Genomic DNA, 288358 nt, shown 5'->3' with positions numbered 1-288358 from the left:
ACTTATTGTCTCACAGCCATAGGACTGTTAAGGACTGGGTAGTATAATTTGTCTCTTTGCCTCCAGTCTGGGATTCAACTGAGCAGGCTGTCTATATATTGCTGTGTACTGATCCCCATCCTTCATGAAAACATAATCAGCTCCAGAGGATACCTAGTATGATATTACTAGCACCATTTTTCTTGCTCCCTCATTTTTCGTAATGGAATTTTTACATTTTTTCCAGATCTTTGGGTCAGAGTGACATTTAGTTTGCCCCTCTGACTTCTAGCTGCAATTTTCTTTGTCTGAACTACACAGAGGGAGACAAAATATCCCTTTTTATTGTGGTTAGAGGTCTCACCAAGGAACAGTGGCAGGAATGTAGCTCTAAATTCTTAAATAACTAAGTGATACTTTATAGACAGAGGAGACTTCAAAAATATTCTTCACTGACTTGGCTTGAAGAAATTAACGCACTCTTCCATTAAAAAAATTCTGTCTGTACTTAAGAGAAATGTGGTGTTCTAAGTTTTAAATGAATTGCTGGAGAAGGACCTCACCCCAACTTCTAAGCAAGGACAGTCATCCTACTCAGTTTTATTGAGAACAGTGATTTGGATGTTTATTTCTCTTGTTCTACCAAAAAATGTTGTGTCAGTTGTGTTGCAAGAGATACAGAGCTGGCTGGGCTCTGATAAAGCTTATTAGGATGGCATGATGAAGAGGAGGATATTCTCCTGGAAAAGCAGGCTGGGACTCTGTGAAGGCCTTGTTAATTCCCTAGAAAAACAGGCCACCGGGACGCAGTGGGATTCTCACCTTTCCAAGACCAGCAAGCCACTGATATGATTGGCAGATTATTATGTCAATTAAGAGTAAAGAGGAATAGATGAAACAGGAGAGAGAAATTGAATAAGAGAACATTTTCTATGTAGAGGGTAGAGATGTTTTATTACATTTTCTAGCTGCTTCTCATCCTAGCCAGTCTGTCCTTCCCTTCAGTATGGAAGATACATGGCATTTCCCATTTTAAGAAATCAAAAAACAAAAATCTAAGCCAAAAGACCCTGAGCATTTAAGAAGAATAGCTAGTATGAAAAAACTTTCTAAATTACCAAAGTATAAACATACAAGATTTCTTTGAGTAGTGAGATTTGGCCGAAATCTTTGTTCAGATTTTATGCAAATCAATTTTGTTTCTTTTCTATCTAGGTTCTGGATATCTCACTGTTCACTGAAGCTGGTTTACCATGGGCTGCTCTTTCTGTTATTATTGGGGTTTTTATTGCAATTTATAGATAATTCTTAATCTCTACTTCCAAATTTGTAACTGCAGCCCAGATCTCTTTCTTGGACTTTAGATCCATGTATTCAATCCTACTCCACTTGGTGTCCCAATGGACAAGATTCCAGTTGCTTCCAGCATTCCAGTTGCTTAGCCCCAAAACCTGGGAGTCAACCTTGACTCTTGTTTTTCACATCACACATCTACCCAGTCAGGAAATTCTCTTTCAAAATATCTCCAGTCTGTCCACTTCTTAACTCTCCTACAGTTACCATTTGCCACCACCATCTCTCACTTTGATTAGTATTACGCTAGCCACTCAGCAGTTCTCTGCTTCCATCTTTACTCTTTATAGTTTCTTGACCCAGCAGTCAGAGTTTAGGAGCCATTGCAGAGGTTTTAGCAGAGGAGTGACATGATCAGACTTACTTTTTTTTTTTTTTGAGATGGAGTCTAGCTCTTGTTGCCCAGGCTGGAGTGCAATGGCACAATCTCGGCTCACTGCAACCTCTGCTGCTCAGGTTCAAGTGATTCTCCTGCCTCAGCCTCCCAAGTAGCTGGGATTACAGGTGCCCACCACCACGCCTGGCTAATTTTTTGTATTTTTTAATAGAGACAGGGTTTCACCATGTTGGTCAGGCTGGTCTTGAACTCCTGACCTCAGGTGATCCATTTGCCTTGGCCTCCCAAAGTGCTGGGATTACAGGCGTGAGCCACCACACCCGGCCCAGACTTACGTTTTAAAACAACCTCCTTTTTCAAATATCACTGCTATGGTTCAGAGATGGTGTGTTTGGTCCCACCTAGTCTCATGTTAAACTTTGATCCCCGGTGTTGGAGGTGGGGTCTGGTGGAAGATGTTTGGATTGTGGGGATGGATCACTCATGAATGGCTTGGTGCCATTCTCATGGGAGTGAATTCTCACTCTAGGTTCCCACAAGAATTGCTTGTTGAAAAGAGCCTGGTACCTCCTCTTCTCTCTCTGGGTTTCTTTCTCATCATGTGATAACTGCCCCCTTTTGCCTTCTACCTTGAATGGAAGATTCCTGAGGCCCTCACCAGATGCAGATACTAGTGTCATGCTTCTTGTACAGCCTGCTGTGAGCCAAATAAACTGTGAGCCAAATGAACACTTTTTCTTTATAAATTACCCAGCCTCAGGTTTTCCCTTATAGCAATACAAGTGGACTAAGGCAATCACCCACTCGGTAAAGCCCACTATAAACACCTGATTTAAATGACAGGCTATCTTTCCTTAGCATTCTCAATGACATTAGCCTGATCAATTTTTCACAGTACTAATTGCTTTTTCTCACAATATGTAATTCACCCATTTATCATGTTTATTGACTGTCTCTCATCCCCCACTCCTGCAGAATGTAAGCTATATGAAGGCAGACATTTTGTCTATTCACTGATATATCCCAAGTATTGGAATTATACGCGGCACACTGTAGGCAGTACATGAATATTTGTTGAATGATTTTAAAATATTTTCTTTGTAACCCATCCAAGAGTCTTCAAACATGTACAGTGAAGGCGACATTCTCCCCCTGCTCCTTAGAAATATTGACCAGGTGCTCTAGCTTTTCCATTTAGAGTTAGATAATAAAAATCCTTGAGACAGTTTTTGCTACAGGGACAGAATTATTTCAGGGCTTTAAATGGCTCACTTCCATGTAATAACAGTCAAATTGAAAGTATTTCCCGCGTCCTAGCTTTTGAATCCGTAATGAGGAGGAAGCACAAATGACTTTGGCTCCACATCCCCTGCAACGTAGTTCTACTCCTCCAACCCAGCTCACTAGCCCAGGCTTCTGACTCCTTCAGAATTGGGAAGAAGGAATTAAGGAAATGCACAGTATTCAGAGATTGGTATGTTCATGATATGTTCTTAGTGTTCGTGAGGCTTGGCAAATATAAATCCAGATCTTCCCCTTAGGATCCATTTTGTGGGTTTCTAAAATCTCCTCATTGGGAACCTCCAATGACTAATCCTGTGATGTGGGATGCGATTGGCCACTCAACACAAACTCTCAGGCTGTGGGCATCTGGCCTCCCACCCCGCAAGATTCTCTCTGGTAAACCTCTTGAGCAAGGTCTCTGAACACGGCTCCAGCCTGGCTCCCACAAGACCCACAAGAGCCATGGTTAGTGGGAACCTCTCCTCCATCCTCGCCTGTGTGAAAATGCAACTCTCTCTCAGGGGTGTCCACTTTCCCTGAACGCTGCCCCTTAGCCTGGCTGAGCCATGGCATCTCGCCTTTAGACTTTTCAGCTCAATCAGAGACCAGCCCATTAATTAGACCCTTAAGCCTCTCACCAGATCTCAAGGTGTGGGGGGAAAACACCCCTCTTCTTCCCCTTGTGGGAGAAACAGGGCCAGAGAGGGGATGCAGAACATAATTACAGCTTCTCCAGAGAAATTCCTGCTCTTAAGTTTTTCAACTCCAACCCTGTTGGACTCCTGAGATAGGTGATGGACTAGGGATTGACAAATGGGTTGCTGAGTACCCTGTTTGCAAGTCTCGTGGAAGTGCCTGGGGCCTATTATTTTGTTGTCAGCCAATGGGAAGATCAAACAGAGATAGAATGAGTCATATTTCAGCACCCAGCTTACAAGTTTAAGATGTAAAGGTATGAGTTGAGGTTGTCAGGATATCCTCTAATTCTCCCTGTTCCCACACGCTGCCCCATTCCAGGCTCAGAGCCTTCGTGTGGCTGGCTCCTCCTTCGTTTCAGGTCTCAGCTTAGGTGTAGCTGTCCTCAGAGGCCTGCTTTGCCCATCCAGCCTAAAGCAGGTCCCTGTTGTACTCTCTCAGCTCCCTCTTCTTTTCCTTCACATATTTATTACAGTTTGTAATCATATATATATATATATTTAGGTGATTAATTTCTGTCTCCTACACCAGACGATTAGCTATATCTGCTTGGTTCATAGTGGCTTCCCTGGAGCCCAGCACAGAGTTTATTATGGGGCTCATGCTCAGAAATGTTAGGGTATACTCCAATATAGTTTAGAGCTCACGTCTTGGAGCTCCACTGCCTGGGTGTGGACATCCGTTGCTTACTAGCCATGTGTTCTCAGGAAAACCATTTACTTTTTTGTGCCTCAATTTCCTCAGTTGTAAAACTGGGACAATAATAGTACCAAATATTAAGTGTTATATAAATTAATATAAAGTACTTAAAAGGAGTTCATGGCACATAGTAAGTGCTTTAAAAGTGTGTGCTATTATTATTGACTGCATGGGTGAAGCATTGTCTTCTATGTAGTAGAGAAAGTGTTTTTAGGGAATATTCAGTTAACAAAGAACTATCTTTTCACAACAAGCTGAAGAAAACTCACTGGTGTAGTGCGTTTCAGGAAATGGGAAGTCATCCCCAATACCCTGGAGCTGAGAGCTGCCCCTTGTATCACATCACACAGATCTGGGGAGAGAACATTCAGAATAGCAATCTAGTTCAATGGCTCAAGCACAGGCTTTGGAGGTAGACAGATCACGATCAAATCTTGCCTCTTTCACTTAGAAACTGTAATTTTGGAGAGGTACTCAATTTATCTTTGAGGCTCAGTTTATTTACACAGGCATACCTCATTTTACTGTGCTTTGCTTTAGTATGCTTTGCAGACACTACGTTTTTGTCTTTGTTTTTATCAATTGAAGGTTTTGTGTCAACCTTGCATCAAGCAAGTCTATTGGTACAATTTTTCCAACAGCATGTGTTCACTCCATGTTCCTGCACCACGTTTTGGTAAATTTTGCAATATTTCAAACTTCTTCATTACTACCATATCTGTCATGGTGACTTGTAATCAGTTATCTTTAATATTACTATTGTCATTTTTGGGGGTGTCACAAACTATGCCTACATAAGTTGGCAAACTTAAATGATGAATGCTGTGTTTGTTCCGACTGCTCCACCAACTGGCTATTTCCCTGTCTCTCTCTCTCTCTCGGGGCCTCTCTATTCCCTGACATCCAACAATATTGAAATTAGGCCAGTTGGTAACCCTACAATGGATTCTAAGTGTTCAAGGGAAAGGAAGAGGCTCACATCTTTCACTTTAAATCAAAAGCTAGAAATGATTAAGCTTAGTGAGAAAGGCGTAATCAAAGCTGAGACAGGCCAAAAGCTAAGCCTCTTGCACCAGTTAGCCAAATTGTGAATGCAAAGGAAAGGTTTTGGAAGGAAATTAAAAGTGCTACTTCAGGGAATCCACAAAAGATAAGTGAAATAGACTTATTGCTGTTAGGGGAAAAATTTTAGTGGTCCGGATAAAAGATCAAGCCAGCCACATTTCCTCAAACCAAGCCTAATCCAGAGCAGGGTCCTAACTCTCTTCAATTCTATGAAAGCTGAGAGAGGTGAGGAAACTGTGTAAGAAAAATTAGAAGCAAGCAAGGTTGGGTTCATGAAGTTTAAAGAAAGAAACCATCTCCATTGTCATAAAAGTGCAAGATGAAGCAGGAAGTGCTGATGTAGAAGCTGCAGCAAGTTATCCAGAAGATCTAGCTAAGAACATTGATGAAGGTAGTTAAACTAAACAACAGATTTTCAGTGGAGAAGAAGCAGCTTTCTATTGGGAGAAGATATTATTTTAGGAATTTCATAGCTAGAGAGAAGTTAATGCCTCAATTCAAATCTTCAAAGAAGGTGCTGACTCTCTTGTTAGAGGCCAGTGAGCTGATGACTTCAAGTTGAAGCCCATGCTTGTTGGCCATTGTGAAAATCCTAGGACCCTTAAGAATTATGCAAAATCTATACTGCTTGTGCTCTAGAAATAGAAAAAAGCCTAGATGACTGCACATCTGTTCACAGCATGGTTTACTGAATATTTTAAGCTCACTGTTAAGACCTACTGCTCAGCAAATTGATACTTTTCTTCTGTCTTTTTAAAAATTTTTTTCTGAGACAGTGTCTTGCTCTGTTGCCCAGCTGGAGTGCAGTGGCATGATCTTGGCTTACTGCAGCCTCTGACTTTGACACTCAAGTGATCCTCTGGCTTAGCCTCCTGAGTAGCTGAGACCACACGCATGCACCACCACGCCTGGCTAATTTTTGTATTTTATGTAGGACAGGGTTTCGTCATGTTGTCCAGGCTGGACTTGAACTTCTGAGCTTAAGTGATCTGCCTGCCTTGGCCTCCCAAAGTGCTGGGATTGCAGGTGTGAGCCACTGCACCCAACCGAAATGATTATTTTCAAAATGTTATTGTTCATTAACAATGCACCTGGTCACTCAAGAGCTCTGATGGAGATGTACAAGAAGATGAATGTTGTTTTCATTCCTGCGAACACAACATTCATTCTATAGCCCATAGATCAAGGAGTAATTTCAACTTTCAAGTCTTGCTATTTAAGAAAAACTTTTCGTGAGGCTACAGCTGTCATAAATAGTGTCACCTCTGATGGATCTGGGCAAAGTAGATTGAAAACATACTGAAAAGGATTCATCATTCGAAATGCAATTAAGAATATTTGTGATTCATAGGTGGAGGTCAAAATATCAACATTAACAGGAGTTTGGAAGCAATTGCTTCCAACTCTGCTGGTTGATTTTGAGGGGTTCAAGACTTCAGTGGAGGAAGGAATTGAAGGTGGTAGAAATAACAAGAGAATTAGAAGTATAGCCTGAAGAAGTGATTGAATTGCTGTAATCTTATGATAAAACTTGAATGGATGAGGAGTTGTTTTTTATGGATGAGCAAAGAAAGTGTTTATTGAGACATAATCTACTCTGAAGTGAAGATACTGTGAACATTGCTGAAAAGACAACAAAGAATTCACAACATTACACACACTTAGTTGATACAGGAGTGGCAGGTGTGAGAGGACTGACTCTAGTTTTGATAGAAGTTCTACTGTGGGTAAAATGCTAACAAAGAGTATCACATGCTACAGATAAATCTTTCACAAAAGAAAGAGTTAAGTGGCCAGGAACGGTGGCTCATGACTGTAATCCCAGCACTTTGGGAGGCTGAGGCGGGTGGATCACCTGAGGTCAGAAGTTCGAGACCAGTCTGGCCAAGATGGCAAAGCCCTGTCTCTACTAAAAACACAAAAATTAACCAGGCGTAGTGGGTGCCTGTAGTCCCAGCTACTCGGAGGCTGACCCAGGAGGATCGCTTGAACCCAGGAGGTGGAAGTTGCAGTGAGCTGAGATTGCGCCACTGCACTCCAGCCTGGGCGACAGATTGAGACTCCATCCCAGAAAAAAAAAAAAAAAAAAGAGTCAAGTGATGTGGCAAACTTCATTGTTGTCTTTTATTTGAGAAATTGCCACAGACAGCCTAACCTTCAGCAAATACCACCCGGAGCAGTCAGCAGCCATCAGCATTCAGGCAAAACCCCCCACCAGCAAAAAGATTATGACTCACTGGAGGTTGAGGTTATTGTTAGCATTTTTAAGTAGTAAAATATTTTTAAATTATTTACATTTTTTGGACATAATCCTATGGCACATGTAAGAGATGACAGTATAGAGTAAACATAACTTTATATGCCCAGGGATAGCAAAATATTCTGTGACTGGCTTTATTGTGATATTCTCTTTATTGTAATGATCTGAAACTGAACCTAAAATATCTTCAAGGCATGCTTGTATTTAAAATGGGAACAATAGTAGTACCTATCTTACAGAGTTTTGTAAGGATTATATGATTTTGGATACATAGTAGTATTTTACACATCTTAAATTGTTGGAAACAGCTATCATTAATATTTTACTACTAACACTAGTTAAAGCCATACACAAATAGTGGATAAGGACTCTGTACTTTAGAGGTAAATTTTTAGAAATTCCATATAGAGTGTGTTTTTGTTTTTTGCAAGAAGTATAACCTCATTATAAGGAAAACCAAGCAAAAAAGGAATCTCAGTTTCAATCCCTGCTTATTTCGAGTAATATTTACTATGATTAGTTTCTAGTATGTAACATAAATAGGATTGCATATGTGAGGAATGATTTGAATCCCAATCATCCCTGAATTTACAGGCACATGAAGCACCTCCTCATGAAGGCACATAGAACTCTTAGCACTGAAGGTGCCATGTAAGTCAAAGGTACTGGTGGTGTCTCAATGAAACTGACTGGAATAGCCTTCTTTGCACACAAATAAATTTCTTAGTTTTTAATCTGGAAAACTTTAATACGAAATCCTCAGTATCTGATTTAGTGGGAAACATAAGTTTGAATTACTTTAGAGATGCAGATTTCTAGTTAGTTCTATGATAATTCGGATGACAAAGCTAGATTTCCATTTAGAGATTCTTTCATTTACATTTACTTCTTTGAATAACTTGTGTTATTCAACAAATACCCAGTGTATTTTAAGTGGCAGTTGGGAGAAAATACAGTTTACAAAGACATTCTGCCTATAAGATTACATCTCTGTTCAGAATAGGCTCAGAGCACGTGGCCTAGGTGCTGCCATTAACAACTTCTTCTTATAATCAATCTCGATGATTAAATATTTTGAGAACATTTGCTTGGTCCATTTCTTGGGCAATTCTTTTTGATTATTGATACAGCTTGGATATTTATCCCTGCTCAAATCTCATGTTGAATTGTAATTCCCAATGCTGGATGTGTGGCCTGGTGGGAGGTGTTTGGATCATGGGGGCGGATCCCTGATGGCTTGCTGCTGTCTTCATGATAGTGAGTTCTGTGAGATCTGATCATTTAAAAGTGTGTGGCACCTCCCCCCTGCCCACCCGTTTTCTCTCTCTTTCTCTCTCCTGCTCTGGCCATGTGATATGCCTGCTTCCCCTTCCACCATGATTGGAAGCTGGCTGAGGGCTCCCCGGAAGCAGATGCTGCCATGCTTCCTGTACAGCCTACAGAACTGTGAGCCAATTAAATCTCTTTTCTTATAAATTATCCAGTCTCAGACTTTTTTTAATAGCAATGCAAGAATGGCCTAACATAATTATGTATACTTGATGTGATAGCATTTTTTTTTTTTTGTTTTCTCAAGGAAGCTAAATAATTAAGATAGATTTTAAACTTTTTTGGGGGTCAGTGTTTATGGATGTTCAAGTAACGCATTCAGCAGGATTCCAAATCTGTGGTTACTAGTTTGCTCATGACAATCACATGTTTCTGTTGCTGACCAGAAACCTAGGGTTATTATACTTTCTTTCATCTCCCCAGGCTGCACTTCTAAATTGTCAGCTGTAGAATGTCAGAGAAACTGTTCCAAATGTCAGGGAGCCCTGTGGCCTCAGGCAGGTCAAGCCCCTGGGTTGCGTCTCCACCCTGCGACTGTTTCCTCTGTGACTTTCTTTCTGCATGTTTTCACTGAGAGTTCAGGCTATTGTTTGCTCGTCTCCTCACTCCTATTCTAGATTCGGAGAGCCAAAGCTTGGGAGATTGGGAATGTGGTAGAGAAAAGAGGCTTTTCTTTGCATTTCTCAGTACACTGAGATGCCTGGTTAGGGTGTTTGGGAGGAGACTTAGCACTCAGTCATCCTCCCGACAAGCCTTTCTTATCAACTTTCCTTATAATTAACCTTCCTCCTTTCATCCAAAAGCTTTTCTTCTTCTGTTACGGAGTCATGGTCTGATGCACCTGGACATTATAGACAAGCAGAGAGGGAATGGATCCGAGGGTGACCTGGCTGAATTAAAAGTGCTGCCTCTAAGTGTGTGCAGGTTGTAGTCCACAGTAATGGTGCTATTTGGAGCTGTGTGTACCTGCACTACTGCATCAGGTGACCTTATTCAGCATAACGGTACAACAGAAATTTAACTCGAAACAGGTTTATTGACTTGCTTTTAGTGTTGGCAACTAATGTTCTAATTAAGCCTCTAGGTTTTGCTTATGGAACACTTCTATTACATCAGAAATATAAAGTATTTTATTAGCAATTTCCTTTGAGAATGTATACAATCCATCAAAGTTGTCAAAAGCACAGTCTGTGGATTTAAGAGAGAATATAGAATATCAACATCACTCCTCGTCTCTTAGAGAATGCAGATAAGGTGCTTACTTGAATTAAAAACATTCAAATGAAGAAAAATGTTCCGTATGTTAGAAATAAAACTGGAGAATAATTATATATAGAAAAGTATTTTAGTAATGTTGAAGAGGGGAGAAGCGTTCCTAAGCAGATACAACACCAGAAATCACAAAGGAAAAACTTGCAGAATTGACTCTATAAAATTAATTTCTCATTTTTTTGCTTTTAATTGACTTTTTTATTTTTAGATAATTGTAGATTCATTTACAGTTGTAACAAACAATACAGATATCCAGTTTCCACCAATGATAACATCTTGCAAAACTATAGTACAATATCACAATGGAAATATTGACATTGATCCAGTCAAGACACAGAACATTTCTATCACCAAAAGGAATCTTCAGTTAACTTTTTTATAATCACATCCACTTTCCTTCTGTCTGCTCTCCCTCCTTAAACCCTTGCAACTGGGCCAGGTGCGGTGGCTCATGCCTGTAATCCCACCACTTTGGGAGGCCGAGACGGGTGGATCACGAGGTCAGGAGACAGAGACCATCCTGGCTAACACGGTGAAACCTCGTCTCTACTAAAAAAATACAAAAAAATTAGCCAAGTGTGGTGGTGGGTGCCTGTAGTCCCAGCTACTTGGGAGGCTGAGGCAGGAGGATGGTGTGAACCCAGGAGGTGGAGCTTACAGTGAGCCGAGATCAAGCCACTACACTCCAGCCTGGGCAACAGAGCAAGACCCCATCTCAAAACGAACAAACAAACAGACAAACACCCCTTGCAACTATAAATCTCTTCTCCATTTGTATAATTTTGTAACTTCAGTGATATAGAAATGGAATAATACAGTATGTAACCTTTCAGGATTTTTTTTTTTTTTAAAGCAGAGTATTGCTAGTTTGCCCAGACTGGACTTGAACTCCTAGGCTCAAGTGATCTTCCTGCCTCAGCCTACCTAGTAAGTGGGATTTTTTTTTTTAACTGAGCATAATTATCTGGACATTCATCTAGGATGTTGTGCCTATTGATAGTTTGTTCCTTTGGGTTCTGAGTAGTATTCCATGGTATAGATGTACCACAATTTGTTTAAGCATTCACTGCTTGAAGGACATCTGGGCTGTTTCCAGTTTTTGACTATTATAAATAAGGCTGTTGTAAGGATTCTTTTACAGGGTTTTTGGACATAAGTTTTCATTTCTCTAGGATAAATGCCCAGGAGTGCAATTTCTGAGCCATACAGTAGTTCATATTTCAGTTTTTTTTTAAATAAAGAAACTGCCAGACAATTTTCCAGAGAGGCTGTAATATTTTATATTCCCACCGGCAATGTATGAGTGATCCAGTTTCTCTGCATTCTTGCCAACATTTGGTGTTGCCACTGTATTTTTACTTCAGCCATTCTGATAGATGTGTAGTGATGTCTCATTGTGGTTTTAATTTGCATTTCTCTAGCGGCTAATGATGTTGTACATCTTTTCATGTACAGTCATGCATCACTTAACAATGGGGATACATTCTGAGAAATGTGGCACTAGGTGATTTTTTTTTCTTCTTAGTTTTTGTGAATACGTAGTAGGTATATACATTTATGGGATACATGAGATGTTTTGATACAGGAGTGTGATGTGAAATAATCACATCCTGGAGATGGGGTATCTATCCATCCATCCCCATAAATATAAAACATTTATTCTTTCATTTGCAAACAATGCAATTATAGTCTTTAAATTATTTTAAAATGTAGAGTTATTATTGACTATAATCACCGTGTTTGTACTATCAAATAGTAGTCTTGTTCATTCTTTCTATTTTTTTGTACCCATTAACCATCCTCACCTCTCTTCCACACCCCCACTACTCTTCTTAGCCTCTGGTAACCATTATTCTACTTTCTATGTCCATGAGTTCAATTGTTTTGATTTTTAGATCCCACAAATAAGTGAGAACATACAATATTTGTCCTTCTGTCCCTGGCTTATTTCTCTTAACATAATGATCTCCAGTTCCATCCACGTTGATGTGGTTTGGTCCCCATCCAAATCTCATCTTGAATTGTAGTTCCCATAATCCCCATGTGTTGTGGGAGGGATCAGGTGGCGGTTTCCCCCATCCTTGTGAGAGTTAGTTCTCACGAGATCTGATGTTTTTATAAGGGGCTTCCCCGACCTCTTCACTCTGCACTTCTCCTTGGTGCTGCCATGTGACGAAGGATGTGTTTGCTTCTGCTTCCGCCATGATTGTAAGTTTCCCGAGGCTTTCCCAGCCCTGCAGAACTGTGAGCCAATTAAACTTCTTTCCTTTATAAATTACCCAGTCTTGGGAATGTCTTTATTAGCAGCATGAGAATGGACTAATACACACGTTATTGCAAATGACTGGATTCCATTCTTTTTTATGGCGGCATAGTGCTCCATCTTGTGTATGTACATTTTCTTTATCCATTCATCTGCTGATGGACATTTAAGTTGGTTCCAAATCTCAGCTATTGTAAATAGTGCTGCAACAAACAGGAGTGCAGATATCTCTTCGATATACTGATTTCCTCTTTTTTGAATGTATACCCAGCAGTGGGATTACTGGATAATATGGTAATTCAATTTTCAGTTTTTTGAGGAACCTCCAACAATTAGTGGTTGTACTAATTTACATTCCCATCAACAAGGTACAAGTGTTCCCTTTTCTCCACATCCTTGCCAGCATTTATTATTGCCTGACTTTTGGATATAAAACATTTTAACTGGGGTGAGATGGTATATCATTGTAGTTTGATTTGCATTTCTATGATGATCAATGATGTTGAGCACCTTTGCATATGCTTGTTTGCCATTTGTATGTCTTCTTTTCGTAAATGTCTATTCAAATCTTTTCCCCATTTTTTGATTGGGAAAAAGATTATTTTCTTATAGAGTTGTTTGAGTTCCTTATGTATTCTGGTTATTAATCCCTTGTCAGAAGAATAGTTTGCAAATATTCCCTCCCATTCTGTGGGTTGTATCTTCACTGTGTTGATCATATCCTTTGCTGTGCAGAAGCTTTGTAACTTGATGTGATCCCATTTTACCATTTTTGCTTTGGTTGCCTGTGCTTGTGGGTTATTGCTCAAGAAATTTTAGCCCATATTAATGTCCTGGAGATTTTTCCCAATGTTTTCTCGCAGTAGTTTCATAGCTTGAGGTCTTAGATTTAAGTCTTTAATCCATTTTGGTTTGATTTTTGCATATGTGAGAGCTAGGGGTCTATCTTCATTTTTCTGCATATATATATCCAGTTTTCCCAGCAATGTTTATTGAAGATACTGTCTTTCCCCAGTGCCTGTTCTTGGCACCTTCATTGAAATTAAGTTCCCTGTAGGTGTGTGGATTTGTTTCTGGGTCCTCTAATTCTGTTCCATTGGTTTATGTGTCTGTTTTTATGCTCATACCGTGCTGTTTTGGTTACTATAGCTCAGTAGTATAATTTGAAGTCAGGTAATGTGATTCCTCCAGTTTTCTTCTTTTTGCTTAGAAAAGCTGTGGCCATCTGGGTCTTCTGTGGTTCTGTATAAATTTTAGGACTGTTTTTTCTATGAAGAATGTCATTGGTATTTTGATAGGGATTGCACTGAATCTGTACGTTGCTTTGGGTTGTACAGACATTTTAACAATATTGATTCTTCCAAACCATGAACATGAAATATTTTTTAAGTTTTTAATGTTCTCTTCAGTTTCTTTCATTAGTGTTTTATAGTTTTCATTAGAGATCTTTCACTTCTTTGTCATGTTCTAGATCTTAGAGAAAAGGCTTTCAGTTTCTCCTTACTCAATATATACTTGCTCTGGGTATGTCTTTTATGGCTTTTATTATGTTGAGGTATGTTTCTTCTATACCCAGTTTTTTGAGGGGTTTTTTATCATGAAGGGATGTTGAATGTTATCAAATTCTTTTTCAGCATCAGTTGAAATGATCATATAGTTTTTATCATTCATTATCTTGATATGATGTATCACATTGATTGATTTGCATATGCTGAACCATCCTTGCATCCCAGGGATAAATCACACTTGGTCATAATGTATTGCTGAATTCAGTTTGCTAGTATTTTGTTGAGGATTTTGGCATCAGTATTCATCAGAAATATTGGCCTGTAGTTTTTTTTTAGTTTTCTTTCTTTCTTTTTCTTTCTTTTTTTCTTTCTTTCTTTCTTTCTTTCTTTCTTTCTTTCTTTCTTTCTTTCCTTGTTTCTTTCTTTCTTTCTCTCTTTCTTTATTTCTTCTTTTTTTTGATGTGTCTTTTTGTGGTTTTGGTATCAGGGCAATACTGGTCTTGTGGAATGAGTTTGGAAGTATTCCCTTCACCTCTGTTTTTCAGAATAGTTTGAGTAGAACTTGTATTAGTTCTTTAAATTTTTGGTAAAATTCAGCAGTGAAGCCATCAGGTCCTGGGCTTTTCTTTACTGGGAGACTTTTTATTATGACTTAAACCTTGCTACTTCCTGTTGGTCTGTTCAGTTTTGAATTTCTTCCTGGTTCAATTGTAATAGGTTGTATGTGTCCAGGAATTTGTCCATTTTGTCTACATTTTCCATACTCACTACTAATGATCCTTTGAATTTCTGCAGTACCGGTTGTAATTTCTCCCGTTTCATTTCTGATTTTATTTGTTGGCATCTTCTCTCTTTTTTTCTCAGTCTGGCTAAAGGTTTGTCAATTTTGTTAATTTTCAAAAAAGTAACTTTTTGTTTCTTTGATCTTTTCTGTTTTTTATTTCAATTTCATTTATTTCTGCTCTGATCTTTATTATTTCTTTTCTTCTACTAATTTTGGGTTTGGTTTGCTCCTGCTTTTCTAGTTCTTTAAGATTCATTGTTAGATTGTTTATACGAAGTTTTCCCTCGTTTTGATGTAGGCACTTGTAGCTATAAAATTCCCTCTTACTAATGCTTTTGCTGTATTCCACAGGTTTTGGGATGTTGTATTTTCATTATCATTTGCTTCAAGAAATTTTTCAATTTGGTTTTTAATTTATTCACTGACCCACTCATCATTCAGGAGCATATTGTTTAATTTCTTTGTATTTGTGTAGCTTCTAAAATTCCTCTCATTTTTAATTTCTGGTTTAATTCTACTGTGGTCAGAGAAGATTCTTGGTATTATTTCAGTTTTCTACAGTGTTTTGAGACTTGTTTTGTGACCTAACATGTGGTCTATCCTTGAGAATGATCCACGTGCTGAAGAAAAGAATGTACGTTTTGCAGCTCTTGGATGAAATGTTCTGCAAATATCTATTAAATCCATTTCTTTTATAGTGCAGATTAAATCTGATGTTTCTTTGCTGCTTTTCTGTCTGGAAGATCTGAAAGCAGGGTGTTGAAGTCTCCATCTATGATTGTATTGAGGCCTATCTCTCTCTTTAGCTCTAATGATATCTCCTTTATATATCTAGGTTCTCCAGTGTTGGGTGCACATATATTTAAAATTGTTACATCCTTTTGCTGAATTGACTCCTTTATCATTATATTGTGACCTTCTTGGTCTCATCTTACAGTTTTTGTCTTGAAATCTATTTTGTATGATATAATATAGTGACTCCTGCTCTTTTTTTGGTTTCCATTGGCACAAAATATCTTTTTGCACCCCTTTGTTTTCAGTCTATATGTGTCTTTATAGATGAAGTGTATTTTTGGTAGGCAACAGATTATGAGGTCTTTTAAAAAAATCAATTTAGCCACTCTATGTCTTTTGATTAGAGAGTTTAGTCCATCATATGGTTTGGCTGTGTCCCCACCCAAATCTCATATTGAATTGTAGTTTCCATAATCCCCACATATCATGGGAGGGACCCGGTGGAAGGTAATTGAATAATGGGGGTGGTTACCCCCATGCTGCTGTTCTCGTTATAGTAAGTGAGTTCTCACGAGATCTGATGATAAGGATCTTTTCCCTCTTCACTCAGTACTTCTCCGTCCTGCTGCCATGTGAAGAAGGATGTATTTGCTTTCGATTCCCCTTCCTCCATGTGGAACCGTGAGTCAATTAAACCTCTTTCCTTTATAAATTACACAGTCTTGGGTATTTCTTCATCACAGGTTCCCAGGCCAATGGAGCTATGTTCCCAGGGGAATTATGGCTACCTCTGCCGAGTCATATAGGTTACCAGGGAAGTGGGGGAAAGCTGGCAGTCACAGGCCTCACCCCACTCCCACACAGCCTGTAGTCCTAAAGGCTGGTCTCACTCCCACTGTGGCCCCACAACAGTACCAAGTCTGTTTTCAAGCAGCTGGTGACCAGGGCTGAGAACTTGCCTTAGACCACCAGCATACCCACTGAGAAAGGAAGCCAACTCAGTTTTTTGGCATCTGAGGGAGTTTGCAACAGCGATCCAGTTCCTTCAAAGGGTTTGTGGACTATCTCAGTTTTCTGGTATGTTCCTGCAGCAGTTCTTGGAGCAAAAGTTCACGATGTGAGCCTCCACACATTGCTCTGCCTGTCTGAGCACGAGCTACAAGCTAGTCCTGCCTCCTGTCCACCATCTTAATCCTGTGTCTAGACTGCCTTTCAAGTTTACTTAGAGACACAGAGCACTTTGGCCCTGGGTGGCAACGTTTGCAGACACTCAACTTCAGACTGCTGGGATCTGCCATTCTCCTCTGGCTAGGGCTGGTTTAAATGCTCCCTCTGTGTGTGGCTTTAATTGAGTTTTGTCCGGGTTTTCTTCCTGCTCTAATCAGACAGCACTGAGTTCAGTGCCTCACAATCACTGTGTTCTCCCTCCCTCAGCACACAGAGCTGCTGCCACCGGGGGTGGGAATGGGGTGGCATCCATGATTCAGGACTGTTTTTTCTGTCCTTTCATTGCCTTTTTCAGTGCTATGAAGTTAAAACCAGGTACAATGAGTGCTCACTTGATTTTTGGTTCTTATGAGGGTGTTTTTTTTCTGTGTAGATAGTTGTTAACTTGATGTCCTTGCAGGGGGTCGGAGGGTGGAGGGCAATCAATGGATCCTTCTATTCTGCCATCTTTCTCTGCCTCTTGCTTCCCATTGGGTGATTGTGTCATTGTGTGAACACCACAGAGTGTACTTAAACAAATCTAGATGCTATAGCCTACTCTACCCCTAGGCTATGTGGCATAGCCTACTGCTTCTATACTACAAACCTGTACAGCATATTACTGCACTGAATGTAGTAGGTAGCTATAATACATGGTGTTTGTATATCTAAACATATTGAAATATAAAAATGATACAATAAAATATAGTATAAAAGATAAAAAATGTTACATCTATATGGGGCACTTACCATGAATACAGCTTGCAGGACTGGAAGTTGCTCTGGGTGAGTCAGTGAGTGAGTGGTGAGTGAATGTGGAGGCCTAGGACATTACTACACACTACTGTGGACTTTGTAAACACTGTACATTTAGACTACTAAATTTATAAAAAAGTCTTTCTTCAATAATAAATTAACCATAGCTTGCTGTAGGTTTTTACTTTATAAAGTTTTAATTTTTTAAACTTTTTGACTCTTTTGTAATAATACTTAGCTTAAAACACAAACATATCATACAGCTGTGCAAAAATATTTTTCTTTATATCTTTATTCTATGAGCTTTTTTCTATGTAATTTTTTTTAATCTTTTGCTTTTTAAGATTTTTTTTTTGTTGAAAACTAAGACAGAAGGACAGACATCAGCCTAGGCCTACACAGGATCAGAATCTTCCATGTCACTGTCTTCCACCTTCACATTTTCCCACTGGAAGGTCTTCAGGGGCAGCAACACACATGGAGTTGTCCTCTCCTGTGGTAACAATGCCTTCTTCTAGAATACCTCCCAAAGGACTTGCCTGAGGCTATTTTACATTAACTTTTTGTTTTATAAGTAGGAAGAGTACACTCCAAAATAAAAATAAAAGGTATAGTAAATACATAAACCAGTAACACAGTCATCCATTATCATGATCAAGTTTACATACTATAAAAATTGCATGTGCTATACTTTTATACAACTGGCAGGACAGCAGGTTTGTTTACACCAGCATCACCACACACATGTGAGTAATGCAGTGCAGTATGAAGCTGTGATGGCTATGACTTACTAGGCCATAGGAATTTTTCAACTCCCCTATAATCTTTTGAGACCGTGGTCATATATGCAGTCTGTCGTTGACTGAAACATTGTTATATGGTGCATAACTGTGCTTATTTGCCATCTGTATAGCTTTTTTGGTGAAATATCACTTCACGTCTTTTGCTCATATTCTAATTTTATTGTTTGCTTTTTTTAACTGATGAGTTTTGGGAGTTATATATATATTTTTTACATAGAAGTTATTTGTGGGATATGTGATTTGCAAATATTTTCTCTCACTTTGCAGTTTGTCTTTTTTTATTTTTATTTTTATTTTTAAAGAGGTGGGATCTCTTTTTGTTGCCCAGGCTGGAATGCAGTGGTGTGATCCTTCCATCTTAGCCTCCAAAGTAGCTGGGACTGTGGGCACATGCCACTGCACCAAGTTAATTTTTAATTTTTTTTGCAGAGACAGGGTTTCACTTTGTTGCCCAGGCTGGTCTTGAACTCCTGGTTTCAAGCCAACCCCAGCCTCCCATAGTGTTAGGATTACAGGTGTGCGCCACTGCACCTGGCCAGTTCGCTTGGCTTTTCATGCTTTTAACAAAAACTTTTGTAGAGGAAACATTTTTAGTGTTGATGAAATCCAATGATCAATTTTTAAATTTAATAGATTAAGCTATTTGGGTCAGGTTTAAGAACTCTTTGGTTAGCTCTAGATTCTGAAGCTTTCTGTCCCATGATTTTTTTCTTAAAAGTTTACAGTTTTACCTTCTGCATATAAGTCTGTTACAACAATTTTGAGTAACTTTTTGTATAAGGTGTGAGACTTAGTTTGAGGTTGTTTTTTCTTTGTGGTGTGTGTATGAACGTTCAATTACTCCAGCACCACTTGTTGAAATGGCTCTTTCCTTCATTAAATTGGTATTGCCCATTTGTCAAAAATCAGTTGGACATATTTGTATAGGTCTATTTTGGGGTTCTTTATTATGTTCCATTAATCTATGTGTCTATCCCTCCACCAATACCACCACACAGTTTTGACAACTTTTATAAGTAAGTGTTGAAATCATCATGCAGACTGATTCCTCCTATTTTATCAATTCTTTACAAAATTGTTTTAGCTATTCTACTTCCTTTTTCTTTCCATCTAAATTTTAGAATAGTATCTTTTATGTCTACAAAAATCTTGCTGGAATTTTGGTGGGAATTGCTTTAAGCCAGTATATCAGTTGGGGTCTTTACTATGTTGGATCATCTAGTCTGTGAATATAGTATATCTTCTATTCATTTGTTTAGATATTCTTTGATTTTACTCATCAGCATTTTATAGTTTTCAGCATACATGTCCTGTACCTGTTTTGTTAGATTTACAGCTATATAGTTATTTTTGTCTTTAGGTTACTCTAAATGTTATTGCTTTCTAATGTTATTGTGCCTGGACTCTTTGCTAGTACACAGAAGTGATAATTTCTTATTTTTCCGCTTTCTTCAGATTTATTTTGACCTTCTTAGAGTTTCTAAGTTGTTGAAGTGAGGGCTTGGATGATTTTTAAATTTTTATTATTTATTTTATTTTTTATTATACTTTAAGTTCTGGGATACATGCGCAGGACGTGCAGGTTTGTTACATAGGTATACACGTGCCATGGTGGTTTGCTGCACCCATCAACCTGTTATCTACATTATGTATTTCTCCTAATGCTATCCCTCCCCTAGCCCCCCACCCCCCGACAGGACCTGGTGTATGATGTTCCCCTCCCTGTGTCCATGTGTTCTCATTGTTCAACTCCCACTTATGAGTGAGAACATGCGGTGTTTGGTTTTTTGTTCCTGTGTTAGTTTGCTGAGAAGGATGGTTTCCAGCTTCATCCATGTCCCCGCAAAGGACATGAACTCATGCTTTGATGTCCTATGGCTGCATAGTATTCCATGGTGTATGTGTGCCACATTTTCTTTATCCAGTCTATCATTGATGGGCATTTGGGTTGATTCCAAGTCTTTGCTATTGTGAACAGGGCTTGGATGATTGATTTGAGACTTTTCTTCTTTTCTAATGTATGCATTTAGTGCTATAAATTTCTCTCTGAGCGCTGCTTTAGCTGAGATGCACATATATATATATATATATATATATATATATATATATATAGAGAGAGAGAGAGAGAGAGAGAGAGAGAGAGAGAGAGAGGGAGGGAGGGAGGGAGAGAGAGAGAGAGAGAGAGACAGGGTCTCATTCTATCACCCAGGTTGGAGTGCAGTGGTGTGCTATCTTGGCTTACTACAACCTCCACTTCTCAGGCTCAAGTGATCATCCCATCTCAGCCTCCTGATTAGCTGGGACCACAGGCACAAGCCACCGTGCCTGGGAAATTTTTTGTATTTTTGGTAGAGACAGGATTTCTCCATGTTACTGGCTAGTCTTGAATTCCTGGGCTCAAGTGATCCACCTGCCCTGGCCTCCCAAAGTGCTGGGATTACAGATGTGAGCCACCGTGCCCAGCGATATATTGTGTTTTAATTCAGTTCAATGTACTTTTAAATTTCCCTTATGATTTCTTTTTTGACCCATGTATTATTTAGTATGTTTAGTTTCAAGATGTCTGGAGATTTTTCTGTTCCTTTTCTGTCATTGATTTCTAATTTCATTACATTGTGTTCAAAGAACACACTTGGTATGATTTCAATTCTTTTAAAATTGCTAAGGTTTGTTTTATGGCTTACGATATGGTCTATCTTGGTATATGTTTCACGAGAACTTGAAAAATATTCTGTTGTTGGGTATAGTGTTCTAAAAATGTCATTAGACGCTGTTGGTTGATGGTGTTGTTGAGTTTTATATTCTGTCTGATTTTCTGTCTATATAATTTATCAACCATTGACAGAACATGGAGGTTTCCAACTATAATTATTCCATAAGTATTTGCTTCACATAATTTACTGTTTTACTTTTTTTTGGTGTGTACACATTTAGAATCGCTGTCTTTTAATTGGTATATTTACAGCATTTGCATTTAGTATAATTATTGATATTTTAGGGTTTAAGTCTGTCACTTTTACTTTTTGTCTTTGTTTATTCTCTACATTTTCCATTTAGTTTTTTTTTCCTACCTTCCTGTGATTTACTTGAACATTTCCTAGAATTTTAGAACTCCATTTTGATTTATTTATAATTTTTCTTGAGTGTATCTCTTTGTATGTTAGTGATTGCTCTAGGTATTACATTATATATAACCTTGACTGATGTCTCAGTTGATTGCTGTCATTTTACCAGTTTGAGTAAAATATAGAGAACTTACCTTTATTTATATCTTCTTGTCTTCCTCATTTATAGTATAACTGTCTTAAATATTTCCTCTGTATACTTGTGTATGTAGAACCATATCAGACAGTTTAATTTTTGCTTCAGTCACTAACCATAATTTAGAAACTTGTAGGGTAGAAGGAAAGCCTACTGTAAGTGCCTATATTTTTGTTTACTGTGCTCTTTCTTTCTGATGTTCCAAAGTTCCTTTTTAAATGATTTCCTTTCGTTTACAGGACTATCATTAGTCATTCTCTTTTTTCTTTCTTTTTTTTTTTTTTGAGATGAAGTCTTGCTCTGTTGCCCAAGCTGGAGTGCAATGGCATGATCTTGGCTCACTGCAGCCTCCACCTTCCAGATTCAAGCAATTCTCCTGTTTCAGCCTCCTGTGTAACTGGGATTACAGGCGTGCACTACCACACCTGGCTAATTTTTGTATTTTTAGTAGGGAAGGGGTTTCACCACGTTGACCATGCTGGTCTCAAACTACTGACCTCACGTGGTCCACCCTCCTTAGCCTCCCAAAGTGCTGGGATTACAGGCGTGAGCCACTGCGCCCAACCTCATTAGCCAATCTTTTAAGGTAGGTCTGCTGGTGACAAATTCTTTTAGCTTCTCTTTATCTGAGAATATCTTGCTTTCCCCTTTATCATTTATTTGTTTATCTTTATATTTTAGAGACTGAGTCTTGCTCTGTTGACCAGGCTGGAGTGCAGTGGTTTGATGAGAGCTCCCTGCAGCCTCAAACTCCTGGGCTCAAGTGATCCCTCTGCCTCAGCCTCCTGGGTAGCTACCATGTCTGGCTGATTTTTTTTTTTTTATTTTTAGTAGACACAGGGTCTCACTGTGTTGCCCAGGCTGGCCTCAAACTCCTAACCTCAAGTGATCCTCCCCTTACCTTGGCCTCCCAAAGTGTTGAGATTACAGGTGTGAGGCACCATGCCCAGCCTCCACTTTCTTTTTTTAAATTATTATTATTTTTTTTTGAGACAGAGTCTTGCTCTGTCACTTAGGCTAGAGTTCTGTGGCACGATCTCAGCTGATTGCACCCTTTGCCTCCCAGGTTCACTCAGTTCTCTGGCCTCAGCTTCCCAAGTAGTTAGGATTACAGGCACGTGCCATCACACTTGGATAATTTTTGTGGTTTCAGTTGAGATGAGATTTCACCATGTTGGCCAGGCTGGTCTTGAATTCCTGACCTCAAGTGATCCACCTGCCTCAGCCTCCCCAAGTGCTGGGTTTACAGGCGTGAGATACTACATCTAGCCCATTTTATTTCTGAAGGATATTTTCACTGGATATTTCTGAAGGATACAGGATTCTGGGTTGAAAGTGCTTGTCTTTCAGTACCTGAAAATATTATGTCACTTCCTTCTTGCTTTCATGGTTTCTGACGAGAAGTCTGCTCTCATTCTAATTATTTTTCTCCTATAAGTAAGGTGCTGTTTTCTCTGGCTGCTTTAAAGATCTCTTCTTTCTCAGAATTTTAATTATGATGCATTTTGGTGTGAATTTCTTTGAGTTTATCTTGTTTGGGATTTGCTCATATTCTTAATTCTGTAGGTTTATGTCTCCTGCCAAATTTGAAAAGTTTTCAATCATTATTTCTTCAAGAACTTTCAGCCTCAATGTCTTTCTCCCCTCCTTCCAGGGCTACAATGACATGAACATAAGATCTTTTATTACAGTCTCACAGGTCCCTGAAACACTGTACACTTTTTCAGTCTATTTTTTTTCTTTGTTGCTCAGATTGGGTGATTTTGATTGTTCTATCTTCCAATTCACTGAGTCTTTCCTCTCTTCCATTCTGCCATTCATTCCCCCTACTGAGCTATTTATTTTTGTTATTGTATTTTTTAGTTCTAAAATTTACACCTGATTCTTCTTTATGTCTTCTTCATATTCCTCTACTGAGGCTTTCTACTGTTTCATTTGTTTTGAGCATTTTCATAATTGTTTATTGCAGCATCTTTATCATGGCTGCTTTAAGGTCTTTGTCAGATATTTTAAACATCTCTAACATCTTAGTGTTGATTTGTGTTGACTGTCTTCTCATTCAGTTTGAGATATTCCCTATTTATGGTATGATGAATGATTTTCATTCCCACTTTTGTATTGTGTTACGAGACTATAGATCTTATTCAAATTTGAACTGGCTTTTTCTGACAGTGCTGTGGCAAGGGAATGGAGAGATCTGCCTTGTTACTGCCAAGCAGAGATACAAATCCAGGTTCCCCTTGGCCTCCATGGACATGTGAAGGAGGTTCCTCCTTTTTACTGCTGGGCAATGGGGAAAGTTCCTGTTCCCCACGTGTCTCCACTGTCACCATTGTGGAGTGGTCTTACTACTGCTGGGTGATAGTGAAAATTGAGTTTCCACTAGGGCACCTCTGATGCCATCCCAATGGGGCAGTGTTTGGGTTCCTGGCTACAGCTTTGCAAAAATGGAAATGTGGGCTCTTTACTTCTCTTTGCTGGCATGAGTAGGGGTGGGTGAGAGGCAGTGTTTTTTGTGGTGTTTGGTGGTGTAGAATGGTTATTGTCTAAGATTTTTCTGTTTTGCTAGGCTGCCCCTCTCATGGTCTTTTGTCTAGAGACAGTGACTTTTGTTGGGGTTTATGTTGTCTGTGCCTATTGGCATTTCTCGGTTGTCAGCTTCTTCAGCTTGAAGTCTGGGCTAACTGAGGCAGAAAGAAGATCCAGCGAACTCGCCACTGTGTTGTACCTCAGGTTCCCGGGTCTCCAGCCAGTCTGCTTTGTTCTCTCCATCTTTCAGGTTTCTTATGTTTGTTTTATGTGTAATGTCCAGGGCTTTTAGTTGTTTCTGGTGAGAGGAATAGGGTAAAGTACATTTATTCTATCTTTCCAGATGTGGAAGTATTTCTATCATTGATTTTTAGGAATTCTTCTAATATGTTGGTATTAATACTTTTCCTGTTACGTATGTTGAAAATATTTTCTTCCAATTACTACTTGTCTTTTAATTTTCTTTGGAAGTCTTTTATCATGTAGGAATTATTAAGAAGACAAAAATTATTAAAACTGGGGAAAGGAAAGATAGATGATTAAAATAGAAAGAAGTATGACTGGCTAAAAATCAGTATACAATATCTGATATTAATTAATTCAGTTTGAAGCAAAATAATGAAATTATAGAAGTGCTACAAATTTTAAGATTCAAAATGTAAAGATTTGATGACAATATTTAGTTAAATATCAGTCAATCCAAGGTTTCTTGTATCTATAAGGCACTTTGAAAGGTATACACAATTTTGGAAAACTTTTCATTTTACTGTGATATCTCTAGTTGTACAAAAAGGAAAATATAAACCAAGTGAAGATGAACAATTGATAAGAAATGTCATGAAGATGCTAGAAATTATTTTAAAGCCAGAGATGTAGAGTATCTGGTTTACTTTAGTTTTTGCTATTCTTGTGTAATCTACAAAAGAGCTATGAAATTAAAGCACTGGAAGTACATAGATAATAATTCTTTTCAAAGGTGTAGAATTCCTGGTAATCTAGGTAAGATAAATACTCTGTGAGAATTAAATGATCTTTTAAGTTTACAACGGAAATATAATTTACTAAATGCATCTAATTACTAGGCCCCACATAAAGAAAAAAATATTTCGTAAATATGGTTTCCTTTTAGAGTGATGTCTTACTTTCCTGTTTCCCAAGTCGCCTTCTACCTTTTACATGCTTTTTGTATGTAGTATTAATTTTGTGATACAATGCTCTTGAGAATTCACAGCCTATCTAGTTTCCCCAGAAAAGTGTTTTAGAGGATTCCATTGTTTGGTTTTGTGTTATTGGCTCCACATAATCACATAATGCTGTATTTGACTGGATGAAAATTACTTTGGAAGTTCTGGGAGATTTTATGGATGATAACATAGGTATCTATTTTCCTATTATATCTGCAATTGGCATTCAATTTTCTACAAGGAAAGAGAACATAGACATTTGCTTAATCTTGAAACCTCATTTCAATCTTATTCTTAATAAAAAGTCACCAGAACTGTAAACCATCAGGAAAATCAGTTTGATTTACACTTGCCTCTACCTGCTTATTTTCTGAGACAGTTGTTAATGCAATATGAAAGATGTGTAGGGAGAATAACAAAGAGAAACCGATGAGTGAATTAGCCACAGTTGGCTGAAAAATTTTCTTCCCAAATTATAGAATCTGAAATTCTATTTAAACGTCTTCATGACATGATGTATGTATTTAATACAAAAATGTGATTGATTATTGCATTGTGAAAAAAGTGGCAGTATGCAATACTTAACAGCCTGAAAATCAACATTTATTGGACTAGCAGTATATTTTACTCTACTGGAAAGCAGTATTTGAACAGAGCTTTTAGGTTGGAATCATATGGAATTGCCATTTTTGGAGGTCAAATATGGACAACTTCATATGGATTAATCTATACAAATTCCTTAAACAGTCCCCACATAATGGGCAAGATATTTTTAAATAGCAAACTCATAGACAGCTTTCATTGCAGTGGGTGAGTAGAAAAGAGGTTGGGAAGAGAAAGTATAGCATGTTACACCACATGGGACTGGAAATAAGAAAGTCACTTGTTTTGTACAGTGGGTGGGAGAACAGGTTAATTATCAAATCTTCACTCCACCCCCACCTTCATGAGCACCTGTGTGCACAGATGGACTCACAGGTGGATCGAGGCGTGAAAGTCTGAATCAGTCCAGAGTAATAGGAACCAGCCACTCCCAGCATGACAGGGAGCTGCAGCTAGTGTTGCACCATGAAAAGACACAGTAAGCTCCGTAAACTCTGTGCAAACCAAACAGGACTAATGTGAGCTATGTAAATCATGGCTGATGGTGCTTCTCAAATCTAAACTTAGCGTAACTGCGGTCAGAAAGACAGATGCTTCTCTACAGCGAACATAAAATGCAGGCTGGCTTGGTGCTAAAACAGCATGATATGCAGAAAAAACAATTACGGATGTATACAGATCTATATTGAAAGGAACAATGCCTTAGATCTATTGCTATCCTGGTGTGGGATCCCTAATATTTATTTGGTGCTTTGCAGAATAATTCTAGAAAAGCTCTGATGTTTTTTTCTTACAGACAGATTTATGTGCTATACCTATTGTATCACTTGAGAACTAGTTTGAATTTATGAACTAACATACTTCAGTGAGGAACAAAGCCAAAGTTCTCTACCTGAAATGTAGCTGGCTTTCTAGAACTAGTTGTTTTAGTCGTTGGCACAAGTAGCCAATGTAAGTTTTAAAAAATCATACAACCTTCAGAATCTAAATTTCTGAGAGTTGTTTTTGGCCAAATGTGATATCTGTGGTATATTAAGAAGAAGTACATCACAGATGCCATTTTGCTCTTGAGTATGGAGCACTGACTGTGCACAACAGGGAGATAAAAGAAAAAGTAGCTCAAAAGGCAGTCATCATTTCCTTTGCTATGTGCAGTTACTGTCTCTGTGTTTGTTCACTCTAGTCGAAGAGGCGAAATGTAAAAGATACAAAGTTGCAGAGAGTTTTCGAATTATTCTCAAGGGGCTTTCCTTGTTCACTAGGAAAAATACATGGAAGGCAACTACTGCACCTAGTAAATAAAATAAAAATTTAACTTACATTGATAAAGCCCAAGGAAATACATCACAATGTCCTGTGGAAAAGGGTTGATTGAGTTTATGCCTTTGGCTTACTCTGAGTCTTGAGAGAACACCCACATAGCAATAACTAGTTGAAAATCAACCCAATATGGGTATACTCATGTGGAAGAAAAGCTATTCAAGAGGAGAACAATTCAGAAGAAAGTCTAGGAGGAAAGAAAGCTTGGATCCTTATAGGCACACATTTCTTCCTACAAAGTTCCTTTTTGTCAAAAAGATTAACTGATTTTAAAAGACTTCAATTTATTTTTCCTTAAGAATAAAAATAAAATAAATGGAATCTTTTAAATTTATTTGCTGCGCACTGTCAGTCAAATTAAAATTTTAGCAACCCTGAAAACATTAATTCTATACAAATGGAGACTTCATGAAGAATCTAAGATTCTTTTTGCACTTAGTATACTTTTGATGTGTAGTTTATGACTCACTTTTTATACATTGTGCACATTTCACTCCCACATATCTATCATGTAAAAAAACAATGTAAAACCAAACATCAGGTTGCTGACATCCTGATGTTAGCATCTGTGTATAAGAAGATAATGCCAGAAAAAAGTTCTGGCAAATCTTCAAAAAAGTAGAGTCAACTTGATTCTTCCACAATTTGAATCACTTTAAAACTGTGTAAGTTCATTTCAGAGACATCCTCTGCTTCTGATTTAGTTACCAGAAATTAGTTAAACTCATATCACATAAATATTATTAGAAATATTATTAGAAAAATTTGAGGAAGCTATCACTACTAAGATTCAGGTATATTATTATAATTATTTTAAATGAAATCAAATTGGTTGCAAACATACTTCCTTCGGGGCAGATATCTGGTTTTATTTCTTAGTGTTCTTATCCATACGGTCAAAATAACTGCAAATAATAATCATCCTACTGAATGTATTTTACTAATCATTCTTCTCCCTAGGCAATGCAAACTAGTGAAATAAAGCCAGCTTCTTCCACATGGCCTAACATTGGCAGATAGCCCTACTGGCCAGATAGCAGATATGCAGATTGCATTACCTATGCCTGTTGAGTGAATGAAGTGGTCGTTTGCAATTTCATTGTAGCATATTAATCATATAGTGGGATTCCGGCCTCTCGTTTAATATTTTTCTATGTATCATATTCATTTTCAAATATCTAAGATAGGGCTGATGAAAGATCATAGACAATAATATTTCAAAACTTTTTTGCTTTTTTTTTTTGAGGTGGAGTCTCGCTCTGTTGCACAGGCTGGAGCACAGTGGCGCTATCTCCGCTCACTCCAACCTCCAATTCCTCGGTTCAAGTGATTCTCCTGCCTCAGCCTCCTGAGTAGCTGGGATTACAGGCGCCCACAACCCATGCCTGGCTAATTTTTGTATTTTTAGTAGAGACGGGGGTTTCACCATGTTGGCCAAGCTGGTCTCGAACTCCTGACCTCAGATGATCCACCCACCTTGGCCTCTCAAAGTGCTGGGATTACAGGCTTGAGCCACAGTGCCCAGCCCTTGCTTTTTAAATATTTCAAACTTATATCTGTCATGTTGCTCTTGACAAATAACCTTGGCCTCAATTTTATTGACAAGATTGAGCTCTCTATGTTTCCAACTTATCTCTGTCATGTTGCTCTTGACAAATAACCTTGGCTTCAATTTTATTGACAAGATTGAGCTCTCTATCACATGTATGTCTTAATTTTCCTCCTCGCCACCTCCAAAATGCCTATGGACCTGTGTTCCATCTTTTCTAGGTAAAAACTGTCGCTTGTCTTTGCTGAGTCTAAAGCTGATATCTGAGCTGGTAGTTCTGTTTTCCCTGTCCTCTTACTTGATCACACTTTATGTGTAACCCCCAGACTCTTTCACATCTTCAGTTTCGCCTCCTCCACTTGCCCTGCTTCCTCCGCCTCTAAACATAGTGATTTTCTGCTACAACATACTTTCCCTGGATCCTGTCACCATCTCAAGTTCTAAACGTCTAGACTTGATAGCTAGACTGCCTGGTTTCAATTTTAGTTCTGCCTCTTATTAGCTGTGTGATGTGAAAGAGCTCCCTCAGCTATAAAATGGGCATAAACATAACTGTGGTGTGTTATTAGAAACAGTTCTAGGGGCAGGTGAGAGAGGAAGCCCTGATTTGTGAGTGTGCCAATTTCCATTGTGAAAATACTCCCACACTGGCTGACTTCATGCTACTAATATGACTTCACTGATCTCTAAGTTGGGATGAGATGCCCACGTTTAGCTCTGTAGAGCAAATGCCAGATGGCTCAAGCACACCACTGAGTCCCCCTAGGGTTATTGTGATGATTAAGATGAAATAAGCAAAGCTCTGAGAACAGGACCTATTGCATGTAAGCATTCAGTAAGTGCTAGCTACTATTTCCTTATAGGGAGACTTAAAAAAATCCTTCCCATTTCATTTACTTCTTAAACCTTTGGGAGCACTGTGGGGATAAAGCATGAACTTTATAGTTAAATAAACCTGATTTGAATTCTTACTTCTTCACTCTGTGTTTCTGACAGTTTTTTAAAAAAATATCTAAGACAGAAACAATAATGTCTACTCTTATGTTTAAGGTTGGGAAATTAACTTAGATGGCATATGTAAAGTGCTCAGAACATAGAAAATGTTCATTAAGTGTGCATTTGCTTAATTTTCACACTCTACTAAAATTGTCTTTAATAATCAAAACAATGCAAAACAAAAATGTATGAATCCAATGGTGATTTCTCAGTCCTTCATCTCCTTGGCTCTTTTGCATTATTTCATGTATTTTATTACTCTCGATCTGAACTTCCATAATACTGAATCCTTTTAAGTTTTCTACCGCTTTGCTTTTATTGTCTCCTTTGCTGATTTCTCTTCCTCTTTCTGCCCTCTGAAGGCAGATATTCTCTAGAGGTCTCTTTTCTTTGTTTCTTCATCAATCTTTTTCACTGCTCCTGCTCTGGTGTTTGCCTCTAAGCCACACTTGGTCTCTAATGTTGACCTTCCTTTTGGATTCCATCACACATTTTTACAGAACAGTCAAATTCAGCAGGGTTTCGCCAGAGATAATCCCTTTACTTTGGGAATATCACTTTCCAAGATCCAACAATCCTCATGACCATTTTCAGTGACATTTTTTTCATAACACACTTTTATTTCCCATCATAATTTATTTTCACCTCCAAATACACACCTGTCACTCTCTTTAGAAGACTTTTTTTTTTTATTATTATACTTTAAGTTCTGGGGTACATGTGCAGGACATGCAGGCTTGTTACATAGGTATACATGTGCCATGGTGGTTTGCTGCACTGATCAACCCGTCATCTACATTAGGTATTTCTCCTAGTGCTATCCCTCCCCAAGCCCCCAACCCCCCAACAAGCCCCAGTGTGCGATGTTCCCCTCCCTGTGTCCATGTGTTCTCATTGTTCAACTCCCACTTAAAAGTGAGAACATGCGATGTTTGATTTTCTGTTCTTGTGTTAGTTTGCTGAGAATGATGGTTTCCAGCATCATCCATGTCCCTGCAAAGGACATGAACTCATCCTTTTTTATGGCTGCATAGTATTCCATGGTGTATATGTGCCACATTTTCTTTATCCAGTCTATCATTGATGGACATCTGGGCTGGTTCCAAGTCTTTGCTATTGTGAGCAGTGCTGCAATAAACATACATGTGCATGTGTTTTTATAGTACAATGATTTATAACCCTTTGGATATATACCCAGTAATGGGATTGCTGGGTCAAATGGTATTTCTAGTTCTAGATCCTTGAGGAATTGCCATACTGTCTTCCATAATGGTTGAACTAATTTACACTCCCACCAACAGCGTAAAAGTGTTCCCATTTTTCCACATCCTCTCCAGCATCTGTTGTTTCCTGACTTTTTAATGATGCCATTCTAACTGGTGTGAGATGGTATCTCATTGTGGTTTTGATTTGCATTTCTCTAATGACCAGTGATGATGAGCTTTTTTCATATGTTTGTTGGCTGCATAAATGTCGTTTTTTGAGAAGTGTCTGTTCATATCCTTTGCCCACTTTTTGATGGGGTTGTTTTTTTTTCTTGTAAATTTGTTTAAGTTCTTTGTAGATTTTGGAAATTAGCCCTTTTTCAGATGGTTAGATTGCAAAAATTTTCTCCCATTCTGTAGGTTGCCTTTTCACTCTGCTGATAGTTTCCTTTGCTGTGCAGAAGCTCTTTAGTTTAATTAGATCCCATTCGTCTATTTTGGCTTTTGTTGCCATTTCTTTTTGTGTTTTAGTCATGAAGTCCTTGCCCATGCCTATGTCCTGAATGGTATTCCTTAGGTTTTCTTCTAGGGTTTTTATGGTTTTAGGTCTTATGTTTAAGTCTTTAATTCATCTTGAGTTGATTTTTGTATAAGGTGTAAGAAAGGGATCCAGTTGCAGCTTTCTACATATGGCTAGCCAGTTTTCCCAACACCATTTATAAAATAGGGAATCCTTTCCCCCTTGCTTGTTTTTGTCAGGTTTGTAGAGATCAGATGGTTGTAGATGTGTGGCATTACTTCTGAGGCCTCTGTTCTGTTCCACTGGTCTGTGTATCTGTTTTGGTACCAGTACCATGCTGTTTTTGTTACTGTAGCCTTGTAGTATAGTTTAAAGTCAGGTAGCATGATGCCTCCAGCTTTGTTCTTTGTTCTTTTTTGTTTAGGATTGTCTTGGCTATTCGGGCTCTTTTTTTGGTTCTATATAAAATTTAAAGTAGTTTTTTCCAATTCTGTGAAGAAAGTCAATGGTAGCTTGTTGGGGATGGCATTGAATCTATAAATTACTTTGGGCAGTATGGTCATTTTGACAATATTGATTCTTCCTGTCCATGAGCATGGAATGTTTTTCCATTTGCTAGTGTCCTTTCTTATTTCCTTGAGCAGTGGTTTGTAGTTCTCCTTGAAGAGGTCCTTCACATCCCTTGTAAGTTGTATTCCTAGGTATTTTATTCTCTTTGTAGCAATTGTGAATGGGAGTTCACTCATGATTTGGCTCTCTGCTTGTCTGTTATTGATGTATAGGAATGCTTGTGATTTTTGGACATGGATTTTGTATCCCAAGACTTTGCTGAATTTGCTTATCAGCTTAAGGAGATTTCGGGCTGAGACGATGTGCTTTTCTAAATATACAATCATGTCACCTGCAAACAGAGGCAATTTAACTTCCTCTTTTCCTAATTGAATACCCTTTATTTCTTTCTCTTGTCTGATTGCCCTGGCCAGAACTTCCAATACCATGTTGAATAGGAGTGATGAGAGAGGGCATCCTTGTCTTGTGCCCATTTTCGAAGGGAATGCTTTCAGTTTTTGCCCATTCAGTGTAATACTGGCTGTTGGTTTGCCATAAATAGATTTTATTATTTTGAGATACGTTCCATCAATGCCTAGTTTATTGGGAGTTTTTAGCATGAAGGGCTGTTGAATTTTGTCGAAGGCCTTTTATGTATCTATTGAGATAATCATGTGGTTTTTTTCATTGTTTCTGTTTATGTGATGGATTATGTTTATTGATTTGTGCATGTTGAACCAGCCTTGCATCCCAGGGATGAAGCCGACTTGATTATGGTGGATAAGCTTTTTGATGGGCTGCTGGATTTGGTTTGCCAATATTTTATAGAGGATTTTTGCTTCGATGTTCATCAGGGATATTGGCCTGAATTTTTCTTTTTTTTGTTGTGTCTCTGCCAGGTTTTGGTATCAGGACAATGCTGGCCTCATAAAATGAGTTAGGCAGGATTCCCTCTTTTTCTATTGTTTGGAATAGTTTCAGAAGGAATAGTAACAACTCCTCTTTGTACCTCTGGTAGAATTCAGCTGTGAATTTGTCTGGTCCTGAACTTTTTTTGGTTGGTAGGCTATTAATTGCTGCCTCAATTTCAGAACTTGTTATTGTTCTATTCAGGGATTCTACTTCTTCCTGGTTTAGTCTTGGGAGAGTGTATGCGTCCAGGAATTTATCCATTTTGTCTAGATTTTCTAGTTTATTTGCGTAGAGATATTTATAGTATGCTCTGATGATAGTTTGTATTGCTGTGGGATTGGTGGTGATATCCCCTTTATCATTTTTTACTGTGTCTATTTGATTCTTCTCTCTTTTCTTCTTTATTAGTCTGGCTAGTGGTCTATTTTGTTGATCTTTTCAAAAAACCAGCTCCTGGATTCATTGATTTTTTGAAGGGTTTTTTGTGTGTCTATCTCCTTCAGTTATGCTCTGATCTTAGTTATTTCTTGCCTTCTGCTAGCTTTTGAATTTGTTTGCTCTTGGTTCTCTAGTTCTTTTAATTGTGATGTTAGGGTGTCAATTTTAGATCTTTCCTGCTTTCTCTTGTGGGTTATAAATTTCCTTCTACACACTGCTTTAAATATGTCCCAGAAATTCTGGTACATTGTGTCTTTTTCTTATTGGGTTCAAAGAACATCTTTATTTCTGCCTTCATTTCGTTATTTACCCAGTAGTCATTCAGAGCAGGTTGTTCAGTTTCCATGTAGTTGTGTGGTTTTGAGTGGGTTTTTTAATCCTGTGTTCTAATTTGATTACACTGTGGTCTGAGAGACAGTTTGTTTTGATTTCTGTTCTTTTACATTTGTTGAGGAGTGTTTTACTTCCAATTATGTGGTCAATTTTAGAATAAGTGTGATGTGGTGCTGAGAAGAATGTATATTCTGTTGATTTGGGGTGGAGGGTTCTGTAGATGTCTATTAGGTTCGCTTGGTTCAGAGCTGAGTTGAAGTCCTAGATATCCTTGTTAATTTTCTGTCGCGTTGATCTGCCTAATATTGACAGTGGTGTGTTAAAGTCTCCCACTATTATTGTGTGGGAGTCTAAATCTCTTTGTAGGTCTCTAAGAACTTGCTTTATGATTCTGGGTGCTCCTGTATTGGGTGCATATATATTTAGGATAGTTAGCTTTTCTCGTTGAATTGATCCCTTTACCATTATGTAATGGCCTTCTTTGTCTCTTTTGATCTTTGTTGGTTTAAAGTCTGTTTTATCAGAGACTAGGATTGCAACCCCTGCTTTTTTTTGCTTTCCATTTGCTTGGTAGATCTTCCTCCATCCCTTTATTTTGAGCCTATGTTTGTCTTTGCACGTGAGATGGGTCTCCTGAATACAGCACACCGATGGGTCTTAACTCTATGCAATTTGTCAGTCTGTGTCTTTTAATTGGGGCATTTAGCCCATCTGCATTTAAGGTTAATATTGTTATGTGTGAGTTTGATCCTGCCATTATGATGCTAGTTGGTTATTTTGTCAGTTAGTTGATGCAGTTTCTTCATAGCATCAATGGTCTTTACAATTTGGTATGTTTTTGCAGTGACTGGTACCAGTTGTTCCTTTCCATGTTTAGTGCTTCCTTCAGGAGCTCTTGTAGGGCAGGCCTGGTGATGACAAAATCTCTCATCATTTGCTTGTCTGTAAAGGATTTTATTTCTCCTTCACTTATGAAACTTAGTTTGGCTGGATATTAAATTCTGAGTTGAAAATTCTTTTCTTTAAGAATGTTGAATATTGGCCCCCACTCTCTTCTGGCTTGTAGGGTTTCTGCCAAGACATCTGCTTTTAGTCTGATGGGCTTCTCTCTGTGGGTAACCTGACCTTTCTCTGTAGCTGCCCTTAACATTTTTTCCTTCATTTCAATTTTGATGAATCTGACAATTATCTGTCTTGGAGTTGCTTTTTTCATGGAGTAATTTTGTGGTGTTCTCTGTATTTCCTGAATTTGAATGTTGGCCAGTCTTGCTAGGTTGGGGAAGTTCTCCTGGATAATATCCTGCAGAGTGTTTTCCAACTTGGTTCCATTCTCCCCGTCATTTTCAGTACACCAAACAAATGTAGATTTGGTCTTTTCACATAGTCCCATACTTCTTGGAGGCTTTGTTCATTTCTTTTCACTCTTTTTTCTCTAATCTTGTCTTCTCACTTTATTTCATTGAATTGATCTTCAATGTCTGATATCCTTTATTCCGCTTGATCGATTTGGCTATTGATACTTGTGTATGCTTCACGAAGTTCTCATGCTATGTTTTTCAGCTCCATCAGGTCACTTATGTTCTTCTCTAAACTGGTTATTCTAGTCAGCAAGTCATCCAACTTTTTTCAAGGTTCTTAGCTTCCTTGCATTGGGTTAGAACATGCTCCTTTAGCTCAGTGGAGTTTGTTATTACCTACCTTTTGAAGCCTACTTCTGTCAATTTGTCAAACTCATTCTCTGTCCAGTTTTGTTCCCTTGTTGATGAGGAGTTGTGATCCTTTGGAGGAGAAGAGGTGTTCTGGTTTTTGGAATTTTCAGACTTTTTGTGCTGGTTTCTCCCCATCTTCATGGATTTATCTACTTTTGGTCTTTGAAGCTGGTGACCTTTGGATGGGGTCTCTGAGTGGACGTCCTTTTTGTTGATATTGATACTATTCTTTTCTGTTTGTTAGTTTTCCTTCTAACAGTCAGGCCCCTCTGCTGCAGGTCTGCTGGGGTTTGCTGGAGGTCCGCTCCAGACCCTGTTTGCCTACGTATCACTGGCAGAAGCTGCAAACCAGCAAAGATTGCTGCCTGTTCCTTCCTCTGGAAGCTTCATCCCAGAGGGGCACCCACCAGATGCCAGCCAGAGCTTTCCTATATGAGGTGTCTGTTGGCTCCTACTGGGAAGTGTCTCCTAGTCAGGATCCATGGGGGTCAGGGACCCACTTAAGGAGGCAGTCTGTCCCTTATCAGAGCTTGAACGCTGTGCTGGTAGATCTGCTGCTCTCTGTTTAAGTCTTATGAAGCTTTGTCCACAATCACCCCTTCTCCCAGGTGTTCTGTCCCAGGGAGGTGGGGCTTTTATCTATAATTCCCTGACTGGGGCTGCTGCCTTTTTTTCAGAGATGCCCTGTCTAGAGAGGAGGCAGTCTGGCCGCAGGGTTTTGCTGAGCTGGGGTGGGCTCCACTTAGTTTGAATTTCCCTGTGGCTTTGTTTACACTGTGAGGGTGAAACGCCTACTCACGCCTCAGCAATGGTGTATGCCCCTCCCCCACCAAGCTCAAGCATCCCAGTTCGAGCTCAGACTGCTGTGCTGGCCGCGAGACTTTCAAGTCAGTGGATCTGAGCTTGCTGGGCTCCGTGGGGGTGGGACCCACCAAGCTAGACCACTTGGCTCCCTGGCTCCAGCCCCCTTTCCAGGGGAGTGAATGGTTCTGTCTCTCTGGCGTTCCAGTCACCACTGGGGTATGAAAGAAATCTCCTGCGCCTAGCTCAGTGTCTGCCCAAATGGCTGCCCAGTTTTGTGCTGGAAACCCAGGGCCCTGGTGGCGTGCGCACTGGAAGGAATCTCCTGGTCTGTGGGTTGCAAAAACTGTAGGAAAAATGCAGTATCTTGCCCAGGGTGCACGGTACAGTCCCTAATGGCTTCCCTTGGCTGGGAGATGGAGTTCCCCGACCCCTTGCACTTCCCAGGTGAGGCAATGCCCCACCCTGCTTTGGCTCGCCCTCCTTGGGCTGCACCCACTGTCCAACCAGTCCCAATGAGATGAACTGGGTACCTCAGTTGGAAATGCAGAAATCACTCACCTTCTGAGTTGATCTGTCTGGGAGCTGCAGACCAGAGCTGTTCCTATTCGGCCATCTTGCCAGCAACCTAGAAGGCCTTTTATGACCAGTGATCCCTCTATCTAAAATAGCTCCTATAACCCACATGACTATTAACCCCTACTTCTGCTTTTTCTTTCTTCACTGAGTTACACTCGACATTATAATGGATGCGTACTTGCTTACTTGTTTATTGTTTGTCATTGACACTAGAAGGTAAACTTAGTGAGGGCAAGGGTTTCGTCTTTTTCAGCCTGGGAGCACCAGTGCCTAGAATAGTGTTGGGCAAATAGGAGGTATGCAATAAATGCACTAACAAAAATTGGCTTTTGAATATCGTTCTTTTTTTCTCAACCCCAAGCTCAGAGTTAACCCTACCCAAACCATGATATACCATTGTGATTAGTTAACAAAGAGCCTCCTTTTTATTACTTTAAAAAATCTTACTCCATATCCACACTCGTTTCCTCTTACTCCTCTTTTCTCTCAAGGCATCTATGCTAATGATTCTGAAATTTCTCTTTGGTTATATATTTCTTTGGATATAAATTTAAAACACTAAAAATAGTGTTTTAAATTTCTGTGTTATAGTGCTCCAGATCCCATCCTGCTTCTTGTTTTCTTTCAGTGTTGTTTTTAAGAGAACTCTGTTAACTACAGGGTGGTATTATTACATATTTTTTAAACCTTTCCACTTCTTCAGTGATGGACATCTAGGCTGACCTCAACTCTGTTGCCAAAACTAATATTGGAATGAATAACCATAATACATGCTCCCTTATATACCCATATGAAAGCGTTCTGGGATATATACTCAAGAGTAGGATTGCTAGATTATAGACTATAGGCGTAATAAATTTCTTCAAATACTACCTGATTGTTTTCAAGAATAACCATACCAATTTGTACTTCCATCAGCACTGCATGAGAATCCAATTTTCATACTGTACTATACTATCTTACATCAAATTTTTGCAACCTGAGGAGTGTATATACTTGTTTTAGTTTGTATTTCTTTTATAACTGATAAGGTACTTGTAATTCATTTAAGATTTGCCATCTACAAATTGCCTATTCATATTTTTTATTCATTTTTTATTGGGTTTTGACTTTTTCTTGTTGACTAGAAGGAGTTCTTTGTATATTTTAGATATTAATCTCTTAACAGTTTTGGAAATTGCAAGTATTTTCTCTTCATCTCTTCCCTGTGAATGTGTTGTCCATGATGATTTTTGTTGAATAGAAATTATTGAAATTCCTCAATATTTAAACTTGTGGCTTTTGGTTTCAAAGTCTTACATATGAGAAAATTCTCCAGTACAAAGTCACGAGGATATTTTTACTATGCTTAGTTCCTTTGGCTCTTTTACATTTAGGAACTCACCTTTATATATGGTGTGAGGTATGTATCTAACTTATTTTTTCTTCATATTATTAGTCATTTTCTTCATTACCCCCATTAAACAATTCATCATTTTTACAGGAAAGTTGCCAAGATGGTACAGAGAGCTCTTGCGTACACCTCACCCAATTTCAGTTTCTTTTAATGTCATCATTTTATATCACTGTGGCACATTTTCCAAAACTAAGAGAACAATATTGGTACAATAACTGTTAACTAAGCTGCAGACTTTTATTCAGATTTTACCAATTTTCCACTAAAAAGCCTTTGCCTTTTCTGTTCCAGGATCCAGTCCAGATTATTATATTACATTTAGTTTTCATGTCTCCTTAGTCTCCTCTGGTTTAGGACAGTTTCTCAGTCTTCCTTGTTCTTTCTGAACTTGACATTTTCAAGGAGTATAGTGAGGTATTTTGCACAATGTTTTTCATTTGCATTTGTCTGATGTTTTCCTCATAATAAGATTTTGCTTTATAGAAGTTTGAGAAGAATACCACAGAAGTAAACTGCCCTTCTCATTGCATAATATTAGAGGATACATGATGTCCACATTGACATCACTGTATGTTGAATAGTGTCTCCCCAAAATTTATGTCCACACAGAACCTCAGAACATGACCTTATTTGTCAGTAGGATCTTTACAAATGTAATTAGTTAAAGATCTTGAGATGAAATCATCTGGGATTTAGAGTGAGTCCTAAATCCAATCACTAGTGTCTTTATAAGAGAAAGAAGAGGGAGATTTGTACACAGACATACAGTACAGAATATCACTGAAGACACACGCAGATATTAGAGTGATGCAGCCACAAGCCAAGGAAACTTGGAGACAGCAGAAGCTGGAAAAGGAAAGGAAGGATTCTCCTTAGAACCTTCAGGAGGAAGGTGAAACTGATTGCACCTTGATTTTGGACTTGCAGTCTTCAGCATTGTTAGAGAATAAAGTTTTGTTTTATTAAGCCACTAAGTTTGTGGTAATTTTTTGTGGCAGCCCTAGCAAACTAATACAATTTGGCCAGGTTTCTTCATTATAATGTTACTGTTTTCCCCTTTCTATTATCTGTCCTTTGGAAACAAGTCATTAAGTCCAGTCCACACTCAAAGGATAGGGAAATTAAGCTCCACGTCCTGAAAGAAAGAGTGTCAACATGTGTTATTTTGAATTCCCCTGTAAGGAAAGTTTGTTTCTTCTCTTCCATTTATTCATTCAATTATTTATTTATGTCACAATGAACTCATGTATATTTATTTTATATTTTGTATTATAACCCAATACTACATTGTTTATGTTATTGCTGAACTTGTTGCATCCATGGCCAATGGAAGTTCTATCAGGTTGGCTGGCCCCTGTGTCCTTTGGACATTTTCCCATTTTTCTTTTTTTTTGAGCACTGTATTTTCTGTTATATAAATATATTTCTTGTGTGTCTTAAAAATTTTATGTATTTATTTATTAGTGATATATAATAGCTCATATTTTTGAAGCACATGTGATATTTTGATACATGTATAATCAATAGATTTTTGATGACATTAATCATATACCAAGCTTCTAAATACTATTTTTGTGCTCTCCACTCTGGTGTGTTGATTTTTGTATGTGTGCCAATCCTGTGCTTTTATTAGTATGGTTTTGTAGTTTGTCTTAACATATGTTGAAAGGAGTTCCTTCATGTCCCCTGGTCCTGTCCTTCTTCTTCTTTTTTTTTTTTTTTTTGTTTTTTGTTTTTGATGGAGTCTCACTCTGTTGCCAGGCTGGAGTGCAGTGGCGCGATCTTGGCTCACTGCAACCTCTACCTCCAGGGTTCAAGCGATTCTCCTGCCTCAGCCTCCCAAGTAGCTGGGACGACAGGCACATGCCACCATGCCCAGCTAAGTTCTGTATTTTTAGTAGAGATGGGGTTTCACCATGTTGGCCAGGATGGTCTTGATCTCTCGACTTTGTGATCCACTCGCATCTGCCTCCCAAAGTGCTGGGATTACAGGTGTGTGCCACTGTGCCCGGCCTCTTCTTCTTTTTCCAAAGTATCTTAGGTCTTTGTAAACTTTATTTATTGTTATATATTTTGAATTGTTTGTTAAGTTTCCCCTGCAAATTTTGCAGAGATTTTCATTTGAATTCCATTCATTTTATAAGTTAATTCTGGAAGAAGAATTGATGTCCTTATACTGTTAAGTCATTCCATCTGTGGACATGTTTTAATTTCCTTTATGTAGTATTTAACATTTTTCATTAGTAGAATTGAAAAAAAAAACTTCTCAATGAAGTTTTTGAGAGTTGTGACCATTATCTGTGTCATATATTATTGCTTGGATGACCCAAACACTATTTCCAACCCCTTCTGTGGTTACAGAGGACACCCTCATGAATAGTTCTATTTCCTAGCTAGAGGGTAGTCTGGGATAGAGTTCTGCCAATGAAATATAAGCTGGAGTCTGTAGTAAAGAGGGTTCCTGTGAAAAATTCTGATCTCCTGAAAAAAGGAACAGATGTGCCTGGCAGCATCTTTTCCCTTTCATTCTGCTTTAAATGTGGACATGCCTAAAGCTGGAGTAGCTGTCTTGCAATCATGAGGGAAAAGACAAGAGTGGTACAAAGACAATATCCCTGATATTATTGTTCCTCTGAACAAATGCAAGCATGCACCCACCTTCAGATATGTGAGAAAAATCAACTTTTAATTGTTTAAATTGTCATAAGTGGGGCTTTTCTGGTGTGTGTAGCTCAACAAAAGCTTAAACTGGTATGTAATGTATTTTCCATTGTATTTCCTAACTGGATATTGGTGGCATAAGGGAACACTACTGACTTTTGTAGATTGAGCTCATGTCTAATAATCTTGCTTAATTTTATTAACTTTATTGAACTACCTGTTAGATTGATTTGCTTGAGTTTTCTATGTATATCATCAAACCATTTGCAAATAATGCTGAACTGCCTCTACCCTCCCACTTTTTTCTTATAAGAACAATTTTCCCCATTGTCTCAGTGTACTGGCCAGGACTTGGCAGTACTAATAGTCATTTATTTTACAAAAACTTATTGAGCGCCTGTTTTATGGAGGTCACTGTTCTAGTCACTGTGGCAAACAAAGTCCTCTCCATTACGCTAAGGACATTCCTGTCTTCTTTCATATCTTAAAGAGAATTCATCTAAACTTTTATCTTACAGTTACCAAAATTCTGGTTTTAAATATATATATATATATATATATATACACTAATTCTTAAAATGAAAATGAATCAAATGACTTTCAATAACATATTTCTTATTAAATTATATCATAGTAAGGTGTGATAATCTTCACAAGTTTGACTTTTGCAACTTGGTCAAAAACATTCAATGCTTTTTCAATATTTTTCTTCTTTTTCCTTCCTGATTTGAATGTCCACTGTACAATACTGAGTTAGTCATAATCCTTGCTTGTGATATAGTCTATAGTCTAATTGTTTGTCTTTGGATTTATTTATTTATTTAGTAATATAACTGATACTCTTGCATTCATTTTCAATTCAAGAGCTATGGTGCAACTTACATCTTCATTTCTGCTTCTCTCTCTTCCTTCCATCTGCCTCTATCCTTCCTGTTATCACTATCTTGAATATTGTGCTTATCATTCTCTAATCTTTATTTTCTTAGTTTTAGGCCTTACATTTCCTTTAACATTATACTTAGTTTTGTTTGTTTTTGAACTTTCAAAGATCTCATATGTAGTCTTTTAGGCTTGCTTATTTCTCTCGATACCTGTGTATTACACAGATAATACCACGTTGCTAAATGTGTCTCTAATTAATTCATGTTCAATGCTGTGTAATATTCCATTGTGTGAATATACTACAATTTATTTATCTCCTGTTCAGTCAGTGCATCTTTTAGTTGTTTCCAGTTTTCTGCTATTATAAAGTGTTGGTATGAACATTCTTGTTCGTACTTGTGAGACTGTCTTTAGCTAAGAGCATATGTCTAAGAATGAAATTACTAGGCTGAAGCATATGCACACCTTCAATTTTAGAAGATAATGCTAAAATTTTTCCAAACTAATTATACCAATTTATACTTCCTTAGTAATGCATAAGAGATTCTATTGATCGACACCTGCTACTACACTTAATGTTGCAGTCTTTTTCATTTTTATCAATTATATAGGTATAATATGGAACCTCATTTGGTCTTGGTTTGCATTTCCCTGATTTCTGCTGATCCTGAGCCCTTTGTAGGTTTATTGCTCATGTGTGATTCTTGTGACATGACTGTTAATATTTTATTTTTGGTTCTCTGAGCCTCAGTTATTTTTTCATCTGTGAAATTCGGTTATTAATGCATATCGTATGGGATTTAATCATATTGTATGCAAAAATCTGGCTGAGTGTCTGTCACATAGTAGATCTTTAATATTTAATATTTAATCATTTTTCTTTGTTCCTAAGGTCATCTTGTGGCCTTTTGTGCTTTTCTAGATCCTTCCCTCTCTCTCCCTTCTCCCTTGCTCCTTCCTTCCTCCTTCCTTCCTTCCTTTTTTATGCCAACCTCAGAGCCCTTTTCTTATACTCAGTTCAGTGTCTGAAGCTCTGTAATCTTTATGGACCATCCAAGGAAGCAAAAGGTGCTTACTACCTTTTTGGACTCTAAGAAACTCAGCTTAATGCACCACCGCTGTTGTTTTCTCCACCTATGGAGAAATACTTCTATTTTGTCTGCAACCATGTTTTGTTGACAATTTGTCCAGCCTCTGACCAGAGACTTCTGTTTTCTTTTGAACCCTGTGCCTATTCCTCAGATCTACTCTTCTTTATCAATATCAGCTGAGAGTCATTTTCTCCAAGGCCTCTCTTCTTTCTTTCTTTCTTTTTTTTTTTTTTTTTTTTTTTTTTTTTTTTTTTTGAGACGGAGTCTCGCTCTGCCGCCCAGGCTGGAGTGCAGTGGCAGGATCTCGGCTTACTGCAAGCTCCGTCTCCCGGGTTTACGCCATTCTCCTGCCTCAGCCTCCCGAGTAGATGGGACTACAGGCGCCCGCCACCATGCCTGGCTAATTTTTTCTATTTTTAGTAGAGACGGGGTTTCACCGTGTTAGCCAGGATGGTCTCCATCTCCTGACCTCGTAATCCACCCGCCTCGTCGTCCCAAAGTACTGGGATTACAGGCGTGAGCCGCCACGCCCGGCCAGGCCTCTCTTATTTCTATCCCATCCTGCAGTAAATTATCAGACACTCACTGAGTCCCAAGATACGACTCTACTGTGAGTACCAGAATTCTCACACTCTGGGCTTTGCAAGCTTCACTGTGCATGTGAATCACCTCGGGATCTTGTTAAAATGCAGATTCTGATTCACTACATCTGAGTAGCCTCTGAGAACCTGCGTGTCTCACAAACTCTCAGGCGACACAGCTGCTGCTAGTCTGTGGACCACACTTAGAGGAGCAAAGGTCTAGGCAACTTCTGAAGGCTTCTTCCAGCACTGGTTTTTTTCTGATCTGTGAGTAGTAAACTGTAACATTCTATTCGCTTTGCTATCTTTTCTCTGTTTCCTTTCTGATTTATTAGCGATTCATTAATTGAGTTAGCAAATGCTTTTTTAATACCTGTAATGTGGTTGGCACCAATCTAGTGAAAGACACGTGAAAGTGAACAAAACAAACACCCCTGTCTTTAAGGAACTACCACAAATACAACTTCTAAATAAAAAACAAATACCGTGTACTCTTTTATGCTACCTTTTTTTTCTGTTCCTGATTTCATGAAATAACACTACACCTTATTTTTGGGTAACCAAGACAAATAATAGTACCCCTTTTTAGCCTTGGCTTCATGTGGTATCTTTCTTTTTTAATACTATTTTAAATTTTATTACGGTTTTCAAAAATACTCAAGCCATTTACAATATTATCTTGTTTAGAATGAACAACTTGTATTATTTTGATGAAAGTTAGTAATGGAATAAGCCACACACACAGACACACACAAAGCATCCTAAGACTCTTGCAAAGTAAACATTTAGTGGCTTTTTTTTATAAGAGAAAATTTGATTTCTATATCTAAGTTCTCCGTCAGACTGACTTTCCCTGTTCATTATATGACTTTTATTTTTTACGGCAGGAAGTAATTCTCAATAAATCTTAAAATGCAGGATGCCTTCATGTGTGCATGCCTCTCTCTCTCTCTCTCTCTCTGTGTGTGTGTGTGTGTGTGTGTGTGTGTTTGTCTCCATAACACACTTCAAGACAAAGCTTTTGAAGTGGAAGAAACTTCAAAGTTGGGCCCCAAGCTTTTGAAGTGGATCTCACCTGAAACTAATTTTCAAAACAAAATAATTATATAGCATTCTTTCTTGTGCTTCATACATGACAGAGAAGAAATCTGTGGTGGCACATAGCACCTCTACCAAAGCCTAATGAATTTAAGCCAATAAACACAGTAGTTAAGGTATTTAACTTAAGAATTTGAAGACAGTAGTAAAAATGTTTTATAAAAGGAAAATTGGACTGGGCGTGGTGGCTCATGCCTGTAATCGCAGCACTTTGGGAGGCCGAGGCGGGTGGATCACCTGAGGTCGGGAGTTCGAGACCAGCCTGACCAACCTGGTGAAACCCCGTCTCTACTAAAAATACAAAAATTAGCTGGGTGTGGTGGCGCATGCCTGTAATCCCAGCTACTCAGGAGGCTGAGGCAGGGGAATCACCTGAACCTGGGAAGCAGAGGTTGCAGTGAGCCGAGACTGTGCCATTGGACTCTAGCCTGGGCAACAAGAGTGAAACTCTGTTCAAAAAAAAAAAAAAAAAGGAAAATCGGAGGTTCCTTTTACTGTCTGTGAGCACCATGGATTAAAACAACTGGTTAATTTGCAAGCTTGCTTTGGCATATGTGAAAATGATTGCGAGGTGATTGCAAAAATGCAAATTTAAGATACTTTAACACATCTCGTCAATCTCAGATTTAATCTATTCTTAATATATATTTAAAATGCAGCCAAATGACCTTTGAAATAGAATAAAAGAATAAAAAGAGATTCTCTGAAAAAGAAAATAAAAACACAATATCTAGTTTCCTTTTTTAAAAAAAGCAAAACTATTGATGGGCTAATTGATTGTGATACAATAGACAGACATTGTAACTATACTGCAAGTTCTCTTGTTTTCTAAAAAAAGTAATTTTTTTTTTTTTTGAGACAGTTTCACTCTTCTTGCCCAGGTTGGAGTACGATGGCATGATCTCAGCTCACTGCAACCTCCACCTGGGGTTCAAGCAATTCTCCTGCCTCGGCCTCCTGAATAGCTGGGATTACAGGCATGCGCCACCACGCCTGGCTAATTTTGTATTTTTAATAGAGACAGGGTTTCTCCATGTTGGTCAGGCTGGTCTTGAACTCCCAAGCTCAGATGATCCGCCCACCTCAGCCTTCCAAAGTGCTGGGATTATAGGCATGAGCCACTGCACCTGGCCATATTTTTTCTTATATTTAAATATAATTGCAAATATTTACATTGATCAATGACATGTCAGACTGGAAAAAGTCTAAAACGTCAGAGTTTTAGACTTTCTAATTTATTGTCTCCAAGTAGGGCTGAAAGAGTTGAATAAAAAGAATTTAGAAGCATAAATATTACAATACTAAAGTACAGTAGAGGATACATTAAGCTATGGTAGAGGATACATTTATAACACAGTAGGTTATTTTCATCGGGAGATTATCTTAGAACGGAATTTTTATATTGTTACTTCTGATCATATTTTTTTGTTTCAATACTCTCTAGTTTCTAAAACCACAGTGAAGGACATATACATTATCAAAAGAATTTTGAATTCCTCTACCTTGTTCATGTTGGCTTCAGAGTATCAGTTTTTTTTGTTTGCATTCTATCGATCAAGCAAGTCTCCCATCCAGCCCAGTTTCAAGAGGAGGGAGGGAATTGACTTCATTTTTTGATAGGGGGATGGCATGTTTGTATAGGGAGGAAAAAAACCTGGTGGCAGCTTTCTGGAAATAAGCTATCACAAGGATCATTCTTTGCATGGCGTGTAAATTAACTATTACAAGACTTTGAAGGCCATAATCTATGACTCTGGATTAAACTGTTTCCTGCAATTGTTTACATGATTTCTGAATGGGTGATCTCCTTAGGAAGGGGATGGCTTCTGAGGCTCAAATCCTCTGTATTTTGGAAAACATAGACATTAACTTTGCAGCTGAGGGTGAATGGAAGCAAAAATATTTTGAAAAAACTTAAATCGCTTTAGCAACTTCAACATTACAATTATTGTATAATTATAATAATAAGGTAGAACCTTATTATTAATGTTTTGTTAATAGTAAGTGGACTAAGGTACATCTACACAAGAGAAATGATGTTTGAAAAAATGTACCCTCTACCATAGCTTAATATATTCACTATTGTACTTTAGCATTGTAATATTTATGCTTTTTCTTTAAAATATGTGCTTGAAAAGATAGTGTCTGCTGGTAATAATTTCATTAATGAAGCATAACTACAGTTCTGAAGTTGACTCTTTAAACTTCTTATGAGACTATTAAAGTTTGAACACAAATTTTCATTATTAAAACCTGTCAAATGTCTTTGAGCTTAAATACTAGGAGTCTCCTAAAATTCTACTGCTTGATACCTATGTCATGAAAAGTAAAAGTTATTGTATTCTTGGGAAACTAGTAGAGGGAGGAAACAAAAACAAAATTAAATATGAATATTTTTTCCAGCTTTTGTAACATCAAGAGTTCTTGAGATATAATTTATTCTATATCTACACAATTTTTAACAAGTTTAAACAATTATGATTCCAGAGAAAATGAGTATTTAATGGCTGGAAAAGATCAGCACTGAAGAAGAGATGGAGGCTGGAAACTATGGAAGAAGACCGCAGAGTTCTGGTTGCCTTGGGCTCCAATACTTCTTGACTTGGGCTATATGTCCCATGATAAGCATAAGTGACAGTTCCCAAATCAGTTTCTGTCGTGAAGGAGAATGGTAAAGAGGGTTCTCCTACTGATAAAAAGCCAGGCTTCTTTTTAGCATGTCATATACATATCATGACATTTAAAACCCATAGTATTGTAAATCAATGTTATCCCCATTTCACTGGTGAGAAAACAAGCTTATTGAGTTCGAGTAACTTGACCAGGGGGATGTGGTTGAAAATGAGGAACTAGAATGTGGTCCAAAGTCCACTGGTCTCCAAAATCCATTCACCCTGCTATTTACCACAGCAGTCCTCAAACTTTTTGGCATCAGGGACCAGTTTTGTGGGAGACAATTTTTCCATGGACCAGGGGGTCAAGGGGGAATGGTTTCGAGATAATTCAGTGTATTACATTTATCATGCATGTTATTTCTAGTATTATTACATTGTAATATATAATGAAATAATTATACAACTCACCATAATGTAGAATCAGTGGGAGCCCTGAGCATGTTTTTCTGCAACTAGACGGTCCCATCTGGGGGTAATGGGAGACAGTGACAGATCATCAGGCATTAGAGTCTCATAAGGAGTGTGTAACCTAGATCTCTTGCACGCGCAGTTCACAATAGGGTTTGTGCTCTTATGAGAATCTAATGCTGCCACTGATCTGATAGGAGGTGGAGCTCAGGTGGTAATGCAAGTGATGGGGAGTGGCTGTGAATACAGATGAAGCTTTGCTCACTCACCCACTGCTCACCTCTTGCTGTGAAGCCCAGTTTCTAACAGGCCACGGACTGGTACCTGGAGACCCTGGTTTACAACATATATGAAGAAACATTATAATCTCAACTATCACCCCCATAACCCTGTGAAGACTATTATAATGTAATTTTATAGGTGGAGAAACTGAGGCTTAAAGATTATTTTTTTCCATGCAGGAAAAAAAAAATGTAGAGTGACTTGCACAAAAACAAAACTAGTAAACAGAGGGGTCAGGGCACATAGGCATTTCTAATTGCCGTCTCTTTCCCCAGTGCCAAAGCTTGCGAGTCAACTCTTGCTCTGTGGTTTCTGGTTTCTCCACATCACTAAATGTTGAGATTTATTCCTTATTTCATTTATTCACGTATCAATAAACATTTAGTTAGTGCAAAGTATTTTATTAGGAAGGAAAAATATTTAAGGGGGTTGAAATAGTTAAGATGCTTTTCCCTAAATCTTGTCTCCTGAGATTTTTAAAAAATGTGCATTTCATCTTTTCGTGTTTGAAACAAAAAGCAACAGCTCAAGATGGCATCTGACTGACATTTTATTTTTATTTTTAATTTTTATGTCTGGTCTGGGGTAGGTTGGATCAAATTTTAAAGAAAACCATTTACTTGCAGTTAGCTGAGAATGAATGACATAGTTTATTTTGTTGGCAAATTGCCTGCTTGACTAAGAAAAAGTCAAGGCCTATGTATGTCCGTGGCTGGAATGATCTCTTTGTGTCGTAGAGGCTATGGCCTTGCCTACTCTAAAGCAAGTCACAAACTCAAGTCGAAAAAAGACTTAAGAGAGAAGAAGCACTTTTCTAAGAGAAAATCAAGAGAATTAGAAATAATGCCTTCCTTTCCCAAGTATTTTTTTACTTTTCTTATTATACTTGTCATTTCTATGTCAGTTTCTATATACATGCCATTTCTATGACATGTGTGCTTGTGGTAGCATGGAAACTGACAGAAATGACAGGTATAATATGAAAAGTAAAAAGTACTTGGGAAAGGAAGGCAACATTTCTAATTCTCTTCCAACTTCTTTAATTTTCTAGATTATACCCTTAATTTTTATTTATAAAACTAAGAGACATATTGCAATAATTATATACTTAAACCTTGAGGTAGATGTTACCTTTTGCATCAACCATGTGTTTTACAACTATGGTATGATTATGAGAAGTGTTTGGAGTGGGGCTAGGTTTGGGGTAGAAACCTTATTATTAGTATTTTATTAATGGTAAATGGACTAAGGTACATCTTCACAAGAGAAATGATGTTTTGAAAAAATACTTAATGACATGGAAAATGCTCATGATATAATAAAAACTAAAAAATCAGGAGACAATATCATACTATAGCCTGAGACCATAAGACTAGAAAAATAAAAGACTGAAAGGAAAAAAAAAAACTTTGTTATCTCTGGGTGGGAATGTTTACTGTGATATTATTTTTCTCATTGTACCTTCTTGTGTTTCTAAACTCTCTGTGGTGATCATGTACAAACATACCTCAGAGATAATGCAGGTTCGGTTCCAGACCACCTCAATAAAGTGAATATTGCAATAAAGTGAGTCACATATAAAAGTTTCTCGGTGCATATAAAAGTTATGTTTACACTATGCTGTAGTCTATTAAGTGTGCAATAACATTATGTAAAAAAGTACATACTTTAAAAAATACTTTATTGCTAAAAATTGCTAACTGAACCTTCAGCACGTTGTTTTCTCTTTGCAAGTAGAGGATTTTGCCTTGATGTTGATAGCTGTTGACTGATCAGGATGGTGATTGCTGAAGGATGGAGCAGTTGTGGCCATTTCTTAAAATAATATAACAATGAAGTTTGTTGCATCAATTTTGTTCCTTTCAGGAAAGTTTCTCTGTAGCATGTGATACTGTTGATAGCATTTTACACACAGTAGAACGTCTTCCGAAATTGGAGTCAATCTTTCAAACACTGCCATTGTTTTATCAAATACATTTATGTGACATCCTAAGTCCTTTGTGGTCATTTCAACAACGTTCACAGCATCTTCACCAGGAGTAGATTTCATCTCAAGAAACCACTTTCTTTGTTCATCTATAAAAAGCAACTCCTCATCTGTTGATTTTTTTTTTTTTTTTTTAGACGGGGTCCTACTCTGTCACCCAGGCTGGAGTGTAGTGGCCTGAACTCAGCTCACTACAACCTCTGCCTCCCACGCTCAAGTGATTCTTGTGCCTCAGCCTCTCAAGTAGCTGGGATTACAGGCATGAGCCACCACACCAGATAATTTTTGTATTTTTAGTAGAGATAGGGTTTTGCCATGTTGGCCAGGCTGGTCTCAAACTCCTGGTCTCAAGTGATCTGCCTGTCTTGACCTCCCAAAGTGCTGAGATAACAGGCATGAGCCACTGTGCCCGGTCCCAGCTAATTTTTTTGTATTTTTGTAGAGATGAGATTTCACCATGTTGCCTAGGCTGGTCTCAAACTTCAGTTTTTTGCCAAAAACTCCTCAAGTGATCCTCCCGCCTTGGTCTCCCAAAGTGTTGGTATTACAGGCGTGAGCCACCATGTTCAATCTGTTAACATTTTGTCATGAGATTGCAGCAACTCATTCATATCTTCAGGCTCCACTTCTAATTCTAGTTCTCATTCTATTTCCACCACACGTACAGTTACTCTTGAATTCCTTGAAGTCGTGCATAAGGGTTGGAATCAGCTTCTTCCCAACTCCTGTTAATGTTAATATGTTGACCTTCTCCCATGAATCACATTCTTAATGGCGTGTAGAATGGTGACTTCTTTCCAGCAAGTTTTCACTTTGCCCAGATCCATCAGAGGAATCACTATCTATGGCAGACATAGCCTTATGAAATGCATTTCTTAAATAACAAGACTTGACGGTCGAAATAATAACTTGATCCATGGGTTGCAGAATGTATGCTGTGTTATGATGCATGAAAATAACATTCATCTTCTTTGCACATCTCCACCAGAGCTCTTGCGTGACCAGATGCATTGTTAGTAAGCAGCAATATTTTGAAAGGAATCTTTTTTTCCTAAGCAGTACACATCAACAATGTGCTTAAAATATTCAGTAAATCATGCTGTAAACAGATACACTGTCACCAAGGCTTTCTTGTTCCATTCCTAGAGCAAAGGCAGAGTGGTTTAGCTTAATTCTTAAAGACCTCAGGATTTTTCAGAATGGTCTTTGAGCATTAGCTTCAACTGAGAGTCATCAGCTGAATTAGCCCCTAAAGAGAATCAGCTTGTCTTTTGACTCTTTGAAGCCAGGCATTGACTTCTCCTCTCTAGCTATGAAAGTTCTTGGTGACATCTTCCAATAGAAGACTGTTTCATCTCCTTTGTGGTTTAGTGTAGCCACTTTCATCAATGATCTTAGATCTTCTGGATAACTTATGCAGCTTCTACATCAGCACTTGCTGCTTAGTCTTGCACTTTTATGTTATGGAGATGGCTTTTTAAACCTCATGAACCAATCTCCGCTAGCTTCCAACTCTTCTTCTGCAGCTTCTTCACCTCTCTCAGCCTTCATAGAATTGAAGAGAATTAGAGTCTTGCTCTGAATAAGAGTTTGGCTTAAGGAAATGTCATGTCTAGTTTGATCTTCTATCCTGACCACTCAAACTTTTCAGCAACAAAGCTATTTCACTTTCTTGTCATTTGTGTGTTCCCTGGAGTAGTTCTTAATTTCCTTCAGGAACTTTTCTTTTGCATGCATAATTTGGCCAACTGTTCTGGCTCAAGAAACCTAGCTTTTGGCCTATGTTTGTTTTTGACATGCCTTCCTCATTAAGCTTAGTCATTTCTAGCTTTTGATTTAAAGTGAGAGACATGTGAATCTTCATTTTACTTGAACACTTAGATGCCATTGTAGGGTTACTAACTGGCCTAACTCAGTGTTCTTGTGTCTCAGGGAATAGGAAGGACTGAGGAGAAGGAGAGAGATGGGGGAGTGGCCAGTCAGTGGAGCAGTCAGAGCACACACAATTTATTGCTTACGTTTGCTGTCTTGGATGGGCACAGTCCATGGCAGCTCCCCAAACAATGACAATAGTAACATCAAAAATCACCCAACACAGATCACCTTAGCAATGAAAAAGTTTGAGACATTTCCAGAACTGCCCAAATATGATAGTGAAACACAAAGTGAGCACATGCAGTTGGAAAATTGGGACCAATAGACTTGCTAGATGCAGGGTTGCCCAAACCTTCAATTTGTTTAAAAAAAAAAAATGACATTTGTGGCTGGGTGCAGTGGCTCATGCCTGTAATCCCAGCACTTTTGGAGAGACAGCTTGGCCAAGATGGTGAAACCCCATCTCTACTAAAAATATAAAAATTAGCTGGGCATGGTGGCAGGTACCTGTAATCCCAACTACTTGGGAAACTGAGGCAGGAGAATTGCTTGAACCCGGGGGGGTGGAGGTTGCAGTGAGCCGAGGTTGTGCCACTGCACCCCACTCCAGCCTGGGCAACAGAGTGAGACTCCATCACACACATACAAAAAAAAAAAGCAGCATTTATGAAGTGCAATAAAGTGAGCACAATAAAACAAGGTGTGCCTGTTTATTACTTTTAATAGTTGTAGAAAAGTTGCATCAGGAAAAATAAAGTTCTGTCCTGACCTTTTGCGTTAAGCAACTGGGTTTCCTTTATGTTCAGATCTAGTTAAAATTTGACCCCATAAACCTTGTTTACCTTGTTGGTTTTCCATCCGTTTACCCCATTAATGAATTCTGTATATTCATATTGCACTACCCAAGTGGAGATGGAAACTTATAAGACCCTTAGAATAACATCTTCAAAGAGAGAAAAGAGCAGAGAAAGTGAGGAAGATAATAGTAAAAGCAGAATTTGAGTGGAGATTCAGGATGCTTGCATTTCATGCAGCATGTACACTAGATAACCCACTAGATTCTCTCAAGGTTTTTCCTTACTCTTTCCTTGCCCATTTCTGATCCCTGTGTTTCCCATTTTCCTTCCTTCCTCATGTTCTTCCCTTCTCTTATCTTTTAAACCTCTGTTCCTTTGGGATAATGGCAATAATTACAGGTACCATGTATTGAGTTTCTACTATGTGTACTGAAATGCAAGTAAGTTTATAAGGTGCAGGACCAGGATTAAAATGTAAGTCCTGACTCTCAAACCCCACTTGCTTTTCCCTGCCTTACATTGCCTCTATATTGAAATTCAAAAGGAAAAAACAAAAAACAAATAACTCTTGTTAATTTTTTTCTTGTTAAAAACAAAGGAAAAAAGTAGGTTGCAAAAAAAAATGAACAAACAAAAAAACCAAAATAAAACCCCACAAAAAAACATGCTTATGATGTTTCTTTGTCACTTTAATTTTCCTTCAAATAAAAAGAAATCCAAACCCAAAGTCATTATATCTTTCAGCTTTTCCTGTGTCAAGTGGCATAGAAATATGAGGAACATAGATACAGATAAAATCTTTGCTATCAGAATACAAATACAAGCTGGAGAAGACAAACGCATAAGCTGTTGAAATGGAAGGAATGACCATAAACCATGGGACTTTTATATTCATGTTTCCAAATAGCTCTCATTCATTATACACTTAGATCTAATTCTCTTCTTTAGCTGAGTTTAGGAGAAATTTTCCACTTGTGGCAGCAGTGTTGAATCAAAAAGCAATTTATATTTTGCTAAATCAACAAAGGTGCTTCAAAGCTTCCCTGTACAAATGTGGTAGAGATTTTAGCATCAACGACTGCCCCCCACTCTCTTGGCACCGTTTACTTCTTCGGTAAATTACAAACAAATTAGCAACTTTGTTATGTTAATATTTCAGCAATGGCAACCGCCATTTACTGAAGATGTAATCTTTGGGAAGTCTTTCCATCAAGCTTTCTGGAGAAAATAAATCGTATTAGTTACTACACAGCTTAACTAGAGCTCAACTAATTGGCAATTCACATTCAAAACTTGACTACATATAGCATCTGTTGTTTTTGTCTAGTAAGTGTTTTTTTAGAAATAATTTCTTGAGGTGAAATTCACAAAACATAACATGAATTGTTTTAAAGTGAACAATTCAGGGGCATTTAGTACAATCATGATGTTGTGCAAGCATCAGCTCTATCTGGCTCCAAAAAATCCATCGCTCCAAAGTAAAGTCCTTTACCCATTAACCCATTTATGCTAGAGGTCACAAATTTTTTTTGTGAAAAATCAGACTTTGGCAATGACCTTGAGCAGTAGCACGTAAATAACTCCGACAAACTTAGCGTTCCAATAATGGAACACTAGGCATAATTAAGGAGTTTCTGCCCACTCCTTCCTTTCCCCAGCCCCTGGCAATCATCACTGCACTTTGCCTGGATGGATCTGTCTGTTCTGGCTATTTCATATAAATGGAATCATATATTATGTGTCCAGTTTCTCTCACTCAGCATAATGCAGATTCATCTACATTTTAGCATGTATCAGGACTGTCTTCCTTTTCATAGCAGAATAATAGTCTATTGTATGGCTATACCAGTTTGTTTATCTATTTATCTGTCAATGGATGTTTGGGTTGTTTCCACTTTTTGGCTATTGTGAATAGTGCTGCTATAATAAGTGTTTCTTTAAACATTGTTTTGATTAGGGCTATGTAGGTGCATAGCTTCAAGAGTCAAATAGTTCCACAAGGCCTCTTAGGAAAAGCGGCAGTTCCTTGAACATCTCTCATCCCATGTTGCTACTGTTTTCCTACTCCCAAAGGTGAGTGGGAATATGAACTATTTCTGGGTCTGTGTGTCCTGTAGGAATTGTTCTATTCCTTTCCGGAAGTGCTTTTCTGCCTTGCACACATGTTGCAATCAGCCCTCAGCCTCAGGTCTCCAGGGCTCAGGCGCGCTGCCCCGCCAACAGCTCCTCCTCCCTTGTGCTTGATTCTGCAAATTCTAACCATCCAGGCCTCCCTGCACTCCATCTCTGTCTCCTCAATTCTGTGCTCTCTTTAGATCCCTCTCCCTTCCTTGCAGCCCAGAGACTGCCTTCATCTGGGCCAACTGTAGGGCTCATCTGGCTGGTTTCCCTTCTCTCAGAGACCACAGCCCTGCCCTACCTATTGTCCACTGTCTGAAAACCATCTTTTCATATCTGGTTTTCTAGGTGTTTAAGGCAGGAAGATTGATACATTCAGTTGCTGTTACTCTATCCTGGTGAGATTCAGAAGCCCTTCTCTGTGGATTTTTAGTGATAGTTTTCTTTTTAAGTTCCTTCTTTCAGGCCAGTCTTTTTTTTTTTTTTTTGCAGTTTTCCCCACTTGTTTATTTTTATCTTTGTCTTTGACAATTGAGACTTTCCCCAAACGCCTGGTGATTCTAGGCTGTTCCTACTAAAGCCTAGGATGCTAAATGGATGAGAGGCTCCATGTTTATGAGGAAGTTTGTCATCTCATGGGATTCACTGGAGAATGAACTGATTTTTAGAGCTCTTTACATTAACAACTAAGATTGACCTTTAATGAATTAATAGTATAATTTGTTTCAAATTAAGAAGTGACCTTACATCCTATGGAATGTGGAATTTTAAGGGAAAGCTGATAGTAAGAAATAGACTTTCTCATATATGTTAAATAATAAACTATTCCTTACTCTGTGTAAGCAAAAGAGTACTTTGTTTTATATAAATTCTTACTTTACTCTGAAAGGATGATTGAATGTTTTTTCTTGTGCAGAGTGTAAGCTCCTCTGAAGAAAAGAATCATGGCCTGTTTTTGTTTTTCTTTTGCTGTATTGAATTCTTTCTCTCCTCCAAGACCTCCACTTATCTGCTTCTTGACCCTGAAAATCATGCTCAGGGGACTGCAGAATTAATGATTTACCTGTTTAATGAGGTGCTCTGATCAGTGTTAAATACAATTTATGGGAGGCCGTTGTTTTGGATGGAGCTCCTATCGTAGGCCCCAACGCACCCGACCAAACCAGAAGGGAGTCACTCATGGCTAGGCTAATTCCAGGCCTAGCCTTTTTAGTTCATAATTCCTGTAATAAGGGCCTTGCAGAGCCTCCAACACACTGACTGCCCTGTTGAATTGTTACTAGAGACTGTGAGCGATGATAAAGAGAAATGTTTGCATATATCAAAATCTTCCTGTATCTCTTGACATGTCAAATTGTCATCTGGGAATAATGAGGAGAATTATGGCATGCTGAGAATATACTGTCTATCTTCAGTGGAAGAGGTTTAAGAAGCGCCTGATAACATTATAAAATCCCCCTCTTAAATCATCTTACCTCATACATGTGTACATGCCAAAGTTATTACAAAGGAAAATAGAAAGGTATATGCCACATCATTTTGCAAGAATGGCAAGAATTAACACTTCAGCAAATACTTTTCCTAATGAAATATTTTAAATTCTAACTACCCAACTATCAAATTAATCCATTGCAAATTGAGTAACTCTGGGACTAGTTCGCTCCTTAAAGGAGTGCTATAAACTACTAAGGGGCACCATTTTACATATCAATCTGGTCTTTGCTGACCTTGGACTAAGTTCTAGCTCCTGAATTAAACATAGAGAAACTTGTGACTCATCTGGATTTTAAATTTTGGATGCTACTAGGAGAAACTTTTAAGTAAACATTGCATTTTAATATACTTATTTTTCTGAAGTGGGTGAATTGAACATTTCAGACTTTAGAACCCATAATTTATTTCTCTATGTTTTTCAAACAGAAAAAAGAACAAAGGAAAAATCCATCTTAGCTCTCTGTATTATCTGCCATAGTGTTCAGTGAGATCATCTTTAAAAGGTTAAGTGACTTGGAAATTTGCAAAATGTTCCTAGTTTCATGTTCTATTCAGCTGTCCCAGGAGAGGATACTGAAGATACTGGCCATGTTAGCCATCAGTATTGCTGATCCCTGGGACTATGTGAGCAACACCGTACTGAAGAAAAGGGAAGAGAATAAAGATAATACACATCTGGAACTATGCAGGACAGAGAAAAAAATATGAAGTGATTCTTGTATATACATATGCTGTTTTTACTAAGACACTTAATGACATAAAGATTAGAGAACAATACAAGATAGGTTATCTTGTATAGGGCTCAATCATGTGGTATAAATTGTAAATCCTAAAAAGATTCAGAGAAAGGAGATATCAGTGTGGGTTTAGAGGAATGGGGTGGACAGCAGAATGTTCTGGGAGTTCATGATCTAAGAGCAGATAGAATTCCTTCCAAAGCCATTAAGAAGAGGTGTGCTGTCTCCAGATGGAGCAGCGGCCAGCAAAGACAAAAAGGTGACAAAGGAGGAGTTTTGCCAAATGGGCACCTGCTGGAGGAGGATCTGACTGGAGAAGATCTGTAATACAGGAAAAAAGTTGAAGACATGTTTGCATGGTGATCATCATTAGCCTATCAGAACAGCTAGTTTCTCTGGAAATAATTTTTTTCTACCATGCAAATTTTGTAAAATATATTTGAGGTAGGGCTTCGTGAACAAATAATGCAACAGTTCTGTGTGGGCTGTGTCTCGGTTTGAGCCCTGTCTGATTGTGCGATAGTAGGATCGTATTTTAACTTGCTAAGATTCCAAAGCCTCCATAGCCTGTCTTCTTTCTATTTGCTTTATTTACTTCCTGTTATTTTCCAACATGCACATTTCACAAGTGTCAATCTAATTTCTTCTACTTTCCATAAACTTCTACTTTCATATCTTTTACTCAGAATAAACTTTTTTTTTAAAATCCTTCCTGTTTATAACAATATGATGAAGGCTTGAGGCCTTTGCAGGTTATCTTGGCCTTCTTTGGTCTTCCTCTCCTTTGGACTCCTAAAACATTTTGGATCTATAGCACTCCCACCCCCATTCAATTCTTACCCATAAATTCTCTCATATTATGTACATTTTTGAGTACGTATTTGTGGGTTTCTCACTTGGTTACAATTTTTTAAATAGCAGCGGCCATTGTATAATATTGAATCCACACTATAGGTTCATTGTTCATATGTCAGTTAAGGCAATGGGCTGATTTTTTTTTGAGACGGTGTCTTGCTCTGTCGCCCAGGCTGGAGTGCAGTGGCTTTATCTTGGCTCACAGCAAGCTCTGCCTCCCGGGTTTGCGCCATTCTCCTGCCTCAGCCTCCCGAGTAGCTGGGACTACAGGTGCCTGCCACCAAGCCTGGCTACTTTTTTGTATTTTTAGTAGAGACGGGGTTTCACCGTGTTAGCCAGGATGGTCTCGATCTCCTGACCTCGTGATCTGCCTGCCTCAGCCTCCCAAAGTGGGGCTGATATTGTTGAATTTTTGGAATTTTTTTGGGTTGCTTTCTTTGATCTTCTTAAAGATTGTTTGATAAAGTTTGTGTTTAGAAGTTAAGGGGGAAAATGAAGCCGCCATATCGACCAGAGTGTCATTTTAATTTTTTGAGATCTTTCACAGTAAAAACTCGTAGGAAGTAAGAATGAAATCTTGGAAATAGGTCTAGGGGAGCATAAATAATAAAATCTATTTTTAGAATGTGTCTTATAACATTTTCCTATATGATAGTTTCATAATTTTAGGTGAATAGCCACACAGCTGTGTTTTCCTCCCTAAAATATTTTATATTTCCATCAGGAGATCCCTGAATATTATCTTAACAGAATTTATTATCTTTTAATGTTTATGCCCTATACAGTAAGCTTTAAAATTTATCACATATTAAAAGTAGTTATGATATTTTCTAAAATTACATTATCACAATAGATCAGTTAAAATAAAACTTTTGCCAATAAGATTATTATTATTATGTATATGATTCTAGTCAACTAAGAAAATTGTTCGGTGGGGGGAGGGGGGAGGGATAGCATTAGGAGATATACCTAATGTTAAATGACGAGTTAATGGGTGCAGCACACCAACATGGCACATGTATACATATGTAACAAACCTGCACGTTGTGCATATGTACCCTAAAACTTAAAGTATAATTTAAAAAAATTGTTCACACCTGAACGGCTAAAACAGATTTAGAGAAATTTTTGTTTATGAATATAGATGCATCGTACTCCAATAAATGTGGAGCATCTGAACTGAAAGTTAGATGAAGTAATACACATTTCTTTTTTTAATGTGTTTTTTTGTAAGACCTATACAATTTTTAAAGAGCAGTTACGTTAAAATAATGTTGCTATTTTACTTGATTTGCTAAATTCTTCTTAAGAAGCTTATTAGAAGAAGCGATGCAGAATTATACTCAATCAAATTACTAATGTGACTTTAACAACAGAGCAAATAGATATATTTTCCTTCTGCATTTTACTTTTCAAATTCTGCTTATGTTGGTATATTATTTCTAACTCCCGTTGGCAAAGAGACATCTCTTCTTTTGTTCAAGAAGAGTATATAATATTATACAGGGGAGGATATGTGTAGGTTACATGCAAATACTACATCATTTGTATACGGGGCCAGAGCATCCATGATTTTTGTTATTTGTCGGGGATCCCAGGGCCAATGTCCTGAGGATACTCAGAGACAACTGTATGTTGTACACAGTTTAAATGGTACATAAAAAGATGCAATGAAAAGCAAATTTCTTACTTACCTATGTCTTCCAGTTGGTAGAAAATTATCTACCAGCAATGCAACTTTCTGTCTGAGTCAACTGCAATCAGTTTATTACATGTCATTTCAGATATGGTCTATACTTAACAGAGCCATAAATATATCCGTGTTCTATTTTTCACACAAATGGCATATAACATGGTTTCCCATCTTTTTGCACTAAGCAACATATATTGGGGACTGTTCAGTTTCAGAACCTATAGAGTTACACATTTCAGTGGCTGTTTATTAATCTATTATACAAATGTACCAAACTGCATTTAATCCATCCCCTACCAATGGGTTTCCTCCAGTCTTTTGCTCAATCTTTTGCTCATGCCCAGTGAGTAGCTTTGTACTTACAATGCTGAGCCCATGTTGTTGCATTTCTAAAGGACAAATTTGCAGATATAGAGTTGTTGGGACAAGAAATGTGCCTTTTAAAATTTGGTAGACATTGTTAGATTACCTGAATCATAGCACTAGTTTCACCTCCATGAAGAGGATTAGAACCTGTTTATCTTTAACCTCACCGATAATTATCAAACTTTTTGGTTTTTGGAGTTCTGATTTAATGAGGTAATAAATAAGATAAAAAATTGTATCCTATAGTTGTATTTAGAATTTCTTTTGTTAATGAAGTTCAACATCATCGTAATAGAAACATTCAAAATGTTTAAGAGCCATTTCTATTAAGATAATAAATTGAACCTTGTAGTTTTATTAAGCATTTCTTTTAATGTGAGTGAAGGTCAACATCTTATAAATGTTATAAGCCATTTGTATTGTATTGTAAATCATCTGTTAAGATTCTTTGTCTATTTCTGTTGGTCTGTGGGCCTTAGAAATTTATTTTATATTAGTGGTTAAGAACATACTGCTGCAAATATTTTTTTCTATTTGTTTTTCACCATGATGCAATGTATCCTTTTCTTTTTCTTCTACTTCTTTTTTTTTTGAGACGAAGTCTCACTCTGTTGCCCAGGTTGGAGTGCAGTGGTGCAAGTGGTGCGATCTCGGCTCACTGCAACCTCCGACTCCTGTATTCAAGCGATTCTCCTGCCTCAGCCTCCCGAGAGCTGAGACTACAGGTGCCCACCACCATTCCCAAAATAATAATAATAATAATTTTTGTATTTTTAGTAGATACTGGGTTTCACCATGTTGGCCAGGCTGGTCTTGAACTCCTGACCTCACGTGATCCGCCCACTTTCACCTCCCAAAGTGCTGGGATTATAGTAGGCGTGAGCCACTGTGCCCGGCCAAGAAATGCATCTTTTTCTACATGTATTTGGGTTTGTTAATCTTTGTTCTTTTGGCTTCTGGATTTATTTGTGTCACACTTATAAAGGCCTTTTCCACTCTAAGATTAAAGAAAAAAATGTTTTTCCTTAGTGTTTGCTAACATTTCATGGTTTCTTTTTCTTTTCTACTTCTTTAAATAAATGTTTTAAATCATTGTTCTATTTGATATTTGCTTGGAAATAAGGAGGAAGATAGGAATAAAGTAATATTTCTTCATATGGCTGCCTTGTTGATACAGTATTATTTATTGAATAATAAATTTATCTAGCAATCCATCTTTACTTCTGGAATGAAATGACAACTAAATCACATCTCAAAGACCTAAAAGTATTTCCACCTATTCCTGGGTTAAAAAAAAAAACACTCTTAGTGTCTTCTTACAAAGTTGTTGCTCTGTCAAACTCTTCCATTCACTGAAAGAAAACAGTCTGTGATGCATTTTAAAGACAGCATGCTTGCATTTGTCTTTTCTTCCTGGATTTCTCTACTTGACCTGTTGGGGCCTGATGGAGAAAGAAAACATGTTCTAATAATACATTCTAAAAGTTAGCTTAGAAAGATGTTTCTTTATTAAACACTTCCATTCAACACAAAGTTAAGGTGAACATTAAAAAAAAATTAAATGAATGAAAATAGAGACACAACATACCAATGCTTCTAGGATACAGTAAAAGCAGTGCTAAGAGGAAAGTTTATAGTGTTAAAAGCCTATATAAAAATATAGAAAGATCATCAGTTAACAACCTAATGTGCCTCAAGGAACAACATTAGGAAAAACAAGGACAAACCAAACCCAAAGCTAGCAGAAGACAAGAAATAACAAATATCAGAGCAGAACTAAATGAAATTGAGATTAAAAAAAAGCTGCCTCCAACACGCCAACCCACACACGCGCATTCACCACACAGTCATACAAAGGATAAATGAAACGAAAAGTTGGTTCTTCGAAAAGATAAACAAATTGATTGTTCATTAGCTGCATTAAGCAAAAAAACAAAAAAAAAAACACAAGCTTCAAGTAAGCACAATTAGAAATGACAAAGGTGACATTACAACTGATGCCATAGAAATGCAAAACATTATCATTGACTACTATGAGCATCTCTATGATATGGGAGGGGGTCAGGGAAGTGCTGGGTAGAGAAGGGTGGGATCCCTGGTGAGGGCTCCACCCTGAGGCTTGTGCCCATGGACCTAAGTGACAATAGGCACTTCTGTTTTCAAGCCCAAATGTTGCATTTTCTAAGACCACTCTGGCCTACCATGACCCCTCTCCTGTGCCTATGAAAACCCTGAGGCCCTCGCAGGCACAGACACAGGGGACTGAACGTCCAGAGGAACACACCAGCAGAAGAACATACCCAGAGACGCTGGTTGACCACTGACAGCAGAACGATGTGGATGACGTGGAATTTGGCCAAGGGTGGTCAGAGGAGAGCCCGGCCGCTGAGCGGCCGGACTCCAGGGAAGACCACCTTCCTACTCCATCCCTCTTCTGGCTCCCCATCCACCTGCTGAGAGCTACTTCCACCACCCAATAAAAAACCTCGCGCCCATCCTCCAAGCCCATGTGTGTTCCGATCGGTACACTAAGGCAAGCACCTGGCAACCCGGAATACAGAAAGCCCTCTGTCCTCGCGATAAGGCACAGGGTGTAATCGAGCTGATTAACACGAGCTGTATGCTAAGCTGAAAGAGCACGCTGTAACACACGCCCACTGAAACTTTGGGAGCCGTAAACACTCAATCCTAGAGGGTGTCGGAGCCCCACAACGTGCCCTTCTGCATGCTTACCCTAGGGGTTTGAGCAGCAGGGCACCGAAGAAGTGAGCTACACCTCCATTGCATGCCCTGGGAGGGGAACAAGGGAACTTTTCCCGTTTTATCTACAAACTAGAAAACAGAGAGGAAATGAGTAAGTTCCTGAAAAATACAACCTCCCAAGACTGAACCAAAAGAAATAAAAATGCTGAACAGACCAATAATGACTAATGGGATTGAATCAATAATAAAAAAATCTTCCAAAAAAAAAAAAAAAAAAAAAGCCCAGGACCAGACAGATTCATAGCTGAATTCTATCGGCCATACAAAAAATTGGTACCAATCCTACTGCAATTGTTCTAAAAAATTAAGGAGAAGGTAATCCTCCCCAACTTCTTCTACAAAGCCAGTATCATCTTAATACCAAAGCTAGGCAAAGACATAACAGAAAAAGAAAACTACAGGCCAATAACTCTGATGAACATAGATGCAAAACCCTTAACAAAATACTAGCAATTGAATCCAACAGCACATCAAAAAGATGATACATCATGATCAAGGGTTTTATTCCAGGGATGCAAGGATGATTCAACATATGCAAGGATGCAAAAGTATTCAATAATCAAATCAATAAATGTGATTCAACACATAAACAGACTTAAAAATAAAAACTATGCGATTATCTCAATAGATGCAGAAAAAGCATATAATAAAATTCACCATTGCATCATAATGAAAACTCTCAATATGCTAAACATGTACCTTAAAATGATAAAAGTCCATATACAACAAACCCACAGACAACATCCTACTGAATGGGAAAAAGTTGAAAGCATTCCTCCTAAGAACTGGAACAAGACAAGGATGCTCACTTTCACTACTCCTATTCAGCATAGTACTGGAAGTCCTAGCTATACCAATCAGGCAAGAGAAAAAATAAAAGTTATCCAAATTGGAAAAGAAGTAAAATTATCTCTGTTGATGATATGATCCTAAAAAGAAAACCCTAAAGATTCCTCCAAAAGACTCCTAGATTTGATAAACGACTTCAGTAAAGTTTCAGATTTTTTATTTTGTTTCATTGGGTGTCTCTTGAGTGTTTTAGTACCATTATACTATTTTAATTGCTCTTTTTATTTTTTAAGAATTTTCCAATTCTTTTTTTTCCATGGGAATTTTGGACTCAGCTTGCCTATTTATAAAGAAAATCTTATTTTATTTTAACTTCAGTTACAGCAAACATACTTATTTATGGAGAATTGGCATTTTTGCAACATTGACTATTCTTATCCAATAAAAGGATATGTCTTCCCAGTTATTAAGGCCTTATGTTGTGTCTCTCTCAATAGTGTTTAAAATATTTCTTCTTAGAGTTTTTACATTTAGATTAGAGTTATTTCTAGATATTTTATCTTTCTGACACTATTCTGAGTGTGTGTTTTCTTCTTTAGCATGCCTTTTTTTCTTTTTTTTTTTTTTGAGTCAGAGTCTCGCTCTCGCCCAAGCTGGAGTGCAGTGGCGCGATCTCGGCTCACTGCAAGCTCCGCCTCCCGGGTTCACGCCATTCTCCTGCCTCAGCCTCCCGAGTAGCTGGGACTACAGGCACCCGCTACCATGCCTGGCTAATTTTTTTGTATTTTTAGTAGAGACGGGGTTTCACCATGTTAGCCAGGATGGTCTCGATCTCCTGACCTCGTGATCCACCTGCCTCGGCCTCCCAAAGTGCTGGGATTAGAGGCGTGAGCCACCGCGCCTGGCCTAGCATGTCTTATAACTGGTTTTTGTCTGTGTTTTGAATTGATTTTGAACTTTTTGAACTCGGTTACCTTTCTGAATTTTCATATTTTTTTTGCAGTGTGGTCATTTTGAGTGGGTTGTTTTGGATTTTCCAGGCTTATAAACACCTAATCTTCAAAAAATGTAAATGTCACCTCCTCATTTTTACTGTTTATATCTCATATTTTTTTCTTTTGTTTAACTGCATTGATTAGTATGTTGAGAACAGAGTTATAAAGTGGTGACAGTTAACTGTCTAGTCTTGTCTTTGACTTAACAGAAACTATCTTATTGCTTTCTGACTCTTCTAGATAGCAGTTCATCCATGTTTTTATATTTATTTGCACATAATTGAGAGGTCTGTTTTGCTTTGTAGTATTATTACCATATTTGCGCATTCTTCCTGTTTTTCTTACTAATTTACTATTTATATGCAAAGAGCCACCTATTAAAACTGAAAGTTCAAATATACTGGAAATAGCCAGCTGCTGGGTTGGGCTTTCATTTCATGATTTTATTTTTGAATCTGGAGATTTGTCATACTTTCTTATAAGCTCAGCAATTCATTTAAAAGTGTTTCAACTATTTTTATCTGGCATTTCCAGGTGTTTTATGGCCAATGGCTTTCAGGATATCTAGTCTCTGTATGCTGGAAACGGAAGTCTTATTTATCTTTTTGAAGGTTAATATTTGTTTTTCAGGAAGTGCTTTTCTTTAGCTTCTTTCACTACTTTCTATCTTCCCTCTTCCATACTTTTTCCTCTTTCTATATTTCCCTCTTCCACAGTTTTTCCTCTTTATTATTATTTTTGTCTAATAAACCCTGGTTTTTGTTGTTAAACATAATTTGCTTGCTGAGCTTATTGGATTTAAAACAGAATTAGAGAAGCTCAGAAAACACCATGTTTCATTGACTACATGATGTGAGTGAGTTGATGTTGTCTTTTGAAAGAATCCAGGAGAGAAATTTTCAGTGACAACATCAGATTCTAAGATGCACTAGAGCAAGGAGTATGGATGTCTTGTCCATTCACTTGCTACATGATCTTGGGAAAGTTGCTTAACCTCTGTGAGCCTCAGTTTCCTTACTTGAAAAACGGGGATAAAGATAAAAATTAACTCATAAAATTAATTTCATATAAAGATTATTTTATATGAAACACATAAAGCAGCCTTAGTAAGCTTTTATGATTGTTTTAATGATACTATGCTAATTGCCTACCAGGATACTTAACACATGGTAGTCATTAAGGATATTTAGAAATTGAATTTTGAATGGGTGAGCTTAACATAACGTGCATGATTATCTTTGATTTAGTGACTCGGCACTATGCTGATACTTTGATTGTCCCTCTCCATGAATGTTAAACTCTCTTTATCTTTGTATTCTGGTAACACCTACCTCTGGACTTATATTTGTTTGCAAGAAAAATGAAATGTCTAATTAATTTAAGCCACTGTTTGGTCAGATTTTCTATTACTTGCAGTCGAACCCAATCCTTAACGGATACAGAATTTGGATTAGAAGTCGTTAATGTCCAACATTAACAGATCATTCTTCCCCACTTGAACTTCCAGAACAAAGCAACCCTTCCCACTAACCTCGGCAGTCTACTGTTGCTTGGCATAATTAAACTGTCCTTTTGTGTAAATAAAAGCAAGTTCTCATTCTCCTCAAAAGAAGATTCCCAAAGTCTCAGCTACTGTACCCATTTCCAAGTCCAGATGTCTAGATGTAGTTCTGTTGTAATTCTGCTGCAAACCTGTCTTTATATTTTGTAACCTATGCCCTTGTGATATCTCAGTGGGTTCATCTTTCCCATTGCTCAGAAAAGCCAATGCACTGAGAAAAGCAGGTTTTTTTCTTTTTATTTGTTTGTTTTTGGCAGCAAATAGAGTTTAATTAACACAGGGGTAGCCAAGTGGGAGATGGAGCTTAGTACTCAAATCAGCCTCCCTAAGAACACAGAGGCCAGGGTTTTTATGGATAATTTGGTGGGCAGGGGACTAAGGAATGGGTGCTACTGATTGGTTGGGGATAAAATCATGTGTGTGAAAAATGGTCCTTGTGCTTTGAGTGAGGCTCTGGATGGGGGCCACAGGACCAGCTGAGTCATGAGTCATGGGCTTGGGAGGAGTCAGTTGGTTGCCAGAATGCAAAAGTCTGGAAAACATCTCAGATGACCAATCTCAGATTCTACAATAGTGATATTATCCATAGGAGCAATTGGGGAAGTTACTAATCTTGTGACCTTTGATGCAGTAAATGATTATGGAAAGTCAAGCTATACCCATAGCTTAGCAGAATTCAGGCCCCTTCCATAATCTTAATCTTGTGGGCTTTCTTTAGTCTTACAGAAGCAGTTTCAGTCTCTGAAAAAGGAGGGGGTCAGTTTTATGGAGGGACTATTATTATCCTTGATTCAAAGTTAAACCATAAACTAAATTCCTCCCATGGTTAGCTTGGCTTATGCCCAAGAATGAGCCAGGACAGCTAGCCTATAAGGCTAAAAGCAGGATGGATTCAGTGATGCTAGAGTTCTCTCACTATCACAATCTTTACAAAGGTGGTTTCACACTAAACTTTAAAGTTCACTGCCTTTATCTTATAAAAATAGCAGGAAAAGGAAGAGAGAAATAAAGGAAAATTAGTTATCACATATGAATGTATGTTAAAATTAGTTGGCATATATTGATACGAATTTATGGATATCTACTTCAGGTGTCTTTCTGTGACTAGTCCTAAGACTATAAATAGTATTTATAACTTTGTTGCTCAAGTTCAATTTACCCTTAGACAACATCTAAACTGGTCAGCTTTCTTTTCTTTGTGGAGTGACCCACATCTTCATTTGTGGGACACCTGAGCCCTTGTTGGTACTACTTCTAGGAGGATGTTGTAGTTTTCTATGAGACTCTACCACTGGACATGATGGTACAAGGAAATGTTCCAGAAGTCTCAGGAATTCCATTTTTACTTTCATGGGCCCAAGTAGTATATCAGAAACCCTGTTTTCTGCTGCTAACCAAGACCAAAAAACCCAGTCCACATTGTAGTCCCATTTTGTAGCCTATTTTTCTAGTGGTTTGAGTAGCCCCATATAGTCTAGTGTCAATGTCAGTATTAAGTTTAATGGAATCACTGATATGTTCTATGTAGTTATTTTTTCCATGCCTACCATTATCTCTAAACTAATAGAGCTCAGAGTCATGGACATGAGAAGCAGAACTTGGCAAATAGACTAGAGGTATAGTAACAGATGCCACTCACACTACCATCCTTTTTCAGAAACAAATTACTGTATTTGTCAGTGTTCCTAGTTGCAAACAATGAAATCCACTATAGCTAGTTAAGTAGAAAGGGATTTTAAAAAGTAGGTAACTGACAGTATCTCCAGGACAACTAGGAACCAGGCTTGGATTCTACCATCATCCAGGAATAATCCCAATTATGTTGTATGAGCATCCTGGTGAAAACTCAACAATAATCATTGCTTGTCTCATGACAATGATCATGGTAGAGACTAGATGGCAGATACCCAACACACCTGACTCAAAAGAACCAGGTGCTTACATTATCATGGTGACCAGATGACTGAGTTTTTTGCACATGACTTCTGCTTCATTTTTCTCCCTTCCACATCCAAGTCTTGAATGCATGCACATTATTGGCAGAATCTATGTTACTTGTCTGAATCTATATTGCAATGCTGTGGAAAATCACAGTTTTAAAAAATATTTTTGATTATTTGATATGGTTTGACTTTGTGCCACCACCCAAATCTTATCTTGAATTGTAATCCCCAGGTGTTGAAGGAGGCACCTGGTGGGAGCTGATTGGATCATGGGGGCAGTTTCCCCCATGTTGTTCTTGTGACAGTGAGTGAATTATCAAAGAGATCTGTTGGTTTTATAATGGGCTCTTCCCTCTTTGCTCTCGCTGTCTTGTCTGCCACCGTGTAAGACATGCCTGCTTCCTTTTCTGCCATGACTGTAATTTTCCTGAGGCCTCCCCAACCATGTGAAACTGTGAGCCAATTAAATCTCTTTTCTTTATAAATTACCCAATGTTGGGCAATTATTTATAGCAGTGTGAAAACGGACTAATACATTATTCTTCAGATTGAGAAGAATCACAATATGAAAACTATCAAAATGTAGAGATATTCTTTAATATCTGCATGTCAGTCCCAAGTAACATGGTCACTACAGGCTTATTTCGACAATGATACAGCCCTAAGGTTTTTAATTGTTTAGTTTTTCATTGAGGTAAAATTCACTTAACATAAAATTAACCATTTGAAAACACAATTCAGCCACATTTAGTACATTTACATTGCCAGGCAACTGCCACATTTATCTAGTTTCTATTCTTTAATTTTTTATTTTCAGTGGATTAATCACAAAAAGCCACAGATTTATTAAAAAGAAATGCGGATAGAGGGAAGCAGGTCACTGTAATTTATACATCAGCATTTTTTTGTAAAAAACTTTTATTTTAAGTTCAGGGGTACCTGTGAAGGTTTATTATATAAGTAAGCTTGTGTCATGGGGGTTTGTCGCACAGATTATTTTATCACCCAGGTATTAATCCTAGTGTCTATTAGTTATTTTTTCTGATCCTCTCCCTTGTCCCACTCTCCATCCTCCAATAAGCCCCAGTTTCTGTTGTTCCCCTCTATGTGACCATGTGTTCTCATCATTTACCTCCTATTTATAAGTGAGAACATACGGCATTTGGTTTCCTGTTCCTGTGTTAGTTTTCTAAGGTTAATGGCCTGCAGCTCCATCCATTTCCCTGAGAAGGATATGATATTATTTTTATGGCTGCATAGTATTCCATGGTGTATATGTACCACATTTTCTTTATCCAGTCTACCATTGATGAGCATTTAGGTTGATTCCATATCTTTGTTATTGTGAACAGTGCTGCAGTGAACATAATGCATTAATGTGTCTTTATGATAGAATGATTTATATTCCCTTGTGTATATACCCAGTAATGGGATTGTTTTTAGGTCTTTGAGGTATCATCACACTGTCTTCCATGATGTTTTCCCATTTATTTATGTCATCTCTGATTTTTTTGGACAGTGTTGTATGGTTTTCCTTGTAGAGATCTTCCACTTCCCTGGTTAGCTCTATTCCTAGGTATTTTATTCTTTTTGTGGCAATTGTGAATGGGATTGCATTCCTGATTTGGCACTCAGCTTGACTCTTGTTGGTGTATAAGAATTCTAGTAATTTTTGTTTTAATACATTGATTTTGTATCCTGAGGCTTTGCTGAAGTTGTTTATTAGCTAAAGTATGGGGTTTTCTAGATACAGGATTATGTTATTTGAAAACAGAGAGTTTGACTTCCTCTCTTCCTATTTGGATGCACTTTATTTCTTTCTCTTGCCTGATTGCTCTGGACTTCCAATACTATGTTGAACAGGAATGGTGAGAGAGGGTGTTTTGTGTCAGTTTTCAATTATAATGCTCCCAGCTTTTGTCCATTCAGTATGATACTGACTGTGCATTTGTCATAGGTGATTCTTATTATTTTGAGGTATGTTCCTTCAAAACCTAGTTTACTGAGAATTTTTAATACAAAGGGGTGTTGAATTTTATAGAAAGCCTTTTCTGCATCAATTGAGATAATCATGTGTTTTTTGTCCTTAGTTCTGTTTATGTGATAAATCACATTTATTGATTTGCATATGTTGAACCAACCTTGCATTCCAGGGATACATTCTACTTGATTGTAGTGGATAAGATTTTTGATGTGTTGCTGGATTCAGTTGCCAGTAGTTTATTGAGGATTTTTGAATCAATATTGATCAAGAATATTGGCCTGAAGTTTCCTTTTTTTGTTGTTGTGTCTCTGCCAGGTTTTGGTATCAGGATGATGGTGGCCTCATAGAATGAGTCCTTCCTCCTCAATTTTTGGAATAGTTTCAGTGGGAATGGTACCAGCTCTTGGTAGACTATTTATTACTAATTCAATTTTGGAGCTCATTACTGGTCTGTTCAGGGATTCAGTTTCTTCCTGGCTCAGTCTTGAAAGGGTGTAAGTGTCCAAGAATTTATCCCTTTCTTCTAGATTTTCTAGCTTATGATCATAGAGGTATTTACAATATTCTCTAATAGTTATTTGTATTTCTATGGGGTCAGTGATAATATCCCCATTGTCATTTCTAATTTTTTTTTGCATCTTCTCTCTTTCTTTTCTATCAGTTTCGTTGGTGGTCTACATATTTTATTAAATTTAAAAAAAAATCAACTAGTGGATTCATTGATCTTTTGAATTTTTTTTATGTGTGTCTCAATCTCCTTCAGTTCAGTTCAGTTCAGTTCTTTCTTTTGAGACAGGGTCTCACTCTGTCGCTCAGGCTGGATTACAGTGGTTCAATCTCAGCTGACTGCAACCTCTGCCTCCTGGGATCAGGAAATTCTTGTGCCCCAGCCTTCTGAGTAGGTGGAACTATAGGTGTGTGCCACCACACCCAGCTACTTTTTGTATTTTCAGTAGAGATGAGGTTTTGCTATATTGGCCAGGCCTGGTCTTGAACTCCTGGCCTCAAGTGATTCACCTGCTTTGGCCTCCCAAAGTAGTGGGATTACAGGCATGAGCCACCATGCCTAGCCAATTCAGTTCTGATTTCCTGTCTTCTGCCAGTTTCAGGGTTGGTTTTCTCTTGGTTCTCTATTTCTTTTAGTTGTGATCTGAGGTTGTTAGAGTGAGATCTTTCTAACTTTTTGATGTGGGCATTTAGTGCTATAAATTTCCCTCTTAAAACTGCCTTAGCTGTGTCCCAGAGATTTTGGTATGTTGTATTTTTGATCTCATTAGTTTAAAAAAATCTTGATTTCTGCCTTAATTCTATTGTTTACCCAAAAGTCGTTTAGGAGCAGGTTATTCAATTTCCATGTGATCGTATGGTTTTGAGCAAATTTCTTAGTCAGGATTTCTAATTTGATTGTGCCATGGTCTGAGAGTGATTGTTATGATTTCAGGTCTTTTGCATTGCTGAAGACAGTTTTGTGTCTGATTATGTTATCAATTTTTGAATATGTGTCATGTGGTGATGACATGAATGTATATTCTGTTGTTTTTGGGTGGAGAGTTCTGTAGATGTCTACCAAGTTCATTTGATCCAGTGCTGAGTTCAGGTCCTGAAAATCTTTGTTAATTTTCTGCCTTGATGAATTGTTTCATACTTTTAGTGGAGTGTTGGAGTCTCCCACTATTGTTGTGCCAGCCTAAGTCTCTTTGAAGGTCTCTTAATAACTTGCTTTATAAATCTGAGTGCTCCTGTTTTGGTTGCATATTTATTTAGGGTATTTAGGTCTTCTTTTTGAATTGAACCCTTTACCATTATGTAATGCCATTCTTTATCTTTTTTTATGTTTGTTGGTTTAAAATCTGTTTTGTCAGGTACTAGGATTGCAACCCATGCTTTTTTCTGTTTTCCATTTGTTTGGTAGATTTTCCTCCATCCTTTTATTTTGAGCCTATGGGTGTCATTGCATGTGAGATGGGTCTCTTAAAGACAGCAGATCGATGGGTCTTGGTTCTTTATCCAGCTTGCCACTCTGTGCCTTTTAATTGGAGCATTTTGTTCATTTACATTCATGGTTAATTTGATATGTGTGGATTTTATCCTGTCATAATGCTGTTAGCTGGTTATTAATCAGGCTTGTTTGTGTGGTCGCATTACAGTCACTGGTCTTTGTACTTAAGTGTGTTTTTTTGTAGTGGCTTTCCATATTTAGTGTTTCTTTCAGGAACTCTTATAAGGCAGGTCTGGTGGTAACAGATTGCCTCAGCATTTGCTTGTCTGTAGAGGGTCTTATTTCTCTTTCGCTCATAAAGCACAGTTTGGCTGGATATGAAATTCTTGGTTGGAATTTCCTTTCTTTAAGAATGAATATTGGCACCCAATCTTTTCTGGTTTGTAGGGTTTCTGCTGAGAGGTCCACTGTTAATCTCACGGGCTTCCTTTTGTAGGTGACCTGATCTTTCTCTCTAGTTACCTTTAACATGTTTTTTTTTTTTCCTTTCATTTCAACCTGGGAGAATCTGATGATTATGTGTCTTGGGGATGATTTCTTGTGAAGTATATTACTAGGGTTATCTGCATCTCCTGAATATGAATGTTGGCCACTGTAGCTGGGTTGGGAAAGTTTTCATGAATGATAGTTTTCATGAATGATATCCTAAAATATGTTTTTGAAGTTGCTTCCATTCTCCCCATCTCTTTCAGGGACACCAATGAGTCATAGATTTGGTCTCTTTAGATAATCCCATATTTCCCAGAAGTTTTTTTTCTTACTTTCTACTCTTTTCTCTCTTTGTGCTTCTGACTGCATTATTTTAAAAAGGCCAATCTTCAAGCTCTGAGATTCTTTGCTTCACTTGTTTTATTCTGCTATTAATGCTTGTGATTGCATTATGAAATTCTTGTGATGTGTTTTTCAGCTCCATCAGGTTGGTTACGTTCTTTTCTATACTGGCTATTTTGTCTGTCAGCTCTGGAATAATTTTATTGTGATTCTTAGCTTCCTTGGTTTGGGTTTCAATGTACTCCTGCATCTCAGTGATCTTTCTTTCTATCCATATTCTGAATTCTGTTTCTGTCATTTCAGCCATCTCAGCTGGGTTCAGAACCTTTGTTGGAGAAGTGGTGCTGTCATTTGGAGGAAAAAAGACACTCTGACTTTTTCAGTTGTTAGGGTTATTGTGCTGGTTCTTTCTCATCTTTGAAGTTGCTGTCCTTTGGAATTTTTACATCCTATTTCATGACTTTGAGTGTTTGATTGTGGTATAAGATGGATTCAGCTATTGGGCTTTATTTCTTGAAGAGTTAGGGGGCCAAGGCTCAGCTCCCAACTCCTGGACTGTGTGCTTTAACTCTGGAGAACTTGTATCAGGCCCCGACTTTGATTGTTTGATTGTGGTATAAGATGGATTCAGCTATTGGGCTTTATTTCTTGAAGAGTTAGGGGGCCAAGGCTCAGCTCCCAACTCCTGGACTGTGTGCTTTAACTCTGGAGAACTTGTATCAGGCCCCAACTTTGTGATAACAAAGTTGGGGCCTGATACAAGTTTGTGTGATATCAAGAAGCCCAGGCTTCTTGAGGTTAGAAATCCTCTGTGTTGCAGGGGCGGATGTACTCCTGGACCACTGATCAGTTCACTCTGCTGGGTGGTGTCAGCCAAAGTATTTTTTAGCGAGGTGACTGTGGGATTTGTCTTTGTTCACATGTACCAGTGGCACCAGCAGTGGCAGTGTGGTGGGGTGCATGATGGTCAGCTGCGGCAGGGTGCTAGTGGGTGCCAGGGTGTCTGCCTATGTGTGGGCATTCACCAAAGTGGCAGAAGCAATGTGGCTCTGGGAGCTGGGGGCCCCTGCTGGCAACTGTGTGTTTGGTGGTGCTGGTGGTGGTGTTGGCACAGGGGCGGGGCTCCGGCAGGCACAGGTCTGTGTGTGTTCTCTGTGAGCCACAGGCAGGGGTGGTTGCTCTGGGCAGGGAAGGGTCCACTCTTCTCTGTGCCTAGTTTCATTCCCATGGCTGTGTTGGTGCAAGGGTAGGGTGCTGGCAGGGGTGAGGCTGTCTGGCTGTGTGCCCACCAAGGCTCTAACTGCAATGGTAGTTGGTAGGCGGAGGAGAGGTGGATTGCACTCCCATCACAGCAGTGGTAGGACAGGGTGATGCATGCACAGACAGTACTGGAGGGGCAAGGAAGGCAAAACCCACCCATGCACATATGTGCCAACAAAGTAATGTGGGGGATTTCTGTGGGCCTGGGGGAAGCTGCAGTGTAGGGAGGGAGCAGGTGGGCTGGTGTGTGGCCATGGGGGCTGCCCCACTGGAGCTCTCCACCAGTCAGGCACAGTCTGCCAGTGCAGAAGCTATGATGTAGATCCCCACAGCACCCAAGGCTGCTCTGCAAGCAGGTGCAGCCAGGTCGTGGACCTGGAAGAGGCCAGCAGGCCAAGGGGTGCTCGGGTTGGACTGACTCGGTCTGATAGGCAAGACCGCCTTGCAGAGTCCAGGTCCGACAGTTCCTCTAAGGCTAATGTTTCCTATGGGAGCAAGCTGAGCCTTGGGGGATGGCTGTGTCTGGCCATGCTCTGCTACAAATGCTCCTGCAACAAACCCTCTGGACCCCACATCAGCTGGCTTGTTTCCCCTACTTCTCTAAGCAGCTCTCCCTGCCAACTCAAGTGTTGGTGATAGGCAAAAGTTCTCCTCCTGCTGGGTTTCTAGAGGGCTGTGGTGAGAACAGGTTACTCCTTGCCAGTTCAACTCACCTGTTCCCCTGGAGTCACTGTGTTCCAGGAATGAGTCCCAGTGTTCAGTAGCCCTGTGCAGGCTTCCTAGCTTCCACCTGCTTCAGACCAGCTTCTGCACTGTCCCTCCGTCCACTCTTGGTGCCTATCCTCTGAAGTTGATCTAGTTTCAAAACGTTTTTTTCACCCCCTCCCCAAAGAACTTCATTCTTATTAAGCAGTCACTTCCCATTTCTCCCCTTTTCACAGTTCCTGAAGAATCAATCTGCTTCTGTCTCTATGGATTTACCTATATTTCATATAAATGAAATGATACTTCATGTGGCCTTTTGCTTCTGGCTTTTTCACTTAATGTTTTTGAGGGTTTATTCATGTTGTAGCATGTATGATGACTATTCTTTTTTATGGCTGAATAATATTTCATTGTAAGTATATACTACAATTTGTTTATTCATCTGTCAACTGATAGACATTTGGAATGTTTCCAGCTTTTGTGAATAACCCTGCTATGAACATTGGTGTACAAATAATTGTTTTAATACTTTTGGGTATATATATCTAGGAGTAGAATTGCTGGATCATATATTAATTCTATGTTTACCTTTTTGGGGAACCACAACACTGCTATTCACAGTGTCTGGACTATTTTATGTTCCCACCAGTGATGTACAAAGATTCTAGTTTCTCCATATCTTCAACAATCCCTGTTATTTTCTGATTATATTCATCCTTGTAGGTGTGAAGTGGAATTTGCATTTCCCTAATGACTAATGATGTGGAGTAGCTTTTAATGTGTTTATTGGCCATTTATTGGTATATATTCTTTGGAGAAATGTCTACTCATGTCTTTTGCCCATTTTTAAATTGGGTTGCTTGACTTTTGGTTGAATTGTAACTGTTCTTTACACTCTGGATACTAGATCCTTATCATATACATATATATGAGAAGATAATAAGAGAAAATATATTTACTCTTATTCTGTAGGTTGTCTTCTCACTTTATCTATAATGTGCCTTGATGCCCGAATGCTTTTTACTTTTGATGAAGCCCAGTTTATCTTATTTTTCTTTCATTGCTAATGCTTTGGTGTGATATCTAAGATACCATTGACAAATCCAAGATAATAAATATTTATTTTTATGTTTTCTTCTATGAGTTCAGGGTTCAGTTTTAAATTTTCCAGTAAAGATTTGCACTGAGTCTCTGTATTCAACCAAGGTTTTCCTTTGGTTAAATTCCTTAGTCCCTGGAACCCATGAATTAAGGAGCTTGGGGATTGGTGTTCAGAATGAAATTTAAGAAGATCATTTTCTGTTATTTCTAGCCATAACACTCTTTCCAATCTTCATTTTAGGATTTCAGTTATTGAGGAGAAAGTGAGGAAAGTTAACATTATAGAAAATTAAGACGAGCAAGAGGAAAAAAAAAAGCAAGTAAATGATTTTACAGGGGTTTACAGTTAAAAAGCTGTAAAGAATGTGGTATAGAAGTCAAGTCATAAAAAGAAAGCCAAAGTGTTCTTTTTCCCTTTATTTCTCCTACTTGATAGAATGATATACGTTCAATTCAAGAAAAAATTTTACCCAGTTGTCCTTGTAGGCTGGTTATAGCTTTGTCTGGAACATGAGGCAGGCTCAGCAGCCAGTATATTAGTTGGAGGTTCAAGGAATTCACACTGTTTTACACATTTTTAATAACCAATTTATTCCTTAAGAGCAAGTTTTGGTCCCTTTGTTTCAATCCCTTCCCCTTCCCTTCTTCCTACTTTCCCTTTCTTTCTTTCTTTCTTTCTTTCTTTCTTTCTTTCTTTCTTTCTTTCTCTTTCTTTCTTTCTTCTCTTTCTCTTTCTTTCTTTCTCTTTCTTTCTTTCTTCTCTTTCTCTTTCTTTCTTTCTTTCTTTCTTCCTTTCTCCTTCCTTCCTTCCTTCTTCCCTTCCTTCTTCTCTTCCTTCTTTCCTTCCTTCCTTCCCTATGGGATGATAGTATTTAACACCAATTTAGACACAACAATGCTCTATGGTTAGAGATTTGACCTTAATTATACCCAGAACTTTGAGAAGGATGATTCCCAAAGGAGCTGAGTCCCTGTTGAGTGTGGGAGTAGGAGTAAGCTAGTTTCTTTTTCTCTTAGAGCATATTGTTACAGAAATTGCAGTCTAGGGAAATATTTAGCTTTAAAGATAATTTAGAAACCTGTAATTAGTGACAATTCCAGATAAAACCTTGACATGGTATACTGAGGGAGATTAGACATGACAAGTAGAAGATAGTAGGTGTTGGTATATGCAAACATACCCATGAACATAGGTGTTGGTATGTTCAAACAGATCCATTTCCTCTAACAGGATTATTTAGTCTGTTAAAAATAAACATGAATGTAGCTAGATGGTCACTTTCCTTCCTTTTCCCCTTTGATTTTGGAAGTTGTACATGCTCATTGTATTGTATTCTGAAAACTCAGAAAACAATAAAAAGTAAACATACTCATCAATAATCTCTCCTCATTCAGTGATAATTACCATTATCATCCATTTTTGTGTATTATTTTTTCTAATCATTTTCCAAAGTAAAAGGAATAATATAAAACATATTAATACACTGTTCTTTTTCACATATACTTAAGTGTGATTTGCCCAAGAGTCAGCCAAACACATTATTTGCCAACAAGAGAATGAAGGTTCTGTCGAGGCTCAGAAAATGGTACCCTAAAGTATGTCACTTTGTCATGCTGAGCACTAAGAATTAAAGGAAATTGGAAGGACTTAGATGCTGCCTCAGAATCAAGGTCTCTCTGATCTTACCTTGTATCTCCCCATAGAGAGAGGGGAGGAGCTCTCTCTGAAATTCCTTTATCTGACTAGGGGACATTCTTCCACAAGAAACACAATTGTCTTCAATTCCATGTCTGAAATTTCACTAACTAGGGAAGCTTAACCACTGAAGAAGAAACTAAAGGTCACCCTGCCTGCCTAGACAGACTTTTCATCTATTCTTCTGGGAGCTATTACCTGAGAGACTTTATCTGCAAAATAAAACAACCTCTGTTCACTGTGCATTTCTGTCCCTCACCTGCCTATAACTTGCCATCACCTCCCTTGGAGCCCACAGGAACTTTAGCCCAGGCTATTGTCTGTTCTTCATCCTACAAGCTTGTACATTAATATATTTGTATGCCGTTTCTCCTGTTAATCTGTCTTTGGTCAGTTTATTTCCGCAGATTCAATGATTGAAACTTCAGAGAGAAAGTTTAAACTTCCCTACAGTTCTTTTAGCAGAGAGGCACAGATACTTTCAACTTTCAATACAGGATCTTGAAGTCCATGGTAAGAGAGTCATAAAAGCCAGGCTTTGTCAAGGCAGAAAAGAATTTTCAAAATTCAACAACTTTCCTCTTACATGTCAAGAGGAGTTTAGCAGTTTGATCAAAGAGTTTTACTACAGCCCTCTCCCTCTCCCTCTCCCTCTCCCTCTCCCTCTCCCTCTCCCTCTCCCTCTCCCTCTCCCTCTCCCTCTCCCTCTCCCTCTCCCTCTCCCTCTCCCTCTCCCTCTCCCTCTCCCTCTCCCTCTCCCTCTCCCTCTCCCTCTCCCTCTCCCTCTCCCTCTCCCTCTCCCTCTCCCTCTCCCTCTCCCTCTCCCTCTCCCTCTCCCTCTCCCTCTCCCTCTCCCCACGGTCTCCCTCTCCCTCTCTTTCCACGGTCTCCCTCTGATGCCGAGCCGAAGCTGGACGGTACTGCTGCCATCTCAGCTCACTGCAACCTCCCTGCCTGATTCTCCTGCCTCAGCCTGCCGAGCGCCTGCGATTGCAGGCGCGCGCCGCCACGCCTGACTGGTTTTCGTATTTTTTTGGTGGAGACGGGGCTTCGCTGTGTCGGCCGGGCTGGTCTCCAGCTCCTAACCACGAGTGATCTGCCAGCCTCAGCCTCCCGAGGTGCCGGGATTGCAGACGGAGTCTCATTAACTCGGTGCTCAATGGCGCCCATGCTGGAGTGCAGTGGCGTGATCTCGGCTCGCTACAACCACCTCCCAGCCGCCTGCCTTGGCCTCCCAAAGAGCCGAGATTGCAGCCTCTGCCCGGCGGACCCCCCGTCTGGGAAGCGTGGAGCGTCTCCACCTGGCCGCCCATTGTCTGGGATGTGAGGAGCCCCTCTGCCTGGCTGCCCAGTCTGGAAAGTGAGGAGCGTCTCTGCCCAGCCGCCATCCCATCTAGGAAGTGAGGAGTGCCGCTTCCCGGCCGCCATCCCATCTAGGAAGTGAGGAACGTCTCTGCCCGGCCGCCCATCGTCTGAGATGTGAGGAGCGTCTCTGCCCGGCCGCCCCGTCTGAGAAGTGAGGAGACCCTCTGCCTGGCAACCGCCCCGTCTGAGAAGTGAGCAGCCCCTCCGCCCCGCAGCCGCCCCGTCTGAGAAGTGAGAAGCCCCTCCGCCCAGCAGCCACCCCGTCTGGGAAGTCAGGAGCGTCTCCGCCCGGCAGCCACCCCGTCCGGGAGGGAGGTGGGGGGATCAGCCCCCCGCCCGGCCAGCCGCCCTGTCCGGGAGGTGAGGGGCGCCTCTGCCCGGCCACCCCTACTGGGAAGTGAGGATCCCCTCTGCCCGGCCAGCCGCTCCGTCCGGGAGGGAGGTGGGGGGGTCAGCCCCCCGCCCGGCCAGCCGCCCCGTCCGGGAGGGAGGTGGGGGGGTCAGCCCCCCACCCGGCCAGCCACCCCGTCCGGGAGGGAGGTGGGGGTGTCAGCCCCCCGCCCGGCCAGCCGCCCCGTCCGGGAGGGAGGTGGGGGGGTCAGCCCCCTGCCCGGCCAGCCACCCCGTCCGGGAGGGAGGTGGGGGGGTTACCCCCCCGCCTGGCCAGCCGCCCCCGTACGGGAGGTGAGGGGCGCCTCTGCCCGGCGGCCCCTACTGGGAAGTGAGGAGCCACTCTGCCCGGCCAGCCGCCCCGTCCAGGAGGGAGGTGGGGGGGTCAGCCCCCCACCCGACCAGCCGCCCCGTCCGGGAGGGAGGTGGGGGTGTCAGCCCCCCACCCGGCCAGCTGCCCCATCTGGGAGGGAGGTGGGGGGGTTAGCCCCCCGCCTGGCCAGCCGCCCCGTCCAGGAGGTGAGGGGCGCCTCTGCCCGGCCGCCCCTACTGGGAAGTGAGGAGCCCCTCTGCCCGGCCAGCTGCCCCGTCCGGGAGGGAGGTGGGGGGGTCAGCCCCCCGCCTGGCCAGCCGCCCCCATTCGGGAGGTGAGGGGCGCCTCTGCCCGGCCACCCCTACTGGGAAGTGAGGAGCCCCTCTGCCCGGCCAGCCGCCCCGTCCGGGAGGGAGGTGGGGGGTCAGCCCCCCGCCCGGCCAGCCGCCCCGTCTGGGTGGGAGGTGGGGGGGTCAGCCCTCCGCCCGGCCAGCCGCCCCGTCCGGGAGGGAGGTGGGGGAGTCAGCCCCCCGCCTGGCCAGCCGCCCCCGTTCGGGAGGTGAGGGGCGCCTCTGCCCGGCCACCCCTACTGGGAAGTGAGGAGCTCCTCTGCCCGGCCAGCCGCCCCGTCTGGGAGGGAGGTGGGGGGTCAGCCCCCCACCCGGCCAGCCGCCCCGTCTGGGTGGGAGGTGGGGGGGTCAGCCCTCCCGCCGGGCCAGCCGCCCTGTCCGGGAGGGAGGTGGGGGGGTCAGCCCCCCGCCCGGCCAGCCAACCCGTCCAAGAGGGAGGTGGGGGGGGGTCAGCCCCCCGCCCGGCCAGCCACCCCGTCCGGGAGGTGAGGGGCGCCTCTGCCCGGCCGCCCCTACTGGGAAGGGAGGAGCCCCTCTGCCCGGCCACCACCCCGTCTGGGAGGTGTACCCAACAGCTCATTGAGAACGGGCCATGAAGACAATGGCAGTTTTGTGGAATAGAAAGGGGAGAAAGGTGGGGAAAAGATTGGGAAATCGGATGGTTGCCGTGTCTGTGTAGAAAGAGGTAGACATGGGAGACTTCATTTTGTTCTGTACTAAGAAAAATTCTTCTGCCTTGGGATCCTGTTGATCTGTGACCTTACCCCCAACCCTGTGCTCTCTGAAACATGTGCTGTATCCACTCAGGGTTGAACGGATTAAGGGCGGTGCAAGATGTGCTTTGTTAACCAGATGCTTAAAGGCAGCATGCTCGTTAAGAGTCATCACCACTCCCTAATCTCAAGTACCCAGGGACACAAACACTGCGGAAGGCTGCAAGGTCCTCTGCCTAGGAAAACCAGAGAACTTTGTTCACTTGTTTATCTGCTGACCTTCCCTCCACTATTGTCCTGTGACCCTGCCAAATCCCCCTCTGCAAGAAACACCTAAGAATGATCAATAAAAAATAAAAAATAAAATAAAATAAAATAAAAAAAAAAGAAATTTGCATGCTTTAAAACAAAACAAAACAAAACAAAACAAAAAAAAAAAGAGTTTTACTACAAACCATGCAGAGAACGAAAAATCAGAATATAAAATATGGAAAGTGCCTGCCCTGGGAGGGAACAAGGGGAGAGTTGGAGGGGGAGAAGGGAGACAGGAGAAATAGAAGGGAAGCTGGGTAAAGGCTAGAGTGAGACTACTGTGTTTGATTTCTTGTCTCCCCTACTCCATTCCCTCCTGTTTTTGGTCATCAGTCCAACAGTGTGGTCATGGAGTGAGGACTAGCAAGATAAAAATAAATCTGATAGACACCCCAGAGAACTTGAGAGGTTTATTCTTCCTCACTGTGATCAGAATGGTGCAGGCTGAGGTGAGTAGAAAGTGGGCTTTGGTATTTCTAGTTCTAGACCCTGGAGGAATCGCCACTGTTTTCCACAATGGTTGAACTAATTTACACTCCCACCAACAGTGTAAAAGCGTTCTTATTTCTTCACATCCTCTCCAGCATCTGTTGTTTCTTGACTTTTTAATGATCACCATTCTAACTGACATGAGATGGTTTCTCACTGTGATTTTGATTTGCATTTCTCTAATGACCAGTGATGATAAGCATTTTTTCTTAAGTATGTTGACTGAATAAATGTCTTCTTTTGAGAAGTGTCCGTTCATATCCTTCACCCATTTTTTGATGGGGTTGTTTGTCTTTTTCTTGTAAATTTGTTTAAGTTCTTTGTAGATTCTGGATATTAGCCCTTTATCAGATGGATAGATTGCAAAAATTTTCTCTCAATCTGTAGGTTGCCTGTTCACTCTGCTGATAGTTTCTTTTGCCTTGCAGATTAGATAAAAAAAAATGTGGCACATATGCACCATGGAATACTATGCAGCCATAAAAAAGGATGAGTTCATGTCCTTTGCAGGGACATGGATGAAACTGCAAACCATCATTCTCAGCAAAGTAACACAAGAAGAGAAAATAATTCCATTATTGCCTTATTTTGGGAAATGGCCACAGCCACCCTAGGTTTCAACAACCACCACCCTGATCAGTCAGCAGCCATCAACATAAAGGCAAGACCCTACACCAGCAAAAAAAAAAATGACTCCCTGAAGGCTCAGATGATCATTAGTATATTTTAGCAGTAAAATATTTTAATTAAAGTACATACATTTTTTAGACATAATACTATTACAAACTTCATAGACTATAATATATAGTGTAAACATAAACTTTATATGCACTAAGAAATGAAAAAATTGTGTGTGGCTCTTGTATGTCTAATTCAGAAATGAAAACATTATTCCAGATATGATTTGACTAAATTTGACTAAATCTCTATATGTTTTATCAAGGCTAGTTGTTGCTTAGATAAATATTTCATCCAGGAAAATGTCTTAATTTTGATCATTTTGCTTAGGTTATATCTTTAATAATAATGTGTGCATTTCTGGGTTAGACATTTAAGATAAATATTGACCTACAGAGTCAGGTTCAGATGTGGGTAATCATGACGGCAAAAGGCCTGGATAACATTTTTTATTTTTAATAAATACACACTGGATTATTTAAGGATAAAGAGGCAAAGGAGCATAATGTATGCAACTTACTCTCAAATGACTCAGAAATATATATATATATATATATACGTATACATATACATATATAAAACCAGAAGCCTCGAAGATAGGACCTCCCAGCAAGATTTTAAACTGAATCTAGAAAGACAAAAACCTCAGAGTAAAGGAAGCCTTTCTTTCTTTTTTTTTTTTACATTAGGTATTTCTCCTAATGCTAGCCCTTTCCCAGCCCCCCATCCCCGACAGGCCCCAGTGTGTGATGTTTCCCTCCCTGTGTCCATATGTTCTCACTGTAGTTCTCTTGCTATTTCTGTCACATCTGTACTTCCTCCACCGAAGTCCTGAACCCCTCAAAGTCATCCATGAGGGTTGGAATCAACTTCTTCCAAACTCCTGTTAATCTTGATATGCTGACCGTTTCCCATGAATCACATTCTTAATGCATGTTGAATGGTGACTCCTATTCAGATGGTTTTCAACTGCCCAGATCTATCAGAGGAATTACTATGTATGGCGGCTAAAGCCTTATGAAATTTATTTCTTAAATAATAAAACTCAAAAATCAAAATGACTCCTTGATTCATGGGCTGTAGAATGAATGGTGCATTAAGAGGCATGAAAGTGACATTCATCTCCTATACATCTTCATCAGAGCTCTTGGGTGATAAGATGCATTGTCAATGAACAGTGATAATTTTAAACAAATCAAAAGTAGCTTGGAACCTTCACTGAAGACTATCCATGGCATTTTTTTTGGCATAACAACATAGAAAGTCAATGTGGTGCTTTGCAGTAATCTTCTCAAGTCACTCACTGGTTATGTCTTGTGTATTCTCAGAAAATTCCTATGACCTTTCACTTCTGTGGACTGCTAATCACTGCTATTTATTGAGCATATGCTATGCTCTAATTTCCATGTTAAGCCACGGCTTAAGTATCACAAAACCCCCAGTGAGGTAGATGCTCCTACTGTTTCCATTTCAGGGATGAGAAAAGTGAAGTTTAGAGAGCCCTTTGCCCATTCTCCTGCAACTTCTACGTGGCAGAACCAGGATATGAGACCTTGTCTCCTGTCCAAACTCTTGGGCTTGATTTCAAAAAGTCCTCTACAATTTATTCAAAATGCAGCATACTGCCTGGCATGTAGTAGTTGCTCAGTATATATTTATTGATGAATGAATGAATGCCTTTACATTCTTTTAGTTTATATAACTATTGGAGGCTCTATTCATATAGTCCATTTTGATTCTGACAGTCATACACCCCCCCTCTTGATACTACTTGTGTTTTAATTTATATTATTATTTACACTGTGTATTGTTATTTATGGTATTAGTCCATTTGTGTTACTATAAAGGAATGCCTGACACTGGGTAATTTATAAAGAAAAGAGGTTCAATTGGCCTGCAGGATGCAGAGTGTACAGGAAGCATGGTGTCAACATCTGCTTCTGGTTAGGCCTCAGGAAGCTTATAATTGCGGTGGAAGGTGAAGGGGGAGCAGACACATCACATGGTGAAAGCAGGAGCAAGAGAATGATGTGGGGGGAGATCCCAGACTTTTAAATAACCAGATCTTGTGTGAACTGAGTAAGAACTAACTTATCATAAAGCGGATGGTGCTAAACCTTTCAAGAGGATTCGCCCTCACGATCCAATTATCTCCCACCAGGCCCCACCTCCACTGTGAATTGCATTTTAACATGAGATTTGGAGGGGACAAACACCTAAACCACATCATTTACTGTCTCATTTAAAACATTTATTCCACCAGATGGTAATGTCTTTGAGGAATACATAGTTTCTGTAATTCCTTGAATCACAAACCCAGTGCCTTGCTCATTTCAAGATTATTTGACTCAGGTTGGTCTCACCCTGATATAGTTTGGATCTACATCTCCACACAAACCTCACGTTCAGTTGTAATCCTTAATGCTGAAGGTGGGGCCTGGCAGGAGGTGATTGGATTATAGGTGCAGAGTTCTCATGAATGGATTAGCACCATCCTCTCTGTGCTGTTCTCATGATAGTGAGTGAGTTATCATGAGAACTGGTTGTTTAAAAGTGTGTAGCACCTTTCCCTGCCTCGCTATTCCTTCTGCTCCAGCCATGTAAGATGCACCTGCTTCTCCTTCACCATCCACCATGATTGTAAGTTTCCTGAAGTCTCCTCAGAAGCAGAAACCACTATGCTGTTCGTACAGCCTGCAGAACCATGAGCCAATTAAACCTCTTTTTATTTTATTTTTTTAAAATAAACTACCCAGTCTCAAGCGTTTCTTTATAGAAATGTGAGAATGGCCTAATACATACCCTTTGACCTCTATGCTGCATGATGGTAAGAATCATGTTTATTTTTGCTGAATATTAAATTCTTAGGGCTGAACACAGGAGATAAACCCATAACAGGAGCTCAAAATATTAATATTAATGTTGTATTCTAAACTATTAGACAATGCATTAGCTTTTGATAGAATGTGGTTCTGCTCCTTAATAGCAATATGATCCTGGACAAGATAATTAACCTCTATGAACTCAGTTTCCTCATGTGTAAAATGAAACAATAACAATACCACCTACACAGGATTGTTGTAAACACTCAGCAGTTAGGATGAGCTTGATAGATGTTTTGGTTGAAAGGTATACAGAATACAAATTCACTGTTGCTGAGGATTATTTTATGATATAGAAAATTCGCTTAGAGTAACATAAAAGTGTGCTTCTTCTTGAGAAGTCCTAGAACACCATCAGTCAAAGCATCCTAGGCCAAACACTAGGAGGATTCTGCAAGGCCTTCCATACAGCCTTCTGCCTCCATGCTCTCTAATCTAGAATTTCCCAATAGGCCAAATACAACCAATGTTTCGGATGTTTATGGCTGTTGCATGTAAAAAAGATTTTGTAGTAAAGAAAAAACATGGAAGAGCTCAATGAAAAAGTTGTGTTCTGTAAGTAGTACTTCTCATATCTTTTAGTATGGCGTGATTATGGTATAATTGCAACATTTGGCACTCTGACCACCAAATTCTTTTTTTTCTTCTGTCCTATAGGATTGATAATGTGTTCCTCAGATCCTCAGACCATTCTTGAGAAAATCTAGAATGTCTAGTTTCTAGTCTTGTGCCAAAGTACTGTAAAAGTAACCAATTCCAGTGAACAAGATGTTCTTTAGAATATAGAAGACTGGGTTAGAATAGATTTATGTATAAGTGTAATAGAAAGAGATTTCTCAAATTAGTACTTCATGAGAATGATAGATACTGAAATAATGAATGACAAACCTACCTGATGCTTAGAGAATAAGGCAAATAAAGCCATGGTTTTTGAACTTGCCTTAATCATCCTACAAACCTCAAGGCTCAAACCACACCTCCCACTAAGTGTAAAAGTTTTAGTTTGTACACAGGAGAGAAACTGAAAGGTTGTTTTCATTCTAAACACATTCCTCTTAGAGGAGAAATTTCAGAAATTTAAATATAGCAGGAGGAAAAACCTTCAAGTGGAACTAAGTATAAATAAATCAAAATATATTGTCCTTCACTGCATACTCAAGGTATTTTATTTGTGACTCTTTGTAGGAGTCAGAAAATGGTAAGACTCCTATTCATTAGAGATCATGCTATGCTGCATCTTGAGGACTGGTTACCATTTTCTTTCTTTTTTTTTTTATTATACTTTAAGTTTTAAGTTCTAGGGTACATGTGTACAATGTGCAGGTTTGTTACTTATGTATACATGTGCCATGTTGGTGTGCTGCACCCATTAACTTGTCATTTACATTAGGTACCATTTTCAAAGCTTTTAGATTCTTTCATGAATCAGAGAAACAGCTTCTATTCTCACATTGTGTCATGGCTGTGAATACCTGTTGGAAGCTTTAGATAATGCTTGGTAGATATTTCCCTAAGTAAACATACTTTATTATTGTAGTTTACTTTTTAATGATTTCCAAGAGCTGATGTTGAAAAGTTGAGCTATCCCCAAAATGTTTTGGTTGGACTGTCAATATGCTAATCTGATATAGTAGCAACTGTGATCCCAATAGTAATATCCCCTTTTCCAACTGTGATCCCAATAGTAATATCCCCTTTTCCTTTATATTTTTGTCTTTCATTTTCTTGTTTTAAGAAAAAAAAAAATCCTCAACTTCGGAATAAATCTTTTCCTCCTTAGGCAGAACTCATTAAATTTTCTCTTTTAGGAAACAGGGCTTGGGAGGATCTTCTGTGACACTATCAACACACATTTTTCAATTACATATGTACTGTAGAAAGGTAATGTTCTCTATCATAGAAGGTTCTACAAGCTATTTCAAAAAATTTTCATATTTACTTATAAAATAGTCAAAACCAAGGGAATTTTCTTCTCAAGGCCTACTTTTTCTACCATTGGGAACATTACTTGGGGGCTTACCATATGTCTGAATTTAAAATAGCTATCTAACTATCTTAACCCCTTTTACAGGTGAAAAAAACAGAAGAGCCAGGATGTCACCCAGGCAGTGACCCTCAGAGCCTGGGTTCCTTATTATCACCTTGTAGGTGAGCAAGCCTGTGCTAGGTGCTCCAATAGAGTCTAAGAGAATTATTAGGAACACACATGAGATCCTCCACTGTGTCCTCTCTGCCCACCTTTTTAATCCTTTCCATAACCCTCAACCCTTGTCTGTAAGGTAAAAACACCCCTTCCCCCCTTTTAGTGGTTGCAAATAAATACCAGGGTAAGGTAAGGTACAGAATTGAGGATGAGGCACATAAGTAATATCTGTCAGTATTTATCACCTTTGGACCCCAGCAAACCAGCCCAAAATGCCTGGTTAATGGTGTAATACAGATTAGCATCTGACTCTGTCTCCCAAGCGACTTTGCCAAAGCCCTAAAGGACGGAGCTATTAACATGAAGTGTTGGCCAGGTGTGGTGGCTCAGGTCTCTAATGCCAGAACTTGGGGAGGTCAAGGTGGGAAGATTGCTTGAAGCTAGGAGTTTGAGACTAGTCTGGGCAATGTGGTGAAACCCCATTTCTACAGAAAACACAAAAATTAGCTGGGTGTAGTGGCGTGTGCCTGTAGTCCCAGCTTCTCAGGAAGCTGAGGTGGGAAGGCCACTTGAGCCCCGAAGGTGGAGGTTGCAGTGAGCCAAGATCAGGCCACTGCACTGCAGCCTGGGTGACATAGCAAGACCCTGTCTTGAAAAAGAAAAAAAAAAAGTGTTACTTCTCAAAAGAAGATATTTATGCAGCCAAAAAACACATGAAAAAATGCTTATCATCACTGGCCATCAGAGAAATGCAAATCAAAACCACAATGAGATACCATCTCACACCAGTTAGAATGGCGATCATTAAAAAGTCAGGAAACAACAGGTGCTGGAGAGGATGTGGAGAAATAGGAACACTTTTACACTGTTGGTGGGACTGTAAACTAGTTCAACCATTGTGGAATTCAGTGTGGCAATTCCTCAGGGATCTAGAACTAGAAATACCATTTGACCCAGCCATCCCATTACTGGGTATATACCCAAAGGATTATAAATCATGCTGCTATAAAGACACATGCACATGTATGTTTATTGCGGCACTATTCACAATAGCAAAGACTTGGAACCAACCCAAATGTCCAACAATGATAGACTGGATTAAGAAAATGTGGCACATATAAACCATGGAATACTATGAAGCCATAAAAAAGGATGAGTTCATGTCCTTTGTAAGGACATGGACAAAGCTGGAAACCATCATTCTCAGCAAACTATCGCAAGGACAAAAAACCAAACACCACATGTTTTCACTTATAGGTGGGAATTGAACAGTGAGAACACATGGACACAGGAAGGGGAACATTACACACTGGGGACTGTTGTGGGGTGGGGGGAGTGGGGAGGGATAGCATTAGGAGATATACCTAATGCTAAATGACGAGTTAATAGGTGCAGCACACCAACATGGCACATGTATACATATGTAACAAACCTGCATGTTGTGCACATGTACCCTAGAACTTAAAGTATAATAATAATAAAAAAAAGAAAAAGAAAAAGAAAAAAAGTGTTAAAGCAAAATCAGCAGGAGGCCATTAGCATACGATTGCTTCTGTACCTGGAACTTTCACCCAAGCAACCCAAAACTTCACTTAGAGGCATTCCTTACAGTTGATTAATTTTGAATCAAGCTTTAGCCAATCACAAACAACCAATTAGCAGATTGGTTGTATAACTAGAGGCCTTTATCAAATCCTACCCGTATAAGACAAACACCTAGCTGTAGCCAATCAAGTAATCCCTTTGCTTCCGTGTCCAGTTCATAAAAGCTCACTGCTCATGCTGCTGGAGCAAAGCTCTCTGAATCTCTTCCTGCTTTCAGCGCTGCCCAGTTAATTTGTTATTTGCTCAAATAAGCCCTGTTAAATGTACTGCCTAAAGTTTTTCTTTTAATAGAACTTAAAACTTAAATAAAATGAAATAATATGAAATATGCCCCATTAAGTATTTCGTTAGAAAATGAGTGACTATGTCGAGCGGGCAATAGGACGCAACATTAGTGGGTTTCCTCCAGCTTTGCCCAGTGATGGTGGGAATGGAAGAGGACTGAGGCAGGGGCCATTATCATGGTTCCTGGCAACCTCTTGAGAATGGGAGCAGCAAGGGAAGGGGTATAAGTCATGGTCATTTGAGTGTCTTTAGAGATGCCCCAAGAAATTCCCAGATCAAGAAGATCTGGATCTGGTGCTAGGTTTCCTGTGAACTTGGAGGTGGAGTTTGTCACTGTCACTGGGCCTTTTTTGTATCCTGTAGGCCAATATGTTTTGGGGAGTTTCGGGTCATGCAATCTGATGTTTATAGATCTGTTTGTAAAAAACTTAACATAAGAGGTTCTAAACTCTCAATATGCCAATGCTATGATTATTGAGCTGTTTGATCTAAAAAGGGGTCTGCCTTTATTTAGGAACAAAAAAAATCTAACAGGATGCTGTTGTTCATTTTCATACTCTGATTTCTATTTTCAAGATATATTATTTTTATTTTCTTATGTCTTGTACTCCATTCTGGCAGACTTTACTTATTTATTTATTTATTTATTTATTTATTTATTTATTTATTTATTTATTTTCAGGTAGCTGTTTATCCCCATTTCACAGATGATAACTGGGGCCTAGAGGGAAAAGAAACAGAGCAACGGTTAACATATAGGGCTAGTTGCATTACCTAAAAATAATTCAGGTTTACTTGTCATTTCAGTGAAATAACAGAGAATCAAATCGGCTCATTCCACTGCTGATGTGGCAATGATGGCAATGATGGCTATGAACAATGAGGATTCCCAGTTCTGACCCACTTATTCCATAAGGGCTCAGCCAGCCTGCAGGTGACACCTGGGTAAATGTGGAGCCCACACACACAACACATTTCTAGACAGAGGAGCTGACATCTTCAATCTGAAATTCTCATCTAGTGGACATTAAAAACCCTATATGAGACCCATAATATTTGATATGAACAAATAGTTAAGTGGGTTAAAGTCTATATCTACCTACATGAACCAGAAGGAAGACTCAAAACAGAAAAAAAAAATCTGGTTTCTGAACCAGAAATGCCTTCTTTGTTGAAATTCTCTAGAATTATCGTATTATCTCCTGCAACTCTTAACCAGAAGAGCAAATGTTCTCTCTCTACCAGGAAATGAATTAACTGTCATAATGTCTTGAAACAGATTTAATATAGTTCCTGATGGTCATGTGAATAATAATTTCCTTTCACTATCAAGAAAAACGAAAACTGACTAGAGTACATTAGGTGTCTATTAAATGGATCATTATAAACTTGATTTCTTAATATGTCTGTATTTATATAAGGACTCAGAAATTATTCTAGTTCAATGGTTGACATCTGCTAATTAATAAAAAATTTTTAAATTTAAATGTATGTCCATGTTTTCAGGTTGAATAAGAAAGAACCGTGCTTAGTTATATAAACAAATCTTGGTTAACTGAACTGAATTTGAGTGAATAATTATGAATAATATACATTTTTGTTTTTCTAATTAAGTGTGTCCCCTCAATTAAAATATGTTTATGTAATTGCCTTTTCCAGTTTTGAATTCAGTGGCAGAGATGAATTTTTTATCAGACATCACTACGCAGTCATCACCATCAAAAAAGTCAATATGAACCTCTACTCCTAGGCAAATGCTGTTTGGTTCAATCAGGTTGGTCTCCTTTCTGCTCCTTAGCCACACTACACTCTGCCTCCTTATGTTTACATAAAGTGGAAGGCCTTTTCCAGTTTTGCCCACATCCTCTGAGGCCTTGCTTAGGATATCTATGTGTTTTGATAATTTCCTTCTCCAAATCCTTCCAAGTTTGCCTGCAGTACCCAATCAGAATCTTAATATATGCTATCTTGTTCTCTACATGACTCTGTTATGTACTTTTATGCAAGCAGTAGTGGATACACACGTACTGTTGTGTACTTCTAAAAGAAGTAATGGATATTAGTTTGTTCATGACTTATTTCCTTAATGTATAACTTATTTTTCACATAAATTATTTCTTCAATTATATTATAATCCTCTAGAGAGTAAGCTGTATAACTCAGTTTAATTATTTTGTATTTCTTCACACCTAGTGGATGGCTGGTGTCTGTCAGAGTTGGTTAATAATTTCTTGGGCATTGGTTGCAGTTTAATATTTTTCCAGAATAGCTTTTAATTAATCTGTGGGGAGTTTCATTCATAGGCTAACTTAGCTAATTTATTTATCATTTTAAAAAACAGAGACAGGGTCCCTGCTCTGTCACTCAGGCGGAAATGCAGTGGCATGACCATAGCTCACTACCCTCAACCTCTCGGGCTCAAGATCCTCCCACCTCAGGCTCCTTAGTAGCTGGGGCTAAAGGCATGTGCCACCACGCCTGGCTTATTTATGTATATATTTGAGACAGACTCTCACTCCATCACTCAGGCTGGAGTGCAGTGGCATGATCTCGGCTCACTGGAACCTCTGCCTCCTGGGTTCAAGCGATTCTCCTGTCTCAGCCTCCTGAGTAGCTGGGATAACAGGCACGTGCAACCATGCCTGGCTAACTTTTGTAGTTTTAGTAAAGATAGGGTTTCACCATGTTGGCCAGGCTGGTCTCGATCTCCTGACCTCAGATGATTCACCCACCTTGGCCTCCAAAACTGCTGGGATTACAGGCATGAGCCACTGCTCCCAGCCTATTTAATTTTTTTTTTTTTTTTTTTTTGGTAGAAACAGGGTTTCGCTATTGTTGCCCAGACCCTGACTGGCCTCTAATTCTTGACCTCAAGTGATCCTTTCACCTTGGGCTCCTAAAGTGCTGGGATTATAGATGTGAGCCGCTGCCCCAGCCTAATTTAGCTGATTTAATAAATTTACAAAATTAAAAGATGTCATGCAAGACATTTCTCTCTGTTAAATATAAAAGACTACATTTTAAAAGAGTCTTATTTCAGATTTTTTAACTCAGTTACTTAGTAGTTACTCTAAGTAAACACTCTTCTTTGTAGCAGGCTAGAGAGTGTATGCAGTGTTGACTCCTTCTTTCTATCATCTTTTTAATTCGGCTTAGGGGGTTTGTTAAGACCTAAAATGTATGGTTGTTAAAGAACTTTGCAATTCTCTAAACATTTTTATTATAGTTATTTTTTCCTAATTATAATGTAGAACATGCTTGATGTAGAAAACTTGAAGCATCTAGAAAAGCAGAAAGGCAAACAAAACAAAAGAATCACCCATAATCTTCTTGGTTTCTTCACTAATATCTTGGGTATTTTGGCCCTTACAGTACATTTTCTACAGCGAGAATGAATCCAGAATGCTTTTGAAGCCTGAACTTTTACATTTTAGGGGACTTTCTTTAAGAAAAATAATATAAAATTATAAATGCAAAATTAAATTTGAACATGAATATTTATATAGAATGAGAGAGAAAATCTTAAAAATTATAAATTTTATAAAGTTAAAAATACTCCAGATATCATACAATCGAGAAAAATCAATTATTGCGTTAACTGTTTTTTTTGAGACGGAGTCTCGCTGTGTCACCAGGTTGGAGTGCAGTGGCGCGATCTCGGCTCACTGCAACCTCCAACTCCTGGGTTCAAGTGAGTCTCCTGCTTCAGCTTCCCCCGTAGCTGGGACTACAGGTGCATGCCACCACGCCCAGCTAATTTTTGTATTTTTAGTGGAGATGGGGTTTCACCATGTTGGCCAGGATGGTCTTGATCTCTTGAACTCATGATCTGCCTGCCTCGGCCTCCCAAAGTCCTGGGATTACAGGCGTGAGCCACCACGCTTGGCATGTTAACTCTTTTATTGCTTGACACTCCTCTCCCACCCCTACATTTTGGATTGAATACTCATTGGTGACCTCTTTGAAAGGCAATGATTTTATAATAGCATTTTCTATGGAGACTAGAAAGAGAATGAAAAGAATAATTCAGTCTTCTCCCTCACATGGGTGATCAAAATTAATATTTTTATTATTGCTAGTTTGGAAGAGTTCTTTCTTTATAAAAAAATCACACACCTTATTGGTATTACTTCATCTGTAACTTCTTCAGTTGCAGATGTGGGGAGGGGTGGGCGTTTCTGGCCAGGATGCAAGCCCTTTTCCCACAAAGGCTGTCTAGTCTAGAGGGGATGAAGCGGCCATGCAGTCGGGGTTGAGGGGCCCTCTGAACCAGAAACTGGACAGTGACTCATTTCCATCTCTCTCCTTGGGGGACAAATATAGGGTCTAAGTACTGCATAACATTTTCCAGGGGTGGTTTCTTGCTGGGCCTGGTGGCTGTGGAGATAGGTCTGGAAGATGGCAGACTCTTGAACCCAAAGAAAAACATCAAAATGGAGAAGATGATCTCTAGTCTGGGGCACCCTGAAGCTGAAATTTTTCCTATTGCAACCGTAATAGCTCAGTCGCTGAATGCTCACAACAAGTCAATATGCCGAGACACTGGGTTGCAGCAGAGAAAGAGGTTTAATCATATGGCTGCCAAAGGATGACATGGGAGAGAACCTCAAATCCAGCTTCCTGTAGAATTTGAGGCTGGAGTTTCTACGGGTTTTGGAGTGGGCTGAAGAGTAGAGATGGTTGATTGGTTGAAGAGTGCATTGCGAAGTCATGCGACTGGTTGATGAAGAAACTGATTTTTCATGCTAATTCTGTACTTCTGTGGGGTTCTTCAAACTGATTGTGCCAGCTGTTGCACTGGAATCTGGGATCCGAAAAATATCTCCAGTGATAACCAGGACTTGAACTCAGCTCTGTACCAAGCAGACCTAATAGACATCTACAGAACTCTCCACCCCAAATCAACAGAATATACATTCTTCTCAGCACCACATCGCACTTATTCTAAAATTGACCATATAATTGGAAGTTAAGCACTCCTCAGCAAATGTAAAAGAACAGAAATCACAACAAACTGTCTCTCAGACCACAGTGGAATCAAATTAGAACACAGGATTAAGAAACTAACTCAAAATCGCACAACTACATGGAAACTGAACAACCTGCTCCTGAATGACTACTGGGCAAATAATGAAATGAAGGCAGAAATAAAGATGTTCTTTGAAACCAATGAGAACAAAGACAAAACATACCAGAATCTCTGGGACACATTTAAAGCAGTGTGTAGAGGGAAATTTATAGCACTAAATGCCCACAAGAGAAAGCAGGAAAGATCTAAAATCGACACCCTAACATCACAATTAAAAGAACTAGAGAAGCAAGAGCAAACACATTCAAAAGCTAGCAGAAGGCAAGAAATAACTAAGATCAGAGCAGAACTGAAGGAGAGACAGAGACACAAAAAACCCTTCAAAAAATCAATGAATCCAGGAGCTGGTTTTTTGAAAAGATCAATAAAATTGATAGACCGCTAGCAAGATTAATAAAGAAGAAAAGAGAGAAGAATCAAATAGATGCAGTAAAAAATGATATAGGGGATATCACCACTTATCCTACAGAAATACAAACTACCATCATATAATACTATAAACATCTCTATGCAAATAAACTAGAAAAATCTAGATGAAATGGATAAATTCCTGGATGCATACGCCCTCCCAAGACTAAACCAGGAAGAAGTTGAATCTCTGAATAGACCAGTAACAGGCTCTGAAATTGAAGCAATAATTAATAGCCTACCAACCAAAAAAAGTCCAGGACCAGACGGATTCACAGCCGAATTCTACCAGTGGTACAAAGAGGAGATGGTATCATTTCTTCTGAAACTATTCCAATCAATAGAAATAGAGGGAATTCTCCCTAACTCATTTTATGAGGCCAGCATTGTCCTGATACCAAAGTCTGGCAGAGACACAACAAGAAAAGACAATTTTAGACCAATATCCCTGATGAACACTGATACAAAAATCCTCAATAAAATACTGGCAAACTAAATCCAGCAGCACATCAAAAAGCTTATCCACCATGATCAACTCGGCTTCATCCCTGTGATGCAAGGCTGGTTCAATATACACAAATCAATAAATGTAATCCATCATATAAACAGTACCAAAGACGAAAACCACATGATTATCTCAATAGATGCAGAAAAAGCCTTTGACAAAATTCAACAGCCCTTCATGCTAAAAACTCTCAATAAACTAGGTATTGATGGAATGTATCTCAAAATAATAAGAGCTATTTATGACAAACCCACAGCCAATGTCATACTGAATTGGCAAAAACTGGAAGCATTCCCTTTGAAAACTGGTACAAGACAAGGATGCCCTGTCTCACCACTCCTATTCAACATAGTGTTGGAAGTTTTGGCCAGGGCAATCAGGCAAGAGAAAGAAATAAAGGGTATTCAACTAGGAAAAGAGGAAGTCAAATTGTCCCTGTTTGCAGATAACATGATTGTGTATTTAGAAAACCCCATTGTCTGAGCCCAAAATCTCCTTAAGCTGATAACTTCAGCAAAGTCTCAGGATACAAAATCAATGTGCGAAAATCACAAGTGTTCCTATACACCAGTAACAGACAAACAGAGAGCCAAATCATGAGTGAACTCCCATTTGCAATTGCTACAAAGAGAATAAAATACTTAGGAATACAACTTACAACAGCTGTGAAGGACCTCTTCAAGGAGAACTACAAACCACTGCTCAACTAAATAAAAGAGGATACAAACAAAGGGAAGAACATTCCATGCTCATGGATAGGAAGAACTAATATCATGCAAATGGCCATACTGCCCAAGGTAATTCATAGATTCAATGCTATTCCTAACAAGCTACCAATGACTTTCTTCACAGAATTGGAAAAAACTATTTTAAAGTTCATATGGAACCAAAAAAGAGCCCGCATTGCCAAGACAATCCAAGCAAAATCAACAAAGCTGGAGGCATCATGCTACCTGACTTCAAACTATACTACAAGGCTACAGTAATCAAAACAGCATGCTTCTGGTACCAAAACAGATATATAGACCAATGGAACAGAACAGAGGCCTCAGAAATAACACCACGCATCTATAACTATCTGATCTTTCACAAACCTGAGAAAAACAAGCAATGGGGAAAGGATTCCCTATTTTATAAATTGTGTTGGGAAAACTGGCTAGCCATATGTAGAAAGCTGAAACTGGATCCCTTCCTTACAGTTTATACAAAAATTGATTCAAGATGGATTAAAGACTTAAATGTTAGACCTAAAACCATAGAAACCCTAGAAAAAAACCTGGGCAATACCGTTCAGGACATAGGCATGGGCAAGGACTTCATGAGTAAAACACCAAAAGCAATGGCAACAAAGGCCAAAATAGACAAATGGGATCTAAACCAAAGATTAAACCAAAGAGCTTCTGCACAGCAAAAGAAACTACCATCAGAGTGAATAGGCAACCTACAGAATGGAAGAAAATTTTTGCAATCTGCCCATGTGACAAAGGACAAATATCCAGAATCTACAAAGAACTTAAACAGATTTACAAGAAAAATACAACCCTATCAAAAAGTGGGCAAAGGATATAAACAGACACTTCTCAAAAGAAGACATTTATGCAGCCAACAGACACATGAAAAAATGCTCATCATCACTGGTCATCAGAGAAATGCAAATCAAGTCCACAATGAGATGCCATGTCATGCGAGTTAGAATGGCGATCATTGAAAAAGTCAGGAAACAACAGATGCTGGAGAGGATGTGTAGAAATAGGAACACTTTTACACTGTTAGTGGGAGTGTAAATTAGTTCAACCATTGTGGAAGACAGTGTGGTGATTCCACAAGGATCTGGAACCAGAAATGCCATTGGACCCAGCGATCCCATTACTGGATATATACCCAAAGGATTATGAATCATGCTACTATAAAGACACATGCACACATATGTTTATTGCGGCACTATTCACAATAGCAAAGACTTGGAACCAATCCAAATGTCCATCATTGATAGACTGGAAATGTGGCACATATACACCATGGAATACTGTGCAGCCACAAAAAAGGATGAGTTCATGTCCTTTGCAGGGACAGGGATGAAGCTGGAAACCATCATTCTCAGCAAACTATTACAAGGACAGAAAACCAAACACCACATGTTCTCACTCATACGTGGGAATTGAACAATCAGAACACTTGGACACAGGGCAGGGAACATCATGCACTGGGGCCTGTTGAGGGGGTGAGGGTCTGGGGGAGGGACAGCATTAGGAGAAATACTTAATGTAAATGATGAGTTGATGGGTGCAGCAAACCAACATGGCACATGTATACCTATGTAACAAACCTGCACGTTGTACACATGTACCCTAGAACTTAAATTTTAAAAAAATTAAACTCAAACTACAGGGCAGTAAATGTCACGTTAGCTGTTTAAGTAATTGCATTTAATGTCAAATTAAATGATTCTACTCAATTATTTGCATCAAAAAGTATCTCCAGTGATCTTTAAAGAAAAGCCTTATGATTCTACTGTCAGAGATCCTATCTATAGCAACAGTTGGGATGCAAATGGTCAGGATCTAGTGCTAACTGACTTTCAGTTCCAAAGAAGGGGGTCAAAGCACAGCCTGATTAATGCTTAGTAACTAGATTTCTGTCCAGAATTCTAGTTAACCCTGTGAGGATGGCTTCACTATCTGCTTGAAAGAGGTCATGGCCCACCTTGGAAAAAGTGGCGTAAAGAAGGGAAGCAGATCCAAAGTGTGGTGACTTTTAGTCAGTCCACCCTGTCCTTATATTTTAAAAAATAGTATTTGAATGACCAGTTTTTTTTTCATTTATCAGTATATTGTATTTTTTTGTGCTAAAAATACTTTTCTACAACATAATGTTTAATGGATGTTCAGTATTCATCATGTAAAAATGTACCAGCATTTTCTTATCTTTTATTGCTGAATGTTTTAGTGGTTTTCCAATTTTTTAATATTGTAAACAATACTACATCTAACATTCCCATGCACATGTCTGAAGCCATCTATCGGGCTGAGTTATTCTTTTTTTTAAAATTATACTTTAAGTTCTTGGGTGCATGTGCACAACGTGCAGGTTTGTTACATATGTATACATGTGCCGTGTTGGTTTGCTGCACCCATTAACTCGTCATTTACATTAGGTATTTCTCCTAATGTTATCCGTTCTCCATCCCCCCACCCCACAACAGGCCCCAGTGGGTGATGTTCTCCTACCTGTGTCCAAGTGTTCTCGTTCAATTCCCACCTATGAGTGACAGCATGTGGTGTTTGGTTTTCTGTCTTTGTAATAGTTTGCTGAGAATGATGGTTTCCAGCTTCATCCATGTCCCTGCAAAGGACATGAACTTATCCTTTTTTATGGCTGCATAGTATTCCATGGTGTATATGTGCCACATTTTCTTAATCCAGTCTATCATTGATGGACATTTGGGTTGGTTCCAAGTCTTTGCTATCGTGAATAGTGCCGCAATAGACATACTTGTGCATGTGTCTTTCTTAGGATAAATTTCTAGAAATGCCATTGTTGGGTGAAAATGTGTGAAGAGTTTTTTCAAGGCTTTGATGGATACATTAAGACTTGATACATTATAGAGCTATTTTGCAAAAATATTGTAACAATGCATCTATCTTACCAATAACAGTGTAAGAGAGTAAGACTTTGCATTCACATGTCTTGAATGGAAAGCATTGTAAGTTCAGAGTATTATTCAGTACCCCAGAGAGAGCCATTGAGGAACAGCAGACTGTTTTGAGAGAGATGTGTAGGTGGAAGGCACATCTGCCTGATAGGTTTGTCAGAATAAGGCCTTGTGTGATAGCCTATGTAAACAACTTCCCAAAAGCTTTTTACTGATATCAAAAGCCTGACCTGCCACTGAATTTTGCTACTTAGGCAGTGCATATGGTGTATGATCAGACCTAAAAGAACAGAATGGTGAAGGTTTGGGTGTCTTCTGGGAAGCTGATAGAATATGGTGCAATATAAGTTCAAGCCTGATTCAAATTCTGTATCTGGAATGCAGTTTTAATGTCCTTTGTTTTAGAAGGATGGTCACAGACAGTATTTTCTAGTCAGGCATGAATACATTATTATCATTTTATGTCGGTAAATTTGATGGCATGATTATTTTCTATCCTATTGTATTCTTTATGAAACGTTAAGAAGCAAGGTCATATAGTATAATAAAAACCATGGAATACTGTTAGTGAAGGCCAGGAAAGATAAAGAATAAAAGAGCTGGTATATTTTGTTAGGTAATTAAACTAATTAGTTTTTAATAATGACTAGAATTTGTACATATTGCTTAGAAAGAATTTAATTCATAAAAATTTAATTGCTTTGAATATTTTAAATCTCTTATGAAGCCCATGATTTAAAATTCATTGAAATCTTACTGTCTAGGGAAGATACTACAATGTGACATGTTATAAATAAGTCAAAAATTTAATCAAAATGTTCATTTCAGATTCTTTGAAAACAAGTAATGATTCCTTTTAGTAACTGGCTCATGTCTTTTCTAGGAAATACAAAGTGAAAAACTATAAACATAATGTACCAACTGAAGGTAGATATAAAATTGAACTGGGAGAAAGAAAAGGAATTTTTTAAAGGCACAGAGCACGTCCTACATTTTGTGTCTAACAGCACTGGGAATATATGGTACATTGCTATTATAACTAGGCCATATCTCTGTCTAGTTTCCCTGGATGAGGCTACCATCTCCTTTGATAATGTCTACTTCCCCGTAGTGTGGTTGTGTTTGCTTTGTTGATATTCAAGTCATGTGAGGAGCCCTAGTTGTAATTGAATCTGGGAAGTCCAAAATCTCTGGCTGATTTTTTCTCCCCAGTTACCAATTTTTAGCCTAATAGAAAGCACCTTTGCCAGACTGGGGCACTGGTGATTTAACTTCTTTTCTTCACACAGAACATGTATCATCTCATGGGCTAGATGAGATGCCTAAAGTACTGTATTCACTCAACAATCTGATTTAATAGTATCTTAGGGGTACCTACTGAGTGCTTGAGGATCTATAAAGAAAAGCATTCAAGCTACTTTTATTATAAAAGGAGAAGAAAAGTCCACAAATAACTATAATGCAGAATGCTATGGCTGATGTAAGAGAAGAAACATGAAATACTGTAAAAAAATTTAAAGGAAAGAGAGATCATATATGTATATCTTTTGGAAGACCTCAAAGACATCATGGAGGAGGTGGCATTTGAGGTGTGCGGTAACAGATAAATAGTATTTTGACAGGTGCGGATGCAGCCTTATAGCTAAGAGAACAGGTTGAGTAAAGGTACAGCACCATAAAGACATGACAGGCTTGGAGAACAGAAAATCCTAAAATTCTATAGAAATACGGAGAGGTAGTGAGTATAATGTCAGAAAACGCATCTGTGATGAGAGGATATCACTTAATTGAGTAGGGAATGCAGTGATGGTAGAGGTGAGGGCTGACAGGAGATGTTAGTAAGATCTTGAGCCGTGGAATGATATGATCAGAGTCTAAACATAACCAGAAGACTCTGGTTTGAATGTCTTGGATTGCTTAGAGGAGAGAGAGGCTGAATGGGTTGGGGGGACAAGAACGAAGGCTACAGTCACAACTCAGTAGACTGACCAGAAGGCATGAGCATGGGGGTGGTGGTGTGTATCCATTTGGAGTCCTAGTTGTGAGCAGTAGAGCATCTCTGGTTAGTCTTTGCTGAAAGATAAGTATTGGAAGGATTGGTGGGATAGCTGGAGAAACATGTATGGCAAAAAGAGTGCAGAGGAGGAGAGCGAGCTAGAACCACAGTCAAGGAGAACCTACATGAATAGTCTGGTTAGAGTCTTGCTGCTGGCTCTTGTCAGTGGACATGACTTTGACATGCTGATTTTACTGTTGTGTATACTTTCTAAACTGTTCCTACATGTTTATATTCTTTCCTTAAGTTTCCAAGACCCAGGTAGAAGAATCCTACTGATTGAGTTTTGTTCCCAGGTACCAGAGGGCTGGAAGAGAGAGGCTCCCTGACTTTGGGTTCCAGAATGGGAGGTGTTGCACTGTACCTCCTCATTGAGCACCCTATGAAAAGGAGGGCTTGGGTGCTGGGAGTTCGAAAAGAACAAAGGCCAGTGTTCCCTGGACTCTATGTCTCTGACTACTTAAGAGACACATCCCTTCTCTACACTTATACTGAAAAAGAAAACATATGGAATATTGCTCAAACAGCAAAGAAGGTATTCACTCCCTCTTCAGTGGGAATTAACCCAAAGCTTTGTCAGATTTTGTCATTTTTCTTCTGGGTGTGTCTTCATCCCATCTCAATATTCTGTCATCTCTGAACTAATTTTTAAAGCTGACCATCACCAATAAAACTTATGTACAATAATGGGAAAGAGGAGAGAAAGAGAAGAGAAAGTTTGTGCAGCTGATCGAGAGGCCGTTTAGAATTTATAATTCGCTTCCTCCACAATCGTTTTGATAAACCTTTGCTTCAGGTGTTTGGGGATCAGAATGATTCCAATCCTATTTTTTTTTCACTGTTATATCCTAAATGCCTATTATAGGGCCTGATACAGAGTAGGTGAATTAATTTTTTCCCAGGACATATCTATAAAAGGAGAGTTCTAAAAGTGATAATCTGGCTTCCACTCACTCTCTTTCTCAGGAAGTAGCTGCCAGCCTATTCTTTTTGCTGGTTAGAAATACTTACTAGCTCCCTAACACCATTTCCTTCATTTTTACTCACTGGCCTGAGATACCTGAAATAGCTTGATTCCAATTCAGTGTAAACATTGTTATATTCCATAAATTTGTTTCTATGTCGGAGCATTTGCAGAATCTTGCATAGTAGCTGTCCAACCTTGCAAATGTTGTGTCCTTTTGGGTACTGTCACCAAGTCTCTAAAAGGCAAATCCATCATTATATAATATCTGCTGCATCTGGATGTTGTGGAATGTGATGACACCAGTAAATCCCTTGGCCACCAACTTATTGCCTTACTCCTTCTACTATAAAATGGGATTATGATTCAGGTGAAATAGTTGGTATACTTAGAAAAGAGCTGTCAGGGCAGCAGAAGTAGGCAGACTGGGAGGTATGAGTAACTTGATCAAGCAGCTTGCTTGTGTCTTCAGAACTTGCTTGGACCCAGCTGACTGTACATCATTTACATCTGAAGATAAATATGCCAGAATTTATGGCTGGGTGGATCAGAGACCACCAGGCCATATACACAGCTCAGGGCCCGTGGTCACTTGTGTCCTATCATAAGTCATTTACTCTGAACCCGGGCTCAATAGCAAGACATAAGTTTCCTTTTTTTAATTTTTAATTTTATTGTTAGCTCTGGGGTACGTGTACAGGATGTGCAGGTTTGTTGCATAGGTAAATGTGTGCCATGGTAGCTTGCTGCCCCTATCCACCCATCACCTCGGTATTAAGCCCAGCATGCATTAGCTATTTTTCATAATACTCTCCCTCTCCCTACCCCACCCCCTACAGGACCTAGAGTGTGTTGTTCCTCTCCCTGTGTCCATGTGTGCTCATTGTTTAGCTCCCACTTGTAAGTGAGAACATGTGGTGTTTGGTTTTCTGTTCCTGCATTAGTTTGCTGAGGATAATGGCTTCCAGCTTCATCCATGGCAAGACATAAGTTTCTAAAGAGGGCTTTCCTCTAGAACCCAATGGGCCTCATCTAGAGGGGTTTGTTATGGTCTTGGTGCAATATCCTGATCTGCTTGAGACTCTTTGACTTCTCTGCACCTTTGGGTCATAAAGTTGATGACAGAACTCCTGGCTCTACTGATGGGCTCTGCTGTCTACCCAGTCAGAGAAGGTTTTCTTGCTGTCGGGCTTACTAAAGGTTAGTGGCTGTCAGGACACTTGGTAAATGTGCCAGAGCATCCCTCAAACCTGACTTATTTTGCTTTCCACATTCAAAGAAATCGAGAATGTATTGTGTCTATTTTATTGGTGGAGGGAAAAACTTGTTCTTTACTTCAGAGGAATATCCAATGCACCTGAAGCCACTGGAACTGTGACTTTTCTTCTTCACTGAGTTACCAGGCCTCTTTATTCTCATGGGATCTATCCCCAATTCTCTGGCATGCATTTCTCTTTTTCTAAGGCATCTAGAGTATGGCTACTTCCTGCTTTCCAGGTCCTGCCAGCATGAGATGATATCATTGAGGTAGTGAACCAGTATGAATGTAAGGTGGTCAATGTCAATGAATGTAAGGTGGTCAATAGTTGTGACATAGAGCAGAGAATTGATCTATCTAATTCTGGGGCAAGATTGTTAAGGTTTGCTGCTGTCTTGCCAAATGCCAGAAATTTACTTGCATTGTCTATATATCGGGATGCCAAAGAAGAACCTCCCAGATTAAGAACTGAATCCCAGGTGCCAGACCTAAATTGCTTTGATCCTATAATGAAGACAACCTATAAAACAGGTGCCCTTGTTTGTAACCACTAAACTTTCTGTTTCTAAGACCTATCTATCTTCTGCACTGGCCAAAATGAAAGAGTTAAGTAGGTGATATGTCTGTTTACCATCGTTTATCTTTTAAATTTTTGATGATGATGTTAATCTCTGCAATTTCCCCCAGAGGAGTGTGTGGTTTTTAGTTTTTAAAGTCTTGAATTTACTGTTTTGGTAAGAAGGAGGAAGAACAGACTTCTATTTGGCCTTTTCTTCCATCTTCTCTTGTATCGCCTTGGGCTAGTGAGCCAATGCAGAGGGCCAGCCTTCCAATTCCTCAGGATACCCAATTCAACTATCGGCTCATGGTTGGGAGAAAGGACTTCAGACTGTGTTAGGAAATTTACTGGAGTTACCATGTGTGAGCTCCATTTATTGTTTGCCCCATCAGATGTCTGTCTACCTGGTTTGAAACATTTTTCATTAAAAAATCAAATAGAGTCTCAGTAAGCTGCCCGTATATTCTGTCCTAAAGACTTCCTGGTCCCTGCTAAAAAACTGAACCATTTTGATTTCTTGCCTTGGCTGTTATAAAAGCAACCCTACTTTGCTGCTGGAGATTAAGGCCTTTGCCAGAATCCTTCAGATCCAATTGAAATCAGAAAGCCCGTTTCAATACAGTATTGTGCAATAGAATACCTTGCTTATGCAGATCAGCAACTAAAGAGCTTTTTGTACATATTGGCACTGCCCTGAAAGGTTGTAGTGCAGAGAGTATCCTCTGGAGCACTTTGGGGCACATGGTCTGGGAGTGAGTGGGGATGGTCACATCATAAACATACTTCAGTCTTCTTATCTACTAAAGTTTCCAGAATCCATTCACTGCATTACACTGAAGAATTTCTGGTATTTCATCTTTGCTTAGTGTAATCCAACACCGAGCCAAGATTTCTGTGAACCAGCAAGTACACTCTTAAAATCACTCTCAGCTATTTGAGAGGGACATCAAATCCAGAATTTATGCGAAGAGTTTCCTTAATGATCAATTTAGGCCTGATCTAAAGCAATATTTTAATACTTTAAAATACATTCTTGTATATATTCTATAGAGTTTTCTCAACATAGTAAGCAGTAACATTCTACAATGTTTTCAGTATATAATCATTTGCTCTTGGGTTTGGCTTTTTTGTTGGCCCCTTGGGGCATGTTTGAATCTGACTGTAGTATTGGACTGGTGACAATGAGAGGCGTGTGTGTTTGTGTGTGTGCACAAACACGTGTGTGTGCACTTCCATGCATATGTGCCTGACTGTACCCACATGTGTGCTAGGGATGGAACGTAATGAAAATTAGCTTCATCTTTATAGGTAACTCTCCAAGGCAAGGAAGCTATTTAAAAAATATATCCCCCATATGACTATCCACTTTGGGTTTGCAGATTGATATGTAAACTGCAGAGATAAAAAATAATGACCATTCAGAAAATGTTGCCAAAAGATTGAGGGCTGATTTCCCAAGGGATTCATTACCATAAAATCACTTTTCCAGACTAAGGGAGATTTCCCTGGATCAAAGGGGTTAGATTTGACTGGGTTAGAATCAGTCTTTTACTTTCTAAATCAGAATCAAGACCCATGTAATTCCACTGAGACCTTGCTTTGAATCTGATAGTCCTTATGATCAAAGATTTCCTTCTGCTTTCTATAGCCTCAGGTTTTTTTCTTTCATTAAAGCATCTGATCTTCCCAAAGATCCGATGTATTTGTTTATCACAGATAATAGCATATTAGACTTAAACAAGAACTTGATTTTCTATATGCTCTTGAGCGTACAGCCATATAACTGCTAATTTGAATTGACATGGAATTTAGTGAGCTTGTTTAAAAGTAGAATCAGAAGCTCTTGTATGTCATTTATTACGGTGCTTATTTTACATAAAAAATCAATTTGAACTGTATGAGTATAATAAATCTGACATATTTCTGTAGTAAAAAATATAACAGATGATTAAAAAATTCAGACACGAACACATCCTATAAATGTTTTACGAAATATAATTTATTTTGCCCAAATACCCATTTGTATGGAAATCTGTGGACATTTGGAAAAGACCCCACTTCTTTTGGCTCCTGCTGGACTTCTGATGATGCCAAGTCATTTCTCTTACCCAAGACCTTGGGCTGATACTACTTGGAAGAATGTTATTTACTTAAGAAAGAAAGAACAATATTAGCCACTTGAATTCAAAATTCTTCTATATTAAATTTTTCTTGTTTTTATGAAGACATCGTTAAAACAACTATAAAACACTGTGAAAAGAATGTTTCACCTCCAATTTTAACTCCTTGACAGAGTAGCTATTTTTATTTTCTCTTGTGTTTCTTTCATTTTTCAAACAATCAGGATACGCTTATGGCTTCTTGGGGAGCCCAAATTTCTTAGGCATTTACTAGGCTTTTCATCTGTTTGATTTCTTTTTAAAAATAGATTCATGGGGTACACAAGCAGGTTTGTTACATGAGTATATTGCATAATGCTGAGGTTTGGGTTTCTAGTGAATGCATCACCAACTAGTGAAAGTAGTACCCCATTGATAGTTTCTTAGCCCTTGCTCCTTCCTGCCTTCCTCTCCTCTTTTGGAGTCTCCAGTGTGTATTATTTCCGTCTTTATGCCCATGTGTACTCATTGTTTAGCTCCCACTTATAAGTGAGAACATGTGGTATTTGATTTTCTGTTTCTGAGTTACTTGATTTAGGATAATGACATCCAATTGTATCCACATTGTAGTGAAGGACATGATTTCATTCTTTTTATGTCTGTGTAGTATTCCATGGTGTCTATATACCCCATTTTCTTTATTCGGTCCACCATTATCGACACTTAAGTTGATTCTTTGACTTTGCCATTGTGAATAGCACTGTGATAAACATACAATTGCAGGGTGTTTTTGATAAGGTGATTACTTTTCCTTCGGATAGATACCTAGTCATGAGATTGCTGGGTCGAATGATACTTCTGTTTTTAGTTATTTGAGAAATCTCCATGTCATTTTCCACAAGGGTTGAACTAATTTACATAGTCACTAACAGTGTATAAGCATTCCCTGTTCTCCAAATCCTCACCAATATCTGTTATTTTTTGATTTTTTAAAATAATAATCATTCTGGATGGTATGAGATGGTAACTCACTGTGGTTTATTTTTTTTATTTTTTTTTTATACTGTAAGTTTTAGGGTACATGTGCACATTGTGCAGGTTAGTTACATATGTATACATGTGCCATGCTGGTGCGCTGCACCCACTAACTCGTCATCTAGCATTAGGTGTATCTCCCAATGCTATCCCTCCCCCCTCCCCCCACCCCACCACCGTCCCTAGAGTGTGATATTCCCCTTCCTGTGTCCATGTGATCTCATTGTTCAATTTCCACCTATGAGTGAGAATATGCGCTGTTTGGTTTTTTGTTCTTGCGATAGTTTACTGAGAATGATGATTTCCAATTTCATCCATGTCCGTACAAAGGACATGAACTCATCATTTTTTATGGCTGCATAGTATTCCATGGTTTATATGTGCCACATTTTCTTAATCCAGTCTATCATTGTTGGACATTTGGGTTGGTTCCAAGTCTTTGCTATTGTGAATAATGCCGCAATAAACATACATGTGCATGTGTCTTTATAGCAGCATGATTTATAGTCATTTGGGTATATACCCAGTACTGGGATGGCTGGGTCAAATGGTATTTCTAGTTCTAGATCCCTGAGGAATCGCCACACTGACTTCCACAATGGTTGAACTAGTTTACAGTCCCACCAACAGTGTAAAAGTGTTCCTATTTCTCCACATCCTCTCCAGCACCTGTTGTTTCCTGACTTTTTAATGATTGCCATTCTAACTGGTGTGAGATGGTATCTTATAGTGGTTTTGATTTGCATTTCTCTGATGGCCAGTGATGATGAGCATTTTTTCATGTGCTTTTTGGCTGCATAAATTTGCATTTCTCTGACAGTGACATTTAGCATGTTTTTCATGCATTTGCTGACCACTTGTGTGTCTTTTCTTTTTATCTCCACTGCTTGAATTAGCAATGTGTGTCTTCTTTTGAGAAGTGTCTGTTCATATCCTTTGCCCACTTTTTAATGGAGTTACTTGTTTTTATCTTGTTGATTTGTTCTAGTTCCTTATAGATTCTGGATATTAGACCTTTGCCAGATGCATAGCTTGCAAATATTTTCTCCCATACTGTAGGTTGTCCATTTACTCTGTTGATTGTTTCTTTGCTGTGCAGGAGCACTTTCATTTAATTAAGTCCCATTTGTCTATTTTCGGTTTTGTTGCATTTGCTTTTGAGGTCTCAGTCATAAATTATTTGCCTAGGCCAATGTCCAGAAGAGTTTTCCCTGGGTTTTCTTCTAAGATTTCTGTAGTTTCAGATGTTAAATTTAGGTCTTTAATCTATCTAGAGTTAACTTTTGATATGGTGAGAGATATGGCTAGCCAGTTTTCCCTGCCCAATTTATTGGATAGGGAGTCCTTTCCTCATTGTCTATTTTTATTGACTTTGTTAAAGATCAGTTCGTTGTAGGTACGTAGCTTTATTTGTGTATTCTCTATTTAGTTCCACTGATCTATGTGTCTATTTTTGTACCAGTACCGTGATGTTTTGGTTACTATAGACTTATAGTATAGTTTGAAGTTGGGTAATGGGATGCTTCTAGCTTTGTACTTTGTGCTTAGGATTGCTTGGGCTATTTGGGCTCTTTTTTGGTTTCATATGACTTTTAGAATTGTTTTTGTGAGTTCTGTGAAAAATGACATTGGTTGCCTTGAATCTGTAGATTGTTTTGGGCACTATGGTAATTTTAACAATATTGATTCTTCCAACATGTGAGCATGGAATGTTTTTCCATTTATTCATGCCATCTGTGATTTCTTTCATCAGTGTTTTGTAGTTCTCCTGGTAGAGATCTTTCACCTTGTTGGTTAGATATATTCCCAGATATTTTGTTTTATTTTTCGGTATTGTGAGTGGGATCGAGTTCTTTATTTGGTTCTTAGCTTGAATGTTATTGGCATATAGAAATGCTACTGATTTTCATATGCTGATTTTGTATCCCTAAACTTCATAATGAAGTCTTTTGATTAGGTCTAGAAGTCTTTTGGAGGAATCATTAGGGTTGTATAGGTATAGGATCATGTCATCAGGAGACAGAGATAATCTGACTTATCTTTTTCTATTTGGATGCCTTTTATTTCTTTCTCTTGCCTGATTGCTCTAGCTATGTCTTTCAGCACTGTGTTAAATAGGAATGGTGAGAGTGGACATCCTTGTCTTGTTTTAGTTCTTAGGTGGAATGCTCTCAACTTTTGCCCATTCTGTATGATGTTGGCTGTGGATTTGTCAGACACTCTTATTACTTTGAAGTATTTTCCTTCAATGCCTAGTTTGTTGAGGGCTTTTATTATGAAGGGATATTGGATTGTATCGAATGCTTTTCCCTTGTCTATTGAGATCATCACTTCATTTTTGTTTTTAATTCTGTTATGTGTTAAATTGCATTTTTTGGTTTGCATATGTTGAACAATCCTTGCATCCCAGTAATAAAGCTCACTTGATTGTGATGAATTATCTTTTTGATATGCTGCTGGATTTGGTTTACAAATATTTTGTTGAGGATTTTTGTGTCTATATTCTTCAGGCATATTGACCTATTTCCTTCCTTCTTTCCTTCCTTCCTTCCTTCCTTCCTTCCTTCCTTCCTTCCTCCCTCCCTCCCTGCCTCCCTCCCTCCTTTCTTTCTTTCTTTCTCTTTCTTTCTTTCCTTTTTTTCTTTCCTTTCTTTCCTTTCCTCCTTTCCTCCTTTCTTCCTTTCTTCCTTTCTCTTTCTCTCCTCTATCTCTCTCTCTCTTTTTTTCTCTCTTTCTTTCTTCTTTCATGTCCTTGGCAGATTTTGGTATCAGGATGTTAATGGTTTTGTAGAATGAGTTAGGGAGGAATCCTACCTCTTCAATTGTTTGGAATAGTTTCAGTAAGATTGGTACCAGCTCTTCCTTGTACATCTGGTAGAATTTGGCTATAAATTTGTCTGGTCCTGGGCTATTATTATTTTGTTGTTAGATTTTTTATTATGGATTCAATTTTGTGACTTGTCATTTTATGACTTTTTTTTGTGAACAGAGCCTTCAAGGAATATGGGATTATGTAAAGCAATCAAATATATGACTTATTGGCATTCCTGAGAGGGAAGGAAAAGTAAGCAATAAATAAACGGAATTTATCAGTTTTCTCTAGTTTTTTTAGTTTTTGCTCATAAAGATGTTCACAATAGTCTCTGAGGATCTTTTGTATTTCTGTGGTACCAGTAGTTATGTTACATGTGAGATGGGACTCTTGAAGGAAGAATGTTGGGTCTTGTTTTTTTAAATCCAGTTTCCCACTTTATGTCATTTAAGTGGAACATTTAGGCCATTCATGCTCAATTAATATTGATATGTGAGGTTTTGTTCCTGTCATAGTGTTGTTACCTAGTTGCTTTGTAGTCTCAATTGTGTAACTGCTTTATAGGATCTGTGAACTTGGTACTTACATGTGCTTTTATGGTAGCAAGTATCCACGTTTAGAACTCTGTTGACCATTTCTCGTAGGTCTGGTCTGGTGATGATGAATTCTTTTAGCATTTGCTTCTCTGGGAAAGACTTTATTTCTCCTTTGTTTATGAAACTCAGTTTGGCAGGGTATGATATTCTTATTTATTTATTTATTTTAATAGAGATGAGGTCTTGCTTTGTTACCTAGGCAGGTCTCAAACTCCTGGGCTCAAGTGATCCTCCCATCTTGACCTCCCAAAGTGCTGGGATTACAGGCATGAGCCACTGTGCCTGGCCTAAGGTATGATATTCTTGGCCGGCATTTTGTTTTTCTTTAATAAGGCTAAAATAGGCCCCCATTCTCTTCTGACTTTTAAGGCTTGTGCTGAAAAGTCTGCTGTTAGACTGATGAAATTTCCTTCCTAGGTAATTTGGCCCTTTTCTCTAGCTGCCTTTAAGTTTTAGTTTTGACTTTGGATAGTCTGATAAGTATATCCCTTGGAGATAATTGTCTTGTATAGTACCTCAAAGGTATTCTCTGAATTTCTTATATCTGGATGTTAATTTCTTTAGCAAACTTAGGGAAATTTTCCTGAATTAGTCCCTCAAATGAATTTTCCAAGTTGCTTACTTTTCCTTCTTTTCTCTCAGAAATGCCAATAAGTCATAGATTTCATTACATAATCCCGTATTTCTTAAAGGCTCTGTTCATTTTTAAAAATTCTTTTTTCTTTTTTTATTTTTGTCTGAGTTAATTTGAAAGATTGGTCTTCAAGTTCTGAAATTCTTTCTTTTGCTTGGTCCAGTCTACTGTTAAAACTTCCACCTGTGTTTTGATATTCTTTTAGTGAAATTTCAATTCTAGAAGTTCTATTTTTCTTAACACATCTGTTCATATTCTGAATCTTTTTTTTTGTTTCTTTATGTTTGATTTCAGTTTTCTCTTGGGTCTCATTGAGTTTCTTTGCAATTCATATTTTGTTTCTTTTTTTTTTTTTTTTTTTTTTTTATGGAGCCTTGCTCTGTTGCCTAGGCTGAAGTGCAGTGGTGTGATTTCTGCTTACTGCAAACTTCAACTCCCAGGTTCAAGTGAGGCAGCTACTCCCTGCCTCAGCCTCCCGAGTAGCTGGGATTACAGGCACCTGTCACCACACTCAGCTAATTTTTTATTTTTATTTTTGTATTTTTAGTACAGACAGAGTTTCGCCATTTTGGCCAGGTTGATCTTGAACTCCTGACCTCAGGTGATCCTCCCGCCTTGGCCTCCAACATGCTGGAATTACAGGTGTGAGCCACCGGGCCAGGCCGTATATTTTAAATTCTTTATCTTTATCTCTTATTTTAGACTCTTCAATTTGGTTAGGGTCCATTGCTAGAGAGCTAATGTGATCCTCTGCAGGTGTCAAGACACTCTGCCTTTTTGTACTGCTGGAGTTCTTACACTGATTCCCTCTCACCTGTTGCTTCCTATTTTTGAATTTGCTACTATTTGGAAGTGACTTCTTTTTTAAATTATATTTGCCATTGAGCGTAGGGTTGTGGCATATGTTGTGTATGACTGCTTGGCTTTGTTTCTGGGTGCTTTCTCAGGACCAGGGCTCTGTAATGGTCACTTAGTTGTGGACAGCTTCTGTGCAGTGGCTTTTTAAGATGCAGCTTGTTGTAGTGATGTATCAGACACATGAGCTGACACACTATCTCCTCTGGGGCCAAGGGTAAAGGGGTCTCAGGAAGCTGATCTTGTGGACTAGCACTAAGCCCTTCTGGTAACAGGTTTTTTTCCATGTGGTGGAGTTCAGGCTGCAGTACAGTAGGCGGGGCTTGAGAGTTATAGCCGACTGGCCTTCAGGTAGGTTACTGATGATGAGTGGAGTGGAAGCAATGACCCTGACAAAGGGAGTGGTGGGAAGAGATCATATTGGGGTACACTGGGGTCCTGGGGTAAGGGGTAGGGTGGTGCACCAGCTCCTTGTCCTGAGCCAGCAGGAACAAAATCTGCTTCCCTATCATGCCCCTGTTGCAGGGCTCATGACCTTCAGTTCCCATAGACTTTGTCCTTTGTTTCCTGGCTGCAGTGTGGGTGCAGACAGCAGATATGCCCCTCTGATGGCTATCACCAAAATGGGCTTGGGGCAAAGCCTCTACTCCCAGACCACAGCAGACAACTCTATGGCTTGTCTATCCTTCATTTCCAGGATGCTGTCACTCTGTGTAAGGATGGGGAGTTGGGCCTCACCCTTTGTGCAAGCCCAAATGACACAGTCTCACTTTCAGTGGGAGCGGAGATGCCACAAAAATATGACAATTGTTTTCTCCAAGTACACATGTTCTGGTCCCCAGTGGGAAGAACCAGTGCTGCATCTGCAGCAGTAGAAGGGAGTAGGGGGAAGAAGATGACACCCTCTCCACATCTGTGCCTGGCATCAGTGCTGCTCCCGTCAGCGATTAGTGATGGATTCATATTTCCTTTGTCTGAGGAGGGCTTTGTGGGGCTGTGCTCCTCCCTCCTTTAGGGGTGGTCTGTGCTGACAGTTAGATCTCCAGGGTCCTGCCGCTCTCCGAGGACCTGCCTATTCTCTGTGCTTGCCAAAATCAGAGCAGGTTGTGGGGTATGTTTATGAGGCATCTGGTGATGTGTGATAACTCAAAGGCAGAGAATCTCTGGGCAGACCAGTGGCCCACATGGAGTGCACAACCAGTATGGCACCTGCTATCTCAGTTTGGACCTGATGGGAATGCAAAAATGCCTAAGTGAGCTGGCCACCCAGTTCCCCATCCCAGGAAGTTCTCAAATCACCACGTATAGCATTGCTGTGGGTCATGAGGGCAGAAGGGCTTCCCAACAGATTGGCAATCAGCAGATTGTCAGAAGGGTGAAGGGAGTGGAGACATTGTGCTCCCACTTACCCTTTCTATGGGACCTCAAGTTCCTCAGAGATCAGCTTCTGCAAGACTCTTGCTGCTTTCTCTTTCTGCAGCCCAGCTTCATCCTGTGGGAATTCCAGCATGTCCTGGTTCTCTTCCCCCAGTTTTCCCTCTGGAATATGTTCATTCACCAGTAACTTTGATCTTCTTTCTCAGGAGAACTGGCATCCCTTGTCCCTAATCAGCTATCTTGAAAAAAACCCCATCTGTTTGATTTCAATCAATTTCATGTATCAATAATCATACCCACATTTCCATACTAAGACTTTTACACTGCTATACTTCATGTTTTTGTTGCTTTCTGCTTCCTTTGGTTCTTTCTCTTGACTAAATTGCTAATTCGCAAACATCTCTTTCTCTCCTACATGAAAGTGGCTCAATAGTGGGCTTTGCCTAAACTTTCACCTCTCTCTGTTGCTCTGCTGTCTCTTTTAGAGTCCTTTTTGTCCCATTGAAAGGCTTTATGAGACACCACACTCTTAGCTGACCATTACTCATGAATCTTATAATCCACTTAGAGGTTTGAAAAAAGAGTGTGATCCTTTTGATTTGATCATTGCGCCAAGGCTGGGTTTTAATCAGCCTTGTTCCTCTAAGCATTTCTAAATTTTATATTTTCTATTTGGACCTGAGAAGCAGTTACCACTTTCCACTCTACAACTCTGTTAATAATGCAATTATGATGGACTGTGTTACCTCTCTTTCTTGCTTTCAAACAGGACCAATTTGTTTCTGAGCTCATCTCTTTCTTGTAAACCTTGCCAAATGCCACAATAGCAACAAGTACACAATATTAAGAGTTTGTTTCCCCACAGCTTGCCTTAGAGGTACAAGTTCAGTCACTGCATAATCTACTTCCCAATTTGTCACAGGTGACAAATTTTTCCAAGTGTTTTGTCACTGTATAACATGATTACCACCTTTCCAAGCCCTGTTAACAGTTTCCTTGCTGCCTGCCAATTGACCACTAAGCCCATGCAACATAGTTTAAGTTTTTATTATGGTATCACTCTGTTTTTGGGTACTAATTTTTATATCTGTCTGAACATTCTTGGTTATGGTGCAGTAAAAAACAACCTTAAAATCTCAATGGCTTAAGATAGGGAAAATTTAGTTCTTGTTCATGATGTCCAAAGAAGCTTAGTTCATCATAATGACTCAGGGCCTCAGGCTAATGGAAGCTCCATCTGAGCACATGTTTTGATGGTTGACCAGGCAGGAAAAAGATGTGCAGGATCATGCACTGAAATGACACACTTTATTCTGCCCACATTTTATTGGTCATAGCCACTCATATAATTGGGCCTAATTTCAAAGTGGGCAGGAAAAGTGCAGTCCTGGTATTACGGGTTGAATTGTGTACTCCCAAAAGATGTTGAAGTCCTAATCCCCAGCACCTGTGAATGTGACCTTATTCGGAAATAGTCATTACAGAGGCAATCAAGTTAAAATGAGGACATTAGGATAGTCTCTAATCAAATACGACTGGTGTCCTTATGAAACAGGAATGTCAGAACACAGGGACAGGCATGCATAGAAGGGAGATGATGATGTAAAAATACAGGGAGAATGCCATTCATGAATTTGGGATTTTATTGAATGCTTTTTCTGTGTCTATTGAGAGGATCATATGGGTTTTGGAGTGGGGTTTGGAACAAGGAATGCCCGAGGCTATCAGCAGCGAGAAGAAAAACCTGGAACGCGTTTTCCCTCACGGCCCTGAGAAAGAACTAACCCTCCAACACCTTGATTTTGGACTTGTAGCCTCCACAATTGTGAGACAATACATTTCTGTTGTGTTAAGTCACTTGGTTTGTGTTACTTTATTACTGACAGCCTCAAGAAGCTAATATATCTACCAGGTGTCCAAAAGGAAAAAGTTGGGCTATTTTTGAATAACATTAATAACAATTACGTCTCTATTTATATAACATATACATAATTTTTTACTAGTTTTAATCCAAGTTTGTAGAAAAATTTGTTTTATTTTCTTCATTTTAACATTATTTAATTAACATGTCTGTGTTTTTATACTGCCATCATATCTATATTATTAAATTGTTACCTTATATATTTTCATATAAACTAAAGGTTTGAATGTAAAATGTTCATGCTGTTAAGATGTGTGTACTATAAATTGCAGAATCAAGATTTTTAAAAAGCTGTAAGATCCTCAGATAACATTAATTTCCAATAAAGCAATAAATATGAGGAGCTAAGAGTGAAAATATGTTATATAGTGTTGCAATAAATGTACCTAATGCTAATTCTTAGAGATTATTGCCAGAATATGACTTAGTTTATTATTATGTAGATAACATTTACCAACCTGTTTTGTTTGGCTTTCTCAGAACTGAAAAAATATATGTGCCATATTAAATATTTATCTCTTAATATTCCAAGGACAATTTCAGTGTTATCTCTTAATTCAGAGCAAGCCCTGCTTTTCTAAGGAATAGTCAGTGAAAATATCCAAATTAAATTTTTTTCTTATTCTCAATATCTGGTGCTGCTTAAGAGGAAAATTCTTTGATCTTTGACTCCTACTCAGCTATATCTCCTTGTAAGGGATGTTGTACTACACAAAGAAAAGAAACATTTTCTTTCTTCTTTCCAGTTCCCGCATTAAATTATGTATGACTCCCTGGTGTATATAAATATTTCCTTCTAGTTGGAAACTTAGTTGCAGATGGTAGAATGTCATAAATATAACTCAAAAAACCAGTAACAGACTCAGGATACTCAAGGTATATTAATTTCACACATGTATGAAAAATGCATGAGATTCTTTCTTGGGGGAATGATGCCGTTTTTATTTTTTATCTATGTTTAAAACTGAGGAAAGTGAACACTATGACAGAACACAACAAAATATCTTCTTTAGGCTGCATTTTATGGTTTCAAGATTGAATTAAGGAAATTCTCATTTAGTGCTCTCTAATTTGTGTCACATGCTGAGACCATTTAATTTAAATGCCAAGCCTGATTTAATAAATTTTAGCAAATTTTCAGCACAGTGTGTAGGAAATAAGGTTCTCAACTTTTGTTCATGCAATGCATGTGTGATTCTTACTATACTTTTTCTTTTCTTTTCTTTCTTTTTTTTTTTTTTGAGACAGTGTCTTGCTCTGTCATCCAAGCTTGAGTGCAATGGCATGATCTTGGCTCACTGCAACCTCTGCCACCTGGGTTCAAGCAATTCTCCTGCCTCAACCTCCCAAGTAGCTGGGATTACAGGAGCCTGGCACTATGCCCGGCTAAGTTTTTCTATTTTTTAGTAGAGACGGGGTTTCGCCATTTTGGCCAGGCTGGTCTCGAACTCTTGACCTTAGGTGATCTATCTGCTTTGGACTCCCAAAATGCTGGGATACAGGCGTGAGCCACCGCACCTGGCTGATTCTTACTATGCTTTCATAAGTCTCCAGATATGGGTTAGTCATAGCTTTGGTTATCTGAAGAAACCTAAAAAAACTGACATGTAAAATCAATTTTGTAATGTGAAATTTTGCATTAGCATCAACCATTTGCATCACCACTACTGTCACGACACAGGTGTTATTCCCCAAGCAATTACAACATGCTGGGCACTGTGCCAAATGCTTTACAGACATCGCCTCATAAGAGCTGGACAAGGCGATCCTCATTTCATAAATTAAAAAAAAAAAAAATTCAGAAAGATTTCATTTAACATCAGTGAGTAGCGAAATATGGATTTGAATTGGTTTGCTGTCTCTGTCTTGACCATCATTCCAGTACTTTCCAATAATTTTTCATGTAATCATACACAAAGAAAGTGAAGCTATTTGTAGTCAGACTGGGAAAACTGGAGGGGATTTGAAATAATCTATATTGGGTTTGGTGAAAAATTATTATATTTTCTCTATGTTACATAATTACTTTAAGAATAAAGTATGAGGGAAAATAGTAAACTTTTAGTTTTTATAGAACTTATAAATAAAATCTTGTCTCACTTTAAATAAGAGACATGAACTCACTTCTATGACCATACATTTTATTTTTGTATCATTTTAGGCCTCAAACAACCAAAGACAATTCTGACCAGACTTTTTAATGACAATTGCTTCAAATTCTTGATAATATCATCAATTAGAAACTTTCTACAATCCAGCAGGTGAAAAAATTTGAATTCATTTCAATAACCATTTACAACAGCTCAATTTTATTTAATAAATTGAAGAATTCCCTTTATTTTGTCGAAAGAGTTAGTAGTAAAGTTTCATGTGAAGATGGATAGATTTTGAATCCAATCTTTTTCACATGTGTCATTTTAGAGTAATGAAGATCTGCTGTCACCTGGAGTCACATTAATAGGAGTGCCCGCCCAGCCTTCCCGTCTCATCACCCTCATTCCCATGGGGGAATGCAGTTGAACATTGCAATTGAAGGCCTTGGAGAATAACATCTTAAATTTCTAAGGGATCACTGAATATGGTCTTGACAATATACTGCAAAGAGACAAAGGTAGATGGAATGAGACTGGATGTAGTTGGCTAAAAAGATACAAAAAAGTGGGATCAAAGACAATAGATTTGGTTTTGATAAATGAAGTCACTTGTGTAAGTCTAGAGAAAACAAATTTTGATTTGAACTCAAGACTTTGACTCCAAAGCCTTTACCTACCACAAAATGCTATACATCCTGATGCTATTAGGGTTCTTCATTGTTGACTGATATTTAACATTTTAAAATGGGCAATTTCTAAATGCTGTTCAAAGTCTTGGTTAACCTTTTAAATCATGAGATGTACTTCTCTGTCATGTTTCTTTGTTCATACTTTCCTAGCTATAACCAGGTAAAAGAGGTCATCCTGCCTTTTATCTATTAACAGTGAGTTCCCAGATGCAGTTGTTGCTCAGGACAGCACTGAGTCAGTGTGAATTCATGATTGTAGATCATCTAAATTTGTCAAGCACTGTGCTAAATGGTGGGATAGGGTACTGACGATTTAGGTGTGTGGTGGGGAGGAAACCCTGAAAATGAAAAAAAGGGCTGCTGTGCATCATGTGACTAAAGAGGATGATGCTATGAACTCTACTCGAGGGCACCATGAAAGACTTTCCAAAGAAGTGACATTTCAGCTGGGTTTTGAGGGGCGAATAGGAGTTTGTGTGTATCAGAATAACCTGAACTCTGGTCATGCAGTGAGGTAATATCACAATCTAGTGGAAAGAACATTGGTCAGGAAACCCTTGCTTCTGTGTTGACTTATACAAGCGTACCTCATTTTATGCATTTCACTTTATTGTGCTTTGCAGATATTGCATTTTCTGCAAATTGGTTTGTGACAAATGAACAAGTCCCTCAGTACCATTTTTCCAACAACAGATGCCTAATTCAGGTCTCTGTGTCATATTTTGATAATTCTTGCAGTATATCAAAGTTTTTCATTATTATTGTATCTGTGATCTTTGATATTACTATTGTAAGTTTTGTGAGCTGCCACAAGACAGTGAACTTAATTGATAAATGTTGTGTGTGTTCTGACTGCTCCACTGACTGACTGAACACTTGTCTCTCTCTCTCTCTTTGGGCCTCCCTATTTTCTCAGACACAACAATATTGACATTAGGCCAATTAATAACTCTCCAATGGCCTCTAAGTGTCGAGTGAGAGAAATAGTCACATATCGTTCTTTAAATCAAAAGCTAGAAATGCTTAAGCTTGGCGAGGAAGGCCTGTCAAAAGCTGAGATAGGCCAATAGCAAGGCCTCTTGTGCCATACAGTCAGCTATGCTGTGAATGCAAAGGAAGAGTTCTTGAAAAAAATTAAAAGAGCTACTTCAGTGGACACAAATTATAAGAAAGCAAAACAGTCTTATTGCTGATTTGAAGAAAGTTTTAGTGGTCTGGATAGAAGATCAAACCAGCCACAACATTCCCTTAAGCAAAAGCCCAGTCCAGTCTTGACTCTAACTTTCTTCAATTCTATGAAGTGTGTAAAAGGTGAGAGAGCTGCAGAAGAAAAGTTGGAAGCTAACAGAGTTTTTGTTCTTGAGATTTAAAGAAAGAAGTCATCTCCATAACACAAAAGTGCAACGTGAAGCAACAAGGGCTGATGTACAAGCTGCAGCATTATTTAGAAGATCTAGCTAAGATCATTGATGAAGGTAGCTATATTAAACAACAAATTTTCAATGTAAATAAAACAACCTTCTATTGGAAGGGGGTCTAGGACTTTCATAGCTAGAGAGGAGAAGTCAATGCCTGGCTTCAAAGCTTAAAAGAACAGGCTGACTCTTGTTAAGGGCTAATGAAGCTGGTGACTTTAAGTTGGAGCCAGAACATACTAGCCATTCTGAAAATTCCAGGGCCCTTTAGAATTATGGTAAATCTACTCTGCCTATGCTCTGGAAATGGAACAACAAAGCTTGGATGACAGCACATCTTTTTATAGATTTGTTTAGTGAATATTTTAAGCCCACTGTTGAGACCTACTGCTGAGAAAAAAATATTTCTTCTAAAAGATTACTGCTCATTGACAATGCAACTGTTCACCAAAGAGCTCTGCTGGAGATGCACAAGAGGATGAATGTTGCATTCATGCCTACTAACACAACATCCATTCTGCAGCTCATGGATCATGGAAAAATTTTGACTTTCAAGTCTTATTATTTAAGATATTCATTTCACAAGCTGCCATAGATAATGATTCCTCTGATGGATCTGGGCAGAAGAAATTGAAAACCTTCTGGAAAGGATTCACCATTCCAGATGCCATTAAGAACATTCATAATTCATGGGAGGAGGTCTAAATGTCAACATTAACAGGAGTTTGGAAGAAGTTGATTCCAACCCTCAAGAATGACTTTGAGGAGTTCAAGACTTCAGTGGAGAAAGTAACTACAGATGTGGTGAAAACAGCGAGAGAAATAGAATTAAAACGGAGCCTGCAGATGGGACTGAATTGCCAAAATCTCATGAGAAAACATGAATGGATGAGGAGTTGCTTATTATGGATGAACAAAGAAAGCAGTTTCTTGAGATGGACCCAACTGCTGGTGAAGATACTGTGAACAATGACAACAAAGTATCTAGAATATTAAGCTGAGTTGATAAAGCAGTGGCTGAGTTTGAGAGGATTGACACCAATTTTGAAAGAAATTTTTCTGTGGGTAAAATGCTATAAAACATTGTCACTTGCTATAGAGAAATCTTTTGTGACAAGAAAAGTCAATTGACATTGCCAACCTAGTTGTTGTCTTATTTTAAGAAATTGACACAGCCATCCGAAAATTCAGCAGCCACCACCCAGGTCAACCATCGACACTGAGGTAAAACCCTCCACCAGCAAACAGGTTATGACTTGCCGAAGGCTTAGATGATTTCAGCATTTTTTTTTTTAGCAATAAAGCATATTTAATTAAGGTATGTACCCTTTTTAGACATAATGCTGTTGCACACCTAATAGACTACACTATAATGTAAACGTAACTTTTTTTTTTTTTTTTGGAGACGGAGTTTTGCTCTTGTTGACCAGGCTGGAGTGCAATGGCATGATCTCGGCTCACTGCAACCTCCGCCTCCTGGGTTCAAGCGATTCTCCTGCTTCAGCCTCCCGAGTAGCTAGGATTTCAGGCATGCACCACCACGCCCAGCTAATTTTGTATTTTTAGTAGAGATGGGGTTTCTCCATGTTGGTCAGGCTGGTCTCAAACTCCCAACCTCAGGTGATCCACCCGTCTTGGCCTCCCAAAGTGCTGAGATTACAGGCATGAGCCACCGCGCCTGGCCAATGTAGACATAACTTTCATGTGCACTGGAAAACAAAAAAATTCATGTGACTCACTTTATTGCAATATTTGCTTTATTGCAGTGGTCTGGGATTGAACCTACAGTATCTCTGAGGCATGCCTGTACACTGTAATTTTTGGATAAGTGATTTAGCCAAAATGCCTCTATAATTATAGTATTTGTGCAGAAAATTTAAAAAAATAAAAAATTATGGACAAATGTAAGGGGATCATTCGTTCAGCATTTCCATCCTCAGTTCTTTCGCAAAAGAGTTTATGACCATGTATATTTGAAACTCACATTACCTCCCTTACTCCTCTGGATCTCCAATACTACCTGCCATTAAAAGTCATCCCTTTTCTCTCAATAAATCATTTCAAAGTTGATTCTCACTAGAGGTGAAACTGAACTACTATCTCACTATTGTTTCCACATGCTCATTGAGGAAACAATATTTGAAAAAATTAAACATCTCTTTGAGACCCCAGTATATGTGCAATCTTGTAGTATGTACTATGAGTACATAAAGATGCTATGTTCTGCCCATTTTCTTGGGAATTCACAATCTAAAAGAGATCATGAACTCTGACATAGGCAGACAAGAATACATTTAGGAAATCTGTGATTTAGTAGTGACGGGCAGATGTGCATATGAGCAGCACTCTCACAGAAATCAAACTTTAAATGAAAAGTAGTGATAGGTGGCAATGAAAGGTGGCGATAACATGAGGTCAATAAAGTGCTATCTTATTTATGCTGCACTTTCTCATATGTTGTCTCATATGATCCTCACAATAAACTCGGTATGAAGGAAGGCAGGTATCATTTTATTTTGTGGGTGAGAAACTCAGACTCAAGGAAACCAACTCACCTCCCCAGAGTTTATAGTAGTTAATTGGAGAACTGGAATTGATTTCTAAATTCAGTCATTTTTACATGGCGGCAACTGGCTGAACACAGATTTTGGAGACTGGAGGTGGGAAAGAATGGAACTGAGAGAAAAGTTTTTGACATGACTTCTATTTTTAAAGAATTCGTGCATGACCTCTAGGTTGGTTGATTTTGGGGGTAGGGAGTAGAGGTGAAACTGAACTACTATCTCACTAGTCTCATGGGTTAACCAATAGGTGGCACCAGGTCCTAATGCAAATCTTTTCTCCTTAAAACTATAGCACAAGCTACTGACCTTCCTTGAGCACTTGATAATTAAATTAGACAGATTAAAGTAGGAATCATAACCCTGCTTCCTGCTTCCTGAGATATTTAGGGTCTGCTTTCTTGCATACTTCAAATCAGTAAACAAAGAATATAAGGTAGGCATGAGAAAGTGGAAGGCATGAGGACTTGGAACATACTGACTTAGAATCAGCCATTTAGAGCTGAATACTTTTGGCCAAGCAATTTAATCCCTCTGAAGTCCAGCTCCTCACCTCTAAAGTAGTGACCAGTGCCTTCCTTTCACAACAGTTCTTGTTAAGATTAGTTATAATGTATACACCATGACTGGCACATAATAGTTGTTCAGCAAATGGTAGCTATATTTATCTGTATCTAGAAGATAGGTAAGGAAGCCATGTGTATACCGTAATGTAACTCTAGATCCTTTTTTTTTTTTTTTTTTTTTTTAAGGAAAGACATTTCCAAGTAGTAGATCTGATGTCTGCTATTGCTGGGGTATTATTCTTGTAACTGAAACATTTAGAAGAAGATTCCTTCATGAAGAGGGGTAAAGGGGGATAGCATTTCATGGTAGAAAGGAAATAGAGATGGTCTTGGATTATGCTATGAGAATTTTGATCCTCTTTCTCAGAAACAACATTATTTTGTCAAAAGTTCCAATAGGCAATGGGCCAATACATACATATTAGGTATATCGTTAATTATTCTGCATTTTTGAGATACAAAATATAGATCCTCTCACTCCAACAATTTATAGTTTAATAGAGTAAAGAGGAATAATACCCTGAAACAACTGAAAATGATAGTAGACTATGACTATATATATATTTAATTGCTAAATGATATAGTTGTGTAGAATTAAAGTTAGTTTTTGATTTCCTGTTTATCTAATCTAACTGCTCATTTCTGTGATGTTTGAAATGGCTGGTTATCAGAGTAACTTTTGGGGAATCATAGCCAGCTTCTCAATAAATAACCCAACAGACAATAATAAATGAAATCCACAGAGGTCAAAAGTCAAGAGGGTCCCTTGCAATAACTGTCTTTTCATTCAGCAGAGCAGGTCACCCTCAGCAAGTAGAGTCTTGTGAATCTGCGTGTTAGTTCAGTTCTTTCAGGTTGCAAAATAAGAGAGATGTCAGTTCACCCAAGGAGAAAAAGCCTTGATATCAGTTTACAAAGAAAGGAAATAAACAATGGGAAACTTTCTCAGAAGGCTTCATGGAGCCTGGAAGCTTATTCCAGTACAATATGGTTCATGCAGTCCTGCTCTCTCATGCCCCCTCTGTAAGAGGAGTTTTTTGATTCCTTCTCCTGTTGGACAATTGTGGACACTCTGCTTCTTTTGCTCCTACCATCATCAGATAACTGCCTGTGGTTTCCTCATTTTTTCATTCTTTCAATATCAACATTTCTGCTAACTTGTTGGTTGTACTCATGCCTTCTGTAAGCTTCTGAATGGCTTCTTTTTATCATTTGTCTCTTCCTTCCAACAACCGTCTGTCTGATGACTCTTTTAGTGTCAAATAGAGGATTTGATTGTGTCAAAATATAGCATTCTCCTGGGTCACTTATCACCAGATAAGCTTCAGGTGAACTACTTTGATCACCTTACATCAGGTTTTCTTTCCTACTTTATCTACTTCCAAGGCGTTAGGGCTGCATAGTTCAGTGCATGGAGATGTAGATGTCAGGAAACTTTTAGAAGTGAGTTACGGCCATGGTAGCCATTTGAGGATCCTCAGGAAGGGTCAGTATATTTACAGCCATATTTCATGGTGTTCCCAAGGGGCTGCATAGACTAAGTACTGTACAAGAAATAAGAAATTAATGTTTTTGCCTGAGGTTCTCTAAGTAAGCTGTGGGAACTGTGTCCATGTGTATAGATTTTTATTTCTGCTGTAACAAATGACTATGAACTTGGTGGATTAAAGCACCATAACTTTGTTATTTTACAGTTCTGCAGGTCAGAATCCTCCCATGAGTATCAATGGATAGAAATCTAATTGTCAGTAGAGCTGAATTCTTTTATGGAGGCTCTAGGGGAGGTTCTGTTTCCAGGATCATTGACAGAGTTCAATTCCTTGTCATTGGAGGACTGAGGACTTGTTTCCTTGCTGTTTGTCAGCTGAGGGTTATTCCCAGTGTCTAGAGGCTGCCTGTATTCCTTGGCTTGTGGCCTCTTTCTCCATCTTCAAAGGCAGCAACAGTGGGTCAAGTTGCTGTCAAGCTCCAGATGTCTCCTGCTTCTTCTTCGCTCTTCCCATCTCCCTGACTGATCCTTTTGCCTTTTTCTTCGCTCTTAAAGGTCCATGTAATTAGAGTGGGCCTATGAGGATATTCTAGGTTAATCTCCCATTCTTCAAGCAGTAATCACATATGCAAAGTCCCTCTTGCCATGAAAGGTAATGTAAGTCACAGGTTCTGGGGACTGGGATATGGGCATCTTTGAGGGAGGAGGTGACATTATTTTGCCTACTACACCATTTTTTGACGTGTGCTTGTCTTGACCATGGCAAATATAAATTCTTCAGAATCTATCTCAATTTTCACATTCTTGTGGAGCATTCCCCAAATATTCTTGGCAATGCAGATCATTTCTTCCATTAACTTCCTATGGCTCTTATTGGTTCTGCCACATTTTGTCACATGATCTTGAGTACTCTTGATGATTTTTGCTAATCTGAGTATATATTTTGTCATTCTGTCATTTCCTCCATGAGATTGTGAGTTCCTGAGGAGATTCATGCATCTTTTGTATTCCTCACAGCATTTACCAACTGCTGTATACATCCAAGCTGTTCAATACTATTTAAAATATTATATAAGAGGCAGTCTTTGGGGGAAGGAAGTATAGTGGAAGTTCTGTCCTAGGATGACAATCACTTCATTGATCTACTTATCTCTAAAACAGAACTGCCAAAGGATTCTTTTAATATACTTTCAAATTCCCCTTTTCTACTCTGGCAGTCAAAATTGATTAGAATTTAAACCATTCCAGCAAGATCTTTCAGACATAGTAAAATCCCTGCCCTTGGATTTTATTGTTCTTTTGTATGAATAAATCTTAAATAGACAATTCAGGTAAGGTTAGGATTCAGAAACCCTCTTGGACAAAGATCACATATCATAATTTCACTAAATTCAAGTCTTCTATAAAGGTAAGAAAATAGAGCTGTAGAAAGTTCAGAGTCAAGCTTGATGCTTAGATTTTATTACTCCTCTTCTTTTCTAAAGTTCAAAGAGACTGTCTATAAAGACAAGACCAGAGGTAAAAATATATGTGTTATCAAAGGGTTGGACAGTAGTCTATTAATCTGTTTCTAGGATTGCCCATTGAGAAAGGATCTTGGGACCCGTGCAATCCTGGCGTACCCACTCACTTGTGGATGGAAAGCTGGAGGAGGATGAGCATGGCAAAGCAGGCCTCTCTTCACTTACATTCTGGACGAGGAAGCCAGGGTTCCTCCCAGACGTCGAAGGCAGACAGCCTGTGGTGAGCGAGTGGCCAAGGAGTCTGTCTTGATGTTGAGCAGCTCCCTGGTTAAATGACCCAGTCTCTTTGGTCACTATGTGACTTTGAAACTCAGAGAAGATATTCCTCCTCCCAAAGAAGAATGGAAAACGAGGAGAGAGACTGAATGTTTTATTCCCACGGCTATACTGGAAATGTAACAAAACTCCCCTCTCCTCTGAGAACACATGAGGGTGAGCTTAAACACTAACTCATATCCTTCCCTTCAGAAAGTAAACTTTATTGAGAGCCGCTTATGTAACAGTCACCAAATTGGGCTTTTCTCACATATTTCCTCCTCTTCACAAAAATCTTGTGGGCAGACATCACCAGTACATGCTTTGATCTCTAGAGGTCATTTCCTGTCTACTCCCTCTCATCACCCCTCAGAAGAGGTCCTCTGACATGGCTTAAGGATACAAGGCGGCCATTGGGCTAAGTGTGGGGGTTTCGTTAGTTAAATCACGTCTTCCATGTGCAGTTCCTTTTTCGTGTTTGTAGTTCCTTTTACTTTGTTTTTTGGAACCTCTTTCACCACAGAATTCTTCCCCTTTAAAACCTGTTTCCAACGTAGCAGGATATTGTAAGAGACAATTTCCAATGTCTTTTTAAAACCTATTTAATTTTAGGTTTACAGAAAAGTTGCGAAAATAGTATCTAGTTTACATGTGCCTTTCACCAAGCTTCTCCTGATGTTAAAAACTTATCAAACCAGAGGACAGCGATCAAAACCAATGGTCAAAGCTAATAAAATAAGACATAATAACATGTTGGTTGAACCATCAAAAAAAAAAAAAAAAAGAAATTGACATTGGTACAATTCTATTAACTCAGCTACAGGCCTTGCTCAAATTTCACTCATTTTCTTTTTTCCTTTTCCCCTAACGGCCTTTTTCTGTTCCAAGATTCCATCTAGGACTTCCCTTGAACTTAGTCTCATCTCGTTAGTCTTCCCCTACTGTGATAGTTCCACATTATTCCTGTGTCTCATGATCTTGATACTTTTGATGAGTACCACTTAGTTATTTTTATAGACTATCTCTCAATTTGGGCTTGTCTGGCGTTTTCCCATGATTAGATTGAGGTCGTGCATTTTTTATGGGAATGCTGGTGAGAATACCATAGGTGATGCTGTGTCCTCTTCAGTGCATCATATCAGGGAGTGAGATGTCCTATTATTGGTGATGTTAATTTAGATTACTTGGTTTAGATGTTACCTGCTGCATTTCAACTGTAAAGTTATTTTTACATATGAAATGAATAGAGGGGAAGATGCTTTAAAAGTACATGAATATCTTATTTTCCCTTGAGCTTGTGCCCACTAATTTTAGCATCCATTCATAGATTTTTCTGTAACAGCTATTACTGTAGTGCTTACTTAACAGCAAGTTTTATTTCCCCCTCTTCTGTTACATTTATGAATTGGAATTCTTTTGTAAAGAAGAGATCTCCCATATCTCCAATCTATGTATTTATTCAAATGTTTATTTGTATCCATAGGGACTCATTTATTTTGTGACTTGTAATCCAATATTATCATTATTATTATTTGCTCAAATTGTTCCAGTGTTGGCCATTGGTGTTCCTTCCAGTTGGCTCTCTCTGGCTTGCCTCATAGCATCTCACACACATAGCAGGGGCAGGAGGGAAGATAGCTTGTTGTTATGGGCTGAATGGACACTCTCCCTCAAAAAAATTCATATGTTGAAGTCTTAACTCCTATTACCTCAGAATGTGACTCTTTTTTGAAATACAGTCTTTATAGAGGTGATTAAAGTGAGGTCGTTAGGATGGGCCCTAATATGATGTAACTTTTATTTTTGTAGGAAGAGGAAATTTAGACACAGACCTGAACAAAGGGAAGATGATGTGAAGACAGAGGGAGAAGATAGCCATCTAGAAGCCAAGGAGAGAGACCTGGAAAAACAGATCCACCCCCCATGGCCCTTAGAAGGAACCAATCCAACTGATGCCTTGATTTTGGTCTTTTAGCCTCCAGAACTGTGAGAAAGTAAATGTCTGTTGTTTAATCTAGTCTGTGGTACTTTGTTAGGGCAGTCCTAGCAAAGTAATGCACTTGTCTAGAGAAAATATTACTTTCATTAAGACACCAGCCTTACTGATTAATTAGTGATCGGAATTTCTTTGCAAATGCCACTCCTGAGAGAGATATTTTAGACCAATTTGAACATATTCCGAGCCTCAATATTGCTGCCACTGTCAGCCAATACACGAGTAGCAAAACTGATATCTTCAAACCACATCCTCAGGGATGCTAGAAATGTGACTTTATTTTTCCATAATTCAACTTTATCTCTCTCTTGAGCCTCATTTCTGCTCAGTGGCAGAAAATTTACCAATTTTATTCTAGTTTTGATTAAGTCTTTCAGATTAAGTCCATTTTGGGGCTTTTTTCTTCTCCTTCTTCTTCCCAGGGAAAGAAGTTTTGTGGGGCCTAACAGCATGGCCTGGGGACAGCTGTGGGGCAGCACACCTGCTGAGGAGTGCAATCCACAGTTGCGTTCTCTGCTGAGGTGGCATGTCACCACTGGAGTCTCGTGGCATGGCCCAACCCTTTCCACTTAGATGTCCACCTGTCACAACTGCAAGACTTGTTCAGGATCTACTGGGTATCTCTTTCTCTCCTGAGCCCTCTTCCATGGCCCTTTGCAGATGCCCTCCAAATTTATTATCCTATGATGCTACGTTGCTGCTGGAGAACCAGGAAGGCTTCCTTAGAACTTATCTGCCCCAGATACCCCATACAACCACTTCTACTACACTCCCACAGGTCCAGAGACCATATCAGACTTCCTCATGCATTGCTTCTGCTTCTCTCAGCCTCGCCTGTCTTTTATTCCCTCCTTTGCTCTAATGACAAGCTTTGCAGGGCTCTGACTGAGTTCCCAAAGGTGATTCGCCTAATACCCTATGCCTGGCCAGGGCCTCTCTGTTGACATGAAAATGTGGAATTCTGTGGAATTCTACTTGGCCCCATAAATTTACAACTTGGAAGAATTGGGTAGTTAGTGCTGCCTGCAGTAAGGCTTTTACTAATATGATACAGGAACTGATGGGTAATGGATATGTTTGTTTTCCATCCTCCTCCCTCTACTCTTTCTAACAGGCAGTCTTGAGATCCATTTTATCTGACTTCTCAGAGACTGATTCAGAAAGATGCAGCAATTCGTCATGTTTTACTGTGGCCAGCTTGACAATGCATCACCATTTCCTTCCCTGCCTTACTCCCCTAGTCCCTCACTCTTGCTTCTTTTCACTCCCTAGAAAGTAGTAGCAAGTAGACCTTTTTAAGACTCTGCTTCCCCCCTGCCGCTTTTTTTTTCAAGCTAAGAAAAGGACTTTGCCTCTCTTTGTAGGGTCCAATTGGAAATGAACCTAGTACTCCTTTGCTCTCCGAATGCCAGAATTATCTGAAGAGAAGAATTTTTACATCTTTCCCCATGCTCTAAGACCTGATCCTGGGTAGGATATCAAGGGTTCAGAGCCTTTAAAGGCTGAAGTTTCCCCCCAGGGTCATTACATATGAAACTTCCTTATCATTTCCAGTGTCATGTTCCACTCTATGTATGTTTCCATAATCTAACCATTGATGGGTACCTTTTTCTATTGCAAATAATATGGCAGCAAATATCCTTGAACAATTGTACATTTGATAGACATTTTCCAGCTGATCTTCATGTTGTCTGTACTATCTCCCATTGTCTCTATACTCCCATCAGCAACATATGAGGTGGTTTGTTTCCTTCAGTTTCACCAGTGTGGAGGACTATAAAACTTTTTGATATTTGCCAATTTGATAAAGAATGGCATTTAATTTTCATTTAAATATCACTTCTCTTTTTTTCTGCCTCAGATTGGGCATCTTTTCCTGTATTTAAGAGTTATTTATAGTTTTTGTAGCTTATATGTTCCTGTTCTTTGTACATTCTTCCTTGGTTTGTCTGTGTTATTGATTCTTCTGAGGTCATTAAAAAGGAAATTATTCCTTTGTCTATAATAGGAGTTTCAAATACCTTTTCCTGTGATTTTCCATTTGTATTTTGACTTTGATTATGGTGGATTTTACCGTATAGAATTTTTTGTTATTATTAGTTTATTGATGGTTTCATTTGCCATATTAAAATATCAGTGAATATTTAAAACTGTAAATAATAGCAAAATAGGTTTTTTTCTTTTCTTCCCTACCAGCACTGGAAGCAGGAGGCAGTATCACTTTTTCTTGCAGACTTTACCTTACATAATTTTTTGCAGAAGTTTGTCAGAGTGGATTTGAAGTGATGTCTATTCAGTTTTAATAAAAGAAAAACTCTCTATTGTCCCAACTTACAGACCTACTAGTATCTTGTATATTCCTTCAAAACTTTGGACAGGTTTTCTAAAAAAGAAAGAAGCAAAATGAACACTGTGGAACAGTCCCTTGATCAATGTTTTGGTAAAACCATTTCACTGTCAATAACTGCTATCTTCTTCTTCATTGCCCAAGTAAAAACACAAGAGTAATATAGAAGAAAAAGATGATATAGATATTTTTGCTTTTGTTTCTTGACAAACATCAATGAAATAGAAAAGAATATTATCTAGAACATATTTTAACATTTGTAACATGTTTTCAAAGTGTTGCTTGTAACACATTTTCAAAACTTCTAGTATATAATGCCACTGGCATTAGAATTATCTTACAAAGTGAATTTCATTTCTAAATGTTGCAAAGTTGCTTCCCTTCCTACTAGCATAAATTTAAATAATCTGACAAGGCCATTTAATTATTGGATGCATGCTGTCTTGCATACCTCAAGTAACCTCTTCTATGTTGATGACATTGTTTATTGTTAGGGAACAAGAATAGTCTTAAGATATCTGAGCCTGTGGGTTCATTATTGTCAATAAGATTGGCTTAACTTCAGCTATACTAAAGCTAAATTTATAATCTTGGTTGGAAGTTTCTCCAAATTTAAATGAATGCACCCCTACAGCCATCCTTTAACAGAATTTAGCAAAATAACAAAAGAAAAAAAATCCATTTGGCAGTGCAACACATTCATTGGGAAACTAACACATCCTCTCTGAAAACATTTAAATCAAGCTGGTCCAACCTGCGGCCCATGGGCCACATGCAGCCCAGGATAGCTTTGAATGCAGCCCAATACAAATTCATAAACTTTCTTAAAACATTATGAGATTACTTTTTGCAATTTTTTTAAAGCTTATCAGCTATTGTTAGTGTTAGTGTATTTTATGTGTGGCCCAAGACAATTCTTCTTCTTCCAGTGTGACCCAGGGAAGTCAAAAGATTGGATTTCCTGAATTTTAAACCCATACATTGTTTATTATTTGCTGTTCGTTAGAGATCCTTGAACTCTTCTGAAGATCAACTGGATTTCCTAATGAAGCTGCAGGAGCTATCTGCCTTAGGAGACCAGGAGGGGGTCAATCAAAACTGCTTGTTTATTTTCCTTTACAAATATTGGTCCTCACACAATTTTGTTTTCTGCCCCTTAATAGCATTTTGTGTGTGTATGTGTGTTTGTGCGAGATATTCTTTAATCCAGATACTTTTCTTTCTCATAAGACTTATGCAAAATAAACATCCATCAAGGTCATGAAAGACAAGGCAAGACTGAGCAAATTTGAAAGGACTGGAGACAACTGAAGAGAAATCACTTCTGAATGCAATATGGACCCTGGAGCAGATAAAGGACATTAGTGAAAAACAGGTGAATTTTTCATGAAGTCTGCAGCTTACTTAGCAATGCAATCCCAAAGTTACTCTCCTGTTCATTTTCCCCCAGTTTTAATGAGGTATAATTGGTATACTGAAAGCTGTGCATACTTAATATATACAATTTAGACATGTGCATACACTCATGTTACCATTACGATAATCCAGGTAATAAATTTATCACCTCCAAAAGTTTCATTGTAATCCTCCCTCCTTTTTTCTTTTTGGTGAGAATACTTAATATGAGATTTATCGTCTTGATGAATTTTTAGGTACTATATATATATATATACATGTATATATATGTGTGTGTATATATATATGTATATATACTTTTTTTTTTTTTTTTTTGGTGAGATGGAGTTCTGCTCTTGTTTCCCAGGCTGGAGTGCAATGGCGCGATCTCGGCTCACTGCAACCTCCACCTCCCAGGTTCAAGCGATTCTCCTGCCTCAGCCTCCTGAGTAGCTGGGATCAGAAGCATGTGTCAGCACACTCGGCTAATTTTGTATTTTTAGTATGTTGGTCAGGCTGGTCTCGAACTCCCGACCTCAGGTGATCTGCCTGCCTTGGCCTCCCAAAGTGCTGGGATTACAGGCGTGAGCCATCGTGCCTGGCCCACAATATCTTATTTTTAACCCTAGGCACTATGTTGTACAGCAGGTCCCTGGAACTTACTTGTCTAGCTGTAATTTTATACCTATTGAATGACAACTTGACATATTACTCTCTTCCCATCTCCTGGTAACCACTATTCTATTGTTTACTTCTATACCTTTGACTATTTTAGATGCCTCATATAAGAGAAATCATGCAGTATTTGTTCTTCTGTGACTGACTTATTCCACTAATGTCTTCCAGTCCATCCATGTTGTCACAAATGGTAGGATTCCCTTCTGTTTTAAGGCTGAATAATATTCCACTGAATGTATGTATCACATTTCTTTATCCATTTATCTGTCAATGGACACTTGGGGTTTTTCTATACTTCGGCTATTGTTCATGCTGCAATGAACACAGGAGTATGGATATCTCTTCAAGATTTTACTTCCAATTTTCTTGGATATATGCCCAGAAGTGACACTGCTGGACCATGTGGTAGTTCTATTTTTAATTTCTTGAGGAACTGCCATACTGTCTTCCATGGCTTCACCATTTGGCATTCCCACCAACAGTGTGCAGTGGTTCCATTTTTTTAATAGTCTCACCAGTGCTTGTTATCTCTCATTTTTTTGATAATAGCCATCCTAACAGAGGTGAGGTGATATCTCATGTGCTTTTTGTTCCATAAGTTATTGGGGTACAGGTGGTATTTGGTTACAAGAGTAAGTTCTTTAGTGATGATTTGTGAGATTTTGGTGTACCCATCACCCGAGCAGTACACGCTCCACCATATTTGTAGTCTTCTATCCCTCATCCCCCTCCCAGTCTTTCCCCCAAGTCCCCAAAGTCCACTGCATCATTCTTATGCCTTTGTGTCCTCATAGCTCAGCTCCCACATATTAGTGAGAACATACAGTATTTCATTTTCGATTCCTGAGTTACTTCACTTAGAATAATAGTCTCCAATCTCATCCAGGTCATTGCAAATGCTGTTAATTCATTCGTTTTTATGGCTGTGTAGTATTCCATCATATATATATATATAATTCCACTAATGTATATATTAATATATAATACACATATGTATATATTATATATAATGTATATTATTCCACTAATGTGTGTGTGTATGTATATATATACTTATTCCACTAATGTATATACAATGTGATATATAGTGAATTGTGCTGCTATAAACATGCGTGTGCAAGTATCTTTTGCGAACGACTTCCTTTCCTCTGGGTAGGTACCCAGTAGTGGGATTGCTTTATCAAATGGTAGTTCTACTTTTACTTCTTTAAGGAATCTTCCCACTGTTTTCCATAGTGGCTGTACTAGTTTACATTCCCACCAGCAATGTAGAAGTGTTCCTTGTTCATGCATCCATGCCAGCACCTACAGTTTTTTTATTTTTTTGAATATGGTCATTCTTGCAGGAGTGAGGTGGTATTGCATTGTGGTTTTGATTTGCATTTTTCTGATCACTATTGATGTTGACCTTTTTTTCATATGTTTGTTAGCCATTTGTATATCTTCTTTTGTGAATTTTCTATTCATGTCCTTAGCCCACTTTTTGATGGGATCGTTTGTTATTTTCTTACTGATTTGTTTGAGTTCATTGTAGATTCTGAGTATAAGTCCTTTGTAAGATATATAGACTACAAAAGTTTTCTCCCATTCTGTGGGTTGTCTGTTTACTCTGCTGACTGTTTCTTTTGCCATGCAAAAGCTCTTTAGTTTAATTAGGTCCCAGCTATTTATCTTTGTTTTTATTGCATTTGCTTTTGGGTTCTTGGTCATGAAATCCTTGCCTAAGCCAATGTCTACAAGGGTTTCTCCAATGTTATCTTCTAGAATTTTTATAGTTTCAGGTCTTAGGTTTATGCCCTTAATTCATCTTGAGTTGATTTTTGTATAAGGTGAGAGATGCAGATCCAGTTTCATTCCCCTACATGTAGTTAGCCAATTATCCCAGCACCATTTGTTGAAAATGTGCTTTCCCCACTTTATGTTTTTGTTTGCTTTGTTGAAGACCAGTTGGCTGTAAGCATTTGGCTTTGTTTCTGGGTTCTCTATTCTGCTCCGTTGGTCTATGTGCCTATTTTTGTACCAGTGCCATCCTCTTTTGGTGACTATGTCCTTATAGCATAGTTTGAAATCAGGTAGCGTGATGCCTCCAGATTTGTTCTTTTTGCTTAGTCTTGCTGTGGCTATGCAGGCTCTTTTTTGGTTCTATATGAATTTTAAAATTATTTTTTTCTAATTTTGTGAAGAATGATGGTGATATTTGACAGGGATCGCTTTGAATTTGTAGATTGCTTTTGGCAGTATGATCATTTTCACAATATTGATTCTATCTATCTATGAGCATGGGATGTTTCCATTTGTTTGTGTCATCTATGATTTCTTTCAGCAGTGTTTTGTAGTTTTCCTTGTAGAGGTCTTTCAACTCCTTGGTTAAGTATATTCCTAACTATTTTATTTTGTTTGCAGCTATTGTAAAAGGTGTTGAGTTCTTGATTTGATTCTGTGCTTACTTGCTATTGGTCTACAGAAGAGCTACTGATTTGTGTACATTATTCTTGTATAGAAGAGATACTGATTTGTGTACTGGAAACTTTGCTGAATTATTTTTAACAGTTCTGGGAGCTTTCTGGAGGAGTCCTTAGGGTTTTCAAGGTAAACAATCATATCATCAGCAAATAGTGACAGTTTGACTTCCTGTTTACCAATTTGGATGCACTTTATTTCTTTCTCTTGTCTAATTTCTCTGGCTAGGACTTCCAGTACTATGTTGAAGAGGAGTGGTGATAGTGGGCATCCTTGTCTTGTTCTAGTTCTCAGAGGGAATGCTTTCAACTTTTCCCCATGCAGTATTATGTTGGCAGTGGGTTTGTCATAGATGGCTTTTATTACATTAAGTTATGTCCCTTGTATGCTGATTTTGCTGAGAGTTTTAATCATAAAGCGATGCTGGATTTTGTCAAATGCCTTTTCTGCATCTATTGAAATGATCGTGTGATTTTTGTTTTCAATTCTGTTTATGTGGTGTATCACATTTATTGACTTGCAGATGTTAAACCATCCCTGCATCCCTGGTATGAAACCCACTTGATCATGGGGGATTATCTTTTTGGTATGTTGTTGGATTTGGTTAGCAAGTATTTTGTTAAGGATTTTAGCATCTATGGTCATCAAGGATATCAGTCTGTAGTTTTCTTTTTTGGTTATGTCCTTTCCTGGTTTTGGTATTAGGGTGAACTAGAGGGTTCCTTCTTTATCTTGTGGAATGGTGTCAAAAGGATTGGTACCAATTCTTCTTTGAATGTCTGGCAGAATTCTGCTGTGAATCCCTCTGGTCCTGGACTTTTTGTGTTGCTAATTTTTAAATTACCACTTCAATCTCACTGCTTGTTATTGGTCTGTTCAGGGTATCTAATTCTTCCTGATTTAAGCCAGGAGGGTTGTATTTTTCCAGGAATTTATCCATCTCTTCTAGGTTTTCTAGTTTATATGCATAAAGTTATTCATAGTAGCCTTGAATGATCTTTTATATTTCAGTGGTGTCAGTTGTAATATCTTCTGTTTCATTTCTTAGTGAAGTTATTTGGATTTTCTCTCTTTTTTTCTTGGTTAATCTTGCCAATGGTCTATCAATTTTATTTATCTTTTCAAAGAACCAGCTTTTTGTTTCATTTATCTTTTGTATTTTTTTTTGTTTCCATTTCATTTAGTTCTGCTCTGTTCTTGGTTATTTCCTTTCTTCTGTGGGATTTGGGTTTGGTTTGTTCTTGTTTCTCTAGTTCCTTGAGGCGTGACCTTAGAGTATCAGTTTGTGCTCTTTCAGTCTTTTTGACGTAGGCATTTAGGACTATGAACTTTCCTCTCAGCACCACCTTTGCTGTATCCCAGAGGTTTTGATAGGTTGTGCCATTATCATTGTTCAGTTTGAAGAATTTTTAAGTTTCCATCTTGATTTCGTTTTTGACCCAATGCTCATTCAGGAGCAGGTTATTTAATTTCTGTGTATTTGCATCGTTTTGAAAATTCCTTTTGTAGTTGAGTTGATTTCCAGTCTTATTTCACTGTGATCTGAGAGAGTGCTTGATATAATTTCAATTTTCTTAAATTTATTGAGACTCATTTTCCTATGGATGTGGCTTCCTGTGAGCTGAACTGCAGTGATTCTTGTTTCTCTTCTAGGTCTAGCCACCCAGTAAGTCTACCCGGCTCTGGGCTGGTACTGGGGGTTGTCTGCGTAGAGTCCTGTAATGGAAACTGTCTATGGGTTTCTCAGCTGTGGATACCAGTGCCTGTTCCAGTGGAGGTGGTGGGAGGGGGGTGGGGGCAAGTGCAGCGGACTCTGTGAAGGTTCTTAGCTTTGGTGGTTTAATGTTCTATTTTTGTGCTGGTTGGCCTCCTGCCAGGAGGTGGCGCTTTCCAGAGAGCTTCAGCTGTGGTATTATGGGGAGGAACCTGCAGCCGGTGGACAAGGCCTTAGAACTCCCAGGATTAAATGCCCTTTGTCTTCTGTTACTAGTGTGGGTAGGGAGGGACCATCAGGTGGGGGCAGGGCTAGGTGTGTCTGAACTCAAACTCTCCTTGGGCAGGTCTTGCTGTGGCTGCTGTGGGGGATGGTGGTGAGATTCCCAGGTCACTGGAGTTGTGTATCTAGGAGGATTATGGCTGCTTCTGCTGAGTCATGCAGGTTGTTCCGGAAGTGGAGGAAAGCCGGTAGTCACAGGCCTCACCCAGCTCCCACACGCAAACCGAAGGGCCCGTCTCCCTCCCACCGTGCTCCCTGCAGCTGCCCCCAGACTGTTTCCAGGTGGAGAGCAATACAGGACTGAAAATCTGCCCCAGGCTATTCGCCTCCCAGCTGTGAAAAAAAGGGCTTGGTTCTTCCCCAACCAGTGGAGTCCGCACACTGGATTTGCGCCCTCCCGCAAGTTGTGGCCAGGAGGCTTCTCACCCGGTTCAAATTGTTACAAAGTTCAGCTAGAGATTTGCTTCTTCCTGTGCAGTTTTACCCCCGCTCCTCTCCTGTTGTATCTCTGTGGTACCAGGCAGGAATGGGTGCTAGGGGACCCAGTGAGGTTCCGGGGCCTTTCTGCTGCTTCCTCTACCCGTGTTTCACTCGGCTCTCCATACTGATTCAGCTCCAGGTAAAGTCGGAAACATCTCCCCCAAACAGACCTTCAGTTTCTGCAGTGGGGGTGTGTGTTCAGGAGAGGAGGGTCTCCCTTTCCCACTTCCACAGTCTGGGCACTCGCAGTTTTGGGGGAGTCTCCTGGGTCCTGCAGGAGTAGTCCGCTTCCTTCAGAGGGTCTGTGGGTCCTCTCGGGATTGCTGGTTGAAGGTTCTTGTGGTGGATCTGGAGCTAAAATTCACAACGCGAGGCACCCGCTGCTCTGTCAGGAGCTGCAGTCTTGTCCTGTTTCCCATCCACCATGATTGACTTCTATCTCTTATGTCTTTTTTTTGTTTTCATTTCCCTGATAATTAGCAATGTTGAACATGCTTTCATATACTTGTGGGGCATTTCTAGGTCTTCTTTGGAAGAATTTCTATTCAAGCCCTTTGCACATTTTTTCTACATTTAAAAATTACTGTTGAATAACATAGATTTACAAAGTTGCAACTAAGTATTTAAGTGCTTAAGCAGATTTAATGTATTATTTCTTTTAAGAAAAATCTTGATCATTCTACCCCAGTGGGGTTTTTTTTAAAATATAGAATATGACACATAGACACCTGTCACAAAGTTTTTCAAGAATTGAAGTTGAGATATAATTTAAATACAATAAAATGCACAGATTTAAGAGTTTATTTGCTGAGTTTTAAGAGCTGTGTATATTTGTGCTAAACATCATCCAGAAAAAACATATAGACCATTTCCATTTTCTCCAGAAACTTTTCTTGTACCCACTTTTAGTCAGCTCAGTCACTCTCCAACAATCAACAACCTGTTGATGGACATTTGGATCATCTCCAGATTTTGATTATGAATAAGTTTGCTATGAACATTCTTGTACAAGTCTTTTTGTGGTCATATGTTTTCAATTATCTTGGGGAAATTACTAGGAGTGTAATTGCTGGCCTTGGGCCAATTATATGTTTAATTTTTCTAAGAAACTGCCAAACAGTTCACCAAAGTGGTTGTACCATTGCACATTCTCACCAGCAGTGAATGAGAGCTCTGATTGTTCCACATCACCACCAGTACTTGGTATTGTCAGTTTTGTTTTTTTTTTTTTTTTTAGCTATTGCAGTGAGCATGAAATGGTATCTCATTTTGGTTTTAATTTGAATTTCCCTTTGAATAATAATGAGCATCTTTTTATTTTGTATTGGTTACTTGTAAATCTTGTGTGTGTGTGTGTGTGTGTGAGACAAGTTTGTTCGAATATATTTGTTCATTTTAAAAATTAGATTATTCATTTTTTTCCCCTGTTGATTTGTAGGAATTCTTTGTGTATCTATATAAAGGATGCCAGATTTTTAAAAACAGATTTTTAACCAATATATATTTTTCCTAGTCTGTGGTTTACCTATTAGTTTTGTAAGTAGTGGTTTTAATGAGCAGCAGGTTTTAATTTTGATGGAATCTAAGTTATCAATTTCCACTTCTAGGCAATTACTTTTGTGACCTAAGCAATCTTCATCTACTGTAGAGTGTTATAGCTCTAGTTTTTAAGTTTAGGCCTATGATCCATCTCAAATTAATTTTTGAATGGGATGAAGTAGCAGTTGAGGTTTATTTATTTTTGTTCATTTGGATTCTAGTTTTTTCACTACCACTTGTACAAAAGACTTTGTTTCCCCCGATGAATTACCTTGGCATCTTTGGGGAAAACCACCTGCCTAGATTGTGCAGATCTATTTCTGGAATCTCTATTCTGTTACACTGATTGATTTGTCTATCTCTGTAGCAATAGCACACTGTCATAATATTACTTTATGGTTAGTTTTGAATGAAGTAGTATACATCCTTTAATTTTGTTCTTCCTCAGCATGTCATTTTCTTCATAAGCAGTCTGCTGGGATTTGTTTGAGAACGTATTAAAGAGATCAACTTGGGTCAAATGGACAAAAGAGTGTTGAGTCCTTCGATCTATGAACATGAGGTATCTTTTCACTTATTTAAATGCTCTTTAATATCTCTTAGAAATTTTTGTAGTTTTATGTGTAAAGGTCTTGTGCGTCTTTTGCTAGAATCATTCCAATGTGTTCAACGTTTTGTGTTGCTATTATATGTGGTATTGTTTTAAAATTACACTTTATAAATTGTTTTTTGTTAACATATAGAAATACAATTGATTTCTGTATATTGACCTAAATTCTGCAGCCTTACTAAATTCACTTGCCAGTTCTAATAGAATTTGTTTTTGTAAATTCCATTGGAATTTCTTTTGATTTTTCCTTTTTTTTTAAGGAGATGGAGTCTCACTTTGTTGCCCAGGCTGGTCTTAAACTCCTGGCCTCAAGCAGTCCTCCTGCCTCAGTCTCCCAAAGTGCTCGGGTTACAGCTATGAGCCACCACGCCTGGCCTCTTTTACAAATTTTAAGGTAGGAGCATGGATCAGTGATTTTCCATCTTTCTTCTTTAATAATGTAAACAATTCAACACTAAGCATTTCTGTTACTGGTGAAGGGTCTTGACTACGAGTCATACAGGTTCTTGGCGTTTTGAACAAAGAATTGGACAAAATGCACAAAGCAACGAAAGCACAGATTTATTGAAACAAAAGTACACTCCACAGTGTGGGATCAGGCTTGAGCAAGCACAAGCGGCTCAAGAGTGCTAATTATAGAATTTTCGTGGTTTAAATACCCTTTAGAGATTTCCCATTGCTTAATTGGTTACACCCTATGTAGATGAAGCACTGTCCCAGGACCAGTCTGAATGGTCATGGGAGGTGACCAATCAGAGGCTGAAGTGAAGTTATAAAGTTACACCCTATGCATACAAAGACTTGGCCCGTTACCAATCTGATTGGTTGTGGGAGGTGGCCAATCAGAGGTACTTTCCAGTTTTCTTCTGCAACGCGGTGGAAAGGGTAGGGGGTTTTGCAAAGGGAGAAGCCTCTGATCCTTTTGTTACTTGGGCATGGAGAGATAGGATTTTCTTTTTGATTCTGTTCTAGGAAGTCAGTGCAAATCAGTTTGCACTGTTCTCCTGTTCTCCTGCCTCATTACCTGTTCTCCTGCCTCATTACCTGTTCTCCTGCCTCATTACCTCCTCAGCTTAGTATTAATTGAATCCCATAAATTTACATATGTTGTGATTTAGTTGTCATTTAAGTTGAAGTATTTTCAGTTTTTCTTATAATTTTTTCTTTGACTCTGGATTATTCAGAAGCACATAATTTAATTTCCAAATGTTTGTCATGAGTGTTCTTAGCTATCTTATTGTTTTAGAGTGCTAATTTAATATCAGTGTGACCAGAGAACATACTTTATCATTTCAATTTTTATAAATGAATTGAAACTAGTTTTATGGGCCAGAATACAGTCTCTCTTGGTAAGTGTTCCATGTATTCTTTTAAATTTTATTTATTTATTCTCTAATTTTTTAATTTTTATTTTTATTTGTGAGACAGGGTTTCACTATGTTGCTCAGGCTGGTTTTGAACTCCTGAGCTCAAGGGATCTACCTGCATAGGCTTCTCAAAGTGCTGGGATTACAGGCATGAGCCACCATGGCCAGCCTGTATTCTTTAAAAGAATGTGCATTCTTCATTTTGGGGTATTGTATTTTCTATGAATGTAAATTAGGTCATGTTAGCTGATGATGGTGGTCTAAATCTTTTATACTCTTAACTGATTTTTTGGTTTACTTTTTCTGTCAATTAGTGAGGAAGAAATATTAACTTCTCCAGCTGTGATTATAGATATTTCAATTTCTTCTCTGATTTCTGAGTTTTTGCTGCATAATTAGGTGCATATTTATTTATGAGTGATTTGAATTCTTGATAAATTGATCATATTATCATTATCAAATGTCTGTCTTTAGCTCAGATTATACTGTTTATCTTAGAGGACTTTGTTTTATACTACTACACTAATACTAGCTTTCTATCCTTTAGTACTTGCATGGTATATGTTTTCTCACCCTTCTCCTTTCAATCAGGCTATATATTTCTATTTTGAGTGTATTTCTTGTAAACAGTTAATGATTGAGGCTTTTTCTTGGTCTAGTTTAACAATCTCTGCTTTTTACATGACATGTGTAATCCATTTACATTTAATATAATTATTGATACTTGGGTTGAAGTATAACATCTTGGTATTGATTTTCTATTTGTCTCATCTCTTTTTCCTTTATTTCTTTGTTTCTGCCTTCTTTTGGCTGAATAAAAAATTTTGTAATATTCCACCTTGTTTCTTCTATTGACTTTTAAAGTATTTTAATAATTGCTGTAGAGATTGCTACATGAGCTTTGAACTTTATTTCTACACTGAAGTAATACTGAATCTTACAACAAGGATCTTACGACATTGGAATGTAATCTTACAACCCTTTGTCTTCAGTGGGGTTTGGGATCTGTGAATTCATGAACCTCCTTGTATGCTTTATAGCTTTGCTACCAGATTTTTGGGTTTGTAGATGAGTGGGGGAGGAATTATCTTTTCTCTACAAGTTACTTTCAGGTTTCTGTGCTCATGATACCTCCCTCTGCTCTGCTGATGTCCCTAGGCTTTGGAGAGTGTGTTGTAGTATACTTAGTAAAAGCCTGGTGAGCCTTGGAAAGATTTTTCTCACCTCTTGCTCTGTCCCTGCCTTTGGTGGCTTCTGCGTTGCACATGGGGAAAAATTTGTCTGTTTACCCAGCCCGTTCAACCTCTTAGATGGGAGAGACATTCTCTTCTCACTTTCTACATTCTGACAAGAAGAGGAAGTCCCTTTATATGTCAACTTTTACCATCTAAGATCTAAAACAACTTAATCAAAGATGGCAAAATTTCACATAAACTCCATATTTCCAGTTTTCCCTGAAAATCCAGATAAATTTTACAATAATGGGTCTGTATTTCTTTTAAATAAAAATGGGCTGAAGCTGGGTAGTGATTCTCTTATATGATAAATTATGTACTCTTAACTTGCACAATCCCCTTCACTTCCTATTTATTCACTACCTGAGTCAAACATCTATCTGCCTGGACTCTGCAGGCAATGTAAATTGGAATCCCTGCTTAAGTCTTATGATTATCTCTTTAATCAATATTATAAAATAGCAACACTCTAGGCATGATAAATTGCCTTTCTAACCTTTTATTTTTGAAATATCTGCTGCTTTAAAGGGAATGTGTAAAATATATATTAATTATTAATTCCTTTACATTTCCTAAGTCCTCTCCATTTTTAAGTTATATAATCAGAACTCAGTTTTTGTGAACTCTAATTCTTTGAAGATATCTTTTGATTTCTATGCAGTGCTGCATATTTTGTGTAAGGATAATACTAGAGTGATCATTTGCAGTGTGTATCATTTGTAAAAGCACAATACTAAGCATTTTTCTATTATCATCCAATGTCCCTGGAATTTGAAATATACTTAATAAATATTTTCTAGATTTACACTAGAAAAAATATGCTTTTCCATGTGTCTTAGTTTGTTTGGGCTGCTATAACAAAACATCACAAACTAGGTAGCCTAAACCACAAACATTTATTTCTCACAGTTCTAGAGGCTGGGAAATTCCAGATCAAGGAATCTGCAGATTTGGTGTCTGCTGAGGGCCTGTCTCCTGGTTCATAGATGGCTGTCTTTTTGTTGTAAGCTCACACTGGGGAAGGGTTGAGGGAGCCCTCCTCAATCTCTTTTATAAGGGCACTAATCCCATTTGTAAGGGATGATGCTCATGACCTAATCACCTCCCAAAGGCTACACCTCCTAGTAGCATCACCTTGGAGGTTAGGATTTCAACATATAAATTCTGGGGTTGGAGGGGACACAATTTTTCAGTCAATAGCACCATGCTAATATATGGGTCTTTAAAAAGCCAGTTTTTTTGGGAGCATCAACCAATGATTGTTTTTAACTTAGTTACCATGAAGCTCAAAGTTAAACTTAGCATTTAGTTATAATATCTCGCTCCTACTATTTGTTCTAGGTAATTTCTTTGAATTGGTTAGAATAATTAGGAGGAAAAGAACTAATCAGAACATTTTCACTGATGCCCATATGAGGCCCAATTTAACTGAACAAACAACACTAAATTCTTAAATTAGAAGGGAGTGATATAATTTACCTACTCCACGCCCTTGGATCCAAAGTAGAATATTCTGAGCTCAGGATTCTTGTTTGGGTTTAGTAGCAGATGGGCAGGAAGGAACCCCTCCAGGATCATGACTTGACTCAGTTTCTTGTTAAAGCAGAAACTATAGATGACATGACAGACCTCAAAGTATCATCATTTGAATACGAATAAGAAAGTCATAGTAGTCTCTGTTCCCTGGAGGGTTCAGTACTCATTGAATTCACGCTCTGCACTGAAACTCTTTCCTGTTCCCACCTGAGTTCTGGTCATCATCACAGATCCATCTGTGTTGATCATTCATCCACCTGCCTGTATGTTCTTAAATCAGAAAAGGGGCTTTCTTCTTATTGATATATTTACTTTAGTGTTATTGATCAAGGATCTCTGGAAAGGAGTCATGGCTTAGTTATTAAATCTTCTTAGGGTACAATATTTAATTAATACCAGGAATCAAAAACAATTGTGTGGTTAGATCTCATGATCAGTACAAACCTTTCATTCATTGATTCAAAATAATGCATTCAACATTTTTCCAAAAGTTAGATAATAATGAAAATATTATTTAGAAATTTCCCGTGGAGGCTGATACCTGCTTCTTTTCTTTCTTTTGCTAAAGGTGATCATCATAAACAGAACTTAAAAAAAAATGTCCACTCACAGAGGCTTGGCTTACTTATTTAACTTCTCTTTCTAATTGCTAATTTTACTTTTTAAATTATGGTTTTTTTATTATGTGTTGAACATTGTAAATTGCCGAACACATTTTTCTTTAAAATGGGAAGGCTATAAAAAATAGATATATATAACAATCTGAAACATTGAACAGATTGTGGTAAGCCATTTTTATAATTCTTTCCATAAGAAGGGTGTGGAACTGTCACGAGTCAGAAGCAAGGTCATTCTCCCTACATTGCCAAATTATATAGTCTTTCTACAGAGGAATAAGAAGCATTGTGGAGAGGCATAATAAATACACAGACATGTGATACCATCTCTAGTCCAACAACTTCTAAATTAGAATCTCCTGCCAAGACTTCTCCCTAACTAACTCCATCTTGTACACTCAACTGCTTACACAGTGTTCTCACTTACATATCTAATTGTCATTTGAGCCAGGTGTGGTGGCTTATGCCTATAATCCCAGCACTTTGGGAGGCTGAGGTGGGCGGATCGCCTGAGGTCAGAAGTTCAAGACCAGCCTGGTCAACATGGTGAAACGCTGTCTCTACTAAAAACACAAAAATTAGCCAGGTGTGATGGCACATGCCTATAATCCCAGCTTCTTGGGAGGCTGAGGCACAAGAATCACTTGAACCTGGGAGTTAGAGGTTGCAGTGAGCTGAGATTGCATAACTGCACTCCAGCCTGGCAACAGAGTGAGACTCTGTCTCAAAAAAAGAAAAAAAAAAAAGGCATCTGAAAGTTAACAATGCCCCAAGATGATTCCTGAACTCCCTCACCATACCTAATCTTCTCATGTTTTTCTCTCAGTAAATAGCCAGTTCATTATTCAAATTCCTCTGACAAACCGTCTTGAAACTATATTTAATTCTTCTCTTTTACTCATATTCCACATCTGATCCATAATAAGTCTTATTGGCCATGTCTACAAAAAGAAAATCCTGAATCTGACCCCATATAAGCAGCTTTACCACTACCACCCTGGTCCAAGTCACTGTCATTTCCCGCCTGGATTATTGCAGTTTTCTAATTGTTCTACCTGCTCCAGTCCTGTTCCATTCAGTGTATTCCTAACAAGTTGAAGATATTATTAAGATATAGGTCAGATCTTGTCAGTCCTCTGCTCCATTTGTGTGCTCCAAACTCTTCAAGAGTTGTCTTCCTTTCTGTCTGACTCAAAGTAACAGCAAGAGACGTTAAAACAGCCCATGGCATTTCTGTGATCTGGCTGTCCATGGCCTCCCTGGCCTTCTCCTACCCTCCCCGTGTGTCACTCCACTCCAGCCATGCTGGCCTCCTGGCCATTCCCTGACAGTTCAGGCATGCTCACACCTCAGGGCCTTTGCACAAGCTCTTACTTCCTTCCATCTGGAACACTTACTTTCTCTGGGTATCGTCATGTGTCACTCCCTGACCTTCTTCAGTCTCTTGTCCATATCATCTTCTCATGGAAAATTTTTCTGGCCAGTCTAACACTGCAACCCTCCCCAAATCTCTCTATCCCACTTCACTATTTTTCTCTTGCTTTATTTTTTTCTCTTTAGCACATACCAGCACTCACAAATTGTGTTAGTTCCTCAGTCTGCCATAAAAAATGTACCTTAAACCAGGTGGTTTAAAACAACAGAAATTTATTCTTTTGTAGTTCAGGAGGCCAGAAGTCTGAAATCAAGATGATGATAGGATTGGGTCCTTCTGGAGGCTCTCAGGCAGAACCCATTCCATGCTTCTCCCCTGGCTTCCGGTGGCAGCAGCAATCCTTGGTGTTCCTTGATTTGGAGCTGCACACTCCAATTTCTGCCCCCATCATCATGTGGTCTTCTTCCTGTTTTTCGGTATCTTTAGGTCCAATTTTTTTTCTTCTTTAAAGAACACTACTCATATTGGATTGAGGGCCCACCATCATCCAGCATGACCTCATCTTCATTTGATGACACCTGCAAAGATAATATTTCCAAATAATGTCACATTCACTGGTTCCAGGTAGATGTGAAATTTTGGGGGGACTATCCAACTTAAGACACTAACTTATTAATTTAACTTATTGTCTATCTCTGTCTCCAAAGTATAAATTCATGAGAACTTTGCTCATTGCTGCATCCCTTATGTAGGATTAGTCTGCAACACTTAGTAGGATTTAATAATGTTTAAGTAAATAATCCCTTTGGTTGATCAGGCTATATTTTATTTAGATGGCAGATGCCCAGATAATATTTCAGGTGGTGATTACCATGTTATAAAGGGAGACCATTTTTCTAAGAAGTATAGGCTAAGGGCTAAAAATCCAACCATAATATTTTATTCTTTGACCTTTTCCCCTAGATCTACTCACAGGCTTTGGACTAACTCTAAGTACCTTTGAAGCTCTATAAAAGTAGGTAATATCTGCTGTAAAAGACTCTGAGCTCCCTGGATAAAAGCATTATATCCATAAAGGGACTGTTCTTTTAAGCCCTCTCCAATGTCATTTGATAATAGAGGGCACTGAAAAACTTTTGATGTGTTTCTGGCTTCTCTAAATTCCCTGGATACTAGAAAATCAAATAAGACAGTCCAAGAAAAATATTTCCAAACAAAGCAAATAAAAGCCCCCAACATACTTTTGATGTCAGAGCAAAGCTCTGCTCACATTTAATACCCGTGTGTACACTCTTGGGTGCAGATGAGTCAACAGCAGCTAAGTTAACAGATGAAATATGCAGCTTCCTATCTCAATATGAACCTTCACATCCCATTCAAAGAATGTAACTCCAAAACATGTGTTTTTCTCTCAACGAATGGAAACTACATTATTTGATTAGCAAAGGTTGATGTGAATATTAAATGGTGCTTTTCACTTTTTAAAATAAGCTCTTAATTTTACCATTTGGTATTATTATTAGATCCTCATTTGACTGGGGTAAGAGGAGCATCTTGTTACTGATGTTCAATCTTATTCTATGTGAGTTGATTATTTAGTTGCCAAAGTTGTGAATTTTTGGCCTGAATGAAGCCTCCTGCCAGGTTTTCACATATTCTTTCATTATAGCCATGGTTAATGTGGGATGCTGTATTAGTCAGGTTTCTCTAGAGGGTCAGAACTAACAGGATATATATATATATAAAATAAATAATTATATATATAGTATATTATATAATATATAATTATATATAATATATAATTATATATAAAATATAAATTATATATAGTTTATATATAATATATATACTATAGTATATATAATATATATAATATATAATATATATAATATATATTATATATAAATATATAATATATATAATATATATTATATATAATTATATAATATATACTATAGTATATATAATTATATATACTATAGTATATATAATATATAATTATATATACTATATATAATATAGTATATATACTATAGTATATATAATATATAATATAGTATTATATAATATATAATTCTATATTATATAATATGTAATATAGTATATATAATATAGAATTCTATATTATATAATATATAATATAGAATTCTATATTATATAATATATAATATAGAATTCTATATTATATAATATATAATATAGAATTCTATATTATATAATATATAATATAGAATTCTATATTATATAATATATAATATAGAATTCTATATTATATAATATATAATATAGTATATATAATATAGAATTATATATTATATAATATATAATATAGTATATATAATATAGAATTATATTATATAATATATAATATAGTATATATAATATATAATTATATAATATATAATATAGTATATATAATATATAGTTATATTATATAATATATAGTTATATTATATAATATATAATATATAATTATATTATATAATATATAGTTATATTATATAATATATAATATATAATTATATTATATAATATATAGTTATATTATATAATATATAATATATAATTATATTATATAATATATTATATATAATTATATAATAGAATTATATATTATATATTATATAATATATATAATTATTATATAATATATATAATTATATAATAGAATTATATATTATATATTATATAATATATATAATATAATTATATATTATATAATAATATATAATATAATTATATTATATTAATATTAATTAATTTAATTAATTTAATTAATAAATTAAATTATTAATAAATTAAAATTAATAAAATTATATTAATATATTATTATAATATAATAAATAATATATAATATTAAAAATATATATTATATAATATAATAATTATGTAACATATTATATAATATATAATTATATTATATATTATATAATATATAATTATATTATGTAATATTTATTATATAATATAATATATATAATTATATTATATAATATAATATAGTATATATAATATATAATATATTACATAATATAGTATATATAATATATAATTATATATTACATAATATATAATATAATATATAATATTATATAATATATAATTATATATTATATATTATATATTATATAATTATATGTTATACATACTATATTATGTAATATATTATATAATATATAATTATATATTATATAATATATATTATATTATATATTATGTAATATATAATTATATATTATATAATATAGTATATATAATATATAATTATTATATAATATATAAATATAATATATTATATAATATTTATATATTATATTTTATATTATGTAATATATAATATAATGTATATAATATATAGTTGTATATTATATAATATTGTATATAATTATATATTATGTAATATAGTAGATATAATATATATATTATATGTATATAAGGGGATTTATTAAGTAGTATTAACTCACATGATCACAAGGTCCTGCAATAGGCTGTCTGCAAGCTGAGGAGCAAGGAAGCCAGTCCAAGTCCCAAAGCTGAAGAACTTGGAGTCCAATGTTTGAGGGCAGGAAGCGTCCAGCACGGGAGAAAGAGGTAGGCTGGGAGGCTAGACCAGTCTAGCCTTTTCACGTTTTTCTGCCTGCTTTATATTCACTGGCAGCTGATTAGATGGTGCCCACCAGATTAAGGGTGTGTCTGCCTTCCCCAGCCCACTGACTTAAATGTCAGCCTCCTTTGGCAACACACTCACAGACATACCCAGGGTCAATACTTTGCATTCTTTAATCCTATCAAGTTGGCACTCAGTATTAATCATCACAGATTCCCTGCCAGTGGGGTGCTCTCCTGGAGAGTGAATGTTTTTCCTCAGTGAGAGAGTGTAATGGGTTGAATCTTGTGTCCCCTTCTCACTACCCCGAAATTCATAAGTTGAAGTTCAAACCCCCATACCTCAGAATGCAACTTTATTTGAAAGTAGTGTCTTGGCTGATGCAGTTATTTAAGTTAAGATGTCATTAGGGTGGGCTCTAATGCCAATATGACTTGTGTCCTTATAAAGAAAGGAATTTTGGACACAGAGATGTGCAAACAGGGAAACACCATGTGAAAATGAAGACAGAGGTCAGGGCAATGCTTCTATAAGCCAAGGAGCACCAGACCTTGCCAGCAAACCAGCAGAAACCAGAAGAACAGATTCTCACAGCCCTCAGAGGGAACCAATACTGCTGACACTTTCCAGCCTCCAGAACTGTGAGACAATAAATTTCAGGTGTTTAATTGACTCCATTTGTGGTACTTTGTTATGGCAGCCTTAGCAAACTGATACAGAGACCTTGCCAGCTACATCGGAACTAGAGACAGAGTATCACCTTGAAATTGCTGAACACGGTCTCCTATTATAGGGTGCTTATAGGATAAGTAAACCTGATTGATGGGGTAAAGGGTGAGCAAGTTTTTGTGATAAAGTTGGTGGCTGGAACATCTTGCATACAATATGATATGCCTTGGGGCTGGTATGTCCATGGGAATTAATTGTGTGGAGTTACAGAATGAATTGCAGAGAATGAGAAGACCAGGGAACAAAGGCCTTGTGGGTGTGCATTATGGGAAATGAACTTTTCTGGAAGAGTCACTGTGAAAGGATTGGGGAGTGAAGGGCTATGAGCCTAATTTTTGAGAGCAGTTTTGATGGTGCAGGCAATGCTCCCTCTCCCAGAAAGCCATGGTTCTTCTGAGGAGTCTGGCCTGACACAGCTTCCCAGCAGTCTTGTGCCACCCTCTGGTGACACCCCATGACCTGTGCGTTTCTGACCTGCTTTGCTTCCTAGCAGCCCCGTTCACAGCAGGCCAAATCCAGAAATCAAACTTTGATCTCTCATGTAATTCAATCTTTTCTCCTTTCCCTGGGCTCTGCGAGCAGCAGTGGGAAAGGATCCAGTGGTTTGTTCTTTTACTCTCCTTCCTACACCTTCCTCCCACTCTCTAAGGTTAGTGGTTCAAACATGCAGAAGGAATAGAGAAGAGGAGGAAGATATTTTTCTTTAGCTACTCATGCTTATTATAGTTCTCTTACCTTTAAATGCCAGGGGTCCAACTGCAAATTTTTGCCTCCTGAGGCTCTTCCTGTGGATTCCTCCAGACCTCCCTTTGGGACCTCTGCATTGTGCCATTCCAGGCTTGGTGATCTCTCTTGCAGGCCTCTTAATATGCCCCCAGCTCTTGTGCTCTTGTGCCCTACTCAGGTTCTTTCTACAGGGAAGTCCTAGTCTTGTGTTGTGGGCTTAATTGTGTCCACTCCACCCCCCACCCAAATTCATATTTTAAAGCCCTAATTTCTAGTACCTCCAAATGTGATTATGTCTGGAGATAGCATCTTTCCAAGACATGATTAAACTAAAATGAGGTCATTAGGATAGGCCCCAATCCAATATGACTGATGTCCTTATAAGAAGGGGAGATCACGATGCAGACATGCACAGAGGGAAGACCGTTTGAAGACAGGGAGTTGGCTGTCAAGAAGCCAAGGAGAGTGGCCTCAGAATAAACCAACCCTGCTAACATCATGATCTTGAACATGCAGCCTCCAGGATTATGAGAAAATAAATTTCTATTATTTAAGCCACCCAATCTGTGGCGCTTTGTTATGGCACCCCTAGCAGACTAATACACCCTGGAAAGCACTTGCATGGGACCTTTTCAAGATGGCCCTCGCCTGGCTACCTTCATGGTGTCTACTAGGCTGACAGGAAGACTCCTGCCTCCCTTCCCCTCCATAATCCTACCCCTTTCCTCTATTTCCATGCCCTCAATTTCAGGAAACCCCACCTAAGTCTTCTTAGGATTATCTATTTCAGCAAACATGCAACCAGGGATGTGTTGTCAGACCCTCCTTTTGCAAAACCCAAAGCTCTATGATTGGTTCTCTTGGAGTCTTCCTCACCCAGCTGGGAAATGGAGGAAAAAGAACCTGCAGAAAGGGAAGAAGGAATATCACAGCACTCTTTCTTTCTATGAGTTCTCTGTAAAGACCCTCCTCTCTTCATTCATTCAGGTGGCAAATGTCTGTTGACTGTCAGGCCACGTTCTAGATACAATAGTGAACAAAACAAAGTTCCTGCTCTCTTATATTCTAAAGGGCACAATATATTAACAAATAAAAGAATGTGATATGTTAAGTGCTAAGAATAACATAAACAGTGTATGGCAGGGGCTGGAAGTTCTATTTTATATAAGATACTTTTTATAGAGGAGGGAAAGTCTTTCTGATGCAGGGGCATATGTGTGCAACCTTGTGGGAATTGAAAGTAAAGCAATGAGCCTCTTTGAAAGAAGAACTATCCAGGCAAAGTGAGTAGTGAGACCCAGAAGACCCAGAAGTCAGAGTATGCTTGGTTTATTCATGGAAGAGGAAGAACAGACGTGTGGCTGCAACTTAGTGATCAAGGGGAAGGTTGGTAGGAGGTACATTCCAAAATGTGAGTATGGGCACAGATCAAGAAAGGCCTTACTGACAATTGTAAGGACTTTGAGTTTACTGCTGGGGAGTTGGGAAGCATTGAATTATTTTGAGCACGAAAGTGACATGATGTGATGAATTTTTATAGGGATCACTCTGGCTGCAAGTGAAGAATAAATTGTACAGAAGCATGGGAGGGAAGCAGGGACACCAGTGTGACAAGAGGGTCTGCACGATGCCAACTCCATGCCCATTCTCCTTTCTTACTTAGAGATTCCTGATTTCAGTGAGGTGCTGATATACTCAGTTAAGAAAATACTTTTCTCAGTCTTTCTTGCATGCAGGAAGGCCTTGTGAGTATAATAGTTCTGGCCGATGATATGCAATCAGAAGTTGTTGTGAGGGGTTTTCAGGAATGCTACTTAAAAAGAGTGCTGCCTCTGCTAGCATATGCCATCTGCCCAATGTCTTTCCCTCTTTCCTGCCTAAAGGATAAGAATAATGGCTGGAATTGAAGGAGACATTATTAGGAAAATACAGTTTAAAAGCACAATGATTTACCTCCTCACATCTATCAGAATGGCTAACATTTAAGAAAAATGACAGTGCTAAGTGCTGATGAGGATGGGAGGCAACAGGCACTCTCATGCATTGCAGGTGAGAATGCAAAATATTACAACTCCCTTGAGAACTTTTAAGGTTTTTTATAAAGTTTAACCTAATCTTATTGAATGATTTAACTATACCACTTTCTATTTGCCCAAGAGAAATAGAAATTTATGTTCATGTAATAATCTGTATACAAGTGTTTATAGAAGCCTTATATGTAATCTCCAAAGACTGAAAACAACCCTAATGTCCTTGGGTGAACAGATTGACAAACTGTGGTGTGTCCATGCAATACTGTTCAGCAATACAGAAGAACAAACTACTGATATGGTCAGCAACTTGCATGAATCCCACATGCATTTTGCTAAGTGAAAAGCTGGGCCTAAAAGGCTATATACTGCATCATTTCATTTCTATGACTTTCTAAAAAAGGCAAAGCAATAGGGACAGAACAGAGAAGCGTGGGAGTAAGGGAGAGGGAGGGGTTGACCCTAAAGGGACAGCATGAGAGCATTTTGGGGGGGGCAATAAAACATCTGTACCATGATTGTGGTGGATGTACATCTGTGTGCATTTCTGAAAACCCACAGAACTGTACATTCACAGGAGTAAATTTTAAAGTATGTAAAAAATGTAAAATCTGAAAAAAAGACTGGGAAAATAATTCATGTAAATCTGTCCCTTCTGCCAGAAAAACAACCCAAAGTGGGAAAATGAAATCATCTTGATTCCTGAAGTTTAGTGTGTGGTTCAGGAGAAAGATAACTTAATTCCCCTTTATAAATAGCCTAGTCCCCATTTATTTTTAGTTTTTTAATTTTTAAAAAAATTTTTTGAGACAGGCTCTTACTGTGTCTCTCAGGCTGTGGCACAGTGGCATGATCACTGCATACTGCAGCTTCAAACTCCTGGACTCAAGTTATCTGTCCACCTCATTCCCTTGAATAGGTGGGACTACAGGTATGTGCCACCATGCCTGGCTAATTTTTTACTTTTTATCCTTTGTAGAGACAGGGTCTTGCTATGTTGCCCGGGCTGGTCTCAAAATCCCAAACTCTGGCGATCCTTCCAACTCAACCTCCCAAAGTGCTGGGATTACAGATGTGAACCACTGTGCCTGGCCCCATTTTTAAAGGAAGTACTTGTGTTAGGAAGGCAACGTAGGGAGCAGGATAGTCTGAGAAATTGGATTTTGGTGTATTTTTTTTCCATCTTAATATCTCCTACTGAAAACATTTGAAGAGGGTCAGAACTGACAGAGAGATAAGCCATATGTTAAGCTTCTTTTCTTCCTGGTATATAAATGTTAATATGCCAGATGAATTTCACCATAGCAGTTGTTATGGGGATAACATAGGGATGAAATATCAGGAAGTTCCCCTCCCCGCCCCCGAAATCTCTTTAAACCGAGAAACATGATTTTAAAGTTTTAATATAAAAATAGTTTTGAAATCCTAGATTAGTTTTATTATTAGAAATGAAAATGATTTGGAAGGAATATTTAGTGGCGAGGAGCAATCTAATGAGACAGCTGAAATCCTACAAAAGGAGGAAGAGCAGTGGCATCTGAATGGAATAAAGCTGCAGCCGGCTCAGGTCACCAGATGGCCAGCCCTGCGGAGTCTCTTTCCCTGTCACCAATTACTGCCCATGAATTTTCTTTTTAGGGACATGCTAAGAAAGTCCTACTCTTGAATTCACACACAGAATAATCATCCACCAAGTAAGTCCCTTCTTTGCCCTAAGCTGCTCTGGCTCTCTCTGCAGGACAGAGGTGAGAGCTGTGGTTTAATGGAAGGCAACACCAAAAGTGTGAACCACATGCAGCTGACTTTGTGCCCTCATGGGGTGGAAACTTTTTTAAAATTTCAACTTTTATTTTAGGTTCAGAGATACATATGCAGGTTTGTTACATGAGTATATGGCATAATGCTGAGGTCTGGGTTAGAAATGATCCTGTCATCCAGGTAGTGAGCATAGTACTCAATAGGTAGTTTTTCAACCCTTTTCCCACTCCCTCCCTCACCCATCTGGTAGACCCCAGTGTCTATTGTTCCCATCTTTATGTCCATTTGTACTCAATGTTTAGCTCTTACTCGTAAGTGAGAACATACGGCATTTAGTTTTCTGTTTCTGCATTAATTCACTTAGGATAATGGCCTCCTCCTCCTCCAGCTGCATCCATGTTGCTGCATAGGACATGATTTTATTCCTTTTTGTGGATGTGTAGTATTCCATGATGTATATGTACCACATTTTCTTTAATCCAGTTCATCGTTGATGGGCATCTAGGTTGATTCCATGTCTCTGCTATTCTTAATAGTGCAATGATGAACATACAAGTGCAAGTGTCTTTTGGTAGAATGATTTATTTTCCTTTAGGTATATGCCTAGTAATGGGATTGCTGGGGAGAATGGTAGCCTAAGTTCTTTGAGAAATCTCCAAACTGCTTTCCACAGTGGCTGAAATATTTTATGTTTCTACCAACAGTGAATAAGCTTTCCTGTTTCTCTGCAGCCTCAGCAGCATCTGTTATTTTGTAACTTTTAAATAATAGCCATTCTGACTGGTGTGAGATGGTGATCTCATTGTGGTTTTGATTTGCACTTCTTTAATGATTAGTGATGTGGAACATTTTTTCATATGTTTGTTGGCCACAGGTATGTGTTCCTTTGAGGTTGTTTATGTCCTTTGCTCACTTTTTAATGTGGTTGTTTGTTTTTTGCTTGTTACACTGCTTAAGTTCCTTATGGATTCTGGATAGTAGACCTATGTCGGATGAACAGTTTGTGCATATTTTCTCCCATTCGGCAGGGTGTCTGTTTATTCCGTTGGTAGTTCCTTTTGCTGTGCAGAAGCTCTTTAGTTGAATTAGGTCTCACTTATCCATTTTTGTTTCTGTTGCAATTGCTTTTGAGGACTGAATCGTAAGATCTTTGTGAAGGCCAATATCCAGAAAGGTATTTCCTTGGCTTTCTTCTAGGATTTTTTATAGTTTGAGTCTTACATTAAGTCTTAATCCATCTTGAGTTAATTTTTCTATATGATGAAGGGTAGGGTAGGGATCCAGTTTTATATTTCTGCATATGACTAGCCAATTATCCCAAGAACAGGTGCAAATTTTAAAGGGGAAGAAGAGTAGGTTTATTTGGGAAGGGAGGTGAAGTGGAGGTCAATCAATATGTTTTTCCTAGAGAGGCTTTCTTAGTCAGAGGCTAAGATAGATGCTGTGTTATCCATGTAGGTGAGCCTATAACATTTGTGATGATGCCCTTGTGTACAAATGACTTCATGGCGTTCAAAGTTAGTATATAGAAGGCAATGCTAAACTAGTGGTGTCTTTATTAGTGTACTCTGAAGTAGAGATTAAGAGGAACAGGGGAAGTAATGGATTAGAAGGGTCCCAAAGCCCTTCTTGATTATTCTCAAGCCAGCCAGAGCCCACACCTAAGTGGTTCAATACTCTATTTTTAAAGCAGTTCCTTGCCCTGCTGGGCAGTAATGGTACTCTGGCCCCTAACGTCATCTTTTCCAGCTTTGCAAGTGCAGAGATTTCCAGGAGGGTGGAGTTGAGGAATAAAAAGGTAAGAGGGGCAAAACCATCTAAAACCTGCCCACCAGTGTTATGGCTGGGTGTAGAACCCTTCCTTTGTGACCTGAAACACACCTGACACACAGGCCAGAATAATAGAAATAGGCTTAAGTCAAATTAAATCCAACAATATTTGCTAAATTGTGATTCCACATAAAAATAGTTTCCATAAGCCCTCTGTTGAGATGAAATGGGAAGTGTTTACAGAAAAGACAAGACAAAGTGTGTGCCTTGCACAGAGTAGAGAATCTCCTTTGTGCCCAATTCTTCCTCTCCCCACAATTTTTCTCAAGGCTGTTGATTTTTTTTTTCATCTCTACTTAGACGCAACTCCTTTCTTCACGTCTCACTAGGGCTCCTGCAGCCCCTTCTCAACTGTAGTTTCTTGCTTCTTCTCTAGTCTGTTTCCCACAGGGTGGCCAGAGTGATTTTCTTATAACTAATATGCCAGATTTTGTCACTCCCTGCTGAACACATCCAGTGATTTCCTTTGTACTTAGAATAAAACCCAACATTCCTTTGACAAAAACCATGTTATTGAGGTATTATTGGCATACCAAAGGCTGTCTACAACTTGATGACTTTGGAGGTAAGTATACATCCATGAAACCATCACCATGATCCATGCCATAAACTTGTCCATTACTCCAGAACTTTTCTCCTGCCCTCATTACTCATTGCTCTTATTATTTTATGATAAGAACACAACATAAGATCTACCCTTTTAGCAAAATTTTAAGTATACAATAGAATATTAGTATCTGTGGGCACTATGCCATGCAGTAGATCTTCAGAACTTATTCATCTTATGTGACCAAAACTTCATACCCTTTGACTAATACCTCCCTGTTTCCCCGTCCCCCCAGCCCCTGGCAACCACCATCCTACTCTGCTCCTATGCATTTGACTCTTTCAGAGTCCTTATAGAAGTGGCATTATGTAGTATTTGTCCTTCAGTGGCTGGCTTATTTCACTTAATAAAATGTCTTCCAGTTTCTTCCGTATTGTTGCAAATGGCAGGATTTCCTTTGTAAAGGCTGATAGTATTCCATTGTATGTATATATTACATTTTCTTTGTTCATTTGTTGAAGGACATTTAGGCTGCCTCCATGTCTTGGCTCTTGTAAATAATGCTGCAATGAGCATGGGGGTACAGATATCTCTTCCATATATTGATTTCCTCTCCTTTGGATATATATCCAGGGTGACATTGTTGGATCAAATGGTGGTTCTATTTTTAGTTTTTTGAGAACCTCCATATAGTGTCTGTACCAATTTACATTTCCACCAACAGTATAAAAGGGTTCCCATTATTTCACCTCCTTTTCAACAATTGTTACTTTTTTTTTTTTTTAAATAGTAGCCATCCTAAGGGGGAATAGATGTGAGATGACATCTCACTGTGGTTTTGGTTTTCATAAAACCCAACATTTTATCATGGCTTATGAGGTCTTGAGTCACTGGGCTTCTGCTCACTTCTCCACTTGCAATCTAAAACATTTGCCTATTTTCCTTTAACATTCGTGGACAAACTTTCTGTTCCTCCACATGCAAAGCCCTTCCCCACTCCCAGCCTTTGCTGTTGCTGTTCATCTGCCTGGAATGCTCTTTCTCCAGCTCATTGAGTGGCTGTCCCATTCTCAGATAGAAGGCAGGTCTTCCCTGACCACTCCATCTAAAAGGGCCCTCCTTAGGTACTCTGCTCCTCACCCCATTTATTTTCTTTGTAGCACTTCCTAGAATTAGTACTTATTTATTGTTTTTCTCACAATATACACACTGTGAGGGCAGATAACTTGTCTTATTCATTGCTGTGTCTTACACAGCCTAGAACATTTAAAGGAGTTTATAAAACATTTGTTGAATGACAACAAATGTGAGTGGAATGAACAAATGAATGGATGAGTGACTAAAAGGAGCTGTACTTTCCTAATCTTTTGTTTTTCATCTCAGTAAGGTGTTTTATCATGGTTTAGCTATAACCGTCAGCTAGTTTTTCTGGGTCACTACCAAGAAATGTCTCATTTTTCAGAATTGTGCATGGAATTGAAAAAGCTGGAGTGTCTTGGATCAGATAAAGGTAACAATTTTAACTAGTGGAGAATGTCTCACTAGAGAGGTAAAATTTTTTTACAAATGTTAACTGATTAACTCCAATACCCCCACATCCCATAGCTTTATTGAGGTATAATTGACAAACGCAAATTGTATATACTTAAGGTGTACAATGTGGTGCTTTGATATACATATACATTGTGAAGTGATTACCACAATCGAGCTATTAATATATCCACTATCTCATACAGTTACCTTTTATTTTTATGTGATGAGAACATTTAAGTAACACCTTAAGATGGCTATTATCATAAAGTCAAATGATAACAAGTGTTGGCCAGGATGTGAAGAAAAGGGAACCCTTGTATACCTTTGGTGAGACTGTAAATTGGTGAAACCATTATGAAAAACAGTATGTAGCGTCCTCAAAAAAACTGAAAATAGAACTACTATATGATCCAGCAATCCCACTTCTGGGTATGTATCCAAAGGAATTGAAATCCGTATCTGCATATTTATGTTTATTGAAGAATTATGTACAATAGCCAAGATGCAGAAACAATGTGTCTGTCGACAGACTAGTGGATAAAGAAAATGTGAAACACACACACACACGCATACACACACAGTCCCCAACTTTTATATTTTTTGACTTTATGATGAGTTTATTGGGGTATTAAATGCATTTTGAACTTATGATATTGTATTTTCAGGTTACAGTGGGTTTATCAGAATATAACCCCACTGTAAGTCAAGGAGCATGTGTACATATATCTACATACATATATACCACAGTGAAATATTATTCTGCCTTAACTGATTAACTTTCAACTGCCCAATGTGTCAGGTTACAAGACAGATTAGCGGGTTAGTGGTTAGGGGAATAGCAGGGATCTGCTTACAGATCTGAGGCACAAGCTGTCAATCCCCTCTGCTGATGCAACTTGGGTGGTGTGCGTTGGAGAGCAAATGCGAAAGTTATAGCCCAAAGGAAAGGACAGAGGGTGGTGTGGGGCTTATCTTCCTTCTACCATTCCCCTTCCAGATCTGAGGTTTTATTTCTGAATCTAATGAGTCCCACTACCTGCACACAGGGTGAACCCGTAATGAAGACTGCTTAACAATTATTCAAACATCCCTCTTCCCTATCCTGTAGCTGAAGTAGCAAACCTAGACTCCATCCTTAGTTCTTTCTTTCCTCTCCCACGTTCCCAGTCTAATCAGCTGCCCTGCCCTAATGTGTTAAACTTACTTCTTAAATGGCTCTGGACTCTTCCAATTCTGTCTACCTCCACTGTCACTGCCCTAGTCCACATCACCAACTTCATTTGCCTGGACAACTTCAGCAGCATCCTGAAGCCTTGAGTTAAGTTATCCTTAAATGCATCCTTTACTCCAAAGCCAGTGATGCTCAAGGGTGCCAATCAGATCATGCTTTTCCTCTGCTCGTATCCCTAAATAACTACTCTTGGCCCTTAGATGAAGTCTTTACCTGACTTAGAGAACCTTCAGGAGTTTGCCCTTATCTTTTACTTCTTTCCGACAACTTCCCATCTCCTCCATTCCAAGTAATTTAAATTGTAAGACAGTGGACTTCTTTCAGTTCATCAAATACCATGGACCTTCTTTTCTTAAGACCTTGGAAAATCCCTCAGCCTGGGATCCTCATTCTTCCCTTCCTCACTTGGCTGGCTCCTATTGATCCTTTAGGTTGACTGGAGTGGCATTGCTTCTAGGAAGTCTTTCCTATTCTCCCAGCCTAGATTAGGGACCTTTACTAGATCCTCCTTAGACTGATGGTACTTTCTCTATCACAACCCACATCCCTGCTAGATGCAAAGTCTCCTAGAGAAGAGACACCTTCTAGTTGGTTCATGATTCCTAATGGATGGCACAGTGCCTGGCACATAATAGGTGCTTAATAAAAGTGTATTGACTAGGCCGGGCACGGTGGCTCATGCCTGTAATCCCAGCATTTTGGGAGGGCAAGGTGGTGGATCACTTGCGGTCAGGGGTTTGAGACCAGCCTGGCCAACATGGTGAAACCCCGTCTGTACTAAAAATACAAAAATTAGCTGGGTGCGGTGGCACATGCTTGTAATCTCAGCTACTTGAGAGGCTGAGGCGGGGGAATCACATGAAACTGGGAGGCAGAAATCAGTGAGCTGAGATTGTGCCACTGCACTCCAGCCTGGGCGACAAAGCAAGACTCTGTCTCCAAAAAAAAAAAAAAATGTGCGTTGACTAGTATTCCTGTATTGTTTCCCAATATACTCAGTGGTGGTTGTTGGAAGACCCTGTTACCATGCACTGTTCCATCCTAATACTCACTTTTGCCTTCACCCTGTTGGACTGTGCCCTGTGGTATTGTCACATGGGCAGCCTCCGCTCAACCCAAACACGCCCAGACTTTGGCTTTTCTGGTGTCTGTCTCACCTTAACAGCCAGGTTCGGTTTCAGGTCAGCTCCTGTCAGCATGACCTGTTCCAGTAACTCCTGCCCAGTTCTTCCATTAGATAATGGCAATAGTCAGAAAAAAAAAAGATAGGTATTCTTAATACTCATTATTGAGTGTATAAGGAAAGGGAAACAAAGGTGAAAGGCTGGTCTTTGGCAGCCACTTCTTACAGGAAGAGGCCTTAGGCCATGGGTAGTACACATATTGGGAACTTTTCCAGATTCACAGTTTCCAAATGCTGTAACTCCAGAACAAACTAAATGGCAGACAATGAAATATCTGGGATAAGGTCTGGATGTTCAGGGAGTTGGTAGATTGCTGCTCGATCTTGCCCACGCTTGAAAAACCTGTTTCAAAAGACAATCAAAATGCTCCGCCATCCCGTCCCACTCATTTTCACTGAGGGGCTTTGATTTCAAGTGTGAGGTTTGCCTTACTTTGGGGATGTCAGTGAAAGTCCTGAAGCTTGCCTGTCAATTTAGATCTCAGTGGTCTGATTCCATGAGGAGAATTTCCTTCCTACTCCTTTCCTCTCAGACATTCTCTTCCATAAGGTGCGGTTTGACACTCACCCATGAACATCAAGAAAAGTGCTAAAATTGGATTTTTTCAATCCAACTGTCAAAAATAACAAGATGTAGCAAGGAAGGGAATTGTAGTAATAATCTTGACCCCTTTCCTACCTCCTTTGGCCTATCTTTGGTGCTCCCTTCTCAATATTGCCATAGAAACCGATGACTCTTTCTTGTCAGAGTGATTATACCTTTTCAGATTTTGACAACTAGAAGATACAATTGAAAGAAGCCTGGAGTCTTTAATTCCAACTTCCCCCTCCCACATGGGTGCTGCTTATGCAAATTGGAGAAAATAGGCTTTGTTATGTTTTATTTTGTATTCTGCTAACAAATAGAGTGCATCTGTTTGGTGCATGTGTGAGAGGAAGAATACTGGTTACCCAGACATATGGGGAAGTGTCAGATTTTCTTGGTTTTATTATATTACTTTAACTGTCTGCTTGACAGATACAGTAATCATTACTGATTGAAAATACCTTTGTCAGACAGCAGTTTCCTGTGATGGGCATCCACACGGTTCTGCATAATATATGGGGTTGACAGCTTGCAGGGGAAATCCAGAAAAAAAAAAGCTGTGAAAGGGAAAAGCTTATTTTAGCCAGCAGACTTGGAAATTTCACAGACATTATAGGATTCTTTTAAAGCTACGCATGATTTCTCCTCATCAGATGCTAATTAAGGACATTAATTTATCTATTTGTTTGATACTGGAAACATAAGGCTTAGTTCAGCATGAATTATAATTCATCATGGTTTTAGTATCTTTTGAATAATTCAAAATTATGCTTTGCAATAAATGATTTATGAGGAGTTTATAAGTACTCTTATTAAATCAGCATTTTTTATGTATTATTCTTTGGCATTATGAACCTCTGGAGACCATTAAAGTTTATTACACAGTGTTTATTTTAATAAGAACCTTCTGACTTTCTCAAATGCCTAAGCATTATCCACAAGTTTCTTTCCAATATTGAATGTGGCTCTGGTTGTAAGGGAATTTTCTTCATCAATATTTTTGAAAGAAAAATCAGTGAATAGTCAAAATTTCAGCTTTTATGTAATGGCTTGTGTTGGAGTTTTCTAGTCATTTTTACTTCGTGATGCACGTGTAAACTTCCAAATTTGCAGCAGCAGCACTGGCACGCAGTGAATGGGCGCACATCTGGAAAACAGCAGCACTGACGGCTGCAGGGAAGGCTTGTGCTGGATGCCACATATCTGCTGCACCTGAAGCTGGCTGGGTCCTCAGGTCTGACTCTGGAGGGAGAAAGGAGGGACATGGACTGATGGAGAAACTGAAAAAGGATGAGAAATTGTGGGGCCTGCATTGTGCTGGGAACATTTTAATTGAAGAATTGTCTGAACTTGGCACAAAAAACCAAACTTACTTCCCAGAGACACGGATAGACAGACAAACCCTCCCCCATCCCACATACCCTCCTCCCCCACCCATCACACACACATGAAACCATTCTATGAACCAGTTGAGATGTTGGGACCTTAACATTTGAAAACAGGGCTATAGGCATTCCTTCTCTTTTGTTTGATATTTTAATTGTTTTTCATATACTATACAATAATACACCCAAACTGCCTTTCTTATGCTAAATTTAAAGTCATGTCCACTGGCTATTGCTCTTGCTTGTCAGCCAGCAGCTCAGTGTTGGCTGAATAGCAGTGTTTGCCTCTGTAACTATTTATATAAATATTGCTTTGTATTTCATCTTTAATATTTAAATGTGAATGTAAAACAGAAAAACCAAAGTGTTGATACTAGTGATGAAACTATTGAAACAATGATTGAGGCCCTTGGAGTGTTTAATTTTAAAACTTCAGTTGGACACCCATCAATCCTAAGAGTTGACTGTCGTGTTCAATTGTAAAGAAAGAGGAAAACAGTGAAGAATAAGTTGGGAATATGCTGTTGAAGATGGCCTAAAAGACCAAGTATAATTAGAGAGTTTACTTTACATTTGAGCTTTCTTGGAAAAGCTAACTCCATTGTAATATGTAAGATATTGTTCAACTTTTCTGTTTGGTGTTAGTGTGTCTTCTTAGGAGTTTATTTCGTATGAAAATCAAAGATAATCTCTCTGCCCCATCTTCCTTCTGCCTTTCAGCATATATGTGCTGTTAGGGTGCTAGCTAGGGTGCTGTTAGGGTGTTAGGTCCTTGTCCCCTCATATATATATACACACACATATATTTATTATTATTTTTTTTTATTTTTTGAGATGAAGTCTCACTCTGTCACCCAGGCTGGAGTGCAGTGGCACGATCTTGGCTCACTGCAGCCTCTGCCTCCCAGGTTCAAGCAATTCTCTGCCTCAGCCTCCCGAGTAGCTGGGATTATAGGTGCCTACCACCATGCCTGGCTTTGCATTTTTAGTAGAGATGGGTTTTCACCATCTTGGCCAGGCTGTTCTTGAATTCCTGACCTCATGATCCACCCGCCTCAGCCTCCCAAAGGCATGAGCCACTGCACCCGAATGCCCCCTAATATATTAACATAGCTACTTATTATATGTGTTAAAACCCATGCATGAATCTTGCCAACTTTCAAAAATATAAAAACTCATTTTGAACACTTTGTTTACCACAGACATTATTTTTATTTTTTATTGTGTGTCCACCTCTGAGTAGATAGAATTCTTTCCAGAGAGATAACCTATTACAATTATTTAAATGCAACTAAAGACTATTGTGGAACTTTAAAACAAAAGGGAAATGAAACAATAAACCAACTTATTATGGCTAACACTATGTTAAGATGTTCATTTTCTAAAAATCTTTGCTTTAATGACTTTGAAAGGCATAGGCAGGAAATGGAAATGGGGGTATGGGTTGACTATCCTGTAGGGATAAGTCCTCAGAAGTAAATTAAAATTAAATTTTTAGCTTTCCTTTAAAAAATGCGACATTGTGCATTTCACTGGGAATTCAGAAATATAGGGTCTAGATATATATATTTGCCACTGATAAGGTGTGAACTTGAAGAAATCACTAAACTTTGGGTATTCATAATACCTGCCTTGGCTTCTAGTGGATTTTTCCAAGCAGAAAAGAGCACAGGAGAGCACGGGCTAAGGAGATAGGTGGACTTGGGTTTGAATTGAGGCTGATTACTGGCTCCATGAACAAAGACACTATGGATATCTTTCTCCTCATGTGTAAGATGGGTAGACTACCTCTTCCACAATTTTAGTGTTAATCTTTCATTGGATAACCATGTAAAGTGCCCAGTTCAGGGCTTGACAAATGATAAGACACTAAGTGATTGCTATCAAGGCAATCATTTATTGTTCTTGGGTTATAGAAGCCTAACTGTGGTAGGCTGAATAATGGCCCTCCAAAGGTATCCACATCCAAATCCCTGAAACATGTGAATATGTTATGTTACATGGGAAAAGAGACTTTTGTAGATGTGGTGAAGTTAAAGATTTTGAGATGGGAAGATTACCCTGGATTATCTGGTTGGGCCCAGTGTAATCATAAGAGTCCTTATAAGGGAGATGAAGAAAGAAGGTGATGAAGGAGATAGAGAAAGATGCTAGATTGCTGCCTTTGAAGATAGAGGATGGGACCGCAAGCCAAGGAATGCTGGTGCCCTCTAGAAGATGGAAAAGATAAGGAAACAGATTTTGCTCTAGAGCCTTCAGAGGGCCTTGCAGCCTTGCTGATGCCTTGATCTCAGCCAGTGAAACCCTTTTTGAACTTCTGACCCCCAGAAAATAAGACAATAAATTTGTGTTATTTTAAGCCACTAATTTGTGGTAATTTGTTACAGCAACAATATACTGATTATTATTATTTTGGTAACACATGAAAAGGAAAAGTGGCCTTCTTCTCTGCCCTCCTCCATCCCTCCCAACACTGTCCCATGGAATGAGACATTTTTGGTCTAGGTAAGGGCATGGTAATCCTATTGCCCTTTGCTGGTGGTTTAAGGGTAGACATGTGACTCAGTTCCACTCAGTGAGTCATAAGAAGAAGGCTCCTGGGTGGGGAGGCTCTCTGGTAAGAATTTTGTTCCCTAATAAAAGGATTCATCAAGGTAAGAAATCTTGCCTCTTTCAGCTTGCCTTGGACAAAGTTAAGGGAGGATGTAACAACTGGAGCTGCACAGCAAGGCAGTTAATTATGATGGTGAAATCTATGATGATAAGAGACTGAAATGTGTGGTCAGACAGACTGACCAGATAACAACTAATGAGTGCTTGAGGCAAAGAGAAACGGGATATATTTCCGTCGTCAAAGCATTAAAAAAGAGCATTGAGTTTGCAGTTCAGGCAAATTCAGTTTTCTGTGGGGACTTTGTGGTGAATTCAGGAACATTAGATCATGAATTCAAGATGCTCTGCCAGAAAACAAGCATCAGATGATACACTGGTATTATTGTTCCAATGTAGGGCTCGAAACTCACCTTAGCACCTTAAAAAAATATCTTTCTTTCTTTTCCTCAGCTTTTCCTAAAAGGACAAACTGATCAGGTCCCATTATACTTTCCTTGCCCAGGGCAGACTTGCTATAGAGAAGCATTCTGTAAAAGATGGGTCTCTCTGGAACCTTCTAGAAGAGACTTTTTTTTCTCTTTGAAGGGCCTTCTCCTGTCTTTCCTGTCATGGCCAGTAGAAGCCCAGTTATCTTTCCAGTTATGTGGGTCAGAAACCTGGTTCTCTGCCTCTTTTCCTCTACTCACTGCATAGCTGCTTGTTGCCTTTGCCATGCTCTGTGCCTGTATCCTCCTTTGTTTCTGTCCTGGTTTTGTCCTTCATCATCCCTTGTCTAGGATTTTACAATGAAATCTCAACTTGTCTTCTATGTCCCCTGTGTCTGTCCCTTCAACTCAGGATCCACACTACAACCAAATCATCTTTTCAAATGCAAAGCTGATCATACCAACCACTGCCTCTCACCAGGTAAACCTTTCTATAGCCTACATGGTAAAGTACAAACTTCTTAGTATTATTGCTCATAAAGCCTTCCAAGGCTCCTCACTGGGCTCTGCAGCTGTGACTTTCCTTCCTAGCATCCTAAAGTTTGGTCAGTCAGAATGACCTGCAGGTCCCTGGTGGGGCCATGCTGTGTCATGCCTTCCTGCCTTTCATCACGCTGTCCCCTCTGCAGGAGTTGAAAGCCGTCACCACTCTACTAACTGAACTCAAGCATCACCACCTCTGGGATGCTGTCCTGTCTCTCTTAGATGGAACTGGCCATTTTCTTTTTGTTGCATACACCCTGCCCCCTAATCCCACATGTGTGTGTCTTTGTGTTACTTCCTTTCTTACTCTGTTATGTTCTTACAGGCTTATAAATTGTTATTCTGATGTTAGGTGGTGAACTTTTGGAGACAGAACCATTCTGAAGCTGTCTGCCTTTTCTTGGAGCTTAATACAGTGCCTGACACTTATGAAACACTCAATCTCAAACTCTTGCATAAATAAATGAAAGAATAAATGAATGTTGGTGAGCTATTAGAAAGTTAGATTAGCTTCACAATTGAGTATTATTTTGAGCAAAAGGAAACTTATGTATTATTTCACCCTAATTTTTTATTTTATAGTTGTAGAACTGTACTGTTCAAATTGATAGTCACCAGCCACGTGTATCTACTGAACACTTGAAATGTGGCTCTTCTGAATTGAGACATGCCGTAGGGGTAAAACTCACACCAGATTTCAAAGACTTAGAATCCCGAAAATGTATATTTTTATATGGATTACACTTTGTAATGAAAATATTTTAAATATGTTGGATTAAAGAAAATATAGTATTAAAATTAATTTCCCCTAGTTTTAAGTGTACGACCACTAGAAAATTTTAAATTACATATGGGTTTCATACTGGAGGCTTGCTTTACATTTCTGTTGGGGAGTGTTGTTCTAGAATAGGGTCAGCAAACTAAGGCATGTGGGCCATGTCTGGCCAGCCACCTGTTTTGTTATTGTTGTTGTTCTGTTTTTAATGCCTGTTAACTAAGAATGTTTTTCACGTTTTTTAAATGGTTACATTTTATATAAGTAACTACATAATAGACTTAATTTTGCCTTTGGGTTCACAGTGCTTAAAATATTCACTATCTGGCTGAGCGCTTTGGCTCATACCTGTAATCTCAGCACTTTGGGAGGCTGAGGCAGGAGAATCACTTGAGACTTGGAGTTTGAGACCAGCCTGGGTGACATAGTGAGACCTCTTCTCTACTAAAAATAAAAAACTTAGCTAGGCATGGTGGTGCATGCCTGTGGTCTCAGCTACTTTGGAAGCTAAGGTGGGAGGATTGCTTGAGCCCAGGAGGTTGAAGCAGCAGTGGGCTATGATGGTGCCACTGCACTCCAACTTGGGTTACAGAGTAAAACTCTGTCTCCAACCACCCCAAAAAAGAAAGAAATTTACTATCTGACCTTTAAGAAAACATGTGCCAACCCTATTCTAGAAGATAAGGCCCAGTGTGGTGAAATAAAATAATGATGATAACAACAAAGAGTAGCTACTGCCTTAACAGTAATGGCTTCCACATCAATTAATGCCATAACCTTAATGCTGTTAACTTATTGGCGCGTAGAGATCTACCTTAGCTATATTGATCAAAACAGTTTATAGTTCTAGTCATGTAAATGGTGCTTAAAACTGCTTAAGAACATTTTTTTCTCTTGTTATTTAAACATTCTAATACTATATTCATTTCTTAATTAATTGTCTTTTTTTTAATTCAAGCATTTATAGAACATGTGTTGAGGCCAATTGTGTTGAAGGATATAGCAAAGTCCTGGCCTTCAAGGAAGCTCAGAACCCATTGGTGGGAGGATAGGCTATGAGCAAGCAATGTTGATATCATGTGATTAATACTCTAATAGAATGTGCTGTGAGAACGTGGAGTTGGAGCAGCAAACTCTGTCTGGAGGTTGGGAAATTTTTTTCAGGGAAGAAAATATTGCAGCGCAGTCTTGAAGAATGAATAGATATTTTCCTTGAATAAAACAGGTATGCATTCTATGAAGAAGGAATGGCATGTATAAGGTAATAAAAGTGTTAAGTATTTGAGGGATCAAAAGAAGTTTAGTTTTGGGGAGTGTGGGTGGGAAGAGGAGGGTTGAGAAATGAGCTTGAGGGAAGATGCTGGGACTGGATCATGGAGCAGCCAGGTGTCATGGGGAAATGGCTGCACTTTCTCATTAGTGATGGGAAACCTTTGAATGAACAAATGAAAGAATTACATTATTTGTTCGTTTGTTCAATATAATAATCTGAATTTTTTCATTTCATCTTTCTGGTGATGGATTACATAGGAGTGGGGAGAAATGTGTGGCTTGGAAGCCAGTTACGAGGCTGTTGAAACTCTTCAAGTGAGACTGCAAAATCAGGCATGGCGGTGAGGATGGAGAGGGAAAGTCAGATTAGAGACATTTTTAGGGAGAAAGTAATTGATTTGTTTGTTGACTAGTTTAATGTATGGTGCAAAAGAAAGGAAAAAATTAAGACAGCCATTATATTTCTATACTGAGAGACACTGGAGAGTGACTCCATTAATTTAGAGAGAGAAGACAGGAAAAGGAGCAAGCAGGGAGGGGCTAGTGGTAAATGGCATTTGAGACCTTTCCAGGCTGAGCCCACTCTGAGTTTGGGACACAGATGTGGATGCATTACCAGGGGCTAAGGATGCCAAAATGAATACAGTCCCCGCCTTCCAGGCATAATCCAGTGGAGGTGGCAAGATGTCAGCAAATTACTTCAATAAAGTGTGATGAGAGATAAAATGCAAAGCACAGGTTGAACTGTAACAGCAGTTATAATACAGAGAGAGGATAAAAAACAAACTTCAACTCTTGAGCTATCCCTATTTTATGAACTAATATAGTCAAAGTAATGAGTTTCTACACATTTGCACTCTTGGGTTTTTAATTTTCTTTTCCTAGTCAAGAATTTTGTCTGCTTCTGTGGTTTGTAGAGAACTTTGATATCTCTAACAAATAAATACTTATTAAACAGTAATGCAAATGGTATTTGTTTCATTTTAAAATCTCACTTCCATTTCCACATTTCTCCCACAGCTGCTCTTTTTTGGCTAAAGTTTTAATTGCTTCCTTTCTCATATCCTTTTCCTTTATATATTTTCCTCAATCTGTTTTTTTTTTTTTTAAATATGGCACCATCAGAGTTTTTGCCATTACAAACATTATTATTCTTCATGCTCCTTTACAATGCCCCGGCCTATCTCACCTTTGGGAAGAGAATGGAAAAAAAAATTGAATTTGATAATCAATATGTATTAATCTTATAAATATTTGGCTAGTTTATTTCATCCTAATCACTTTCTGATAAGGCCATTTTAAACAATGACTTATAGCCAAAATTTCCCACTGGAGGTTTTTTTTTTTTTTAATATAAAAGTAAAGCTAGAAAAGGTATAATTTTGGGGATTTACATAATTTAAGCAGATTCTTCTAAGAATAACTGGTGTCACAGTTATACATTAGAGAGAGTACAGTACAAAAAGCAAGTTATCCTAATTAGATATCTTTCTCATCATCCTGTAACAGTGCATGTTCTATTCATCTCTCATAAATCTTTGAAACTTCAAAAAGAATAACTTTACTGTTATCATCTTTGAGGAGCACTCCTGGATTCTATTAGCTACCAGCTTAAATGCCATTACAGGCAAGTGTTATAGACTCAGGGTTGCTATAGTCAAGTCCTTGTAAGTAGCTTTTCTCAACTGATTCCCTCCTTGAGTGAAGATGGATACTTGGACAACTACTTACTAATCGTCGGTGGTAGAAATTTCATTTGCTTTCCACAGTCCCTCTTCTTTCTCCACCCCCCATCACAGAAACAGAGAAGTTAACACACACAAACTATGGTTCTTTTCTTCTGTCCCTAATTTTCATTTCATGAGTGGGCCTTGTATGAACCAAAGTAGAATGCTCGGATGACTTTAGCAATAGCTTCTTTTAAAATCTACTGCCACGATAGAATTTGGAGTGGCAATATCTGCTTAAATCAGAAATGATTTCCTAAAGGGTGCAATATTCTTTCAAAGTTCAGTTATTTTAACCAACAATTAAAAAGAAACTAACATACAGCCACAAATGGGCTCTTCCTGGTGTTCAATATCAGTTTCAAGTTGGAAGAAACAACTTATTAAAATTCATCATCTTGCATTGTTAATCGAGATGTGGCTAATAACTGGTTGAGAATACTGGTAAGAATGTCTTCTTTGGGCCCTCAAAATGAATCTCTGCTCCTTGGCTACCTTGACTGTAAAATGGGAGATAATATCCTGTTCCCAGGGTTGTGAGCAGGATTAAATATAATGAGATGTGAAAAACCATGTAAGATTGTAAAGTACTATATGAGTATAAGCAGTTATTCTTGTTGCTGTTATTGTTTCTGGTCGAGGTGGGATAGTGGTAGTAGTTTTGTAGGTTGCAGTAATGGTGGTCCTGTTAATACCTTGTCCTTCTTAAGTCAGGGTACGGCACACTGGACTGGCTGAAGGCCTAAAGGCAATGTCAGAGCAGAGCAAAGAAATAAAAAAAAGTGAGTGGGAGAGAAAACAATGTGTCTGAGGCAGAGTGAGAGAATTGAAAAAAAATCAACAAAAGGGATAAGAAGATATCATTTCTATAACAAATAGAGCAATCCTAATTTATTCAAAGTGGAAAAGAGACTATTAAGGAGCACTTACAAGGAAAAAGGTGCCTAAGTGTGATGTTTCACAGAACATTCACAACTATCCCACAAGGTACGTTTTATTAGAACCATTTTGCAGGTGAGGAAACTGATAACCAGAGAGGTCAAAATCATCATGCAACTGTCTATTAGAAGCCAAGATAAGAAAATGGAAAATAGAAATCCATTGAAGAAGAAAGTAAAACAAGTGGGAGCTGGGGTACAGAGGGAAAGCAGGTGGTGTCTGAAGGCCCCTGAATTCATTTCCCCTTCTCCATACTGTACTAGCCCAACAAGGATGCAAGTATAGGACAAATTTGATACCCTCTGTCTATATATGATAGCTTTTACAATTGGACAAGGATATCTGCAGATTCTGATGGATGTTTAGAGGGGTTGGTTCTGCCCAAGAAGAAGCTAAGTACAATTCCATGTTTGGTACAGGAATCTCTGGCTGCACTTTAGTGCGTATACTATAGGCATCTCTCTTTAAATATATAAACACACAGATTCAAACTGCTAGAAATGCCATACAGATTGCAGAAATCCAGAAAGTAGGCACATAGTGTATACGTAAAAAAGCACAATGTAGAAAAATAATAAACTAAATTCATGTAGGGCTTCCTTTATGTCAGGCATTGTAATAAGTGATTTATATGCAATGATTCATTCACCCCACACAACAATCCTATGAGGTTGTGCTTATATTTTGCTATTTTACAGAAGACAAAAGTTAGGCACTTGGGAATTACATTACCTATCTAAGATCACACAGCAATTAAGTGGAGGAGCTGGAAGCTGAATCCAATGACCATGTACTTAATCAAAATAGAGATTGCATTGCTCTCATGTGATAAGGAATATATTGTTTCATTTTAATATTTAATATGTTCAACAAAACAGATTATTTCGATTCAAAATAATAAAACAATCGCTTGGCAAGTAAGAGGTATGAAAAGGATAGGAAAACTATTAAAACATTTTGAGATTATGAATAAAATTAGAATACTGACTAGGTACTAGATGATATTAAAAGATTTTAGTTATTTTTGGTAAGTGTTTTAATAATATTATTGTTATGTAAAAATACATCTTTTGAAAAGAAGTTAACCGAGAAGTGTTTAGGAGTAACACATCATGATATATTGGATTTGCTTTGAAATAGTTTATGAGGAAGAAAAAAAGCAAGGAAGTGAAAGCATGAAAGAGGAGAAAAGAGAGAAAGAGAGAAAGCATAAAAACAAGATGGGAAAATGCTGATGGTCATCGAGTCTGGGAGATGGATATATGTTGGTTTGTTGTGCTATTTCCTTTACTTGGTATATAAACTTTTTTCATAATGAAAATTCAAAAAAAGAAACAGTTCACTTAAGTTCCCAGAAGCCCAATGGCAATGCCAACATCCATATGTGACAAATGAATGTGGTAAGTGCAAAGGAACGGTAATAGCACTGAGCAATTTACGTGGACGTGTCATTTCAACCCACAAAATTGCCCTGTTTACTTTTCATGTGTTAGTGCTTTCTGGGAAAAAAAAATGTAGAAAGGAAATAATATCATGAAGTCTGTTTGTTTACTAGGAATAACACTTGTGTAATTGTTTTAATGTGTTGTAGCTCCACATTTATTTTTAGCATTCTTTGCTTTATTGGCTAATTCAAAACATAAAGACTTCCTGGCTTGAGCAAAATCAGCATGTCACTTCCAGACCAGAGGAAAGTCATAATCGCTTGTACTGCTCATTTGAACTTTGTGAGAAGACACATTTTCCCTTTCAAGTAGGAGGCAAATATATTTGCAAAGATTTCCCCATTTAATTGCAGTCCAAACTTAAAAAAAATCTTTTCCCCCAACACACTCATAGATCAAGTTTTATGAGAAAGAGGTAAATGAAAACCAGACAGTTGATAAAAGCTCTTTCTGTTTTGAGTAGTGTATTTCTAGCTATATCACATAGATTAATCAATATTTTGGCCAATCCTTTTTATTTTCTATACCTGTAAATGTTTGTCTTTCAATGTTGGATCCAGTGATTTCTAAAATACTTTTAGAAGATTAAAATAAGTTGTATCTACGGGTCCATGATCTCTTCTCTGAAATCCTTGCAGTCAGGTGTTTCTTGGAATTGTGACTATTTCAGGTTTTAGGGCAGTACTACTTTGCATATAGTCTATAACAGTAGTTTCCAACTTTTTGGCACCAGGAAATGGTTTTGTGGAAGACAATTTTTCCACGGACATTGGGCTGTTGGGTGGGGTGGGGGTGGGGCAGGGGGGATGGTTTTGGGATGAAACTGTTCCACCTCAGATCATCAGGCATTAGATTCTCTTAGGAGAGCACAACCTAGTTCCCTCACATGCGTAGTTCACAATACAGTTCCCACTCCTATGAAAATCTAATGCGGCTGCTGATCTGACAGGAGGCAGAGCTCAGGAGGTAAAGCTCACTCACCTGCTGCTCACCTCCTGCTGTGCGGTGCGGCCTGGTTCCTAACAGCCCACAGACCATACCGGTCTGTGGCCTGGGGGTTGGGGTCCCCTGTTCTATACCACATAATGTCCTCAGTGGCATGTAGGAGAGCAACATGTAGTCAACTGCATCTTATTTATACACTAAAAGTATAAATATCCCCACTAAGTGAGATCATTAAAGATTCTAAGGAGCCTCACATCAGTTTAGATCAGACTTGGCTACCTGGTGAAAGTTTTTCCATGCCTGAAGAAGGACTTTGGGTTTGTAGTACCATGGAGGTTTCAGGATTGCAGAGGGGGACTGTGGAACCGAATGCTTGGGTAAGAGCATCAGCTGGAGGGTCGGACAGACCCACATCAAAATCTCACCCGTGACTCTTACTAGTTGTGTGACTCTCTAGACCTCATTTTCCTCACTTATGAAATGGAAAAATACCTTTTAAATAGGATTGTTGTGAAGATAATTTTCACAAAGCACTTAGCCAGATGCCTGGCTCAGTATGAGAAGTCAAAAAGCAGAAGCTGTTACAATATTATTAGTTTTATTAAAGATAAAAAACGTGAAAAAAGTATTTGTATTCTTTTACTCTGGCCTCAAGGTCTTTTTATCTCTGTGTTATTTGCTGGGTGGGGTGTGCATCTGAATTTAAGCTATTAGAGAAATTAAGCTCTAGGATGATGATCATGGACCTGTTTTCTGTGCGGGAAATGTGTGAGAGGGGAGAAGAAAAGACACACACAATACCTTTAAGGGTAAACAACCTTTATCCCAGGTAAATGGCAATGCAGATATAATAAGCAAATGATATAATAAGCAAATAATATAGTAAGCAAATTGATATAATAAGCAAATTGATATAATAAGCAAATTGCATTGGGAAGGGGAGAAGGTGAGTGTAAATATATATATTTACTCACTCACCAGACTAAGGAGGATTCATGACCAGACTGGGAAGCATCGGCCTGGGCTCCAGTGTCGGCCACTCGTCCGTGAGCAGATAAGGAGAGGTCTCATGAAGCTTCGGCGTGGTCTGGACCCCTAGCTCTTTTCGTTATGAGTTGTTTGGCATGAGGCCCAGTCATGAGAGCCCTTCATGACTGGTCTTCAGCAACACAAAAAGGTCAACTTGTTTTTGTGATTGCCTGTTGTTTTTCAATAACTAACATATAGGAATATATTGAAATAGAGATTTCTCTGAAACAGTGCTGGATGAATGCCTCAAGGAGCTCACACAACCTGTTCCGGGAATTGGTGACCATTGTTTTTGTCCACGTTCAACTGAGTTCAAATTTAATATTTAACTTTTCCTCCACAACCTCTGACTCTGATGAGTTTTGCCCAAACTAAGTTTAACATCAACTAGGTGATCTTCTGGGGCCACAAAGCCTCTGGTTGGGTTGAACATGAGAGATTCTGTAACTTGTTCTCGCCGCCATCCCCAACCCCTGCAAATGAAGCAGAGTCTATTCATTAAAAATCATGCTAATGATAGTGCATGCTCATTGTATCAAAACGTGAGAGTCTCCTGCTGCATTTTCTCCCATCCCCAATTTCAGTTGTCAAAGACAATCTTTCACATTTTTTCCTACTTTTGTTTCTTCTGCTGGTAATTTCCATATCTCTAGATAATTTGCCTTTATTTCTGACTCCTCAATGTGAAAAACAAGAATTAAATAATTATACTTCTTTTCCTTTCTCTCATATCTTTCCTCTAAAGTATCATCATTTTGAGTTCTTCTGTTGGTTGCTTTTATAACTCTGAAAATAATATATATAAATCTTTATTATTTGTCCAATAACTTCTTGTTATGAGATGAAAATAGTAGCTCTTATGTATTTCCCTTACCTTTTCCTGTTCCCTATCATACCTTCATTGAATACTTTTTAAACTTTTATATGGAGATACTGTTAACATTAATACTATGTGCTACATCTATAAGATTTCTGTACTTTGCAGTTTAGTGTAAAATTTGAAAACCAATAAACAGAGCTTATATTACTCTGACTACATAAGAAGGTTCACTTCTGGGCCAAGTAAGTGTCCATTGCCACAATCTGAGGGCCACTCAGAGGAGAATGTTGTGAGCTTCAAGTTTAAATGGAGTCTCTCTTGTTAACTCTACCCTTTCTTAAAATCGTGCCATGTTTTATTTTCTTCATATTTGGCCTATGATAATCTTGTATGGTATTTGTTTATTTGTGTTTCCTGAAGATTTTAATTGCCTTTATTTTCACCTTGCATTATATGCTGTTGTTTTTCTATGCTGTCAGTCATTGCATTTAGTCTAAAGAGTCTTTCTGGTCCTTAATTTAAAAATAATGTTTAAATTACGCATATAACACATGGTTACACTATATGTTTGTAAATTTCAAACATTATAGATAAGAGTAAAGCACTTTTGACCACCAGCCCAATCTGAGACCACATTCCATTCTTTTATAATTTGAAAACTTGCTAAATATACAGTTTTTCTATATTGAGTCGAAATTCTTTCCACCCTCAAAATTTGCTAATTTTCACTGCTTAATATACCATCCATTATATAAGTTAATATCTTTCTTGATGGTTTTCATATCTGATCTTCAGAGATGCTGCCTACTAGAAATTTCCCATTGGAGTTAGCTAAAGCAATCTTAAATGTAATATGGGCAAGACTGAAATCCTGATTTTCTAGCTCTAATCTTTTCCTGAAAAACCTTTCCCAACATTTCCTAATTCAATGATTAGTTGTTACTATTTACCCAATTGCCCCAGATTAAAGTTTTACCCCTTGCATCCAGTGTGTCACCAAATACTATTTATTTTATATCAGAAAAATGTCTTTAATATTCACTTTTCTCCACTGTGCTTTTCAGCTTAAGCCATGTTGATATAGGATCTCAGCTGGTTTACTGCAAGAGTCTATAACAAAGAGTCTTTGCATGTGCTGTTGTCTGTGTCTGGAATGCTTTCCTTTCTATCTTTGGTTAACTCGTCCTTTGACTCTTAACACAACTATTGCTTCTTTATAGAAGCCATCTCATCTCACACTCTTAAACATATATCAGGTTTCTGCCCGCAGAAACTATGTCTCATATTTCTGTACTCATATTTCAATTTATAATTAAATTCTGTCTTCCTTGCTGGATTTAAGCTCCATCAGAGTAGGGACTCTTCCTGAATTGGCACATATTTAACATCTGGGACTGTGACAACCAGCCCCTTAGTTTCAGTGTTTCAACCCCTTTTACATTAACAGTCTTTACTTCTATCTGTCCTATTTCCAAGCCCCTTGTGCTCACTATAATCTGACTTTACTCAGTACATTTCCACCTCCAGGAATTAATATTTTGAAATTCCCTTCTGAAACCATTACCTGTGCATTGCCTTTTTCATTTCTCCTAGAATGTTTTCTCTGTGTTCAATACAATATCCTGTTGCAAAAGTAGTTTGGTTTTTCTAGTTATTTCATCTTTTAGCGAGTGTCACTTGCCTCTCTATCCAGTGTGGATTCCAGAACTTATCCTATCAACATTATTCTTTCTTAAAAGTTAGCTTTCTATATCTTTTTGCAATTTCTTATCCCACGTTTTGCCAACCCGCAAAGTGGGTAAATAAGTTATTTCAGAAAGTGGGGAAACATAGGTGAAATGGATACATTTCTTAAAAAATAACTTAGTTTTAAACATTAAAGAAATAGGATCATTATTTAAAAGATCTTCCTACAAAGAAAACATCAGGTTCAGACATTTTTTACCCAATGAATTCTGCCAAACATTCAAGAAACAGAACTACAATCTTACACGAAATCTTTCAGAGAACCAAATGAGTCAGAATAATGACTAACTTATTTAATGTAGCTAATATAACCTTGACACAAAACCCAGACAAGGATGATATAAGAAAATTTACAGACCAATATAACTTATAAATATTGCTGCAAATATATCAAACAAAATACTAGCAATCCAAGTTAAATAATGCATAAGAATGAAAAAATCATGACCAAATTATTTTTTTTCCCAGAAATACTACTGTGGCTCAAAAATGTGAAAATCTGTTAGTGTAAATTTTCTCTTTAATGAATTTAAATAGAAAAAACCATATGTTCACTTTGGATGCATAAAACAGATTTGATAAAATTTAATGCACATTTATTACCAAAAATACCTCTAGCAACTAGAAAAAGAAGATGTGGCAGGGTCTGCTGTTTTTCTCTTATATCTTTTTATTCTTTCTCTTTGTAATAACACAACACCTTATTAGATGTTAGGCATTTAATTGCTCAAGGTAAGAACTGAGCTTCCCTTGAAGCTAGCTGTGACTATTATGAAGGCCTTTTTAATGGGACATAATTTAGAGTTATCTGTGGAATTGCAGAGTTGTACCCTTATAGGGAGGGAGCATGGCTCTCTCTTCCTCTGGTTGGAGAAGGGACCTGATGTTGAGCTATCTCAGACTCTGTGGAGGAGGAAACACCTTAGGAATGGTGGAAAAATAGAAAGAAGCTAGATTCCTGATGGCTGTATACAAAGTGACTTCCTTAATAGCTTAGACTTTAATGTGACAGAGAAATGAACTTCTGTCTATATAAGGCATTTTAAAAGTTAGATCTCTGTTACAACAGGCAAAACTTGGCTAATAATAGGTGAGAATCTCCTTAACTCAATAAAGTATATTTTAAAAGTTTGTACGAAAACATCATATTCAAAGTTAGAGTATTTACTTTAAGATCGGTAGTGACCACTATAATCACATATACTTAACATTTAACTGAGAGCCTTAGAGCAATAAGGCAAAAACAAAAAATAAATTTTATAACAACTAGAAAGACCAAAAAAAGCTGAGTGATATGGATTAGATCTCTACCTTTATCAGATACTCGAAACAATCTGAAGAAAAAATGTTAGAATTAATAAAAGAGTTAATTAAGTTTACTGGGTACACAAGTAATATACAAAGCATATTAGAACATATAAAGCAAATAGAGCTAGAAAATATAATTATGAAAAAGTATTTATAATTACAAACAAAAAAGACACTTTGAGAATAAAAATTACTAAATATGAGAGCTGTATAGATAAAATAATAAAATAATAAAACTTAATTGAAAGATATTATTAGCTAAATAAAATGAAAGAGATTCTCATGGATAGAAAGAATACTAAATAAAAGTCAATTCTCTTCTAGTTTATATAAGCATATTTACATGTGGATATGTGTATATTTATATATGTGTGTATATACACACATACATACATATTTATATATATATTCAATGCAATTTCAATAAAAATCCTGGTAGGATTTTCTAGTGGAACTTTAAAAGACAATTAAAAAATTACATGGAAGTGCAAAAGACCAAGAATAACAAAAACATTCTTGAAAAGCAATATTAGTAGAGTCTCCTAACTAGATATCAAACTTTTTCATATAAAGTTACAGAAAGTAGAGCATAGGGATAAAATAAGTGACCAGTGAAATAGAATAGAGAGCATAGAAACAATCACAGATATAGCTGAAACTCTGATTTATAATGAAGGTGCGATTGTAGATTATGCAGAAAGGATATGTTTACTCAGAATACAGTATATTACTAAAACAATTCGTTTTCTCTATGGAACAAAAAGAAACACGAACATGAATCTCTACTTTATGCTACATAGTAAAACCATTCTGAAATGCATTAAGACCTTGAATGGAAAAAAAAGAACCAAAACTTTTAGAAGAAAACATGAGCTAACAATTGATTAGTGGAGTGGTCCTTAAAAAGCGAGAAAAAGCACAAACCATAAAACAAAAGATTAATAAATTTGACTATATCAACTTTAAATTTCTGTTCATCAAAAGAGACCATAATGAGACTAAAAAGAGAGATTCCAACCTGGTAGAAAATATTTGAAACAGGTATTACTAATAAAAAATTCGTATACCAAATACATAAAATGGCTACAAATTTATTGAATAAATGCAACTGCCTAAAAAGGGCAAAATAAACATTAATTGGGGTTGAACAAAAAAGAGGAAACAGGATTGAACAAAAAACGGAAAGAAGAAATTAGGATTGAACAAAAGAGGCCATCTTGAATGGCCAAAACAAGAGAAAATATATTAAACAAATGTGTTTCAAAGAGAATGCAAACTAAAAGTGCACTAGATTGGATAATGCTAAGTATTGGAGAAGCTGTGGGCAAATGGTAAGATTATTAATTTGGTGAACCAGTTTGGTTAAAAACAGAAAAATTCACAATAAAGTTGAATGTCCACATACCTTATGACAAAGTCATTCCACTCTTGTGTATGTTGTAAGAGAAATTCTTGCACATGTGCCAGGGACTTGCATAATATCATGAATATCAGCATTTTCCCAATAGCAGAAAATAGAGAACAACTCAAGTATTCACTAACCGGAGAATGGATAAATCAATTTTAGTGCCTCAATTGAAAGGAATACTATATATCAGTAAAAATAAATGAGTTATTACTTTAAGAATCAACCTGAATGAATGCAAAATCATTACTGTATTAAAAGAAATTTTCAGAAGAATATGTGATTATGATTCTGCCTATATAAACTTTCAAATTAGGCAAAACAAATAAAATTGTCATTTAGAGATATGTGTATGGATGCATGGCAAAGGTAGAAAGAAAAGCAAGGCACTGATTAACTCATGATTCAGTTATTGGTTATGTTTGGTGAATGGAAGTGCACGTGCTCAAGGAGGTGCATAGAGGGATTCAAAGACATTAGTCATGCTGTAATTTTTAGGCTTAGAAGCTGATACACTGTGTTTGCTTTTAACGATTCACATATGTTAAATACACTCCTCTGAATGATGTGTTACACAATTAAAAAGTAGAGGTTAAAGAAGACTATCTCTTCATTGCTTTTACTCCTTGTCCCTCCAATTCATTTCGCAAAGCATCACATTCTGGCTCATGATTCCCACTATTTTCCTGAAACTGTTGCCTCTGGGATGACCAATAACTTTCTAATTAGTAGATGCAAATATATCTCACTTGAATAAGAAATCACCCTTTCTTGCAACATTCTCTTCTATTAGTGTCCCTGGAAAGCCACTCTCCCATTTCTTCTCTGCATTTAAAGAAAAAAGAAGTAAAAAGTCACTTCTGAAGGTTAAATTAACTTTAAGCCATAAAAAAATTACTTGCCATATTTTGCAAATTGTATTTGAGTAGCAAATATTTATTAAGCACACACTATATACAGAGCATGGAAAATTCAGAAAACAATCTCCATTCTAAACTCTGTTCTTTGGCCCATCATGTATGATATTATTATGTTGTTGCATTGCTATAGAGAAATACCTGAGACTGGATAATTTATAAAGAAAAGAAGTTTAATTGGCTCATGGTTCTGCAGGCTTTACAGGAAGCATGGTGCTGGCATCTGCTGGGCTTTTGGTCAAGCCTGAGGGCGTTTTCAATCATGGTGGAAGGTGAAGAGGAAACAGGTACATCACATGGTGTGAGCAGGAGCCAGAAAGAGAGCACACATGAGAGAGAGAGAGAGAGAGAGAGACAGACAGACAGACAGACAGAGAGAGACAGACAGTGGGAAGGTGCCACACACTTTTCAATGACCACATCTCTCAAGAACTCACTTGCTATAGTGAAGACCACACCAAGACATTAGGTATATGCTCCCATGATCCAAACACCTCCCACCAGGCCCCACCTCCAGCATTGAGGATTACAATTCAACATGATATTTGGCCAGAGACAAATATCCAAAGTATATCAGGTATTATTTAGCAAAAATTAATAGTTAGTAGTCATATTATAAAGGCAATTGAATGTCATATAGGAGTTAAAGAGAAACTACTAGGGCAGATAATGAGGGTATGGGAGTCCTCGGTAAGGTTTTCCTTTTTAATGAAAAGAAGCACCCAAATCATTTTCTAACAAAGAACAGCCTGTAAAATTGAGCTGCAGACATAGACAAACAAGTTGGAAGCCTGCACCCATGAATGCTGGCAGAAAAAAGCTACCTGGGACTAGACATGTTCACAATGGCTTCCTTCCCTTTGTCAGCTATGTGTAAGGTAAGAGCAGACAAGATGGTGAAAAGGCCATTTGCATAATAAGATTAGGGCAGGGTGACCAGCCTTCCCCGAACGCTATGTAAACACCACATCACACCTGGTCGAACCAATCTGTGGGCTCTACATAAATCAGAAACCGCCTCCTCAAGCCTGCCTATAAAATCTGCTGTGGTCCACCCAGGCCACCTTTTCCCTTTTGGATGCCTCGCTCTCACAAGAGAGAGAAAGCGCTGCTCTCCTCTCTCTTTTCTTCTACCTATTTAATTTTTGCTCCTTAACCCACTCCATGAATGTGTGTCCATATCCTTAATCTCAGTGCGTGAGACAATGAACCCCAGGTATTTACCCCAGACAACAATGCCACTTCAAATGTGTCAGTTTTAATGTGAAAATTACTATTGTGTTTGCATAATACAGTTTTGAGTTTCAAATTAGCAAACATTCAAAATTAGAGTTTTCCCTAAATGGGTAAACACCTAATCTCTTTTCTGAGGCCTACTAGATTTATATTTTGTTTTTTATAAATATGTATGGGAAGTTTATATTAAAGATTTTGTAATTGTCGATCCTTTCATTTAATTAAACATTTGAAAGAGTGCATTTTTTCCACATTCATAAGTGTTCATACGGATTTCCTCAAATTTTCCAGAGAAGAAAAAATAACTATATTTGGATGGAGCTAGAACATGGAATGGAAAGTTTCAGTTCAAAAGGCATTTTTTTCCATCAAGTTATGAACATTTGAACATGGAATTATAATTGAAACCATTTTGTATACTTCACCATCAAATTCATTCTGAAAATAGTGTTTTACTATTTTAAGCAACAGATATAGAAAACTCTCACTGGTCCACAGAATTTATTAAATGTCTGCAATGGCACCACTGCATTAACCATGCTGGAGTGGTCAATGAAGTCAATGGCATGATATTAAGGATATCAGATATGTGTAGAAGAACTAAATAAAAACTGTAGATAAATTTATGTTTTATAATGAACCAAAAATTTTTGAGATGGTTTAATGCAATACAATTAAGTTTAGCTAGTGCTAGCTTCTAGAGCTGGTAGATTAAAACAAAACTTGCCTTTAGCTTCCTATGCTTTTTCTTTTTTATTGTTCAGTTTCCAATGATGATTTAAATGAGCACTGAGCAGATCAAAACCAAATATCTGAAGAGCATGTAAGGGAGAAGAACCTACAGATAATTCATTTAACCCAAATCAGCCCAATTTACAGTGAACATAAACTAGAAGAGCTTTGAGACACTGATTTTGTGAAGTCCCTGTGCCCAGTGCTACTCTCTCTGTTTCAAGTTTAGAAAAAAAGTGGTTTACATTTGTCATGCCTACATGCTTTCTTCTTACTGACTTCTCAAACCGCTGCACTAAAATTGTTCTTGAAAAGATTACTCCTAAATTCATTTTGAGTTTTCAGTTAACTTGAGTTACCTGTATTTGCATTATTGATCACTCTATGAAATTCTCTCTGCCTCTGGCTTCTCCTGATTTCCTTTTTAACTTCTAAGACAAATCCTTCTCAGCTTCTTTCCCTCATTTCATTTTGCCTTTTCCTCCATTCCCACAATTTCCCATTTTGTTCTTTTCCTACCTGTCCCACAAATGATGGCGTCCCAGGGCTCCCTCCTTAGCTCCCTTATAGTTCCATGATTTACATTCTTCATGGTAATCATCTACTTTTTTGTTTTAAATACGAGCAGTGGTTCTCTGCTCCTCCTATTCGACAGACAGCCACATCTTCTTGTGCAGTGCCAGCCGCATCCCTAAGACACCATGGTTAAAGTGAAGGATGGAGTAAATGGTTTTGGCCGTATTGGGCACCTGGTCACCAGGACTGCTTTTAATTCTGTCAAAGTAGATATTGTCACCCTCAATGATTCCTTCATTGACCTCAACTACATGGTCTACATGTTCCAGTATGATTTCATCCATGGCAAGTTCCATGGCACTATCAAGGCTAAGAACAGGAAGTTTGTCATCAATGGAAATCCCATCATTATCTTCCAGGAGTGAGATCCCATCAAAATCAAATGGGGTGATACTGGTGCTGATTATGTTGTGGAGTCCACCAGCATTTTCACTACTGTGGAGAAAGATGGGGCTCATGGGGTGGGAAGTCAAAAGAGTCATCATCTCTGCTCCCTTTGCTGATTCCCCCTGTTCATGATGGTCATAAAGCATGAGAATTATAAATCAGCAATGCCACCCGTACCACCAACTGAGTAGCCCCCTAGCCAAGGTCATCCAAGACAACCTTGGAAATCATGGAGGGACTCATGACCACACTCATGATCACTGTCACCTCACCCAGAAGACCATGGATGCCCCCTCTGGGAAACTGTGGTGTGATGGCCATGGGGCTCTCCAGAAATCATCCCTATATCTACTGGTGCTGCTAAGGCTGTGGGCAAGGTCATCCCTGAGCTGAACAAGAAGCTCACTGGCATGGCCTTCCATGTCCCCACTGCCAACATGTTGGTATGAGACCTGACCTGCCATCTGGAGAAACCTGCCAAATATGGTGACACCAACAAGGTGGTGAAGCAGGCATCAGAGGGCCTCCTCAAGGACATCCTGGGCTATACTGAGCACCACGTTGTCTCTTACTTTAACAGTGACACCCATTCTTCCACCTTGATGCTGAGGCTGCCATTGCCCTCAATGACTACTTTGTCAAGCTCATGTCCTGGTATTACAGTGCAGTTAGCTACAGCAACAGAGTGGTGGACTTCGCAGACCACATGGCCTCTGAGGAGTCAGAACCCCAGACCATCAACACAAGCAAGAACACGAGAGGAAGAGAGAGGCCCTCAGCTGCTAGAGAGTTCCTGTCACACTCAGTCCCCCACCACACTGAGAATCTCCCCTCCTCACAGTTTCCATGCAGACCCCCTGAAGAGGGAGGGGCCCAGGTATCCCTACCTTGTCATGTGCCATCAATAAAGTCTCCTGTACTCAGCCAAAAATATTAAATAAATAATGGATAAATAAATTCATATGTACATAAAAAAAATACCAGTAATATTCTGGAGACTTCCAAATAGGAATTTCCTTTCAAAGCTGTATCTCTTTAAAGCTGCATCTCTAGCTCCTTAAAAGGCATCTCCACTTGGGTAGTGTATCAATCAGAGTCCAGTTAGGAGATAAAAACCACACCAGTAATTTAGATAGGAAACTTTGAATGTACAGAATTAACTAGCAAAAGATGATTAATTACTAAAATGAGGAAAAAGAGGGCTGTAGAGGTAGAGAAATAGTAAATGCCGAAAGCTACAACCTCTAGGGCTATATAACCATGAAAAACTGAGTAACTAAGATTTTAAAAGAGATGCCCTTTCCACCTCTCTCCGAGACTGAAGTCCAGATCTCTTGGGAGAAGATGGGGCTATCAGAGGAACATGCAGTGGTAGAAAACTTGCCAGAAGGCACAAGGCTGGAGTTGGCCTGAGGGTTTCTGAGGTGAATGTACATGGCCTTCCACATGCTGATTTACTGGCTGCCATATCCAAAGAAAAGCCACACTGAAATAGGAAGAGAGGGCCCTTCTGCTGTTATGGCCTTACAGTATCCCTCCAGGGCTCTCTGTTGACAAAACCCAACATTGAGCCAGCTAGCAAAGGAGAAATGTTTACAGGGTCTGGCCAGTATCTCAGAGCAAGAAGGGTGGATTTAGGGGCTCAGATGTGATAAACTGAGAACTGGCACAAGTGGTCCACTTATACCTCCAATTCAACTTGCAAAAAATGAGCAAGTTGAGCAACTCATTTTCCTCTGGTTCTTCTCTTACTCAACGGTATCACCATCTCCCTAGCTGCACCAACTGGAAATCTGTAAGGCATCCTAGATACTTCACTTTTACTCAGATAACATACGGTCAGTCACCAGCAGAGCCCGGCTACGAAAAGTGTGCAGAGTCATGACAGAGGCATTGTCATTCCAGCTGGCTGTGGAGTTACTTAAGAGTTGACTTGATTCCACACAAACAGTGTCTCCCAAGGGCAGTCCCTATAGGTCCAGGACCCTTGTCTCTGTGGTGGAAATTGAGCTGTTACTCATGATTCTCTCCTTTTGCTCTGCAGTTTGGAGCCTTGGGGAAAATCTCTCATGTGTTTTCTTCCTTGGAACTCTTTGGAAGTGGCCAATCAGACCTGATGATGAGAGATATGTATTTTTTTTTCTTTGCCGCTTCTGTTTTGTGTAACCCAGGCAAAAATTATGTGAATGCAACAACACAGGGATATAGTCAGTATTACAGAAGCCTATTTATGTCTTATTTATAGCTTATTTTAAAACCAGTGGTTTTTACCACTAAAATATAATCTTTTTAGTAATCTGTAATAGGAACAGTTTTTGCTTTGAAATATACTTGTGATACAAAATGTATACAGAAAAAAACATCGTTTTAATGTAACTATTTGATGTATTCCTCATCCAAATTTCATAAGAATTATTTTAAATGTTCTCTAAATATTTCTGATTTCTTCTAGAGCATGTATCTTCAATATATGTATATTAATATACAGATGATGTACATATGCTTCTCTAATCATGCATTGAGTATATATAGAAACATATACAAATGTAGTGATAGACAGATTACGTTAAAATTAATATAAAGAAATTCTAGTATTTAGTTCTGCCCTGATGGACTGTCTCGTGTGTGTCACTTAAGGTTTACATATCCAACATTGGTGACAATTCTGTTCATCTTTGTATGAAAAGGGCAAACAGGAAATCAGATTTCTATGTGTTCTCTGAGGAAGTACCATAGTTTCAAAACAGTGACTAGTTTGTGTCCTGTGCAGGTTCTTATTTAATAAGAATATGCCTTCTAGCCTTGCACTCACCTTACCATACACCTCTCTGATGGGTTTCTACTTCAGTCAGGGGGCAGAATGGTAGAATGGAGAGAATTGCTGAAGTTTTGTAGTATCGCAATTGCAGCTCTGTCATTAACTGATTTTGTGCCCTTGTGACTTTGTACAAGTTACCTGATCTCTTTTAGACTTATTTTTCTGGAAATAGAAGAGTTTCAAGCCAGTAGGATCAGGCTTGGGAGCCTGTAAAGCACATCATTTTTCTGACCCATGTGTAAAGTACTGTCAGATTTATTATAAGCTGGTGCACTTAAGAGGTATCAGGAACTCCTTGATTGGTTCTGTAGTATTGAACTTTGAGACTTACCAGAAGATAGAACTGAAGCTATCAGAAAGTGGAGTTTCTGCATAAGGCACCATATCAATGCCAGGTTATCACCAACAATATTCCAAAAAGGTGGTCATCTAACTTCCACCTCTTGGGATGGAAAATTCACTCGTTTTTAAACAGATTATCTCCAGTAAGAAAAGTTTTAAATAAAACTATGTATTTAATACCCAAAAACCAACAAATTATATACAAATGTGTAATAAAATAATTTACCTTTATATATATATACATGGTGACCCTTAGAAAATCTGAAGGCAACTATCATACTCCCCTTGGTCTCTTACCTTTAACAGAAACATGTTCAATTCTTTAAATAAGTTTTCATATGCAGTGACTTCCAGCTCCCTTGCTTACTGATTTGTTATTCTCTGAATATTCTGGAATTAGTTTGAAGGTTACTAGTTGCTGAAAAGCGGTCCCAGAGCTGATTTTCTGAGCAGGCCCCAGCTCCTGCTGAGCACTGCCTCATTTTGGGGGGCAGCTCATTCCTACTCCCTCTTACCTACTCACTGCGAGAGGTCTTTTCAAAAGCAGGCAAAGCTTCAAGCCTTTTGGATCAAACTCCATTCTTCATTTGTTTCTAGATAGCTGGCTGAAAGACTGAAAGCTGACCAGGGCAGGTGTTTTTGGATTTTACTTCCACTGTGTCTTTCTGCTTGACCTGGATCTTTGAACGCTAAATTTTGTTAGGTTTCTTGAATACTAAAACTCATTTGTGACATCCAGTTTTCCCTGATATACTGGATTCTGACCTCATTTTTGCCCACAGGACTCCCAGTGCTATTCTTTCTGCCTGCCCGCATCCCAGGCCTAATTTCTCCAGAATTTCTTATCTTATGGTTATCTTGAGTCTGACATAAAAGTCTCTTCTTCCTCTCAATTCCTCCAGCTCTGAATGTCTGCACAATTCATTTCACATTTATCAAATGTAGGCTTGGGTCATCAGCTACCCTTAAAAGCACATGTCTGGTCTGCCCAGTTGGACTAATCATATTCTGTAGTTGGAACTAGGGTTTTTGACATTTTGATAGTCAATACAATGCTTAATGTAAATCCTTGAACAAATTAAATTCTTAATAATGCTTAATAAATAATTGTTGAGCTAAAATGATGGCCAAACATGACTTCTCCTTTAACGTACTTTGGAAAATGATTAGGTTTTTGGACCAGTCATTAGATTTGTACCTTGAAGAATTTGTTTATTTCCTCTTCTCTGACTTTTAAAATTGTGTCACATACTGGGTATTCCTTTTAGGTTTGGTTGCCAGGAAAGTTATAATGAAGTTCACCTACTGTGTTGGCTCCATGCTTCCCTTACTGTTTTCAATTCTAACTTCCAGTTTTTATTTCTATTATATTAATTGTATGTTATGCCTTTCTCTCATTTTTTAGTAAGATATTTTAAAATCCTTTCTGAGAAGGAAGGGTATTACAAATACATTTGTACAAGGCTCTTACTAATAGAAATAAAACTTTTTTAAACTTCTTTTTTTTTTATTATACTTTAAGTTTTAGGGTACATGTGCACATTGTGCAGGTTAGTTACATATGTATACATGTGCCATGCTGGTGCGCTGCACCCACTAACTCGTCATCTAGCATTAGGTATATCTCCCAATGCTATCCCTCCCCCCTCCCCCCACCCCACAACAGTCCCCAGGGTGTGATATTCCCCTTCCTGTGTCCATGTGATCTCATTGTTCAATTCCCACCTATGAGTGAGAATATGCGGTGTTTGGTTTTTTGTTCTTGCGATAGTTTACTGAGAATGATGGTTTCCAATTTCATCCATGTCCCTACAAAGGACATGAACTCATCATTTTTTATGGCTGCATAGTATTCCATGGTGTATATGTGCCACATTTTCTTAATCCAGTCTATCATTGTTGGACATTTGGGTTAAACTTCTTTTTTGCATTTTGACATTTAGGAAGTAAAAAAAGAACCAATCTGAAGAAGATATAAGAGGCAGAGTAAGTCTAGATCCCTACCCATTGAAGAAATATTTATCATTTTGCAAACAAGCTGATTGTAATTTTTTTTGAAATGTAATGTAAGATGAATTAAATAATTGGAACTTCAGATGGAAAAGAGACTAAAAGATTCATATGCTTCAAATAATACTACTAAGTTACTTAGAACAGAGCCATCTGGACAGAATCCATGTTGATGTGTGAAAGAAAGGCAAGTAGTTTCCTTGAGATACACCTCCATGAAATATCTTCCAAAATAGACACAATATGAGTTTGGGTTACAATAAGAAATACTGAACTTAAATCAATGTTTAACAACTCTAAGGGACATGGAGTAACTATAAAGCAATAAGAAGTTTTGTGTGTTGTTCATTTTTACTATTTTTGAGTCCTATTCCATATTACCCTAATGTCGTGACAAGGTGAAAATGGCAAGTTTCCTATAATCAGTGCTAGATATTAGATTGTATTCCAAATTCCATATGAATTATTTTATACTACCTAGTGTAGTGCTTTAGTTTTATATTATTGTCTAGTTGATATCAACTGATGGTTACATACAGGAGACACAAATGCATAAGGTCTAGCAATTGATTTCAAGAGCTTACTTCCTAATAGGAGAGCATATAGACCGGAATTAATCTAATTATATCAGTTGTATTTCATCTTGCCTCTTCAAATATATGATGTGTGGCTGCAGAGAATTATGATGTCATCTTATACTTTGATACTTCCCTGTTCTGTCAGGTAGCAGTAACAACCCACATAAAAACAAGCAGGATTTTAACAAGGTGGTATGATACAACTAAACTTTTGAGATGACCCTACCGTAAATCACCATAGTGTATAAATCCACAAAAGAGATAACAACCTTAAAGAAATTTAAAAAGAATAAAAAGGTTTTAAGTTCTAGTATCAGTTGGCATATAGTTAATTCTCAAAGTGACTGGCACAGTTATCCAAACAGCTGGTGTTTCACAAGCACTTGATGTTTGATTGATTGATGTAGAACAGCAACTAAACCATTGGAACAATGATGTGGTCTCTAGACCACATCAATTTACAAATCAGCTCATGTGTACATTGTAGAAGTACTCTCTTTTTGCTAGGTGTCTTTTGTTGCAGGGTTGTCATCCATGAACCTTGCAATGGGCAAGGAAAAGATATTACTTTTTCTACCCTACACTAACAATACCCTTTACACACACACATTTAATATTTTACTTGGCACAGAAGCCTTCAGAAATGAAGACCCAGTGGTCCAGGGAAAACCATATTTTTATAGACAGTCATGCAGAAATGTGATGGTAAAACCAAAAGGTATTATTTAATGGTAATAACCTTGTGGTGGGGGGAGCTTAATAAGGCCTGTTCTTTCAGATTCTTCTTGGCCTTCTGGTTATAGGGCATAACCTCTCTGGAATGAGGGTCTTGTGACCTTCTCTCAGGGGGATAGGTCAGAGAAGTATTTCATGGCCTGCTTCAGGGGAGAAAGATGGGAGAAGGTCAGAGAGTGACTTTTGGGCTTTCGTTGTTTTCTCAATTTCCTTTAGCTTAAAATACTCAGTATGCCAAGGTGGTATATTTTGGGGTATTGTGTTCTGAGCCCCAACATGAGACATCAGGATGGTGGTGATGAAGGAAAAATGTACTAATGAGGATTACAACAGAGGTGGAGTCTGGATCTGGTCTAAGATAAGATTAGCAGTGTTCCCAGACTGAAAGACAATTACTTGGTGTTTGGAAGTCAGTCAGATATTAAGCAGGTAAGAAATGGTAATCTCAGGACTCCACTATCTGGGAAAGGATTGTTCATGACATTTAGAGGACTGAGAAATGGAAGATCAAAGACAATGACCAAGGTCAGACAAATGTTCACCCTCTGGGAGAAATTTTAGTCAAAAGGGTTAAATGGCCCATCAGATGGAAGTATATCAATTTCTGAGGAAACAAGGAGATCTCAAGTCAGGTTTCCAGTACTTCGGAGTCTAGTAGAGGAAATAAGACAGTATTAAAAACTATAGCCCATGATGATGTTCAAAAGAAGGATATAATCAAAGTACTGTAGACCAACAAAGACTGAATGTAAGGGAAATAATGTTAAGTAAGTGGATATTATGTACTAAAAGCATGCTAGCTATTAAAAATGTGCAGGAGGAAGATACCATGTCAGTTGGAAGATTAGAAAAGGCTTTGTCATTAATGTCTTTAAAGTAGGTGATCAGAGAACAAAATCTGAAGCCAGATGATCTGGATTCTAATCTTATCATTGAAACAATGATTTTTTTTTTGACAATTGCTTAAATAGTTTAAACTTAGGATTTCTATTATGAAAACTTAGGATGGTAATAGCTATATAACCTTACAGAATGATGGTGAGAACAAAATTAGCTGAACTGTAAAGTTACTTGAAGGTGGTAAAATCTTATAAGTTATCATTTATAACAAATAAATATAATTCTGTAGAAATAAATGCTCTATAAATTTTAGGTATTTGAAAAAAATGGAAAATTGAAAATGAATCCTGTTGCATTACTGCTGTCATGTCATAATGCTGTGACATATTTCCTTCTAATGGTAAAAGATCCATTCTACATTCCTTAATTCTTGGAAAATAGTCTAGTTATCAGAATAACAATCTATTTTATAGTGGAATATTTCTTAAGTAATTTTCTTGAAATACAATTTTTGAAATACCAATTGTATTTAACTGACATTCATATTGTTGAATATGTCAAATCCAACTTGATTTAGTATAAATATTAAACAAGATTTTGGGTTCTCTTCAGAGCTAGCAAGGAATCCTTAAAAATCAGGCATAGTTGGGCCTAGGGAAAACCAAAATGTTGATAATTTGCTTTAATGAAAGATTATTTATTGGTCATATGTATAGTTTTAGATTTCTCTTACAGATTTAATCTTTGTAGCATTAATTGATAGTTTTCAGGCGGGTTTTGTCATAGTGAGAATAAAGATAACATAGTCCTGGTCTCTTTCTGCTTCAGAGTTAAGCCTCCTGTACAGACTGAGGACCGAAATCTTTTTGTGGACTACTCAAAACTGGCATCCTTCTAGGTCATCTGATAAATGGGTTATCCCCAAGTATGGCTTATGCTTTCTCCAGAGTCCAAAAGAATCTACCAAATGTTGTGCTTCTCATTCTAACTGGTGTGAGATGGTATCTCATTGTGGCTTTGATTTGCATTTCTCTGATGGCCAGTGATGATGAGCATTTTTTCATATGTCTTTTGGCTGCATAAATGTCTTCTTTTGAGAAGTGTCTGTTCATATCCTTTGCCCGCTTGTTGATGGGGTTGCTTGTTTTTTTCTTGTAAATTTGTTGGAGTTCATTGTAGATTCTGGATATTAGCCCTTTGTCAGATGAGTAGATTGCAAAAATTTTCTCCCATTCTGTAAGTTGCCTGTTCACTCTGATGGTAGTTACTTTTGCTGTGCAGAAGCTCTTGAGTTTAATTAGATTCCATTTGTAAATTTTGGCTTTTGTTGCCATTGCTTTTGGTGTTTCAGACATGAAGTCCTTGCCCATGCCTATGTCCTGAATGGTATTGCCTAGGTTTTCTTCTAGGGTTTTTACGGTTTTAGGTCTAACATTTAAGTCTTTAATCCACCTTGAATTAATTTTTGTATAAGGTGTAAGGAAGGGATCCAGTTTCAGCTTTCTACATATGGCTAGCCAGTTTTCCCAGCACCATTTATTAAATAGGGAATCCTTTCCGCCTTGCTTGTTTTTCTCAGGTTTGTCAAAGATCAGGTAGTTGTAGATATGTGGCATTATTTCTGAGGGCTCTGTTCTGTTCCATTGGTCTATATCTCTGTTTTGGTACCTGTACCATGCTGTTTTGGTTACTGTAGCCTTCTAGTATAGTTTGAAGTCAGGCAGCATGATGCCTCCAGCTTTGTTCTTTGGCTTAGGATTGTCTTGGCAATGCAGGCTCTTTTTTGGTTCCATATGAACTTTAAAGTAGTTTTTTCCAATTCTGTGAAGAAAGTCATTGGTAGCTTGATGGGGATGGCATTGAATCTATAAATTACCTAGGGCAGTATGGCCATTTTCACGATATTGATTCTTACTCTCCATGAACATGGAATGTTCTTCCGTTTGTTTGTATCCTCTTTTATTTCGTTGAGCAGTGGTTTGTAGTTCTCCTTGAAGAGGTCCTTTGCATCCCTTGTAAGTTGGATTCTTAGGTATTTTATTCTCTTTGAAGCAATTGTGAATGGGAGTTCACTCAAGATTTGGCTCTCTGTTTGTCTGTTATTGGTGTATAAAAATGCTTGTGATTTTTGCACATTGATTTTGTATCCTGAGACTTTGCTGAAGTTGCCTATCAGCTTAAGGAGGAATGGCGATCGTTAAAAAATCAGGAAACAACAGGTGCTGGAGAAGATGTGGAGAAATAGGAACACTTTTATACTGTTGGTGGGACTGTAAACTAGTTCAACCATTGTGGAAGTCAGTGTGGTGATTCCTCAGGGATCTAGAACTAGAAATACCATTTGACCCAGCCATCCTATTACTGGGTGTATACCCAAAGGATTATAAAACATGCTGCTATAAAGACACATGCACACGTATGTTTATTGTGGCACTATTCACAATAGCAAAGACTTGGAACCAACCCAAATGTCCAGCAATGATAGACTGGATTAAGAAAATGTGGCACATATACACCATGGAATACTATGCAGCCATAAAAAAGGATGAGTTCATGTCCTTTGTAAGGACATGGATGAAGCTGGAAACCATTCTTAGCAAAGTATCACAAGGACAAAAAACCAAACACCGCATGTTCTCACTCATAGGTGGGAATTGAACAATGAGAACACATTGACCAAGGAAGGGGAACATCACGCACCGGGGCCTGTTGTGGGGTGGGGGGAGGGGGAGGGGGAGGGATAGCATTAGGAGATATACCTAACGCTAAATGATGAGTTAATGGGTGCAGCACACCAACATGGCACAAGTATACATATGTAACAAACCTGCACATTGCGCACATGTACCCTAAAACTTAAAGTATAATAAAAAATAAATAAATAAAGTACAGCTGTAGCCTGATAAGATTTAAAAAAAAGTTGTGCTTATCTTTTTGTCTTTTTTTGAGGAGTTATTCTGGCATGCCCCAAATCATTGTATCCCTAGAAATTTCACAGAAGTGTCAGGCCCCTGAACCTTGTGGGATTTTACTCCAATTGTTTCGTATGTATGTGTCTTATTAGGTGCATTACGGGTGCTTGTCAATTTCCGGACTTCTCACCAGGTGCACATAAATGTGCTGTCATTAATATAGTAGACTGGTATGAGGTCAAAATAATTAAGGTTCTTGTGGGCTACATTATAACTGACAGCAAAATTGTTGACCTACTTCTGAGTTAAAATGGTGAAGGTATACTGCTGTCCTTGCCCTGTAAAAGTGAATTGCTTTGATCTTCCCTATGGATGGTTATCATGAATAAATCATTTGCCAACGTAATAAACACATACCACCTGCCAGAGACTGTGTTGATTTATTTTAGTAAAGGTACCCACCTGGCACAGCTGCTTCGATTATGGAGATCGTCTGCTTAAGTGTCTGCTAATCATCCTACGACCCATCTGGGGTTCGCATTCAATGGAGATGTGACAAAGATAATCAACATTATGTCTTTCAATATATGATGGCTCCATATACATATGGTGGCTCCAAATTTTGTAATTCTTTTAGGTGTATTGCTTCTTGGTGTGGAGGATGTGGCAGTTCAGGAGCTTCTGTTGTCATTTCTTCCTGCCATTACTTCACAGGTTAGGAAACCAGTTGAGGGTTCTGTCAAGTGCTAAGTATATTTATCTCAATTATATAAAGAGAACTGGGGAAATAACGTTATTGGGAGAGTATGGGGGGTGGTTTGTGGACCTTTGGATGATGTGCAACAGATTTTGGTTAAAACACAACTTGTCATTTGGATTCCATAAACTCTCATTTAAACAAGGATGGCATTGCCTTTGAAATCTCGTGATAACATGTTCTCTTATACCTCATATCTAATAGTTCTAAAAAAAATCTGTGAATTTCCCTTGTCCCAGTTCATGCTAAGGAATAATTACAGATCTCAATAAGAAAAGATGGAAATAATATACACTGTGTATCTTTGTGGAGATATTTCAAGGTCCTTCCTTAAGGGATTCAGCCTCTACTTCAATGAATAGACTCTATTCTTGGAGACACTTAGATCTTGAAATGGTGTGTAGGTCACTCTTTTCTATTGCGGTGGATGATTTCAGTCATTTTTTTGCCAGATTTTGATATTTTTGATTATATAAATCAAGTGAAAACTTAGTTTGCTTTTCCCACAAGGGTGCCTAGATAATCAGTGAGGAGAAAGAAAGTATTTTCAAAAAATGATGCTGGGAAAACTGAATATCCACATTAAAAGAATGAAGCTGAATTCCTAACTCACACTATATATAAAAATTATCTCAAAATGTATCATATATTTAAATGTAAGTGTTAAAACTGTTAAACTCTTGGAAGTAAATGTAGGAGTAAATCTTTATGATCTTGAATTAGGCACTGGTTTCATAGATATAACACCAAAACCATAAACAACAAAAGAAGAAATAGATAAATTGGACTTAATCAAAGTAAAGCATTTTGTGCTACAATGACACCATCAAAAAACTAAAAAGATAACTGACAGAATGAAAGAAAATATTTGCTAATCATATATCTCATAGGAGACTTATATTTAGAATATATAGGAACTCTTACAACTCAATAACCAAAAGACAGACTAACTTTTAAAATAGGCAAAGGATTTGAATCTACGTTTCTTTAAAGAAAAAGTATGAATAATCTATATGCACATTGAAAGATAATTAGCATTATTAATCATCAAGAAGTACAAATCAAAACCACAATGAGATACAACTTCATACACACTAGGACAGCTGAAATAACAAAGAAAGACACTATCAAGTATTGGTGGAGTTGTGGAGAAATTGGAACGCTTGTACATTGCTGGGAGATTGTCAAATGGGACAGCTACTTTGTAAAACACTTTGGCACTTCCTCAAAATGTTAAACAGAGTAACATTATGTCCCAGCAATTCTACTTCCAAGTTTATTCACAAGATAATTGAAGGCATACGCCACTCAAAAGCTTGCACACAAATGTTCATTGCGGCATTATGCATAATAGCCAAAAGTGGAAGCTACTGATAAATAGATAGACAAAATATCCGTACAATTGAATATTATTTAACAACCAAAAGGAATGAAGTAATGACATGTACTTTAACATGGATGAAGCTTAAAAACATTATATTAAATGGAAGAGGTCAGTCACAAAATGTCATGTATTGTATAATTCCATTTATTCACAGAATATTCACAAAGATGAAAGGTAGATTAATGATTGTCAGGAGATTGGGGAAAAGGGGGAATGGAGAGCAACTGCTAATTGGTATGGGGTTTCTTTTTGGGTGTATGAAATGTTCTAAAATCACATGGTAGTGATGTTTGCACAACTCTGTGAATCTACCAAAAAATCCTGAATTGTACACTTTTAAGGATGAATTTCAAGGTATGTTAATGTTTGTCTCAATAAAACAGTTATTTTAATAATGTAGTTTGCTCTCCATCTAAGAATATCATGATCTCTTAGTCACCATCATAGATTGTATGTCAAAACATTCTGATTGGCATTCCCATGTTGCTACCCATGCAGTAAGTCAGCCCATCTTGCCTCTGACAGTTAAGTACCACTATTTTGTCTCTGCATTCCAAGATCCCACCAACCTCACTGACATTAGGGAGTCCAAATACATGTAGCAACTCCAATTATAACCCTAAAAATCTAGAATGGAATTTCTCAAAGATACTTCTGCCCTTTTCAAAGGATCACAGTAGTCATAGGCTCTCCTGCAGGCTCTCTTGTGGAAAAGAGGCGGAGGTTCTTGAACCATATGCAGTAAGTTTATTTTAACATCTGTACTTCCGTATGCCTTCTAATCTTTTCTTTGGTTATGCCAAAGATGCTCTATCCATCTAATTTCATTTGTAGTAGGCCATAAACAAGTCTGGACTTCAAAGAGCTACCCCACCAAACCATTAGGAACCCTTCTATGTGCTCTTGACAAACTATTAAATCATGAGTGAAGGGTTAGTGTTCATTAGTAAATTCTCTCCTATCCAATCATATATTCTGAGTCCCCTGATTCTACTCTACGTTGTTAAAATCCACTCCCACAAGTTTCTCCAGTTTCTGCCAGGATATATTTGCCAGGTTCTGCTATTCCTTCTGTTGTAGGATACTTTCCTTGAAACTTGTACTTCTCCAATCAGTCTATGATAAGACCTGACTCAGCTTTTAGCCAAGGGACAAAGAGGAACAAATAAGATTTGTGCAGAATGAGACAAATTGTTGCTGTCATGCTGTTTTGCTTATTTCTTAATAAAAAGTCCACCTACTTCAGCTACTCCAGAGGCTGAGGCAAGAGAATAGCCTGAACCCGGAAAGCGGAGCTTGCAGTGAGCTGAGATCACACCACTGCATTCCAGCCTCGGTGACAGAGAGAGGCTCCATCTCAGAAAAAAAAAAAAAAAGAAAAGTTTACCTACCTAATATAAACTTATGGCATGCTTATATTTTATGTCACAAAAATAAATATATAAATATAAATAAAAATATCAGCTTGGTAATATTTCTGATATATACTTCTGGTCTTCAAGAATTTTTTTGCAATGGTAACTGTAGAAAAGTTATCACAAAACAAACCTTATCCTTAAAATAGTAATCTCTTCCTAAAAATTCAACAGGTAATCATTGTTTGGTGAAAGAATATACTTACAAAACAAATTAATAAGATTACTTTGTCTGGTCCTTCAGTGAAAATTTATCCAGTGATCCAATATTCCTATTGATGAAGCAAAGGATGAAAGCAAAGATACTCATTTGAGAATGTATTCACCTGAGTTCCCCCAGAAAGAGACCCTGGCAGGAGGAATTAAGTGACATATTTGGGACCTGTGTTCCTTGGTAGCATGAGTGGGGGTGTGGAGAAGTGAGACAGGAAAGAAGACACTGACTCAGAGCACTTTAATGAGCAGTTACCACTGTGGCCAATTGACACCTAACCCTTCTATGGATCTCCAGGAGATGATATGTGCATGGAACCCTTTAGAATGATCTCACTAAAGGAGCAAGGTGGCTGAGGCCTGTCTGAAGTCTGCCTCTGAGAGTGTTGACTTCCTAGCTCTGGCCATCTCAGCTTACCCCAAAAATGCCCTCAGGTGGAAAGTCAGTTTCTGACAGTTGGACACCACTGACCTGAATGAAGACAGTAAGTAAATACCAGGGAATATGGGCAGGATCTCTTAATAAAAGACTTAATAAAAAGTCTACCTACTTCAGTTGAACAAATAAACATGTCCCACATCCTTTAGCATTTGGCTCTCAAGGTCATGAATTTAATGATATTTGTTGATCTCTTGTAAGTGAAGAATTAAGAAGTAAGTGGAAAGACCATTTAACATAAGAACCCTTCCCCCACCAGACTATAAGTACCATGAGAGTAAGCAATTTGTTTCTTTTGATTACCGTGATATCCTCAGTATCTAGTAGAATACCCAATTACTATTTGTTTGATGACATTATAATGTCTATTTTCTAACATTATTGAAAAGAAAGCTTTCTCTTTCTTTTTTTTTTTTGATTTTTTTAACATTATGGTTCAGAGATCTCCACTAATCAGTTAACCAGAGCCTGGTAAACAGTAGGAACTTAGTAAATATTAGTAGAATGAATAAATGAAATGAAGACAGTCATTATTACTGTTGTAGTTTTAGTCATGCTATATTCATTTCAATTAATACTAATATTTAGCTATTAAAATTATTAATCTGTTATGTTTTAATGGAAGCTAGAGTGCTTGGTGTGCTGATAAATACCAGAAGATAGAATTCTTTTATAAGTGACACATGAGTCTATTTAATCTGCATACATTTTCTATTAGTTCTAGTATATGTAGAATTTCACATTACCCAGTTTGTGTCTACATTAAGAAATGTTTTGACTTTTGAAATACAAACACACACACATAAACACAAACACATGAACACACACACATATACAAACACACACATACACAACTAGCTCTCTCATTATCCTTTCCAAGGAGATATAGGAGATTCCACTCAGTTTAGAATAATTTATATTTGGCACTGGACTATATTAAATAATTTATTTTACAAAATTTCTTTAAAAGATTTTTTTCTTAGGTTCCTGGAATTGGTTTGCCTACCCTTTAACATGTATTTGAAAGTGGAGGGCAGCCTGACTCAGAAAAGTTTTAGTACAGCAGAAACCAACCTGGAGTTATACATGAACTTCAAATGATCCACAAAATACAAATTCAGCTCTATATTTCCTTTATTTTGTACCTATCATTAGAGCATTTGGTGTCTTCTTTGTCTTAAGTATTTTTTCCCCCTGCTTTGGCCTAGATTATATTTGTCTGGTTAATTCTTATTTATTCTATAGATATTCTCTTAAAGGCTCCATTCTCCAGGATGCCTTCCCTGAATCCTTGTTCACTAAGTAAAATTTAGGTGCTTCTGCTTCTTATTTCCCCACAGCAAACTCAACACTTTCCCTCCAGCAGTACTGAGTAAGCTCAGTGGGAGCAGGGGCCATGTCTACTTTGTGAAACCCTCGCACCTGTCCAGAGCCTGCCACGAAGCAGGTGCTCAGAATCTCAAAATGCAGGAACGACTGGAGGAATAAGTCATCCGTGATCTTTGCCTTCAACACCATTTTTTACCCCATCCCACCTTACCTTGCTCTCCCAAACTGAACATATTTTAGTTCCTCAATCATGCCATGTGATGTCTCTCTCCCAGGCCTGGCACATGCTGTTCCCTGAGAGCAAATCTCTTCTTCCTCTTCATCGCGCTCAGTCTGGCTCATCCTTCAAATGTCAGCTTACAGCCACCTTCCTCTGGGAAGCCTCTCTCTCCATCTACCAGTCTTCAGCTGGGCACTACATTCATGGCCCTGTAGCACTACCCATATGTTCCATTGATGCTTGTTGACATACGTCTTCCCTGTTCTCACAGACTCACTGAGTTTGTGCACCTTCAATTTTTCTGGAATGAATAAATGGTTGACCTAGTGTTCTGATGAACAACTTGTGGAAGACACTTAACGAATAGTGGCCTCAGAGCACCTATTTTTTGCCTTCTGGCTTCTTGGAGAAACAAAACTTAAAATGAATTGAAATTCGGTTCAATTGGTTAATGGGCCTGCGTTTCCATTTAGAGTGTGAGACATTAAATTAGATTTATTTCATTTTTTATTATTTTATTTTATTTTAAGTTCTGAGATACATGTGCAGGTTGTGCAGGTTTGTTGCGTAGGTAAACATGTGCCTTGGTGGTTTGCTGCACCTATCATCCCATCACCTAGGTATTAAGCAGAGCATGTATTAGTTATTTATCCTGATGCTCTTCCTCCCCTTGCCCTTCCCAACAGGCCCCAGTGTGTTGTTCCCCTCCCTGTGTCCATGTGTTCACATTGTTCAGCTCCCACTTATAAGTGAGAACATGCAGTGCTTGGTTTTGTGTTCCTGCATTAGTTTGCTGAGGATAATAGCTTTGAGCTCCATCCATGTCCCTGCAAAGGACATGATCTTGTTCCTTTTTATGGCTGCATAGTATTCCATGGTGTATATGTGCCACATTTTCTTTATCCAGTCTATCACTATGGGCATTTGGGTTGATTCCATGTCTTTACTGTTGTGAATAGTGCTGCAATGAACATAAATGTACATGTATCTTTGTAATAGAACGATTTGTATTCCTTTGGGTATATACTCAGTAACGGGATTGCTAGGTCAGATTGTATTTCTGGTTCTAGGTCTTTGAGGGATCACCACTCTGTCTTCCACAGTGGTTGAACTAATTTACATTCCTACCAACAGTGTAAAAGCATTCCTATTTCTTCACAGCCTCACCAGCATCTGTTGTTTCTTTACTTTTTAATAATCGCCATTTTAACTGGCATGAGGTGGTATCTCATTGTGGTTTTGATGTGCATTTCTCTGATGATCAGTGATGTTGACATTTTATTTTCATATGTTTGTTGACTGCATAAATGTCTTCTTTTGAGAAGTGTCTGTTCATGTCCTTTGCCCGCTTTTTAATGGGGTTGTTTGTGTTTTTCTTGTAAATTTGTTTAAGTTCCCTATGGATTCTGGATATTAGACCTTTGTCAGATGGATAGATTGCAAAAATTTTCTCCCATTCTGTAGGTTGTCTGTTTACTCTGCTGATAGTTTCTTTTGCTGTGCAGAAGCTGTTTAGTTTAACTAGATCCCATTTGTCAATTTTTGTTTCTGTTGCAATTACTTTTGACATTTTTGTCATGAAATCTCTGCAGGTGCCTATGTCCTGAATGGTATTGCCTAGATTTTCTTCTAGGGTTTTTATAGTTTTGGGTTTTACATTTAAGTCTTTAATCTAGCTTGAGTTAATTTTTGTATAAGGTGCAAGGAAAGAGTCCAGTTTCTGTTTTCTGCATATGGCTAGCCAATTCTCCCAGCACCATATATTAAATAGGAAATCCTTTCCCCATTGCTTGTTTTTGTCAGGATTGTTGAAGATCAGATGGTTGTAGATGTGTGGTCTTATTTCTGAGTTTTCTGTTCTGTTCCATTGGTCTATGTGTCTGTTTTTGTACCAGTACCATGCTGTTTTGATTACTGTAGCCTTGTAGTATAGTTTGAAGTTGGGTAGTGTGAGAGGCATTAAATTATCAAGAAAAAGTCCCTGAACTTTTTTGATTGTATATCTCATTTGTAAAAAAGCTTTGAGTACATATATTTGTATATGTGTGTGCATATAAAAACACAAATATGCATGCAATATAAGCTGCAATAAACAATACAAAATAAGATGAATTATCAAAATAAATGTAAATAGAAGTTACCATTTTTCTTCACACTCCTTCTTCAACACATGCTTTAGAAATCTTTTATATAGATTTAAGAGCATCAACACAACCTGGGCTCTAAACATAATTCAGAAGGAGTGACTTGGGGCATAAACTCCAGGCCTCAAGTGCGGTAGGTGTAAAATGGAAATAATAGCTACTATTTGTGGTTTTGCAATAATTAAAGAAGATATTGTATGCAAAGATATCTGGTAGCACACTGAGCATCTATTAGGTATTAAATGTTATTTGACTTAAAATATTCCTTCTGATGAATTATTACTAAATATTTTAAGATATTTTATGTATTTCTGATATAACATGTATATATATATACTGCTCTCTTTTTCAATTATTGAAATATTAAATCATGTATTGAATTATATCTAATTTTTTTTTTTTTTGAGATGGAGTCTTGCACTGTCGCCCAGGCTGGAGGGCAGTGGCGCGATCTCGGCTCACTGCAAGCTCCACCTCCCGGGTTCATGCCATTCTTCTGCCTCAGCCTCCCAAGTAGCTGGGACTACAGGCACCCGCCACCACACCTGGCTAATTTTTGTATTTTTAGTAGAGACGGGATTTCACCTTGTTAGCCAGGATGGTCTCAATCTCCTGACCTCATGATCTGCATGCCTCGGCCTCCCAAAGTGCTGGGATTACAGGCGTGAGCCACCGCACCGGGCCGAATTATATCTATTTTTATTAACAAAATTTATTCTGTTATAAAAAGGTAATTGGAATTATAATGTTACTTTGACATAAGATTTATTTTATTTCTTTTGATATAAACTGCAAAAATATACTAAAATATATACATTTCACACACCTAGAGGTATGAAAATACTCACAGGAGTGTATTCTATTATTAGGTTGGCGCAAAAGAATTTGTGGTTAAAAGTAATGGCAAAAACCACAATTACTTTTGCACCAACCTAATAGCATATACAGATATCTGCCATTTTAAAAAGAACATGACAGTGGAAAATCACTTTGGTAAAGTTGTGGTAATGTTTTCTTTTTGGTGAAAAGATGATCTACGAAACTCCCTCAGAGCTAATGAAAAATTAGACTATGTTGATAGGACCTATTTATAAATTTGAATATTCCGTGGAAAGCTGTGTATAAATAAAATAGAATATTTCAAGTCATAAATTCAGTTTAAATGTAACTTGCTCATGTGAAGTTTTTTTAAAACATGACACAATATCTGTGTGTCTGTATGTAGAAGATACAGAGCATAGCTCATTTCTTTTTTGATTAAAGAGAAATTTTCATTTGAATGTCGTAACACTGCTGCCTAGTGTTTTATGATCCTAATACTATCATTTATTACTGAAGAAAAACATAAATTGGATTAAAAATGGAAGTCTCTCTATGAAAGGTTGTAGGAAAAAATTCACGGAAATGTGGAACAGAATGGAGACCAGGAGCACCTTACTCATTCACCATTTTTTTCACCGAATATATTTTTAACAAAATGTCAACATGTGCTGGGCACTGTTCTGGGCCCTGGAGGTATAGTAATCACCGAAGTGTATAAAGTCATAGGTCTCACGTGGAATGGGAAGTGGTTCGAAACAGACAATAAACAATATTCAGACAAATACATTAGAAAACATAATATAGTGAAATGTGCTTTGTAGAAAACTATATCATGTAAATGGATAAAGAATGATGGGTGAGCAGTGAAGCTGTTATTATAGATAGGTTGGTCAGGGAGTGCTTCTTTGATGAGAAGACATTTGAGCTAAGGCCTACCTCAGGCAGAGGGAAGAGCAAGTGTAAGGCCCTGAGCTGAGTGGGCCGATATATTGAAAGAATAACCAAGAGATCAGTGTAGCCGAGTTGAATAAATGAGGGGAAGAGTGGTAGGTAAAATATTTTGTAGTGTATTCAGGGCCCAGATCATGTCAGGCCTTGTTATTCATGGTGAGGACTCTGAATTTTACTTTAAAGGGGGTGGGAAGCACCTAGATGATTTTGAGCAAGGTCAGGATGGAATAAGGTGCACATTTTAGAAAGATTGCTCTAGGTGTTGTGTGGCACAAACAGAGTGGGGAGGAGGGGGGTGAGAGAGAGCAGGGATACAAGTAGGAAGCTATTAAAATATTTTGGGTAAGAAATGATGATGGCATGGCCTAAGAAGGTGGGCATGGTAGGAAGTCTCTGGAGCCATGTCTACATATCCCAAGTCTGGATATATTTTAGTGGCAGCCATCAAAGTTTGCTGAGGGATTGGACTAGAAGTGCAAGAGAAAGAGAAGTCAAACATGCCTCCAATATAATTAGCCTGAACAGCTGGATGAAAGGAGGAGCCATTTACTGAACTGGAGAGCACAGGGTGTGGGGAGGAAAGATAAAAAGTCTGGTTTTGGATATATTAATATAAGATGGCTGTTAAACAAAAAGTGGACATGCCAATAAGATGGTTGTATACATATGTCAGGGCTGGAGATGGGAATTTAGAAACCATTATGATTAGTTGTTGTTTAAAGCCAGGAGACTGGAACACATCACAGGATTTTCTTTTTTTATCACTGTTTTTATTCTGGTAAGCATTAAATAATATGTTCTTCAGTTTCCAATGAGGCACTCTAATATCACATAGGAAAATTCCAAGTGATGAGAAGTACGTATGTCAGGAGCTAATTTTATTCCAAGAGCTAAGGATTCTTTTGAAAATTTAGTAGATGTAAGATAATTATTTAAAGGGTTTCAGATATTTTAGATGCAATTAGACTTCAAAATAAGCCTTTTCTAAAGGCTCATTTTTTTACTTTAAGAATTGAAAGTAGAAAGCCTTAAAATTAGTTCCATTTAAAAAACAAAAATGAAAGTGTACCCTTTTCCAAGAATGTGAAAGGAATCTGAAAAGCATTCATGATTTGCAAAGGGTGTAAAGCAGTGAATGGTGAAATCTGAATTTGAAGCCAGGTCTCTCTTTTTCAGGGCGCATGTTTTTATGCCATACCACATCCATGGCAGTTACTATGTTCAGGAAATAAAGAGAATGTGATATTTTCTACTCTTCTCATTTGTTTTTTTTTTTTTTTTGGAGAAAAAGTATAAAACTTGTTTTTAAATCACCAAGGTATATAGAATTCAATTCCATTGTTTTAAAAGTTGATATTCTATTTCACATAACAGTCTGAACCATATACCTGTACTTACTTTTTATGATTATATATTTTAAAAGTTCTATTGATTTTCCTCATTATGAAATGAAACACAACCATTGTAAAATTCACTTCATATAAAAATATAAGGAGGAGAAAAAAACTAAAGACTCCACCAAAAAACTATTCGAACTGATGAACAAATTCAGTAAAGTTACAGGATACAAAATCAACATACAAAAATCAGTAGTATTTCTATATGCCAACACTGAACAATCTGAAAAAGACATAAAAACGTAATCCCGTTTACAGTAGCCACACATGAAATTAAATACCTAGGAATTAACCAAAGAAGTAAAAGATCTCTATAATGAAAACTGTAAAACACTGATGAAAGAAATTTTAGAGGACACCAAAAAATGAAAAGATATTTCATGTTCATGGATTGGAAGAATCAATATTGTTAAAATATCCATACTACCCAAAACAATCTACAGATTCAATTCCTGTCAAAATACCAATGTCTTCTCAGAAATAGAAAAAACAATCTTAAAATTTATATAAAACCATGAAAGACCTAGAATAGCCAAAGCTATCCTAAACAAAAAGAACAGAACTGGAGGAATCACATTACCTGACTTCAAATTATGCTACTGAGCTATCCTAACCAAAACAGCATGGTACTGGCATAGAAACAGACACACTGACCAATGGAACAGAATAGAGAACCCAGAAACAAATCCACACACCTACAGGGAACTCATTTTCAACAAAGGTGCTAAGAACATACACTGGGGAAAGACAGTCTCTTCAATAAATAGTGGTGGGAAAACTGGATAGCCTTATGCGGAAGAATGAACTTCGACCCTTATTTCTCACCATATACAAAAATCAGATCAAAATTAATTAAAGACTTAAACCTAAGAGCTCAAACTATGAAACTACTACAAGAAAACACAGGGGAAAAATCTCCAGGACATCAGTCTGGGCAAAAATTTCCTGAGCAACACCCCTCAAGCACAGGCAACTAAAGCAAAAAAATGGACAAATGGGATCACACCAAGTTAAAAAGCTTCTACACAGTAAAGGAAACAACCAACAAGTGAAGATAAGTTTCTCTTCACTTTGCTGGTAATGGGAGAAAATATTTGCAATCTACTCATCTGACAAGGGATTAATAACCAGAATATATAAGGAACTTAAACAACTATATGGGGAAAAAATCTAATAATCCAATCAAAAAGTGGGCAAAAGATTTGCATAGACATTTCTCAAAGGAAGACATACAAATGGCAAATAGGCTTAAGAAAAATGTTCTACATCATTGATCATCAGAGATATGCAAATAAAACTACAATAAGATGCCATCTTACCCTGGTTAAAATGTCTTATATCCAAAAGACAGGCAATAAGAAATGCTAGTGAGGATATGGAGAAAAGGGAACCCTTGTACATTGTTGGTGGGAATGTAAATTAGTACAACCACTATGGAGAACAGTTTGGAGGTTCTTCAAAAAACTAAAAATAGAGTTGCCGTATGATCCAGCAATCCCACTGCTGTGTGTATACCAAAAAGAGAGGATATCAGTTTATCAAAGAGATATCTGTGCTCCTGCATTTGTTGCAGCACTGTTCACAAAAGCCAAGACTTGGAAGCAACCTAAGTGTCCATCAACAGATGAATGGATAAAGAAAATGTGATAGATATACAAAATGGAGTACTATTCAGCCATAAAAAAGAATGAGATTCAGTCATTTGCAACAACAAGGATGGAACTTGGGATCATTATGTTAAGTGAAATAAGCCAGGCACAGAAAGACAAACATCATATGTTCTCACTTATTTGTGGGATCTAAAAATCAAAACAATTGAACTAATGGACATAGATAATAGAAAGATGGTTACCAGAGGCTGAGAAAGGTAGTGGGTTGGGTGGGGTGGGGAGGAGGTGGGGTTGGTTAATTGGTCCAAAAAAAGAAAAAATGAGTAAGACCTACTATTTGATAGCACAATAGGGTGACTATAGTCAATAATAACTTAATCGTACATTTTAAAATAACTAAAAGAGTATGATTGGATTGTTGGTAACACAAAGGATAAATGCTTGAGGGAATGGATACCTCATTTCCCATAATGTGATTATTGTGCATTGCATTCCTATATGCAAACATCTCATGTACTCTGTAAATATATATATCTACTATGTACCCACACAAATAAAAAATAATATATGTGTGTGTGTGTGTGTGTGCGTGTGTGTGTGTATTTAAGGAAAAAAGTTCTACCACTTCTATCATAGAGATAATCACAGTGAAAATTTTGATGATTATATTTCAAGATTTTTTTATGTGGCATGTACATGCACATACACTTACATACATACTCAACCTTTTTTTTTTTTACCAAACATGGAAATACAGCAAAATGACAAAGCCATAATGGATTACGGACATTTTCCCAAGCTAATAAGTACGATCTATTTTATTTATTATATTAGCTGCAGAGGATTACATTGGTAGGAAAATCATTTATTTAGCAAATCTCCTATTGATGGACGTTTTAACGATTTCCAGTTTTTCCCATTATCATCAGTGTTGTGGACAACCATATTAAAGGATATTCTACACAATAAAAATTGTGATGTCAAGTGACAAATTATCCTTCAGAATCATTGTACCAATCTATATTCCTACTGGTAGAATATAAGATGGCCATTTCTCCAAATTCTTGCCAGCATTTTATTTTATGATAGTTACTTAAGTGATCAGTGAAAAATATGTTTACATTTCTTTCTTTACATATTATTTTTCAGTTGATTGTGGTAAATTAGGATTTATTCCTTGGCCATGTTATAGTATTTGCTCATATTTTCATTGTGGTGGTGATTTTCCTAGTTTGTTTGCATTACTATGAGTGTTTTACACAGAAAACATATCAATCTTTGACTTTAATAAGTTGTAAATATCCCCCCATCCCACCCAGTTTGTCTTTTGTCTGTTATTTGATATACATACATTTTCACATCAAAGTTTTAAAATTTGGTATACATCAATCTATTCTTCATACATTTTATGGCTTGATGCCATATTAAATACTGTTTCATGCACACACACGTGCATGAAAAGTATATATAACTCACAAAATTAGTCCAAGTCTTATAATTTCAGCTCATTATTTTAGCAGTGTAATAATGTGTGGCATTTTACATTTTTAAAAAATGCTTGCTTATGTAGTATCTTGTTTTATCCTTACAACAACTCTGAGAAATTCGCAGAATAGCCATTCATTTTTCTCATTTCATTGATGAAGAAGTTGAGATACAGAAGCATAAGAAACAAGCCTGAGATTACACAGTTAATGAGTGCTGAGACCAGAAAAAGAACATCAACTGCAACTTTGGAACTCTTCCCACACCAATTAAAGTCTTGTTAATTAATTGTTTATGTGTACAAGACTCTTAGTCAGTGTACATGTCGTCTAGTTCTATTTTCTTATTTTAGCAGTTAGGAAGAATTGGAGGTACCTGGTGGCTACTCACGAAACACTCTGTGATAGATGCCCTACGTCAGTGAGGACAAAGGTTTCCCCTTGAGTGATTACCACAGTTGATTGGTAATGGCTGCCCAGGGGACTATGAGAATGATTCTGAGGTTGTGTCTGGGCTCAGTGGGAAAGAATGTGATGATTGGATGAGTGACATTTGCATTTAGGCACAGGAAGGCCACATATTTATGCTAACGAAGAGAATAATCATGTGCACAATTTATTTTTTGCTTTTGAATTCCTTATCTGATTTTTTAAAAGCAGTTTCTCTTTCTAGTGCTTTTTAATTTATGGCATAAATTTATTCTAGTCTAGGAAACTTGTATGAGATTCATCCTTATTTCGAAACTAATTTTGTGAGTTATGTATACTTTTCATGCACGTGTGTGTGTGTTATAAAATAAATCTCTTGAAAGTCTTTGGCCTTCTTGTTCACTGCTGCATTCCCACTGCCTGCATATATTAGGTGTTCAATCAGTGTTTATTGAGTGAATGAAAGTCTAAGTTATTTTCACATCTTTTTTTGAAGCCATGGTTCCTTTATGTGTTGCTTTTCATTGGTCAGAAACCTAAATCTGTCCTTGTCTGGGGATTGCATAGGCTCTGAAACTGTTAGAATCAAAGAAGTTGAACAGGACATTTAATTTCAGAATTATTAGAGTTGCCTCACAGAGCCGTGTAATTATATGGATCAAAAATTTTAAATGATTTATCTAGCTATTAATTAGATTAAAGCATATTTATTAGAAACATGGAGTCCTAGTCTTTGAGGGAGCCCGGTCGTTGATTCATTTGCTACTCTCTCCAACAATATGAGCTCTTTGGGGTTGTAATGCTGATCTCTGTATCACCAATGCCCAGCACAGTGCCTGGTACCTTTCTGGGAGGGGACTTGTTCAGTTCAGTCTCATTTTGCTTAAAAAAATGGAGGAACCAATGGTAAATCAGTTGGTCAGAGCCACCTTTTATTACATGCTTGAGTTAAAGAGCATTACAACCCAGAACTCACTGATAACTTCTCTCTTTTTTAAAAAATTGTCTTCCTGTCTCTTTCCCAGTGGTCATGGTCACAGATGAAAGTTCCTCATTTTTTTTGTTCTCCTATTCTTTATAGCTAGATGGCTGAATGGATTCAAGGCCCCTCCTTAACCTGGCCATCTCTTTTTCTCTGAAGGAAACTAATGCATGATGAACCCTAAATTTAGGTTAGAAATAGGGGTGAGAGTGGAAAATAAAATGTCCCAGCTTAGACTAAGCTTGAGACTTGATCACTTTTGACTAAAGTTCATTAAACGATCAATACATTGATGTTTTGACACTTGTTCTGCTGTTCCTTGGATATAGGGTTTTTTATATGAAATCGTTTAGGGAGGAGAGGTGAGTAGCACAGAATTATTGGGGATTCCACTATCATTGGCTTTATATCCTTTAAACAGCAATAAAATTTGGCTCAGAATCTATTATGGATCATTGTATTCACTCCATAAATGCCTGTTGAACCAATCAATACCTCCTGTCCAGCTCACAACCTAATGTTTGTCTTCCTTCTAAAGCATCTCTCTCAAATAATTGGTCTCTGCTTGAATTATAAAATATCAACTACCTTAATAGGACTAAAATTTTAAATTAGAACATCAGTTTGGTACTATATTTATTTTAGAGAAAAATTTGATCATTGTAGAGACAGATGGTAGAGTTTGCACCTTTTTTTAAAAAATGCAAACAGGAGCTTTTAGAAGTCTGCTGCTAAAATCACATAAGAATGGAAATTAAGGAAGCAAAGCTGGGATCTAGGAGATGCATTGTAGATATTTTACAGTTCTGCACAACGACAACTGAACTTGTCAGTCATCTTCAGTAGCAAGTCTATAAATTTTGTAAATGAAGAGCCATATAATCTCTAAATTCAGAAAGAAAAGAAAAAACTAGCTGCTGAAAATACACGTAGCACACAAGGATGAATGAAAGTAAGTATAAGCAAATGAAATGAAAGTCACTGGGCTGAAAATGTGGTTTAATATGCTTCCCTGAGGAAAAATGTAACTGTCTAACACTATTGAAAACAGCATCTATTGATTTTGGAGCTGGCATTTTATAATAAAAGAGAGGACTAAAATGAAAATGAAGAAATTTCCAGAACAGAAATTTTCAAATTCTCTTATCCCATATTTCCATCTTTCTCTCCAGTTTGAATCTTATAATTTAGGGCTTGCTATAATTCTTGTGACTCATTGAATTACTCTACCAAAAATGTTTAGAGATTTCCATTCATTTGAAATAAAGATAGTGATGGCATGATTTCTATTGTTAGAGAAACAGGGGAAAAGGAAGGAAATGAGAACTGACTGGGCAGGATCCAGGGATTGGATTTCATGTCCTGGAAAAGAGGTGCTTATCCACAGTGGGTGTTACTGAGGGATGATACCAAAACACACGTGCTTGCTTTCTGCTTCATTGCCCTGAAATTCCCTCAAAACACTTTCCTTATAATTAGGATGACTGTATAATTTATTGTTGACACAGAGACACTTTTAAGAGTGGGAGGGGGGAACGCAGTAGCTTATGCCTATAATCCCAGCTCTTTGGGAGGCCAAGGCGGGTGGATCACGAGGTTAGGAGTTTGAGACCAGCCTGACCAACATAGTGAAATCCCGTCTCTATTAAAAATACAAAAATTAGCTGGGCTTGGTGGCCGTGTGCCCGTAGTCCGAGCTGCTTGGGAGGCTGAGGCAGGAGGATTGCTTGAACCAGGGAGGTGGAGGTTGCAGTGAGCCGAGATCGCACCACTGCATTCCAGCCTGGGTGACAGAGTGAGACTCCATCTCAAAAAAAAAAAAAAAAAAAAAAAGAAAAGAAAAAAAAAGTGGGAGGGAATGCTATGAATAATCACTCCAGAACAGTGGTATCAATCTGACTTTCCTTGGGAAACAGGAATGAATGCCACTCTACCTCTAGAGTCCTTGTATCTGTGAGCGCAACCTCCTGTGATTAGCATCTCCATTGTCTCTTGCAGATACCATTAGATCCTGATCAGTATTCTCAGTCGTGCACTCGCTCCCAGAAGGGTAAATATCTCATCTTTGTTTCCTTTGTTCCTCTCGTAGCACAGAACCTAATGAGAGGCTGGCCAGAGCTGCTCCCTCTTAAGAGAAACTCCTCACGCCTGTAATCCCAGCACTTCGGGAGGCCAAGGCGGGTGGATCACGAGGTCAGGAAATCGAGACCATCTTGGCTAACATAGTGAAACCGCATCTCTACTAAAAATAGAAAATTAGTTGGCCGTGGTGGCATGCACCTGTATTCCCTGCTACTCAGGAGGCTGAGGCAGGAGAATCACTTGAACCCGGGGGGCGGTTAGGGTGAGCTGAGATTGCGCCACTGCACTTCAGCCTGGCGATAGAGCGAGACTTAGTCTAAAAAAAGAAAAAAAAAAAAAAAGAGAGAAACCCCAACCGTCTCCTTTTCCTTTGTATTCTTTGGCTCTTTCTGCCTCTGTAAATGCTCTGAATTAGTGTGGTAGTGTAAAGGAGTAGCTCTCCCAGTCTCGGGCTGAGAGCTCTCTGTGCAAACTGTTCTCTTTTTGCTGACACATGTGTTCTAGACAGGGCTTTACTCATCAGAGGTCCAAGGGGGAGTCCTGAGTTCAGGGGTATAGTCCAAATACTCTGTTCTTTCTTCTGGACTGAAGTAAGTAAGCTTGTGCAAAAATAATTTCCCACCTGGGTCGGTTTAGTTTACCAAGGTCCAACACTGAGATTTGAGCTTGAAGTTCCAATTGGTAATAAATTATTTCTTTGTTCAGTTTATACATAAGATAGATAAACATATGGAGAAACTTTCCATTTTTGTTTCCTTACATTTTTCCACTTTAGCCTTCCTGATGCTCATAGTTTGATTTTCTGTAATGTTCTGCTCTTTCCCTGCCTAGGATCTTTTGGCAATATCAGGAGTTTTTGGAATTGTTTAACTGGTCTGCATCACTTTCTCAGTAGCCTGTGATTCTCCACTTGGGTGCAATTCACAAATATTTCAAAGACCAGGGAAATCCTTTTTCCTTACTTTCAGATACCAACTTTTTCCACTCAGTCAGATGTCTTTGGCTCTATTTCTTTACTGGTAGATTGAATATAATTTCCAGCCTCTTATGGAGGCCTCTTTTTTCCTTCCTATTTATTATTCCCTGTAGCCTCTCCTCTGTACATGCTTTTGGTTTTGCTGTTTGTTCTTTTTTACTGTTCTTTTTTGTAAAAATGTGAAATATATTTGTAGAAGTCTATATAAACGTACACATACATACCTTTTAAAGGACAGTAATTTTAAAAAGCCAAATAATGTATACTGATGACCCAAGTCAAAAATAGAGTATCATGGCTACTTTATGAATGCTCTATATGCTCTTTCCCATTTCTATCTTCATCCTAGGCATTGCTTTGATTTTTGTTTTAATAATTCTCTTGCTTTTTGAAATAGTTTTACTAATTTTGTATTATGTGTATATAAGCAATGTATTATTTAATTTTACCTTCGAACTTTCTATAATTGGAAACTCTATCAGTTAGCTTGTGCTGTAAAACAAATCACTCTAAAAATGTATTGGTTTAAAATAATAATTATTTGCTCATAATTTTTTAGGTCAACAGTTTGGCCTGAGTTCAGCCAGAAAGGCTCATCTCTGCTCCAAGAGATTATCTAGACACACTCATGCATTAATGGTTAGCTACTCCACAGAGTATCTATAGTGACCTTACATTGTGAGCAGCAGGGGTGCCACCTTAAGCCCAAAGGCATTCTTTATCCAGCAGGGTGGCCCAGGCTGATTCATTTGGTAGTGGTTTCAGGGTTCCCAAGACCAGCAAGATAGCAAGCCCCAGACTGTAAGTTTATGTATCCTATTTGCTAATGATTCCTTGACCAGAGTAAATTACATGCCCAAACTCCCATTCAAATGATGGAAAAATAAACTCCACATTTTCATGGGAAAAGTAACAAAGTCACATTGCAAAAAATATGCATCCTGGAATGAGAGGAATCTGTGGCCAATTTTGAAATCTATCATTGTTTGATTTATCAGTTACAGAGAGAGTTGTACTAAAATTGCTCTCACAATGGTAGATTTTTCTTTTTCCCTTTGTAATTCTGTCAATTTTTGCTTTATGTATCTTGAAGATATATTGTTTTATGAATACAAGTTTAGAATTTGAATATTTTCCTGGAGAATTAAAGCTTTTATTATTACAAATTAGGTTTTTCTTTCTACCTTTTTGGTTTTCAGACTTTCCTTTTTATAAGGATGTCTAGCTGCCTGAAGAACTCCTAATAGAATGTTATTAGTGAAGGTCTACATCCCTTCTGAAGGTAAATTTTATAGTTTTACTTATCAGAAAATATTTTTTAGGCCGGGTGTGGTGGCTCATGCCCATAATCCCAGCACTTTGGGTGGCCAAGGCGGGCAGGTCACTTCAGGTCAGGAGTTTGAGACCAGCCTGGCCAAACTACCTGTCTCTACTAAAAATACAAAAGTTAGCCAGGCGTGATGGTGCATGCCTGTAATACCAGCTACTCAAGAGGCTGAGACAGGAGGATTGCTTGAACATGGGAGGCAAAAGTTCAGTTGTAGTGAGCTGAGATCACACCTTTGCACTCCAACCTGGGTGACAGAGCAAGATTCTGTCTCAAAAAAAGAGAAAAGAAAATATTTTTTATTTCATCCTTATTATTTATAGGTATTTTTGCTGGATATAATCGGATAACAATGATTTTCTCTCAACACTGAAAATGCTATTATACCATCTTCCAACTTCTGCTGTTCTTTTTGATATGTAATTGGCAGTCTGATTTGCCTTCTTTTCTCATGGTTGGTTTTTACTCCTTCTCATTTTTGTGGTGTTCTAAACTTTCAATATAATATGAGTGAATAGGAATTCTTTTTATTTTGCCTAGGCAGGATTTGGTGTATTATTAAATCTATTGAATTGGTGACTTTTGTTACCTTTTGGCAATAACTTTTTTTCAAATATTGCCTCTGTCTTATTATTTGTTTTCTTTTCTTCTAAAATTTTCATTAGATGTACATTTGACTTGCTTACAATTATTTACTTCTTCCTATGGTGCCATTCATAATTTAAGAATTTACCTCGACAAGCTCTAGGCACTAAAAATCAAACAAAAGACTAATTGGTCAGTGTTCCTATATTTGAAACACTTACTGTAATCTCTTTGAAGTCATTTGTTTGTTATTTAGCTATGCATCATTTTATCCCTTTCTGCTTTTCTCTGCTCCAGAGTACTGAGAACTTTGTCTTGGAACTCTTAGTGTATGCTGCTTGAGTTAATAAAAGGGATATTTACTTGTTAATCGTTCAAGTCAAGCCTCCACATATTGCCACCTAAGAACCACCCTTTGAAACTAAGGATAATAGTGTGTATGTGTATGTGTGTGTTTGTGTGTGTGGAAGCATATATGAATGATTTAACTGTCCAAATGTTTTCATTAGAGAAAATACATTCCACTATGCAGCTAGGGAAGTGGAGGAAGATGACAAGTTGGGAGGGAACAATTGAGATTTCTCTCTCTAACTCTCCCTCTTGCCTCCCCATAGAAGCGTCTTCTCTGTTTAAGAGAGAGAGAAGTTTGACTTGCATATCAACTGCATTAATCAGAGGGTGGGGCCAAAGCAGGGTGACTTTGCCAGTTCTTTCTTAGCTTTCTGTCAATCTCTTGGAAAGACCTGCACTCAAACATTTCTGTATTTCTATATCATGAAATGAGTAATCCAAGTCAGATCTTTACTGTCTCAGTTATAACTTCCTCACTTGTGACTTAACATTTTAGTCAGAACAGTGTGGATCCTGAATTCCAAAACTTGAGTGGAAGGAGGCAGCACTGCTGTAGTGTTCAGTCTAGCTGTTCCCGGAGATCCATAAATAAAGCTGATAATTTGTTCAATTTAGCTCAATTCTGTGGATTTTTTTTTCCTACTGACTAGAGACCAAGAAAGGAATATGGTGATAGAATTCCAACATTGTATACCTTGGAATTTTCATAGATTGTGTAGAAACAAATACTCATGAGAAATAAAGGCTGGATAGTATTTACTGTAATTGATTACAATAAATGCAATTAATTGGAAAATAGTGAAATACATTTTAATGGCAAAATATATCTCTTTACTATTATGTAAAAATTGGTGATTAGGAGAAAACATAATGAAACAGAAAGATAATGAATTAAAATGGCTTTGGGTAGCATATATCCTAATTATTTTCTTTTGATTTGTTTTTTAGTTTGCTGTTAACTGATTTTGAAGTTTTGATGATTCCTGTAAGGCAAGGATCAAATTTAGTAGAAGTTCTTGTATTCTTGAAATTACATCACAAGATTTATTGAAATCAATGTCTTCAATGTTCTATTCAATGTCTCAGCCTATTTTTCTGAAGAAAACTCTTACAATTTTTATAGGTAGAATAAAAAACATCACCAAACTCAGCAAATAACTTTCAAAGAAGATATCATTAATGAATAAGTGAAGAGAAAATGCTTGTAGATAAAGTGGCTTGATGTCCAGGATGGGAAAACACTGGTAAAAATTTCCCTGCTTAAAAGAGGAAATCGTGTTCTTGAAGTTGTATTACTCATCAATGAAATGCATAGCTCTGATAACAAATACAAAGTATCCTGAGTCTGCCATCTAACACATCCATAGACATACTGTGAAAAAAGGAAAGGTGAAAGTGGTCTTAAGGAGATTTATTTTGGAAGATACACCAAAACAACAATAACGCCAACACCAACAAACACTAGAAAAACAAACAAACCAAAATTCCATGAAATTCACCTAGAATTTTGAGTTCACTTTCCTGACTAGTTTGCACTGTTTAATTTGTGCAATATAGAAACTGTGACTTAAAGAGGCTAAATAGTTAGTCAGAGATGACTCAGCTAAGTTGGCTAGCATAGACCAGATCCAAGTCAAGGATTCCTTGTGCTTGAAAACAAATTCTTTTAATTAGGATAACCCCATCATAGTTAATGGCTATTTTCTCAACAATTCAGTGGCTATTCATGATATGTGAACAAATATGGTATAAGACTTATATTCGATGCTGTGATCTGAATGTGCCCCCAAAGTTCATATGTTGAAACTTAATCACCAGTATGACAATATTAAGAGGTTGGGCCTTTAGGATATGGTTAAGTAATGAGGGTAGAACCCTCATGAATGATATTAGTGACCTTATGAATGGATTGAAGGGAGTGCCCTAGTCCCTTTTGCCCTTCTGCCTTCTGATGTGTGAGAACTCAGCAATAAGGCACCATCTTAGAAGCAGAGAGCCTACACCAGACGCCAATTCTGCCAGTGTCTAGATCTTCAATTTCCCAGCTTCCAGAACTATAAGAAATAAATTTCTGTTCTTTGTAAACTACCTAGTCTCAATTATTTTGTTATAGCAGCACAAATGGACTTAGACATTGGCCAATTATCTGGTATGTTAACAAAAATGGGGTAAGTGATCAACATTTGCACATGAGTAAGTACACAAATAATTAGTTGTCTAGCTCTTAGGATTTTTAAAAACTATTACGTGAAAAAAGAAAGTACAAAGTATAGTGACATCATTCTGTAATATTAAATTCACTTGCTCTTCTGAGTCATGTTTTTGATTTTTAATCAAACTAGATCTGTCTCAGAATTAAATAACCAACTCAATTTCTTTGGGAAATTAAGCTATGACTTCTCTGTGTCTGAAATGCAGTCTTTCTGTGTGTCTGTGATTCCTTTGGCCATTATTCTCGGATGATTTTTTTTCTTATGATAATATAAGTGCTAGTGATGAATGCAATTGACATCATAATACAATGGCCTCGCAACAACAACAAAAAACCAAACAAGCAATAAAAGTTAGGATAGATTGAATACAAATTGCTATTTGGTATAATATTTAATGCTTTTTCTGCACTGAAGTTTTCAAAGAGAACAGCATATACTGTGTGCTCTTAAGGCTAACAAAATAAAAACACTAGCTTTTTGTACACCTTGAAATATAATACCATGTAATTTATACATGCTGTTGCCTTGATAGTTTTATTTCACATTCCTAAACTTCCCTAGAGCAAAGCTCTTAAAAATTATATCTAGCAGTAGAAAAGTTGGAGTCTTTAAAAACAAAATCAAAGGAGACAAAACTTGCTTAAAGTCTTATTGTCTATTTTCCCAACATTACCTCTGCCCATAATCCAGAAGTGAATGTTCTACTTCTAAAGTTATTTTTAGTACATGCACTTTTCTGCTTCCCTAATTCTTTTTAAAATGCAAACTGACATACGTATGAACCATCCCCTCTGCCCCCACCCATAGAAACTCACAAACATTGAAAATACTAATGGGCTCCACGTAGGAGAGAAGACTTAATTGTTTTTTAATAATAGAATAAAATTAAGATTCAAAAGTAACCTATATTATAAATATTAAGTTCCCAAGAGAAATAAAATGGATCCAAAATGAGCTGTTCATAGAAATTGTTTCCATACATTAGAGGCTAGCATGAACAGCTGTCTAGATTTTTAATTTTTCTGAGATACCAAACTCATTTTAGTAAAACAGTTGAAGTATAATTTTAAGATTATGGTATCTGAAATGAATAAAAGGTAAATTAGCATTTCTGTGTAGTCATATCGATGTTAAGTAAACATAAATTGGCTAAACAATTACATAAACTGTGAGTATTCACATTACAAAAAGTGTGACCTCATTCTGCAAAATCATTAACTGCTTCCCTTAATACACGTAAGTCTTGGATAACAAATCAGTAACTGCTTTGAAAAAGTGAAATGGAGGAAAGGTAGAAATTCTGAAAACTATACCTTTAGGAGCCATTGCTAAACAAAATCATTTGGAAATGAAACTAACGTTGTAACTCTTAGGCAATAAAAGGTAAGTTTTATTAATAGGTTTCACTTGTTTTTAGAAATATATCTTCCAATAATTTCTTTTTTATTTTTCCTCTGCTGTTGAATCCAATGTTTTACAGCGTCTTTCTCCCTTCTTCTTTCTCTCTTCTATGACACTCCTGAGAAAATACCCTACTTGAGACCCAAGATTCTTTATACTACCTTGTAACCATTTTTCTTCTCACAAGAAGCCAATGAATGAATGATTGGTGACTATATACAAAGAAACAAAAGGAAGGAGACTACATGGAATCTGATCATCCTTTGTTAAATGTTCTTTTTGGAAATAATTCTTATTTTGTTTTCTTTTTTTAATTAAAATCAAGATAAAGCTTGCCCATCAGTGTCCTAAAATAATACACAACACAGTCGAACATGTGAAACACAGAATATCACAAAGGATCATAAATTCTATTGTGAGATTAATATTATACCTCTGTCGCATATAATAGTTGCATGGGCATACTTTACAAATCCTTGGTTGCTTCTGAAGCAGTCCCTCTGGTGTCTACCCCACTATTCAGAAGGCTATCCTGCTATGGATTATGAGACCACTTACGTAGTTGAAGAGATCCTTCTCCCAACAGAAGGCAGCAGCTGTGTGGGATTAACTTATCTGAGTATCCTTGTACTATACCTGATAGGGAGTAAAGGGAGAATAAAAACCTTTGGCCAGTCTTTGCATCTAGGTGTTCTGAAATTTTTCTCTTGCTGTAATTAAAGGACTCAAAGTACCTTAAATGTGGTGGTTCTTAAGGCAAGTATATATTGATTTTTTTATCTGGTAAACAGTAATGATAATGTATTATATCACAAAAGACAAAATCTTAAAGTTATTTAGATGCAATTGTATTTTACCTTTAATTCACAATTTTTTAACCCTTTTCTGTCAATAGCATAACACAAAAATTCCTGGGATAGATGTTCAAAGAGAGAGATTATATAACCAGAATTAAAGGTATTAGGTTGGTGCAAAAGTAATTGGGAGTTTGCTATTACTCACTATGAGGCCTTATATTTTACGTATATTGGCGGTAGGAAAATAACGAAACTATTGGATCCACCTTTTTCCCTCCAGAGGCTACTACTTACATTTTTAGCATTATTTGCTTCCAATTTTCCATATTTCATAAAGGTAATTTTTTTTCTAGGAAGAGCTAATGGATGTCTTGGAGCATTTATTGAGAGGGAGAAAAAAGAGAAAAGCAATATTCACTTTGAAAGTTGCAACTTTGAAAGGTGCTGCATTACTATGCTTTGTAAATCCTTACTTCTCTTTCTTAGGTAGAAATGGTTATCATTTTAAGACTGGACTTATACTGTGAGGTGAAAGTAAAATAAGCCAAAATTTTTCTATGAGAAAAAAATTAAGTGATGATAAAACCATTTGCAAAAGTAAAATCTGAAAATATGAATGTATAATTTATACATACATGTAAAATATTCCAATATGTATCATGTTAATACCTCTTCTGCTTCTTGCCTGTTAGTTGACTTGATCTATGAGCTATTGTCAGTTCAAAGGGACAGATTCTCATCCTGACACCCAGAATCTCTATATCACAGAAAAAATTTACAAAACATGCTGCAAGATAAGCAGATTGAGAAATCAACTCTCTTATTTTCCTGATTGAAGGCTGATTGTAAATTTGTTGTAAAAGGCTGAGTAGCATTTTTCCATTCCTATCTCTCCTGGGGGTCAGCCAGGCATTTGTACTGTAGGACCTAGGCCAATGTTTCTCCAAGTGTGGCTCTAGAACCACCTGCTTCAGATTTGTCCAGGGCCCCTCCTGTCAATTTCTCGCTTCCACTCAAAAGTGACTAGATAAGACATGTATGTTAAAAGGGCACTTCCAGTGATTGTCATGTGCAGTGTGTTTGGAGACCAATTAATCAATGATCCCTTCCCTTTTTCCTTTGTATCAACTTCAGTTTTAGATATACAGCATTTGTTGGGGGAAGTTAAGCTCAGTGAAAGATAGAGTAAAAGTGGCTCCAGAAGAGAGAAAATGAGGGGTGAGAGGCTGATGCTTGGAAAGAAGAAGAGAGTGGACTAAGGAGGGATCCATCCCACTGGGCTGAGTTAATGGGAAATGGCTTCCATGGATGATGGAGACTAGCACAGCTCCTCAGAAGGCATTGACGGGTGTGGCTTATGGATACTGGAGGGCTGATGTGGCTGAGCTGGCAGACTGTGCAGACTCCCTCTGTGAGGGGCATCTCTCTAGTTTGCTCTGAGAAGCAGTGTCTGACAGATGTTCAATATTGGCATCATGTGTAGCAGAAAGAAAAGCCACAAATAGAGAAAGCACCACACACCAAAGACCATGCTGAACTTCAATTTCCTGAAATCACATAAGGCTTCGTCATTTTGCATAATTTAGTGGATGAACATAGGGGGCGAAGGAATGAGTGTGAACACTTAATGCTCAAATACAGACTGGAATTAAAAATACTCTAAAGACAATGGACAGTTCTTACATTCACGTTACATTCAAGGTACATGGAGCCAATTTATATCATTGAAACATGTAAAATTTAAACATTAATTGAATATTGAAATTATACCTTGGAGGGTAACTAAAAATTCTTCATCTATTCTTCTATTTCTATTCTATTCTATTTCTTCTATTTCTATTTAATCTATCTTCTGCTCTTTCTTATTTGAATACATATGAAATATTTAAAATAAAACATTCACTGTATGAAAGTAACTGAAAGAATTTCTATTGTGGATGTAGAAAGAAGGGCATCTATCTTTATTTAGAGAGATCATGTGAGCAATGGAAACTGTTAATGTAAATTCAATAGAAATTCTTTTTGGTTGAATGTCAATAGTATTTAATGTCTTTGGGAAAAGCATCAAGTTGTCTATTAGGCCTTTGCCCATCTCTTAAATTATTGATTCAAGTGTTTATGTTTTAAGGAGTAAATAATATAATCGTATAAGAACATGATTAAAATATACTTTAGCTTTAGTTTTCTTAGTTCTTGTATGTGTATAATCAGATGGAAATTGAGCTATTTCCATTATACTAATAAAATCATTAAACACTTTCCCTCTATTATCCGGACAGTTGGAAATAATTTTAAAAAGCATTATCTTGAACTCTAGTCATTGTTTAAATTCCCCAGTTTGTGTCTGAAAAATGTAGCTCAAGTGTTTTAACAAAGCTTTTGGCCTATTTTTTTTTAATAGAAAGGCAATCTGAATCATGGTATTGTAGGCAAGTCTAAGCTTTTTTTTTTTTCTGAGTATTGTGGAAAGCTTCAATTAAATCCTTGGGTATGAATGGAAACCTTTGGTTAGAAAAAATATTTTTAACTAGTTAGGATGTCATTTTTTTTTTCTGTGAGTATTGTGGAAAGCTTGAATTAAATCCTTGGATATAAATGGAAGACTTTGGTTAGGAAGAATATTTCTAACTGGTTAGGATGTCAATTTAGAGCTATCAATGCACTAGAAATAGGTGGCCATTTTAGAAATATCAGTGCACTGTTTATCCTGGCACTGTTAATAATTAACAATGCAGCTCTGAAATAAGGAACTTCATGTCTTTGTGACTTAGTTTTCCCATCTGTAAGTTGGAGATAAGAGTCTTTTTTTACGCCTACCTGGCATGGTCATTATGAGTGTAAGTTGAGCTTCTCTCTGAGGGTTGAGTGCTTCCTGGAATGAAGGCTCCTTGGATACCAGCAGTGAGAAGAGGAAGGAAAGTCAATGAATGAATGTAGAACCCACAGGGACTCAAATAGACACCAAGAGGATTGGGAGTCAGAGAATAGAGAAGATGTGGGCTCAAATTATACAGAACTTGCTGGAGAAAGAGATGCAAGGACAACAGCAGCAGGTGATAGAATGACAGACATGTAAGAGTTTAGGCATCAGAAGCTCCAAATATTCTGTCCTTGGCTTTAGTCAGGGACATTGTCAGTGTCAACTATCAGGTACAAATGGGAGATTTCAGGGATGGAATGACAGGAAGAAACTGAGAAGTTGGGGGTGGAGGGTAGAAGAAAGAGGAGGAAAGAAATGCAAAAGGGAAGAAAACAGATATTTCTGGTATTCCCGTTTTGTTTTCTGCAAGGGCTGCAGAATGACAGGAGGAAGAGAAGGAAGAAGGAGGAAAGAAGGCTTGCATGGCTTGTGTGTATGAAGACCCTTTCAGGGAATGTTTTGACTCAAGAATCTGCTGAACATTTACTTGTAAGGAACAATGCAGCAAGAGAATATGTAATGGAGGACTGATTACATATTCAGTTTGGATGAGTGAAAGAAGTATATTTGCTGTAATCCAAATTCTGGAGCCAGGAACAAATGCATTTTAGATCAGCAGAGAAGCTAATCTTAATTTTAACTTCAATTTAAGAAAAAGAAGATGAGAATTGCTAGACCTTTCTTGTTTGAAGACCTCATCATCTGTCACCTCGACTGGTATAATGTTTTCTCTTTCTGCTGCTAGTCACTTCTTGTAATTTATACTGGACATTGCTGTCAGTTATCTTAAAACACACACTAACACACACACATACACACACACACACACACACACACACACAGACTACTGACCATTGCTTAAAAGTATTTATTACCTATAGAATAAAGTCCAAATTCTCTGATGTAACATTGGTCCTTTTGGGCCTCTGACACCAGCCTGCCTTTCTAACCTCATCTCTTCCAACTCCCTTAATTACAGAAAGTTCAGTTTATTATCAATTTTCTCTCCCCACAGAATTTCTGGAACACTTGAGAACAGATCTGTTCTGAATGCCTCTTGCAGACACAATACCATCCAGTCCTAGGTTTCTGGTCTCCGTGGGCCTGGGAACTACTGTTTAGTCCACTCCAGGATCATCTTCTATGGTCTTCAAATTAGTTTTACCTGGACTGCAGCTGCTGTTAGGTCTGAAGCTATGAAAGGTTAGCAGAGATGTTACCCTGCCTGCAAGCTAACTAGTCATCCTACCATGGTATCTGTGTCTATCTATATCTATGTCTATATATCTATATCTATATCTATATATCATCTATCAAGATCTCAAGATCAGGAAACAGAGCAGCTTTTATTCACAGAGCAGCTTTCATCAGTTTCTCAAGCCCTAGTTCTCCACGGGGTAGTGCAGTGAGTGCTAGAGGTACCTGCATATTCGGAGGTTTGCACCACAGAGGAGGAACCCCCAAATTATGAAACTCAGAGTTTATGCAGGTGTCACTGACATATCTGTCCATCCTCCGCTCTAGGTGCTTACACAGAGTGAGAGGAAGGGAGGGCGGAAGAGAGACGTTTTTATTCTGAAATGTAAACAAATCCTCCCTAGAGAGAGGAGGACAAAATCTCTACTTCACCACCCCAGAATATAAACAAATAGCTCCAGGGAGATGAATCTCTACATCTTCCCAGAGGTATCTATCTTCAGGGTTGCTCTTCAATTATCCTTTAGTCCAGGTGCCAGTGCTCTTTGCTCAGAAAGCCTTGACTGCAGAAACATGAAACTATTTATGGAGCATTATTTCCCAACAGCTGCCCTTCCTCACACCATTTCATTTCACTACATCCTTATACCTTCTCTCATCTCCCTTGGTGAAAGAAGAGACAAGGCTGTAACACTTAGGAAGATTTTAATGGAGGTTTGGAGGTAGTGGAAGGGAAGCACAACACGGAAAATAATTTATAATTAGTTTTAGGGGTGACCACTTTCAGGACTCACAGAACCCACCCAGAAATAGGTCCACCCTATGGGGATGCCTTCAGATGGTCTCTGCCTAAATCACTGGGATAGAGTGGTTAAGCCCATCTGACCTCCTCCAGATAAGACTGTCCTGGATCAGAGTTACTGTGCTTGGAGAGCCTGGCATACATACAGGGAAAGTTGAACTGTACAGTGGAGCATAATGGAGAATCATGACTCAATTTCAGCTCAATATATGACGAGGGTCACCTTGTACATCAGGGAGGGAGGCAAAGATGCCTCAATAAATGGTTCTGAGACAATTTTTCATATTGAGGGAAATGAAAATGTGTAAGCAACATTTAGTTTGAGATAGGTTAACTATGTAAGTGTGAAAGGTAAAATCTATTCTCTATTTTGTAATTATTTATTAAGTCTGCCTCAGTACTAGACTGTGTTTCCTACTACGCAGCATGTACTCATTAAATAATGTTTGGAAATGTGATGCGAGATTCAGGGGATATGTCTTTCCATTTCTAGAGCTCTATAAAAAAAGTAACACTTTAATATTTTTCTACTGCCTCAAATTTTAAATTTGTGATGTTTCATATACAATTCCATTAGAATTTAAGATTAAAAAAGTCAAAGATATGAAAAAAGTTGAAATAGAAATATGGAAAATTTCAGGGAGAAGGTAGAATTCTAATTTTTTTTCTAAAGAACTAAAACATTTTCATGAATAATTTTAGAATATTTAATACAATGTTTAAGGTAAGGCATCCTATATAACTTTCCAGCTTTTGTAACCCTAAGCTACTTCTAAATACTGTAAATTAGGATTTAGCAAGGCACGTTGGCTCATGCCTGTTATCCCAGTACTTTGGGAGGCCAAGGTAGGAGAATCGCTTGAGCTCATGAGTTTGAGACCAGCCTAGGCAAAATGTTGAGACTTTATATCTCTCTTTTTTTTTTTTATTAGCCAGTCATGTAAGCATGCTCTGTAGTCCTACCTACTTGGGAGGTTGAAGCAGGAGGATTGCTTTAGCCCAGGAGTTCAAGGCTATAGTGAGATATGATCACACCAGCTTGGGTGACAGAGTGAGACCCTGTCTTAAAAAAAAAAAAAAAAAAAAGATGTGATATTCAATAAGTACTTATTGAGTGAATTGAATGAATACATGTTAAAAAATTTTGGATACCAGCAAATTTAAATTCCTATTTATCAAGTAATAATTATTTTTTGGTCCTGAGGTAGAAAATGAGGGCAATGACACCAAACCTAATTAATAGTTTATTGCATTACAAAACAATGCCATATTTAAAACGAGGTTGGAACGTGTAGTGGGCATTATTTATTACTTTGCCTACTCAAACTCTTACCCAGCACCTTGGCGGGGGGGAGGGGGCAGTGTTGGGAAAGATCATCTCCCTGTAAAGGAGCTGTGAACGCTCCTTAGCGGCTTGCTCAGTCTGCCTTGCAGTTAGAATACAGGCACATTGCCCAGTCTCCACCACTCAGCAACCCTCATGTCAGGCTGTCTCAGCAGCCAGGATGATACGAGGCAAGCAGTTGGGCAGTTCTCACTGTGGTCATGGCAGAGACAGTGGCAGCAGTAAGGTCAGCCTCCTGAATGCAGAAGGGCACGTAGCTATGGAAACAGGGGCAGCAACATGAAGTGGGTACTGAATTAGTGATGGTGGGATGTTCCCTCTCCTGAGGGGATCTTACTCACAATCCACCCCATGATGGGTTTGTCCTAGGGCCTCCAAAAGAGAATCACATCTGAACATTGTCCAAAATAAGTATATTTTCCAAACTCTGTGTTATTCTCTTTTGAACAATACCATGTGTGCAATATTTTATTTCCAGTTCCTTTTTACAGTTTCTTGTCTGCTGGCAGTAAATATCATCTTTCTTGAGTCTTCAGAGTCTTTGTTCGTAAATTTCCTATGAGCAAGTGCTTGAATTTCTGTGTACACACACACACACACACACACAGCCCTCCACAAAAACAAACAATAATGCAAAAACATAGGGCAGTTCCTACCTATCCTTAAGAAACATTTATCTTAACAAACTGACCATATTTTCAGAGGCATAGCTCTGCTAGAAACACCTATACTCAGGATGGATGCTGCGTTGTTGAACAGTGGTAGGTTTTTTTTCCCCCAAAATGAAGGAGCAATTTGCCTCAAAGATTAATTCAATTCTCCATCTGTCAGGAGACAAAAGTACTTGCAGTTTTAAAGTGACAGTTTTTTCAGTTTCAGGCCATAGTATTAAAAGAAAAAAAAACCTGACCAAAATTTCTTATAAAATGGGAAATAGAAAAAGTAAGAGAAGTAGGACTTAGGGTGCGTGTAGTAATAGGGTGCTAATATGATGGATATATATCTCCTTTGGCCATGCAGGCAACCTAACATCCAACATGCTTTATTTTCAGAAGATCTCATTAGGTGGCCGCCAGTAAGAAGCTGATCCATGCCTTTCACTATGGAAATCGAGGAAAGCCAGTTATTTCTTCACTGTATCTATGGCAGCCAGAGCATGTGCACATGATTTCAGCTCCACCATTAGGAGACTCCTGCCTGGGATCTTGCCCCTTAAGCAGCAGATGTGGAGCTGTGAGGCTTAAAGGGATGGCTGTGGCAAGGTGTGGTCAGGGATTACACTCTGCAATTGGTTTCCAGAGCCCCTTTGTTTCCTACTTACATTTCAAACCTGCTCCTCTACATGGTAATTTCATCTATATGTAAAAGAATTGGAGTTCCTGTCTACTGCTTGCAACCAAGAATGCAGGCCAGAGAAAATGGTAAACTTTTTGAGTTATGTTATTGGAAACCCTATGACTCTGGTTATTGTTAGGCTCTGAGGGCGCCAATAAAGGGTACCTCTGTATTTTTTACCCAAGTTCTGACCAATATAATTTTACTTATTTATCTTGTTTGCCTCAACCTTAATATTAGTACCGTAACTCCATGAACACAAGGATTTTTTGTCTATTTTGTTCCAGCTGTGTCATCAGCGTATAAGACAGTGCCTGGTTACAAATAGGCATTTAATAATTATTTGCTGGTGGATGAGTGCATATGTCAGTGAATGGGCAAGGCATATGAAAATAAAAACATCAACTTCATTAAAGATATAAGATTATATCCATGAGCTGAGTAAACTGATACACTCAGTTGTGAGCCTCCTTCCTCACGTGATAGAGAGCAGAGCAGTACACATTGTCTCCATAGGCAGACCAGCTGTCAAGAGAAACAGGGAGGAGCAGCACTAACTCTGCTAGTTCATCACTCCCAAATCTACTTACTGATTAGGAGAAACAGTGAGTGAGGGGCCTGGCAGAGCCCAGGAGTGTTAGATAGTAAACTTTCCTCACAAAGCAAGTAAGGCCAGGAGCTAAGAATAAATGTCCCATGATAACAAGTGGTGATGTCCAGATTTACTGCTGTCTGGGCAAAGCTGAATGCAGTTATGTATCATAATGCTGTTCACATTTAGTAATGGATTAAGGTTTGGACTCCAAGCAGGAGAAAACTCTTTCCACTAATGTGGCTTTAAAACTTTCCTTCTACTAAAAGCACAAGGAACAACAAAAAATATACATGCAAATTGGACTTCATCAAAATTAAAACTTGTATGCATCGAAAGACATCATCAAGAAGGTGAAAAGACAATCCACAGAATGGGAGAAAATACTTGCAGGTAATATATCTGATAAAGGTCTACTGTTCGGAATATGTAAAGAACTCTTATAACTCAACAACGAAAAAACAAAATCCAATAAAGAAGTGGGTCAATGATTTTAATAGACATTTCTTCAAAGAAGATATTAAAATGGCCAACAAGTACATTTAAAAATGGTTAATATCATTAGCTTCTCAGGAAATGCAAATCAAAACCACAGTGAAGTGCTCCTTCACACCCATTAGGATGGCTGTAATATAATAAAACACACACACACAGAAAATAACAAGTGTTGACAAGGATGTGGAGAAACTGGAACTTCCTCACATTGCTGATGGGAAAGTAAAATGGTTCAGCTGCTGTGGAGAACAGTTTGGTAGTCCCTCAAAAAGTTAAACACAGAGTTGCCATTCCACTCCTAGATATATACCTCAAAGAATTAAAAAACAGGTACTCAAATATACAAATGTACATGAATGTTCATAACAGCATTACTCATAATAGCAAAATGGTGGAAATAACTCCAAAAGTCCATCAATGGATGAATGGATAAACACATTGTGGTGTGCACATACAATGGGATACTCTTCAGATATAAAAGAAGTGAAATACTGATACATGGTATGATGTGGATGAATCTGAAAACATAATGCTCAGTGAAAGAGGCCAAACATAAAAGGTCGCATATTGGATGATTCCATTTATATAAAATATCCAGAATAGGTAAGTCCATAGAGAAAGAATGCAGATTGGTGGTGCCCGCGGCTGGGGCCAGGGGAGAATTGAATGTGACTGCTCAGTGGGTATGGATTTTTCTTTTGGAGTGATGAAAACATTTTGGAACTAGATAAAGGTGGCAATTGTGCACATTGTGAAGATGTTAAATGTCCCTAGACTGTTCACTTTAAAATCATTAATTTTATGTTTTATGAATCTCACCTCCATAAAAATAGCAACAAAATCTCTCTCCATTTTTGGCAGGATGCACAGAAGCACATGAATCTCTTGGGAGAAGTCAGCTACTAAAGGAAGACAGAAAAGGAACACAATGCTCAGATTAGAAAGGTAGTGCTTTAGCACCACACCCCCAAACTCAGACATTCAACAGATATTTATTGAGCACCTGTTATGTGCCAGGCTTATTCCATGTACTTGGGATACATCAGTGAAAAGAGCAGGCAAGACCCCTCCCTTGCATGAAATTTATGTTCTAATGGAACGAGACATATAATAAGAGAAAATGTATGTAGGACAGTCAAAGGTGTTAAGTGCTATAAAGAACAACGGCAAAAACAACTAAAAATGTAGAGCAGGAGTATTGGGGACTTTGTAATCCCCAGATGACATCACCAGAGGGCTGAGTATAGATACAGAAGTGAAGAGGACTGAGGACTAATCCATGGAAGTACTCCAGCATTAAAAGGACTGACAGAAAAACAGCTTCTGGCAGAAGAAACAGAGAAGGGGCCACCAGTGAACGGCAGGACAGCCAGAGAAGTGGGGAGACCTGGAAATTCCAAAGGAAATCACAGATATGTAGTGTCACAGATAACATAGTGATCCGATGTACCAAACACTGCCGGATATTCAATTAGGCATGGACTGAGAATTGACTACTGGATTTATTAATGTGATGTTATTGAAGACCTCTACAAAACCAGTTTCAACTCTGTGGTAGGAACAAAATCCTGCTCAGGGGAGTTTAGGAGAAAGATTGGAGACATTGAATGTAGATCATTGTTTGGATGAATTTTGCTACAAAGTAGAGGGAGTAGCTGGCAAGTAAAGTGCTTTCAAGAGAAATTATTGGAAGATGGGAAAAATAAGAGCATACATGTAAAGCACACTAGAGAAGAGTGAAAATAAACTGTGAAACATTGAGATCTTCAAAACAATAGTGGCTAACTGTCTAAGTAAAGATTAAGACTGAGGATTAGTAAGGAGCACTTAAGCATCTTAGAACTGATTAGACCATGTGGGACAAGAACAAGGCAGAGACGCTATGGGGGAATCCAGTGAGACCCATTCTACTCCCCTTAACCACATAGGCAAGAAGATGTGGGGAATTATCATCAGAATCCACTGCCTAAAAATTGTATATATATTCTTCATTTTAGCTGCTGACAATACAGTTTTGGGAGTGATACTAATCGTCTCTAAGCCTTGATTTCTTCAGCTGTAAAATGTGGGTCATAATAAGGCACACCTCATGAGTACACTGGGCATGCAAAGCTCTTAGAAGAGTGTCAACACAGAGGAAATATTACCTGTTGTTATTATGATAACTTAGTCATTCTCAATCAATTCATTTCTCATCTTTACAGAATCCTAAGTAACTCCTCTAATTATTGCTTTATGTACTTAGGCCTGATATTCAAAATATCTAACACCTGATTTATTACCTGCAGTGATAAACAGAGTGCCACTAGCTATGGTTTTGAGGTCCCTGTGGATTCTACATGAATTTAGAACAAAAATTCTGACTTTCAGAGTTGGCAAATCAGGTAAATAGCAGCCCTATAGAAATAGGTAGTAAGGGTACTTCTTTTTGCCTAGTTAACCTAGTTCTTCGAAAGCAGGGAAATTTAGCAGAAGTGGACATTTAAGGACAATAACAAATTTCCTGTACATCGGCGTGTGTGGGGGGGGGGGGGGGGCGGGCGCGCGCGCGTGCATGTGTGTGTGTTGGGGTGTGGGTGCTGCTTTTCTCTACCTGCCTCTTCCGCCTACCTTCTTTCTTACTCCTCCACAGGGGACCTTCTCCTGGAATTCTTATGATGTGGGGAATGCAGAAATCACTGTGTGAAAAGGTAGTGCATCTACTTGCCAGTTGGTCCTGTTCCAGCCTCCATCAGGAAGGCAGATACAGGACAGAAGCTCTTTCTCCTTTTCTCTTGACTTTCTCCTTTTCTCTTGGGCCTAGGTACACTAGCTATTTCTTAAAGGTTTTGTACTACTTAACCAATTGGAGGGTAATAAGAGCTTAGGTAGCATTCTGAGAAAGCTTTTAGTCTAGGTGAAGTGTTCTGATTCTGTGTTTGCCTGATTTGAAATGATATCTCGTTTCTCATTCTTTGTGTTTCATTGTTTAGATGTTTGTTTCATTCTTAGAATGTTTGTTTTTAGAGAAGAACTCATGGTTATAGGGCAATTGACAAGGCATACTTAGGGCATCTCTAGGTTCTCTAACACCATTAAAATATCATTCTAACTGCTAACAAATAGGATAAACTTTAAAACATAAGAGGAATGATTACAGTAAATGAAGTCTTTCTCCTCTTAAAAAATTACAGAAGTGTCAAAGAACATGCTTTAAAATTGGAGAGAAGTAATCAAGGCGAAGAAAAAGTCACGGCAACTTTAAGGAAAATAGTAGACATTTCTATAAGCCTATGCAGTCAGTGAAAATTATAGACAGGGAAAAAAGTTAAATAATTGTAAATAGGCAGGAAAATCTGAGAATAAATCAAAGTTATTAGAAGGAAGATAGAAATAACAACAACACCATCAACAACAAAATCACAATAACACACTTCCTAAAATTTTCAAGAAGGAAAGGTGAGAGGTAGGAGTTAAAGATAAAAACAGGCTGAGTGCAGTGGCTCATGTTTGTAATCCCAGCAATTTGGGAGGCTGAGACAAGAGGATCACTTGAGCCCAGGAGGTTCAGGCTGCAGTAAGCTATGATCATGCCACTGCACTCCAGCCTGGGTGACAGAGCAAGACTCTGTCTCTAAAAATAAATAAACACATACATAAATAGAGATGAAAAACACTCTGCTCAATATGGCATTTATACAGACATGATGGAGAACACAATAATCCTTGTGTTCATTATTATGGGGCTATTAGCACATACAACAGAGATGATTGAAAGTTACAGATATATATTATAATGACTTTGTCCCTTTGCATTTTAGAGTTTTAGAAACAGAGATCTATAGTACTAAATCTTTTAGGAGTCTAACCATGTCTTATCTAGTGTATCTAAATGGACATGTGCTATCAGTTGTCTTAGATTAAGTTCCCTGGAAAACAGACACTGAGGCACTGAGATCCGTGTGCAAGAAGTAGCAGGGAGTGCTCTCAGAACAGTGCCTGTCAGGGAGTAAAGGAAGCAGGTTGGGACAAAGAAAGAAGTTGAACTTGAAGCAGTTGACACAGAGGCTTCACCCCATTTTAAAGGGATGGAGCTGGTTTAACTCTATAGCGTTTTCCAGAATTAGGGCATGAGCCAAGGCAAGGCATCTGGGTTTGTGCACATACAAAGCAGTCGTTGGACGTGAACTTTGATTGTCAACGGGTTATCAGCCTGGATGAGGCAGCTCCTTCTGGCTCAGGGCAAGTCTCAGCTCTGAGTGGCCAGCAGACCATGGAATGGGTGCCTGCAGCCTGAAGTAGAAACCATGGCACCTACCATATTAGTTTCTATAAAATACTTTCTCTTAGGTAGAAGAATATTTCTTGATGTTATGTTTTTCTCCTAAAGAATGATATCTGTTAACATTAGGCAGTGAATCATGTTATACTGAAGGAGATCTTGTTACAGCTGTCTGAGAATAGTATAGAGAGGAAGAAAATAAGATTAAAAAAATTAAATTACCACTCTCCTTGGGCAGATTATCCTAATAGATATGTCTCTAAATATTCAATAATCTGTTATTTATTTTCCTATACCATTTGTAATAATTTATTATAATATGTGACCCAATGACCTGAAAGATTTTATGCAGCTCCGAAGAAGCCTAGTTTTCACTAGGCAATGGCTTAGGCTTGATAATTGCAGTGCTAATGTTGGGATTGGTTTCCTTGGGACTCTCAGCCTTATCAATTAAAATGGAGGTGATGTGTGGTCTCTCATGTACACCTGTCATTATCGTTATTCTATAGCTGTGAATAAAATAATGCTATATTCTGGAATATTTTGAATATATTTACCTGTTGGTGATAAGAAGTGGGTTAAAGACAAGTAGATTATTAGAACTCATAAGAAATTAAAACAGCTGTTTAATTTCAAATCTGGCAAATCTCACAATGGTTTTCTTTCCTCAACAAAATAGGAGAAAATCCATTGGAGGATTGTGGTCCCATGTTAGTTTCTGCACAACATTAACATTGTGATTAGTCTGTCCTTCTGGAACTTTCCTCCCTCAGCTCTCAATACACCAGTTCCTTCCTGATTCTCCTTCTCCATTCTGGTGGCTCCTCCAGCCCCTGAGAGGGCTTTTCTTTCTCTCTGCACTTCTTATGCATAAATGTCTCCTGGCTTTGTTGTCATGTCTCTTCTTCACTCATATTACACTGGTCCAGGGTGATGTAATCTATTTTTATAGCTTAAATCTACTGACATTTTGGTGATGTCTAAATATGTTTCGTCAAAGTTTCAGACCTATAAATCCAGTTACCTTCTGGACATCGTCACTGCATGTTATACAGACATCTCAATGTGAAAAAGGACATACAAACAAATAATATTATAATCCTCCATTATTCTCTACCTTGGTGAATATCATTACCATTTATGTGATAGTCCCAGCTGTTCAAGTAAGAAAACAAAATTAACCTTGACTCCATCTCTCCCTCCACAAAGCTGTTATCTAATCAATCTTCAGACACTGTTGATTCTATCTCCTTATTATCTCTTAAAACAATCCTCTCACTATTTACACTGCTACTATTTCAGTTTTACCATTTCCACTACATTTCTGCACCAACTACCATTTTTTTCATAGAAAGTGTGCCTTCTTTCAATAATTTTTAAGAAGATGAAACAAATATAATTCTCTTTACAGTTGATGGAAAAGTTTCATCGGAGGAAGAAATAGTTTTTATGGAAATAAGCCTTGGTATGCCTGCTTGGGGGCAGCAGAATCACACCAGGCCAGGGAGGCAGGAACCTGACATCAGAGCATGGATGTGAACACATTGTTCTGTCTGATAGAGAGGAAGCCTTTCACAGCTCTCAAGGCTATTCCAAGAAGTGTGGAAGTTTCAGTGGTACAATGGGACAAAGGAGACCAAGGAGCAAGAAATAAGTGAATGGCCAACAGGCATTTAAAAAAAAAAATGCTTCCTATTGCCATCAATTTGCATCATGGGGATATAACCCTTTCTATCAGATTGGTAATGGCAAAACCCACAACTACTTTTGTGCTAACCTAATACGTCTTCCCTAAGAAATCTTCAGTGTAGCTTTCAAGACAAAATGATCAAATATATAAAACAAAACAAAACAAAAATCCAAAAAACAAAAGACTTGGTATTAATAAAAAAAATTGTGTGTGTGTGTTTGAAACTGAAAGAGAAAACTGGACTTCCTTTTAGGATTGATGTTGAAAGAAATCAGAAGCTTCAGAGACTGAGGAGGCCAGGAAACAAAATGTCCCTGGACATTAGCAGAATTGCTGCAGGATTTTTTTCTAAGCTCCTGTAAGTTTGTAGTTGCAATGAACTCCTGTTAACAAAAGACAGACTAACAAGAGAAAAACAAATTTATTGACCTGTGTATTTCATGTTTACGTGGGAGACCCCCCGCAAAATCAGTAGTTATCAAAGAGGTGGCTTTGAATTCCAGCTTATATAGCATCTTCAACAAAGTAAAGTTTTAGAGAAGTGGCAAGACAAAGGAAAAGGGCTTTGAGTCTCTACAGCAGCAATTTGGAGGAAGGAAAAAAACTGGCAGATTAAAGGCTGGTTAGTAGAGCTTCTTTTTTTTTTTTTTTTTTTGAGATGGAGTCTTGTCCTGTCACCTAGGCTGGAGTGCAGTGGCGTGATCTCGTCTCACTGCAAGCTCCGCCTCCTGGGTTCACGCCATTCTTCTGCCTCAGCCTCCTGAGTAACTGAGACTACAGTCGCCTGCCACCACGCCTGGCTAATTTTTTTGTATTTTTAGTAGAAACATGGGGTTTCACCATGTTAGCAAGGATGGTCTCGATCTCCTGACCTTGTGATCTGCCCGCCTCGGCCTCCCAAAGTGCTGGGATTACAGGCGTGAGCCACTGTGCCTGGCCAGTAAAGCTTCTTAATACAAGTTTCTCTGGTATCATCTCTGGGCTGATAAGGGTCCAAAGCTATCTTCATCGATTAACTTTTGTTCTCCCTGATAAAAAAGGAGAGGCACAATAACTTTTGTCTTTATAAGTCTATGCCCTGCTTTTGGGCAAACAGAGAAAGGGCAAAGAGCTGTCCTGTATCTGCTTCCTCTTGTCTTCAGCTCAACAACCCTTCAAATTTTGGGGTGGCATATTTTTGTCTCCCACCACTCTTTGGGAAGAACATGGATTTTGTGGGGTAGAGGAGGTGGTTCAAGGGGATTTCTATTGTGTAGTTAGGCAGAGTCAATGCTGCTGACACCTGAGTTACACTTTGGTCACATAGTCAGAGCCATTGTGCTTTCTAAAGCACAAGTACATCTTTTACAAAAATCTTCATTGACTCCCTGAAGTGTCAGGATAGAATCTAAATTTCTTATCAGTGAACACATGATCGGCTTTCTGCGCCACTGTCTCTTGCCATTTTCTCTTCAATCTCTAAACTGTCATTAGGTGTAGCTAATGAACATGTCCTAAACTTGATTCTCTGTGCACAGATACCCACCTCCTCTTCTTTGTCTTGATAAGGCCATCTTTTGATAAATTTAAAAATGTTTTTCCTATCCTTTCACTCTTCATGTGCCCTTCCTCCTTTTTTTATTCACCTGATACGTGAAACATCTTCTACTAATTCATCAAATTGGAAGTTAGAGGAAGTGGATTTTCATTTCTTTGAATAACATTTCATTGCATATGTGTCAAAATATCTGAATGGATATGTAACAAAACACACATCAGTGACGTGAGTTGGAGAAAATAACATTCATTGGGATTCTTGGGGGAAGCACATGTTTGGAAGAAACTCAGTAAGTATGCTTATGTAATTAGGATGCTACCTAAGTAATCAAACTCTAATTATGTATATTTGAAAAGACAATTACAACGCAACGTGGAAGTTATGTTGGAAAGGGTTTGCAGGAGGTCTTAAGGGATTACATAAAAAGGACCTTGACCTATTTTTAAAGGCCAGAGAACTCCACTATTTTTGAACCCTAGGCCCCTGGATCCACAGGACACTGGAAGTTATCTTCCGTATTTGCAGAAGCCAATAGAAACAACTCATTTAGTATGGCAAAGCTGCCCATGCTAATTAAAATGTCAAGTTTTTTGCCTTAGCCTGGAATTATAATTAGCACACTCTGGAAATATTAGTTATCCCAGGCTGATTAGAAGCTTTGATCAGTAGTTATATCTTTGATGAATAAGACTCAACAAATGAATTAATTTACTTAAATGAAGTTTGGTAAATAGAAAAATCTTTGAAAACATGAGGTCTCTGTGGAAATACAAGAAAAAAGGTGTCTAGTGCCAGGAAAAGCTCAGAAAATCTGTACTTAAGAACCTACTTTGTACCTTGAGAGCCAGATAAAGAATGGCATTTGTTTATATGATAGTAATTTGCACATTTCAGCTGGGCTTTGCCTTTCCCAGAGTGGATTTGGTCCCCTTTCCACATTTGGCTCATTCCAAAGCAGTGAGGCAAACCTGCACAAGCAAATACTTTACCCCCATCGAAATGTCAGCTTCCCCAATCCTAATCCATAGAATAACCCTGTTTCCATTACACTGAGCAGCAACTCAAGGGAAACCTGTCTGGTTAGCTTGCATTTTGTACTTGATTAACTTGGCAGTATGGTCAAGCTGCAAGAGAGTGCAAAAAGAAGAGATTTATCTGCTTTGTTTAACACAGAGGAGACTTACCTGCTTGGTTTATCTGCTTGCCATCACTATTAAGATGGATGAGAGTCAACTGTGTTGGGGCAGTAACTATACCTTCTGCACCTGGGCCAGCAGTGACAGCCCCACTAACATTGACATATTTATGAACACTCAGTTGTGTCCAGAATGTGACAATTTTTCTACCCAATCCCTTCAGTGTAGTTAAAACACAGACTTCAATAATAAATATAGAAACGTAGAGAAGGAGGATGTGAGGACTAGAAGGTTTTGGAGGTACCATTGAGGGGTCAGCTTTCACTTCCCTATGTGACCTGGGCAAGTCATCTCTCCCAGGCCTGCTTTCTTCTTCTGTGAAGTGGGAATTCTAACAGCTATTTTGTTTTAAATTAGTTTAGATAAAGTCCCTTAGAGATAGACAGATGCTTTCTTAATATGTGAGCTTGCCTGACTATGCCCAACTGCCATATTAAAAATACCCACCCCCAACTCTCCTGGCCTCACTCTGTAGCTTCTCCTCATACACAGATATCCGCTCATTTCTCTAAGGAGAATGCCTACTTCTTAGACTTATATTATGACTGCTGTGATAAAGTGTAATTTCAAATTAATATTTATCTGTTTTTTGTTTCTCTGATTTAAGGAAAACCTGTCTATTTTATCATCCTCCTGGTGAGTTCCATTTGCTTCTCTGCAGAGTGCAGGTGCAACTTTCATTTGTGACAATGGGAGCTCTTTCTTTGAAATCAATTGAAGGGAACCCCAGCTGGGGAAGAGAAGAGCATCAGGGAAAAAACAAAAGCAGAGACATTTGCTCTGCAAAATATTCCAGGCCCTTTGGCTCTTCCTTGGGCACTCCCTTGTGTGGGATGGCCCTCAGAGTGGGGCCAAAGTGGGAACAATCTCCCGGATCCTTTGGCCTTAGGACGCTTTGAAATTTTTTGCTATAATTTTCCATAAAATAATACACTTCCACAGCAGATGGTAAAATCTTTAAAATGGTTTCACATCGATTATCTTGTGTCTCCTAGCAGCTCTTTGAAAGGAGACATGAAATTTTGGAGCTGAGAGGTAGCTGGAGGTCATTTAGGTTAATATTTTTCTCTTGCAGCACAGGAAGCCCACCCTAGAGACGTTAACAGGTAAAGATCTGGGACCAGAATCACCTCTCCCTAGTTCTGATTCTGTGCCCTTTATTGAACAACACAGCCTTATCACCTGAAACAATTCCTCCCTCGCTCTACTTCCCATTAGGGAAAGGCACATTCTGACTTCTAGAGTTTGTTCTAAATTTTTTGCAGGCAATGGAACTGAGAGTTTTAAATTTCTTCTATATATAAAAACAATGTTTTGATTAAGCAGTTCTTACTCCAGGGTGTTCTGTCTTTTGACTGTGTTCCAGTGGTACTTTACCTAACCCAATTGAACCTTCAGTTCCTCATTTGTATCCTGAAGATGGGAAAATTATTTACTACTAGGGGAATGCGGGGAGGATAGGTTTAGTAAACTGCCACTCATTCCAATTCCCCATGGAGGTTTCTGACCAAGACATTCATACAGTAAGGAAAAATAGCCAAAATGGGAACTAAGGAGCCGCTTTGTGGGTCAGAGGGGTATGGAGACAGGACGCAGGAGGCAGTGTATGGAGCTGCCTACCCAAACTTGCTGACCTCAGGGAGCAGCTGTAAGGTTTGATTGCATTAATGCAGGTAAACTCCTGAGGATATGGTAAGGGCCCACCATAGTTTAGCTGTTATTAATACCTTGTGCTCCTTATTTTCTAGAGAATTGGGATAACACTCCAAGATTAATCCCATCATTCAGGGAGTACAAATATTTGATTCACACTGTGAAAGTGAGTGCATAGATAAGATGAAATCTATTTGTTTTTTTTTTTTTTTGAGATGGAGTCTCACTCTGTCACCCAGGCTGAAGTGTAGTGGCGTGATCTTGGCTCACTGCAAGCTCCACCTCCTGGGTTCCTGCCATTCTCCTGCCTCAGCTTCCCGAGTAGCTGGGACTACAGGCGCCCACCACCACGCCCAGCTAATTTTTTATATTTTTAGTAGAGACGGGGTTTCACTGTGTTAGCCAGGATGGTCTCGATCTCCTGACCTCATGATCCGCCCAGCTTGGCCTCCCAAAGTGCTGGGATTACAGGCGTGAGCCACCGCGCCCGGCCCCAAGATGAAATCTTTACATTTTCTGCCAAAGGTCCAGTTTTGATGGGCAGAAATGAAATGAAGGTGCAGGAATCTTTTCATTTTTATAGGTTGATACTAAGATAAGTCATCCATCAACATCTACAGTTTTAGCAGGTTTGCACTCAATAATAGTTTAGGTTTTTATTTCAGGAACTCTTTGAAAGGGCTTATCTCATGTTCTTCTCAGTGCCTTTGTACTGAAACACCTATTTTGTGTGTCTCTGGTTGATAATTCTAGGTTGGTAGAAAACTCTGCTTCCAATCAGAGCTATTAATGCACTGACTTTAAGGTGCTCAAGTACTCTGTTAAGTTTTAGACATTTATTAAAAGATTAGGAGTTTCATGGCTCCACATATTTTCCCGATCTTGCCATCAAAGCAGCATGGAAAGAAATCTCTAAGAACACATTACTGGGGCCAGATCACTGGGGTTCAATCAAAGCTCCACCACTTCCTTGCTCAGAAGTCCTTGGCCAGTTACTTAATCTATGTTTACTTTAGTTTTCCTATCTGTAAAATGGAGGTAGTAATAGCATAACCTGATAGGATTAAATGAGTTAACATTCATGAAGCACTTAGAGAACTGCGTAATGCTCATAGTGAACATTATGTAACTGTTTACTGCTCCTATTAATTTATATCTAAAAACAGTTAAGATCCTTCTCCATAATTCTCTATGGGAACCAGGTAATTTATACAACATGCTGTTACCTTAATTCCATGTTCTTTAGCAACATGGGCTTGAGTCTTTGTATACATCATTGTTGAAAAGATGCTATAAGCTACAAGGAAATAACAGCAGTTTTGGAAAAGAATAAAATAAAGAATAAGAAAAGAGAAAATAATGTAGTTGAAGAGTCAAGGAAGGCCTAAGACCCAGGACTTATTTCATTTTTTTTCCTGTAAAGTCCCAGTATGTGCAGGCTATCAGAGGAGCATGACATGTCAGAACTAGATTCTGAGACTAGAAATATCTTGGAGGTCAACACATCTATGTGCAATTGGACTGAACTGAAACCATCCAGGTAACAGTCAAATCTATTTTCATTTTTAGAACAATAGCTTGTCTATTCTTATGTTGTATAAGGTTTTACTAACCACTAAATAGATTCCACGTGATGTTTTCTTAAATGCTTTTTATTAATTTACTCCTATTTGCTCATCTGTGAAAATAAAAGACTCCTGTTTAGCACGAAAACCATACATGTTTTTATATTCTTGAGTTCTAATTACTTCACTCACCTTTGGACTAAGAATCTTTATTCCAGCACAAGTTTATTTTTAGATGAATAATGCTATTATTCCTCACAGATTATTCATTTACTTTGGATTCCAGTCTGTCTCAAGAAATGGAATATCAAATGCTGAAGGTATCAGCAATGTAAAATGTGTCATTGATTAGGCTGTTTATTAGTTACCAGAGCCAGGCATGGTGGTTAAGTACTTGGTCTTGGGAGTCAGATGTATGAGTTTCAAACCCAACAGTTGAGTGATACTAAATAACTAGGTTGTGTGGCTCTGTTTTCTCATGTCACAGTGGTGATAAGACTGCCAAATGAGATAGAAAGGAGAGGTCTCTGTACAACGCCTGGCACAAAGTGAGCATTTCTCATCAGCAGGAAGGCTAAACACAAACCCACCTGTGTCCCTTCCCTACTGAATCTGCCTTCAATGGCTTCTCATTGCTGTTGGAATTACCACCAGACTCGTTTCTGTGGCCTACAAGCCTCCGTGTACTCTAGACCCTGCTCACTTGCTTTGGTCATCGTAGTCTACTGTGTTTCACTGGATGACTCTCTGTTGCTGCAACAACCCCATTCTTTCTTGCCTCAGGAATTGGCCATTTTCTCTACTTGGAAAGCTTTTATTCCTGCTCTTAATATGATAGGATCTTTCTCACCTTCATGCATAACATCTTTCTGTTTCCTTCGATGCCTACCTTACAATCTGTAATCCATATTTACTTGTTTACTTGCTTACGTTTGTCTCTTGCTTCTCTTGTGATGATTCATAGAGGTAGGAATCTTCTCTACCTTGTTCATTGTTGTATCTTCAGCAGCAAGAAGAGTGTCTTGAACATAATAAGGACTCAGTAATAATCTCAAATAAATATTTTTAGAGTATTTAATATTCAGTAAATAATATTTTTAATTTGTTAATTATTATATTACAATTTCTTACATTAAAATATCTCATTCTTTGTCATAATATTGTAGGATTATCTACACAATAATTGGAGCACAATAAAATGCCTCTTTGCTATTGTAACAATTCACAGTGAGACTTATTTCCAAGGCTGTTAAGAAAAGCCAAGGATGGAAACTCTTGGCTGGGCAACTATTTGAGTTAGATTTAAGCAATCTGAACTTCCAAAGCACATGAGTAATCTGGTCAGATAAGGTTACCAATTATATTTCTAATGATATCTAGAACCAAGTAGTGCCATAATATTTCTAACAGTATTTAGAACCAGGTGATGCCAATAATTTGGCATGCATAGATACAACTAAGTATTTATGCATTAGCTGAATACTTGGTGGGCTTATTTTATGCTTATTTTTAGTAAGTGTATTTAACTAAAGAGGCAAGTGCATTTATATGCTGTGTTTAAGGTTTAATTATGGTGCCTAAATACTAGATTTTTTTTAGGGTGTGATATAGAGGCAAGAGAATTACAGAGAGCTTTAGACTTAAAAGAGCAATGATTTACTTCCAGCATTGCCATTTACGAGCTGCATGAACTAAGATAAGTCACATCATCTCTTGAAGTCTCAGCTTTCTCATCTATACAAGTAGGATACATATCATAAAATTGTTATAGGAATTAAACTGAATAATGGATGGAAATGTTCTTGGCACACAGTAGTTTTCCTTTCGTAAGGTGACAGAGGAAAACTGGTGGGTTTGACTCTGTATTTCTTATTAATGGCAAGTTTTCCTCTTTTATTGTAATGCCTTGCATGTTGTTTTTCATTTGACTACAAACTACCTCTTGACCAAGGAAATAAAACAAAGCTCAAACACCATATAGAAACAAAAATAATTTATTAGTTTTTATTGCATCAGTGTGACCTTTGGAAACTGACTAAAGCCCAGTTAACTTCAGAACTGATGTAATTCTTCGGATAACAAACAAATCTATTAATTAATGCTGTGGAGATTTTCTGCTGTAAGAGAATGGAGTAAGCTCTGTACATGAGATAGGACACTCTAGAATTATCCCCTGAGCTTTCATCCACCTAGAGATTTCAATATTGTTTTCAAAGCCAAATGATTTGTATGCCTTGATATTTGCCTATAGACTTACCTCTTGTTTTCCCTGCCCCTTTAGCGTAGCTTAGGGATTTTTCATTTTTGTGTGCATAAGACTACTGTGCAGAATTGTGTATGTTATTCATTTATATTATGATTTAGGTAAATTCAAGGGATTTTTCAAGGGCAGCTATGATTATACACCATTATGGCCTTACCTTCTGAGAGGTAATAATTAATTTGCTCAACCCCGATCTTCTAAAAGTTGGCCTTCTATTAAAAAAATTGTTCTTCCAGGTCACTGTGCCAATCTAAAAAAAAAAACAAAAAACTGTTCTTCCATGAATTTCCATGCAAACCAGCTTTGGATTGATGCTTAAGATGATCAATCCTAGTCAACTGCCAGTAGGGACATCAGCCTCCTATTCCCACACCATCATGTTAGGAAGATGGTAGACTACTTTCAACACTGAATGCTTATGATGGAAATACAATTTTGCAGCCAAGGGTCTGTCAATTCATATTGCTATTGTATATTGGCCTTTGAACAACCAGAGAAATGGCATGCTTCTCTAATCATGCAGTGTAAGATTCTTATAGCCCAATGGTTGGGGGTCCCTCTCATAGGATCCGATCTTTAGGCCTGCTAGATTTCTTTTTTTATTATTATTATTATACTTTAAGATTTAGGGTACATATGCACAATGTGTAGGTTAGTTACATATGCATACATGTGCCATGCTGGTGTGCTGCACCCATTAACTCGTCATTTAGCATTAGGTATATTTCCTAATGCTATCCCTCCCCCCTCCCCCCACCCCACAACAGTCCCCAGAGTGTGATGTTCCCCTTCCTGTGTCCATGTGTTCTCATTGTTCAATTCCTACCTATGAGTGAGAACATGCTGTGTTTGGTTTTTTGTCCTTGTGATAGTTTACTGAGAATGATGATTTCCAGTTTCATCCATGTCCCTACAAAGGACATGAACTCATCATTTTTTATGGCTGCATAGTATTCCATGGTGTATATGTGCCACATTTTCTTAATCCAGTCTATCATTGTTGAACATTTGGGTTGGTTCCAAGTCTTTGCTATTGTGAATAGTGCCACAATAAACATACGTGTGCATGTGTCTTTATAGCAGCATGATTTATAGTCCTTCGGGTATATACCCAGTAATGGGATGGCTGGGTCAAATGGTATTTCTAGTTCTAGATCCCTGAGGAATCGCCACACTGACTTCCACAATGGTTGAACTAGTTTACAGTCCCACCAACAGTGTAAAAGTGTTCCTATTTCTCCACATCCTCTCCAGTACCTGTTGTTTCCTGACTTTTTAATGATCACCATTCTAACTGGTGTGAGATGGTATCTCATTATGGTTTTGATTTGCATTTCTCTGATGGCCAGTGATGGTGAGCATTTTTTCATGTGTTTTTTGGCTGCATAAATGTCTTCTTTTGAGAAGTGTCTGTTCATGTCCTTTGCCCACTTTTTGATGGGGTTGTTTGTTTTTTTCTTGTAAATTTGTTGGAGTTCATTGTAGATTCTGGATCTTTGTCAGATGAGTAGATTGCAAAACTTTTCTCCCATTCTGTAGGTTGCCTGTTCACTCTGATGGTAGTTTCTTTTGCTGTGCAGAAGCTCTTTAGTTTAATTAGATCCCATTTGTCAATTTTGGCTTTTGTTGCCATTGCTTTTGGTGTTTTAGACATGAAGTCCTTGCCCATGCCTATGTCCTGAATGGTAATGCCTAGGTTTTCTTCTAGGGTTTTTATGGTTTTAAGTCTAACATTTAAGTCTTTAATCCATCTTGAATTAATTTTTGTATAAGGTGTAAGGAAGGGATCCAGTTTCAGCTTTCTACATATGGCTAGCCAGTTTTCCCAGCACCATTTATTAAATAGGGAATCCTTTCCCCCTTGCTTGTTTTTCTCAGGTTTGTCAAAGATCAGATAGTTGTAGATATGCGGTGTTATTTCTGAGGGCTCTGTTCTGGTCCATTGATCTACATCTCTGTTTTGGTACCAGTACCATGCTGTTTTGGTTACTGTAGACTTGTAGTATAGTTTGAAGTCAGGTAGCGTGATGCCTCCAGCTTTCTTCTTTTGGCTTAGGATTGACTTGGCAATGTGGGCTCTTTTTTGGTTCCATATGAACTTTAAAGTAGTTTTTTCCAATTCTGTGAAGAAAGTTATTGGTAGCTTGATGGGGATGGCATTGAATCTATAAATTACCTTGGGCAGTATGGCCATTTTCACGATATTGATTCTTCCTACCCATGAGCATGGAATGTTCTTCCATTTGTTTGTATCCTCTTTTATTTCGTTGAGCAGTGGTTTGTAGTTCTCCTTGAAGAGGTCCTTCACGTCCCTTGTAAGTTGGATTCCTAGGTATTTTATTCTCTTTGAAGCAATTGTGAAGCATTCCCTTTGAAAACTGGCACGAGACAGGGATGCCCTCTCTCACCACTCCTATTCAACATAGTGTTGGAAGTTCTGGCCAGGGCAATTAGGCAGGAGAAGGAAATAAAGGGTATTCAATTAGGAAAAGAGGAAGTCAAATTGTCCGTGTTTGCAGATGACATGATTGTATATCTAGGCGTGCTAGATTTCTGTGTGCAGCCCTAGCAGGTCTGGTAAATGGGATGACTGGACATTGGCACTGCTTTTGTGATACTCATTGACTTAGGGTACGAATTTCTTCATAAGACATTACTGTATTAACTTCTCATCATCTGTCCACCTCCAGCCCACTAAAATCATGATAAATGAAATAGTAAGTATAAATGAATTCTACCCATTTGTAAATTTCATTTAAAAAATTTTGAAGATAGATAAAAAATGTTCTGCTATTTCCTTGATCTCTTTTCCAACAGGGTTAGAAAGTGGTTAAAAAAGATTTAAGACTGAAATATTAAATCTTGTTTTTTCAGCTTCTAGTGCCTTTCTGTCTACGTTGCTATATTATTAAAATCCAGTCCACCTTATCTCTATCATGTAATTAGGTTTTGTTGGATCAAAGTAGTGGTAACAACAACAACAACAATTTGAACACCATTTTCCAAGTACTTGTTACTAGCACTTCAAAATGTTATCTTATTTAATTCTCATAACTACCCTCAGAAGAACCTGTTACTATCTGTGTTTCGTAAGTGAGTAAACTGAAACTCAGAGAGGGCAAGGAACTTGTCCATGAATACATAGCAAATAGATGGTCAGTCTTTGAATTAAACCCAAATCTGTCTGACTCCAAATCCAAAGCTCTAAAAACACATGATCGCTTTTCCACTCTGTAGTCAAAGCATTACCCAGATCTGCCATCTCCCTCACATCTCTATGTCTCTTGTCCTCAATATTTTGCGAAGCCTACTTCATATAATGAAGCTTATGTTTTATTTTTTCTTTAAATATTTGAGTCATTGCCTATGTAGTTACTGATCAAATTTTTTTTTCCATAGGAACGTTATATCTTAATACTTCAGTCATACAACAGAACTATCATTAGCAATAAATTTATTTATGAGTTCACTTACAAAAAATTTCTCAAAGCATTAATTTAAGATATACTTTTTTATGTACTTTAAATTCTGGGATACATGTGCAGAACGTGCAGGTTTGTTACATAGGCATACACGTGCCATGGTGGTTTGCTGCAGCCATCAACCCGTCATCTACATTAGGTATTTCTCCTAATGCTATCCCTCCCCTAGCCCCGCACCCCTAAAAGGCCCCTAATAGGATTGGTTTTTCTGATTTCTCTGCTCGCTATACTTTTGAAGCAGCAGACTAGATGTGAAAGCACATTGAGGAAGGCTGGAAGTGGTAGATGACAACTCTTTTATCCTACTCAAAATAAAGGTTTATTTCAGTTTTTATATTTTCTTGACAAGTGAGGAAGGTAACAGAAAAAAATAACAGAAGCTGACACAAAAATGTAAATTAGGCAAATAAGTAAATAGTTCCGTCAATCTCAGGGGACCCTAGGGTGTGATTATATTGTAGTACATTATAGTGTCTGCTGTTTATATTGATGATTTTGAGCCATTATGTTCCGTATATATGCTCTCTTTAAAATGGTATGCTTTGGTTATAAATTAGATTGAATAGTAAACATTTTTGTGATTGTGAGAATAACCCAAAAGTTAGAAATCCATCATTTGGAAAGACCTAGTCTCCAATGGATTCCTGCTTTGCTCTGGTAGGGATCAAACCCCATGAATATCAGAATCTACCACTTAATTTACTTCCAAAGTATTTTGGAGTAGTTAATGGATATAATGTCAGTTTTCTCTCTTTAGTTGGTTTGACTGCATGTTCCTCTCTTCTCTAGAGTGGGAGTGTATAGGATTTGGAGTAGTTCAGGTAAATATGAATCCCAGCACTGTGGCCTTGGGCAGAATTTTCACCTCCCTTTACTAGAGTGTGGTAGCTACATACATATATATATATATATATGTATGTGTGTTTACATATATATGTATGTATGTGTGTACATACACATATACACAGACATATATTTGCTAAACATGTTTTTCCCACTTAGTGTGGTAACTGAACTCTTCTTTTCTGTAGGAAACTCTTCATGTGACTTTGTTGAGACTGCAATACCCTCTCACTGCGTGGGTGGCACGTGACTCGTGGCATGTGACTCAGGCCTTGTCAGGGTACCCCATTCAAGTGATTGGTCCAGGTATGAGTATATGATCCAAGTCAAACCAATCCTCAAGACTTTTCTCTAGAATTACCAGGAAAAAGGCACCCTTTCACCCCACTGGCATTTCCAGCTGTAAGAACGATGTTAGCATGGAACTTTAGTGGTCATTTTTTTTACACACAGAGAGAGCCTATCTGAGAATAACACCAAAACATGGGAAAGAGAGCTGATAAATGAAGCCATAGAAATATGATGATAATCTTGAATTTGTGGACTCAGCCAGAACTGAAGACGCTGTAGACTTCCCAGGTATATGAACCAACTAAATTAAGTTGGATTTTTGGGGATTGCACCCCCAAAACTCCTTATTTGTATATTCCCTAAGCTTCGGTTTTCTAATTCATAAAATGAAGATGGGTTAATTATGCCATCGAGTAAGATTTTGATAAAACTAAATTGTATATGTAAACTACACAGTCCACAATAAATGAACTCTGAATTCAACAGCAAACAAGCTCTCAGATTTTCTCCATAACAGACCCTCTCACTTTGGCTCCTCTCCCTGGCTCCCAGCTGATAGCTATGATTCTTGCTTTTCCTGGATGGCTTACTTCACTGTGGGCTGCTTTTCCATAGCAGAGTTGGTCAGGGAGCCTCCTCCTGCTCTTGGCAGGCACACGTTCTTAAGAAGAAATGGTCTCTGTCCTGCCGTGCACTGAAATTGTGAAAGATCTCACCTAGGGAAGACAGCAATTCTCTCAAGAATTCCTAAGAAGACCACGTTTAAAGCACCGATGAGCTGATTTTGGTCCTGGTTCAGGAACATCTGGAGGAGCAGCTGTGGATGACAAGAACGTGTTTATCTCTTTTGAAAAGAAAAAGTGGTGGACAGGCAAGGTCCTTAGGGAGTGCTGCCCGGCAAAATAGAGGTCTGTTCCCATCATCCAAATTTGAGGTGGAAAATAATGAGTAAAAACACAGCTTGTTTTTAAATCAAATAGTCTAAAGCTTAATGAATTGGGAAGGTAGAAAAAGAGAACTGAAATTATTCAAGCCAGTTGCCTTTGTGCCTCCCATCCACTGCTAATATTGTAATAGTAAGGATCTATAAAGTCTATCAGCATTGATCTCAACATTTTCTCCACTGGCAAAACCTAAGCTTCTTCCTTATTTTAGCAAGATTAATTCCTTTGGGGTTGTATTTGGGAGATGGTATTATTGATGACTTGAAAAAGTCCCCAGAATTTACTATACCTCTTACAAGTAGGTTTTTTTTTTCTTTCTTTCTTTTGGCAAGATTGAAAAGACTGGACAATGACTTTTTCACAAATGAATTCAGTAGCTTGGGCTTCAACCTTATAAATTTATGATCATGGCTTTTAAAAGAATTTTTTTTAAAGTGCCTGTCCTTGTATTTCCCAAAACTAGTAAAAATAAAAGTTAAGTATTTATGATACTTGGAAAAAAAAAAGGAGACAAGTTGCAATTTTATAGTCTAAACTCTGACTGTAATAGCCATGCATTTTTACTCTTGCAGTCAAGTCACCGAGGGCTTTTTTTCCTTCATCATAAACAGATGAAGCTTCAAGAAAATCAAGAGGAATTGGAATCTGGTAATAAATGAACTGTAGCTATGTTACATTAATTATTATTACTCATTTTCTAATATTCCTTTGTGGGGAGACTTTACAAAAAATCAATTCTAGACTACTTATCAATGGTAGTGGAAAGGAGAAATTCAGTCTATTTTTAAGAGGGAGAAAAATCCTTGCAAAACATATGGGTTTAGCTTTATAGGAAACAGTTTCTAGACAAACATAGATGAATGATTTAACAGCAGCAGGGCATCCATTTATGTAAATACTGAACTGTGGGACTCAAAAAAAACAAACTCAAAGAAAAACATTATTAATCAGCTTGAGTTTTTCCCCCCCATCAACATTCTGAAAGAACAAACAGAACAACATTAAGGAACACTTTCAACAAGAACAGCAAGCAAGACACAGTTTAGTGTTGCCCTGGATAAAACTTTCCAGAGTTTCAGGAACCTTCTCTTAGCTATTCTTCATTTTCACGCATAATCTATGTGAAAATAGTCAAATACCAAAATGCCCTAATGTCCTAATTGTTTTCCCATTAAAATACTTCCTGTTTAACTTCCTGTTGACCCAACAATTATGCTGTGCCCCTTTATTAAATAAAAGTAGGTTTTAAAAATATACCTGATTTAGAGTATAGTTTACACACAAATATATAAAGTGTCTTTTTTTTGTAGAAAGGTAACATAAAGAGTCTTAGCTAAAGATGTTATGTTAACTAAATATACAAAGTGAAGTGCAGATTTAAGATGCTTTTCTGAATAACCTAGGCCTGAAAAACTTTCGCCTAAAATAGGCAGGACATTGGAAGAGAATAGCTTTTGTTCCTTGATTTATCACTGTAATTTTCTTCACCTAATGCAGTGTAAGTCCAAATCTGTGTAAAAGTAGCTACCCAGAGAGTCACATGACACTCTGGCACCCATTGGAAAATGTTCAGCACATCACACCTTACCATGCAGAGGAGAGGATCACATGGCTGAATCTCTCTTCAGCCAATCATTTTTGTACTCTTTTTCTTTAGATAGTTTTCATACATGAATCGAAATTCATGGCAGAGTTGAGATGAGGCAGGGAATGAAAACAAAACTGTCTACATTCTCCTAAATAATATTATTGACCATGCAGTTAATGTACTTAGATTATTAGGTGACCAATGTTAATTTGTATCTCTATTTGAATGTCTCTTACATGTCTTTGATAGTGTTAAATGTTGTATTTAACTGTAGTTTTCAATGCCAAAGATGCCTTTTGCTGTATTCTTATAAATAACTAGGTATAAGTGCATTTTAAAAGTTCAGTAAACTGTAATAGGTAATTTCTCAAACACGCTTAATGTGCATTTATAAAAATGTGACCCATATTGATGAAAATTTCAATACAAATAGTTACATTAAAAATAGCTTCTTAATGAGACTATCACTTTTAGTGTTTAGTAAACTTTCTACATAAGAGATTCATATGACTTAACATTGCTAACAACAGATAATCTTAAGTGTGTGAGTATACCTGTGTGTGTTGTAGACCCCTTTAGAAAGACTAAGCATTCTAATTGGCTTAGTTTATATTACTTTTATGATTACTTTTACATTGACTCTTCACAACATTTAATAAACAATCATTTATCTGCCATTAGTAATCCTAGTTACAGGCATTTTTAGTTATTTGAGAATTTGTTATTAATGGGGTTTTGTAAACTATTACAGAGGAATTCTTTGGAGAATGAGATTACTTTTCTGTTTTTTTTTCTTGTATGATGAAAAATAATTAGCAACTTTTCACAGTCAAATAGCTAGCTTTTTAAAAGCGTTTAAGTCATTACAGTTTGTGCACAGCTTAAAATACCATCTAAACAACATTATAATTAACAGTGGAACATTTTAAAAATCACTCTATTTACTTGCAATCTTCTCTTTCAACAAGCTTTTTATTTTTCTTAACTTTCTTCTAATCCTGTCTATATTTTTATAACATTTTAAGCAGTTTGAATTATAAAACATGAATTTGTAAGGTATATAAATATGTATACCTGTTATACATAATATATATGTATACACATATGCATTGTATTTTTGAATAATTTTTTATGTTACTTATTTATTTATTTATTTATTTATTTTTGAGACAGAGTGCGGCAGCCCATGTTGGTGTGCAGTGGCGCAATCTCAGCTCACTGCAACCTCTGCCTCCTTGGTTCAAGCCACTCTCCTACCTCAGCCTTCCCAGTAGCTGGGATTATAGGCGTGTGCCACCAAGCCCGGCTAATTTTTGTATTTTTAGTAGAGGCGGGTTTCACCATGTTGGCCAGGCTGGTCTTGGGTCTCGAATTCCTGACCTAATGATCCTCCCACCTTGGCCTCCCAATTTTTTATTATTTTTGTAGAGATGGGTTTTCCCTATGTTGCCCACGCTGGTCCCAAACTCCTGAGCTCAAGTGATCCTCCCACTTCGGCCTCCCAAAGTGCTGGGATTATAGCTGTGAGCCCCCACACCCGGCCTACGTTATATTGAAAGTACACTCCTATTGTTCGTACTGTAGGTTGTTGGGTTTTCAGCTCTGGTTTTTTGCAGTGCTTTAGTCTGTGCTTTTTGGATATCTACATTTATACATGAAAAATAAATGTGGGTTTTGGGACATTAACATTTTTGTTTTAAACTAGAAAACATCTGAAAACAAAATAGCCCTTTTTGTTACTTCACCTTAAATTCTACATTTTCTGATCATAAGGATGAAATGTGGTTTGACAAACAGAAAGTTGGATGAAAACAAGTATTGTGATTTTTTGTTCTTATGAACTTCTGCTAGTAATTGAATGTAGCCCTGAACATGAACTTATATCTATACTATTCCTATCCTGGCTATTCTGGTGCACACTGAAGAATTTAATCATGTCAGTTGTCTGTTTCTTGAGTTTTCATTTGCAGGAAATCAAAGGAGAGAACATTGAACACAGACATGCTCTAATCCTGACGTTAATTAGCTGTGGAGCCCAAACATGCAATTAATTAGTAGCTCGTTTTTGCCTCTACTAATAATTTTCTGCATGTTCATTATGCATTAAGCACTGTGCCAAATACTTTACCTATGTTTTCTCCTTTAATTCTCCTAGTGAGCCTTCAGTGTAAGTCCCATTTTGCAGATAAAGAAAAAAATTTCCTAGAGATCGAGCCCTTGCCCAAAGGCACCTAACTTTACAAAGCTCTGCAGTAGAACCATGGTTTGAGTCCAGGCATTCTGACTCCATAGCAGATACATGTAACTGCTAAATTGCCTTTTACTCAAGAATAAAAAGTTTGATAAACTCTCAACTGTTGGCAGGCACAGTGGCTCATGCCTGTAATCCCAGCACTTTGGGAGGCCAAGGCAGGTGGATCACCTGAGGTCAGGAGTTTGAGACCATCCTGGCCAATATGGTGAAACCTGGTCTCTACTAAAAATACAAAAATTAGCCAGGCATGGTGGTGCACGCCTGTAGTCCCAGCTGCTCAGGAGGCTGAATCAGGATAATTGCTTGAACCCGGGAGGCAGATGTTGTAGTGAGCTGAGATTGCGCCACTGCACTCCAGCCTGGGCGACAGAGAGAGACTCCATCCCAAAACAAAAACAAACAAACAAGCAAAAAACAATGAAAAAAACCTCTCAACTCTTGAAAAGATCTTATTTCTGTCATTGTCCAGGGATTTAAATTTCAACATCAGGACCATTAGTCTGGTAAATGTATTCCTGAGCCTATGATAGAGGTGTCTCATTTCTTTTGACATTATGGTTTTGTGCATACAGTATATTGCATGACTGTGCATAAAACATACTGATATATCTTGTATATCAGGCCTATGATATGGTCCTTCACCATCTGCTTAAGAGATTAGATTTCTTTCTTGCAGGACCCTGGGTATATTTGGAGGAAACTGAATTCAAATATTGCTCAGTTTTCTCTGTGTAGATGACTCAAAGATTTATGAAACAAAAGAGAAGATAACACAGATGCTGCTCTTGTTATGTTATTACCAAAGCACTATGGCTACGTACTTAGCATTTGCTACAAATGATGGAGCTGGCCCAATATAGTGGAGGTCTCAGGGCCTGTGTTATATGGCATGTCCAGTACCAGGAGTGACAGCAAGGTACATGTAGACCATTCCTCCCAGGGTGAGCTGATAATAGTTAAATCATTATTTGCAGCTAATCCAGAGTCTGCAGCCATCTAAGGAAACATTATCTGAGTCTCTCATGGCATCAGTGAAAAACAAAGCAATAATTTATCTCTAACTACTGAGAAGGTGGAAATGCAATATAACAATAACTAGTCCTACATAGGACATAGTTACATATTACAAAAGAGTTTACTCTCCATGAATAAGGTTTCTTTCTTTCTCTTTCTTTCTCTCTCCCTCCTTCCTTCCTTCCTTCCTTCCTTCCTTCCTTCCTTCCTTCCTTCTTTCTGTTTCTTTCTTCTTCTTTTTTTTTTTTTTGACAGAGTCTCACTCTGTCGCCCAGGCTGGAGTGCAGTGGCACAATCTCAGCTCACTGCAATCTCTGGCTCCCAGGTTCAAGCGATTCTCCAGCCTCAGCCTCCTGAGTAGCTGGGATTACAGGCACTTGCCACCACACCCAGCTAATTTTTGTATTTTTTAGTAGAAATGGGGTTTCGCCATCTTGGCCAGGCTGGCCTCGAACTCCTGACCTCAGGTGATCCGCCCGCCTTGGCCTCCTAGAGTGTTGGGAATACAGGCGTGAGCCACCACACCCAGCCAGATAAAGTTCTTTTTAACTAAGGACTAAAATTGGCAAAATGTGTTAGTATTGCCTGGGCAAATTGTGCTTCATATTTTTTTATCTATATTGTGCTCCTTTGAGATGTTGTGCTAGTAAGTTTGTCTTTTGTGGCTGAAAGACAGGTGTCATCCAATTATATCAAAGCTAATGAACTCCCTGGAGACAACAAAATCAATTGGAAAAGCTTTCAAAATTATGGACCAATTGTCTTTCTCAAAGTGGAAGTTTTTCAAAAAATAACTAATGAAGAGGTGTTCGCTGGCTAGAAATGGAATAAATTTAACTAGAAATAACAATATAAATTTCTTAAAATATCCTCACGATATGCTGCATTTAGGTATTATTAATTTCCATTGTGATTAATCTCTCTGCTTGGTTCTGTTTACACAACTTAAAAATGTGTCTACCTGAGGGATCATGATAATTATCCCAGAACCATCTGCCCTTTTGTGTCTTCAGCGTCAGACAATGGCATGCCTTAGCATTTTAAGTTATTTAATTTCTAATTAATGAGAAAATTTGAAAACCAACATAGATTGTATAGTACATTTTATAATTCAAATAACAGTATACATAATTATGGAACAAAGTTTTCAATGTCTCAAGAATGTGAACACCCAGGGCAAAAGAAAATCAAATAAAAACATTAACCTCTTGTGGAGAGACCTCGCTAAGAAACAATCTAAGAATTTATTATGTGATTCATGAAAGATTTACTGTGAATTGTCAATTTGACTTAATATGTACAGGGAACATGGCACTGGGCTGCAAAGGAGGGGGTTAGGAGGCACTCGACATTAAGATTATAAGAAATACTATAGGCCAGGTGTGGTAACTCACGCCTGTAATCCCAGCACTTCGGGAGGCCGAGGCAGGCAGATCACGAGGTCAGGAGTTCGAGACCGGGCTGGCCAACATGGTCAAACCCCATCTCTACTAAAAATACAAAAGTTAGCTGGGCTGGGTGTGGTGGCACTTGCCTGTAGTCTCAGCTACTTGGGAGGCTGAGGCAGAAGAATCACTTGAACCCGGGAGGAAGAGGGTTGCAGTGAGCCGAGATCGTGCCACTGTACTCCAGCCTGGGTGACAGAGCGAGACTCCATCTCAAAAAAAAAAAAAAAATAAATTGTGCTTGCTCACAAGTAGCTTATCATTTTAGGTCAGCAATTGAAATATTGGCAAAACACAATGAAACATTGTTTCACATATAAAGCTGAAATCACAAACTATTAAATGTGGCATTTACTTCACAATAGTGTCGCATTAACTTGTGAACAATTTCTTCCTTGGTATCTCTTATGACTAGTAGCAGGGATGTGTGAAACCACATCAAGGTAAGATACTAAAGTTGTCTTGGTAAAGTCTTCAGCTTTAGGTATCTCTTGAACTGGCTTAGGTTGACTGGGAAGCAATCAAATAGGTGAGTAAGTAGTTCAATTTACTGGACAGTGTGACTGAAACAAGGACTATATTTCTCTCCTCTCTCTTTCTCTCTCTCTCTCACTTCCCCCAATGATTATTATTGAGCCATCCATATTTTGTTGTATAGAAATATATTTTATCTAGATCAACATGGATTCAATACAGATATATCCATTGTCAACATTTCCTTTCTCTTCATTTTCCCTCTAATTTAGACCTAAAACTTTGGCTTAGCTATAGGAAAATGGGTTTGGCTGTAGAAAAGAAAGTGTTTTCATATTCCTTCCATGTCCATGTTTGAAAATGAAGTCTGGTATATAATAGAGTGAAAAATACCCTAGATTGCATATTGGTGGTATAGGTTCTAATTTCAGGTTTCCTTACAAGTAGCCACTAATTAGCAGGGTGACTATGGAAAAGTTGCATAACCACTTTTTGGTGTGGGTTTGTAGAATCGAGGAGGTTTAATCAGGTAACTTCTAAGGCTTCTATCACTGCTGTGATCTGTGCCTTTATGCATTTATCAGGCTAGTCCTCTGATAGACTTCATTGACAATTGGACATTGCCTTTGTCCTCAAGGCATATATAATCTAATCACAGTAGGAAGATAGGATTGATATCACTAGGCTATTAGAAAAAATATACAAATCCAACTGATCCATTTTTATTCTCATCTTGTTTTATTTTCCATGGGCTGTAAAGAGCTGTCTCTTCCTTTTTTTGAAAACACTGTACTTGTGGCTCCCAGGACACCAGAATCTCCCAGCTTTTCTCCTACATCAGTCTCCTTCTCATTTCTTTGCTTCTTTACATTGCTAAATATTTTTATTGCCTTGTCTTCTATTTTTGTTTGCATACTTTCTCTATATATAATCTTATTGGTATTCATGGCTTTAAATGTTATCTATATTCTGCTGTTTGCCACATCTATAGGTTTAGATTTTTCCTTTGAGTTCTGGTTTATATTCCAAACTACTTACTTGATTGCTTCATTTCATAGAAGCTTTAATTTTAACATATTATAAACTGAACTCTTGATTTCTCTACTCTTTCCATCTGCAGTCCTCTTGGTAAATGGTAAGGCCATTTTTTTCATTTATTCGTTGGAGTCTTGATGGTTTTCCTATCAATTTATACAGATACTCATATTTTATAAAGACTAACATTTTTTACCTGTCATATAGGCTGAAAATCTTTTTCCCTAGGCTTTTGTTTGTGGTTATTTTTGTGTTTCAAATTCTAGATTTAAATCGTTCATTGAACAATGATTATCATTCACTTAAGGCAGTAGGATTAATAAATAAAAGAAGAAAAAGAGCATTATTAACAATAAAAGTAAAATAGATTTTTAAAATTATTAAGTAGCATGTCTTGCTTATTAGCAAAATATTTAAATGAATCCAATGTTGTAGAACACAAAGTGAAACTGATACTTTAAATTCTTCTTGGTAGTTTAAACTTGCTCAACAGTGTTAGAAAAATTGTTAGTGTTAGGCATCAAAATTTTAATAGTTACTACCTTTATTTAGAAATCCTTTCTCTGAGAATTTATTTGTAAGAAGAAAATTTTGGAAAAACATAATATTTTATATTAGAAAATCATGATTGCCGTATTTAACATATGGGAAAAGCTAAAGCAATCTAAATGACTAGCTGTAGAGGAGTGGTTGCTTCTCAGCTTCTATGGGATATTATGTAGTCATTACACTAATTTTGAAGTCTTTGTAGGACCATTAAAAATGATTAATTCAGGTGTTGGCACAACCTGAATAAAGTAGGTGTAAGAGTTCTCTTGGTTGATCATGGATAACTATTGTGAGTCCTTCACTGTAAGTCTGATATGTGGTGTTATCTTTCAAGTAATCAGAGGTTTGCAGAATTGACAAGGGAGAGGAAGCCGCAGAATATAAGGAAATTTGTTATCTATTAAAACCAGAGCATCACAGTTGGGAAGTAGCTTTGAAATTTGACAGGACTGTTTTCCATGCTTGACGGCAATTTGGTTTAAATTAGAGAGAAAGTAGACCTTAAGTCTCTGTCAAACTTAGTGTCTGAAGACAGTGGCCACACTGGCAGCAAAACATGAACCTGGTCATGGTTGAGTCAACAGTGGTGGATGGCACTCTAGGTTTAATAGAAGGAGCTGATATCCTATTGATGATATTTGCCTCTGCAAAATATTCCAGTTGTCCTCAGATTGCTGAAGACCCTTGCAATTACTTCCAGCCCAGTCATGCCATCACCATTCAGATACTCCAGGCAATCTAATAAGCCTGGTCCCATGTTTAACAATGCAGTGTTCTGATAGGAAGGGTTCTTATATGAACTCTCTTCTAAATAACCAAAGCAGATGGATTTAGGATTATCATCCATTTGATCTCCCACATTAAGTTTTGCAATCAAGTGGGAAGTAACTATTTCCTGATTAAGTATTTGAGCAAGTATTTTGGCATTGGCTTAGGCAGGCACTATAAGCTGGCAATCTGGATACCCCAGGATCCAGTTCTGATCTTCACACTCGTTACCTGGTTAATTCAGGAAAAATGTACTTAATTTTCTCCCTCTTTTGCTTAATTTTAAAGAATTAAATATAGCTACTATGTCTATCTAACTTTTCAGAAAAAAAAATCTTTGAAGAACATGTTACTTTAGAGGAGGAAAACGTATCTTTTCCTTCTTTCATTTTGGATTAATTGACTGGGTTAATTGGCTGGACCATGTAACAAAGGATAGATTAACAGGAGAAAAGTATACACATTTATTTAATGTAAGTTTCCCATAACATGGGAGATTTCGTAAGGAAATGAAGACTCAGAGGAAGAGTTAAACCTGAGTATTTTTTATGGTAGGTTTGATGAAGAGTGGAGAGTTGTGGAGAAATAGGGCTGGGTGGAAAGGGTCTGATCTAATGGTAATAAACTGGGGGAAACTCAGCAAGGCCTATTCATTCAGATTCATCTCTGTGCCCCTGTGTCTTTGGAGATGACTTTTCCTTTAGGATGTTCTTTTCCTCGAGGTATAGGGAGGGCACTTTGCACTTGAGATTTTTGTGGTCTGCTTCAGAGGAAAGTCGGAAAATTCTTCCTAGGTTTATGACCTGCTTGATAAAGGGGAGACCTCAGGCAAGGATGCTCAGAGAGACTTTCCTGCTTCTGCCTTTTTCTCAAATTCCTTCACCATAAAATATTCAATACACCAAGGTTTCATATTTTGGAGATAGTATGTTCTGAATCGCATCAATATTTATACTCCATATTAATATTTGCTATAGAAAATATAAAAATTCTGTTTAAATTAAAGCCGCATAGACAATAGTATCTCTAAAATACCAGTAGTTCCAATAAACTATCTCAAGAAGATAAGAAAAGCTGGTAAAGATTGGCAAAGAAGTGAAATATTCAGAAAGAAATAGAATGAAAGCCATTATTGCTAGAGCTAGGGAAAGAAAATAACATGAGAGAAGTAGAAAATATAAATAGAATGAGATGAAGAAGAAAACCTAACATAAGAAGCCGTCTATGAAATTAAAAGATACGAAAGTCAAGAAATCTAAGATTTACACCATAGGTATGCTTTCAATGGTTATTTGCAAACCACATTCTTTTATTTGATTTCAAACCAGCCTAATTCAAAATAACTGACATAACATCAAAAGATATTTCCTACGGTGTTGGTTGGCTTTCATGTAAACGTACCTATGGAGTTGGAAAATATAGGAAGTGATGGAAGAAAGGCAAGTGGCTAAGTGGACTGGCTGAATTGCTGACTCAGTGACGTATGAATGAAACAAATAATTATCCAAATGACTCTCTGTAGGATTCAATCCAGAGAGTAATCAGCTCCACTCTCTATTTCCTTCCTCTGAATAGTCCTTTCCTGTTTTGTGAGATCTGGTCCAGATGAGACGAGGCTATTTTATTTTAGTCACTTGGGGTCCTGTTTTTGTGTATACAGTCCAAATTAAATGGCCTTAAAGAATCTGATGAATTCTGTCCATGAAATACTTTAATAAAAACAGTTGCCATTTACTGAATGTTTATAAGGCACCCATCTTCTATTGTTTTAATCTTCTCGATAGTCCTGGAACTTAGGTATTATAAATTCATATTAATATTTCACATTTCATAGTTTAAAAGTGGGCTCAAAAAATTAAGCTATGACTTTTGACAAACAAGCCATGCTCATTTGGTTCCAAAAACTATGGTTTTTTTTTTTTCAAGTATGCAGTTTTTTTGGTTTGTTTTTGTTTTTTTCTTTTCTTTTCTTTTTTTTTTGAGATGGAGTCTCGCTCTGTCACCAGGCTGGAGTGCAGTGGCGCGATCTTGGTTCACTGCAACCTCCTGGTTCAAGTGATTCTTTTGCCTCAGCCTCCCAAGTAGCTGGGACTACAGCCGCACACCACCATGTCCAGCTAATTTTTGTATTTCTAGTAGAGACAGGGTTTTATCATGTTGGCCAGGATGGTCTCAGTCCCTGACCTCGTGATCTGCCTGCCTTGGCCTCCCAAAGTGTTGGGATTACAGGCGTTAGCCATTGTGCTCGGCCGCAGGTTTTTTGTTTTTTGTTTTTGTTTTTTAAAGCTTTTCATCCTTTTGGGATTTAGCTTTGCCTGTGCAGATGCAATTTTAGCCTTTTACTAAAGAAAAGGGTGAAAAAGAAAGAGTTATTATATATGTATGGCATTTGCAGATTTTAGTACCTCCGATTTAGGAAAGAATTGTAATGATGCCACTCAATATTCCACCTACCTGTGGTAAAAGGAAGATTAGAAGACTGGAAAATTTGACATGACTTTGATGTGTTAAATGCCAAATAGTGCTGCACAGGATGAAAATTCTTTGGAAGACGACCACAAGTATAACTATTTTTGCAGGTGTTTTAGAGCAAAAATCTGTTCACTCAGTGATTCCACATTTTTGGGAAGGACTTAACTAGGAAAAATTTTACTTTGCAAGGAAGAAACGTGAAAATGCCAGAAATACAGAGGTAATTATTTTGATCAAGTGTTTATGTTACCAATTATAATGGCAAAATCAATTTTTACTTTATGGAATCATTTGTCAAAAAGCTCATGACATATTGGTAATGGCAGCAAAAGCAATTACATTTTGTTTCTTGATTAAGAAGAAAGAAAATGAGTATTACCCATTAATTAACAAAATTATGAAGAGTCTTAATTCAGATATACACTTGTTTCCTTGATGAATGCAAGGTGATTTGAGATTTGTAGAAACCTGTTGCAGTTTGGGTAAGGAAGGCCAGATTAGAAAGATGAATTTAAGCTTTGCTGGTAACACACTCAATGGAATGTAGAAAAAAATTAGGGTTTTCAAGAAGGAAAACTTTGATTTATCAGGACACATGAAGCTACTGGGGAGAAAGGATCCACGTTAGCAATTTTTCACATAGTCTTGGGATATAGCCTTGTATGTGGCTGTAATCCAAATTACAAATCTGTGTTTAACCAGATGACAACTAAGGTCAAGATCTGAATCTTCTAACAGCTTGATCCAGACCTTTAGTGAGACCTTGCCAGCCTTTGAGACTTCCCTCAGCATCTGAGTTGACACAGAGAAGTATTAAATATCCTGGACTGTGTCTGAGAGTCTGCTCCTAAATAAGGCTCATTTCTTTTAAAACCATGGATTAATTTCATTAAGCATGCAAGAGTTCTTTAGAAACTTTCTTGTGTGGGCTGTAGCTCATTTTCATTACTGTGTTTTTCTCCCCCCGACCACTGCATCACTTAGGACAATTCATTAGAAAATCCAACAGAATTTATTTGAAGTAACCAATTAATCCTTTGAGATGCAACAATTAATATGCAAATTGTATCACATTAAGAATCTCAGGAGGAATGAATTAAATTGAAAAATACAACCCTTCAGAAATTAAAAAATATTGTTTTTCCATCTACAGATTTTCAAACTTCATTTGATTTTTCTTCTATGGTTCATTTTATTATCTCCTTGCCTAGAAGTACCAAAACAAATGACCGTGCCTGTCTTAAATGCATTACATCAGGATACTAATAGAAGGATATTAAACATGATAGCCATATTGACAAAAGACCTGATGAGGCAAATAACCATATACATAAATATGAATTTGTAACAGAATAATTACATCAAAAAGTAAACAGTTTTCATTGCCATTTCCTTCTTAGAAATGTTCACAGGGAAATAAAGGACTAAGGTCATTTTGAGAACATTACTAAACAGACAACCTCTTTACTCATGCAAGTAAATTCTGTGTTACAGTTAGGTTTTAAATGGGTTTCTCTGATGACTGCATAATGTCAGGGAGATATGAATATTGCCAATAAAACAACTTTTAAGTACTGTCTAAGACTCACTGAGTGCTTTCTATATACAATTTGCTATTCTAGGCCCATAGCATGTCATCTGAGCCTCACCATGGCTCTGTGAAATTGGGACTGTCATTGCAATCTTGTTACTGCCCAACGGGCTCTCCTTGCCGGCTGGCTAGGCAGAGCCAATATATCAATGCAGGGGAATTGCAATAGAGAAAGAATAATTCATGCAAAGCCCAGCTGTGTGGAAGACTGGAGTTTTATTATTACTCAAATCAGTCTCCCTGAAATCTTGGGGATTGGGATTTTAAAGGATAATTTGGTGGGTAGGGGGTCGGAAAGTGGGGAGTGCTGATTAACCAATCGGAGATGAAATCATAGGGAGTTGAAGCTGTCCTCTTGCGCTGAGTCAGTTCCTGGGTGGGGTCCACAAGACCAGGGGAGCCAGTTTATCAACCTGGATGGTGCCAGTTGATTCAATGAGTGCAGGGTCTGCAAAATATCTCAAGCACTGATCTTAGGTTTTACAATAGTGAAGTTATCCTGAAGAGCAATTTGGGAGGCTTAGAATCTTACAGCTTCCAGCTGCATGATTCCTAAACCATAATTTCTAATTTGTAGCGAATTTGTTAGACCTGTAAAGGCAGTCTAGTCCCCCAAGCAGGAAGGGGGTTTGTTTTGGGAAAGGGCTGTTATCTTTGTTTCACAGTTAAACTATAAACTAAGTCCCTCCCGTAGTTAGTTTGGCCTTCACCCAGAAATGAGTAAGGACAGCTTGGAGGTTACAGAAGCAAGATGGAATCAGTTAGGTCAGATCTCTTTTACGATCATAATTTTCTCAGTTATAATTTTTGTAAGGTTTGTTTCAATCTTACAGGACAGGAACCAGAGGGTAAAGTGCTTTACCTGAGGCTGCCAGAAAGCTGGGCCAGGATCTCAGCCCAAGCATTTCATGCTAGAGATCATGTTTCTCACCATTGTGCCATCTCTGAGAAAGGTACGAGAAAATATCATTGGCAAGTTGTTAAAAAAAAATTAGAGAGATAAACATTGCTGTTGAGGTGATTATCATCATGTTACCTTCTCGCTCTTATTATTCTAAAGGTACAATAAGAAATATGCATTAGGAATTAATGCACAGGTGACTTGTTTTTCTACTGAGCTCAGGAGGCAATGAATGTATCATCTCATTATTTTACCTCAAATTTTCTCAGTAAGAGATTGCAAGAAGTCAAAATTGTCCTTGTAGTGGAAGTAGGGAATATTGAGGTGGCTACACAATTACTGGTGGTCAATATTTGCAGATAATTGAGTTAATTATCAAAATTCTTTTGGGAAACAGTTACTTTCTATAAACTACCCAGTATTCAGATTCCTTTTTTCTTTCTGCTTACCTATAATAATTCATCATTATCCTGATTATCATCATCTTTGTTTTTTTTTTTCAAAAGATTTGAGAAAACTGCCTGCACCCAGTACCTCAGGGAAAAGTTAATTTTGGGCTGAAGTATTAATTAATTCAGCAAACCAGTGATTACTAAGCATCTATTCCATGTAAAATGCTGCATTAAGTGCCTCATAATAAGAAATTTAAAATGCTCCAACTTTCAAGTATCTGCAGTTTAGTTGGGCCAACAAATCATATACACAATTATAATCCAAGGACTTCTGAGAAAAGTACTCTTAAAATTATATTATGTAAGATTTATATAAAATACATAAGATTTATGTAAAATTTCAGAATTATATAGGAACTTATAGGTTATTTCCAAGTGAGGATTAGAGATAAGGATGAGGGAAATCTGAGAAGGATTATGAAGAGGGGGCTTTCAAATTAAGTTTCGTGGGAAGAATAAAGTGTGTGTGTGTTGGTATAAATCTATTTATTATGTAACAACTTTGCCAAATTTTCTCTGAAAAATAGATTCATCTTTATTGAGAAAAAACCCTCACTAGGCTAGAGAGTCAGTGTAGCAGTGTCACTGATATGCTGGTTAGTCACTATGTGATCTTGGGTAAATTACTATCCCTCTGTTTCCTCACCTGTAAAATAGGGATGATGAAAAATACCTGTGAATACCCATAAAATAGTTATGAGCTGCATTATCAGGTTGTTCTGATGATTAAGTGAATTAATATGGGCAAAGCAATCACAACAAAGCTTGGGACTACATAAATGTTTGCTACTAGGATTATTCTTTAAATGGAATGGCGAATTCTAATCGGTGTGCATTTTGGATGCTTAGATTTTAAGGCAAGAATTATTTTGTATGTTTCATAAATAAGAGGAAGGACATTGTGATCTCCAACAATGGCCAAGGCACAGATATAAAGAAACATAAAGCTTGTTTAATGCAACAGTTGCATTTTATTTTGTTTGCGGAAAGTGTGTTTTAATTTGGATTTTAAGTAATTAAAATATCTTAGTTATTCTAAGGCATATTTACAGGTCAGATTAAGATAGATAAGGTTTTTGAAGACTCATGAACATTAAATTATTGTCGAATTCTCTACTTTTTCTTAGCAGTCTTACATTTTTGATAAGACCACAAGAGCAAACATATCCTTCTCAGTATTTCCTACATGAAGCTGGATAAAGTATAGAGATAAAACAATGTGGCACCCACTGAAAATTGATTGGTTCTTTAAGAGGATACTTCTGCAAGAAATCCTTTCAAGAAGATTAAAAACAGTCATTTTCTTTTGCCTCACATGATCATGTAGCAAAGGGACATTCTTATTCTTGTCTTTCTGGAAAATAAAACGTATTCTTAACACTATACAATGATATAGTCTAGTTTATATAGAGAACTTCCCCTCTTTCTTTAGCAGTTATGCATTACTCTGATCATTTGCGTAATGTCAGGGAGATATGATATGCAGTATTGTTAACCCAGGTAAAAATGAAAGTCTCTCTTTTCTAATCTCATTGTATTCCCAAAGCTTCTTGATTTATTTTTATAGGGCTGCCCAGATTTTCATAGTAAAAAGCCACTTGAAAATCTTGTCTAAATGTGTTCAGGTGCATGCTAATTGATTTTCTTCCTTCTATTGAATTTTGCACAACAGGAGAAACAGCTGGAGCCAGTTTATTAACTAATTAGAAATCTTAGGGTTGGGAGATACCTGGAAAAAAACAGAAGGGGAAACTATCATGATATGAAAGAAGACAAGATAACTTCCTGACAATGAGATATAATATTTATCCATTTGCCCAATGATTACTTCCTCTAAGAAGCTTGCAGCTAGAAATAGATTGGAAAGTAAATTAAATATACTTCCTGAAAGATGCTCCAGAATGGTAAATGTGTTTTTTAGTGTTTGATGGTTGATACTGGTATAATAGACTGGTATTTTATATTTCAGGGTGATTGTTTCAAATGACAATCACCCAACTCCAAATACTTTAAGCGAAGAAGGGAAATTATTGGCTTATTTAACTGGGAATTTCAAGGGTGTTCTGACTCCAGGCATAGCAGGGACTCAAGTAATGCTGTTTGGGTTCTATCTAACTCTGTCTCTTAACCCTTTTATGTCTTTTAACCCTTCCTTTTTATGTGGCTTGGATATGATTTTCTGGCTGGCTTTCTTCCATGTGGTAGATAAGATGGCACTGGCAATCTCAAGTTAAATCCTTATGTCTTGAGATCTAAAGGGAAAAGGAAGCCACTCTCTCTCAAGTGCACATATCAATTCTGAGAGTAGACCTTAATTGGCTTGCTTATGTCAATGGTCCTGTCATATGTGATAAAAGTCTTCCCAGACATTTAACCTGTGTACACATCAATTGTTGACCTTGTAAAAAATGCAAGTTCTAAGGCTAGGCACAGTGGCTCATGCTGTAATCCTAGCATTTTGGGAGACGACAGTGGGTGGATCACCTGAGGTCAAGTGTTCAAGGCTAGCCTGGCCAAATGGTGAAATTCCATCTTCTACTAAAAATATAAAAATTAGCCAGTTGTGGTGGCACACCCCTGTAATCCCAACTACTTGGGAGGCTGAGGCACAAGAATCGCTTGAAACCAGGAGGCAGAGGTTGCAGTGAGTCCAGATTGCACCACTGCACTCCAGCCTGGGTGACAGAGTGAGACTCTGTGTCACAAAAAAGAAAAAAAGGAAGTTCTAAATAAGCTATTTTTTTATATTTTTATATGGATAATTTAACTCCCAAGGCCACGAACTAATAACAGGTGATGGACATCAAAAAAGGAGAAAACCAATAATCAATGAAATAAATAGAAATCAAGAAACTGAAGGAGGCTGTTATCAGAGAAAGAAAAGGCACAAGAAATTGGATAATCTAGATACCTGGGTAATAAATTCAAGGCTCATGTAAAATAGTGCTGTGATCAGAAAATTTATGTCCCTGGCAAATTCATAGGTTGAAATCCTCACCCCCAAGGTGATGGCATTTAGGAGCTGGGGCAATTGGGGGCGATTAAGTCATGGGGAGTCCATGAAAGGAATTAGTGTCCTTATAAAAGAGACCCCAGAGATCCCCTTTGTTTCTTCCATCATGTGAGGTTAGATGGCTGTCTATGAGGAAGTGGGTCCTCACTAGACATGGATCTGCTAGCGCCTTGATCTTGGACATTCCAGCCTCCAGAACTGTGAGAAATAAATGTCTATTGTTTATGAGCCATACTGTCTATGGTACTTTGTTACAGCAGCCTGAATGGATTAAGACAAACAGCAATGGCTCTATTTTCAATTGAGAATTAACCAAAAGGAAAATGGGTGTTTCAGTTCATTACTCTTAGTTGTACTCAAATGATAATTATGATCATTTACATTATGATACTGTATGGATACACACAATCCCATTTTATTTTCATAAAAATTTTGAGAGAGAAGTTATTTGTAATTCTTCCTATCAAATCAGTGTAAGCCACCTAATTGCCTGAGCAAAGAGTATAGTCTTGCAGAGCTCAGCTCTGAGGACCAGCAATATGGCAGGATCAGGTTCCTAATTTGCTCCCATCTCCTTAGAAAAGCGAGGGAACATCTGTGGTTTGATACTCTTGGTATCCCTCCGTTGAAGTCAGTGTAGGTCTTTCTCACTACTCCCCCTCTCCCGTTTTGCCTTGTTCAGTGGTCTGGAGACAGTAGAGTAGGCAATGTCTACGTGACTGTGAACAGCACGCTCCTTCCGCTCCTCCTCAGAAGAGATTCCGGCTTCCGTCTTAAGAGGGCAGCCCCACTATTGATCATCTGCTTGTCATTGTCCTCTAGCTCCCTCTGTTAGGTCTTCCTCTATTCCTGTTATCCTTCTTGGAGTGTGATTCTCTGCACTCATCCCACCTCCACCATCTTTGTTAAAATATTTTGCTTTTTCAGCATAATTTAAAACCCAAGATAGGAGGAAGTCTACTCTGAATTATTCTCTCTAGTTCTGACCACCTGGTGGTCAACTCGGAATCTGTATTATTTGCATCATACTACACACAGTATTTCTCATTACAGATGGATCTTTTAGGCACATTTCTCCTTTATTTTCTACCTGAACATAAAAGGAAAGTGTAGAGTGTTCCTCATTTAAAAAAAATTTCCACATACTAGATAATTTTAATATAGAACACATGATAAGGAAGATCTGCCATGAAACTGTATGAAAAATATTTGAAAAATCAGTTAATGAAGTGGTAATTTTAGTCTGAATGTTTTAAAATGGAATGCCATTAAAAGCACTTTAAAATATGGTATTTCTGATACGATTTATTAATCATGAAGAAGCACATATTGTGTTTTCATATCTTAAAACCAACAGAGTGACTTTTGATTTTCAGAGAGGTTTAATGTTCCTATTCAAATTTCAACTGTTTCTACAATTTTTGTTTTAATTGAATGATCTTAAAGTGTTTAACAGGCCCTCTCCCAGGATTTCCTCTCAGAAAGTACATTAAATCTTCCATATTTGAACAGCAGCTTGATCTCTAGAGCTTTCCTCTGGATGTCTATTTAGCAGAACCTGCTCTAATAAGCTTACTTTTCCTTAGGAATTATTCTTTTCAGTCTTTAAATGAAACTTCCACTTCCTTCCAGGATCTTCTTACTACACAATTCATCTGCCTAGACAGTACCTATTTCTTCCTCTTCTTGATTAATAGTTGTTTGGAATTTTTACTCAAAAGTTTTTCTTGCTATTTATGATAGAATGAATATTAAGTCAAATCTGGAGTGAACTTCCTTGATTGAAATTGTTCTTTGCTGGCATTGAAATAAATGCATGTGGAAGGAGCAGTGATAGTGAGAGAGGGTGAAAAGGGTCAGCTTCTGTTGAATATCTCTGTAAAGGGACTGTCTTCCATGTGGTTCCCTTAGATCTGCTCTCCTCATTTCAGACTCCTTCTCCAGGGCTCCAATACATTCTGCCTCACACTTCCAGTCACCGCCTGAATGAATGGCCCTCAACCCTTCTTCTGGAGGCAAAGAAATCTGAGGCTTTCTCCATTCTTTTAAATCTTGTAATACATATTAGTTTGTTAGGGATGCCATAAGAAAATACCACAGACTGAGTGGCTTAAACAACAGAAATTTATTTTCTCACAATTCTGGAGGCTAGAAGTCTAAGATCAAGGTGTCAGTAGGGTGGATTTCTTCTAAGGCCTTTCTTCTTGGTTTGTAGACGGTCATTTTCTCTCTCTCTGTTTCTTCACATGATCTTTCCTCTGGGCTTGTCTATGCCCTAATCTCTCCTTTTTATAAGGACAGTCAGTCATACTGGATCCACTTTAATGACCTCATTTAGCCTAAAATTACCTCTTTAAAGATCTATCTCCACATATCATCACATTCTGGGGTACTGGGGGTTAGGACTTTAACAAATGAGTTGGAGGTGTTGGGGCATAAATCAGCCCACAACACTCTGTGTCTTAGTTCTTTGAGCTTTAAGAGCCTATTTGTGAGTTGTTGAAAACCAGCAAATTTATTGTTTCTCCTTCTTTGTCCTTGTTATAGAAAAAAACTAATTTTCCTTGAGGAAATGATAAATTGGTAAGATTATATATAAAGAAAAGCACACATGTTTCTATTTTAAGACAGTATTTTACTGCTCCTACACTTGTGCTTGGCACTTCCTAAAATTAATGACCTTGATTAAATATGCACTGACTGTGTCAGTGTATGGAAGAGGAAACTGACCTGCAGAGTATAGGTCAGGTGCATAAGGTCACTTGGCCATTGGTAGTCATGACAAGAATAGAAGGCAGGAATGTCTGTCCATAAGACCAAAGCCCTAATTGTAACAGTGACTATCTTCAATTTAAATTGGGCAAAAGTGTTTAAGTGTATTGTATGGTATTAATGATTTATATTGCTTATAGTTAATGGAAGAAGAATACCAAAAGAGTAACGTGGTGGCCTGAATTGGCTTAGTAATAATTGCTGACATCCATGGTAGTGTCCTCTTGTTGCCATATGGTACTCAATGGAGAATTAACAAACCTTATATTACTGCTTTTGGTCCTAAGGCTTTTGAGCGTAGGGCAAGACGAAACAGAAAGTCTCTCTTCCACACACTAAATGGGGCAGAGACTGGGCCATTCTGGTTTCTGAGTTTTATCCCACTTCTTGGAGAGGAGTATCACTTACTTTGTACTTCAGCATCCCTTGCCCCTTGTTTATACTCCTTGCAAAACAATACCAATACATGACAGAGCCGGTGGGCATATAAGCTACCGGTATAGGAAAGAATTTCAATGGATGTAGACTGTTTTCCACATTTAAGGATTGTTTTCCTTTCCAGAAAGGAAAATGGCCAATCTAATAATTTTGATGATGATAATCATAATGACAGTGAAATAGTGGAAATTAATTCCATGTTCTATGGTTTGGGCTTTGCATATAATTGTATCAGTGAGCAAAAAATAAAAAAAGATCTTGACAGACCCATTGAAATGGAATAAATTACAAAATTAATCAAATCTATTTGTCATTATTCCTGGCATATTTTATTTTTAGATTTTATTTATAAAAAGATGAATAATTAAATTTACTTATAACAAAGTAAGCTATTCATGGGAACTCCAAGTCCCATAAATTACTTCACCTTTCTTTAAAAGCAATGCAGAAAATATCTGTTGCCACTTTACTATTATCTTATTAGTAATTAAATTTTAATCAGGAATTTGGAAAGTACACATTAATGCAATGATTTGTATACTTGACCAAAGACTATGGGGAGGAAGGTATAAAATGAAAGTGAAGAAAATTATGAGGGATGAAATGGGAGAGAATGTGGAAATGATTTGAGGCTTGGGTTTCTGTACTAGGAGCTCAGTATTTCAAGATTCTTTTTTTTTTTTTTGAGACAGAGTCTCACTCTGTTGCCCAGGTTGGAGTGCAGTGGCACGATCTCGGCTCATTGCAAGCTCTGCCTCCTGGGTTCACGCCATTCTCCTGCCTCAGCCTCCCTAGTAGCTGGAACTACAGGCACCTGCCACCACTCCCGGCTAATTTTTTGTATTTTTAGTAGAGACGGGGTTTCACTGTGTTAGCCAGGATGGTCTCGATCTCCTGACCTCGTGATCTGCCTGCCTCGGTCTCCCAAAGTGCTGGGATTACAGGTGTGAGCCACTGTGCCCAGCCTCAAGATTCTTAAGAAGAACATGAAGGTTTTGGCTTACTTGCCCAACAATGAAAGAGAAGAGAGCTGTGTAAAAACAGTGTTATGAAGGAATAAGATTTGTTCATGGTCCCCAACATAGATGAATTAGCTATGTGTTTAAATTGCAGGTTTTAATTAGTTGTAAAGAATTTCTCAACTTTTCAGTTGCAAAATCCAGGAAAAGGTTAATAAAGATAGATCGTTCATTGGCTCATTTAACCATTTAATTAATTTAACTATTATTTGTTAAGTATGTATTGTGTATGAGGCACTGTGTAAGCACTGGGCATGCTTCTATCATTAAGATTGAGACTATCATTGGCTTTATTTATCTTATAGGCTTTCAGAAACTTTATCATCTTCATGAATATTCTAATGAATAGACAGAGGTCCCCAATTAAATTGCTACTTCCGAATTCTGAGGCTTTACCTCATTAAATTCAGCAGGGAGTTTTCCCTGTTCTCTGAGGTTTGCTACTATTCCTGAAGTGTGGAAGAGGAGAAGCATTTTCTCTAATCCCATCAGCAAGTGTGGACAACATTTCTGTTTTCTCTCCCTTAAAATTTCAGGAAGTTTTAAGAAAAAGTTTACTGGAGGCACATTAGAGGTGAGACAAACATCTTGCTTACAGTGGTGGTTTAGGTAGAGGATCCATTTCTTATGTACTGAGTGCTAGTATGCTGAGGAGGGGCACAGGTCTGAAAAAGGGAAAAACAGAGTAAAATGCATCAAAGCTCAAGGGAGAGGTAAAGGATCAATGAGGTAGAGGTTCTATGCAGAGGTGGATGGGCGGTGTCTGTGGGCGTGTATGTTGAAAACAGATGGTGTTATGGATTAAATGAATGTGTCCCCCTGAAAATCACATGCTGGAACCTAAGACCCAATGTGATAGTATTAAGAGGAGGGTCTTTAGGAGATGATTAAGTCTGAAGATTAGTGCCCTTATAAAAAAGGTCAAGGGAACTAGTTAGGCCCTTTGACCTTCCACCTTGGCCATTTTGAGGACACAGCACCAAAGTGCCCTTCTGAGAGCAGAGAGCGAGTCTTCGTCAGACGCAGAATCTACTGGTGTCTTGATCTTGGACTTCCCAGCTTCCAGAACTGTGAGCAATAAAGTTCTATTCCTTATAAATTATTCAGTCTCAGGCATTTTGTGATAGCAGCATGAACAGACTAAGACAGATGGGTATATGTTTTTCATTTGCCTGTGGTGTTTGGCCCTTGGCAAGATAGTGACGCATATTTTGAACATCATGTGGCAAGTTGTGCAACATCCTGTGTCTGCAAGAGCTCAAATGTCTCCTGCTGCACCTTCTTCATACTCAGTTGCAGATTGAGTCGAACTCCTGTCTCCAAACCCAGGCTTCCTGCTTAGGGAGAAGAAGTGAGCTCTTACCCGTGCCTTTTTCGTTAAATAGGCTCTTTCCCCTTCTTTGTCTCTTGAGTCCAAACCCTTACTTGTAATGAGACCCTGGACTTAACACTTGTCTAGTATTTCAGTTCACTGGATCCTAGCTTGCTCTTGGGACTCTTTTCTCCTATCCTCTTTGAACCAGTTCCCATAATTGGCCATTATTTCCTCCCAAGAGGTTCCCCGATGTTCACTGCCTCTCAGCTATGGGTTTTTTGTATGCCGGAACGACCCCCTGACATCCTACTCTGTCTCACTAATATGGAATGCTGCCTACATTTCTGCCCTTGTTTGGTAAAGAGGGATTTGGGGGATAATTCTTGACTCATCAGCGACCTTCTCTCTTTTGTATTCAGCTTGTAATCATGCTAATTCTGGTTCTGTGGCTGTCACAGTCAGTTTAGGCTGCTATTATGAACTACCATAGACTGGGTGGCTTACAACAATAGGCATTTGTTCCTCACTGTTCTGAAGTCTGGGGAGTTCAAGATCAAGATGCCTGCAGATTTGGTGTCTAGTGAGGGCCCTTCCTCATAGCCATCATCTCACTCTAACCTCACATAGAAGGGATGAGGGGTCTCTCTCAGCCTCCTATTCATGAGGGCTCCAGGCCTATGATCTACTCACCTCCTAAAGCCCCCACCTCCTAATACCATTACATTGGGGGTAAGAATTTCAACATACGAATTTTAGGGGGTCACAAACATTCAGAACATGGCAGTGGGGTTGTAGAAATATTAGCTAGAATTAAGGATCACTGTGTATACAAACCATAAAGTTGAAAGTGATTGCATTGATTAGATAATATGTTTGCTAAGATTACCTCTTGAACTGTCTAAGATGATAGAGGAAAATAATCCTAGTTGACAAGCTTGAGAATAAATTGGGAGTAACAACCACCTGTCAAGGGAGGGGGCTCCAGAACACTGAGAAGAAGAGGACAGTTGGGCACAGGGGCACACGAAGAGCATGTGATGCTCAGCCTAGACACAAACTCTGACTGCTGGACCCACAGGCCAACTGCAGCTCTCAGAGGAATGAGGAAATACTTTGAGAAAACTTCTTAGAATTCTGTGAGGAACAAACCTGCCATTTTCTATTTGTCTAGAGTCCAGTAACTCTACCCTGCTGTAACCTGTCTTGAAACCCTTGGGGGTTCTCTGGCCTTTCACAATTCTAAAGCCATGTTGTGCTCCCCATAATTAAAGGTAGAAGGAAGAAGCTTTAGCTTTGTTTATTATTTTATTATTTTTTTTTATTTTTCCATCAGTTATAGGGGTATTGGGGTACACGTGGTATTTGGTTACATGAGTAAGTTCTTTAGTGGTGATTTGTGGGATTTTGGTGCACTCATCACCTGAGCGGTATAAACTGCCCCACATTTGTAGTCTTTTATCCCTTGACCCCCTCCCGCCCTTCCCTCCAAGTCTCCAAAGTCCGTTGTATCATTCTTATGTCTTTGCGTCCTCATAGCTTAGCTCCCACATATTGGTGAGGACATACGATATTTGATTTTCCATTCCTGAGTTACATCACTTAGAATAATAGTCTCCAGTCTCACCTAGGTCACTGCAAATGCTGTTCATCATTCCTAAAAGCTTTAGCTTTTTGTTCTTCACTCGCCTAAATAACATTGGAGCCACACTCTCTTTTTTGGAAGAAAGAGAAAGGAATTTTAATTACAGTTTTAAAATGCAACCCCAACTTGCTGCAATATTACCTTAATACTTTAGTTTCCTGTCTGAACACTATCCCATGGCTTTCTTATAATAATTTCTTTACTGCTATTTTGGACTGTGATGTATCAGTCTAGTTATTATATTTTAGTCATTAAGTAATTCAATTTAAAAACAAAAACGTTTGTTAAGCGACTATGCTAATTGCTGAGGGTAAATAGTAAAGTACAATTCAATCTCTAGTTTTAAGGAGGAAAACCAACAGATGAATCACTAAGTGGCATAAAGTGATATGGAGGCTGTGACAAAAATATGTATAGGATAAAGTGGAAGCAGAAGGGAGAGGGATCAGGTACCATAGTTGAAATGACTTTTGGTTGAGTTTTGAAAGTCCCATAAGTCAATTTCAATGCCCGTTTTGTACTGGCTCCAACACTGGTGTCAGGCCAGACTTGCTTCCCTTAACAAAGTCCTTTATCTTCTCTTGGATTTATCATTCTCATTCACAAAACAGCAAAGAAACAATCACTCCAAAGTGTTCTGTTATCTCCAGATTGAGGCTTTAATTAATCAGGTCTTTACAATTTATTATAATCTTAAGCAAATGTCTGAAAATGTCATAGTAGAATGGAAAGCAAATTTCTTTGCTCAGAATTTGTAGAAGATTGAAATCTACAAAGAGGCAGCTTAGACCTGGCTTTGGTGAGTACTTAGGTTTCATCATTTTGAGAATGAGGATGCTTCACTGCTTTTAAAAACAGAAACAAAAAACTTACCTGCTCCTTGCATTTTAAGAAACTGGCATTCAACATGTTTTGGGGAATTGACAGATGGCTTCATTTTCAACATTTCTGTAGTTGTGCCTCTGGAGATGTAGACAGTCCCTGTGGCTTTACTGAAATAGTTTTTCAAGTATCGAGTACCTGAAATTGGGAAGTGGGTCATATTTTTATACATCTAGTGCATCTGGTCTTACCATTTTTCCTGAGTTTGTCAAAGCTTTTAGAAAGAGAAAACCAAAGTTGTCACAAATAGATGGATGGTTTGCCAGTGACCTCACAATAAAAATTTTAGATCAAGAGCAAATTTATCTTGAATATTTTTATCAGTGCCCATCAGCAGCTAAGTTTCTCAAAGAGAGACACTGTTGGCTGATTTAAAGGGTGTTTGGTAGATAAATATATTATTTGTATCAAAGTGTTATCATCTCTTTCCACCTTTATGTGAATTATGTGACAAAGGTTCTATTATCCTTGTTTAGTGAATGATGGGTTTAAGAGCAAATGAGATCAGGTAGTTTGTACAATCTCAGACAGCTGGCATGGGGGCAGAACCAGGAATGAATACACTAACTCCATGTGGTTTCCATTCTACCAGTCTATGGTTGTGCCAAGAATATTCTAGGCTCCTTGAAAACAATGATTATTTTTAACATTTATGTTTCATTTTGTGCCAAATACCACTCTGGGAGTGGATGGTTTGATTTCCTCAATTTATGACACTACTTTCTAGGGATTTGTAGGTTACTATACCAAAAAAAGTCAAAATATGAAACTATAAAAACCCACTGTCTAACATCTTGTGTTCTTTGAATAAAGTACTGTCAAGAACTGTGAAGGGCCCGAGATTTCATCCTACTTGTAAGCTATCAAGTTAGTCTATCACAGCTTCCTGGAGGCTGGTAGAAGACACAGATTCCTTAGAACAGTAGCAGTAGCCAAAGCATCAGCATTTCTCATGCTATTTCCCTGAGCCTCAATTCCTACAGAGTGCTGCCAAGAGGGCCAGATAACAACTGCACATGTAATGGATTGCACTGTAGAAGGGGAACCCTGAGCCCAAGATTACCCAAATCTTTTATAGTGGGCAGTAAGCATGCTTGCTTTTTGCTCCAGAGGGAGACACTATCTCTATCTTCCAAAGTTGTTTAATTACAAACATCCTTGAAATGATAGTCCAGAGCAAAGGGCAGTTAGGCAGCTTGCAAGATGTGTACTTGCAACTCGAAGACAATTCATGGAGGATTGTCTCAGAATATATTCTCAATTCCTTACATATTTGTATAATCAAGCTTCTCCTTACCTCTGCAGCCTCCTTTAGAGATCCTTCTAGCAGCACTTGCTGTGCTCTGGGCACTCCAGTCCTTTCTTAGCTCTTGAGTTGTGCCATGCTCCATTCCTTCAGAGGTCTGCCACAGGGTTTCCTCTGTCCAGAAGTAATCAACCTCCACCCTCGGCTCCTTATTCTTCAGGTCCCAGCTTCAACCTAAGTTCCTTAGGAAAATTTCTGACTTCCCACCAGCTCCTCGGTGCCTTGAATGATTTGAACTATTACCTTATGTGTAAGCTAACAAGTTACTCTACCAGTTCATAGATGCTGGCAGAAGACATGAGCCTCCTGGGTCAGATATAACTTTATTACTCACTGTATAGCAGGCAGCTGAGCTGCATGTTCTCATCAGTTTCCCTTGTCCCTGAAGTCTCATTAGGGTGATGCAGAGCAGCCCAGGTCAATGCTGCACACAAGTGGGTTTGTACCAAAGCTGAGGAAACTTGAGCTTAAGAAACCCTGATATTCTGGAGGGGAATGCCAGCAAATCTGTCCAATCTTTTCCCTGGAAGGAGACATTGTCTTTACTGTACTAGTCAGGAAATAAATCTTCCCTCTGCTTCAGAAAGAGGCATTATCATTATTGTCCAAGGCTATTTATTACACAAGCATCCTTAAAAAGAAAGTTTTGAACAAAAAGTGAGACAAGATGTGCATAAATGTAAAAGACCCACACACAACAGTCTTCCAACACTCTCCACTACACTGTCTATATTACAGTAGGTTTACCTTGTAATAAACTTTTACAAAACTGTTTATTTCTATAGCGCTTACTACAATTATATTTAGGAAAGTGTTAGTGCAATTATTTGTTTAATTTCTATCTTCCTCACTAGGTTCTGAATTACATACCAATAGAGACCATATTTATTTTGTGTCATAAACATGTAACTCTGCAAAGCCTATCTGAGCTGTACCATAGAAACTTGTTGAATGAGGAGGGAATATGATCGTGGCCTCCCTAATGGCTTGGAGCCTCCTTTGCGAAGCCTCCTAGCATTACACTTCCTGCACAATTGCAATGATGCCTTTACTTCTCTGAATCGTCTACTAGATTTGAAGCTTCTCCACAGCAGAGTCATCATTTCTTTCCCAGTGGCTAAAACAATGCCTTGCACAGAGTAGCAGCTTAGTGAATATGTACTTTTATCAATACATATCTAAAACTCCATATCAAAGCAGTCTTAAGATGGTAAACTGCTTTTGCAGCTCATTTCCTAATGTCCTGTAAGAAAAGAGATAAATGAATAAAAAAATCTAAAATTATATCATTTTGATTCTGTGTTTCATTCATACTTAACTGAAAGTGGAAAAGTAGGTAGCTTATTTGGACAGCAGCAATTGTTTGATTTGAGATTATCAAATCTTTATCAAGTAAATATGATCAATAGCTTTTTAAAATTTTCTTATATATCTGACATTTTAAATTATTTGTTTTATTTGTTACCCCATTGTTTAAAATATTTAGCTCAAACTTTTTATTTTAATGTGTGGCATCATAGCTTTGTTGAAAGTGAATGGGCTTTGGATTGGAAACACTACGATTTCAATTTTGCCTTGGTCATTGTGAATTCAGATAAGTTGTACCTCTGGTTTTTTTTCAACTCAAAAATAGGGGGATATTATACTTGTTTTATTGTGCCAGGAAATGAGCACTTGTCATTTGTTTGGGAAACACAACATCCTTTGGTTTAACATTGGGAAAATTCTTTACCTTGTGTTTTGGGGGTGATGGAGACCTCCTTCCCCTAGAAAGCTGGAGATCACCTTTATATTAAAGCACAGGGATGTAACAGAGGATCTGCTAGGCAGGTTCACCCACTCCAGTTTTTGACTTTGTAATTAGTGACACAATATAGTCGCTAGTGACACAATGTGCTTCCTCTCTGTCCCTCTTTCTGTTGAAGTGGTCAGTAGCCATGATTATGAGGCGTAGGTCTCGGCACAGAAGTGACAGGGTAATGTCCAATGCTTGATGGTGGCAGCAACCCCTCTCATCACATCAGTCCTGCAGCACAGTTTTGGTGATCATTTCTGGAAACACATTCAGCTTGGTTCTCTACACTCCTGCTGATTCTGAGAGCTTCTTTTGATACCTTTAATTTCATTTTCTGCCTACTCAGTCCAAGTCAGCTTCTGTTGAAAACCTCGAGTGATACAGTACTCAGCAGATGCATCATTCCAGTTTATGTAGGTCCAATGGGTTTGGCAAGTGAGAGTCAGGCTTGTAGGATTAGGTTAAGGCTGGGTTAGGAAGCTTCCAGCAAGCCCTGAGCCTGGGGCCTTAAATGGCTAATATTATAAGCATTGCATACAATTATTTGGTTCAGAAAGATGAGAATGGGACAGTCTTCTATGATTCAGGCATACACATATATTCTTTCTTTTGACTTTGTTTCTTCTAACATTTGGTCTAACTTAATGCTGAGAATGAAATGTACTGTTCATTTGCCAGGGAAGTGTGGAGAAAGGGTGTTCAGTGAGTATGAAACGCTGCTGTCTAAACAGGAAGGGGCAGCCAGTATGGGGGACACATCAGTAACTCCATTGAAATGGAAGCACTTACAAAAGTTCTCAAATTGCCCAACCTTTGCACCAAACTATGCATTTTGGGGTGGAAGTGTTTAGGTTCCCTGATCATTAGTATAAAACTTTATGTGCAGAGTTAGCCTTTAATTTTGCTTTTAAAGACTTTCTAAATTCTCTAACACTACAAAAAACAATAAACTATAAAAAATCTACACAATTCAGCTTTAGAGAAATTGGGGTGTAAAAATGAGAGACAAGGTGTCTTTTAGAGCCCTGGACTTAGACACAAGAGGCTCTGATTTCTTCTCCCCTAACTCACCTACTCCCCAGCTCTATGACAGATAGCAGGATGCTTACACCCTCCTTGCCTCAGAGTCCCCATCTGTGAGGGTGGGTAACAATTTTTTTTTTTTTTTTTGAGAAGGAGTTTTGCTCTTGTTGCCCAGGCTGGAGTGCAATGGCATGATCTTGGCTCACCGCAACCTCCGCCTCCCAGGTTCAAATGATTCTCCTGCCTCAGCCTCCCGAGTAGCTGGGATTACAGGCATGTACCACCACACCTGGCTAACTTTGTATTTTCAGTAGAGACAGGGTTTCTGCATGTTGGTCAGGCTGGTCTCAAACTCCCGACCTCAGGTGATCCTCCTTGACCTCCCAAAGTGCTGGGAGTATAGGCGTGAGCCACTGTGCCCGGCCTAAATTGATTTTTTTTTTTCGAATAGACTTTAATTTTTAGGGGAGATTTAAGTTCACAGTGAAATGGAGGAGAAAGCACATAAAATTTCTGTTTACTTCCTTCCCCACACATGCACAACCCCTCCCACTGTCAACTTCCAGTGCCAGAGTGGCACATTTGTTATAATTGATGAAGTTACATTGACACATCATCACCCAATTCCACAGTTCACATTAGGCTTCACTCTTGGTGTTGTAAATTCTATAGGTTTGGACAAATGTATTATGACACATATCCACCATTTTAGTGTCACACAGTGTAGTTTCACTGCCCTAAAAGTCCTCTGTGCTCTGCCTATTCATCCCTCCTTCCTGACTAATACCTGTTGGTCACTGGCCATTTTACTGTCTCCATTGTTTTGCCTTTTCCAGAATGTCGTATAGTTGGAATCATATAACATGTTGCCTTTTCAGATTAGCTTCTTTCCTCTAGTGATATGCATTTAAGATCCCCCCCCATGTGTATTTATGTCTTGATAGCTCACTTTTAGCACTGAATACTATTCCATTGTTTGGATGTACCACATTTTATCAGTTCACCCACTGAAGAACATGCTGGTTGCTTCCAAGTTTTGGCAACTAGAAATAAAGCTGCTATAAATATCCATGTGTAGGTTTTGTGTGGACCTAAGTTTTCAACTCACTTGAGTAAGTACCAAGGAGTGAGATTGCTAGATCATATATTAAAAGCTTGTCTACTTTTATGGGAAACTGACAGTTTTCCACAGTGGCTGTACCATTTTGCATTCCCACTAGCAATGAATGAGAGTTCCTGTTTTTCCACATCTTTGCCAGTGTTCGATATTGTCAGCATTTTCGATTTTAGTCATTCAAATAGGTGTGTAGTGGTATCTCATTTGTTGTTTTAATTTGCAATTCCCTAATGACACTTGGATGTTAAACATCTTTTCTTATTTGCCATCTGTATATCTATTTTGATGACATATATATGTTCAGAACTTTGGTCATTTTTTATTTGGATCTTTCATTTTCTTATTGTCGAGTCTTATAAGTTCTGTGTACATTTTGAATAATAGTCCTTTCCCAGATATGTGTTTTGCAAGTATTCTCTCCCAGTTTGTGGCTTATCCTCTCATTCTCTTGAGAGGGTGAGTTGATTTCGATTCTGAAACTATTCTGAAATCACTGAAGGTGAGCAATAGACCAAATATTTTACATAGTACAAGAAAGAAATGTAAGGTTCTTCTGTTTTGCAATTAACACAGATTTTCAAAAAAATGTTCTTTTTGCTATTTGTGTTTTCTCATAATCTTAACAATGAACCCAAACCTATTGTTCTAAGTCTTTATTGTAAGGGAGCAGAATCCCACAGCTATTCCTGACATGGGAACAGCAGGACTGGGGCTACAGGAAGACAAGTGTCAAATTATAAAGAATTGGGACTACACAGGCCTAAGTTTGTTTCTTGGGGGTTGGAGGGAAGGTGGCATGGGAAGTGAGGGGTAACCTAAAAGGGGGAGCAATCCTATATTTGTGTCTTTGTTTTCTGCTTCTGAGCAGCAACACTACACATGCAATATGGATCAGCACTCCCTTTCTATCTTCTCTCTCAAAGCACAGGAACAATTTGCTACTGTCCTACAGCTTGCAATTACTGAATCTAAACCCACATATACTGATATCAAGAAGGAGTAGCAGTTACAAGTTGAAAGCATTAAAGAGCTGAGAACATTGAAGAGCTGGTGTTATCTTGAGAAATCCCTTTGAGTTTGAGTGGTTGATAGACGTGCGTGTTACGTGAACTGTCTTGGAGAAGGGGATTTGCTTGTGCTTTGTTGTGTGGCCAGAGTTATTCCTAGGGCTTCTCATTGTGTAATGCTGGCTTGAAGCCTTTGCTTGACCAGGGCCAGCTCCTAGCTCCTCCTGCCAGGCTGCTATTGTTAGTGCTGTCTCCCAGCATTCTGAGACAGCTTTGTCCCAGAAGTGCTTCATTGCACTCTTAAGTTATTACTTTTTCTTAGGACAATCTTGCTCAGGCTATTTCAGTTTTCTTGACAATCTCTTGTGAGAACTGTTCTATTGGGGGATGAGATTCTTCATCTTCTGCCTGGAATTCTAATAAAACAAAAGTTGTTAAAGAACAGCAAGGGAAGTCTTGCTCCCCAGCATCAGGCACAAACCTTCAGGTATGTCATTAGTTCTGTGAGTGGGAATATTTGTTGTTCATGGAGCTTCAACTCAAGTAGCATGGATGTCTTGGTCTGTTTGGAGCTGCTATTACAGAATACCGCAGACTGAGTAATTTACAAAGAAAAGAAATGTATTTGCCACCGTTCTGGAGGCTGGGAAGTCTCATATCAAGTGCTGGCATCTGGTGAGGGCCTTCTTGCAGTGTCATCTCATGGTGGAAGGCAAGAGGTTGAGAGAGTGAGAGAGGGGTAGCAAGAGGAAGGCAAACTCACTTTTTTTTTAAATCTCAGTTTTTGTTTACGCTTCGCCACCGGCAAGCTCACTTTTATAACAAACCTGCTCTTAGGATAACAACATTAATCCATTCACGAGGACAGAGCTCTCATGGCCTAATCACTTCTTAAAGTTTCCACCTGTCAACATTGTTGCATGGGGACTAAGTTTCCAACACTTGAACTTTAGGGAACACATTCAAACCACAGCAGTAGATGTGCCTGGCTCAAGTGGCTTCTCTTGCCTGTGAAGGAGGGGGCTTCCTTGGAGTTCTTCTGGAGTCCCTCTGAGTTAGGCACCTCAGAAAGGCTTCAGGTATTCAGATCCCTACCTGAGACTTCTAACTGTCTCATTGTTCAGTCAGGGGTGAGGCAGCTGCTTGAACAGCTCATTCAGGGGCAGAGATGCTCCTTTCTTATGGCTACACCATTGAGCTGTCCACCTTCTCTTCCTCTCCTGGACAGCTTGTATTTCTCCCCTTCAACCAGATTTCCTTGCTTTCATTAGGAGATCTGCTTTCATATAGGATACAGCATTTAACTGGGCATTTGAAGCATTTTTACAAGCTGATACTGATTCTCATTTATCTGCAGGTAAAGTTACCCATCTTCTCCTTCAAGTTATATTCAGGTTCCCCCAAAGAGACCACTTGAAGTAATGAATAGCTTTGGAATTATGCAGTCCCAGATTTGATTCTCAGCTCTGCTTCTTACAAGCTTTGTGAACTTGGGGCTTAATCAGTTTCCCCAAGCCTCAGTTTTAGCATTTCAAAAATGAGGATAATGTCTTCTATCACACAGGATTGCTTTGAAGATTACATAAAATAATGGTTTGAAATCACTTGACATATCTTAGGCACTCAAGAAATGTGAGTTCTGTTCTCTTCATGTTTGGAATGATTACAATTTGTCCCCCTTAGGAATAACTCCACCATCTGTTTTCTGTATGTGTCATGCTAGGGGAGTTGGTGCTGAATTACATACTGAAAAATTCAGCAGTGTTGTCCAGTAAAAAGCCAATAAGACCTGTTAATTAACTAGATTTTTTTCAGCCCCATGCTTTTGTAGAACAAGACCAATGAAAGTGATTAGGAAATGATTGTCATATCAGCTGAAATGAAAAGGGGATTTTAAGGCACGCACTGAGAGCTTGTGTTCGGAATGACCTCAGTTGTATGCATAGTATTGCACTGGGGTCACCAGTGAATGTTTTGAGTATTGACTCTGAACACACTTAGATTCCTAATTACCAAATAAACACCACATTCATTATTCACTCTCATATTTGATTGGCTTAGATGATTCTGACGGTCAGAGGATTCCAAATTCTTGAACTTCCAGTTAACCAAGGTTTCCTTAAATAAATGTCCAATTAGCACTAGTAACCACTGCTTCACTTAGAGATGAAGATTGGTTGCCAGAGTTGGATACTGACTCTCATATAACTAATTTCAAGGCCACAATAAAAAAAATCCAGAAGCTTCTAGTCAGCGAGTAACAGCTAATTACACTCAAGATCCCATTAGAAATTTTAGCTTCATTTAAATATCTTTCTGATTTAAATATAAGTGTTAGTAATTTGGTTATAATTTTTAGTAATTTAGTGTTAAAGTATAAGAAACAGTAATATAATAGACAGCAAGGCAAAACTATGTCTGCATGGCATGATCACTGATGCATTGCTATACTATTTCCAATTCAGTGGAGAGTCAATTTATTCAAAAATTAAAATACTAAGTCTAATATTTTCTGAGATGGCAGGATTTCATCAGAGTGTATCTATAATGATTTTCAATGGATTGGCAAATTTATCAATAAGAGACCAAAGTTCTGCCTCAAAATTTAGCATATTTAGCAGCAATTAGACTTGTATATGAAGTATCAGTAGAAAACACGAGCTATGATTTGAATGTGTCCCCCAAAATTTATGCATTGGCAGCTTAATTCCCAGTGTGACGGTGTTGGGAGGTGGGGCCTAATGGGAGGTGTTTAGATCATGAAGGCAGAGCACTCATGAATATGTTAATACTGTTATAAAAAGGGCTCATGGGAGTGGGTTTGCCCTTTTTCACTCTTACCTTTCTGCCTTCCATCAGGTCATGAAGGAGCAAGAAGGCCTTTATAAGATGACAGCATCTTGTTCTCAGACTTCCCAGTCTCTAGAACTGTGAGCCAGTAAATTTCTGTTCATTATAAATTACTCAGTCTCAGGTATTTTATAGCAGCACAAAATGAATGAAGACAACATTCATTACTAAGCCACTGTGGTTCTTTTCTTAGGTTGATTCTGGAAGATGATACTTAATTCTCTATCCTGCCACTTTACAGTTCATTCTTAATTGTACATAGCCAAGCACCGTAATACTAACTTTAGCAGATAAAATATACAACTGACATCAAACTATAGTTTGTTTGGTTGTCACTTACAGAGTTTTCTTTGTACTTTGCAGAGTGCCTTGTGTTAGATGCAGAAACAAAGAAAGCTGGCTTCAGTATTAGAGAACCAGGACTGGTAATAAGGGATACTGTCTATTAGCATAGGAGTCAGAAATAGATTAGAAACTCGAGAAAGAGTGATTTCCTGTTTCAACACCTTTTATTTCTCACCCCCACCCTTTGGTTCAGATAATAATGTCTATACATCAGGCCAAGGAAAGAAGAACAAGAAGGAGAAAATAATCAGGATGGTACATCCACTGAACAATCAATGTCTAAATAGTGGAGAATTCACTAACAATTATATACATTTTGGCACTGCTAGCCAAATTTTGCCAAGGATATTCTACTAGCCTTTCACATAAAAATACCTTTGCCACCAACCCCTGAAACCTATAAAAGTCATTTGGGCCTAGGTATCTTGAAAATAACTGGAGATGAGAACATGACTGTACAAGGATGCCTGAATTAATGCAGTCTGAAAACAATCTTGTGACTTGTTTATACATTTGTGCTGAGAAGGCCTGGATCTGGATGTTCTAGGGTTACTGCTCTTGTATTCAAGTAGACTACAGTGAATAAGTTTCATCAAATCTTTCAGATCTCTAGCTGTTTTTGGCTCTTAACTATCCAGCTAGAATCTTATTACTAGGGTTTCATCATCCTAATTCAGGCAGACAATGAGTAACCAGAAGGAGACTCTTACTGATGAAATCAAACCTGAAAAGCTGCCATCTTGAAAGCTAGCAAATTAAATGTCGGTTGATCAACAGAAAGCAAAAAATGTCCATGTCACTGTAACTTTAATCAAGCATCATAATGATGTTACTTTGGAAGTGAGGTGTCCTTTTTGTGAAATTTTTAACAATGGGAAGTTTTATCAATAAGAGACCAAAGTTCTGCCTCAAAATTTAGCACATTTAGTAGCAATTAGACTTGTATATGAAGTATCAGTAGAAAATACCTGCTATGATTTGAATGTGTCCCCCAAAATTTATGCATTGGCAGCTTAATTCCCAGTGTGACAGTGTTGGGAGGTGGGGCCTAAAGGGAGGTGTTTAGGTCATGAAGGCAGAGTGCTCATGACCTAAACACCTCCCATTATCTGAGTTTAAGCAACTCAAATAAACTGAAAAGAACTTAGACATGAGTGATGAAAATGATGAAGGAGGTGGAAAAACTGATTTATGAGGGAAGATGAAAAGATTTTTAACATGGATAGCTTGGCTAAGTGGAGAACATAGATCCTTTGATTAATAACTATGCATTCTTGAAGTGCATAAGCACTAAGAAAAAATCAGTAAGATTTTGGGTGTGGAAACATGAATAATGGAATCAATTAGCTACAGGAAAATAGGCTGAATATAAAATATAAAACATTTATTTCTGGATTTTTCAGATGTGCCTCCTGAGGCGCTTTCAATGTTAAATATTTTCTAGTAAAATGGATAGGCTCTTAATATTTTTAAGCTTAAATAAAAAAGCAAAAGAAGTAAAAGCTCTGAAGGGTTTTTAAAGGATACATTTTGTTTGCAGGGGCAAGTGATTGGATTTTGTGTCCTAAACCTAGTATAATTGGGTGTAAAGCCACAGAAGGGATTCTAGTTTCTCTCTGGAAAGTTTATCTTGGGGATCTGGGGGGAGATTGAGAAAAACGACTGCTAGAGCTTTGCCACTAGTGGTTCAGGCCTGAATGCACTTTGTCACCTTTTGTGAGCCATCTGGTTTCATTCAGAAGTCGGGAAAGTCTAGAATTCAGAAATATTAATGAAATATATTGGCATGATGGTACTAGGATGTGACTGCCAAGACAGAGGCTACAAATGACCTGAGATAGGGCAGGAGGGAATTCAGAGATTCCAGGCAGGGTGGCACAGTGACTTAACAGATGTACTTGGATGTCAGTCAACCCCACAAACCCAACACACCTGGAAATTCAGGGTGCACATAACTGTTTCATTTCAGGCAAGTGCCTAAACTTTCCAAGCCTCAGTTTCTTCTTCTGTGAAGTGGGGCGGCTCTAGAGTTGTTGTGAGGATTATATTCAAGATTGTATGTAGTGAGCTCAGTGCAGCACCTGATTCATAATTCAATAAGTCTTGGTAATTGTTGTTATGAGCCCTGCACTCTACGTCCTCCTCACTTTGGCCACACATCTTCTATAGGTGAGTGTCAGTCATGGGCCACTGCGGAGGTTGATCCGGGAGAGAAGAGATTCTCATCAGTCTGTGAGAAAGCATGGGCTATTTTACATTTTCTATGTTACAGTAAATCCTCCATGGTTTAAACTAAAATCTGAATAACCTGACATGCCTCAATTAAAATATTCTAATAGGAATTTAGTTTTATAATATTTCATTATGTATAATTGATCTGTTCATTTTTCTTCTTTTCCTGACTCTTAATTTTCTAGCTTTATTTGTATTCCTTCTGTTACTGATTTTTAAGTTTCTAATTTATATTTTACTATGACTTTGTATTTCCTGGTCTTCTTATAAGTTACCTAAAATCCTTTGTGGAAGAAGTTAGAATATAAGCAAATAAGTGAAATATACATAGTTTAAAAACTTGTAAAACATAGTTATATATATATATTGTTTAAGTATATATGCGGCCAGGCGTGGTGGCTGACGCCTGTAATCCCAGCACTTTGGGAGGCTGAGGTGGGCAGATCATCTGAAATTAGAAGTTCGAGACCAGCCTGGCTAACATGGTGAAACCCCATCTCTACTAAAAATACAAAAATTAGCTGGATGTGGTTGCGGGCACCTGTTTCCCAGCTTCTCGGGAGGCCAAGGCAGGAGCTAATCACTTGAATCCTGGAGGCGGAGGTTGCATCAAGCCGAGATCGCGCCACTACACTCCAGCCTGGGTGACAGAGCAAGACTTTGTCTCGGCAAAAAAAAAAGAAAAGAAAAGAAAATATGCTTGTGGCGTCAAACAATAAAGAAATTCATGTCGATGAAAAATAGCAAATTCAGGATGCTGATTTCTTCCTGGGGGAAGAAAATGGAATTTGGGAAAGAGAATCCAGAGAACTTTAGTTATCTTGGTAATGTTTTGAGGGGATATGGGGAAATCAGTGGAGTGTAGGCTTGGAAAAAATGACACGATCTTCACTTTCATGATCCTGGGAAAGTTGGTGTAAAGGCTGACTGACAATACTAATGTTAACAATCCAAAGGTGATGAGGACTCTGAAGCACAGTTGGCTTCTGCACGTGTGATTTGTTCTCTGTGCTTCAGCTTGAACTTTCTGATAGTGCTAATGTTCCTTGCTGGTATGAATATTTTCTGTCATTATTTTATTTTCTGGGAACTCTCTGTACATACAAAGTTTCTATTAACAGCTTTGACATCTAAAGTTGTTAACACCAAATGCTTTACAAGCACCATCTAATTCAATCACTACTTAAATATCTTTATTTTCTCCTCCTAAATTCTTTCTGGATTCTATTCTCAGAATCAGAGCAGAATCAACTAAATTGAAACTCCATCCTCTCTCAGAAGGATACTCAGCAGTGATGTCAAGGAATGCATTTTTAGGTATAGGACTTGGCTGAACTGGCTTGCCTGGGTTAATTGCTGTGAAAGCATGGCTCTGGCTTAGGAAGGCCTAGAAAAGGAGCAATTGGAAATTAGAACTGGAAATTGGAAAATAACAGGAAAAGGGATCAGAAGCATAAGATGGGATCTGTTTGCCAAGCACAGTTGGATACATGGGCAAGGAATTAAGTTTGGTAAACCAATAAACATCTAAAATGTGAGTCAGATCAGGACATCAGATGAGGAAACTGAGGCTTTGAGAACATAACTTATGTGTCGATGACCACATAGCTGGTAATTGGCAGAGATTGTCTCAAATATATATCTGTCTTACACTAGAGCTCCTTCCCTTGATCTCTATGTTATTAATCTATGTACAAATATTAGTTACTTTTACTCAGCTGAGCAAATATGTAAATTCATTCGTTTTTCTATAAAAACTTAATTTCTATCTCAAGCCCTCGTTTCTGATGCAAACATTTTAATTTAGTCATCATCAGGGAATCTCAGTCACATTTATGTTTGTTTTCTGTCATTTCAGGTTTGAAGTTGTTCGATTGCACCTTTCTTTTCCCTGGAGTTAATGTTGTACTCAGAAGGCCATGCAAATGGAGGAGAGATGTTTATTTCATGATTTGGATTTGTTTTGGTGGCCTGCTGGGGCCCATTCATTTGGCCCTAAGGCTTGTTTCTACCATAATGGTGCCTGTGACATTTTGACGGCATTTTCAGCTGAACCCCTACAGTATGGGTCACCTTGCAGTCCCTGCATCAGCACTCCTGTTGTAATTTCCTGCAGCTCACTAGCTCTCTGTCTTTCAGACAACTGCTATGCCCAGTCTAGGGAACCTCAGCAACCTTCGCATGGTTTCCTACTGCTTCTAGGGCTAGGTGCCCCCAGATCTCACCTTTTCTACTCTGTGATGGCCACATCCCATTGGCAGAGCCAACTGCTTTCCAGAGACTTCACCTGAAAATGGATGCCCTGATCCTCCTAAGTTTGGATACAAACAGTTAATTGAAGGGCTGAAGGCATTTTTGGCTCCCCATGGGGCCTGAGCCTGAGGACGCAAGGAATTAGGAAACAGCCTCCTTGCCCCCAACCCCTCTCACGAATTGTTAACTCTCACAGCATTCTCTATCTAGACTGGGGTAGGGGTGGAGAATCAGTCTGACAACATCTACTTCCTAATCCTTTGGTCTTATTTGTGGATCTAAAAACTTTTGAAATTGCTTGTGCAGTTGTTTCTTTGTGAGACTCTCTCTTAGGGCAAAATGGCCTCTGGGATCCCAGCCTAAGTAGGGGAGGGCCACTTCAGTGAGGGGTAGGGACAGAACAGTACAGTTAGTGCTTGCATGTCATTTTCCAATTTAAGTGAAATAATTACACCATGTTAGAGACATCCTTTTCGGGGGAATTACCAAGAATTCATAATATTTTATAGAAGTTGCTGATGTTGAAAATCTGCCTAAATACTTAGGACATTATAAATTTAGCAAAAGTTACTTAATGTGCTGCTCTGCTATTCAGGAACCTTGACATTTGAGGCAAATAAAAGGGAATAGTTATGTAAGTTATAAAATTAACAAGTACTGTGGCAGTTCATGAAATACCTGAACCAAGTCTGTCTTAGCGCAGGTGTTGGGAATTCAAGGGTAAGAAAAAGTTAGCATTGACAAGGGATGCTGATTATGTAGGCTTGTGCAGCATATACCATCAATCATCTCTGTATGCACACGAAAAACCCCTGTTACATGATCCTTAAGGAATTGTCCAGATTCTTTTGTCCTCTTTTAAATGGTCTTATCCTGGACTCTTCTGTCATTTCCACATTTAAGCAGAAACCAAATTCTATCTCCAAATATTTGTCCTGGCTTTTCCATCCACATTAATACTACCTTAGTTTAGACCTTCATCATCGCTTGCTTAGAATATTACAGTAGCCACCTGACTTTTCCTGCTTCACCCAGTCCATCCTCTGCTTATATCAGGTATTCTTTGTAAAATACAAACCTGATATTTACTCCCTCCTTTAGAAACTGTGATCACTCTCTGCCATTTACAGAGTAAAATGCCAATCTCCAAGCAAAGTGTGCAAGCAGTTTTCTTTTTGTGTCTAACCTGTGTCAGCATGTAGATATGAATTCATTCATTCACTCATTCAATAGATATTTATTCAGTGCTTTATGGAAACACATACAAATATAAATGGACACAATTTCAGCCCAGGTGAGGGTGGGGGGCATAAGTGAGAAATAGGCAGAAGGGAAAGATATATGGAAACATGCAAAAGGTACAGTGGAAACATTGGACAAATTCTTCCAAGAAAGTTGGGAAAGGCTCATCTTCCCCTACTACTTACTTTCCTTCTCCAATGTATGCTTAAATTCAGCTGCTCCACGTGCATGTTCTTTTACCTCTGCTAGACTGTGAGCTTCTTGATTGGCAGGTTCTTCTTTCTCATCTTTGTATTCTCAGCATTGCCTAACACAGTTCTAGTACATGGTGGCACACGGCAACCCTTGATTGAATTAGAACATTATACCTAATTTTCCCTGAAATAAGCTAAAGTTGGGAGATATATTTGTTATTGAGGGATGTTCAATACACAATATACATTGTAAATTATGTAACAAATGCATAATAAATGGCATTTGTTACTGACAAATAATATAGTTGTTATTTCCCCTTAATGCACCTTTAGATTTTTGCCTTAATAGCTTCTTTCCTTTTGAACCACAGCTGAAAGCTATGTGTAATTTATTTATTCATGCTAATCATCTAGACTCTATACTTAGCATTTTCAAGGTATGGGATTCTGATATTTGTAGAGGGGCAAGCTACGTGATGATAAG

General features: G+C 38.1%; 1 long non-coding RNA gene across 1 annotated transcript; it reads left to right on the top strand.

Moving 5' to 3' along the window:
* Positions 1-136084: 136084 nt before the first annotated feature.
* Positions 136085-287588, top strand: LOC134758930 (uncharacterized). The gene is made up of 4 exons (XR_010134703.1): positions 136085-136807; positions 138656-138769; positions 139078-139211; positions 286044-287588. It is a non-coding gene; the product is annotated as an uncharacterized lncRNA (long non-coding RNA).
* Positions 287589-288358: the final 770 nt, after the last annotated feature.

The sequence above is a fragment of the Gorilla gorilla genome, chromosome 1 (assembly GCF_029281585.2).
Source record: "Gorilla gorilla gorilla isolate KB3781 chromosome 1, NHGRI_mGorGor1-v2.1_pri, whole genome shotgun sequence".
In the NCBI taxonomy this organism is placed as follows: domain Eukaryota; kingdom Metazoa; phylum Chordata; class Mammalia; order Primates; family Hominidae; genus Gorilla; species Gorilla gorilla.
The sequence above is the reverse complement of the archived record's forward strand: the minus strand, read 5'-3'. Positions and strand labels throughout refer to the sequence as shown.